The sequence below is a fragment of the Sceloporus occidentalis genome, unplaced genomic scaffold (genome assembly GCF_023333645.1).
Source record: "Sceloporus occidentalis isolate IW3139 unplaced genomic scaffold, rSceOcc1.0.p SCAF_164, whole genome shotgun sequence".
Taxonomy (NCBI): Eukaryota; Metazoa; Chordata; class Lepidosauria; order Squamata; family Phrynosomatidae; genus Sceloporus; species Sceloporus occidentalis.
This window is the reverse complement of record NW_028317144.1, coordinates 1,597-289,954: the sequence shown is the minus strand read 5'-3', so window position 1 is coordinate 289,954 and position 288,358 is coordinate 1,597. Positions and strand designations below refer to the sequence as shown.

General features: G+C 39.4%; 3 protein-coding genes across 6 annotated transcripts; 1 reads left to right on the top strand and 2 right to left on the bottom strand.

Moving 5' to 3' along the window:
- Positions 1 to 8,973: 8,973 nt before the first annotated feature.
- Positions 8,974 to 29,031, bottom strand: LOC149279481 (A-kinase anchor protein 11-like). The gene is made up of 10 exons (XM_089501121.1): positions 28,969 to 29,031; positions 27,102 to 27,221; positions 23,696 to 23,743; positions 22,870 to 22,995; positions 20,487 to 20,751; positions 14,675 to 19,001; positions 13,872 to 14,027; positions 10,517 to 10,563; positions 10,173 to 10,333; positions 8,974 to 9,108 (listed from the first exon to the last, which is right to left on the bottom strand). The coding sequence occupies exons 1-10, from the start codon at positions 29,029 to 29,031 to the stop codon at positions 8,974 to 8,976; spliced, it is 5,448 nt and encodes a 1,815-aa protein (XP_089357247.1).
- A 20,558-nt stretch (positions 29,032 to 49,589) lies between these two features.
- On the bottom strand, positions 49,590 to 138,830 carry LOC149279480 (diacylglycerol kinase eta-like). Of its 4 annotated transcripts, none has more exons than XM_089501105.1 (30): positions 138,744 to 138,830; positions 102,455 to 102,565; positions 99,016 to 99,096; positions 82,627 to 82,731; positions 81,838 to 81,970; positions 80,088 to 80,194; positions 79,449 to 79,574; positions 78,031 to 78,133; positions 76,279 to 76,441; positions 75,038 to 75,146; positions 73,765 to 73,904; positions 73,161 to 73,245; positions 72,669 to 72,754; positions 71,314 to 71,413; positions 70,136 to 70,415; positions 69,575 to 69,712; positions 66,775 to 66,873; positions 66,473 to 66,590; positions 65,518 to 65,628; positions 64,911 to 65,007; positions 63,599 to 63,706; positions 61,485 to 61,598; positions 60,998 to 61,132; positions 59,372 to 59,538; positions 58,555 to 58,660; positions 58,294 to 58,386; positions 57,606 to 57,725; positions 56,569 to 56,677; positions 53,408 to 53,538; positions 49,590 to 49,679 (listed from the first exon to the last, which is right to left on the bottom strand). In XM_089501105.1, the coding sequence occupies exons 4-30, from the start codon at positions 82,678 to 82,680 to the stop codon at positions 49,590 to 49,592; spliced, it is 3,222 nt and encodes a 1,073-aa protein (XP_089357231.1). In that variant the 5' UTR covers positions 82,681 to 82,731; positions 99,016 to 99,096; positions 102,455 to 102,565; positions 138,744 to 138,830. The 4 variants fall into 4 exon arrangements, with proteins under 4 accessions (XP_089357231.1, XP_089357230.1, XP_089357232.1 ...); XM_089501104.1 differs by having other exon boundaries at positions 66,775 to 66,897; positions 69,581 to 69,712; XM_089501106.1 differs by lacking the exon at positions 53,408 to 53,538 and having other exon boundaries at positions 49,627 to 49,679; positions 66,775 to 66,897; positions 69,581 to 69,712.
- Positions 138,831 to 153,299: 14,469 nt separating this feature from the next.
- Positions 153,300 to 287,640, top strand: LOC149279479 (von Willebrand factor A domain-containing protein 8-like; the record flags this gene model as incomplete). Its single annotated transcript, XM_089501115.1, has 38 exons — positions 153,300 to 153,471; positions 185,925 to 186,002; positions 189,473 to 189,603; positions 190,010 to 190,120; positions 194,831 to 194,998; positions 199,303 to 199,467; positions 199,662 to 199,711; positions 200,557 to 200,665; positions 201,410 to 201,514; positions 206,511 to 206,642; positions 206,938 to 207,072; positions 207,841 to 207,918; positions 209,858 to 210,018; positions 210,955 to 211,068; positions 213,826 to 213,994; positions 215,515 to 215,592; positions 225,065 to 225,180; positions 225,570 to 225,676; positions 226,330 to 226,436; positions 228,818 to 228,889; positions 229,832 to 229,908; positions 233,476 to 233,551; positions 234,304 to 234,439; positions 235,100 to 235,219; positions 235,709 to 235,914; positions 237,189 to 237,340; positions 241,500 to 241,608; positions 242,112 to 242,250; positions 242,637 to 242,839; positions 245,768 to 245,878; positions 246,874 to 246,938; positions 247,023 to 247,148; positions 248,981 to 249,090; positions 249,802 to 249,956; positions 250,673 to 250,868; positions 254,592 to 254,673; positions 261,428 to 261,632; positions 287,532 to 287,640. Coding segments are annotated over exons 1-38 (4,735 nt in total), but the record flags the coding sequence as incomplete, so codon positions are not given.
- Positions 287,641 to 288,358: the final 718 nt, after the last annotated feature.

Sequence of the window (288,358 nt, the reverse complement as noted above, 5' to 3'; positions counted from 1 at the left end):
AAAACAATGTGCCCTAGCCATGCTACTAACCAACAAACAAGTGTACCACTTTAGATAAATAAATGAAATGTTGTTGCCATGGAAACTGAAAAAGCCTTTTTAAAGTTTTTGTCTTTTTTTATGTGCTTTAACCTTCAGATGAAAGAATAAATGACAGATCTGCTAAAGTGAATTTGTGTAACATAATGTGATGATGTGGAACAACACTATTAAAACTAATTATGCTCAAATTTTAGTTCAGCATGCTAGAGATTGTGATGGTGTTTACAGATTAATAAAAGTTTGTGTGTGTCTGTGTATATGTATACACACATAATATATGGACAAAAGTATTGGGACACCTGACCATTGCACCCACAGGGACTTCTATGAGATTACATTCTAAATACATAGACATTAATCGGTAGTTGGTCCCCCCTTTGTAGTTATAACAACTTCCCCTATTCTGCGAAGGTTTTCCACAAGATTTTGGATGTTCCTGTGGGAATTTTGCCCATTCATCCAGTAGAGCATTTGTGAGGTCAGACACTGGTGCTGGGCGAGAACATCCCAAAGGTGTTCGATGCAGTGGAGGTCAGGGCTCTGTGTTGCCAGTCAAGTTCTTCACACCAAACTTATGTTTGTTATGGACCTTGCTTTGTGCATTGGGGCAGAGTCATGCTGGAATAGAAAAGGGCCTTCCCCAAACTGTTCCTGCAAAGTTGGAAGCATAGCATAGTATTGTCCAAAATGTCTTGGTATGTCTCCTTAAGCATACCAAGACATTTTGGACAATGCTATAGTAGGGTATCCCAATATTATTCTCCATATAGTGAGTATATATTTAAATAAGAAAGTAAATAAAAGACCTACCAGCTCTTCAAAACATCTACTTGCACAGTGTTTGCCAAGCCAGCGCTGTAGCTGGTAAGTATATCACATTCACGGAGATGTGTTTGGACGAACACATCTCCTCCACAGAACATAGTTGGGGCGAGTGAATGGGCAAATGCATATGGAGGTTTTCAGCAGAGGAGGACACCAAAAAAATTGAAAGGGTCCTTACAGCTATCATATGCATTAAAGTGTATATGATGGTTGGAGTGTCCCTTTAACTTCTGCTTCTTAGGATCTGCATGAAAATTCTTTCCCATCCAGTACATCTCCCCTGCTGTACTCTTTAGCTGAAGTTGATACCTTTTATTATGTCAATGTATAAAATATATACAGTATATACTGCATATAATCCCGTAAACCTAATTTAAGAAGATCTCTTATTCAACCACTTGAATAATCCTGTTTGGTATATTATGTGAAGTTTCAACATATTTGAATCATATAAAGTCATCTCAGATCTCACAGTGGCAACACTCTGTATGACCCAAGGGCTACCGGTATTTCCTTATATATATGGTTAATCACATCCTGAGATGTGGAATGTGGCAAGATTTCCCTGACTCAGTTTGTTCACATTGGTAACATAAATATGAGGTTTTCATTTTACCATTCAAAAATATTAATGGTTATTTCTAACTACCAGGAAAACAAGCTCTGATACCACTTCTATAAAACAAACATGTGTAACCGATTAAGATTTACATGATAAATCTTTTCCTCTGCGTTTAGCGGTGGGTTTACTTTTATGTCAAATCTGTGTGACGTGCTGTGTGTGAATTACTATAATATTAATCAGTTTGAAAATTAGGTTCCATAAACTAGTTTTTGAGCTTACATTTTTATCTTTTACTGCTATAATGTTTATTTTCATCTATTTTATAAAATATACCTAATCACACGTGCACACAAATAATTTCACTTGGAAACTAACCCGTTCAAGATATTTTATCTATATTTTATTTAAATGAATGTTATTGTTATAGAACTAATATAATATTTTCGAAATAAACTTGACTGTGAAATGTGTTTAATTCTTCTTCCAAGCAAAGCAATTTGAATCAGGCACATTTTACGGCCATGTATTGTAAATTTCTGTTAGCCTGGAACATCTCCTTGTAAGACTCCAACCAATTAGTTTCCTGCTTTTAATATCATCACAAAGTTTCTCCCTTGAGAAAAGGCTTTTTGGGAAACACAAGGGGTATCTCAAGCAGGACCTGTTTTCCTGTGACTTTTGTGGGATTCATTGTCTGCTATTATTATTCTTTAGTTCCCAAATCATATATGCCTGCCATCCTCAACGCTCCAGTAGTGGCAGCTGCCTATGAACCTGACCAACCAAGTGTACAGTGTAATATATATATACAGCCCCATGAATTAGACCGATACAGTATATCTGCCATTTTACCAAATGCCTAAATAAAACAAAACAATAGCCATTAGTAATTGTTATCAGCAGTGCTGGACTAGGGATAAATCAGTGGTCCTGGCACTTTAAGGCCAGCGGCTGCCTAATGACATCAGCTGGTGGGCACTGTTGGGCAGCGGACAGATGGGCAGTCCAGGCCTGGTTATCACTGCCATAAACATTATGAATTAGGTTATTACTTAACTTTCAGTGACTGGCACAGTGACTAAACAGATATCACACAGAATAAGTGAAAGCTGTTCATAGCTTCTCCGTACATAAAAAAATAGTGTTTATGGCATCAGCTATTTTCAGTAAATTCTTGTTCCTTTGTAAACCGCTAAGCATAACACAGCGCGTAATGCAGATTTTTTGTTTCATTACAGCTTTGTTTGCAAGTATCACTTTCTGGTGAAGAAAAAGAAATATTTTGTCATTATGACAAAATTTGATGATAATGCTAGACTTTGTGTTTTTTTGTGCCGAAACATATTATGTAGGCAGATAGTCACCACTGAAACATGACTTATCGTATGCATCTTTTCTTTTAGAAATAGAAGACTCTCACTACTATTGGGTTCTGCAACCAAGTGTTGAAATTAGTGCTGGCCTCTTTGCGCAATAGATAGATAAACTGTTGTGGACTTAAGGTGTTCATTAATCTTTTTAGCTCCAACCACCCAATCCTAGATCCTCTGCATCTCTCACCTCTCTAGCTGGAGAGAAGAGGTTGGCCTCCATGACACGCATCTCACTCCTGCACAGATCTCCACTGTAACTATCCCTTCCACTATACAATCATCTAATGACAAGCACAAAAAAGTAACAATAATTACGTTTTATTCAAATACATTCACAAGGCAAAATCACACTGAGAACCAGCTCAAGTGCTAATAAAATTCAATCAGGGTAGCCGTTTTCTTGCTGACTGTCGATGTAGGACCCACATGAAGGAGCTCACCCTGTGAGAAAGATTGGAGAAGCTGAAAGAGATGAATAACAGTAGGGGATCCTGAATGAGTTAATGGGCTTCTGAAACCTGTGATGATCAAAAGAATAACAAAATAGGAAATCCACCGACACCCTATAGGTTTTGTTCCATATGGACCTTCCTCAGGGGTATACCTATAACTTCACCTGCTCCACCCTGGAAGAGCTCCCGATAAAGGACAGTATTGTTTTGTTTTGCGTGTCACAACTGTACCTGCTAAGACTTCTTTATGTCAAACACAGCGGGTGGAATAAATCACCAACGGTTTTTATTCATTCATTTATTAAGAAGTGCTTATGATTCAGGAATACATTATCTGACACTGCGGCATTTTAATTTTTTTCAAATATTCTTATGAAAGTGCCATATATAGTTTATTAAAATCTTCTTCATTCAACTTTTGCTCATAAATAAAACTGTTGTGACCCTATATATTTCCTCACAAGGATTCTAGAGTTTCTAATAGTACTCAAGTTAGAGCCTATGAAGAAAGACATCAGTTGAAATACCTTTTCTAACATTCTAACTGATAAAGGGAAGTCTTAACGGAGATGTCTTGTGATGAGATATGGGGCGCCCATTTATTAAAGAGAAAAATTGCTTTGCCTTCCTTATGAATAGATGTTTCAATCCAATCCATATTACAAATATGTACTAACCAGAATGTTTTAACGTCTGTTAATAATATTTAAATTCTTATTTACTTTCACTGTATTGTAACAGCGCTATGGAATCTGCCGGCACTATATAAATGAATATAATGTAATTCATTCTTTCCAGCAGGACAATAATCAACAAACATAGAAGCTCAACCAGGTACAGTATATGTGAAGTCCACCAAAGTGCAATGAGTGCTAATTTGCATGGCTTTCCATCGTTGGGAACTTTTGGTATGGAGAAATGGTGAAACACAATGTGACATCTCTAGACACTCTAGGTTTGGAAAACCGTGCACAAACTTGGAGAATCAATGCAAGAGTTAAATCAAATGGTGGTCATACACCAATTATTGATTTTCAGTATGTTCTAACAATCATATTTTTTAGTTTTATTAGTAAAAATGATATATTTTAGTTTGAGAAATACTGTATATTTTGTGAAATAAATACATTTTTCAGAATTCCTGAAATAAAAGCAGATCGTGGTTGTGGACCTTTGGACCCTAGTGTACATTTTGCGTGTATATATCATTATTTTGCATTATATAAAGTTTGTAGTTAAACTGTCATTGTACTTCTACTAGATTTACTAAAACTTTTGTGATTCTTCTTAACACTAACTACTTTCCCATAAATATCACAGTAACCTTGGTCACGATTCATCTGGAAGTTGCTATATGGTCTGGAACACAGAGCTTGGAATCACAAAATGATAGACAAACCACAATGGGGCACTGAGTTATTGGTGGTTGGAAAGACTAAAATTGCAAACCTTAAGCTATCAAGAGAAATACAAACTTTCCTTTTCATAGACAACACAATAATAATTTTAAGGCTACAAAAAAAGCCAAACATATTGCACCGTTAAAGGTTAGCATTTCAACTAACGTGGGATTTCAGTACTTATAACTGCTCATTTTTTTCTGCATTATTTACTCACTTGTCAGATTAAAATGTTTTTAAATACAAAAGAAACATAAGATTATGAACACAATTTAGTAGCATCAAGGCTCATGTGTGGATTAGTGTGCAATATCAAAGACTGTCAGCCTGGCATTCAGCCCTTTATATCTAGGATAGGGAAAACAATACATGCCAAGTGCCCCTGTTTAGGTGAGTCAGTCGCCCTTTTGAATCAATATCTCTGTAACCCTCTTAACCTTCAGATAAAACCACTGAGAAATGGTGATTCACTTTAAATGTTTGTTATGATGATGAAAGTGAAAAGTGTCTTAATAAAATAATCTGAAATATGTATTGTAATTTGCATATTGTGGGGTTTCCGATAGATAGAAATATGCTTTTTACTGTTATAATATCAAACACAACTACACTTACTCAGCATATTCCAATGTTTTGCGAGCTGTTTTTGTTAGTCAGACGTGCACTGAAACCACTTACCTGTCTCCCTCCATGTAATGCCAAATGAATCATTATCGCATATCACAGTGACAAAGAAAAGGGGAAAGTGCTTTATTGTAGGCTCAGAGAATTTTGTATAAAGCAGTAGTTCTGGCTTCCGGGTAACAAAGAAGTAAAATTGATGACAAATCAAAAATATTTTTTAAATATGAAATGATAATTCTTTGAACAGCATATTGTATAATTTTGATTGGATTAACTAACCAACCATCAGTAGGTCAGTATGGATTCAGGCTATATCTTATATTTACTGTCCGCTTAGTGGAAGAAAAACAACAAAAAAATATTATTGCACAGCATACTATTTAAAATATGTTTTCAATTCACTAATCTTGCAGAATATGATAACCTCTCAGGTCTTTTCATGGGGTTTTCATTCTTTATGGTCCCCATAAAAAGTGCAATTAGATAAATTACACATATCAATAGCTTTACTTATCAATATATTGAATCCTTGTCAGCTTGGGCTGGTGCCAGGTCAGGGCCCGGTAAACTCACCAAGCCTGTGCACAAGCAGAGCGCTTTCACCTTCTGACAAGAGAGGTCCTTGCATGCATGGAGCAGGAGGAACCAGTGATGGAGTGGGGAGGAAGCATTGTATCTAGCACTGGCTTGTGCGTCTCCTCTCTTGACAAGCCAGGCTCAGCTAGCCATTGGCTGGTGGAAAACTCAAATGACTTCCCAATCTTAGACAGACACAAAACTAATTGAAAAGCTTCCTGCCACTTTCAGAAAGTAACCATCTTTTATGAGATTGGAGTGTAGAGATCTGTGTTCAAGTGACCCTTCCACTGGATCTACATGTTGACAGCTGTCTACTGCCCAGCTCTCTACCCCTGAATTGTAGACGCCCCAGATATCTGGTACCCACATTCCTGCCCTTCCACTGGATATATATGTTGACGGCTGTCTACCTCTCAGCTCTCTACCCCTGGAAGGTAGAAGCCCCAGATTATTATTATCTTTTATTTGATAGCACCAACAATTTACGCAGCGCTTAAATTGTTACCCAAACCTCTGCTCATCAGAGGTATCTTGGAGAGCTCCTGAAGTGCACCAACCCGTGGACAAGGATCCAGTACCCCAGAACAGGGTCTGGTGAATGTCTGATTAGTGAAAAATTAATTACCCTTAGAAAGATGCCACTGAGGCTACGACTTCCCTTGATGATCACGAAGGGAGAAGAAGGCAGCTCAAGTGGCTAGACTTGCATCAGTTGTATTTAAAGTCTGTTGAATAACTGACTCATGACTTACATTAGGGATTACATTTTTAAAGCTGTCCATACCCAACAACTGAGGGACTTTAGGTCTAAAATTGGAATGTTTTATCTTATTTGGGCACAATGAAAAGGTAAGTAAAAATTCTGAAAATTCTTGGAGAGAACCAAAGAGATCGCCATGGGGTACGAGATCTTGTACCCCTATAAAATAATGCTGAGAGCCTAGGGGTCGTAATACATCTACAAACCCTTGCATTTTTAACAGCAAAAAAAGGCCACAACAGAACTCCTTCATGGGAGAATGGCGGTCCTTCAGTGGGAAGCAAACTTGGAAGAATCATTCTTCTTTGTGGGCCTCTCCTGTTGAAGCCCTATGAGCGGGTTCTTATCACTTCATAGTTTATACCATAAGGCACCTAGGTCAAGGTCCGAACAGAAGGTCACTGCTTAAAGGGAGACCCTATGAGCAGGTTCTTAAATATTTTATCCCCTTGTTATATCTTAAGCCATAAGGCCCTGAGAATAACCAGGGTGCTCCAGGAAATCCAATAGTCGGTAGGTAACATCTAGAGATGTAAGAGCCTAGTGATTGTTCTTAAACTCATCTTAGAGAGTGTTGTATCCCATCATATATTTACATTAGAACACAGAATATCTAGGATGGCCCTCTATAGTGAGAGAAAGCAATGTTTTCTGCTGGCCTCGTGCTATGGTTTTCCTGACATATTGTTTGCTAACTTTATTAAAGTTTTCTAGCAACACCATGAATCAAAATTTAGTTTTGATGACCATTATTACATTACTTTTTATGTACTGGGTGTAAGCAGATTCTGTAGCGTTGTTACAAATGGAAACTGAGGAGGAGAACACCATATTGACAATACACAAAATGGAACATAACATTAACACATGTTAAGAGGCAGTGGTACAGACTGAGAAGAGGGCCCTGTCCTTGTGAGCTTACAATATATGAGGAGGCTGACAGAGGAAAGTGGCATTGGCAGGCAAAAAAATGCAAGGATAATAGTTTTCCAGGTCTCGGAAGTCATTAGTATATTTACAGACATGCTCTCGCAGTTGACAGACGTGTACACTCAACAGGCATGGTGATGGCATTAGGGATATGTATAAGAAGGCCTATGAAACAAATGGGTTTTAGATGAACGGTTACTCCATTGCAGCACTAAGCTTCGGTCTTCAACCAGTTTATTTGTTAAGGCTTCTCTCAAAAGAATACATACCTAGTCCTATATAAGGTATAGTTAAATCTGTGACTTTTTGTTAAACTTGCCTCATCAGTTAAACTATGCATCATGTAGTGCCAGCCTGCCCCTTAATGCGGCACAAGGTTAGCCTTTCAAAATGCTTTCTTTGCTTTATAAGCTCCTTTGTCTTTTGGGCTTTGCGATGTGTTCATCCACTAAAACAATATAATTGAGATATAAAGAACGGAAACGGAAAAATGGGAAGATCGATTATGACTATAGCAGAACAAAATTAGATGGTGGTACATAGTAATAGAGTAATGTTATGTTGTGTTGTGAAGAGTTTCTGCTAATGTTGCATGACTAGGTTAAAATGAATAGCACTGCGGAAGGTTTGCCAACATTACATGCATTACAGGAAGTAAAAAGCCAAAACAATAAATGATAAAAACATTACAACCCATAGGACATGTACACTTGAGTCATTAACAACTTACATTAACTGCTTTATTAATATGTACATTTGTGCAAAAGGCAGACACAAAAATATATGGACATGGCATTTATCCATAGGGTACAGGATATATTCATTGTAAGGCTGTCTAGTTTACAGATCAGGGTTAGAAGAGAAACCAAATTAACCTCATTTTAATTTTAGTTACTATTTTCTTGTGTTTGTTGTGATGACAATATGAAACAGTCACAAAAGAAACTACATGACATCTGCTTATTACTCAGAAATCCACACTTACCGGTGAAACACCCTTGCCAACAATGGCAAGCAAATGGAATAAATTTACTGTATATAACATAAATTACCTTAGAAGAAAAGTGTAGAGATATTTGAAGAATGTTGTGAAAATCGTGAGTTACAAAATGATAAAATCATTTTTTTTTTTTTATGTAAATATACTGGATACTGATATGTCATTGAAACAGTCACCAAGCTGACAAAACAAGTGCTCGTAGATCTTGAGCACCAAGAACACATATATTCTTGGTACGTATCACAAAAATATGCATTCAAGTGGATACGTATATTTGCACACACATTTTCCACGACGCAAAGCTACAGTATATTTTTTAAACACTGCCAGTTAAAATAACTAATAGCATATACATTTATAACTTCACAGCTGGGCCCCTTCCTTCTTGTTTCCAGTATTCTAAAGTGCCTTTTATTGTGCATATTATATATTTTCCAGAAGCCAACCAAACAAAGGTTTGTGAAGAGTAGGGGCATTTTCCACACATTCACAGTACTGGAGGACGGCTTGCAGAAGATCGCAGACTTTCCACTCTTTGTCTCTGAGTCTTCTGGAAAGCTGCAAATAAAACAAAAGGGCATTTAAAAACACTACCAAAAAACATGGACTGTTGTCGAGGAATGCTGAATTAAGGTGGTTTTTTTTTTCTTGACAAGATAAATATTATGAGCCAGAAAACCCTACAATCTTGTGGTTTGTGGTTTTTATTTAAAAAAATGCACAGAAAACAGGAAATTTGTATTAAAAATAAAAAGGTTAATAGGTTTGCCAACACACCCTAATACCAGATATAGAAACAGACAACAGACTTAATTAATGACACGCATTTTCCTACAGTGGGATATAGATTGGTTTTATAGCTTGTGCTCCACCTCAGCCAACCAAAATATTTTTCTTTGCATTTAGAAATTAGTGATTCACAATTTGCTTGCAAAAGGCAAGCAGTCAAAATTAGATTCAATGTATTTATATTCCAACATCCTATATCAAGATGGGGCCACTGCACATATGCTCAAGGCAAACACATCTAGAATCAAGGTCAAGTGAGAATATGCACTGAGGCTCACATTCATTAAACACAATGTTTTACGTAATACATTGTTTAAACTTAGTCACATTGTATGCCTGAAATGTTTCTAAAATGTGGAAAGGGAATGTATATATTTAATACAAATTGCACTAGAAAAAAAGGAGTAAATGCAACTGAATTGCATGCCAATATGGCGTAACAAGGTCTCATTTCCGTATACCATTATAATTTGATGCATTTACTGGATTTGGGGGGCAAAGCTACAATTTTGCAAAACCTGTGATAGTATACAAAAGTTTCTCCAGCGTGAAAGGCAGATTAACCATGCATAATGCATAACTCAGTGGGTTCAATTCATACAGAAGCCTGGATGACAGGCATTTCAAATTTACAGGGATGATGCATGGAGCCAGGTTGGTTCCATTGGACAGCTGTGCACCTGTATATGACTTGAGATTGTTTCTGATGTTTGATAAAATGTACAGTTTTTACCATATCCAATACTGTATTGCAGTTTGAATGGAATGTAAAATTCTGCATTTTTTAGCATATTCCAAACATATAATTAAATCAAGACTGTTAAAATACTTACAGCCAATAGCTCTTTTTTGGCAGCCTCTGGAAAGCAGAGCTCAGAGATGCCCGACTCCGAAGCCACAATCCACTGTAACACCATCCTTAGCTGAGACTCCCCTGCACACACGCCAGTGTCAATGTTCCTGATCAGCAAAGACTTGCAGTGTTGCCCCACATCTGGGATGAAAAGAAGGGATCGGTTATTAATATGTAATAACTGATACTGCAGGGCCATCGTGATGATGTCTGCAGAGCAAACAAAAAAAAAGTGTCTGTAATGGACAAACTTCCGATGTGCTGTAAGGCCATAACCTGCTTATTTTTGTGTAACAAATGTGAAGCTCTGCAAATATGCAATACCTTCTGCAGGATCTTTGGGACCTTCATCTTTTTCTTCATTACCATCACTATTTTAAGCAAGAAAACATATGTAGGTTTTAGCAGGAATTACAAAAAAAATATTTTAATACGAAGATACTGAAATACTGAGCTTAAAAACTCTATGCAACTCATTGACCACACCTGCAGTAAACACGTTACTAATTGAAGGAAAACGGAATATAAATCACATGTTGAAAAATATCAAAACCTACTATTATGCTATTTAGAGCACGCATATTACTAGGTGCACCAAATAACTTACAAATAAGAAGCTGGATTCCATGCACAGTAAAGGTATTTGCATGCATAAACACCATTTGACCCAGGAGCCAAACCAACCTGTCTGATGGTGGGAAGGATATATTCTCTTCATACATGTCTCCCTCCAATCCCAGGCTGCTCCAGCTACTGCTGTTACAATTACTACCAGGAGATATTAATAAAAACATACATATATTTAGGTGTGTGTAGTACATACCTTATGGGATATCACTGGGATACTCTGGTTACAAGTAGTCACTTTTTTTTTGTTAATGTAGTTAAAAGAAGAGGATTTTAAAAAATTACAAACATTTCACTCATTGGGGAGTCATGTCAGAAACCTGTCCATTCAACATTGAACTTTGGTATAATGTTGCAAGTGGTGTAATAAAAATGGTTACTTCAATTGATGCTTCTTACATATGCTGACAAAAGCCCCATACATTATAGACACTGTGGTAATCACATTGAAAAGGAACACAACAAAAGGGGTTTTAACCCCTTAAGGACCAGGCTGTGTTTTACCTTTTGTACCATTGGGACCGAAGCTGTTTTAACACTTTTGCGGCGCTCGTGTTTAGATGGAATTTTCTACTCACTCATTTAGTGAACCCACATATGTTATATATTGTTTGTTTCAGGACAAGAAGGGCTTTCTTCAGATACCATAGTTTTGATCATATTATCTAATTTCCCATAAAAAAAAAAAAAAATATGATGAAAAATAAAAAAAACCCCCCACATTTTCTTTTACCCAAAAAATCTTTTACTCATCCCAAAAAGCTAATAAAAAAAACTTCTAAATAGAGTCTACTATTTGTCCTAAGTTTAGAAATACCCAATGTTTTTATGTTTTTTTGCTTTTTTTTCTGCACGTTATGGAGTAATAAGTAGCGTTTTGCTATTTCAAAACCATTTTTTCCAAATCTGGTAATTCTTCCCCCATGTGCCATTTCGGGTATCTTTGAAGCCGGCCAACGCAATTTACCCCATCAAATCATATATTTTTTTGACAACTATTGCGCTTCAGGTATCGATTTACAGCTCTTGGTATACGTTACTATCAAACAAAACCCCAATATGTGTTCAGCAACATCTCTGAGTTAAGTGACCGTTTTGCATGACGTGCCTGACCCGGCAATGGACGTTAAGGGGTTAAAAGCAACCCATGGGGGTTAAAAGCAACCCATGCAATTCTGACACCCACGTAATGTGGCAAAATTGTCCATATGCAAGTCTTTACACTACACCAAGTATGTCCTGTGTCTAAATATTGGCACTCCACTAAATTACATTGGTGAGGTTGTTTCCTTTTGATTGCTATGTAGCCTTTAGAGTTTAAACAGGTAGTTCAATTGCAAACCAGGCTTTCTCCAACATCGAGACAGGCCGCTGAATTTGGGCCCAATATGACCTCATTATCAGAATATGATAAATGCTAGTAACTAATAAGCCCATGTATATCTCTTCACTATACCGCATGTTTTTCCCAGTAAGTACTCCCACAAAAGGAAGCAGGGGATGCTAGGAGCTGCAGAGCTCACACAGAGATGCCTAATTTCCACAAGTCTTATGAGGAAATTAACACAACCACCCAGTAAGTTTAAAACGAAAAAAAAAAAGAAATGTGGCAATACACATATTTACCATATCAGAGCATAGACCAGACCTGGGCAAAGCACGGCCCGCGGGCCACATCCGGCCCGCTGAATAGCTCGGACCGGCCCGCAAAGAGTGTCCTGGTGACTCACCAATGAGTCCGGTGTCCCCCCCCGCCCCGGTCACTTACCTTAAACTCCTGTGTTGGAAGCGTTTGTCTCGGGTGCCGGCGCTTTACGCTGGGCGCCGGCATATGACGTCAGACGCCGGCGATCAGCAGTGAAGCGCCGGCACCCGAGACAAACGCCTCACGCTTCCAACACAGGAGTTTAAGGTAAGTGACCGGGGCGGGGGGGGAGATCCTGAGAAGGGGGGGTTAGGGAGTTAGAGGGGAGATACTGAGAAGGGGGGGTTAGGGAGTTAGAGGGGAGATACTGAGAAGGGGGGTTAGGGAGGGAGGTCTTACTGTGTGTGTGTGTCTTACTGTGTTTGTGTGTGTGTGTCTTACTGTGTGTGTGTGTATCTTACTGTGTCTGTGTGTGTCTCACTGTGTCTGTCTCACTGTGTCTGTGTGTCTTACTGTGTCTGTGTGTGTCTCACTGTGTCTGTGTGTGTCTTACTGTGTCTGTGTGTGTCTCACTGTGTCTGTGTGTGTCTTACTGTGTCTGTGTGTGTCTTACTGTGTCTGTGTGTGTCTCACTGTGTCTGTGTGTGTCTTACTGTGTCTGTGTGTGTCTCACTGTGTCTGTCTTACTGTGTCTGTGTGTGTCTCACTGTGTCTGTGTGTATCTTACTGTGTCTGTGTGTGTCTCACTGTGTCTGTGTGTGTCTCACTGTGTCTGTGTGTGTCTCACTGTGTCTGTGTGTGTCTTACTGTGTCTGTGTGTGTCTCACTGTGTCTGTGTGTGTCTTACTGTGTCTGTGTGTGTCTTACTGTGTCTGTGTGTGTCTTACTGTGTCTTACTGCGTGTGTCTTACTGTGTTCATAGCTTATTCAGTTATTGTAATAAATATTTTAGCCCATTTTTTAGCTCAAAATATTTTTTCCTTTTTTTTCTCCTCTAAAATCTAGGTGCGTCTTATCAGCAGGTGCGTCTTATAGAGCGAAAAATACGGTATGCACTCCGAAGCCTTGTTCATTTTGTTCACTTCTGTGCTGTGCTAATAGTTATTCAGGCCTTACTTATTCAAGCACCTCTACCAATGACGTAGGCTTGAATAACTTTATTAAACAGCACATAAGTTAACAAAATGGACAAGGCTTCGGAGTTTGTAGTTTGTAGAGGTCTGGCCCTCTAAAACCATTCCAATTTCTCATGTGGCCCCATGGGAAAATTAATTGCCCACCCCTGGCATAGACTGTTGTTATTTCAATATTTAAGAACATAAGTAAAATGGTTGCTTTTCTGAAGCCTATAATCATAAATATTTAATGTAATCAATTCTAAAAAAGGATCATTTGTCCATAGTATACCTGTCACTGAGGTGAAGGAAACTGCTGCTCTCGTCTTGGTGTTCATCTTCAAAGCTCAGATTGGACCAACTGCCAGTGCTGTCCTCACCAACACTAGTGCTGGTCTTCTGACTAGTAACCGATTCAGCAGACTGAAACCCATCTTTGTCATCAGAACTAAATGAGACAATCACAGTGAATTAGGAACATCCGCCCTGTTAATGAACATAAGGACACTAGGCCAGCCCAATAATAGAACATTTAACCGCATACATACAGTATATCAGTCGCCAAAATAAATGTTACACTAACGTATTGCACACAATTGTTAGGAAGATTTAAGGATTTTTAAAACAAATAATTTGAGTTTTTAAACATTTGTAAAATAAGCTATCTTCCAGAAAAAGGATGTTCGCTCCAAATTGGTAAATGTAGTGTAATGATCTATGCACAAGAGCCAGTAAAAGAAAGTGCTAATTAAAACATATTAAAAAGGACTTAACCATTCAATAGTGTTATTGCAACATAAGCAATTTGTATTACTTTTACAATGACAATGTATATGGCCTAGCTGGGCCAAGAGAAAATTGAGTTTTTAGTCAGAGTTGCATAAGCTTTCAGGACGACAGAGATCTCTACTTCACATGGATGTTGTCTCTGAGGTGTCTTCTTGAGATGACAATTCTATTTTTATCTGAAGAAAATATATCAGGTTCCAAAAGCTTACTGTATGCAATGTTCCTTTTTTTTTTCTAGGTAAGCCTAAGTAAAATGCATTAACTTTCCACACATACCCAACACTCACAAAGATTTTGGTCTCTTACCTTACATTAACTATGTGGCCGATATTCTTCATGGCGGCCATTATTATGTCTGTGGTAATGCTGTCTGCAAAGCTCATCCCATCTTGGCCAATTCCGCTGTCAGCTGCCAAACTTGTGTTGCTCAGTTCCCGCTCTGCTTTCTCAAGAGCGGCACTAACTATTTTCTCAGCGAATATAGCTCTCTTATCGAGATCAATATGAATTTTGGGTATATTAAGATGGAGTAGTTTTGACTTTTGGCAAGCATTATGCCTGGATTTTGAACTCTGTTTGATTTTACGTGAGACGTCATGTCCTAGCAGGAAGTGACACGAGGATGTTGGATTCCCTGGCTGTTCTGTAACACTGCAAAGTCTACAAGAAGCACCATATGAATGTACAAGCTTTCCTGAACAAGCGTCTTTATCGGTTATTTTCCGATTCTCCATTGCTTGACGTTTTGCTGCTTCCAAGCTAAACTCTAAGGTGTTCTCGACAATTCTGCACGCGTACTTTTCAATAGCCTGAATGATGCCTTCACTTAAACCATTTTCGTTTAGACTACCTGTGCTGTGGTACAGCTTGTGTTTATGAAGGTAAGGAAGAAGAGTCTTGGGAAATGGGGTTTTGACTAAATCTCCGGATGACACATTGTTCACTTTTGACTTTGTATAGAGACAGGAATCAGTCAATGATTTGGGAAGAGAGGCAGCTGTCATTTTTAACTTTCTCCTTACATCACAAGTTATGGTGTGTGCAAGAGATTCTGCAAACTGCATCAGGCCCGTAAATTCTGGTTTTCGTATAACTTTCCCATGTAATGTGGGCTCCTCACTGTGAGAATGACGAACAATGCTACTTGTATGCAACTTGTCTTTGACTTGATGGTGGTCCCTGCTGAGAAGGGTTAGTATATTCTGTGTGGTACTTGCATCAGAGTTCACCTTAGAATGTTTTCTTCTGTTACACTGCAGTTTAATAGATTTCGAAGCTTGCTGCAGACCGCCCTTTATAGCTCTATAAGCTAATCTGCTTGCATATTGGTCCATGATCAACTCACTGTTCCCACCTTCCATTTTAAGCACACGTATAATATGATCGGCATACTCCTCTGTCACACTTTCGCAGCTTGGGTATTTAGAAGTCAAACCAGCAAGTTCATTACTTTGAGGCAAAGAGAGAGTGGAAAAGTCAGAGGCCTTAAAATGCATACTATAGTAGCCTCTTTCTATTTGTCTACAATCCTTGACCTGCTTTTTTGAATTATTGCAATCTGTACCATAATTCATTTTCCTCTTCGTTGTTTTTTGCTTCTTGCCCACCACTTTCTTGGCATGATCAAGAACTTCACCCGCAACACTACCTGCGTAGCTACACAGGGTATGTAAGGTTTCCTCTGAAATATTTCTCATGTAAGCTGGGTATCCCCACTTATCACTCAGGACACTTAACAACGACCTGTTCCTAAAAGCAGCCCCTTGGTCATTTTCATCATCTAAAGAATAAGCAGCCATTTCAGTGGCCACAGATATGATATTAGTAGACAGGTAGTCTGCGTACTGACAGGTTTCTTCAGAAACAGCAAACTCTTCCGTAAGGTCCTCAGAACTTTCATCACTGCTGACACTTTCAACTTCTTCAGACAGTGACCTCATCAATCTCAACATGAAATCGTCTTTCTTTGAACAATCGTGCTCAAAGGCAGATAGGTGGGGTGTAGAGGGTGGGGTTGCTGGATAAAACTCTTTTGCCAGGTGCCCTTTAATTTTCTTACTAAGCTTCTTCATGCTCCTCTCAGGGCTTATATTATATGAAGAAAGGGGGGTTGGTGGCGGTGTACCAGGAAATACTGTGATATTAGAGTCTTTTTGACATCTTTTATCATCTTTCAAGGTGTCATCACCACAACTACATATGACAGATGAAAGGGTATTGATATGTGAAAAACAGCTCTGTAGACCAAACGCTGATAATGCGGATATATCGCTATTTTGTATGTTTCTTTTGGAACCAATTTCTTCTGAATTTATTTGGTTTAAAGAACAAGTAGCGCTTGAGGTATATTTATCATCTGCACCCAAAATGGGATAATCTGGGGTGTATTCAGAGGGTGTAGAGCACATAAAAGTCATTAGTCCTTCCTCTGTAGATACTGGAGAATATCTCAACCTCTCAGTGTCCTGAGTGAAACCAGACCTGGGATCAATCAAAATCAAATTACTAGCGGTTTTCAATCTACTTGACTGTGCGTTTGCAGTAGCAGAGTATCCCAATATACACTTGGCCATGTCATCCGCAAAACTGTTTTTTGACTCCTCGCTGTTGAATAAATGTTGTTGAGATGGTATTTCAAAAACTTTTTTAGATAACAATTCAGCATAATCTTCAACATTTTTTGTTACTTTTGAAGGAGTTATAGTGTTATATGCCTCATTAACAATCATATCCACCATGGTTGTGGAGAATGCTTTTATTCCTACAGAATCTCCACCTTTATGCGTAAATTTCACGTCTTGTTGGCTATTATTAACAACATATTTAGAAGCTGGCAGCATAGTTTTATCTGATGACTCTACATTATTTACACATACGCCATCACTACCCGAAATGTCCGTATTTTCACTAACACTAAAAAAATCATTTGATATCTGTGGCTGACTTAGAGCTTTGGCAGCAACAGGCACTGGGACAGAACTTACAAGGCCAGATGTAAAATACAAGGCATACTTGACAGTATAATCTTGTTTTGTCTCATTCTCTGTAGTCAATGGCCCTTGAGTACTATCAGGGAGGTTGGGAAAAGTTACCGGTGTTTGCGCTGAACGCATCAAATCTTCAGAACTTACATATTTCAGGTTGTCCACTGAAACACTGATAGCTGCTTGAGAGGTAAATGCCACATTCACTTGAGATAACTCAATGAAAGCTTCCTGAATTACAGATTCTGATAAATCTTTAGCATAGGATCGCACTACTACATCTTCATAATGAAAAGACTGTGAATGTGCAACAGTTGGAGTTGGTGGATGTGAAAACTGACATACTTCCATAATCCCTTCAAATACAAGCTCCTCAGCAAGGTCTGCAGCAAAGCGTGTGACAGCATTGGCAACCATCTGTTTCTTTATACAGTGGAGCTCTTTTAGAGCACTCGAAATCACTTCACTCACCATCAGGTTCGCTAGCCCATTAATAGCTCGTTCCTTTATTGAAAATGCTTGTCTTCTTCCTATTTCATAAAAAGCCATTTGGAACACATAGGAAGTTAGTCGAGCTGCTAAATGGCAAATTGCGCTAGTGCAAGATGTGACACCCTTTTGTAGATCTTTAAATGCGCTACCAAAACTTCTTTCAACCAGTTCAGTAGCAAATTTCTGAATGCCACCTTTTGCAGGCTTTTGCTTGGACTTCTGCTTTCGTTCTGAATCCTTGGTATGGGACTTTCGTTTGATCTTTTGAGCTTTCACTTGAGCTTTTTTTGATACACCAAGATTAAGGGGTGGCTCAGGGTTGAGGACTGAATCAAACATTTCAACACATACACGGTTTGCATAGTCACTATAAGCAGAGCATGATTTGTCTTTACCTAACTCCATGGATGTGACAATACCAAGGGGGCTAAATGCAGATGACCTGATAGGACTAAATAAAGTGCCAGTGTCTTCCATGGAGGTCCTAACAGGACGAGGGGAATCTGGTAAATCACAAATACTACTGTAGGGAGATTCTGGTTTACGAGGGGTTGGCTTTTTTACACTGGCAGAAAGCGTTGGACGATTAAACATGAACCTCTGGGGATTCATAGAACCAGTACCTAGTGGTTCACGCGCACATTTTCTCTTTTTGGGTGGGCTGGCCAGTATAGGTTTCTGGTTGGACTCATAGCCAGTTTCTGAAAATATCTCTGGTTCATCAAAACGATCAAAACTATCAAAAAATTCACTAAGTTCTGAATCTGAGTCTTCAATGCCATCTTTACCAACCGGAATCTTTGGAAGGTTTAGTTTTGCTTTCATGCTTTTCTGATATCCCTCCTCATCTAAGAAGATAATTGGACTTGGACTAGAACACTCAGATTCTGATGAGTCTGCAGGAGAAGGAGACAGTATTTTTTTGTCTTGACTAGTAAATGTTTTTGGTTTCCAGGAATCATGTATTGAGATTGTAACAGAGTTCTTAAGTGAGGATGACAGTTCTGGTGGTCCCATAAAACTCATTAATGTTGAAGATTTTATAGAAGACCTACGACGCACTGAACTAAATATGATTTTTGAACCACTTATATCTAGACAATGGGCAGGCTGTGTCTGGGAAGCAGCATCCCGCTGATTTTTCATTATTTCTGATCCTGGGGAAAGAATAAAAAAAAAAATTTCCACTAATGGATCACGCTGTGTAATAAGTGTGTGAGCATGGATGTCTATGTATAAGTCTGTGTGAGCATGAATACTTATGTATACAGTTATACTCAAAAGTTTGCATACACTTCCAGAAATTGTGAAATGTTGGCACTGATTTTGAATATATATAAACAAAAAATCCAGCATTTCAAATAAATTATAAATTGATTTGCATTTTACTCAGTGAAATAAGTATTTGACCTCTTTGCAAAATATCACTTGGTGGAAAAACCCTTGATGGCAATCACAGAGTTAAGACGTTTATTGTAGTTAGCCACCAGGAGGGATTTTGTCCCACTGCTCTTTGCAGATCCTCTCCAAGCCATTAAGGTTTTGAGGCTGATGTTGTGCAACTCAAACCTTCAGCTCCCTCCACAGATTTTCTATGGGATTAAGGTCTGGAGACTGGATAAGCCACTCCAGGACCTTAACATGCTTCTTCTTGAGCCACTCCTATGTTGCCTTGGCCGTGTGTTTTGGGTCATTGTCATGCTGGAATACCCACAACCCATTTTCAATGGCCTGGCTGAGGGAATGAGGTTCTCACCCAAGTTTCGATGGCTCATGGCCCCATCCATCGTTCCTTTGATGCGGTGAAGTTGTCCTGTCCCCTTAGCAGAAAAACACCTCCAAAGCATAATGTTTTCACCTCCATGTTGATGGTGACAATGACCCTAAGCACAACACCAAGTTGATCCTCCAGTGGTTACAGCAGAAAATGGTGATGGTTCTGGAGTGGCTATCACAGTATCCTGACCTTAACGTCATCAAGCCACTCTGGAGAGATCTTAAACATGTGGTTCATGACGATCAAAGACTTTGCATGATACGGAGGTAGCGATACCACCTGCAAGAATTTGGGGCCTCAAAGACAACTATTACAAAAGACTGCACACTGTCATTGATGCTAAAGGGGGTAATACACAGTTACCCTGCAGAACTAAGGGTATGCAGACATTTGAACAAGGGTCATTTTATTTTATTCTTTGTTGCCATGTTTTGGTTTATGATTGTGGCATTCTGTTTCTCAGAGGTCAATGGGCAACAGTGTTTTGTCTCTCACTACCAGGCTGTTGGCCAAATGAAATGTTTCTTTAATATAGAGCTCGTAGGGATTCTGCAAAACAAATAAATGTGTGTTCATACAGAGAGGTTTTAGCCAATGACAAAAATTAGACAGCTGGCAAAAACCTAAAATAAAAAGGCTCCTCTTCCTAAAAATGGTCCTTAGGAGAATGGACTGTACAGTGTATCAGGTGCTTTATGGCGGACTGTATGTCCTCTCTTTCCTTTAATTATTACCAGCGGCAAATTGTGAGCATTATTGAAAATGTTCTCATTTTAAGATTATTTTATTATATTAAATACACTGCACAGTGTATTGAAATGTAACCATTTCTATTAAGAAATAATAAAAAGAAACAGTACAGTACCATGCTTTTCATTTGTACTTAATGGCTCTTCATCATCCAAATGTTCTAAAGCAGTTACAAAATCATCTTCGATGGAAGATACAGATTGATTTGTATCATCATCTTCATTATTTGAGGTGCTTCTGTTCAGCCTGTTCAAGCAATCCTGTTCCACTGTGTAGCGAATTCCAACTGAATATTTGCTCAGCAGGACAAATAAGGCATCCCTTCTAAAATTGGGGATGGAAGCTGACGTCATCATACACACAGCTCCAGGAAAGACAATCTGGATAGAAAAAAAAATAACAGAATGGGAAAAAGTAACATTTCAAACAATGTAAACATTTTCTATATAAAAATGTATGGGTCTAATTCTCAATTCATTATTAGCTGTTCATCCCTCAAGCTTGTAGACCAGCCTGTGCGATGTTGTTTGGGGACATAACTTATTTTGGTGAGCACTCATTAACTTAATGTTCTACACTGAACGGACGACATGCCTGTGAATGGCTTGTAAGTCCTGTCTACAATGCAATGCAGCTAACAGGAAGGAACGCCCCCCCCCCTCAAATGTTAGAAAACTAACAAAAAAGCCGTGTTAGCCGCTCACAGAATAAAATTGTGTGCTGAAGTGCACAGCATGAAAAAATGCTTTTCCCTGGTAGGAACTTTCACTACCCCTATTACCTCCTCAGCACCAGAAGAAGCATCCACACACAGGCCTGAGATCACAATGTGCAATGACTTGGAGTAAAGGCATTGGACATCTAGACTGATTAATCATCCTTCACCACCTGGGATTGGATTGATGACTCTGGGTTGGGCAGATATGCTCAGAAAAAACTACCTGACATGCTGCATAGCTGAAAATAGTGTCATGTGGCCATGTTTACATGAAGAAGGTCTAGTAGTAGGCTTGCTCATGGATGGAGGGTGTCAGGTCTATAGGTTCGAGGAAGGACATTATAACGGTCTCCCGTGGCCACAAAGGTTAGGTCTGGCAGAAAAGAGTTTGGGTGTTTTCTTGTCATTTAATACAAAGGTGAAGAAAGTGATGTCCATATAGAAAATGTATGCCGAGATCAGTGCAGAAAAAACAGACAAGCCTGCATGGCACCTGGACCTCAACAACATTTCACACCTGTGGGATAAACCGGAATGCCAACTGCAGGCCAGGCCTAATCCCCCCAGAATCTCATGAGAACCTTCCTAGAAGAACGGGTGCTGTGATAGCATGATTTTGGAATGAGATGTTCAAAATGGAGGTGATACCAAATACTACATGCCAATAAAGTATCTAAATATACATATTGTGTGCCTGTACTGTATTCTAAAAAGATGCTACTGGAAAATAACATGCTAAAATTACTACCGCACGTATAAAAAAAAACCTACAGACCCTTTTTTCTCTGATACAACTCCCCCCAGACATAAGTAAGGCCATCGGATATCATGCATTTGTTCTGATAAGGAGATCAAACACATCTATCATTTCCCCATAAATCCTTTATACAGAAAAAAAAAACATTCTGTAGGGAAATAGTTCAATAAAACAGACCTTAAAGAAACTAAGAAGCAATCTAACATGTAATGTATGGAGAAGTTTTTCTCTGGTCCTTACCTACAACAACTTAATAGAACTACTCAGGGACATAGTTAAGGACTTGCAAACACTGATGTTTTTTGTAGAATGACTTGTCTTATCATACAAACAGCCAGGCTCCAAATCTTCTGCTCAGGAACATACTTTTATCTGCTATAAGATCTCTCACTGAGACCTCATACAACAGGAAGAGATGTGCAACCAGCCGTCATATCACTATGCAAACCAGACTGTCAGACACACACAACACATAACTGTAAAGATCATTCACTTGCAAATCCAACAACTTGATATATAAAAACATTCATTCATATACACAAATGCATACGAGTGAAGCCAAGGATTTAATCACCATGCATTTAGAATACTGTTTGACTAACATTTCTCAGTGGTTGAACATACTAGGGCAATTTAAATTAAACACTGGACTGAAAACCTTGGGAATGTGAAATGGCTTAAATGGGGTTTTAAGGCATTCAATAAACTTTTGTAATAAAAGCCTGTTCACATTCTTAATTTATTTGATCTAGGCTCAACTAAAAGTCCATGGGTCCATGTAATTTGTGAATAACCCCATTGTGTTAATCCCCTCTAGAAGTGTTGCTTCCTATTCATGTTATATATATTTGAGAAGAAAGGCACCTAAACCCTATATGACACTGCATCTTTTTGTATATCGACCAAATAAGAAATATGTACTTTGGCTCAAGACAACACTATAATGCCAAACTAGATAGACAAACAAATATTAACACTGTTAACAATATTTTATGGTTTTTGGGAAACACTGCTTATTCTTACCTGCGGCCCATGTGATTTAGTAGTTGCTATTGCCTCTTTTAGCAAAATAACTTCATTATCGCTGAGGTTACAGAGATGGAGTGACCGAATCAATTCAGGTATATCCACATGAAAGGCACCTAAACTCTACAAAAAGAGCAGACAAATATTCAATTAGCTATTTATTGGAATATACAGCTTGAAATAACTGTCTTAGTCCAGTAGTGTAAATGTAAAAAACATAATAATTGGTATATAAAATAATACCTTTTTATTGGACTAGCATTCTATTTAAGTATGAGCTCTCTAGAGTATAAACCTCCCTTTGCAATACTTGCTTTTGACAAATGGAGGTTTATCCTCTCAAAATATACATAAACAGTGAAATAGCAATGGTTACAGGATGGAGATGAATTATCTGAAGAGTCAGGCTTGTAGACTAGGGGTACCAATGAAGATAAAAAGCAGATAACATATTTTTGTATGTCTAGCGTAAAGGGAGTCTCATATCCCTGTGTCTCAGGTGCCCTCCTTCCTCATGCTCCAACTATTCCTGCCACTGAGTGACTGCCTGAAACAGTCACTCGCTGGTAAGAAAGTGCTCCCCTTAAAAGCAAGGAGAAGACATTCTTCACATGCACACTAGGGTCTGAACTGGAGATGCGTACATCTGCTGGAGACATCTCCTATAGATCACTTAGCTGGGGGTAGGGAAAGCTTAATGTATTTGGGGGTATTGTGCAAAATCTCCCCATGCATTTGCAGAATGGACCACACAAAAATGTAAGGGATTAAGCATCAATATGCGTTAAAGTGTTACATTCAACAACAGGTCCAACGTACATACCTGAATATGTGCTGCTCCTGAACCCGTGGGAAGCCCAACAAATGTAACCTGTAAAGATAGTGATACATACATGCTGTTTATACAATGATGGAGTACAACATACACATCACATGACTGCTGGAACATCAACATGGAGACGTTGGATCATGGTTCCAAAGTATTATGTCCATTAAAAATCATGTTGTAACTAGTTTCATTAGAAGAAGTTTGAAGAACAGTTGGAACGTGTCCAACCCTGGGGATGCTTCTCCTGCAAGAATGAATAAATTGCCCCATGATAATGTAAGTATCACCAATACAAAAATGAATAATTACAGTAAACACACCTTTTTTTAAATTGCTATTTTGCTATATAAAGGCTATGGTTTCTTATATAGTTGATTACCTTAATAGATAACTTTAAGCAGCATCTCAGAATTAGAAGGCTATGAAGGGATCGGCACGCACCCCTGCATAACTGAACCGTTGAAATATAGCGTATAAGCTATGCATTAGACTTTGTGCAACTTTTGCCTAATTCGTGAATTGGTACAAATCTTTGAAAACTAGGGAGATCACAACCTGTTTTGGCGGAGAAAGTAGGAAGGGACTGTGTCTAGGGGTGTACAGTATTCGTCGTTGATAGATAGAAGTAGCCAGAACAATGCGGGTTTTTTTTTCCTTTTTGTACTCTGGCCAATCGGCATTTACAAGGGGAGCAGGTACAAATATACAGTAAGCTTGCGATGCTATTTTAACTCAGTAGCAGACAGAAATACATGACAGAAGTATCACACAGTCAGTGGCAGTGTTAGACTCCCTTACTGCAAACAGTGTAAGTGTATGTACTACTAGTGCTGAACATTTACTGGTGTGGGGTGGATTGTAGATGCTGTATAATTACTAGTATAATAATAATAGTTCATTTTCCTGTCCTACTGGGACTACAGCAGGAGTTTTTTCATTTTTTTTACATTTAATTTCAAAATTAGAAGCCACTTCTCCATATACGATTCCTGGGTTTTATTCCACTAATATCCTTACACTACCAGCAAAGTCTGATATTTTTGGCGAGAACAAAATAAATGAATAAGAAAATAGTGTTCGCATATTAGGCAGGCCGGCATTTCTTCACATACTGTCCCTAGGTTGTTTCCGCAGTACACTACCAGCAAAGCCTCACATTTTTGTTGAGCAAAAAAATAAACGAGTAATAATTATTATGAATAGTTAGGCAGGCAAAATTAGGGGGTTGTGCACATGATGTATGTCCAAGCGGTCCTACTGATCACAACTGATCATTTATCTGTTTGATGTGTTGCTCCTGTAGTGGCATCAGTGTGCTTGTGCCACTGGTTCCCCTATTTGTGCAATCACTGCTGCAGTAAAGTGTGAGATTATTTTAAGAGTGTTGTAGACAGGTGCACTGCAAAGTACAAGTTTTGTCGAAGAGAATTGTGTGGGGTTAAGTTGGTAGGACATGTCACCAATTCTGGTATGAACCAACAGGTGTCACCACACGACAGCAGCTGAGGGAGGAGCAGGCAGGCAGGTCTAGCCTAGCACTGTCTATGTCAGGATGTTGTCACCAGCTGGAACTCCATCCTGGACATCATGGAATGGATCCTAGAGCAGCAGAACATTGGGTTGTCCAGCCCATTGGGCAGAGGGAAATGGACATCAATGGGGCAGGTAGTTCCGGTTCTAAAGCAAGCCATCATGGACACCACAAGAGTACATGCTGACCACTCTCTGTGACGAAAGGGTACAGAGCAAGTTGACCATTAAAAAATTAAAAAATAAAACTTGGAGAGGCAAGCTCTGCGAAGGAGAAACACAGGTGTCCAATTCCTAGATCCCCCAGAGAAACAGCCATTTGGGCAGAAGTCCTTGATTCAGAAATAGTCAAAGCCTACCTTCATCAATTGCCACTGCCTTTTACTGTTGACTGCCTAAGTTACTGGGACCAGCTGCAGCAGCTGCTCTATCATCTTCCTTACTCTGGGGGATTAATTCATATCAATTGCCTAATTTTTGGAGAAATCATACTATGTGGCTGGATGTGTCCATATGCCCAGTGCCCTACTGATTCTGCAGCTTTATCATCTTCCCCTGTGGCTTTATCATTTTCTGTGCTGAGGGATCAATACATCAATATAGCATGCTGCTGGATGTGTCTATCCATTGGTATTGTGCAGCTGCTGCTGGTGGCCCTGCAATGCAATATTTAGCCTGGACCTCATCCTAAACCCTAGCTGCTGCTGCTGTAAGTGAAAGGGCACCACAGAAGGTGGCATGGACCTCCCCCATTGAAAATATTGCTTCCAATTTCATTTCTGAATTAAAAAAAAAAAAAAAAAAAAATCAAACTCTTTATTAGTTTTATTTTCACTAGGACACAGACAGAAAAAGCAGCATAAACAATTATTTATGCACTGTATAATGTCTGTTTGGGCAACGTTCTACATCCGTGCTCACACAAGGTTGTAATAGAGTTCAGAAATCCTGATTGGGGGTAGTTGACTTATTTACGGATGTATTTCATAGAATGTATTGTGGACGTTAAGCAATGCATAGATGTAATTATTAGTAGGACATCTTACATGGCAATGATTATTAAATAAAAAATGAATAGATTACATAGATTTACACCAATCAGCCACAACATTATGACCACCTGCCTAATATTGTGTAAGTCCCCTTTTTGCCGCCAAAACAGCCCTGACCCGTCGAGGCATGGACTCCACTAGACCTCTGAAGGTGTGCTGTGGTATCTGGGACCAAGAAGGATCTGATGCTAATGTCTTGGTCCCAGATACCACAGCACACCTTCAGAGGTCTAGTGGAGTGGATGCATCCTGGTGCCATGTGTTCACCAGGTAAGCGATGCACATGCACCCTGCCATCCATGTGATGTACAAGAAAACATGATTCATCAGACCAGATCACCTTCTTCCATTGCTCCGTGTTCCAGTTCTTATGCTCAAGTGTCCATTGTAGGTGCTTTCAGCAGTGGACAGTGTTCAGCTACACAGCCCCATATACAACCTTTCTATCAGAACCAGCATTAACATTTTCAGCAATTTCACCTACAGTAGCTGTTGGATTTGACCACAAGGGCCAGCCTTTGCCACCCCCAACGTACAATGTACCCAGATACTTTGGACACAATTGCATCGTGATTGGATCATGTGCTTCTTACATAGGCTTTCCCCAACTGTCCATTTTAGTGATAAGCTGTGTGGTTTTATAAGCACTGGCCAACTTTCATTTCTTGTTGAAGTGATCCTAACTAATGATATTTTAATGGAAAGCTTTCCTTCGTTGGCTGCTTGGTATGTAAGCTAACTCCCCCTGGCAATGGAATAAATTGCATTACTTTTAATGTGAAGCCAGATGATTTTCAAGTGTTGTATTAAATGACAACATAACTAACCTCAATAAAACTTCCTTTCTTTCCCCCCTTCAGTGCCTCGGTGATGCTGCACAGATCCTTCCTGCTTTGTAGTAACATTTTTACAGAATTTACCAATGTGTCGCTGATATCCTGCAGAGGAAAAAGAAAAACGCTCTATATTAAGAACCCACAAGCAATTCTGCACTTCCTCAATAACAAACCAGTATACCCAAGATCACTTAATCAAAATTACGCAGATATGATCATTTGAGAAATCCCCACCTTGAACGCATTTTTTTTCCGTACAATAACCCACATGCTGCTTCCTGGCACATATAGGGGCGACATACTATATATATATATAAAAACATATCAAGGACTTGGCATTTATGGCATCTAGGAAAAGATGAAACGTCCCAGCGTTAGATAAGGGAAATTTAGTAATAACATGAGGAAATTGATACACATTGGACCACTACATTCTTATCTTCAAAGAGGTGCATGCAAAAAGCCCCAAGCTTAAAGGCGGGGGAGTCACACGGAAAAAATCACATTGAGCATTAAATACAGAGCTGTATACAGTAATCTAGGTTAGCGTCCACATAAACCTGCTTTTGTCTCATTTTGTTCAAATAAAAAATATACACAGACCTAAAGGCAACCATAAAGGAGTCATATGATAACTTTGTTCCTACATAGACTCATGAGTTTAAGTATCCAACTGGATGATTAAGACTGAACCGGTATAATTTTTTTTTTTTTTACCACAGATACAAATGGCAAATACACAGTTTTCTGTACACATCATGTTCTGCGACAGCGGTTTAAAAAAAATAAAACAGCACAATATCTTTGAAAACTTATTTTTAATATGATGCTAGTAGGCAAACAAGTTATAAGGGAGATCCTCTTTAAGGACCAGAGCTCTTGGCTATTGTTGGGTTGGTCAGCCAGCATTTCCACATTGTAAAACTCAGCAACCCCGCGTGCAAAAAATAAATAATAAGATACCTGTCCTTTAACTGTCCTGCATTAAACCAAACATCTAGTGATTTGTAACGGAAGCATGATTTCATTCTGTAACACTATGATAGAAAAAGAATAATGGGGCTGCTATTGCCTGCTCAAAAATAGTGGATATTTATAAACCACATCTGCCAAGTAACACAAGAGCATCAATTCCATCACTGCTGAGCAATTTAAATGTCACACTGGGATTTTGCTGGTTAGATAAAGAAAGTGTCCACAACACAAATAACACACTTAGCTCAAGCTGATTCACATTCTGGGCTTACCCTCGCTTAGGAAAACCCAATTTACACGTGAGCCTAAAACTACCCTGTGATCGCTTCGAGACTGCAGTTATCCCATCATCTACACACACGTGGACAACACATCTGCTTACGGTAGAAGAAGTGGTTGACTTTTGCATTATGTTAAACAAATTGAAAGCAGACGTAAAGCCCTGAGAAAATTCTGATTACACCGACCAGGCCATGGACAGCAGCACCCTGCTACAAAAAAAAATCGGGGGCATCAAGTTGGGCAATCAAGCTCTCCGGTGTCCCGCTGCACAACAGGCAGGTTACAAGAGGGATCTTTGATCTCCCCAACTGACCTATTTACGCTATGGAGGTCAGCAAAGCTTCCAGACTGCATTAAAAGGCATTGTTTAGCTGGCAAAAGTCCTAACCTTGTGCTTGTTTATCAGAAAAAAATATATTATATGATAATAACCAGATACTCTCAGTGCTGACCAGTCTTCCCCAACAAAATCATAAACATTAAACCCAAAACTAAGGTTAGCAATTTAACCCTTAAAAAGAGAATTTGAAGCGAACTTCTATTAACTTCTACGTGCTAAGCAGAAACCAAGTATTCCAAGGAAGGAGCTTACCTCTTTTTTAACTGAGAACTTAGGCTTCCTTTGGCACCCCTGGTTTCTTGTGCAAGTTTCCATGACTGTAGCTCAGTTGAAATTCAGCAGGATGATGGCTGCTGGAAATCTGTAAGGCAAATAAAGACAATCTATAAAGATGAACATTGCATAATTTCATCCCATGGATAGCTAGTCATATATAGAAGCGGAGGTAAAAGACTTAAATCTTTTGTTCACTGCAGCATAGTTCTGCATTTTATCCGACTCGTGTCATGAAGGCATGTTTGGTTAGCTTCTGCAAACATGAATACATCCAAATAGTTTCACCAAGCTGTGAAATCACCAATCCATCCTCAATAGTCCATGATGTCATATTCAGAGTTGTAAGATCCTAAAAGGTCTCTTTGGATTTCCGTACCACGACTTTAAACTCCACAGTAACCGGCATGCTTAATAAACCAGGGACAATGTCTTGTATGTGCACAACTCATCGGTACTGTACAGTAGTTATTCCTTGCTTGTAAACAAATACATCTCCATTTCACATAAAACCTATTTTGGGATAATAACGGGTCAGGAGGGCACTTCCTTTAAGTTCCTTCTTTTGTGCTGCAAGTACTTTCACACCATTTAAAATATGTGCAGGAAATTGTTACTAGAGTAAAGATCCCTTCCTACAAAGTAGCAGTCCAAGTATAATTAAAGCATAACAAGGAAACACATTAGAGACATCACTGTAAAAGTCTGACATCTGCCTTTAGTCTATGGATGTCAATTATATATATGCTTTCTATAATCTAGAGAAATTGAATAAATGTATGAGTGGCTAAGACTGCATAAACACAGTGTTTCACTTGAAAAATGAAAACTAGGACATTGGTCAGGCTTGCTTTGCATCCTGAAGGCCAGCAGGCTTCCAGCCTCCAGCGGCCTGGGGGAAAATTGTAGTTAACCCCTTTGTGACCAATGGTTTTACTCGCCTTAGTGACATCTTATGTTGCCATTTTTACCATATTTTTGTTCAGCAATGATCCCCCCTTTTCAATGTTTAGTATATTCATTCCAATTACACATTGTTGGTTCAATGACCGATAGATCTTTACGCTACCTTTTTGTATAGTCTGTCATTTAGTATGAATCATAAACTATATAGACAAAAGTATTGGGACACTTGACTGGCCGCGCAGAGCCCCAACCTTAATCCCACAAAACACCTTTAGGTTGAACTGGGATGGAGATTGCGAGTCAGGATTCTCATCCAACATAAGTGCCTGACCTCACAAATGCTGTACTGGAAGAATGGCCAGAAATTCCAACAAAAACACTCCAAAATACCGTGGAAAGCCTTCCCAGAAGAGTGGAAGCTGTAATAGCTACAAAGGGGGAGCAACTACATATTAATCTCTATGTATTGAGAATGCAGTGTCATAAAAGTCCCTGTTGGTGTAATGGTCAGGTGTCCAAATACTTTTGTCTGTATGGTGTACTTAAAAAAACAAATTAAAAAACATTTTTACAACTTTAGAAATTAGGTGCCACTGATTTTTTTAAAACCTCTTTATTCCTATTTTCATCCCCACTGCATCTTATGCCAGAGAGGGATCAGTAAGGAAGGCTCAATTTCCCTACAATGTTGATTGCAGTACCTGTGATCAGCCTGCAGGGGTCTCAGAGGCCTCAGGAGAGCCTATTGGGTACCACACTTTGTACATGTCTGTACTACCGATTGAGCAAATTTAAAGTACTTTATAAATACTTTAACATGCACTCTTTGAAAATGTTGAGACAAATGAAATACTTGCCTTAAGAGGAATCTGTTCATAAAGCAAGTCACAAAATGACTCGAACCTTTGAACAAAGAAAATGTTCCTAAAGATTTTGGTCATGCGATATGTGACATGTTTTATCAACAAATCACTCTTAATTGAATAAACTCCATTGTTTTGGGATGTTACAGGGCCTTCTACAAAGTAAACTGAAGACAATGGTATATGTGATTTTTTAGCAAAGAGTATTCCATACTTCAGCTGCAAAACACAGTGAATTATATTAAGTCCTAAAAAGAAACTTAAATTGACAAATGGACAGCACTATATGAAAAGGGTCACGCAAACAGGCAGCACTTACATTGAGAACATCCTTATCCATAATTCCTCCCCATGACAACAGATAAGAAACATAAGCTATTAATAAACCACTTCTGACAGATAATAAGAGCAGAAATTCAGTCCCTGCTGAGCAATTAAAATGTCACATAGGGCTTTTGCTGGTTAGGTAGTCTAAAAACAGTAAGTGTTCACAACATAAATAGCACATTTCTCTGCAGCTGATTCACATCGCCCCAATAATAAACCGGCATTCTAGGCGACACGTGAGCCCCAAGATTGCTTAAGGGATGTGCAGTTAACCCGGCTTCCACGGATAAGCAGATAACACATCTAAGGGCAGATGAAATGATTTGACCTATGCATTGGGCTATCACAATGTAAACAGCCGTAGAGATCAAACATTATTCCAATTGAATTATGATGATTTTTGCCAGTGACAGCATGCGGTGAGGTCACGAAAACATTGAGGATGCATGCCCCAAAAGATACTCGCTAGCTCGCTAAGGGGAATGAAAGATACACTGGGTTTCTTAAAGGATCAAAAAGCGTCTAATATTTAATACAGTCTTTGCACTACACTAATATATATTATTATTGCACAAAAACTCTTTCCAAACCACTGTTTACTTTTCAGACCCTATAAAAAAGCATTAACAAAAAACAACGTGATCCAGAAACGCTGGAAAGTGTAAGACAAAGCCTATATGAGAAGGGCGCTCTCACAAACATGAGGACCAATCTCCAACTAATTAATCGGGCTCTAACAATTTATTATTCAGTACTGTATAGAGAAGCCATATACATGGCTTCTGGATACGCAGCCTTTTACCCTTACCGCCGGCGGACATATCTTCTCTTGTACTTTAAGTAGCCTAAAAATCAGGATCCACAGAGAAATTTAAAACATTTCTGAAAGTTACTGGTTTGCTGATGGAAGCATTTAGGCCGAGGTCTGGTCATGATAATCAACAGAGAATTAATGGCAGCACGTCAACACTGTAAACATATATATATGCATTACAGACACTTTACCCCAGCCTACGCCTTTTTCAATCAATTACTCCATATTTCTCAAGAACGCATACTTAAGACACTCTCCAAGGGTTTTTGTCAGGCTTATACCAACTAATCACCTCCTCAGGCGGCAACATAAGTACCTCCCCATGCACCTGCCCTGCTGATCCCGCCTCCATCTGCCCTGCTGATCCCGCCTCCATCTGCCCTGCTGATCCCGCCTCCATCTGCCCTGCTGATCCCGCCTCCATCTGCCCTGCTGATCCATCTTCAGCAACTATCTGGGGGACGACCAGAGCTGCAAATGCATATGGAAGGGTTCTGCAGAATGGTGGCGCGTCCCTTTAAAGATGGAGATGCTTTGAGTATACTTGAGGCTTTGTAAGAGCCCTGTAGGTGACAGCGCCTTCATATTATTAACACTCCCCATTGTTCGCTACCTCTCGAAATAAACATAGTAAACGTCTTAACAATATTGAGAGAATACAGATTTCTTTTTCCACAACTTATATACACAGGAAGCATTAAGGAATATCTTTCACGTCAAGCATCTTGGGACGAGAAGCTACATTATTATAACACTGAAGAGACACTTGGTTTTCTGAGGTGTGGTTGGAGACACAGCGAAGGCTTTTTAGAAACCAAGCCATTTAGACTGCTCCAGAAGTACAATGGGTTAAATATGGAAACAAACTGCATTAAAGCACCAAAAAATAAAAAAAACACAGAATTGATGGCCATCATTCCCAGAGCCGACTAGATCTACAGACTACAAAGCAATTAAAAATCTGAACCACAGGCTACTAGATTTTCACTTGCGTTATCATTTTTATCGAACGCTGGCCCATAACATAAATACAAGCTATTTAGATTGAGTAAAACCTTAAACATTCCCAAGTGCAGTACGAATGAATAAACATATCTGTGAACAACGTCACTGGGACGAGCCATATAAAAGTCGATGTTAAACATCGCTGCCTACAGGCATTTATTTATGGGACTCGGATCTGTAACTACAGAGAACTTTAGAATGTAGATTACAAGATCTCGGTGCCAAATGTAGATTAGCCATTAACTTCGAAAGATTTGATGGTCTGAGAGCAGCGGCCTTAACATTCTGGGAGTAGGATTACATTTTTAACCAAATGTAGCAGAATCGGTATAAATGTATCGGAATGATGTAGAAGATTTTAGTTTGGAAATGCTTTGATCCCTGTTAGGAGTCCTGGGACATGAAAGTAATGACCAGCAGGCCATGACAAAGTTGCCCCTGACTGTTTTGCCAAGACACTCCGCAGCCACACATAAGAAGTGCAAGTGGATAAAACGGTCTCTCGCTACATCAATAACAAGAATCGGCACCTGCCATATGTCCCTATGACACACAAGAAAGAAAATGAACAGAGCCGTAATAGCCCAAGAGAAAGCGGAACCTTCAGTATTTGACAGCAGATAAGAAACACTCGGCCCATCTAGTCTGCCCATTTCCCCCGCTGTAAAGACTCGGACCTTAATCACTCCTTGGTCTTGCCTTAGACTCAGAATAGCTGTGTGCCTCTACCATACATTGTATTAACCTCTACCACTTCTGATGGGAGGCTGTTCCACATATCTATGACCCTTTCAGTAACATAAAGCCTCCAAACATTACATGTAAACATCTGGCCCTCTAGTTTAAGTGATGGCATCTCATTCAAACATTTCTCCTTCTCTGAAATAAACTCCCCTCCTGCACTTTGTTAAATCCCTTTAAATATTTAAGTTTTCATCACACCTCCTCTGCTATTCATACAGAGATCTGAGCAGTAACATCTACTACACGCGTGTAATGGTGTTTACAGATTAAAGTAACCGAATTGAACCTTTCCTCGTGTAAGCGTGCAGACAGCCTCTTTAACTTCCCGTTCTTGGATTCACTCCCCATGTATGTCTTCTGCTTTGGGAACTGAAACACATATCGTGATGCCAGTCCTGCCCCGCAGATCAGCTTCCATGATGTGAAATACACTACAGCTAGTTTTAATAAATGAATAGTCACGGCTGGTAACGGCTTCTCTTTTAAGGCAATCCGAGCAGCGTTAATATGACGATATATGAAATAACCATTAATCTTTCTTAAGTCCAAGGTGTGACTGCTCTGTGATGATGTCATCGGAGTACAGCTTCTTCTTATTCACAACACTAGGGATGATGTCACCTGAATACTGAGCGTTGACGCTAATCCTATCACTAGAGATAATCCTTTAGATTTAGAAAGAATGCTTGCCACAAACAAAGCAAAATGAAACAGACACACAAAACGCCATCAACAAGGTGCAGTTCATATTACATGCATGGGTCACAAACCCTTTATTCTGTGCCACGTTAATGATAAAATACATTTAATAAATAATAACATGTCACAGGACTCTCTTTGGTGCCAAAGCCAGAGGGCCAAAATACGAATTCATTAAATTCACGGTGTTCTCTTCAGCACTATGGCTCTCTATGGGCAGAAAGGAATAATTCCCTGAATGCTGTGAGAAGCCGGACTTTATTCACGATAGGGCGAGTGGATGGGACAGCTGCGTTTTAGCAACTTTACATCACTGTACATTATAAAGAGCTAACTTCAGGAGGAGCTTGGCTGGCCCTGTACGGTGTATAGTTAAAACAGAGAGATTTTCTCCGTCCCCTTACACTTTGAATTATACATTGTACAGTGAGAGCTTAGCCCTCTTCGCAGGGGAAACTCAACTGTGTTGGTGCTTCATAACGAATAGGGGGAAAAAATGAAAAGCACAACTTTCCCTTTAGCTAATAAGCCCAAAAGAGTTCTTTCCGGCCCAGTTTCTGTATGGGCTCCTAAGCACGGCGTATATGTGGGGAGAAGATAACCATGACGGTTAAAAAAAAAAAAGGATACCTGGTCCCGATAAAAAATGAGATAAAGAAAGAAAAACCTTCCTCATTCACATGCAGGTCAAAGGTCACTCAAACACAGGAATCCACTTCCCTTTAGTTTTCCAGGATGTCTAACCTGTCACAGTTTGCTATGTTTGCACACATTCTACAAAGGCCTCAGTATATGTTGGTGCTATACAGTAGTACGCCAGGGCCCTCCTCACCTGTTGTTCCTGTAAGTCACATTATTATGTTATATATGACATGCTATGTCCTGTTCACCCATTGTACAGGGCTGCAGAATATGATGGCGCCATATAAAACAATCAATAATAATAATGTACTATAAATATAATACTCCAAGAATAGTAAAACAGGGCCAGCACAAAACGTCAGAGAGAATACACACAGAGAGCACCGGCCATCACCTCACAGCATACTGCCATTTTCACAAGCCGCCCACTGCCACAGAAGCCTGCGAGACACTGCTTACGGGAGAGATGTGCTGCAGACAGACGCGGGGTCAGCAGGTCATCGCTTAATCCTATCTGTCAGGATGACATGGAAGTGGGCGGGGACAGGTACAGCAGCAGCAGCTGACAGGTACCGACTGCAGGGATAACGATACAAACACGTCACATGCAACATACATCATTACCAGGGGAACATCCAATCAGGGTCAGGCCCCCAGAAATCTCAGCATGGAGCTTCTTCAGTCCGGTGTTTCTCGATAAAAGTTCCGGTCCAGTAGATCTCCAGTACCCTCCTTTGCCTTCACCGTGGGGGCCGCAAGATGCAACAGCTTAGGATCCCGAATCGAGCAGCGGTGACATCATGATCTCAACCCAGATACCGACACCCGGGAGCTGCTGCGCAGCTGACAAGGTGTTGTGGTTCTTGCAGTTGACGTAAATTGCGCGTCATAGGTGTGCGACCAGCTGGCGGCGCGTTGGATGGCAGCCGACACAATGGTTGGCAAAACATAATCGTCGACGAAGGACTGATGTATTCGAGTTAGCAGAGGCTGTGAATTAAGCGGTCTTGTCTGTGGCTGACTTGTTTATGCATACGTTAAACAGAAAAGAATATGAAAGTAAAAATTTTTATGTCAATTTCAGACTAGGCAGACAAAGGAATGTATAAATGAATACCAAGTCCAGGCAGCCTTACATGAACTACATGACTCCTGGATTGTATTTGATTTTGGGAATTCAAATTGTTATGTTATTCGCTACTTGAGTAATTTACTTGCGACAATGCTAGCGAAGTCCGTACCTTTAATTACAGACTTTAATTATTTAGACTTTCCAGTGGAAAGACTGGAGTTTATATCCTTTTGTTTCAATAAACTCTCTTCTTCTGTTACTGTTGGCCTCAGTTTCACTAGGGTTGGTACCTCATAGTGTCACCCCCATGTAGCACATACACACGCAATCTCATACACGCGCGCACATAATCACAAACATACAAACACAGTTATGTACAGTATATCACAAAAGTGAGTACACCCCTCACATTTTTGTAAATATTTTATTATATCTTTTCTTTATTATGTGACAACACTGAAGAAATGACACTCTGCTACAATGTGAAGTAGTGAGTGTACAGCCTGTATAACAGTGTATATTTGCTGTCCCCTCAAAATAACTCAACACACAGCCATTAATGTCTAACACCTTGACAACAAAAGTGAGTACACCCCTAAGTGGAAATATCCAGCCTGTCGGTGCTCAGACCATACACCGCACACTGCATCAGAACATCTGGAGCTCCAGAAAGCTTTGTCGACAATGATTTGATTGTTCAACTCAAACATGTATGGAGCTGAAACCTGGAGGACAACCAAAACAACCATAAGGAAGGTCCAGACCATCAACACCTGCCTGTCAGGATTGGGCTGGGAGCGTAAGAGCAGAGGATAGTCCAAAGTGGTGTCAGTAAACAAGCAATAGGCCAGAATAAACAGTAGTCCAGGCAAGGGCCAAATAACAGGCAAACGGGGTAGTCTAATAGGGAAGCCAAAGGTCAGGTAACGAAGAATCCAATAGAGGGTCTAGTGGCGAACAGGAAGCTGAAGTCCACGGACATACAGGAACCAAAGTGCTGGAACACTGGAGTAAAGTGTTCACGGTTGGAGGGGTTTTTATAGTGCTGCAGGTATCTACTCCTCCCCTGTGCTGAACAAGCTCCTTACTGGACTGGTTACCAGGCAGGGGTAAATCCATAGCACCTGGTTCATTAGTTTTGTATGTGGCCCTCATTGGGGGATTACAGGTGTTACCTCCCTTCTACAGGTGTACTGCATTGTGTTGATGCTTGGGCAACACCTGGAAGTCCTCCCTGGGGTTTGCTGAAACTTTAGGCCGCGGCTTAGACGCCGCTACTAAAGACCGCGGCTTCGGCTTACTCCGTGGTTGCCGCACTTTTGGATGGCATGCAGTAACAGAGGACAGCAGGGGAGACACTGCCTCAGAAAGATTCTCCAATTTTGCTGTCCAGACACTGTCAGTAACCCCCATCCTTGGACAGAATTTACCAACTACTAGCATAGGATGAAATCAGCTGATGGGGCTGGATAGTGCACACTCTAGGCAAGCAGCCAATTAACTTCACCAAGTAGAAGCCTCAAGGCAAGTGGAAAAGAGGCCAAATGATGGACTAAATCTGGAACCAGCGAGAGAAAATGGCTCAGAACAGAGGACTCTGGAGATTGGCGGCTCTTTAAAGGCTACATACCATATTTCTGAACACAGATACACAGCAGGCAAATGTGGTCTTCGGAACCACCCCTTCTCTAATCTAGATTTTTTAGCCTGGAATAGTCCACCAAAGCTAGCCACTATTGCCATGTTTATTAGATTCTCATTCAGTAGAACAGTAATGCTTGTCCATTGATCTAGATTAATTTCACCAAAAATTATTTTATATATATACTATTTATTTTGTCAATGTAGAGCTCATTCTTTTGTTTGCTTCACTGAGAATCTGTGTTGTGAAATATCTTACATTTACCCCTTATTCACAAACATACTTATAGGAAAAGTGCGGCTGAATATTGCGATGTTACTATGTAGAAGTGTCATACATTTTCCAGTAAATTTGTCTCATCCTGTTTATTTTTGAAGTCACTGTAGATGAGATGGAGCAACAGAGCAACATATCAGCAAGAGAGACATATAATGTAGAACCATGCCATGTTTGTAAAAAAAAAAAAAAAAAAAAAAAAAAAAAAGTCAGTTTAGGTTTTATCACTACTAATGTAAACTAGACTACAATTAATCTGTTGCCATTTGTTTGTGGACACTGGTGCTCCTAAATCAATGTTACATGAAACTTTTGCAATATCTGCCTCAGTACGGGCTGCCCTTGGGAATTTAATAGCCATTTGCCCTTAGTAAGGGGCAAGGGGACTCCCAATCTCCCTCACACTTGTGGTCTCTGAAGGTCTAAGAGAAGTGACATCATATCCCAGCATTCCATTGCAATTAGTGTTTTAATCTATTCTGCCTGTTTTAACTTTTTTTTTTTTTTACGATAGCTGCACATCTCAAGCTTACCTAAATCCCTTTACAGCAGGGGTTCTCAAACTGCGGCCCTCCAGCTGCTGCAGTACTACATCTCCCATACTCCTCAGCCAGCCCCTTAGCTGAAGGAGCATTATGGGAGATGTAGTCCTGCAACAGCTGGAGGGCCGCAGTTTGAGAACCCCTGCTTTACAGTGTTCGTACTGCTCCTAGTATTTACAACCCAGTGGAATATTCTTGCCTAGGCCAACTAGGTAGGTCCAGGTGGGCAGCAGCCCCTCTGCTGCATGACATGGAGTCAGTCACCTCTTAGGGGATAAGGCTACCTGTAGCCCTGCTGTTAAAGCATATCCTTGATCTCACCATCCAGGCCACTTACATTATGGGGGGCCTCTGCCCAGTCCTTAAAAGGTAGTAAGTACAGGGCCTGGAGGGGGTGGCTGGTGGTACTTTATCCTAGGGTAGCAACAAAAGTTAATGCATCGCTGCTACAACCCTTTTTGTAAAGGAAGAATTTTCACACCTATCCATAACATGTAACATTTCTCTCACACACTGCTTTAGAGCCAGATTTACATTTTAAGAAACTTGCTGGGCAATTGGCCCGGAGCCTAAAACGTGCTACTTGAGATTTATTTATAGTACTGAAGCCATCAACCAGCTGTTATTAACTAGTCACCATGTGTGTATATGTACTTTGCAGCTCATCTGAAAACTTTATGAGCCCAAGGACAGAATTTAATAAGCCCTGGACCCATTATTTTAAATATATGTATGTTGACAATTGTACAAATTGTGAATTTACAGAAATTGAAGGCTGGTGCCATCTAGTGGTAGGACATATAACACCGAACATGTTTTATAGCAGTGTTCTTTTAATAGGAGAGGTCACATTGTTAGATTTAGTATGGGACAAGAGTATTCAGAGCCGGCCTTAGGCGTTGTGGCGCCCTGTGCGGACTACTCCTCTGGCACCCCCCCTTCTCTGCCCCTTCAAACTACACCCCCCCCCCCTCTGCCCCTTCAAACTACACCCCCCCTTCCCTTGTTGCCGGAGTCCTGCGGTGAGAGTGGGAGGCATCCGTCTTCTCGCTCTGCCGCGGTGCCGGCATTTCAGAGTCGGGAGAGTAAGGGGTGCCGAGCGGTTGCCGAGAACTTCACGAGCAACCGCTCGGCGCCCCTGCCCGGGACTTAGATTAAAGCATCGTTTTTTTAAAAAAACCTTTATTTAACATGATGTTTTAAGTTAAGTCCCGGGCAGGCGCTCCTGCAACCATAGCGCCCTGTGCGGTCGCACACCCCTAAGGCCGGCCCTGAGAGTGTTAATGATCTTATGGGCTTCCCAGCCAGGACAGGGGCTGCACAACCACCGTTTGACTACCACCAACAGGGAAAGGCTGGCATTGGGTCAAAGCAGCCACCCCAAGACTTAATTACTTTTTGTATGCTTTACATGCATTTTATTACATAGCCACCAGCATGTCTACAGTAATAACATTTTATGCAGCATCTACATCTGTACTGGATGCTTCCCATTCATTATTTATGGGTTTCCATGACTTCTATTTGTGTTAAAGCTTTAGGAATTATTATAATGCGAATGTTAACTGTGTTTCACTTCTTTATTACTATACCACTTGCCCTGGGCTAAATGTTATGAACCTTCCCCTGGCCACCAGTTAAGAAAAAAGTTATGAAGGTGGCAGGTTGACGTTAAAGTGGAGTGGTATAGATATTGCAACGGATTAGCAGGGAGATCAAGGGTAAATGAAAAAAGAAAGGTAAGTGGGGCAGTTGGGGGTAAATGATATGATGCTTGAAAGGTGTTGATGGGGGCATGAATTACTGACAGTGAAGGACTGATGTATGATTTGCGTTGTCACTTTGTCTTGAGAATGAGTGCTTATTGCAGATCAATCAGGTCTGTGAACCTTAATGTAATACATCTTTAAAACAGGCGTAAAACCATTGAGACATAATCCAGACAATAAGTAAGAGACACAAAGGATGGCACATACAGTGAACGTATTCTGTTTATTGGGGAAGGAAGATCTCGGAGTGCGAAACAAAGAAGGCATCTCAAAAGTTTACAACAAAAAAACCCACCATAGCTTTCAGAATACAAAAATACACATTTCAGCGACTTCCATACAATTAGAATAAATATGTCCTTGATGCATCCAACAAGAAAAAAGGCACAGAAAACTGGTCACTTAGTAGTCATAAAAATTACTAACTACATAAACAAAACCACCCAATATATGTACAGGGAAATGTAACAATATATTCCAAAGGTGAGAACACAAAAAAACAAGACATTTTTTATTTAAAAATAGTATGCAATAAATACCTTAAGTATGTTTGTGTGTATATATATATATATATATATATATATATATATATATATATATATATATATATATATATTCATTAAAAATAAGAAACTGTGCCATTGTAAACAGTATGTAAACAAACAAAACCCACTTTTTCTTATTATTACAAAAAATGTACAACCTGTATGATCCATTGAATAACACCTGTTGGAAAATATGCCTGGCAGTTGTAAGGGTGATTATTTCAGATAAAATAAATTAAAATATTTTCTCCTGTTAACCCCTTGGGTGAACGTGGAGAACACAAGGAATTGATGGTTCTACCTCTAATGCTCAAAGAGTTCTGCATTGTTGTTAAGGCTGTGAGCAATAAGCAACTGGATTATTGGGTGATAAGAGGTTTGTTCCTAGAAACAGATTTTCTTTCCTGCTTAAGGAACATGCTAGCATTAAGAGAACGTAGAGAGAGAAAAGATCTTTTGCAGGGCATGTAATAAACTTCTGGCGAGCGATGTGACCAATTCAGCTTCACTATGCATTATGAAAGGCGAACCCTAGTAAATGTCAAAGAGGGAGCAGTAGCCATAACTAGGGACAGCTTTCCCCTTTTGGGTAATCAATCTCTTGGATCCAACACTTACTGAATGGGCTTGTTAGTGAGACTGGAGATCTCACTTGTAAACAGCCCAGATGCCCTATGGAAGTCTGTGCCTGCTGTACCCATGTTCTTATTGGGTAAAGCTCCATTTGTCCTTATACCCCGGCGCTCACCAGAGACAGCAGCTTTCAGGGTAAATAGCAGGGCTATACTGAAATAACCAGCTGTTAACTATACATTACAAAGGGAAAACTTGGTCCTTCTTGCAAGGGTTGGCTATTCATAATGCGTACTGATGTTCTTAGGTTGAAAGTTTCAACTCACCTGCAAACTCACAGTTTAGCTACTAAACCTTTTATAGCCATGTTCTAGTGTTTTGTTGCACAAATATAAGGATTTCTGTCATTAACAATATTCCTTCTGAGTTTTAAATGGTAAATATGAGTTTAGCGGCACCTCTGGCATCTAAATGGAATTATTTAACATGCATATTCGCTTGAAATTATAAAAGTTTTGTTACACATTTTCAGTACTGGTCCTCAAGGTAGGTTGGGGTCAGACACTGGAAGAGCCACATGTGCTCATGTGAGAGACCCTGCACTTCTGGAGAAAGTTTGGGCCAACATTAAGAAATTCCATATCACTGGGGATAAAAAACTGGTGGCACCCAAAGGATTCAGTTAAGTTGTGTTTCTATTTTAGTACAATGTAATGACATGAACAGTATTATAATCAGAATATTTTGAACCACAGGCGAGCACCTGATGGCAGCTATTGTGACACCCCACAAAAGTGCTTGAGCATAAAGCTTCTAGTGCCCACAGACTTCCTTCTTCGAGACCTAAGGCAAGTCTGTCTATTCCATAAAGTAAAAGCAAGTCAGTCCGCATAGACACATTTGGGTTCTACTCACTACAGGTTTCAGAGGTTGTGGTTTCAGTTCTTTCACTACACTGTACATTATGATGAGCCTATCCCAGTTAGCTTCTGGTGCCCGAAGCGATTGGCTGGCCCTGTGTAATGTATAGTTAAATCAGTGATATTTCTCCATGCATTGAATTATGCGGGGCCAGATTAACCATCTTGTTTGAGAAACTTGGTCCTTCATAATGAATACTTAATTGGAGAGTTGAAACCACAACTCCCCTGCTATCTTTCCCTTTAGAGAATAAACTCCAGCTCTAGTTTCAGCAGTGGCTGTCCGACCCTGTCCCTATAATATCAATGACACTGAAAGACCATTTTCTTTTGGTAAAACAATTTTTAAATGTGTTTTTACTTATTGAATGCCGATTTATACATACATTTAAAATAAATAAAAAATGCATAAATATCACCCCCCCACACACACAAATATCCTTATATCAAATAATTTTAAACATAGCTAGGAAGAACCTAAAGATGTAACTTGCATATATGTATCTTAGCACATACTGGAGAGACACACCTTCTAGATATTGAAATAAGAACAGTCACAAAAGTTCTACCTTTTTTTTTTTTTTTTTTTTAAGCGTCATTTTATAGTTTAATATTGTGCAATTATGTATCCTACAAAAACACACTTACCCAAATTGTTATCTGAACTGTACACAACTCTCTTCTTACAAATCAGCTAGGTATAAAAGTCAGGAGGACCCCGAAAGAGCCTTAACGTAATGTCACGTTTCTGCAAAAGCCCATAGAGAGGAAGTAATCAATCAAGCATCACAAGGAGGTCAAAGGAGAGACAAAGTTGGATCAAAATCAAAACACGAATATTAAACAATTTAATCATACTATGTAAACATCCCCACAATCTTCAATTCTACCTATTTTGGCCATTGGGCCTCCGTAGAGCTTCTGATGGTAAGTGAGCTGACCAATGCATATGGCACACAATGTAATTATACTGCCCTGGGTTGAATAATGACAAGTTTTATTTCAAATGAAAATGGGTGTTGGTAAAATTGCTACATTTTGGTTGCTGGGTAGTAGATCTTTTGAGGCACTATAGTTTTAACCTTAAATAGATAATAATGCACTTTTTAATCTTGTGGAAGTATATTTTGTTCACATTTAATGAACAGGATTCCAGGTACCAGCCTCCTGATGATTAATTCTAGTTATGCGGACAAGAAGCAGTTTTGAATGCAAACACTTATTAGAAACCCTTGCTGGCCAAATGTGGGTCAAAGAGATGGGCTGATCAAATATAGTATTGTCTTAAATGCAGGGGTCAAATAGATGCATTGAGAAATAAAGATCAAATGTACAGTAAAGATACATGTGTTCTATGACAACTACATCTAAGGTAGATTTGTGTTCAGGTCAATACAGTGTATAATACAACTAATATTATAGTTATAAAGAGTTAAGTCCATCAGTTAACCCCATTTTTGGGGGGGTTAAATGGGTAAGCACAATACACGTTTTTAGCTCCCCTCGTTCTTATGTATATATATATATATATACACACACACACATACATACATTATACATACATACGGGATATTTAGGGCTATTACTACCTGCAGTTATTTCTGTCTAGGCAAAACTTGCCAGTGTCAGGGACATGCGATCAATATAGAAAACAGACCAAAGGTCTTCTATGCATTGGCAAGAATCTATATACGGGTACGTATTTCTAAGTAAACCTTGCTTAATGACGGGGAATGGTTCATTAGAATACTGAAATGTAGAAACATTTTTGACCTGCCATCTTAGTAAAGAAATACAACACCTCATAAGCATCTGTAACATATAATGTTTATCTAAGCAGGGGAAGGAATGGCAGCCCAGGGGGCAACTCTAGCAAAGTGGCCCAATACCATAGGAGCACAAAACACATTTGGAAGATAATATATTCACTATGCACTAGACGGTACACATTCCTGGTCTTAGCGCCAGGCAAGACAGGGAGCTGCCTGGACCAACAGGGGTACCTATAGTATCCCCAGAAAATGCCCCACAATGTGTAGGTCTGGTGCCTGACAGGGGTGCAATGGAAACCTCCACAATGAGTGAAGGATGAGCACAAGAAATTAATGCCTAAATTGGCATTTTTAAAAGAAAAAAAATCCAACAAAACACTGCCTTGTGCTTTTGTCTGATGACAGAAAGGCTTCTTGTCTGTGTGCTATTTGAATGAAAGGGACTTCAAAGATCTAGCTGTTGTGTAAACTTTGCCTACAAGTCCTTGTTGCACTAGGAACCCAGTGGCTATATGTGGAATTGCAAGTACAACCCACAAGGAGGCTTCAGGCACTGGCCCAAAATCTTCAGATCAGAGATCTACCCCCTGCTAGACCCCCTCTATGTAAATTGTATTGTGCAAATTTCAGGTACACATAGAAAAAGATCATGATATTGTGCGACATTGCATTGTAAAAAGGTTTTTTTCTTGGAAGCAATGCACCGGTTGCTCTTCAGGCAAGGACAAGCGTAATATAAATTTATTTTATGTGATCAACAGCTGAATGTGATTCTCCATAAGAGTAAATCTTCATCAAATAGTTTCTAGCACTGTGGCAAACCATGTAAACGCTATCATTGTTCAATGAATACCCAGGAACGCACACTTCATTAATACACTGCTCTGTTAACTTGGTTTTTAATTAACACCAAGAGAGGCTTCATTACCATGAACCAGATGGTAAAGTGTCCTCACTAACCTTTCCTCTATCCTGTAAAATACAAAGTTACAAAACATAAAAAAGGAAATTTCAGGAGCCACTGTAATGCAATAATTAAAACAAGACCCATCCACAACGGCAGTATCCATTTACATAAATTATGCCTAGTTTATTATACAATGACCCTATAGAATACCGCGTTGACCGATTGGTCCGTTATCCAGTGCTTATCATATCGGCTTGTTTTGTTAATGGCACTTACTTCCCAGCGATGATGCTGAAAGATTGGAAAGACGGGACAATTTGTAACAATTTATCCAATGTATGTGTATGTGTCTTGGGGAAATGAAGCCACCTTTCAGATTAAATCAAGCCATTTGAAGAAATACAAAAGCTTGGGGAAAGGTACATTTTAGTTATACCTGTTGGTATGGAAATACAATTATATATATATATATATATATATATATATATATATATATATATATATATATATATCCTTACATCTATATTGGCGAGAAAGCCCTAAGCATGATATGTTTCAGTTTGTTCAGCACAAGGATGGCAACGAGCTGCCCTGACCCACTGCCAGCTACGATGGATGTTACGCCGCCAATTGTTTGCAGTCCAGTCTAGAATCGCATGCTAGTCCTAACCTTACCTTTGTTGGCACCCTGTTTCTATGGCGTTTTCATGGTAATTGGACTTGCTACATTTGCAAATAATCACGTCTGAAGTAAAATTGGAGACTATGTCTGTGGAGCTTGTTAACCAGAAGGCAATATCTGAGTTTTAATAGCATGGCAGTGTGTGGAAATGTGAACTCCACATTCTTAATCACTTGGTTGCCTACAGGCAGGATAGATATAGTTCTTTATCCGTGGCATTTCTTATTTTATTGGCCTTGAAGGGGCAGTCTAGGATTACTTTTATAATCAGGATGAATTATCCTTTCTTTGGCTACGGTGAGTTATCACTTCAAACCAATGTACGGAAGCAGTCTCTCTTTTCAGTATTCTGAATGCCCCCATTTACTAAAGATTCTACTTTTCAAATATTTAGAAAAAAAAATTACATATTTCTAAAATATTGTGCAACTTCATATGTACAAACCGAGTAGATTTAAAGTTTAGGAGACAATCCTATCTAGGGTAAAGATTGTATAAAATTTTTTTTTACACAAAATGGTTGCAGATCAGCAGAAAAGGCAGCTCTTATCACCCAGAATTATTATATGTATATATATATATATATATATATATATATATATATATATATATATGTATGTATTTATTAAAAGATTTGTGAATAACTGTGTGTGAAATAGTGCTGAAACATGATATACAAGTGGGTAAGTCAATTGCATAAACCAGGACTAAGATTACAAATAGATATGAGTACTGTAGTGCACTATTAACCCTTACATCCGGTTGTATGATATGTAACCACATGATTTCAGATTAGTTATTACACACAAAAAACATTTTAGTTGGCAAGTCCATATTGCACATCAATGTATTTCTTGTTTTACCAAAAATGAGGGATCACTTGTAGAAATAAATCATTTCTGTGGGGATGGTCTACATAATATGATATGGGAATAAGATATAATCTTATAATTGTAGCAACCAATGGGTTGGTCCAATCAACAGGAACCCTTCTATTATCTGCTGTGGTGGTAAGACCACTTTTCAAACTTTGCACTGGAATCTCTATACAAAGCCTTAAATGTTCCCAGCGACATCATTCTCAGCTATTTCTGCATAGATTACACATTGAGAGGGAACAAAAATTATAAAATAATCCTACTTTGTCATACTAACGCTGCAAAAAAAAAACAACCTCCCACTCCATAAAAAACCCAGTGATTATGGACACTTTTTGAGGATAAATACAACAGGGCTATACCCAGTATGCAGATTATGTGACTGTACCTTCAAAAGGTGCTGTTCTACCTAGGCAAGACTTCTACCTAGTACCAGGATACATTGAGGGATCAGTTCATGCTTTTCTTGACACATAAGCCACCAAAATTTTTAACTGGTCTTTTCAAACAACAATCAAATTTGTCAGCTGACTACAGGCTACAAATAATCAAACCTGAAGAATACAGGAATGGTGATTCAAACATCTGTGCTATCAAAGCATGATATTTTGGCAGGATATAAACATATAAAGTCAGTAAAGCTAGATTTCTTTATAAAAGTGTACTGAGAAGAGAAGGGGGAAGAGCAACTTAAAAGGGGCAACCATGGTTCATTTTGTTTCCTGGGATCAATGAAAAATTAGGATTGCTTTACTGATCCCAGTCTTTCTGTAAACAGGGCTGCATCTCGGTGAGAGGTCCTGCTCGATTACTCAGCAGAAGGTTCCCTCCTGACATCAGCCACAAAATGCGCGCGTTAATGCATTTCCGGAGCTTGTTCCCCTTTGCAATGATAATTTTAAAAAACATTTCACTAACTGTGATAAGTACAAAAGACCCTGTTAACGAAGGAGACCTAGATTTCACACATTCTTGAAGGCTCAACTGCATAGATTAAAAACAGAAGAGTTTCAGGGAGGACTATTTACAAGTAACATATGCCTTTTTGTGCCATTGCTTATATAAAACGTAATTAGAATGTGTATTAGAGCCTACACTGGAATAACAGAATTAAGGCAGATCTGTCCTGCATGCGTGGAAATAGAAGGGCAGCAGCCGCTGTGGAAGCACAGAACAGCTCGGCAGGAACGCCGCTCAACAGATGAACCCACGATTGAAAAGCGGTTTCCCTTTGGTTTACCCGTCCTCTGCATTTCAGCAGTCTAGAGCAACAGGATTTGAGTGATGAGTACACCTAAAGCAAACCTGGCAGGGTAGGAAACTTGTTCTGCTGTTTGTCTATTTTGACGCAAATTGATTTCTCATGGACCTTTCCTGTAGTGCTAGCACAAACTGTGTGTGTGTATGGGGGTGTTATTAAACTCCTTAGAGTTCTTCACTACTGTATTATCTATCACTGAATTTCTCCATATCTCTATATAAGTCTTTCTACACAAATTACTGGTAACATGGCAGCTTTGTTTTAAGAACCTTCAGTTCCTGAGACGTTTAAGAAGACTTCTCACTACATGTAATTGAGCGTTGCGAAGGTAAACTCAGCAAGACCGAAACACGCAGTCTCCTTTGTTACTCCTTTGACTGTCAGGGAAAAAGGCACCGTGGGTCCCACTTCTCTGCCACGCAAAGGGTTAACCCATACTCTGAAGACCAAATCGTTGCTGTTCCTTAAATGCTGACAACTTGCAACTGGGAAAAAAAAAACAAAAAAAAACAGGGAAAATAAAACACCAAAGAAATGTTGTAAGGTTTTGGGGGTATCAATGGTCCCCATGAACAACTGTAAAATCTCCAGTATAATACTCGGTTGTGTACAATGCACATACTTATGTATATTTTAGACACAAATTGCGGGAAAAGAATATAAATACATCAGGGGTTGGTGTGTGTGATACACACATGCTGTGAAAATACTTAAAAATTAAGAGTATTATACCCAGACTTTACAGTATTCTTCTAAATAATAAGTTAAAAAAGTGAGGTAACCATCTTTGCAAAAATTGTTTCCAAGAGCTATATTACTATCTATGTTAATTATTAAAAGAAAATTGACTATCTACAATAAATAGGTTGAACGCGTACATCATTTTAAGACTATACATGACATGTTGGCTATGATTTTCACATCCACAAACCCTTTTGTCACTAAACAAATTCATGCAAAGATATACAACATAAAACAAGAAAGTGCCTCTGACCCTTTCTAGAACGAGGGTGATGATAACACCGCCTCTGACACTCGAACGGTTACAACCCCCCAACACAACAACATTTCAGTAGTAATAAATTAAAAAAAATTTTAAAATCAATATAAAAATTGTTCAAGTGTCTTTTTTTCGTTTTTTTTTATGGTTCAGATTATATATATATATATATATATATATATATATATATTATATATATATATATATATATATATATATCATGCAACTGAAATACAACCCAGGCAGACATCCCATGCATTATAAATTGCATTAATTTCTATACAAAACAGTTTTATCCAATCACGCTCCTTGGTTCAGTGAACAAGCGGACCCTGAGGCAAAGTAAACCAAGGCCAACCTGAAACGAGCCATGATTTCACCTGTATTTGGGCCTCACGTGTCTGAGGAAGAATGGGCCTCGCTCGACATAGCAAAATCACTTGTTTCCAACATTTTTTTACGTTGAACTGCAGAGAGAGACCTCTCATTACCAGGCCATCGTAACCTCTGCGGTATCTTTTTGGAACATTACATGTACACGCCAAAAAGTTTCAGAGTGTGCAGATCCAAACTTCTCTAAATGGCCTTTTGTGCATTAACTACCTTTTTGGCACAAAACTGAAAATTCTTAAACCCAGCTTGCATCTTCCAGCTGTATACCAGCACTTTTTTTCATACAGTAAACTAGGACAGCACAGTGCCCCCAAGTAACTTTAAACATCTGACAAAGCTGGCACTTTGCAAAGCTTTCACCAGGGCCTTCACACCTCAGATAAGGAACCATTCTTGCCGAGTTCCTTAATTCCCTGCAGAATTCGCTTCATATGACCCACTTTCATTATCCCCAGATCCTAGAAAAGACACAAAAAATTGCTTGTTAGTGTACAATGAACAAAGACGACAGACATTTTTGGAGCACACAGAGGTCAATGCCCAGATGGTGATCATCAGATGCCATAACCACTACCGTAGTAAAACATGGTATCATCTCTTCCATCACATAGCTTGAAACAGCCGACCCACTCACAAAAATCGCTATACTCTATTTTAACACTAAACTTCATTTACAAAGATACTGGATTACGTACACAAAACAGTAAGGCAACAAATTTCAGGTTCCTTGACATTTTCTACCCAACAGGTGTATATTCAATCCAGAGCTGAAAGGCAAGACATCTAGAAAATGGAGCTGCCATGTTTGTTCACTGAACTTGAGATTTCAACTACCCTCTGGTCTATTATATTAGGATAAATCTAGTGGTTTTCATAGCTAAATGTTCGCACGTTATATTCTAATCTCTCATTTTGTATTATTTAGTTGTGAGTCAATTTGTACGCCAGGCCTTACGCTAGCATTTTGGAGATCCGCCTTTCACATTGGAAACTTATGGTTAAACACAAATATAAACAAGAGAAAATAATTGAAGTAATATCTACTATATTTCTAGAAATGCAGCAAAAGGCAGCAAATTGGCTTGCATGTGTATATGGAGTTAATTCATCTGAAATGTGCTTGGACCACCAGCATTGCTTAGATGTCGGTACAATATATACAACAACGCAATAAACCAGCATGTATTGGGCTGAAGCTCCTAGATATCACAATGAAACAAAATGATCACACAGCATGCATGGATACAGCACAATGGCACGGATTATGAAGCATAAAAAAGATTTTTTCGGTACTTTTAAATGCTACTTCTTGGTAAGTTTCTTGTATTAAAGACAGCATTATTTTGCTCAGTACAACTTCACACACATACAGAAAAAACCTCATATTATTAACATGAATAGAGAAGCACTAAATAAATTTGATGTCACCATGTATTCGCGATCAAACGTGCAGCAAAGATGTATGAATTACTCATGCAATTTAAACAATAATAATAATGAGTGCTGGTCAATATAATGAATAGAGGGGTGTCCAAACAGAGAAGGGCTCTGTGGGTTTTGGGTCCCCACTGCTGATCTATTCAGAGGCATTTTTATTGGGGTGGCAATGGGGGCTAGAGCCGGAGCTGTCTGTGTTATACTGGTATGGAGCGGGGAGTTCCGGGACTCCTCCGGCTCCCGCTTTATTAGTGACTGAGGAGTTCACACCATGGGAGTGCAGACTGTTACCGGAGGCACAGGCTTCACTACCACGCTTGTCCAGTAGGTGCTCCAGGCTTGGGATGGTGGGTGAGGAGAGGGGAGACGGCTTCAGGGCAGGAAACCGATCACATAAAGCTAGTTCTGACAGCTTTACCTACACATTTCAGCTTTTCAGAGGTTAACTAATCCTGATTTTTAAGGTAAAAATAACCATGGGAAAAAGCACAAGCGTTTAGACCTTTGGAAAAGTCTCAGCACCAGTAATGGTATACACAATTATATAAACAATATATACACCGTGGGCTCTGTGTAGTCTGAGATTTTTGTAATACACAAACTGGGCTACCATATGCCTGGGTCATTGTGTTGAATTAGCCCTTACACAGCAAGTTTATTGCCAGTGTTTATTTATGTGAATCTCTCTATTATTATTCATTTCATGTTTTTAATTGGTAAGATCATTATGGGTCAAGGGAAATAAACCTTCTCTTCAATCTGTTCAGATTGGTCCAATTCTGCAACATGTACACTATATGACCAAAATTACACAGACACCCCTCCTAATTATTGAAATTAGGTGTTTTGGGTGTATAAAATCAATCACATAAACAGCCATCGCCAGACAAACAGTGGCAGCAGAATTAATCGTACTGAAGAACTCGGGTCATTGCAAATGTGTCACTGTCATAGGAAGCCACAATAGTCCGCTGAAAGCGCTATTATTGTGGTGTGGAAGTGTCTAGGGAAAAAAGCTCAGCCATGAATCAGTAGACCATGCACATTTACAGAGTTGGGCTACTGAGTGCCCAAGTGTGTTAAATAATATTTTAAAATATTAATAGTATATATTAATAATATTGTAATATCTGTCCTCTATAGCTCAGGAGCTTAACAAAATGGTTTTCCATGACTGAGCAGCTGCACACAAGCCGAAGATCACCGGCACTGGTCTCTGGCACAGTGGAAAAGTGTTCTCTGGAGTGACGAATCATGTTTTACTATCAAGAAATCAGAAGGCCATATCTGGGTTTGGTGAATGTTAAAGGTGTAACGTTTGGTGGGGGAGGGATAATGATCTAGGGCTGTTTATCAGGGTTTGTGCCCCTTAGTTCCAGTGAATTGTAATGTTAATGCTACAGCATACAGACAACTGTATGCTTCCAGCTTTGTGCCCCCAGTTTGAAGAAGGTCCTCTCTTGTTCCAGCATGACTGTGCCACAGAACACAAAGTAAGCTCCACAAAGACATGGTTGGATAAGTTCGGTGGGGAAGAACTTGACTGCCCTGCACACAGCCTGACCTCAACCCCAATGAACGCCTTTGGAATTAATTTGAATGCCAATTGTGAGCCAGGCCTTCTCATGCAACATCAGTGCCTGACCTCACTTCGGGGACTCAATACTAATGCCCCTGGTTTTGGAATGTGATGTCCAACAAGCTCATATAGGTGTGATGGTCAGGTGTCCACATACCTTTTTGGTCATATAGTGCCTCCTCAAATAAAGTTATGTAAGGAAATGGCACCAAGGGCTGGAATACAGTTACCCATGTTTGCAACACTACTGAGACATATGGGGGGGGGGGGGGGGGTTGTATAAAAAGTAATTTTAGTGAAAAGTTTGAAAAGTCTAATCATCATAGCAGCAGCAACATTTCTTGGTTACTATGGAGGTACAACCACAGATTCAAAATTACTTTTTATGTATACCATCCAATATACAGTATGTCACTGAATGGGGACACTCAGATTCTATTAGAAACACAAGCACATGTAACAGTGAGTGGCCCACAGTGAGTTATTGTAACTCTGTTTTTTAATACATATTACACTAGATTATGTTTTAATTTGCTTTTTCCTTTACATATGCTGAATGCAGCTACTCCTTGTATCTTCTTGTAATGATTTATTTTGTGCGCTTCCAACTTTTTTTTAAATGTTTTTTATTACTATTAGAAAAGGGGGGGAAAAGTGAGACAGAGGGAGTGGTGCCACCATTTTACTGGGTGCAGTGTTTATTACTCATACTTTAGACATAAATTATATCCTTTTCCTTTTAATGTTATTCACCAAGTTAGAAATAAAAATGACACATAAAAGCAATAACACTAAACTTGTCACCTTCCACACTGATCCCATTTTACGGTCTAAAATTGAAAATTTATTTTGTTCTCTTTCTCAAATAAGAGTTGCAAGACACATGTATTGTATCAGATTGCTCAGAGGCTATTAAATCACCCGTTAAAAAAAACCAAAAAAACAAAAGTTTGTGTCCCTAGCAGATGTTTTGCTGAGGTTGTAGGCTGCAAGTGCAGTATTACACACACACACACACACACACAGGGAGTGCACGCCACAAAAAGTGCAGATTAGTTTACAGAGAGACTGTAAAAAGAAGCCAAGCTACAAGCACAAGACAAGAAAGGGACAGGAAAGAGGATTAATTCCCACCGAAGAAGAGAGGAAAAAAGTAGCACAAGGAAATACCTTAAGATCCCGCCTTTCCAGGAGTAATAGCTCTGAGCCTCGGATGTCATGACGGACGAAGGGTTCTTTGTACTCTCCCAAACTGAGCAGATCCAGCCAAGCTGCAACTTCATCTGTGCCCCATTTTTGAACTACCAAAGTTAAGAGTAAAACCCCCTTAATTTGTACATGCACAAATGCATTACAAGCATAGGTTAGGCCAAACAGAGTGGAGGAAAAAAACAAAAAACAGAATTGCAGTGCTAGCGAAGGGAAAGAGAAGAGGTGTCAACAAAATCCAACGGTTTGATTGTTCACTTTGCATGCAGGTTAAGATCGGCAATAATTAAAACCAAATATCTGTACGAGGACAGGGTTTGATGCTTTGCAGCCGCGTTTTCAGCTTTCCTCACCCCACCACCCAAAGTCTCTTTTGCCTGAATATTAAGCTATCCATGAAATGAATTTGATTTACACATTAGGATCAGTGATGCAAGGTATAATTTAACCTAAAGCGTTACCATAAAATGGGTCATGTACTATTTGATTTCAAGTGAATTCACAGTGCAGACACACATAAATCATTGCATTTTTTTTTAGATGACATAATGAATGTAAATAATTGCAGCCGATAACAGTAACTCTTTTGAGCGATTGGCCCAGTTTGTGGAAGCGCCATTGGCGCAGGTTACATTAGGTGCTATTTCCATTTGCACATTAGACTCTAAAATGTCCTAGTACGTACGTAGTGACCCCCATAAAAGATATGGAGGAAGTTTTAGGGAGAATGATTACATAAACTAGATATTGAAGATGGGAACATTTATAAGAGGAATGTAAGATAGTGGAGAGCGTACAGATACCGGGGAACAATATCCATGCTTTCTGTGAGGAACACGAGCTACTGAGTGACAATACCAATAAAGAACAGTGCTAGAAAAGGAGGACATCTCAACCCCTTTGGTCTGCTCCTTCACACAGGCGCCTGCACCCATTACAGGATCATTAGCAAAGAGCATGGTCAGTCTCCTATTCCGGATTGAAAGGACATTGTAATGTCACCAGGGACCATAGCTATAGACCCGGCTGTACTAAATGTTACATTGAAATAGGTTCTCCTACAAAAAAACTCTTATTCCAACCATAAATAAAAATAATGTTTAAACTGTAGCTCTCTCATATTGTACCAATACTTCACAGAAATATCGTGAGCTTACAGTTTTAACTCCTTGACATCACTAAACATTACAGAGAGACAATTTTGACTTATTTCTTTCTGAACTAGCCCTCCAAAACACCTTGTTTAACCTATGCAACTTTGAAGACATCTCACTGACTAAATTATGCATCATATATGATAAACCAAGCTTTCCATGCAGGAGACGCTCACAATGCATAATGAAGTCAGGAAATTACAACCATAACTTCTCTTGCCAATTTCTGCTTATGGGGAATAACCTTTTTGGGGTATATTGCACAGCTATAGGACCCTAACAGAAATATAAGCTATTAGTACAGAGCCTGGGAAGCAGAAAGCAGCCCCAGAAAGTATAGTTTGGCAGACCCTTTATCAGTCTTTTCAGTGCTATAGTGCTGCTAATTTTGCGAAATGTGAGGCAAGATAACAGCCTCCAAGAACACAACTGGGCAGTAGAGATTTTAAACTCCAATGGGCCACGAAAAAGAGCCGAGTACTTTACTAAATATGCAATAATATTTCACGAGGGCTAAACTGGAAAAAAAAAATCCACAATTTTGGATATCTTAGCAGTGTGATATGTTCTAGTTGCTAAGATTCATGTGCTTTTTTTATTTTCTTTTTTAGAATAAAGACCATTGTTAAACACATAACAGTTCTGATTTAGCATCACAATATATCGTCATTTGTGAATAAACACAAAGAAAATAGAAATCCCAACCTTAATCTATACTGTAATTTGTATTTTCCTTGGGCTCATGTTATAAACAGTATTTGTTGTAATATCACTGTTAACTAATTGGAATAATAAAACATGTAAAGGCACAATGCAGAGGATGGAGTTTCTTCTATACTGCATACCTGACGCAATACATCTGGTAAAGCTTGTCAAGACCACACTTTTAGTCTCCTCTACATTTGACAGAAAAAGAAGAAAAGGACCTGAAGTATTCCAACACTCCACACTATAATGGCCCTGGATCAGATGCTTCACATCCGTTTCATCAACGCACTTGCTTATTTATGTACAAAGAACTGTGTAATTTAAAAAGGTCCATAAAAAGAAAACCAAAAATATCCAATATTAAGCCCTGTCCTACAAACTGTATTCATCCAACCTATGTAGTGTTTTTAAAGGAAACACAATACAAGCAAAGCTTTTGTCTCTTCAGATTGTTAAAATAACAATTAATTATATTCTGCCTTTAAAGGGGAAGGATGACAACATAGCATAGCTAGTAATGACTTTTGGGAAAAGCAGATATTGTCATTTCTATTGCCGATACTTGTCCTGTAAGCTCTTGAAACTAAAAAGTCTCATCCTCCTCTAGTTCAGATGAAGCCACACAGTTAGACACAATTATAGTATCACGTAAGATGAACTCAGTTCACCAATAGAACCTTCTGAATCTAAATCAGGAGCAAACATCTTGCTGTTGACCTCCATGTATGTGTGTATGTGTATTTGTGTGCATGTTTTACACACACACACACCCTTACAGGATTAGAAGAAACCTATCCGTTTCCAAGGTGTTCTAAGTATAGCCAAATACAGCCCTTACAGAAGCCAGAGCATTCTTTTTTACCCAGGACAAGTACTTAGAACTAGTTAATCATAGGATATAATGTAGCGTATACACAACTTCACGTCCATGGTTAATTTCTCCGGAGAAGACTTCTGTACTCAACTTCTCCAAAGTCTCGGTTATATTTAGGCTATAACCATTATGTTATCATATCACAAAACAGCTTAGTAAATTCTCATACAAACCTTTTATACTGTATTAGAGTAATGTCTCATAATGAACTAAAGCTGCTCAAGCTGAATTCATTTGACATTTTCAACCCCCTGTTGAAAAATTCCATAGAGATTACCAAATGAACATATGCATATATGCACCAACATTTCTAGAATATCAAGACAAAGCATGGATGGTGTTTTTGCAGCTACCTGCCCCAATAACATGAGAGTCGGCACACATACCAGGCTGAGGGCTGGTCTTATGCTTTTGGGCCTTCTCTTTTTTAAACTTTGGCACTATACGAAATACTGTACTTCTACTGTTTCTTTTGGCATATTCCAGGGGAGGATCCTGTAAAAATAAGAAAGAAAATGTGTTCTTAATAATGTGGTCAAGAAAATACAACACACAAAAAAGATAAAAACATGCAATCACATAACCTTCATAATGTACAGAGGAAAACATTTAGCAGGGTATGGCGGCCGCATGTAACAAGTCTACTTTGTCTACCATCAGATCTCCCAGCGCCAGAATTTGTAAGTAAACAGCTTTGATCTTTTGGACACTTTTTGTTCATGTGAGTGGTTTCTCCACCTTTCCAGAAGTGACCAAGCACCTTGGTCTCAGAATAGCTCCGCCAAACCTCACTGTAAGCCAGAGCAGCTGCTATATGCTCAGCACTGTGGAACCATACTTATCGGAAGTAATAGAATAGTCATAAGCCCATTGCAGGAAAACGAAGGGCTTACTTGTCATCTTAGAAACAGATCCTTGAGGCTGACGTCCAAACATCTCCAGACAGGCTAATTGTTACAGGTTATGTTGGCTTCAGTCAACATGCATACATAAAGAGCGCATGAAAACAATCTTAAACATTCGGACCTCATAGCTGGGAGATGACATTGGCCATTTTTGTCCAGGACATGCAGTATATCAGGGTAACCTTTCTATTCTGCGACTTAAAACATCAGCTGCAGGGGGCAGCATTTTACATCTGACAGTAAGGTGCACGTAAAAAAAAAAAATAAAAAAAAAAAAACTTATGCAACTAGAGCAAAAAATGGTACCTTGATACCACTTATGGCCCATAAACAATTGCCAAGAATCTTTACTAACCCTTTGAAATACTTTTAAGAGTCACTGAAACAGCATACTCAATGTACATAATACCCCAGATGTGACCTTCAAAAATACAGATATTCAGGTATAGTTCTTGTAGGTTATATAATAATATTTAATATAAAATAACAGAAGCATGAATCTGTATAAAGACCCCTACCTCCTCCTCATCGGGCTGTAGCACATAGTATAGCCAGGGAATCTCTGCCAATTTTGTTAACTCAATCTCCACATTATGTAGTGCATTTGACAAAAGCTCTTCATGGTGGGATTCCAGCTGCTGCAATAAACACAAAAATAGGAATAGTAGTATACAGTGTACTGAATTAACAAGATAACCTTACAATTACTTAACATACACACATAAAACATAGTTATGCTAAATGTATGTCATGGTATATACAGTATATACTATGTGTGTGCGTCTATATATCTACTTATATATCTTAATTTCCCTTTCTGCGTAATGTGCATATGTATACCTAATCATTAACGTATCTCTGTTCAACTGAATTGCTGTTAATTTTTTTTCAGGACAGGAAAGTGATGGGATAATGCCAACTCTGCCACTGATTTCAGCTTTCAAGGTGTTATATATACACACACACACACACACACACACACACACACACACACTTTTCTTACTGTTCTACCCAAAGGATGTCCACGTAGCTCTAGATCTTTGGCCAATTATTACAAACAAACATGAGTTTAAACCCAGCTACATTTCATTAAATCAGATAGATAACGGACAAACCTATGTAGACAGACTCTGTACCCTGCTTATCTGAAACTTTACATTAGATTTCATTGTAATTAAATGCACAGTGGGTGGTCTATACTCTTACCAGAGGGACTCTTCCCACCAGGAGGGACTCTGTTTCATTGTGCAGTGCCTTCACATTGACTGCCACTTCAACGGCAGTGTTTCTAGTGAGATTCTAGAGACAAACGGACATTGGTCAAAGACATTGAATATCCAATGAAAAATCCCACATGAACGTCCAAGTTATCCAATAGAAATAGATACAGAAAGGCTCCGCTTCAATTCTGGACAGCTAATTTCTTCACATTTTTTATAATTATCATAAACAGTAAGAAAAACCTACCTCTGGAAACCGTGGATTAGCTTTATTTAGTGCGTGTGAGCAGGCATTCACTGCATGGGCTAGCTCTTGTTCCAACAAACTATGTATTTTTGCAGCTTCACATATCCTGAAAAGAAACATGTTTAGTTATTTTTAGCTTCTCGGGTGACAGTCTAAACACTTCTTAAATAGTTAGCTCAAGAAAAAAAAAAAAAGTACACCAAACTTAGATTTGGGGCAGGGAACCATTTTCCCAATGTATTTACACCTATTGCATCGTGTATCACCTATTCACATAAGTATCCCAGCGTATGAGAGCCCAAGCAGATCTGAAATCCATTTACATTGTTGCACCGATCGCCGTTCAGTGTCACAGTCACAAGACATAACGTGTATGTATGTTTATGTATATATTATATATATATTCTCTTTCTCACAATCAAGACCATTATTATGCATCCTTTGAATGGCTGATCATTACAGAAAAAAATTAAACAGCAGTCAGACATTCACAAAGTACATACTAAAACGCTAAGATTTTAAACACACACGGTTGATAAGTAAACGGACAGAATGCTTAGAGAAAAAAAATGATTAAAGTTTTTTAAAAAAATAACATAATTTGTTGCAATACATCACTTCAAAACAGCCACTGCTTCACAGGTTTATTGACTACAATTTCTTGCCAAACGTGGCAAACACAAAACACACTTCTGATGACTAACTTTACACGTACAGCAGCTATAAAGGGAAGCCATACGCAAGCCAGAGAGCTGGAAGCTAGTGTGTCATTGAGATTTTCCTCTGTAGGGTGCGTGGTTTTGGTAGGATCACATACCGTGTGATGAGCTCCTCTGCTGCCTGTGAGCAGAGATGGACGAGGCTGACCTCTTCTTCCGAAGCCGAGTCTACAGCTTGGGGTAAGTACGGGGGAGAGCGAAGGGCAAGTTTACAGGTATCGTACTTCTGTTTGTCCTCCCATGACTTGAGCGTGTTTTCAAATGCCTGTTGGCAAAACGACTCGACGTTTAGGAGTGTATTATAGATCATTAAACTGTGGTGCCATCTGCACATCAGTTTGAAATCTCAAAGTTAGTTTTTACCTCTTTACACACAGTGAATGTGCAGGAGATTCAATGGATTGGGATGAGTGATTTTGAATTATCGAGCACACGTACAAGGCAATTGTTTGAGACAAATGTATAAAAGCATGCTAACAGCACACCAGGCTGAACGGGGGTGACTTACAAATGAAAGCTAAGTGAGCATGATTGCCTGTTAGCAATTCTAAAAATATTAATACAAAATCCAGTAAACAGACCATTGTATCAGATATTGATTGCATACAATGTTGCGTGGATCAATCATACACAGGTGCCAAAGTATAGACATAACACAGACTTTGTGTAAGTGCTGGACACACAGTCCCCGTGACAGCGGTCATCACATCGCACACATATTGTGACAGACGCCACAGTAACACAGTGTGACATATGACCATACAGTGTGACATATGACCACACAGTGACGGTAAGAAAGAACAGCTTTCACAGTGACTGATGACATCACTGGATGATTAAAAGTGCAGACGACAAGCTGAAGAAAAAAACCCAGTGAGAAATCCACTAAAAACTTATTTTTTTAATTAAAAGTCAGCTCTCAAGATGAAGATGACAAATGGATGACATTTTTATTTTTTCGTTGTTTCATTTATAAGATTTTACAGCAAGAAATTACAAAGTGGCAACAGATTGCCCATAGCCAGCATCTCTTGTATGCAGACTTGTCTGGTTCACACAGTTTCCAAAGTGACAAAATACTCTGATTCCTTGACTTTTACTTGGCATGAAGGACCAACAAAGGTGAACTTTCTCCGCATAAAGGGCTTAGCTGGCTATGTAGAGTACATCAGTTAACATTTAAAGTCACCTCACTAATTCAACTATGCCTGATGTAGGGCCAGTTCAGCCCTTTTTTCGCAGGGGAAACCCCTCTCTGTCGGCTCTTCAAGATGCATAAGGAACTGGATACGATGTTTCAGCTCACGGGTACACTTACTGGGGGGAGCAACATCGAATGGACACTATACCAATTATCTCCAAAGTAATGCCATCATACTGATAGGACGGGCTGTTGGGCAAATTGTGCAAACGTCCGCTAGTACTACCAACTCCACTGGCTTGGAAAGCCAATCACATCCGTTGTGGATGCCGCAAACTTGTATGCGTGTGATTTACAGGTTCATTGTGCATCTAGGAGTATACAGCGGGTGGTCATATGCCTGTGATTTACTAGCCTCTGACTTTAATGTGTAATCTGCCAGCCAGAACCTGTGGTAAGATGTACACATCCGAAGCATGTTCACAGCCAACACTCACTGAGGACACTCAATAACCGCATCATCAGGTGCACTCTGGACACTGCATTGTTTGTTACAGGACAGAATTCAGTTTTTTTAACTCACCCGGTCCCTGGTTAACATCTGAGCTCTATTTTTGTGTATGATTTTTATAACCCCTGGAGGCTGAATCCAAGCTTCTCCATCTACTTGTACCGGGACGCCTTCCTCTCCAAGTATAGTGATCTTCACCGACCGACACTGGAAAACCAAGCGTAACACACATCAGGCACGGGCCGGGTTAATGCAATACACAAAGATAACGCTTCCGAGGAAGACACAAAAATTAAGACAGTTAAGTATTTATGGAAACCATAAAGGACACGGAAGAACACGAAGAAACATTAATATTATGGTTGGATTCCTTTGGTTTCCAGGTCTACTTTCTCATGTTCACCACTCTTCATTGGATCCAGACCTTAAGAATAATTATCCTCCTTTTATTGCTTGACTTTTTCTATTTTTAGGTTAATTGCAGTAGTGTTGAAGTTATTCAAACATGGCTGAATATGTTTAGTTCTATAATCACACATGACCGCAAAGTATTATGTACCTGTGCTATTCGGTGATGCTGGAGCTTGAGGACTCTAGAAACCGCCATCTGCATGCTGCCGAAAACTGCAACCACCTCCAGAATTTTATCATCAAATGATGGAGCACCAAATATCTGGAGAGTAAAATGGACTAGGGTTATTATGTACTGGATCAGTAACAATTTAACTCTTTAACATACCTTTCAACACAGCTTTACTTGGTTAAATAGGGACAATTTGGTTGCACACCATTAACTATTAACTGTATAGTTCAAAAGAAGACCGCTCATAACACCTTGGACATGTTTAAGAAGAGATTTATGAGCTAACATTTAGTTTTTGTTCTGTTTTGTTTGGGTTTTTTTTAGCTTTTTTCCCCGCTAAAAGTTTAGCCATATGATTAGGGAAAAAGCACGGTGTTAAAAACCCATTAACCCTAAGTTTATGTTTGAAATAAGTGAAATAGGCATATGAAGAACAGTCCCGACTGTTCAAGAGAAGGATCTCGCCCTAGAGGGTGCTGTTGCCAAGAACTTCCACTTCTATGTGGAAATACCGGTACATTAAAAGCCATTTAATTGGAGTTTTAAAAAAACCCACAAACAGACATGTCTTAAGTAAACTTCTTTCAAGATTTCCTGAGCAAGGCACACATTGGTGAAAAAAATGAAAACTCTTGTGCGAGCCGGCTCTAGGATGCACTACTACACGAGAGATGAGTTCAAAACACTTGAATATTCCCGTAATGTAAATAATACCAAAAGTGGTAGAGGTTAACCCATTAAGGACCAGGGTTATTTTACAATGTTGCTTTTTACAATATATATTTACAATATTGGGTTTTTTTCCCAGGACAAGTATCTTTTTTTTAAATTAAATCACTGGGTAACTGCGTCCAATCAAGTTTTTAAACGTGCCTTTTTGCCAGTTTTTTTTTTACTGGCAAAACTGCTGAGCAAAAATATCTATTTTTTAAAACTTGACAGCCCAAAGTATTTTAAGACTTTTTAAACATTTTAGCTGCAATCTGTCTCAAACATTGTAGTAAAATTTAGTATTTTTTCCCCATTTTTAACAATCACATATACAAACACAGAATTTCGTAATATTTTTACCTGGATACATGCAATTACTGAAAACTTATGATTTCTATTCAGCAACATCCTGATTGTGGCGACATGGGGTATTGTATTTGTAACAGATGTACCAGGTACACCTTCCATTGCCAAGGGCCGATTAAGGTCTCAGTCTGTACATCAGGAAAAATGGGCAGACTAGATGAGCAAAACCCTATTTGCATGCAATAAAAAGGTGATTTAAAGGAGACAGTCACATGCATGTGCTGGCTGGAGCAACCCTTTAAATAAGAAGACCAACAACATGTTTTATACCTTAGTCGAGTTTCACGAGATAACAAGTTACATCAAGACGAGAACATTGAAGATTTATGGAAAAAGCAACCTATCACCATCCTTCTTAACTGTAGCGGTGACCCATTTTTGCTTTCTCGATAGTGTTTATTAGACTCATTTTGGTGGGCCAAACATGACTATTAGATACCGCCTCTACGGGTAAAATGCATCATCTTTAGGTAAGCATAGTTTGGGCTTAGATCATAAGTCATATTATATATAATAAGCTATTCCAACATGTAAATATACTGCAGATTTACATAAAACAGCAACACATTAAAACTGAAACTGGGATATGTCTTGTGTTCTTGGTACTTACTGTGTAAGCTGAACTAGTGATTAAATGTGTGGTGATTGCACATCTACCTTGTTTGCCACATTAAAGACACTGCACTCTTTACATATATATTATTGCTAATAATGTAACTACATTATACAAGTACAGACAAAGGAGCATGTCTAATTACTTTACAGAAATATCCACATTCCAGAATGCCAATGCTACAAAACGAAAGGTAAAGAGGACTTCTAGCGAAGAGCTGGACCTCATGACATGAGGAGCACCACCAGGTAGCTAGACCACACTTATTCAAAAAAGCTTTTGTTTAGTACCAAAACAAGCACAAGAGAGGACAAAGTCTCCATCAGTCATCCACAACAGAATATGTGTTGCGAACAATAAAACCTTATGGAGATAACATAATTCTCTGCGTAGAACTTACATCATCCTCTTTTGTTCCTCCCCAAAAATTGATGCCACCAGCATAGCTGGGAATATTTAGAACTGCAATTCCCTGGAGGCTAGGAAGGGGGATATACTGCCCATCACACTGCAGAGGACAAAAACAAAATCTATTAATTAAGCATCTGTACATTTACAGGCCGACAAGCGACAGTTATTCATTAAAAAGTGAAGTGTCGGCTTAAACGCCTTGAGGGACGCACATGCCGGAATACTCGTACAAGCGGCCGGACAGCATTCCACCAGTTTGGGGAAGTCCGCAGTTTCTATATGCTTGTTTATTCAAGAGATAGGAATCCAGTAAAAGTGACATAGGGGAACATTTTCAATTAAAAAAAAAAATCCCAATGTTAACATTCTATACAATTCTTTAGCAGGTAAAACGTTGACTTAAATATATGTTATACTCATTTGCACGTGCTAACATGGAACCTAGCCCTGCCAGGTTATAAGGTTTCTTACACTGTGAGGCAAATAAAACATCAGGTAATAAAGTATTGTTTAAAAGGGAAACATTTATTTGGAACTAGTATCAGATCAAACATATGTTTTAACATTCTTTTTAATTTTGTTTTTAACAGCTGCCGTTTATAATGTTCTTATGCATCTGCACACTGGCCATTTGTACGTGTTCTAGCGCTGGTATTTCATCCCAATCTACTTGAGATACAACCCAGCTACTTATCATATCGGTCAACGATATAAAAGCTCAGTCTGACACTCGGACTCGTGAAAGTATATTGAGGAATAGACTTTATAGCAAAGACTAAGCTCGATGTGGTGATTGAGCAGGAAAAGTCACTCAGGATATCACATGACTGAGAACAATAAGCCGTGTCCAGGTCTGCAGATAAAGGAAGTTTATAAGAACAAAATGAGATAAAGAAGAACATACTTTACGAAGTATATGAAAAGGGTGACCATAGCAATCCTCTCAAACATCTCCTAACATGAAAACCTTTAATGCAAATCATTTTTATTCCTTTTTAAATAACTTTACTAATGTGAAGAGAAGAGATATGTCACTCCAGTTATCAGTATTAGCTTTCAATCTCTTAGTTAGCTGCTGGCCTTGTCTTGTGGCTTGATTCACACATGGAATGCCTATGCTGAGCTTGCAATTATCCTCATCTACACTTATTATTATTATGTATTAGCAGATATGAAAAGAACATCACTCTGTAAAAGCCATTACATAATACATTATTGTAGGAACATATAAGAGAACAATTGTAAGGCAAAATAAGAAGAGCACTGGTCCATAGATTGAGCCCAGAGAACCCACCGCTTACCTCAAGCTGAACCTTTTGCTCCAGGTTCTTGTAAGTTCTTTGCAGCAGTTCTTTGGTACCAAGCACTCCATACCACATCATGTTCTTCGTTCGGCTTCTGGAAATAACAATATATCTATTTAAATAAATGTTATCGAACTAGGTGTTTGTCTCTCAGTACGCTAAGCAGACCACAGCATATTACAATAAAGTCAAATGCAACTCACTTCAAACAGGTCAAAAGTAGACCAGAGGCGGCTCTAAGTATTTATGGGGTCCTTAGCTAAATAATTCAGAGGAGCTCCATTTCAAACACAAGTGATGAAAAAGATAGGTTTTTTAATAAAAGTGTAATAAAATTACATATTATAGTGATTTAAATTTTAAGGGGGATATTTATCTCACTCTTTCCACATCATCTGAAGAGGACCTTTAACCACCTCTAGGTAAGTAATAATTCATTATATGTACAATATCTCCTGACACACTTTAGGAAATAGGGTAATTTATAATTTTGGTTCCCAATTTATAAACCTATTTAATATAATTATTTTGACCTCCCAATTAAACTAAAATTATTATTGTTAATGTACTATTAATTTTTTGGGGTATCTTATGATCAGATTACCTGCATTTTTCAGGGTGTTCTTCTCGTTTGTTGTTAAATTCTAAGGAAATCTTTGCATCTAAGCCAATCCCAAAGTAATTGTTCATCACACACTTTTCTGAATAGCCTTCTCTGTAAGAGCAAACATTATAAAGTTAACAACTTTAGACAAATACATATTAGAGCCAAAAACACTCTTCTCAGATCTAAAACAGAAGGTGTGATCTTCAAACACTGCACATCTGATGCGGATATATGTCTCGCGGAGATCTGCCACTTTAAAAGCAACATGACAAAATGAAACACGTTGTTCCAGCTACTTTGTGAAATGTAACATTTGTCACTAAAGGCAGTATTAAAATCACAATTCCAGGGGCTGAACAATGCCAAAACACTTTATATCTATATCTATGTAGTATAAACGATCTGTTAAGGTTAAAAAACCCAAAAACATTAAATGAAATCCAAAAATGAATAAGCTGTCATCTCAATTGGGTCTTCTGTGTTTGTACTAGCAATTGTGAGCAGGCTTAGAATTGTGGATAGCGCTGATGTTCTAGATGCTTAGATTACAGAAAGCCGACATCTTTGATTACTATCTTTTTTAGGCAGGTAGGATAGGAGTGACATTTGGGGTTCATGAGATTCTTAACCACTAAGGAATACTCCATCTCACCAATTTTTTTATTTTTGTTCTTTTAATACTTATTTCCTCTAATTTAGAGATTAATAAATTACACACTTAGGCTAGTGCCTATAATACTGCTCAGTGTACTAATAAAAGTCAAGTTTCAGAGTAAATCTAGTGAGATGACATCTTACTTGCTTAACATACTTGAGAGCGCTAGTCATCCTTTGTCTCAGTGGAAATACACCTTTAAAGTGAGCATAAATTTGTACCACCATATTCAGAAATCAAGGCAGTTTCAGTTTTACTGCTGGCTGCCCTTTATAGATTAGAATAAAAATATCTTACAGTGAATCTGGGTCTGGATCAATAAAAGGAGTAGCACCAAAGCTGTCAATGTTGGCCAGCAACATTTTGTTGATGATGGAGCTCCCGGCAATGGAGGCTGCCAGCCCTGCCCTCAGCCCTGTTTGACAAACCAACGGAGACAAAGTGTCACGGGAATGGAAAACAGATAAAGTGCGAACAAAATCCGAGCAAAATATTTTAATCCCATATAAACATCATAGGCCACGAGAAAGTAAAGTTCTTGAGTATTATATGGCATTATGATGTCACCTTGATACTGGAAAGCCATTCCCTTGGATTACCTGGGCATATGATCCTAGTGTTCAGCACAGGGAGGTTTTCCTTGCTGGTCACTACAGTAGGACTAGTATGAGAAGAAGCACTGCGGCTTGTGCGTCTGTCTGGTGAGCGCGGAGCAGATTTTACTGTAATTGGCAAAAAGAAAAAACAATATGTTAATATGCCTAAGTAGCAACAGCCAAAAAAAAAAAAACATTCAAGAAGCAATTACAGCCTCAAGGCTAATATTTCTATTGTATCACATTAGGAATTAATGACATTTCCTGTGAATTGCTCAATTTTTTGTACTTTGTTCCTCCTTATACACAAAAGGTATAAAAAGTGATTGTGGAATCTGAAATGTGGTCTTATCACCACTGCAACCGGTCTAATGGCCCATTAGATTTTATGGTGATAAAGAACTTTTAAACTCTGCACCAGAATTTAAAAACACATTATCTTTGTCCAGCAATAACTAGAAACAAACACATGTGGTTCCTACGGGCACATCCACCGCCACAATCCTAAACTGCCTGGCACAATAGGGGAGATGTATAGATGCTTCACCTCATGCAAATAGTTTTGATTCCAAGAATTCTCAGACACTTCCAAACTCCAAGCACTTTCTTCATTTCTATTACTATTTTTCTCTTTATTTTAAGATATTTAAGAATCTTGATAAGATGTTCAGAGCTATTCAGAAATGGCCATAAGGTGGTAGAAACAGGCATGCAGACATATTAGGTGTCACTATAAACAGCTTAATAAAGTAGTTCTTCCACCACTAAAGAAGAATGCATATTATAGTACTCTGTGGTCAGTGGTGAGAAAGCGCTCCTATTGAAATCAATAGGAACGCTTTCTGAAAGGGGTCCGACAAGACCCCCACAATGCAGTGTTTGCTGAGCAAGAGTCACAGCAAACAGCTGGGGTGGGGAAAGCGGTAAATCTATTGAAGGATTCTGCATTTGCAAGGGAAACACCACAAAAATGTAAAAAGGGCCAAACAGCTATCATATACAATACAGTGCATATGATGGATGGCGTGTCCTTTTAAGATGAGAGATCATCATCACAAAAAAGGGGGGAAAAAAAGAAAAATCAGTTAGTATTTTTTATTTTTCTGTGATTTCCAAGAGAGCCCCACATGTACCAATGTAAGTTAATTCCAATGGCACTCACAGCTGTTGTAACCTTTGTACAGCTTCACTTTTATACAGCCTCTGACAATGTACTCCGTCAGTTATGACAGATGGGATTCCTGGGGCTATGGGGCATTACAAATAACCTTTTACTGTTTGTACTCTGATAAAACTAATGACTGAAAATGGTGGCTTGCTGCAGGTATCTGCATCCTGAGCTCACCGTACATTATCAGATACTATTTTCACAAATACACAAGCTTGAGTATGAGGTCTTCTAATTCAAAGTCACCGTAATAACCAACAAGGTTAGCTGTCATGACAAAGAAGCGAAGATCACAGAACGGCAAGATGAAAGCGGCTTTACAGAATTATTCTGCAGAACTTTCTCCTGCATTTAGGGTCTCTCTGTGCTAATCACACATACACGATGCCGGACTTTCTATAATCCTAGTCAAGGAACCTACATCTCAATTGGGTCTGCGATTTTATCCGGTTGCCTGCGTCCTCTGTGAAGAAAACCAGTCAGCGACTAAATATATTTAGCGGTGAGTAGCTCTGGTGCTTACAGAAATAGGAGAAGTATTCTTAATGAACACAGGAGCAGAACAATATCAGAGGAGCAGAAAGAGCAGCAGACCAATTCAGCCCAGCAAAGTACACAAACATGCACACCCAAATAACAAGAACAAAAATCTAATTTATTCTTATATAAAAATACCTATATAGCATATAAATAACCCAAAAAAGGAGCTACAGAAGTACAAATACTAAAGCAGGAAGCCAGCATAGACCTAAACACATATAGTTTACAAGTCATTTTGGTTAAGGTGTCCATTTCTCAATTAGCCTCCGGCTACAAAAGATTTCAAACATTTTTAGGGATTTCGAGAAAGCCTGTAGTTTAAAACCGGCTGCAGGGGAAGGCTGGCAACGTTTGGCCCAAGCTTATCTAATCAATTGGCCCAGTAATTAAGTAAAGGGACTCGTATAATTCATAGAAAAGAGACACAGAAAGGATCATTTAAATGCTGAATACAATCCTGGTTACCCTAGTCACTGTTGTGGTTATGTGTTAAGTTACTAATAAAACACACAGTTTCCTCAGGTAGTGGCTCAAATCACTTGAAATCAGAAGCAGCCTAGAGATAGTAAATGCCTTCTTTTAGCTCAAACTACTGTAAATACAGCTATCATCACACACGGAAATCCCTCCCCATCAAAGGCAGTTTGTATTTCTGTCTATCCGATATCGAAAAGTATAGGTATGAAATGAAAGAAAATGTTCACAACCAGGTATGGGCTGGCTTGATATGTCAAGCCAAGTGGCCATAACACCAGTGCTGCACAAGCAGAAATGCTGTATTACATATATTTATATGGAATCCGTAGATTACATAGCACTATTCTAATAGTTCTACATTACAACAGATCACAGTTTAACTTACGCGAGAAGGCCAGGAACCAAAAGTGAAGGATAAAAAGATTTTAAGTATACAAGACAGCATTACTTCAAACTTAATCAAGAGAAAAGCAATACTAGTGGAAAAGGGGTATTGGACAATCCCATGGCATATCCACTTCAAACCATTGGCACTGATGTCTTCTAAATATTTTATTACAGTGCTCATTACTGTACCGCTGGAATGGCATAATGCTATCCACAGCACTAACACATTACACTTACCAGTTAGAAGTTCTGACGACTCCTTGGTATCCTCATCCTTTTCCTCCTCTTTAGACTCTTCTAACTCCTTCCTATAATCCTCAGGAGACTGATTTGCTTGTTCTTCAGTATGGGCGTTCTGTTCATCTACAACTAAGAGAACATGGAGACGCCATTACTGCCAGGAACGTCTCCGTCAACAGTCACATTCTAATAAAACTAGAGTATGCAATTAATGTGATATGCTGAACGAAGACCTTACACTGTTCTCAAAGAAGAATATAAAAAACTGTAGACATTTCTCTTTAAATAATCTGCTTGGAATACATTGCAATGCATTTGTTACACTGAAAATAAAACTGCAATAAGGGGCCATAACCACAAACTGTTAAGTCCTATCTGTGTTAGTAGAAAGCCACAGCTTCTAAGAGTACATTCATTAGTTTATAATGTATTTTAAACATTTTAACAAATGATTGACCCTGTGGCTTTTTACAACAATGTATAAGCACATATGTTCATTTTACGTAACATATATTTTTAATCTATATTTAGTGGAAGAGAATGCACACCCACCTTTCTCGGCTTGCTCTATAATCTGCCGCACTGCTTTTTTTAAGCTGTTGGCTCGCAGCATGAGTTGTTCTCGGGGTTTAAAGAGTTTGGGGGTGGAAGACTTGGCTATGTTTTCTGCTAACTGCTCCTTACTCTCACACAAAGAATCTTCACTGGAAAATTCATCCTCAACTTCTTCCTCTACAATGGGGGGCGTAGAATGTGACAATAACGGGGTGGCCTGCGCTTCTGCGTGGAGTGTCTGAAGGAGCAGGTCCAATTTTTCATTTAACGTCGAGCACTAAGAAGGTAAAATGGTTATCAGTATTTGCCAAGCTCCAGAATGCAGAGGCCAGAGGGTCATTTTAAACATATCATCTAACTGGATCTAGATCACCAGGCATATATGAAAGACGTAAATGATTACTATTTATTGTTTTATATAGCACCATCACATTCGCTAGTGCTGTACAATGGGTAGGCAGGACGTAAGTAGTATATAACATAACAATTTGGAGGGCCCGCTCATAAAGCTTACAATCTAGAGATCTTACTCCACTAAAAAGGTATACCACACCCAATAGAACATTCAAAAGACAACTACTGCCTTGAAGTAATTGAAACCCTAGTTTGTTATTATAGAAGTTACATGTTAGTAGAAAAAAAGAAAAAAAAAAGTAAAGTTATCTGGCTACATGAATGGAGAACACTTAGTTTGGAATTACTGTATTTGCCCGAATATAGGCTGCACTCCCCCCCCCCCCCACTTTTCAGTCTTTAAAGTGGGGGTGCGGCCTATATTCGGGGTTTAGCACAGGAATGCACAATTCGTATCGCCTGGTGCTCGGGAACATGCTGTTCCGGGCACCGGGCAGGCAGCAGGGTTAGGATACAGATCCCCCGCAGCGCTGCAGGGGACCTGCATCCTACTCTCCGATACGCTGAGATAGCCTCCCCTGCCAGCACTTTCCACGGTAAGTGGTGTGGGCAGGGGCACAGGCAGGCTGTTTGTGGGCACTGATGGCACAGGCAGGCTGTTTGTGGGCAAAGACCAATTACTGAATGACTGCCGGAAGAAAAACAGAATGTGGAAGCTAAAGCAAGCTATATACTGTAAAATACAAGTTAATTGATAGTACTATGTGAAAATCATGTGGCCGAAAGCCTGCACCAATCATTATAATACTTCCAAAACTCACTTTTAAAGCCATGGCTTCTGCTTCTTCTGTGTTTTCCATTGGTTTCTCGTATGTCTTCCCAACCTTTGCAACAAAATCCTTTACAGTCTCACACAAAACCCTACAAACATAACATCTCACATAAATGAAAGGAAAACAATCAAAACAAACTACTCTGTGGTGTATTCATTAGACTGATAGGTTGTAGGAGCTGAAACTTACGAGTCTCTGGCATAAACTATGAATTATAAAAGGACCTTTTATAATGGATAGTTACGTTTGGCACGTTCAGCTCTCCTAAACACTCCTAACAAACTGTGATCACACCTGTAGATCGCAGCTTTCCAAAATATATTTGCCATAAAATAACAGCATGGTTATAAAACTCACATTGGATAAATGATCCATTCAAAATCCAAATCCCCTCTATCCAAACTTCCCATAGTATTTTATGTAAAAAGTTTACAATAATTTACACTATATGGACAAAAGTATTGGGACAGACCTCTTAATTATTGAATTCAGGTGTTTCAATCATACCTATTGCACAGGTGTATAAAATCAAGCACCTAGCCATGCAGTCTGCATTTACAAACATCTGTGTGTGTGTGGGGGGGGTCATTCTGAAGCGCTCAGTGACTTCATGCGTGGTACTGTGAAAGGATGCACCTTCTTCAGTTTGTGAAATTTCATTCCTGCTAGATATTCCACGGTCACAGTGTAAGAGGTATTATTGGAAAGTGGAAGAGTTTATGAACAGCAGAAACGCATCCATGAACGGGAAGACCACGTAATGTCACAGTGCAGGGTCACTGAGCGCTGAGGCGCATGGTGTGTAAAAGTCACCAATACTCTGCGGATTCCACAGCTGAAGAGTTCCAAAGTTCCACTGGCATTAATATCAGCACAAAAACTGTGCAACGGGAGCTTCGTGGAATGGGTTTCCATGGCTGAGCACTGCATGCAAGCCTTACATCACCAAGTACAATGCCAAGCGTCAGATCTAGTGGTGCTATGCTTCTTACTTTGTGTGAACAGTTTGGGGAAGTGGGGGAAGGTCCTTTTCTATTCCAGCACGACCGACCCCAGTGCACAAAGCAAAGTGCATTAGTGTCCCAATACTTTTGTCCACGGTGTGTATGTAAACACACAACATCTGGCTGTGTTTTTAAATCTAAATTTTCCTAACAAGTTCTTACAGAAGCTTAATTCCCATGATAAAAACATCTTCCACAAATATTACTGGGATCTATTTTTTGTTAGTTTGATGACAAAAACAATGGCCACTATTGATATAGATCAGTATTTCCCAGGATTAAGATGAAGCTATCAAAGCTGCAGTTGATAATGGTGTAGTAAGGCAAATAATAACTCACTTAGCTGAAGATATGACCACAGAATGCTTATCCGAATTTAGAATTTTTGCCAGATGAGTGGCCACTGAATCTTCATAAGCAGATATCTGAAACTTATAAAAAGAAAAAAGTAAGAACCAAAAGAAAAACAAATCTTTTAGTTTACATGATATTAAAGAGTACAAAGGAAACATTATATTAATAGTTGCGTGAGATAAAGTCTACAATTAGCGCTGTGGAATAAGATGGCACTCTATAAATCAATAAATAATAATAAAATTAAAAAATATTGGAACAGCAAGGGGCATGTGAAACTGCCATTGCAAAATCTTTTAGTACACAAAATTTTGTTAAGTCAATATACATTGGGCCAAGAGAAGATGGAGCTTTTAGTCAACATTGAGGAGTTTATTTTTAACACTTTATTGGGCCATCATAGAAAAAGATGTGATTTTATAAGCTCCTTGCTGGAGTCCCTGCATGGAACGTGTATATGAAGGAAAAGGAACCTACTTGACACTCCTCAGATTCCTCTTCTGAAGTTATTGGAATAGAAGGCTTTGAAGGCAACTTAAGCTCATATGACATAATGCTCCACCTGGAATATTAAACGTATGGAAACTGTCTTTTTGTGATTGGAATGAAAAACAGAGATAATCTTGTTCATACATAGACAACAAAAACATCACAAAGAACATCCACTCAGACACTGACAAATGATCAGCAAAGGGAATTTGAAACCACGGACTCAAAATCACTGGTTGGAAAACAAGCTCGATATCATTGTACGTTTACACGTCCATACGACAAACCGCATGAATAACGGTGTACAGATATCTGATCCATTATTATGAACAAGTGATCACACATCGACTTTGGGACACCAGTTTAACTAAAGACAGACTCTATAGGTACACGTCTACATTCAGTCTGTTTCTGTATGGCATTGACAAGGCTGGACAAATGAAAGTGGAACCAGAGAGGCATGCATCCCTAGAACACCAAAATAATGGTGCAGCATGCTCGGCAGCATGGTGTTGCTAGCCGGCTCCTAGGTGTACAGCCCCGGACACACAACACATCATGGTTTCCCCCGCACGTTGGCTATGGGTGTTACCTGTCAAGCATTTTGGTGCTGGCCCGTTCTAACTTTTCCAGAATCTGTGGCAGCTGTGTATCATCATCACAAGAACCTCCCCACCCAAGAACACGGGCCAAGTCATTTCCAGTACCTAGGGGAAGCACTCCAAGTTGACACTGGACCAAGAGAAAAGAAACCGTTTGATATAAGAAAATACATTAAGAAGCATGCAGACACGTAGGTTCCTCAAGCTTAAATTGAGTAGAGCCGTTTTTTATGTGTTTATAACCACATGAAAGCATTTGGGGGGAAAAAAAGGTGGTGCATTAAAAAATGGGAAAGGACAAATAATGTAACACTTCTAGTATAATATACACAATTTACCCCTTTTTCGAGCATTCGGAAAATGGGGTGCATAACAAATTTGTTTATGCCGCATGATCGGTCCATGAGAGTGATTGTGCAGTGTTAATCTCTTTGAGGTTGTTCGTTATCCTTAAGGGGCACTAATCAATCACAAACAAAATTAGATTTCTGTTCCGTAAGATGCATTCCATTTCAGCTTTATTGGTAATTGCATTAACATTAGTATGTATTCAGTGGTATGCAAAACAAACATCTTTAGCAGATCTGTCATTTTATTCTTTCCTCTGAAGATTTAATCAAACTTTTTTTTTTTTTTTTTAGTTTCTATGGCAACAGCCTACCACCAGTGCCTTCTTGTGTGACACAGAACAATTAAGCGATCTAATTATGGAACAGACACAATTTGACATTGTTAATACATTTCTGATAAGGGTTTGATTGTTTAACAGCACTAGAAATTGTGTTTCTGATAATTCATTTCAGGGACAGCACCTTTAAGTTATCAGGACTTATTGAAAGGATAATGCAGAGAAAGGAAAACGGATCTTGGGCTTGCACAGCATGTTAACTGTGTTAATGCAAACTACACACTGCGGGAGGCAGCCGACACTGAATTCTTAATTAAGCGTTTGTGTTAATTAAAACACACAGGCGCTCCTTAATGCCCATCAAAGTAACACATGGGGAAGCTTGATGGAATACATCAAATGCAAATAAGTATCTGATGAGCATTCTCGTTAGCAAGGATTTTGAGTCATCTATGAACCAGACTACAAGAACTCACCTTTACAGCGATAATTTTAAAATATGGGTACTATATTCACAAACAGATTTGGAAGGATGGACTAAAAAGAGGCAGCAGCAATAACTATTGCGGGGACTACAGGTATAAAAAATTAATAACTTGATATCGTATTTTTGGCACGTCACTTCAAACACATACCTGCTTATGCAAGCTGAGCTTATCTATTTCCGATAACACCCAACCGACACTTCCATCTCCTCCGCACACAAGAATTCGGAAATTGTCAAACTTCTGGAATAATCGTAAACTATGTGGAGAAGGATTAAAAAAAAAACATCGCTTTAAATCAGTAACAAAATGTAATCTTTGCTTTAAGGAAAGAAAAATACCTAAATAAACAAATCTAAAGACCAACTCTTCAGTGACATTTCATCTGCATTAAACAACTGAGAGGCAAAGGAATCACACAAGAACCCCATTCCTACAACAGCACTAGAAATGTATAAATCATTAAACATTCACACCGATTACCTTAATCTTGGGGAATGATAAAGATTAGGAGACAGGTAAATCTGTTATTTCAATACCAACATTTAATAAACTCAATTTACTTAGGTATATATATATATATATATATATATATCTTTACCTATCACACACAAATATGATATCTACCATCCTTAAAGCAATAAAATGTGCTGTAACAATCTGTCAAACAAAAGAAAAATTTAATAATCCAAAGGGGTAACTGCGCACCTCCAAAGAGTCCCTCTTTTACACAAAAATACCTCCTTCCTACCCTCATATCCTTTTCTATGAGAAACATAGAATTTGACGGAAGGTAAAAACCAGTCGGCACATCTAGTCTGCCCATTGTAACTTTAATAAATTAAAGGCTAGCTTTATGTCTATCCCATGCATGTTTACATTTGCTCTCTGTATCACCTCTACCACTACTAAAGGGTGGCTGTTCCATTTATCTACCACCATCTCTGTAAAGTAAAACTTCCTCACATACTGAAGGTTTGGCTGTAAAACAAAAATGCTAAACCACAGAAGTTACAGAATTATGAGAATTAAATATCTGCACTTAAGATATATATACCAAGGAGAGTCTGTTGGTGTCTACAATTAAGGCTTACCTTTTAATATAACCAAACTTAAAGGAAAAGAAACACACCAAGAAGCTAATTTATATATAAATAGTTAATTGGCTGTAAAACATCAAGGGTCTCACAATAATACAATAATGTGTGTATAGAAAGCCAAAAATGTATTTATAAATTAAGTTGCATTCATAAAAAGCGTTCTTATTTTAAATACACTACTCAATTTCAAAGTCACATAAAAAGTCTTGGAAGAGCAATATACGGCATGCCTCTAACCAAATAACTCCACACTCATCAAGTTTTGGGAAAAGTATAATTGTCATTTCTTACCCTAAATGAGGACCTCCATTCATCAAGTCAAACACCTGAGCAGGATTGAGCAACTGTTTGAAGCGCCGGAGAAACTTTACACCCTGATTGTCTCCACTTTTTGAATTGACAAAGACTAGGAGCGGACTGGCACAGGAGGGAGGGCAGGTTGCCTTCCAGAACCCTAGCGGATCAACAAAAGAACAATGATCAACTACTAAACAAATTATTTTTATTATTATTATTTACGCGTTCACTCCAGGTGAACATACAAAAGTGAACAAATAAATAGTTTGTAACCCCTAATCCCGGGTATAAGGTCAAAAATTATTTAACGGTTGCGAATTAAAAAATAACAGAAAGTAGCCAGCTATATTACAGAATTATTGGGAAAAATGTGTAAGAATTATTGTTTCTTGACACATTACCCTCAGCTTTTTGGAGAAATACCTTAACATACACATTAGCTTTCGTACGCGGTGTCAGCATACAGAAAAATAGCCGGTGGCTGAATGTAACATGTTAGGAAGTGGCAGGCGGTTGGTTTCACCGCTAAGGACATGTACGTGATTTCATACATCTCAAGACATGAGGATTTCAGCACTTTCTTGGAGTGACGGTTCATCAAGTAAGTTTGCGATAGGTTGAAGGTGGACTTTGATGCGAGTGAGGTGTTGTGGATGCAGTCAGTGAGAAGAAAGTTGAACCAGTCATCAGAATTTAAGATGTCTTCTTAAGACTTCAAACATTGTGTTTCTCACCCTCAATCCCTCTGACACTGTTCGCTTCACGGATGGCCCTCTTTTTTAGGCGCTCAGACAGTTTGCTGGGTATGAGTGCATCACAGCGTTCTGCTCATATGAAGGCCATAATACCAATAAAACCCCACCCCAAGCCTTCAAACCCCCACTTCCAATCACTTCAAACAGCGATGTCCCACTTAGGCCATTTTATTTAACCCCTTAATGACAAAGCCCGTACATGTACAGGCTCAAAATGCATTGTTTTCAATGGGTTTAGGACTGCCCATTGTCCTTAAGGGGTTAAAAGGGAAAAAAGAAGACCAGCGCCTATAGATAAAAAAAGGAAAACCCGTAGGATTAGATGGTATCCCGAGATCTAATCCTGACACCAGTTAGCGAGAAAATAAAAGCCTTCAGCTGAGAACTTGACACGTTTAGAACTCCCAGTTTCCCTTAAACTACACTGTTTTTTTATATAACAATGGGAATACTGAATATTTTATTGTGTGCTACTTTCACGCCTCCACTATACTGACCTAATTTTGGAAGATGGCATAGAGTATAATTAGCACGGTAAGAAACCGGGGACAGAAGAACCGGGAGAAGAATCATGGGCATCCTATTTTGTGCCACTAGGGGATACCAAAGTATAACAATACACAATTATCTGTAAAAAGCTCAAGACATGTACATCAATAATAAGCAACAGAAACTTAAAAATACTTTCTAAGTTAATTCAAATTTGTGCGGGGATCATATATACAGCACAGGAGTAATTGCCTGCTATAATCTCAGAGAACTTTCAATTTTTAATGTGATAAAAGCTTAAAAGAGAAAGATTTATTTTCTTGGCTCGAGAAAATACATTTGAGACTGGAATTAGCAGCCGCCACAAAGACTGCGATGTACTTCTGGATGAATCCGTAATGAACCATGGAAACTAAAACAAATAAGCCTCCGACTCAAATAGCCAAGACTTCTGATGCGGTTGGTTATCAGACTCGAAGACACATTTTTTCCAGAGACATACCGTCAGAGTCTATGCTGTTGAGCGCGGTTGGAGGTATGATAGAAACTTTGCACTGACCAAGGGGACACTTTCGAGGGTAGAGTTCCTTGCATGCAGTGTGTACCTGTCAATACAGTATGCAGACATTAGCAACAGAAGGCATCAATCTGAAATGGTACTTAAAATTCTTATAATTACTTATAATTTTTTTTTGCAGGGAGCTAGTGGATGTCGCCGACGCTGTAGACTTTATATTAAAGGACAAATTCAGAACCATTTGAAGTTAAGTATTACAGCACCGCGTTTCCAAGGAAACTAAATACATAGCCCACCTTAACGCATAGATGTACCGGCATAGAATGGGGGGGCATGGTATTCATACGAGCTGCACAGAGTTTCATAATCCTGGGATCATGCCAACTACGGAGTGATGTAAATTGATGGACCAATGACTTGTGTAACATAATCTAATGAAATTATGGGAATTTAAGTCTTCCTACTGGGAAGAAGGTTCTTGCTTTAGTTACAAGTGTGTGAGGGAATTTAAACATGCATGAAATAGGCATAAACCTATTGCGAACAAAGCAAGTTTTGTTTTTGCAATTTTGCTTAGGTTTTTTCTATACTGTAGGTGCCACAGCTGAACAATGACCAAAATTTATGTTCCGCAACATCTCCCGATTAGGCATACCCCATATAGGTTTAAGAGGGCGACATACACCCTTTGCATTTTACCCTATATTAGTTAGTTTTTTCAACACATTCGGCTTAAGGGATTTGGAGGTAGTGATTTTTAAAATATTCTTTTCACTTGTAGTGTCAAGGACCCAGTGCGGTATGGTTTCAAGATCCCTTTGGGGTCCTCTCCTACATTTTTGGAAGTGGGATAAACTTTGTTTCCCCCACTCCTCCTCCTGATATGTCTGTGTCCATCAGCTGTCATCAACAAGCAGGGCCCCATAGCTCTGCATTGCTGATCACAATATGTACGATCAGCCAGCAGGAGGAGCAATCTGAGATACCTGCAGTGTCAGCACCGACACCTCCCGGAAGGGAATTCCCGATCCTGTCCTAAGGGGTGCGAACAGTTTAAGGAAAAATGGGCAGCCTGCCTACTTACCAGTCGTCAACTTATATGTTTCCATGTTTACATATTGCAATCTACATTCCAAGTAGTCAATGTGAATCCATATATTGGTATAAAAAGAACATTTTATGTGGATGTGCATGGTCTCCAGTTGTCCATATAAAGCTCTGTCTATTTCTAATCTTATGCTCCTGCTATTTGCCCAAGTCTATGCAATTATGAATTGTATGATGCAAAACCACTACAATGGTGCAGTAAAAACCACTGCAAGTTGGGGACAATGACTGATCCACTATTTACAAGAATGCAACGTCATTATTGGGTTGTATGAATATACTAGAAAGCAGCTCACCATAGCTTTACACCAAAGGCACCGCCAGTCCTGCAGGCGTAACACACTGCCACATGTTTTGTCACAAACCGCACACTTGGCACTAACTGGCAGGTTCCCTTCTAACCACTGGTGGGGCATTGCTATCTGAAAGATGAAGAATGACACAAACATTAAATATGTCTAGTAAACCAAAATCAAGACATCATATGCCTCACAATGCTTTTATATGCAGTTCACATAAAATACTGATCAACTCCTAGCGCGTGTCACTTTGGCCAAGAAAAGTGCAGCTAAACTCAATCAGATAAATGGGATTATTTATCACCCAGTGCTGCTTGAAAACCGGGGTATGCACGTGAAACAAAAAGGGCTTTTCTGTGAAGCCTATCCTGACTAAACACACCATTTTATTAGGGTGTAATGACAATAGTCATTCCCATCCCATACACATATGAATCTTAAAATCTACGTCTCAGCCATTAATATGTATGGTCTGCTGATCTCGAGGTGATCCAGACATGCAAACGAGTGCTCCCAAACAAAACATGCAAGACTAGCAATAGGAACGCCTAATAACAATTAGCACTTGTCTCAGGACTTGAACGTGTACTCCCAAGGGGTAAGAACGAGAAAATAGCAGAATATAATTGTACTCACACCATCCTCATCCTCAATGATGTCTTTACCGATGGAGGCGAGCGTCGTCCACTTGCAGTTGTTTGTTGCTCTAACAGCACACCTTTTATGTGCTTTAAACTTACAGACTGGAAGGAAAGAAATAAGATGCCATTTCAGTACATGTGAGATCATTGACAAGATCCTCAACATCTGTTCACACTTTTACAAATATAGCTCAACTGACGCAGGGGGAGAAAAAGCAGTTATCAAACATTTTTAACACTGGGCTTCTCTTAAAGTAATGCATTAATATTAGTAGTTATATGGTGATACACACACATGTACAGATAAGTCTAATAAATAATAAACAAAGGATTCTTCTGCAAAATGAAGTCTGAAATCCAGCAAGGAAACATCATGAACTTAATGCCTTCCATGTCCATTACTTGCCTATTCCCTCCAACATTTCAGGTGTCCAAATTGGGACACCTGTATTGAGTGTGGCAAGTGGCAGTGCCATTAGCCAGTCAGGGGCGATTAGATGACCTCCCTAACCAGCCGATGAAAACCCTGGGAACATGGGGACTATGCCCCAAAAGAAAACAGGACAATTGGGAAGTGCATTATATGGACAAAAGTATTGGGACACCTGACCATTACAGAAACAGGGACTTTAATGACATCACATTCTAAATAAATAGACAATCTGAGGTTGGTCCCCCTTTGCAGCTATAACAGCCTCCACTCTTCTGGAAAGAGGCATGTCCAAATACTTTTGTCCATATAGTGTATGCCAATAAATAATCACATGCCTATTTTACATATAAAACTCCCTTTACCTACACATCTAGATTAAACATTTTCTCAGTAAAAGCAGGATAATAAATGGCTCAGGTTCTTGAGGTAGCAGCGACTATTGATTGCAGTATCTGTCTGCAGAACGCTCCCAAATCAGGGCTGGTAATTCTTGCACTCAGAGATAATGGTCTTGGAGCAGCTTAAATTTTGACAGTCGGGAGGTAGAAGCGTGATCTTATCTCTCATACCGGTGTTACGGGCATGTTTTACTTTTTTCCCCACTTTGGTGCACCATGCAAGGTGTTCTGCATACATACAGTTGTTGCTTTGTGTTACCATTTGTCTCATCTTACAAACCAAGAACGATGAGTGATTCATAAAAAAAACATTACCTATCTGGACAATGCTTCAAAAAAAATAAATAAATAAAAAAATAAGTTGAATCACTGAGAAAACTGGCAGCGAAATGTGTAACATTGCCAAAACGCTACCAATTTTTCCTTTCAGAAAGTCCCTGTGAAGGTTTTTCTAAACTAAGACACCAAGGACATGAAATCAATGCATTTCAGTTACCCCCCCCTTATGCCAGCTTTCAGGGACTAGCCAAGGGTGACCACTGACCCGGTAAAAAACGCATTACAGTTACCCTAAAAACATATATATACGCAATCCATCTCATATCCTTTCCACCTCAATAAAAACACAAAAAGAAAAGGGAACGATGTAATCCTAAAAGGAATAAATGGAAGACACCAATGATTTATGATAACTGTAAATGAATGGCTATAAAAAAAGAAAAATTATTTTATAGTTGCTGCCTATCCTACACTTTTACTGAACCAACTTTGGTTGGCATGGGTGGTGATTTACATCAGTTGTAACTTTTTAAAACGAAGATACCCGCACTGTTTGACACATGGAGACCAATGACGTAATCCCGTACGCAGAGCGTGCTAGGAGTGCAACACGGAAAGGCATACACGGAACATACCTTCACAGGACAGGCCGTGGGAGGTGACCCCGGACAGGCTCTCTCTGCACACGTTACAGAAGGTAGGCCGCGCGTGGGAGCAGGCGTACCAGTTATGCATCCCTGAGAAATGTTCCACATTAAACTGTGCCGTCTAGCAAGGGAGAAGTTGAGACAAAATTTGGCAGTAAAGCTAGAACTAAAATACATTTCATGTAATTATATAAAAGCTAAAAGTATGCTGCATGGGAAAGCTTAAAATGTTACATTTGTTCCATTAATAAAATGCGCTGCAAGAATGTAAGAAAGGCATCCTATTATATATACACACATACATATATATATACATATATATATCCATCTATCTAGCCACAGTAGGAACTCCTTTTTATAGCCATGCTGATGAACACACAGAATAAAACCGCGTTCATGTACGAGTTGTTCCAATATGAAAAGAAACATTTCAGGTGCATGGGTTCGGATGCATAGGGTATGAATCAATCATCCAACCCGTGGCACAGGCAATAAGGAAAAGACCAAACCGCCCCACCCAGGGCTATTAGTATTCCTGGTCCCATTTACCATGCAGTAATAAGATGCTACAAAATATTGTTTTAGAAGCAAGTTAATTAGTTGTTGTGACAGAGCCGACATCGTTAGAAGCGGCACACAAGACGTACATGCTTAGCATCAGAGCACAAAGGGTTCCCCGCTATCCGAAAGTTACTTGTGGCGATATGTGCGTGTGCTCTTTTAAACTGGAGAGAATGTATTATTTTCCGGTTCTTGACATAGAAAATGTTTGCCTACCTCATAATGCTCCCTGGATTGCACGGACTTCAGCGAGCTGATCCAATCCTCCATCTCCTTCCTGTTCTCGGCACACAGTATGAGTCTTCGAAAAGGAGTGATTATCTAGGGAAAAACGACAGTGGATCAAATAAAACCCCCCGGCTTCTCCAAGAACAAGCAGTCGGAAGTGTTGGGGAGAGACGGTGAGAGCCCCGCGGTTATTCAGAGAGCGTGCTTCATTTACTGTGATGTGAAGCACTCCGAAGCTGTGGAATCATTTAAGCTCCGCATATTGCCTCGATGAGAAATGGGGGGGGGAGCGTGAGAGAAAAAAAAAAAGTATACTTTCATCTCCTTGTAAACCACCACAAGATTTAGCCTGATCCCAGCAGAGCCATTTAAAGATTCTGTTACAGGAAAACAACAAGAGACCCTTTTCTAATCCAACTCTGGAGACTTGTGATGGAGAACTTATGCGATTACTCCTCTGTCTCTGTGGTCAGACAGGCAATTGGCAAACACAGCGAGGCATCAGGAGCGTTCGATTTCAGCAGAGTGCAACGATGTTTGGGAATCATTGTGGCACCGAGCGCTTCGCGAAGAATTGCTCTAACCGTCAAAGCCAACATTACGTAAAATTGCATTGTAAATGCAGATAGGGAATGGTCCAGATTCATGCTAGCACGGCTTTTTATAGCTCCTGTTAATTGAATTACGGAGAAACATACATTGCACACACGGGGTGTATCTGAAATGCCTCGAAGCTTCTCATACCGGTGAATTGCCAGCATATATATCCCCAAAACGGAGGGCTGGGTCACATCTCCTATACAGTCTGCGGACTAAGGGTGCGCATCTCAACTGGGTATTACTTGCTGTGGATACGCATTCAGTTACTTTTGTTCACGACACGATGCAGACAAAAACATTTTTGCATCAGATCAGATGCATTGCTGCCAGGTGGTTCCCTCACACCTCTCAACCTGCTGCCCCTCTTGCCCCATGGACTTACGGCCCTGGTCGGAATCACTTCATTTTACAAAAAAGAGTTCACCGGTAAAGCAAAAAAGACATTCAAATAGCGATAGTGAGAGGGATAACACACTTATAAAGAGAAGACGAAAGCAGAGAAAAAAAAGATAGGGAGCAACTGTCCTGTGGGACTCGTTGGGGCCTGTTCACTAAATGGAGTGTTAAGTTTCATCTCCTTAACCTCACAGCGTCTGCTGTGAGAAGATCCTGGCTGGCCCTTTATAATGTATAGTAAATTCAGTGGGATTTCTCCGGAGACTTCTCACCCTTTGAATTAAGCACTATACAGGCATGCCCGGCCGCTTTTGCCAGGTTTTGTAATTCATAATGAATAGTTAAGCGGGGGAATTGGCGCCTGCTTTTTTTTTTTTTGCTTTCACCATTTCAAATAGGTTGTCGGAAGCATTAACACCCAACACCCTTTTTGTGGTTTTCAAGCATTTCTCTTGGACTACCAGGATTAGTCATCATATAATTTCTGTATTGTGCACCAAAAACATCATTTGAATGGGCTTGCTCTCTAAATCAGAAAGTTGCCGTTTCTTAAAAAGGTGGTCCTCAATATTTCTCTGACGCGTATTACTCTACTCCTAGTACACCTTTCCACCGATATTTTTTCTCATTAACAGTACTACTTTGTAAACCTCACATTTAAAATGGTGAAATAGCACACAATAACCTCAAAATTAGCAGATAATACATTTAATTTAACATCATAGAATGAAGCATTTCTCCATAGAACTGTCATGTCTACAGACCGTGAAAAGCATCTAAAATTTCACTTAAAGAAGGAAAAGGATGTGTTTTAAAACGTAATGAAATGTCACAGATGAACACATTTCTTGATTGCGTCCCCAGATATAATCCAACTACACGATATATTGCAACCTAATAAACCAGCGATAAGTGCTTAACGTTCTCACTTTATTGGTGATTATTTTTTTTATGCATGAAACATGGACATTCCCCTGTATTATCATTCCCCGGATTCCCTCTGCAACAATAAATTATTTCACCATCTCCAATATATATAGGGGATCCTTTTTGGATAAGAAGGTAGTGCTATTAAAAGCTGCTAATTGCATACTTCAATTCTACTGTACTGAACTGCATTTAACTTCTCAGTGTCAAAGTAACAAAGGGTAAGCCATTGCTCAAGGTAGTAATTGGACCCATCTAGTCTCTCCTCCTTGATTAGCTGGACCAAGTCATCCACTGCACTATGTACGGGTTCTAGGGTGCTTTTACTACTACTACTGTTTGGCCATAACACTTCACCGAGCTGACAATGCGTGGGAGAGATCCGACAACAAAAATGAGCTGAGCAAGAAAAAAAAAAAAAAAACACAAAACCCCCACCTTCTGCTAAGAAACTAACCGGGATCTCTGTGAAACACTTTGCCCTCTAAGTCTGTTTTGTATATTAAGAATAATTACACTTAGGGTAAAGGAACATGGATTGGAACAACCATCACAACAAACCAACTTAAAAGGGACGTAAATCGACACCACACCATAGAGTAAATGTACTAACAAATGAACACATATCTCCAAAGTGTCCTTGTTTAAGAGGGAATGTCCCTTTTTGGGACCTTAATCCCACTGCCCCTCTTTCATTCACGGATGTGCACGTATTTGGCCATATAGATGCACATTACTCCAACAATTTGCTGGAGATCAAGGAGGCGGAGATCGATGTGACAACACAAATTACATTCACAGTCTAAGATATCACAATATTTTGAGCCTTTGGCTAGAAATGGTGGAGACCATCTACCCAATACCTAAACACAAACATCACTTATGCGTTGGGTGGGTGGTGCTTCGCCTGACTGACACGCCTACACATCTGCCCCGGAGAGTTTATGCAGGTGTTGTGGAACGCTGACATGCATATACAGTTCCATACACACATTAGTCTTCATTGGTGTTATTTGTATATATGGCAAAGGACTGGTATAGAGACTTCCATTTGTATATTCAGCTATAGCAAGAAAATCTAGTAATCTCAACAAAATTCTGATTATTTTTACCTATAGTTACTAAGAAAAGGTCTACTAAATTCCCCTTTGTATGTATTAACTTTTTTAGTGTGTCCATAGGATGTCATGTACAGGCAGCCCCATCCTTTAATTTATGTTATTTTATATTGTGTGTATTTATGCGAAGTAACAGTGTGTGATGGGGGTGCACTCATTATAGTGGTTAAAAGTAGCACATATAAATCCTTTGTTTCCAGGATTATAGTCTTTGTAGGCTGACCACAAAAGAGAAAAAGCTATTTCACAACAAAGTGCCGAAATGGAAATCTTTCTGTAATCAATGCGCTCAGAGATGTAAAAGGCAAGAAGCTCATTAGATTCATAACAGGAAGCATATCTATGGAAAGTTAATTGAGATACACAGAAATGTGGGTGGCAGAAGGGCAATAGGAGCCGGCTGGAAAGCTCCCGTTATTAGCTGCTAAAGCTATTAGTAGCCAAACAGCATTATTCAAATCCCTCTAAATTTAACTTCATTTTAGGGCTCATCACTTTATTTTAGAAGCTTTATGGTCACCGGCTCCCCAAGTTTGTTCATTGCTGGACACATGGTAAATATAAATGTAACGAAAAAAAAAAACAAAAAAAACATTCAGAGCCACTGGAGCAACTGCACAAACCCACAAATTTAAAAAAGGAGAGGGTAGAAGAAATAAAACAGGTTATTCGTAGGTTGAGCAGATTTGAGTCCAGACGGGTCAAGGTTTGCCAACCCACCCAAATAACTGCTAGTGGAGTGATAAGATAAGCACATCAAGATTCTAAGAAAACATTGAAACTTTCAAAAACATTTTATTTTTTGCTACTATGGCACAAATCAGCGACATTAAAAAAAAAGAAAAGCAAACAGTGTGACTACAGACCTAAAGCAAGCAACAACAGAAGCAAAATGCGATGAAAAAATTACCCCCGTCAGCTCTGGGACTTCAAGCATTAGGGTTGTTCTCTATCGGCTGTAAGAGCGTAATATTTGTAACAGTAGCTAGAAGCTCCTTTAATTCATTGGCCAGTAGTCGGTAAGTACGCACAGCGAGCAAATGACACAAACACAGGGCATGAGCTTACAAATGGTGAGCAACACTCCGACATTAATAAAGCTTTCATCAGGGCCTTTTCATGTCTTTGCCCAAGCTCTATAAGAGGCTAAACAATAAATACTTAATGCGAACGGAAAGAGCCCTCATTAGCTTTTGGCTAAATGGATGCTTTATTACTTCAATCTTCCTTTTTCCAGAATAGTCCATCTACAAAAGCACAGATGAGCCGATAACATACAATTTAATTCTAGTTTCCCTAATGACCACGCAGACTCTGCTAATTTGACCAGCGCTAAGGAGACGTGCCTGTGTGTTTGGGTAACACGCTGACATCATTGAAAGGATTCCCTGTGCTGGACTACCGCCAAAACATAATGTATACCGATAGGCAGCTATCCGAACGACATGTGCAACGGCACAGCCTCCTGCAAGTTAACCCTCTGACAGCAAGGAGGTGTGCACCACCTTATAAAACATTACGTCAAGCCCTGTTCACTTTCACGTTATTCATTTAACAGAAACACTTTATGTTAACAATAAAAAGGTCGGTGAAAGATGCATGAAAGAGTTTCCAGGTCGACTCCCAGAGCTCCATGTGTTGGCATAGTTCTATCATAGTGGAAATAGGTTTGGAAGAAGTCATTTTCACTGAAAATGGACCACTCAAAAGCAGCACATTGGCGGGCCTGATCACCCAAGAGAGTTATCTTGCCCCCAATGTCACAGCAGGGGAACTATCCCCTCTCAACGGGCAGCTCTAGGTGGCCCAGGCCAGAACACATGTTCCCCATCACTTTAATAAAAAGCTTGATTTTCATTCTATTTTCTAAAAGCTTTGATACTTTAAAAGGTAGGCACTTGAATTTGGTTTTTGGTAGCCTCACTCTTTATGCCATGACCACTTAGTTTGCAATTCATTGAACACCACGCGATCCAGTGACGTTCCATTATAGAACATCTTTCCTCGCAGCCTGAACCCATTTCCAGGCTTACCACAGGGAACAGAATTACAAATTATTTCACTTTCATTAATCAACATGAAAATACAAATCATAGTTATGTATTCTGTTTGGAGCTGGAAAGAACAGAAGGGAATTATTTTGTTTCATATATTTCATAAATCGCAGCTACAATCAATTAGATATGGCAGATGATCTGATTGTTCGTTTGCTGGATATGCTTCAAGCATATTTATTATTACCTTAGGATTTTAACCACTGAGAATGGGATTTAAATAAAAATACAAATAGCACTCATGTATAAGATTAGATTATTTTGTAATATTGAAAATATGTTTGGGCTATGGCTATGGAGAAGACATTGTAAAATGTGAAATACATAATTCATTCTACATAACACACCTAGAGTGTGATTTGCATTAACAGCTTAAAGGGACACATCCTATCCTACAATCGTATAATTCAATAGAAACACATGCAATCAGACTTTCTCTGAAAACCAAATCTTTTTCACCCAGCAGTACCAAGTATAAGCTTTGATTTAAGGGTTTAAGATGAAGCAGTAGATGGTATGCTACCCGTTTTACCATAAGAGCAACCAAGCTCTCTGTTGTCTGCGGTAAGTAATGAGAGGCTACCCAGAAAACCCTCCATAGCATGTGCTAACCATGCAATCTCTCCCAAAGAGACAGAACACAAGGATATGACATCATATTCTGGCTCCCAACAGAGAGGACAGCCGAGCTGAGGGCTGGGGACAGTTGGGGCGCTATCCTGTTTTGGCACTACGATGTCCCCAGCCTGAATACCACCAGTGGGTAGAAGCACCTTACTTAGGGTGAGGGCTTCACAAATAAAAGGAGCTGCCATTTTGCTTAGATTTGCATCAGATAACACTCCCATCTTGTAGTGGTGTTTCATATTGCTATCTAAGAAAGGTGTAAAATAAATGTAACTCCTGGACTTGCCTGTCCGGCTCCAAAGAAATCTGTCCAGCCCTGCTATATGGCCAACCATGTGAGGTTTCTAAGCAAGAACATTTTCTCCTACACAAGGAGAAAGAAAACTCTAACATAAGCAAGTCATGCATATCAGGGTCTATTTCACCGTGAGTACAGTTTCAGGGACTACACTCTTGAAAGACAAAAATGTGGCAAACATTTATGAAGAGCAGAAAGGCTGACACGCCATTTAAATCTCAACGCAATAAGATTTCATTGTCAGTGGCAACGTAACTCTGCCAGTGACCGTGGTGTCTTAAAAAGAGGACTCAGACAGGATACATTGCCCAGCCAACTCAAAACTTATTGTTATCTGAAATGTATTAAGAACATTGTATTAAGTGTTACTTTAACCGTTCCCTTAAACTACATACATTTTAACATCTATATAGAATTTAATCCTGTTTGTGTATAGAGTTCTAATCTTAAACAGCCCACAAGCTGATCAATAATTGTACTTTAGCTGCAGTACATCCTCAGTTTAAAGCACAGACTGTGCAGTGTGTTTAGCTTTCAGATTCAGCGTAAAGCAGATTGAAAGGGGGTGTTGGAGCATTGACAATGTACTCAAATACCAAGTACTGTCTGCTGCACATAAAGGAGCACTTACACACAAGAAATATTGTAATACAAATATAACACATTACCTGCAATTTTATCATCTCATTTAGATCCTGCCTGACCATCAGGCAAACAGGACTAATGCCCATTGGCACCTCTATCTATGTATACCCAGGGAAGCACCCCCTCCCCACGCCATTCTAACTGCTGAGCACTAAGACACAACAGAATATACCACTTCCTACCATGTTCCTTCAGCGCCAATATGTGGCAAAGGCCATCCTTCAGTATATAGTCCCTTCCGGATGCAAGGGCCCACAAGATGCAAAAGCGTAAAATCAGCAGGGGGCCACACATAAGTCATGTCATTGGCTGTTAAACTTAAAATGCCAGGGCAAATCTTTAGCCCCCAGTCTGACTCAGATCTCCTGAAATACATACATACATACATATATATATCACACACACAATAATGAACAAACACAATCTGTTTTAAATAACACGCGTTATTGTATTTTTCTTCATTCAAACATTCACAGTGTGAGTTGGAAAAAGCATGTGATCCCCCAGGCTAATCACTTCAACAAGATGACTCCAAGCTGCTGCTCTCCAATTGAACATCGCTGTTTGCCAAAGAGCACCTTGACACTGTACAACGCTACTGGGAAAATGTGTTTTGGACTGATAAAACCAAGGTTGAATTGTTCGGGAAGAACACGCAGCACTACGTATGGTGTAAAAAGGGCACTGAACACCCACGTAAAATCACCCCGATGGTAAAGTACGTTGAAAAATCTGCGTTTTGGAGTGGCCCAGTCTGGGCATAGACCATAAGCCATTAGAGATCATGTGGAATGACCTCAAGAGAGCTGTTCACACGAGAGATCCTAGAAATATGGCTGAGCTTACGCAGTTCTAGAAGAAATAACAGTCCAAAATTCCACCCGCAGCTACTGGACTACTGGAAGAGCTTGTTTGAGGTTACTGCTGTCAAAGGAGGTTCAACCAGTTAATAAATCCAAGGGTTCACTTACTTTTTCCACCAGCACTGTGAATGTTCGATGGGCGTGTTCAATAAGACACGAAAGATTATCATTGTTCATGTGTTCTTAGCTTTGTTTTTAATTTTGCATTTAATTAACATGTTTTTTTCTGTTTGGTTTTTTTTTTGTTTTTTTAATACCGGTAAATAGCGTTACACATCATTTCTGGAGAGTACAAAAACTTGTCTGTTTTCATACAGAAGATAAAATCATTATGGGAACATATCTCTAATGGGGTGCTCTTACTAACGTAGCGTAGCGTAGCCATTGCGTCAACTGAAGACAAAGTTTCTCTAAACTGATGAAAATCGATGACAGTAAAAGCGGACTAGCCTGTTTAAAGGATTAATACAAAACAACAGTATGTTAAAGGTCAGTGACAGTCAGCGTGACATGAGAGATATGACAAAAAAAACCACACACTACACGTTTTAGAAGAATGCACTTGAACTGTTAAGAATGAAACACTAGCAGGAATGAAAATGTAAATTGATTAAATCATATCAATAGCATATGGTAATATACAATACAGCAATGATGCTAGATGTGCCAACTAGGTGTTGAGTGCCTACACTTTTAGCCCATTATATGCAAAAAAAAATCCAGCAGAAACTCAGTTTATAGCTTGCTCTAGATTTGAGACTTTTCTGGCACTTGTATGCTTTTCGCTTGGATAATATGGAGGCGCTTGGCTCCTTTTCACATAAAAAACGATATGAGCAGGGATCCTCTGTACTGCCAATCCTTCAACATCACCCTCTGCCCTGTTACTTTCAAAATCAACTATAATTCTTTGGAGATGGGGGGCCTATAACTACAGAGCTTGGCATATGGGGCAAAGTCAGAGGTCAAAGCTTCACCTGACATTTCCAGAGGCACGGAGATATTGCTTACGGCATAGCAGCTGCCCCTCTTGGAAGTTACGGTATTGCAGTACAGTTCAAAATGTTTAATGATTCCTGATGACGACTATATTTATCACTGTTACAATGGGTATGATTTATCACTGTTAAAATGGGTATGGTTCCTACACCGTATGAAAATTGTGCAGTATCTGTATCCAGTATCCCATTGACAGTTCCCTTACAACACAGCCGCTTTCTGCTACAACAGCATCATTGCACACGAATGTTGCAGCACAGAGAATGATCGGAGTAGCAGCGCACCACTCCTGATGTATTACAATTGACGGTAATCATGCAGACATATTAAAACATTCAGGTAGATATACACTACAAATCCCATCAGACTTGTATGAGGGACCATTATTGGAAGCAGTAGCCCTTAGGCATGGGTGCGGTAGTGAGCTGTGTAAGGGAAGCCCTGTCAGTAGCTGTTTTGGCAACCTCTGCCCGTAGAGACAGACGGTAATGACTGCAGTTACTGGCCCATCCTTTTCCCTACAGCTAAACACAACAATCTTAGGTAATAAAAGAGCAATATTTTTATGTGATAACTTCCACTGTGGTGTCCCAAGAAAGCGACCATTGCTCGCAGGGTTGGAGAGCTCCTTTAATCTCTAATGGAGTGTTCCCAGTTTTGCATGGAAATAAAGGGACAAAATAGAAGCATCAATGGTGATGTAAGAGTTAAAGCTATGCCTAAACATAAATAACTTCTAAACAATTTCACAAGTGATGACTTTTAATTTAATTCACAGCTATTTCAGATAGCTCGCTAAATCTTCTGACCTGAGTCACAGTTCACCATATGTTCTATGGAATCAGATAAAGAGGGCAGGAGGAAGGAAGGATACGCAACAGGGAAGCATTAAAAGTGATAGGAATCTGAATTGTAGAATACCGTGTACAACCTGGTAGAGCACATCCGCCAGATAACCTGGTATCATTCCTTTTTTACAATGTCACCTGAGCTACTCAAAGCAGCTGCATGTAGTGTACGACGCAAAAAACATTTAATGCCAGGGTTAGGTTGCATACCTGGGAACTCTCCGGGTTTGACCCGGTGAACTCTGGGTGAATCACCGCTTCTCGGGTTCTCTGGATCAACACCCGAATCCTCTGAGTCATGTTTCTCACGTCAGCAGGACCACCCCCACCATCGGTGGGCAGTCCTGGCCATATCCTGCAAGGGTAGGCTCCAGGTAGCCCGAGCCCAGAAGTTCCTAAGTATGGTTAGTTAAGGCCGTGCTTTTTTCACATTGTGAATACATTATATATTTGTGACAGTGAGCAGGGCATGATGGTTGATGGTATCTATATTTCATGGAAAATATTGCAGTACAATGTGCTTGATAACCCCAGGGAGAATGTCTTGTGGCAGTTAGAACAAAGGACATTCTGTAATTTAGTTTGGGTCCCTGTGGTGGAACATTTTGGAGAGAAGGGAGGGCCAGTGCTCCACTCCATAGTTTACTTGCAGCAGGTGGGGCGTCCAGTCCAGGTGTTCTGGATCATCCAGGTAGGTAATCACCTGTTGGCAATGAGAGGCAGGAGGGGGCTCTAAAGTTCCCTGAGAGGGATTCAGTGGGGAAGATACAGTGAGTAAGACTGCATTGCTCTCCACAAGAGTCTACTGTACGGAAATATTCCTTAACCCCTTCAAGACCGGGACGTACCTGATACGTCATCGATGATGCGTGATCCAGCGTCGCTATGAACGCTAGGATCGCGAGGGGCGGCTGCTACTAACCGCTGGGTGTCCCCAGCAATCCGCAGCAACCAGTCCCCCTCAATTCCGTGCACGTGATCGCTTTGAAGCGAATCACGAGCACGGAATTAAAATATTTAAATAAAACTGCAGTTTTCAAAGGAAGAGGCAGTATGCGAACGCCGGTCCTAAAGGGGTTAAGAAACAAAAGTAGCTGGTTGTACCCAGAGTGCGGATATTCTAAACTCCTTACTGGCATTATCTTTAAAACAGGTAGTTGAGGAACCAACTCGTAAGGAGGCCATATTGGATTTAGTGTTCACAAATGGAGATTTGTTAACAGATATTTCTGTAGGTGAAAGTTTGGGATCTAGTGATCATCAGTCTGTGTGGTTTAATATACGAACAGTGACTGAGTCACACCACACAAAAACAAAAGTTTTAGATTTTAGAAAAGCTGAAATGAGAATATGTATAGAGGAATCATTATCAGACTGGGACAATTTAAATGGAATCCAGGAGAAATTGGATTATTAAAAAGTTGTATTATTGAAGATAACAGAAAATTGTATTAGGCTGGTCAGTAAGAGTAAAAAATTAAAGAAACCGCTGTGGTACTCTGGAGAAGTGGCCAAAATCATGAAAGACAAGAAGTTAGCCTTTAGTAGATACAAAAATACCCAAAGTGAGGAAGATAGACAGATCTATAAAATTAGGCAGAAAGAGGCAAAGAAAGTTTATAAGAACTGCCAAATCACATGCAGAAGAGCGAATTGCCCTCTCAGTAAAAAATGGAGATAAAACATTTTTTAGATATATAAATGAGAAAAGGAACGTAAAACAAGGATTAGTTAGACTAAAAACAAAAGGAATATATGTAGAAGAGGATAAAGGTTTAGCTGACTGCCTCAATGAATATCTCTGCTCAGTTTTTACAAATGAAAATGAGGGAATGGGAAAAAAGACTGAATCATTTGAAATATGTGAGTTTATCGAGGCGGAGGTTCTACTTCAGCTGTCTAAGGTAAAGACAAATAAGTCGATGGGGCCTGATGGGATACACCCCAAGTTATTAAAAGAGCTTGGGGGTGTACTAGCAAAACCGTTAACTGATATATTTAACGAATCATTGGTAACGGGAGTCGTCCCTGGGGATTGGAAAGTAGCGAATGTTGTGCCCATTCACAAAAAAAGGCAGTAGGGAGGAGTCGGGCAACTACAGGCCAGTTAGTCTTACATTTGTAGTGGGGAAATTAATGGAAACAATGTTAAAGGAAAGGATTGTTGAACATCTGAAGTCACATGGGTTTCAAGATCAAAAACAACATGGGTTTTCCTCAGGAAGATCTTGCCAAACAAATCTTACAGATTTTTTTGATTGGGTGACTAAAGTAATTGATCGGGGTGGTGCAGTAGACATTGCATATCTGGATTTCAGTAAGGCCTTTGACACTGTCCCACATACAAGACTTATAAATAAACTGCAATCTCTGGGTTTAGATCCCAATGTTGTTGAATGGATTAAGGAGCAGCTGAGTGACAGAAAACAGAGGGTTGTAGTTAATGGCGTATATTCAGAACAAGGTCTTGTTAGCAGTGGGATACCTCAGGGATCTGTACTTGCACTCATTCTCTTTAATATTTTTATTAGTGATATTGCAGATGGTCTTGATGGAAAGGTATGTTTATTTGCTGACGATACAAAAATTTGCAACAGGGTTGATGTTCCTGGAGGAAGAAGCCAAATAGCAAACGATCTAGGTAAACTGGAAAAATGGTCAGAGCTGTGGCAATTGGCATTTAATGTAGATAAATGCAAAGTAATGCACTTGGGGCAGAAAAACCCAAGGGCAGAGTATAGAATATTTGATACTGTCCTAACCTCAACGTGTGAGGAAAGGGATTTAGGGGTAATTATTTCTGAGGATTTAAAGGTAGGTAGACAATGCAGTAGAGCAGCAGGTAATGCTAGCAGAATGCTTGGTTGTATAGCGAGAGGTATTAGCAGTAGAAAGAGGGAAGTGCTCATGTATTGTACAGTACTGGAGACCGTATCCCCAGAAGGATATAGAAATGTTGGAGAAAGTTCAGAGAAGGGCTACTAAAATGGTTTATCGATTACAAGATAAACCCTACCAGGACAGGTTAAAGGATCTTAACTTATATAGCCTGGAAAAAAGACGGGACAGGGGGGATATGATAGAAACATTTAAATACTTAAAGGGAATCAACAAGGTAAAGGAAGATAGTTTATTTAAAAGGAGAAATACTACCACAACAAGAGGACACAACCATCAATTAGAGGGGCAAAGGTTTAATGGTAACATCAGAAAATATTACTTTAGGGAAAGGGTAGTGGACGCATGGAATAGCTTTCCAGCAGAAGTGGTAGATGTTAATACAGTAAAGTTATTTAAGCAAGCATGGGATAGGCATAAGGCCAAGCTAGATATAGGATAAGGGCAAGTACTAAAGGAAAGTACTCGCAGGTTGGGCAGACTGGATGGGCCTACTGGTTCTTATCTGCCGTCACTTTCTATGTTTCTAAGAAGAAAAAGGTCTGTGCTACATTTTGTTTTGTTGGCAGCGCGTAAGCTGTCCAGTTATAGTCAGTTACTATGTTACAAAATGTTAGTGCTCAGAGAGCAAGGCTTTTCTTTTGTTTGTTTTATATTTATGTTTCGTTTGCCGGACCTTTTAATAAAAAGGACTATAATTCCTAAAGTGATACAACCTTGTGTGGTATTTCCAACCCTAAGACTGTGTGGTTATATGATCCCAGCTCACAATATATTATTTCCCATAATTATATATACACACACATACATATACACACACACACACACACACACACACACACACACACACTTTTCTATTGCAGCATGACTGGGCCCCTGTGCACAAAGCAAAATCCATAAAGACATGGATGTATAAGTTCAGCGTGGAAGAACTTAACTGGCCGCCCAGAGCAATGACCTCAACCCCATCGAACACCTTTGGATAAACTAGAACTAAGATTGCGAACCAGGCCTTTTTGTACAACATCAATGCCTCACAAATGCTCTACTGGATGAGGGGGCAAACACTCCCACAGAAACACTCCAAAATCTTATGGAAAGCATTCCCAGAAGATAGTTATAGCTGCGGGGGGAGGGGGTTACGTATTAATGTCTGTGTATTTAGAATCTGATGTCAAAAAAGTCCCTGTAGGTGCAATGGTCAGGTGCCCCATGTCCCAATACTTTTGTCCATATAGTGTGTCTATATACACATATACATACAATAAACTGTAAAGATATGGAGTGCACGGTGAGGTTAACAACGGTTTCTGATGTTGGTTTGGTTCATACAAGGTGGCCGAACTATTTTAAAAGAGGAGTAGCGTTATTTAGTAGTAATTAGTTTTATTTTCCACTACTATAAATACTCCATGTTGCGTATAAGTAAAACAAGTGATCAAGAAGCTCACCTATTCGTGCTCCCCCAAAATAAACTTACATGCCTAGTCAGTCATGGTCACAACAGTGGCTCTACCCAGCTGTCTCTTTTAATGCAGAGACACCATTATGTAAACCATTTCCTACATCCTAAAGTTCTCTCCTGTTCATTTACCCACAAAGGCTGCCTGATCCAATCTACATCAATCAGCAACTTAACAAAAGGACAGAATGGGAACAATGGGATGAAAAATTTTACGGATTATAAGCAAATATATACAAGTTAAAAATCAGTAAACAACCGGACTCCACTCGGGGTGCCTCGGCATAAAGAGTCAGTATATCAGCTTCTTGCACACGCTTAGTTGACTCCCAGTCAAGTTAGTAAGAGATGAGGCACCCATAAAAAAGTAATGGTAATAGCAAAAGCCAATCATACGGATGCTAAGAAGTGTACATCTTAATATTTCCCCATTTCTGTACAGAACTCCAGAGAAGGAGGTAAACGAGAAAGACATCTCATCAACTAAACAATGCATGACTATGTATTTGAAGCCTGAAGTTCTTGATTTTCCAATGAATGTGTTTACTGCTTGTTGAAAATAAATGAATAAATATAACTGTAAAATCAGTCCAGCTGATGTCACGAAGACTCAATTTCTTATCCAATCTGCTCAGTGCCAAAAATATCTTGTCTGCCATCACACAGTAACATATGCGGTTCTGTGGCATCTTCACCACCGAACTGGCAGGGAGGGAAGATGTTATAGGACCATCTGTTTTTTTCCCCCCAAACAATAATTAAGTCTCTAAAGAAAGTCAACATCTTAAAACCAAATGAGACTGTTGACAATGACATCAGAGAATATAAAAAATAAATTACCAATATATTAGACTGAATATGGATATGCGTATGTTCACATGGTTAAGACCTTCCAGGCACTTTACATTCATTACTACAAATTATTATTTTGTTCACAAATAAATTCCCCAATAATTGAAACCTATAGTTTGTAATTGAGGGTTAAGAGTAGGCATCTGTTATTATTCATAATTACTCACGGCTCAAGTAATGTCTCTTTAAGGTCCCATCACATTAACTGACATAACCTTGATATTTTAGTGCAAATACAACTTTAAAAGGGAAATCGGTGAAAATGTGTTTTTTGTTGTTTTGAAAATCATCACGTCACCAACTTCACTATTCCAAAAACAGTAAGTATTGGTAAAACATCAAGGCTTAAACATTTCAATTATTTACAACTGAGAATTATTGAAAATCAAATCACTTAATTTAAGATGGAAAAGTTATTGGTAAGACCGGGAGGGAAACTACTGTATTTGTTTGATTATAAGACAAGGTTTTTTTCAGAGCAAATGGTCTGAAAAATACCCCTCGTCTTATAATCGGGGTCGTCTTATAATCAGACCTCAAATAGAGGTCTGACTATGAGACTAAGATCCAGATCCCACGCAGCACTGCAGGGAAAGGTATGCACGATGAACGTAGACAACCCCCACTGCTAACCGCACCTCCTTCCGGCTGCAGCGGAAGTTGCCTACACGAAATCGCGTAGACGTCTACACACTGCCCGGACAACACACCGGGAGTCAGAAGCACCGGTAAGTTTTTTGGTTTTTTTGAGGGGGGTAAATGGGGGGCATAAGGCATTTCTGTAGGCAGAGTGCTGTATGATATGCCTTTTAACCCCCTTAATGCCACTCTGCCTCCAGAAATGCCTTTTAACCCTCTATACACCACTCTGCCTCCTGAAATGCCTTATACCACCATATATGCCACTCTGCCCCATAATATGCCTTTTAACCAGAGTGGCATATAGGGGTATAAGGCATTTCTGGAGGCAGAGTGGCACATAGGGGGTCAAAAGGCATATCATGGGGCAGAGTGGCATATAGGGGTTTTAAGGCATTTATGGGGCAGAGTGACAAGCCTGGGGGCAGGTTGGAAAATAAAAGGAATTAAAAACAAATTTTTTTTCAATCATAGCTTTTATTAAAAAAAATAGTTTACATGAATTAACATTTACTGGTAAAACTTTTTTCCTATAGGGTAGTCTTATATTCAGGCTTTTTCTTTTTTTCCTAAATTAATATTCAGATTTTGGGGGGTCGTCTTATAATCGAGCAAATACAGTAGTTATGTTTTAGATTACACATAAAACATGGAAGTATTGGCTACTTTTTATATGAGTATGTTTTTTTATGTCAAAGTAGCCCTAAAACAGATCTCCAATTCAGTTTCATTAATTGGAAATCAGGTTTGACAAATCCTGCCTCCAATTAAGATTTTGTTGAAGTGATTAGCCTAGGCCTATGGGGTTCATATACTTTTTCCAACCCATACTGTGGAAGTTTAAATAATAATGTATTATTATTAAGTGGCAATTTGTGCATTATTAAATTTAAACAAACTGTTCATTATTGTAACATAGATTAAGATTATATCATATTTTAAAAGAAATACATACATACATGCTGGTAATTCCACGGGGTTCACTTTTTCTTCCCAGGTATGCAACTAACCCATTGTTTGCTTCATACACTACATGTAGGTATATTCATCCATAGACTTACACATATATACCCAAACTAATCTGCACTCTAAACAAACAAGCTGGGTATTTTCACCGGTTGTCTCCCACATTTATCACAGTTTCATCTTACCGTGAAGCTGTTGTTGACATTTTTTGTGCTTGATTCAGCTACGCTGGCATCTGACAGGTCAACCTCGTCAAATATTAGAGACTGACGAAAAGAGAAGAAATACATTTGATGATTACACAACTCATCTTATTGTTCACATAACATTATCACATGTATCAGTCTCCAGAGAAGAGAGGTAGAGAAACCCTAGGTCAGAACCTCCACTACCAACCAATTAAGCTGTTACTATTTTTTTCTATTGTATATCTCTCATATAATGAAGTTTATGTTCATAAAATAAAGCAATTTTTGCAAATATATATTTTACAAGCAACTATCCAGCCATAGTTATGGTCTTAAAATCTCAATTTTATGTGTTACAAAAAGGAGAGCTATGTCAGTGCAATGGCATCACCACAATTAAAAATACCATATAAATAAAAATAACAGAAATTAACCACAAAAGACTAAAGACAGCGCTCTTTTTAATTTTTTGTACCCTTTGTGAAAAAGTCTGTTTTAATCTGTTTCTGAGGTGCTCCCATAAACGATATATTGCTTTCTTCCATGAAAAGAAGGCCTTTCTTTAAATACAATTCTTTTCATATCAACTTATAAAATATGGTCAAAATTTAAGAAAAAGCCTTTTCTTATATACAAAAGCTAATGAGAAAAAATGCTACATAGATTCTTATATTTGTAGCATATTAATATTTCACAACTTTTACTTTTCAAAACTGGTCATTCTGCCCCCATATCCTATTTGGGACATCTTTGAACTGAGCAAATTCAGTTTATCAAATCATATATTTTTGAAACTAGACACCTCAAGGTATTTCAAATGGTGGCATTCTAACCCTTTCCATGCATTAATTTTACCATCAGCCTTGTCAAAGTTTGTGGTAGAATTTTTTGTGTTTTTCTCCCCATACACATTGCATTTCAAGTATGAATTTACAGTCTCTGGTATATGCCACAGCCAAACATCCCAATATGTATTCAGCAACATCTCCCGAGTACAGTTTTACCACCTATGTTAGTTGGGTTGTTTTGGAGATGTGCATTTGTCTTTGGAATCGGTTTGTACCCATGTCCTATGTGAGACATCTTTGAACCCGGCCAATTCGATTTACTCCATAAAATCATACACTTTTGAAAACTAGACACACCATGGGTATTCCAAATGGCATTATTTTAACTCTTTCCATGCCAGGATATTTGTGAAGATATAGCGCTAACATTAGGACTTGCTCACAAAAATAAACCTTTTTTTCATATTTTTAAAATTTTTGTTACATTTTGATGGAATTGGATGGTACCCCTGATGGTGAAATCACTGGGGAAATATTTCCACATTTTATGCTTTATTTTTCAACTTTTTATTTTTTTCAGATTTTTTTACTAATCACATTGTGATTAGTAAGTTGAGCTGCTTCTACCTAAGGTTATTTTTACATTTCAAAGAATGCAGGGTGGCATATGACTGGCTGCAAAGTAGAATTCCTTTTGCGTGCAATAAGAAAAAAAATTAAAAAAATAAAACTTCAAGTAGGCAATCAGTGGAAGGAAAATACTTGCATTAAAATCTATGGGAGTGCTTTCCACAAATGCAAATTGGGGTCGGCCCCTACCCCCATCTGTAGTACCGTTCACCAAGCCAGTGCTGACTAGCAGAATGTATACCACATGCAAGAATACAAGCACATACCCTGCGCAAAAAAATAGCTGAGAGGGGGGATTCTGCTCAAGCCCCACACATTTGCAAAAGGGACACAATGGAAGCAATAAAGTGCATATGATGGCTGAAGCATCTCTTTAAGAGAGTTATCTTGCAGAGAGGTGTGGCGGCAAGGGTATCTGGCAGACAATCAACGCTATGTTAAAATATGGAGGACTAACACGCAGCATTCTGTGAATTACTAATCTGTTTTTCCTCTGACTGGCAAACATCACTAATGTTTGCTCAACACTGAATTTGAATTAGTTTGAAAATCATGTTGCCTCTGGATATGGGCATAAAATCCAATACCACGCACATAAACCTTTTATATTCCGCATTATGATCCCATCAACCAGATATTTGCAGATAGATCATTACAATGTGATAATTTTGAGCAGATGAAATACAAAGTAGCCTTTACACTGCCAGACATTTGTATTTTTAGGGACTGCATCATCCCCACCACCATCACACACAAAACCAACTTCTGTTTTAACAACCTTATTTGGTTTAATAGTGGGAAACTGTGTAACTGTGCTGAAATTTAGTTCTGCAGCACTCTTTGACGTCAAACAGCGAGAATAAAAATAGTGTGGATTTCTGTCTCAAATAAAAACACTGTGTCCCAAGTACTGTTTGTGTGGTAATATGCGATTGTTGTGCCAAAATAGCATTTCCCATAGGAGTAGCATAAAGCGATACTAAAAAAAAACTTTTGAAAAAAGAAAAATGTGCTGGTTCTCTGTGTTCACTGAATGCTCTAAACCTATTTGAAGCGTCTTGTTTGAAAATAATTCATACCCACGAAAAATCAAACCCACAAGAATCTATGAACCACCATCATGTTCGAGGACCACCAACATTAAAGGAAGACTCCAGCCATCATATCCACTTTAAATTTATGCGGTGTCCTCCTTGCAAATGCATTGTGGGTCCTGCCGAACACGTCTCCTGCCACACGATATACTTACCGCCAGTCAGCTGCAGCACTGTCTTGGTGAGCGTTCCAGGGGGCCTCACGTGCCGAAAGTGATTTAAATGGGCCAGGCAGTGGCGTGATACATGATATCACAGAAGGGTAAAAAGTTATATCCTTCACATGCTGAACATACCCAGCGTGACCTGGAGTCTCTGGGTGAAGCCCTGCTTCCCCAAGTCTCTTGGGTCAGTTTCTTTATTCTCTTGGTAGGAGATCGCCACCTGGTCACTTTTACTCCCTGCTGGCTTCCATCAGACCTGCCCCCATCTATTCACAAAGCCACTTCACTAGAAGAGCGAGAGCTACCAGTAGGCTTGATAATTATTGGAGCAATATTGCATTGGGGAATTTGAGAGCAGCTGCTTTCACCTTGACAATCTCTTCACTAGGTCTTCTTCATGTAGTCATCGGAGAGATCCCATCAATCCAGACCATAAACGCTGCTTAGAACCTTAAACTCAACCGCGCACTCATCGTCACATCTAATCTATTGGTTTCCGCTATGCACTTCATCAGAGATTTCAATTTGCTTTGATGTTGCCCTATCAGATCAACATCTAATAATCTAAAAAGAACGTTAATAAATCTGCTTTTTCACTACTGAACATAATCAAGATAATAGGGGGGTTGTTAAGATTATGTTTTTATACATTAAAATTAAACAACTCTAGACAAAGGTGACAAAAACACGTTAAGAAAAATGGTACTTTTACAGGCAATAATAATAGCAAATGTTTAAGAACTTGTGTCAATTATCCTACCTTTGAATCCTTGGCATAGTAAAGGGTTCTGCCCCTCAGCTTAAAATAGCGTTTTTTCCATCTCTGAAATGAACTGGTTTGCTTCAGTAATAATCCTTCTTTGATACTTGTCTGAAAAGTAAACAACAAAAAAAGCACAATTGTCAAAACAGAAGGAGAACATTCTTCTCATGCTGCCGCTGCGTGAATGGACAGCAGCGCATTACAGAACAGGAAGCGCACGCAGAACAGACGATACATCAAAGCATGCATATGTCTCCTTTACAAAATCATTAATCGCACACCTCTTCATTTCTAATGAGACCATACAAATCTTGGCTGATTTTCCTTGGCTAGCAAGTAGCCCTGTTTTTACCTAATCTAGTGTTTGACTAAACGTAAAACATCGAACGCCGTGGCTTGGAGGTAACGGCCGCTTACAAATGTGGTGCGTTGTTTGTTTTAGTAAGTGTTTGCAGATATATCCATGTACCCCAACAAAGTAATATCGAAAACTGTGTTACGTTGTAATGGAAAAATCCATAAAGCAAATACTCAAACCGTCAATAAAAGATAATTCCCAGAACCACGGGGAAGCAATCTTTCAGAGCGCAGCGTCTCAAGTCTAGTCTAGTCCTAATCTACTAATTTGCAAGGGACTACAGAATTGAAAATTAACCAAGCGAAACTGAAAACTACAAGACGACCTGATTTATCACAAAACAAGGAAATACTTTCCTGGCCTATTATTAGCACAGTTAATCAATGCAATTTTGTGAAAGTCACCTTACTGAACTACACATAACTCTTCTCGTCTTTCAGGTAGAAGATCACTGGAATTGGCCTTTTCATAGCGGATGAGTTTGGAGAGGTGAAATTGCACCCCTGTGGCAAACTCAACTACTTTATCAACAACAAGATGGAGCAAAGATAATTGGCATACCTGGGATTTTAGCTGAACCGGCTTCATAGACTCAGAGAACCGAGACACAGAACCGGAACCCCGTCAGTCATCGGCTTTGGAAAAGTGTGCTTGAATACAACCACCTTACACAGAACCTTAAGTTACTGAAAGATCCCTAGTAACTAGGTTTGCACATTAAGAGCAGCCCGAACGAAAAGCTAAACTACTTCTGCTTCTAAAGGCATACTAAACATCGCAGACAAGGAACATATTGGATGTGTCTGTTCATTTAAAGAAGCCAGGCTTTCTCCTCTTGTACCAAACCAACCATGGAAACGAGAGTCATTTTATTCTGGCCGGTACAGTGCTGAAGGGAATAAGGATTAATGATACTAAACATTAATTATGAAGCAAGCTCTGTACCATCCATTATTGAATACTCTGACAAACATTGCATAATGGATCTTTACTGCTTCTTCTTTTATATTAAAATTCCTCTGCTGGGAATTGAGATGAAGTCACAAATCACTGGTGGAAGATAAGAGGCCATTTTAAAGACTCCTAAAACTATTTAAGCGAATAAGTTTAAAAAAACACAATAATGTATTTTTATGATATATTCCTTGGCCGCTGACTTTTTGGAGTTGTTTTCTAGTTCTCTAAAGAACGGGTCTAGGTATGAATACCACAATACAGATCTTTGACCACTAACTTTATGTGAAATTGTGAAGGTTTGGAAAATCAGAGGAGCAATACTCAGGGCTGACAGCAAGGGTTTCTGTATGGTTCCCTGCCGGTCTGGGCCCTCTGAAATGCATTTATTAAGATTCAAGAGTTCTGAATTCTCTGCACTACATTAAATACACACGTCTATTTAACTGCATTTAGCGATCCAAATAATCAATATATTTAAAGAAAAAAAAACAGCCTTACATGGAACTTCTAAAAAATTTCAGGACAGGAAACCATTTAGATAGTGTTGCCCAGATATAGGCTTCCATTGAGCTCAGCTCTCAGGGGGTTAAAGTTTTAAACTAATAATCTCTTAAACAACTCCACCAACTGGCAAACAAAAGGAAAAATCGAATTTCAATAAATGAATTAGCTTAAAGCCGTGACAGCTTCCTCCGATAAATTCCTTCACGCCTAACATTAGCATTGGGCGTTACAGCAATTTTAGCCCAAATCCATTGAAGTTAAACTACAAAACCCCAACGTGATGAGGAGGATATTTGGCCCATTTCTCCATGTAGAAATGCTTTACCTCCGAATCATTGTTGGGCTTGGAACATGAACTGCTTGTTTTCAGGAGCTTCCAAAAGATCTGAATGGGATTTAGGTACGGACCTAATAGGTCATTCCAAAATGTTCCACTCTTTGTTCCTTATCCATTCTCGATTGTGTTTCTGATCCCTATCTTTCCGAATGACCCATTTGCTCTTCAGCTGATGAGAGATGGCCTGACATCTAATGGAACATAACATTCAGACTCAGCAAAGCATTCCCACGCTTCCAGCACCACGCTAGATTTGTGGCATAGGGTTCTAAACGTGGAATACAGTATTTGCTTTTCATCAGTCCTTATCCGGCCAATGTCACGCCAAAAGTTCCACTTTTAACTCATTTCCTTGTTTTCATGTTCTTCTTAGAGGGAAGCGGTTTTTGCCTTGCCATAAGTGCCATATTTGCCCAGTCCCAGTGTCTTGCAGATGTTGAGTACTGACCTTTGCTGTGGTCAAACAATGATGTTCTAAGGTGTCCTTTATGATTTCTGGATAATTTTACATCTTGCTGTTTAAGGGATTTTGGAATAACAGCTAGGGCTGGCCCAAATTAAAGCCAACTGTTTACCAAGGTCTTCAAACACCCTTATAATCTGGTTCACTGGGTTGGGAAAACAGTACAGTGAAACATTAACATTGCATGTTTGTTTACCAAGAATATCAAGACAGCATAAAGGAGCACCAAACGTTGGTGATCTGACCATAAATCAGAATGAGGAATATGCAGAAAATGTTTTCACACAACTGTAGTATTGCTAAAAACATTAAAACTTGGCAAAGGAGGGCTGTATATCTCACAATATTATCTAATTCCAACACATGCAGATAAATCTGCTAACATTATGACATTAAAGTCTGCTCCTAGTTTAAATATTTTTTAAACCGCTCAGCTTTATTTAATTATTTTATCCTGCCTCAGAATCTACTTCATGACTGGAAGAGCTGACACTATTTTTTCAGACATGAACAACAAACCCAACCAAAATAAAGCATTATCCCGATAGACCCAACAAAAGGACCACAACGAAAACTTCCTGAAACAACTAGGAGAGAAAGTAAATCATCCCAAAATATATCTATTTATAAAAGTTTTACAAGTGGTAACTAACAGGCATATTCTGGTCCTGGCCCTGTAGCCTCTAAAAACATAAAAAGTCTATGCATTTGGAGTAATTCCATAAGATGATAAATTGGCTGAATATGTTTTGGTGGAGTTCTTTTTGCAGTTGTACCCTGCGTACAAAATGCTAAAGAACACAAAAGTGTTGGCGAACAAAACTCACTACGGCTAACCCCGGTGTCAGTGGTGGCCAAATGGTTGCATGACAAGTGTCCAAATGGTCCTAGGTCTTTGGGTACAAAATGCCATCTCAGGTTTAAGAAAGCATATTCCAATTAACATAAGAGTGATAAGAAACCTAAAAAGCAAAATGATTTAAAATAAAAATAAAAGGCTGTTTCTAAGTATAAAGTAGCCCCTGCTAGCAGACGTGCAACAACGTAGAAAGACTGCTACCTGCTGAATGACTTCAATGATGTATACACAGGACACCTACCTGCATACACGCAAACAACAATTCTGTCACAAACACAGCCATTTTAGTACTCACCGCGATTAAAAAAAACACAGCAGACAGAAGTGATTATAATTAGCTTTTATAGGAGCGTGTCATAACATTTACTCTCTATGCAGAAGTGATGGAGTAGTGGGAAGAAAATAAAGCTCACGCAGCTTCTCATTTCACTCGCATAACACGTTTTACTCAGAAGTGAACGCTCAAGAAAAAGACACAAGGAGGTGTGCGCACACAGACACGTAGCCACACTTGTTTTCTCTTTTTTTATGGCAAAAGAAACACATTTTAGATTAAAACTGAATATACGTCTGCCCATTCGTTACACTGGCGTTTCAGATAGCTGAATGAACCTAAGAGAAAATTGAGTCTATGGCCATCTATTGGGCCAACATAGAAAAAAGATTTAAAGCTATATAAGCTTTTTAGGGACCTCAGAGGTCTCTCCTTCAGATAGATCTTTAGTGGGACTCATACACCAATACATACTTATACTGATAAAGCAACATATTTTTCTTCTGTCTGATCTAAAAACAGATTCGCTAAATAGACTGGAGTCTACAGGACTCAACAATATGTTCCTGGCTGAGCCAACGCCAGTATAAATAGATACACTGAGCCAGGGCATTCCAATAATACGTCTTGGGGGTTAAATGAGAATTCTTATGTTGGGAAGCCAATACTTGGTATGATAGATCGGCAGACACATAGCACATTGTATACAAAGAATAGACAAGACGATTCCCCATGCCCTAGGCTTTAGCAGAGACTGATGTTGCAACAAAACCATGATGTTCGAAAACAAAAAAATATCTCTTTATATTTTAGCCATGAGTATTACAATACACCGATCACTCCGCACGGGAAATGGAATGGTATTATTATTCCAGGGAGGCCTAAAGTGTGTGTATACACATATGGTATATGTGCTGTGAGATAGGTCTGGGATCGCCCCTCGCCGAGGTCAAGGGACAAGTGCCCGTCTTCATTCACACCAGGCAAACAGCAGTAAGTTCGTGCAATCTGACACAGGGTCAGGTTTATTGGAAAGGTTGCAAAGACAAAAGAAATATAACAACACAGCAACAAAAGAAATACCTTGCCTGCCCGGCACTTACTATACAAGGGATGTCCCTCACTTCTCTCTGCCAACTTAACATAATATGTCCAGCAACCTTTACTCACATGTCTCTCCCACGGACAGGCTTTCTGTGTCCTCAGCCAGAGAGCTACCTGCCCTCCTGGCTTCCCTTTTATATCCGCCCTCTCATTCACCTACATTAATCACCTAGCAGGTGGGAGACTCTCGTGTTACTTCACATAGGAAAGGAATCTAGGAGAAACAAACCTCCCTTCCACCACCAATCCTACATGAATGTCACAGTGCCCTTCAGCATACCAAGACATTTTGGACAATGCTATGCTTCCAATGTTGGGGGAGCAGTTTAGGGGAAGGCCCTTTTCTATTCCAGCGTGACTGTGCCCCAGAGCACAAAGCAAGCTCCATAAATAGATGTTTGGATGAGTTTGATGTGAAAGAACTTCACTGGCCCACAGAGCCGTGACCTCAACCCCATCAAACAGCTTTGGGATGAATTGGAACAGAGATTGCAATGTCGCAAAAGCCCCTGTTGGTGTAAGGTGAAGGTGTACCAATACTTTTGTCCATATAGTGTAAGTTTTGGGCATCATAAAAAGGTATGGTAATGTCCCACATTACACAACCTGGCATATTAAGAAATATAAAAACATTATGAACCATTCTTTTAGCACATGTGACCATGAAGATGATGTTAGCATTCCAATGAATTACCCCTTCACGTAACAGTTTATCACTTTCTCCCACATTCATTCAGCACTTGCTTCACTGACCTTAAAAGCCTCCTGTGCAGAGTTCAGGGAAAGGCTTGCATAAACTATAAGCAGGGGAAGTTATGTTACTCCTTTTTTTCTGTTATGCTTACAGTTTCCATAGAAGTATGAACAGGGAAAGGGATTAACTGGATTGCTCTCTAAATCCTTACAGCCATCCATAATAGAGAGGGGAAGTTAGCAAGCATGTATTTGCCACAAAGGAACAGCATTTAACATCACCAGATAAGCCAATTGTTAAAAGATTCCCTAATCAGCGCTCAAATACTAGAAAATCACACACATTATTCTCCTACTGTTATTGAGTCCGGCTTCGGTTCTCTTTTTTTGTATTCCAAGAGAGCGGTTGAAATAAAGTTATCAACACATTATCCACTTAGATTTCATGGGCGATAAAAGCCAGGCACTGCCCATATAAAGCCCACGGGGAAAACCATTTGTCTCTGGCCAGCCTCAATGTTTTTCTTACTCTACCTAAGCAAGCAGACAGACCTTATGGGCATCATAATCAGCTCTGATGGATAGCTTCTACCAAATTCAACATCTCCATACCTTATTTATGGATTTATAAAGCCCACATCACATTCCAGATCACATTCCACAGTGCTGGTAAATGGGTAAACCCAACAAGAATTCATTGGGTAACAATTTGGACTCGCAGAAAAAAAAAAAAAAGTGAGGAGGGCCCTGCTCTTTCAGTCTAAAAAAAATAAAATAAAAATGTGGGTTTAACAGGCACCAGAAGTATGTGTAGAAAAAGCACCTATACATTATTATGTATTTTATAGATATACAGACTATATAATATTTTACAGAAACTTACATGACACATTCGTGTCCTCCCGACACATTCCCCCAGCTAGCTAGATAACATTGGGTGAGGATGCACACAACGGGATGGTGGTGTCCTTAAGTTTCATGAACCGGCCACACAAAGCTGGAATAACCAACTCAAAGCCGTAACGAGGTGATATGCATAATCTTAGGCAGAAATGGAAAGGCAGAGAACAACTGAAATATTCCGTGTATCCTTAGCAACAGACTGCATGTGATTATATCTGTATGTGACAGCAGGCTTCCTGTATGCAGAGCTGCAGGTGTTTATATAAATGCCAAACTCAGGAGGTGGAGGTGACAGTTCCAGTCATCAAGTTTGTTGACAGACCAGGTTCTAAGGATATCGCGTATGAGTCAGTCCCAGCCTGAACCGTCTGAGCTCACACTTCATAATGGGCCAGTGACAGATCAAACAGTATCGAGACATGCCCAGAATCCATGGTCACCTTGCAAAGAATAACAGGACGTGGTATGTTAGAGAGGTCTATGTCCTGCTGGAGGACCCAAGACTTTAAAGATGGGAACCACTAAGGTCTAGTGCCTTGTTTAGAACTGGTGGATGCTCCCATAACTGTTAGTGTGGGAAACGCAGTAATTAGGTTGTTTACCCTTTTCAAGTCGTCCTTCATCTTAAAACAACACCTATAAAACATGATAAGCAGCTTCCCTGTGGAAACAAAATGTCCTACAGCATTGCCTCTTCATCCAGGTCATCCGATAAGCTGGTGCTAGAATGCTTACGGACGGCCTTCTTTATAAACAGGAGCTGAACAAGCAAAGCATGTTAACATTTTAAGATTAAAGGGCTGTTTGCTTTCCTTGCCTCTGGGTTTTATAAATGTTTCATTTTAATTTAAATATTATTAGCTTAAGATGTCAACAGTTGGAGAAGTGTCTTGGCAAAAAGTTCTAAGAGTCTGTGTATCCAGTACCGGCCAATTATTGTTATAGGATGTTTAAAGAAACACTTCATTAAAAATGATTTGGTAACATTAACATCAGATTGTGCACAACATTCATTGTCCTTTTATTTCAGATATTGCGGTGACGCATATCACTGGAAAACCTGTTGTAAATGGATTGCACTGGACTACAGACTTGAACTGGGAAATATACGGCCTCCTCTAACGCACCCTTCTAAACTTTTCTCATCAACCTTTGCTGCAAAAGTTCCAGTATTCCAGCAGTCAACAGTTCCATAAATAATGCACTCTGATCTCAAAACAGCCCACTACATCTTCACTGTAAATGATCCCCACCATTCAAAGGAAAGCAGCTATACTGGTGAAAGAAGAAAGGATTTTTTAGACAATGTTTGTACCCTTCATTGAGCCGACGCAGAAAATGATGGAGTCATATACTTTTGGTACCCTGGAAGAAGATATCTCTGAAGTGCCAAAGGCATATTTTACTCTACATCTACATGTACATTGACCCAATAAAAAGGTATCAGCTTCAACTAAAAGACACAAACATGTACATCTAGAGAAAAGCAGAGCTGTTAATATATGTCTTCTAAAGAGTGCAGGCGTTACAGCGGACCTAATTACACCTTACTTTAGTATAGTCACCAGCATATCCAGAATCCTAAATGGAGACCCCATAACATAACCCCATAACAAAACCGTTTCATGATGTGAAGCCAGGACCTATATCTTTCCATCAAATGAGTGAAACGGAACATACCGATAGAAATAGCTTATAACAGGCATGAAAATCCTGTGAACGGAAGGTTAATACGACTGACATTTTAATGTTAAAATGTCCATGTACAGCGCTGCAGAATTTCAATAAATAAAAAGATAATTCTACGTGTCAGCATATCATGAAACCCAAATGAGTTCTTGCTATTCAAAAGTTAGATAACACGTCAATTTCTCATGAAATAAAGAACACTGCAAGCAATCATAATGTCTGCACGGGGTGGACACTGTGGCTGCAAGGTATTTTTGTGCTAAAATCCTCAAACCACTGTAACGACTTTAATGTTGCTTGTGAAAACTGAAATTTGAATCCATGAAAAAAAAAAAATCCAGATGTCCTGCATGACATTTATTTTTAGACCCAGGGCTAGAACACTAAATAAATTCCTGTCGCTGTGGTAGTTCCCCCAAATCTTTTAAAAAAGGTCAAGTCACATCAAAAAAAACAACCAAAAACATACCATGTTCTTAAAAAAATACAATTGCCAGTGGCCCCCAAGGCAAGCCCGAAACTAGGGCAGCTTGTCAATGATGGCCCCTGCATATGCATAAAACACATACATATATATATATCAATAGACCACTCTAACTTCTGCTCTCAAGAGATACGTCTTATAACAACCATGAATGAAGAGACAAGTCCATCATGGCCACCAACCTTGCTGTTGATCCTGAAGAAGGCAAAAACCCACAGAGAATTTCCAAATGTGCCTCAAAAAAAAAGGGAAAAAAACTCCTGCTGGACTCCAAAATGTCAATCTGATTTCCCGCTGGATCAACAAGCGATAATGAACCCTGTCCTTATAATCAATTATTTCTGTGTATCTTTGCTAAAATGTCAAGCCCGTATTTAAAGGCATCTATTGAATTTGATATCACGTCTGCGGGTAGCGAATTCCACATCTTTAAGTAAAACCTCCTTTCTTCAAGTGTGAAGAGAAGATGTCATGTTCTTTGTACAGTGCTATTAAAGAAACAGGTCATCAGACATACTGTCCCTGTATGCGTTTGTATAATCCTATTATATCCCCTCTAAGATGATTTTTTCCTCAATGTACACAAAATCAACTTCTCTAGCCTTTCTTAATAACGAAGGTGTTCCATTCTTCTAATTTATTTAGCACAATTTAAATAATATAAAGAAGCACAAAAATGTTACAGAAGGAGAAAGCTTATCATCCGACATATACACGGATGGGCTGGCGTTGCCCTCTGAGCTGGTCCAAATTCTTTAAAGAGGGCTTGCCAGCTATGGGAGGCAGGAGCTCAGTGGGGTCATGTAACGCAGCGTTACCCGCCCCATATTAGTAGTGTGAGTAGGGCTGAAATCAAGCCCCAAGTGTGAGTGTGCACGTATAGGGATTTTAGCTTTACTAGCCACCTTGACCAAAAGGTGACAGCCCTCCCCTGCTTACACAGTGGCTACAAGATTACACTCGTTAAGTATGGTATTTTTTGTGAATATGAGTTGGGGTGCGTTTACACCGTAGCCAATAACGATATCACTGTGATGCATGCTACTGGAGCATCGGTTCCAATTATCACGGACTTTAAAAGGAAGCCATTAATTCAAGAGCGTGCTACTAAGCGCTGATGAAGCTTTAATGCTTAACATTCAGCAGTAAAAATCCATGAAATAGATTAGCGAGGTGGCATAGGGTGGCATCCTGCGAGTTGCCTGCGGGACTCTCAATAGTACCTTTGTAATTAGGGCAATGTGAATAAAAGCGTTTCAGGAGAGTGACAGCTTGGCATGACCTAGCTGATGCTGTCATATCCCAGTGGGGGAAACAAACTCCAGCAGAGGATCTATTTTTAGAGGCAGCTCTTTCGTTGCTGGAGGTCTGCCAGAAGAGCTAGGATGTGACAGGATGATAAAGCATCCCCACTTTACAGCTCAAGTCACAGCGGTCACAGGAAGCGGGGAGCCGGGGCTGCAATGTGACCTGTGCGAACATGAGACAGCGAGTACGCGTTCTTACGAAGCTGTACTCCAGGGAAAGCTGGAGGCTTCGTGTAGGGGGTCTGATCTACATAGTAAACAATAACACTAAACAAAAAATAATCTGCCGCTGCCGCCTCCCCCACCCCGCCTTCTGTGCCATCTGCTGGGTATTACAACAGGAAGGGGGGCAGCACTTTTTTATATAAACTCTTGGACACACAGTAAAACTGGACATTGCGGGAGTTTACTGGCTTTGTGTGTTGTATAAAAAAGGTTATTATATATGGTTAATGACCTTTGTATGTTTGTCTGCATACCAAGAGACTCCATAAAACCGTATTGAGGAATCTGACCAAAATTGCCTTGGAAAATACTATTATTTTTTGTTTATATAGTGCCAACAATTACCCTGCTTGCAAGATTATAATGTAGAGGCCGCTACTGAAGCTGAAGGACCTCCTTTCCTACTGAATGCTTGCCATAGGTACCATGGTTAAAATGCCTCTACAACTACTGTACTTCCCTGTAAGCAACCTAGTTGGGCCCTTGGACTAAAGCCGCAGGTCCAGGGTGCCTTTAAGTCATGGAGCGCTGGGGTTTGATCTCGGATCCTGCGATTCTGCAGGGAGGAGGCCGTGAAGGCAGCTAGGGGGCACTGTCCTTGGTCAGACTCTGGCCAGCACCCAGGGTAAATACGTCACTGCCCCCTGTTATTATATTGTTAACTGTAAAGCACGAATGAGAAAAAATATTCAGAAAACACCTTTCATTTCATAAGCCTCAGCTTTAAAACACCCAGTCATAGCTGGATAGAACGGATACGCGCATCTTGACAGTATTCCTTCCACCGAAAGACGCGGCATACCGACTAAGATAAAAGAACCAGGTTCTGCTAATGCCTGCATTGCTATAATGGATTATAGAGTGGAATTAAACCAGCCTGTTCTACATGTTGGCATTTTTCATAGATATCCACTGATCTCCACCGACTCCGGAGTCCCCATGTCATCTAGCCAAGCTAACAGCATCATCGTGTATTTAGATACTGCCAACCATGCATGCGGTGCTTTACTGTCAGAATAAAATGCACAAATGAAAACATGGATTACTTTTCAAAACTGGAGTTTGAACCCAAAAATACATGTTGTAATATTTCTGAGACCCGCAAAACCCAATCTATAAATCCCACTGCAATCAAAGGAAAATACTAAATTGACCTCACCAGATCTCACAAAGTGACATTTAAACCAAATCGTTCTATACGAATATATATGAATATTACCTATGGATACCAGTTAAACTCTTTTGAGCCCCGTGTTGCTGAACCGTATGGCACTCCGAGCCCTTAATGTTTGCACAGCGATGCGTGTAATGCAGTAGTGACTATGGACACACAAAAACCAGACGTGTTAAAGAGACAGCATGACGGTGAAGAATGCATATCCTATCCAAGCATGTGGGGGTCTCTGTAAACCCGCACACAAGTCAGCACTGGAGCTGGCTGGAGGAGACTATTCTATGAATGCACGCTGGTGGCTTAACACATCTCCGGTAAGCCAAGGAGCTTGGGGGCTTACGGGCAAATGCATAGGAGGTATTCTACTGAACACGAGAGAAATTATTTCTGAGGACTTAAAGCTAAGCAGTGTGCTGGTTTGTATAGATAGAGGCATTAGTGGCAGAAAGGGAGGTGGCTGTGCTGCGTTACAGACCTCTGGTATTATGTACAGTTCTGGAGAACCCCTCTTCAGAAGGCCATACACGTATTGGATAACGTTCAGAGGAGGGCAACTAAAACGGTAAATTGTCTGCACAATAAAAAATGGAAAGAAGAGAGAGGCAATGTGATAAATTCCTGTATCTATTACATGGTAATAGTACAAGAAGGGAGTTTATTTCAGAGAAGGTTTGCTTCTCCCCATTTTCCTGCCTCCCACAAAGAAAGTATTTTAGCAAATATATTATTTTTATTATTTATTGTTTTATATAGCGCCATCAAATCCCATAGCGCTGTACAATGGGTAGACAGGACATAACAAGTAGTATGTAACATAAGCCTATAAGTAATTTTTATGCAGAAGACTGAAACACTGATGTCTTTTCTCCAAGCACTAACTTAGGACTTTGACTCCTGCATATGAGTGCACTTCATACATGCGCACACACATACATACATACATATACACGCGACACTTGAAATATTACATAGCCCTAAAATAAATGAAGCTCTTAAAGAAGGATGCATGTATGTGGAAAATTCATGTACCTCTTGCTCTCAGTACAAAGAACCACGCACTCAGCCTCTGACAACCCAACGATCAGGGGGGAAAAAACTCCTTTTCTGAAATTGTTTCCCGTTAAAAGTAAAAATGTGCAATACCAATTATATCTTGTCAGATCACGGTGTTAAATCTAACCTTTTCATGACAACCAGTTATTTTCACACTTGCAAACTAAGCACAAACCCATAATTAGAACTTTGTCAATGAAAACCAGAGGTAGGAATCCAAACACTCAGCCAGACGAGCAAATGCCCGGGGGGGGGGGGGGTCAGGTCTTTCATGAACGGCTATTTTTGGAAGATGGTATTTAAGAAGTATGTTCTGGCTGCCTAGAAATTATATAATAACCACTGAAACAAGTTTTCATAAAGAAATGGAAGGCTAGTTATTTATTAGATGATCTAAACAAACAATTAGCCATCAATGTACAGCTGTAGGGCAGATAACGGCACAGAAAAGTCTTAAAGAAAGTACATTTTAACCCAAGATCATCGACATAGCTGCAGGCAGCCTGGCTTCTTGTGGGGGTTTTTTGGCCACAAAAGATTTCACTTTAATTTGAACAGCAAGATCTAGTAAAAGATCTAGAAAATACAAAGCACGCTATTATTGGACAATTCCTAAGCAAGGGTTAATCAACAGTTACAGTTTCTGGAGCCAGAGAGGCCCTTTGGGGCCGGCACAGAGCTTAAAATACATGCGGGAAAGAGAAGGGTTTAGAGACCGCATGTTCTTTTGTAGGAATAGTAAAGATCCCGCAGGCAGTTACGGGATGAACAGCAGTGCTTTCTCTGTTGGATCCTCTCCCTTCCTAAACCCCTGTCCATTCCAACGCAGACGGAATTTATTTCTATATATAGCTGCTTCACCTAAAGGGCCCGGACTGCTGATTAACAAACGGCCTGTTTATTGTGGCTGCTGAGCCATACCGTCGCACCGTTAAATCATACTTGCACCCCTTGTCAGGACTCGTACAGCGAACTTCAGTCCTGCTAAATATCAACGCGACTTGCCGGGGAGCCGCAGATTTATTAAATGCCCGCACTTCTGCATTTAGCATTGGTATACGTAAACGCAAAGCCGTAGATCCAAGCTACCGCAATCCATACGCACATGAAGCCAGGAACGGGGAAAAGTCGTATAAAACAGCGCCTACTTTAAAATATTCTCAACCATATTCCAAATGCGATTCACGCCGTTACGGCTAATGCTGAACGTGAACAGGACTGCTCACCAACTTCACTATGTACCATTTTAGAATCACGTCGATATTGTTACGCAGGCGTAGAGATGTCAATTTCCGGAGATTTTGAGGCCATGGGGAGAAAAAACTTCAAATTTTAGAAAAAAAAAATATTACAAATGCAGAGTGGATTAGATTTACAAATTGGAAATCATTTTGTTGCGTTGCAATGTATAGAAAAGTATTAGGCTTGTAATAAAATGACAGCTTGTTCAGTAAATAATAAACTAAATTTGCTTTTTAAAACGTTTTTTTGTTACAAATGGAACAAGGTGTGTATCTTTTAAGAACATTAAAGCTATACACGAGAACTGGATGCTGGTCTCACTTTTCTACCGAGAGGAGGAGAAGAAAACCCAACTTACTGACCAGACTCAGACTACAGGTAAACATTACACTGTGCCGGGGAGAACATCGTTAAGATAAAGGTTAGAAATATAACAAACTTAAGCTCTTAAGAATATTCCACACTATTCCCCCCCCCCCCCCCAATTTTTCTGGAAGAAAAAAATAAAAAAAAACTACGTAGGGGGGGGCTCTTCCCCGTAACCCTGTTAAGGAGACGCTGAATTCCATGAACACAGACTTTTTAACACATACGGTAAACCGGGTTCGAACATACAGAATGAATATTTTGCATCACGCAACCGGTTTCTAGGCAACCACCATCCCTAGGTTTCTGGAAGCCTGCCAACTAGATGATAAAAAGAGAAAGTAGAAGGAAAACGAGTACCATTAATTTCCTTCAAGCCGGGCTAAATCAATCCCAACGTGTGGCGTATTACTGCACAGAGTGATAAAAAACATGTCGGCGAATTCCAGCAGCCTCCTGACACGCGGAACCCTTTGCGGCAGCTCAGCTGAGAGAGACACCATCGGTAGCGGCCCTTCTTCCCTTTAAAGTTGCTCCAGCGGCGCGCATGTTTTAGACATCGTCGCAGCGCTCACTTGTATTTGCAAGGGGAAAAATGAGGCATGGCTGGTTCGGTGGAAGATCAAAGTGATCCCCGGCCAGCGGGAAGAGGAGGAATAAGTCAGAGATGTCCAACGGTTTTATTGCTTTCGTTTAGTAAGAGCTGCTGGCCATGAAAGGGCTTTCTCGCTGGTATTGTAGATTCGGAATATCTCAGTTACCTGCTGCAATAAATCTGATCTTGAAAGAAAGGAGCAGGGCTCTCTCCACCAAATGTATCGGTTTGTCTTAGTCTGTCAATTCTTGTCTTGTCATATCCCTTGAATTTATGTATTGTATTAAGCGCTGCGTAAACTGTTGGCGCTATATAAATAAAAGATAATAATAATAAATAAGAATAAAGGCATTTTTATTGCAAAATGGCACGAATACAGAAAGTTGGTTAATAAACAGCGGCACATGAAATGCTGTCATTTTAGAAGGTTTCTGATTAACTTTTTTGGGCAAAAGCACACTTGTACCTATGAGTGAGGGTTACTGGATATAGTCTCTAGATCGGCACAAACATATATAGGTGGCCGCGCCGCTCACACCAAGCGAGTATAAATAATGCAAATAATACCAATTCAATGTAGCTTCAAGGAAATACGAGCAGTATCTAAAATTCTATCATAGAACAAAGAGAAAAGAAAAAAACATCATAGTGTAGCTCATCAAAATAACTGTGTATATATATATCTAACAGGCAAATTGGACCCTTACGTTTGGTGGGGCTTATTGAAGCCCATAAACCGCGTAGGGGGGTGAGCGGGAGGGATTGTTCGTCTCCCGAATAGATTTTACTCTCCACCGTGGAATTATTCAAAGCTTCGTGATCTCGGAAAGAGAGAAATCCAGGTAACTACTCCCAAATTCTTCAAAGCACAGATCCGGAGGCGAGGGTGAGATAAAGATGAATACTGGACCGGTCGGAACGATCGGAAGCGAGGACCACGCCGGAGTCACACAACAGCAAAAGACGACAATTCAACTCAACGCTATTATTGTTTATATACATAGCGCCATCATATTCCATAGCGCTGTACAATGGGTAAGTACATACCATGTCATATATAACAATCTGATTTACAGAAACAACAAGTGAGGAGGGTCTTGCTCAAAGAGCTTACAATCTATAGGTGGCGGTCGGGATAAGAACATTACTCGAGAAGGACAGTGTTATTGCCTCAGCTGTCAGTTCTGTTCTACCGCTGTAGACCCTGAAATCTGAAACGTCTGCAAAGCCATAAATGAATCAATCGTTACTGTAACTTCTAGCCGCAGACACAGACAGCATATAGCGATCTCAAATTCTGGTATCCTCACTTCCAGCATCGCACTCGTAAAAAGAACTACACAAGGACGGCTTAAGTGTTTATATTAAACACTTTCTCCTTTTTAAACATTTCTTCATGCGGTTAACAACTTTTGCATACGTGTCTAACGGCACGACTATCCCAAAGGTACAGCTACAAGCTATAAAATTGGGGCACCAAAAGTGTACATCACGCGACATGTTTGGGCTCACAAGAAGGGCCATCTTCTGTACTACGGGTTTACATTTGATCCAAGCAACAGGAATACGATGAAGACTTATACAATGATGGCAGCAGCCGAGGACTACTGTGTGTAGCCACAAATGCCTTAAAGGTGCCACAGGCTCCAGGTACAAGGGCAAGAAAGGTTAAGGATCTCTAGAATGGCAGTACATTCAGCTCTCATATGCACTTCAATGCATACAAGTGTAACCTTATAAATTAATGCAATATCACAAGAGTTTCGCACAACTAACTTTAGCAAGGACTGAAAACGCTATAGCAAAAAAAAAAAAAAAAAAATACACCACAAAAAGTGGGCCAGAGAACTTTTTTTTTATTTTTTTTTTTAAAGTAAGTTTTCTGCAAAATAGTGTTCTTTTCGCCATAAGGAAGCTGATACATTTTAATGGCCGCATAAGATAGATACAACGTTATATAAGCTTCTGGGACCTTTTAGGTCTCTTCTTCAGATAGATTTTCCCTTACTGCCATAGCAACCAATTGAAAACTGCAGGATCATTCCATTGGCTGCTATAGTTAGAACATCATTCTTTAAACTCGATTCAGAATCGCATAATCCCCACTGTACGTGGAATCCGTGGATCAGAAATCTACTTGCGATATATAACGTGGCTGCACACGAGCTACAAATGGCAGCCTACATGGCGGTAAAGTACTCTCGAAAACAGATACCTGTAGAAAACCGGCGCTAAATAAATGTTTAGCTTAAAACTACAATGCATGGCGTACCGAGGCTCCTTTCCCCTCCTTCTGTAGGCAAGGAAGAGGGGGAGGGGAGGATACACAGCGGCCAATGGGTTAATTTAAAACAGGAAATGGTTTGCTATTTAAAGCAATGCTCCGTTTTCCCTTCCTAGATATCATATAGCAATGCGTAAACCGCTATATAATCCCTAAAAACACATCAGGGCGGAACGCACATTATCAGGATAAGTTACCCCGAAATGCAGAATAAACATGCTTATTTTACATTAAATACCGGAGGAAGAAAAGAGCTGCACAAAACATTCTCACGCAGAAAAGAAAAGCAACATTTAGAATGGCGAGGAAAGGATCTAGAAGAACACGATCATTTTCTTCATTAAATTATGCTTGTAACAATGCAAACACTAGGAATTCACTTATATTATTATTTAGATTGAAACACCTAAGAAAGAAGAATATAATATATATATATATATATAAAATATAAAAATAAAAGAGTGAATGGATTCTCCAATTCTAATGAGTAGTCCTAAAATGCACCAGGGGCAATAGAAACCTCTTAATCTGAAGTCCAGGCCTGGAAGTCGTAGAGTTAACTCTTTGCAATGTCCTGAAACAGTTAATGCCTTCAAGGCAAGCGTCCTCCGCACATGCCTCAAAATGTGCCTGAAAGTTGTAAAGAACTTCTAATTTAAAACATTTTTTGTGTGTGTTCTGGACCGCCAGTTTCTAAAAATAAGTCATGAGAATAAAACTGCTGGAAGGGAAACACATCGCAGAGTTTCTTTATTTGAGACATCTGTGGACATCATGGAAATTGCACTGTACACCACTACTGTAATTACGCGCATGTACGACAAAAATAAATATCCTTATAGCGCTTACTCGGCTTAACTAGGGCACGAACCTTAAAAGGGACGGTCCCCTCGCAGCCTCGGCGACAAAACATGCATATTAAAGCACTCGGTATCCCATAAGAGCCCATTTGGCCCATAAGAGCCCCCGGCAATCTCACACAGACCAGCGTTAGAACGGACGAGCCGTGAGCACTGGGTAAGCAGGAGATGGGTTCAATCCCTCCATGGCAACGTAAAGGGGATACTCAACCGCCATATGCTTTATGATGGAGTGTCTCCTTAAGCCAATTCGCCTCCTCAGGTTGGCGAGGGGGTGCTTTATAAGAATAAGAAACCCAAGAGGCAACCTGCCTGGTTTTGCCGAGACCTTTTGAGGCCATGTCTGTGACTTCCAGGATTTCGTTAGAGTTGCAGTAACATGAAAGCACTCCTCTTTTACCAACATCTTACCAAATACCGTACAATATTTAGATCAATGACAGTGTAAGACTACGAGTATTGGACTGTCGGCACTCAGGAACCAGGCTTAATTGTAAATAGCGATGAAATGTAGATCATTTTTATTGTCGGATCCGTAATCCCATAAGATCAATGCAGACCAGTAGAAAATATCAAAATGAAAAAATAAATAGAAAATTGGGAAAGTAATATATGTAAATAATAATAATACCCGTATCAGGTAGGCCATTATCAAACGGAAGGTCCTACGTGCATCTGACAAATTCACCCTGCAATCAGGCGAACGCTTAACGTGTTTCGCGCATACTGCTTTGTCAATAATGCCAGTATTGGTAAACTTAATTCTACACGTTTCCGTCTCTTTATTTTCAGAAGTATCACTCAGGAAAAGTTCATGATTTAAAGATTCTCAGACTAATATAACATTATTCATTTTGCCTAGAAAAGTCTGTGTTCTGTTCTAGCATACTTCAGCCATTTAGGAGATATTTTTTATAGTTTCACAAACAGAACTTATTTGAGCCGTCTATTCATAATGTTGTGTTGCAGCACCAGACCTTTCAGTTATACGGCAGATTTTTAAAAACATAAAGACTAATAAATTCAGAAAGCGTGGCCAGTTGCACACAAGTAAATGTGTCGTAAATACAGCAAAACCGTAGCAGATCGCTCCAACAATTGGCATAAAAAAACGTGTTAAATCGCTGAAACGGCTTAACGTTGGTAAACAGCCATTTGTAAAAGGGATATAAAACATATTTTTTGTCTATTGATAACTAAAGCCCCCCCCCCAGTGAAAGGCTCACTTTTCAGCATTATGTCAGAATACCCGTCTGAAAGGATTTTTAAGTAAAACTAGCCGTTTGCGTTAAATATCTTGCATTTAATACACAACTACAACATATCTTAGGTTTATTATTTGTGACATTTAACGTCACCCGTTTTCAAACAATTATTATTATAAACCAATAAAACGTAACATTATATTGTAGTTTAGCTTAAATGACTAATGAAGGTTAAATGAGTTTATTTAGACAGAGGGCATATTGGAAGACCATCTCTACGGTACCCTGTAGTGGGTGATCTGACCCTCCTCGAAAGTATAAGAGGAGACAGCACCCTCCTCCACCAAACTAGCCTGTCCGTTTGATGAGCTATTCGATTATCCCAAAAGATTCAGGCGATGACCGTAACCCACATAATATCATCATCCCCGGCAGCGGGGATCACAGGCGGGTTGGGGAGATCACAGGATCTGAGGCCCCTGACCTCAACGTCATTGAGTCTGTCTGGGACTAAATGAAGAGAGAAGCGACCGAGGCAGTCTACGTACACAGAAGAACAGCGGTTAGTTCTCCAAGATGTTTGGAACGACCTACCCGTCCACGTTAATAGTACCTAGAAGCGTACCTAGAAGAAGCCGTGCTCTTTTGAAGGCAACGGGTGGTTACACCAAATATTGATTTGATTTCAATTTTTCTTCTGTTTATTCACTTTGCGTTTTGTTAAATGATAAAAATAAACCATTAACACATCTTTTTATTTTCAGCACTTCTACACCTGCCTAAAATGTTTGCCCTGTACTGTATATCAGTTATCGCCTTCAGTAAAGACCGATTTTATTCGGGTTTTCAAAACCAAGTACAGCTCATATAAGAACATAAGTGAATAAAGGTATGAAATGAAATGTTTTGGAGCGGTTAGCTTCAATAATAAAAAAAACACTAGTTATCCATCTCCTAAAAGCATACAAAATGCAGCAAGCATCAGAATGAGGAACCTTCGCATCAGCTGGAGGTGCCACAAATAACTTCCTTGACCTACGCAAAGTCTCTTTCCGGTGGGGCCGACAGGCTTCGCTTTAAACAGTGCAACAATTTCTGAATATAGGGAGGGGGCATCTTTTCTAAAAGGTCTGCCTGGCTGTGATTAATGTATAATTTGAATATTTTCTGGTTTTGAGTGCATGCCAGGTTCCATAGGAGCGAGCAGTTACGCCATGACAATGATACTGTCATTTAAATGTGCTTGGTATGGGGCAGGCCAGAAGTGATCAGTGCAGACAGCGGAGCACAGTGTGCGTTACTCACTAAACAGTACGTTATAGGTTAATGGTAATGAAATGGAACATTTCCCCTTTACATTAAAACTTTGCCTTATACAGGGCCAACCTGCGAAGGAGAAACTAGCCTGCGAGTAACCCATCATAATGTATAACCTTGCTTTGAGAACAGATCATCATAAAATCACAGAATCTGCTCTGAGCCCAGTTATCTAGAAGGGGTTAAATTATTTACAGAAACCAGTAACGGCACATAAAGGACAATGCCGCGGAATCATTAAGTATCTTTTCTCAGCAATGCTTGTGCCTTTCCTTCCCTTTTCTCGGGGTAACAGAAAACCCGCCAGGAACGAATCTCTTCGTAGAAGCCATCGGACAGAATTAAACAAAGAGGCGCTGATGTAAAACGAGTTCCTTTTCTGAGAAGGAACAAACTGCTATGCAATTAATTTAGAGGCTATTGTGATTCATTAACCGCCTGCTTATTTACAGTGTTAACAGCTAACGTCCAAAGCAAGAGCGGACGGGCACAGTACTAGAAAACACTCATTTTGAGTATTTTCGTGCCGTGTTGCGCTGGTCACTGTGAATGTATTTGATTCATTTCACTGGCGTTTTACTTCAAATCTAACACAAGTGAGTCTAGGATTTTTGTTGAGACCTTTACATCTTCAATTCAAGGAAACACAAATAAAAGAAAATACTTATTTTTTTTTATTTATTTTTTTTTAGAAGTTATAATGTTGCAGAAGAAAAAGCTGTAAGCTAGCCCACATGCTCCTTTACAACAAAAGTGTAATAGATGTCATATGTTCTTTACGCCGGGGACTTGGATGGTGAGGAGCAGATGGTGACTACATTAAAGAAATGCAAACAAGTTTCAAAAGATATTAGGCAGGTGCATTTAAAAAGTTGCTTCACACATTAAAAAAGCAACTTCACCAAAAACGAAATAAAAAACGCAAAGCAATGTACCAATTAAACACAATAACACACACACACGGTAACATAATACATATTTCTGCGCACACCACAACGCACCGATATATCAATATATTTTTGTTCCCCGTGCAAGCATTATGTCCTGGCGATCTTTTCCCATCTGGACATGCAAACCCAAAGGAAGTTTTCAGCTTCGGCTTTATTTGGATGAAAAGGTTTTAGCCGCTACTATTTTTAGTTGTTTTCCATGACTTTACCATTTACTTCCTTAAATAGACATTTGGATGTTTATGTGGGACCAACAGAAATCCAAGGGTTCATGGTTAAAAATCAACGCACTTCACTAGGTACCTCCCAAGAATTTCATGCCCCATTATTTTACAATGTTTTATTAATAGATACGCAATCCATTGATGAGCCAGCCTTATTAATCCTCCAGAACCCACATTTTGGGATAATTAGTTTACTGGCATTTAGTGGAAATCTGATGATCAAAATGGAGTTTGTTTCAAACTATTGCTTCTATACAGTACTAAAATAAAAATGTCACCAATGGAAACATTTATTGAGCTTAAAAAATAATAATAATGTATTTGACGTCTTAAGGCTTTTTGGGATACAGTGTTTAAAAGTGGTTATTTTAGACTACAACTGTTGTGGGGCTCATTATATAAAGGACAAACATCTAATTAAAAGATACTGTATAATCGGCTAGTTAGGAGGAGCAAATTAGGTGCACGCTGGCAAATAATCAATATCAGCTATAAACGGGCAATGTTAGAAAACTTCTATTTTAAAATATATATATCCAGCATGTATTTACTATTCATATGCTTTTACAAATGGTTAGTTTAGGTTTAAAAAAAATAAAATATAATATATATACACACTATAAATATATATATATATATATATATATATATATATATATATATATTTATTATTTAATTTTTTTTTATTATATATTATAATATAGTAACCTAACCTGGAAGACACGTGTGAATTCCCAGCTGGTTGGCAGCAAAGACACAGTGATGTAAGTAGATTAACGAGTTTGTGAAGATGGTGCGACCGCGCTGACAATTAGTCCTGGTGGCACAACATGGAGGCACCAGGCAATCCCTATCCTATTTCATACATCAGAGTCCGATTACCAGCAGAGTTCCTACTTGCAAGACATTCGCAATAAAAGCACATTAAAAAGTAACCAGTTCTTGGAAAGCCAGGGGCCTTTGTATAAAAGGATCTTTAAACCATCTCTCCAGCTATTTTATAATAATAGGAGTCCCAAAAATCTCAGCAATGGCGTTAGCTGGGGTCTACTGTGATTCACAGCCTTTTCTGTGTTGCTACAAAATAAAAATAAATGCAATAACGCTAAACTATTTAAAATCTGAAAATCAATACATTGATTGGTAACCAAAGTGACTGCACGGTTATAAAAGATAGCAAGAAATATAAAAAATATTAAAGTTACTTCTACGCGAGTAAACTCATCATGGCTGCACCTTCTCTATACAATGCAGAACTTTATGCACAGCTCATCCTTTGTCACCCAAAGAGTTAATGACACAGATCACTGCTTCCTAGAGGCAATTTCACTATAATGCATTCTGGAGATAATGGTGTTTAATATTTAACATATTCAAAGAGCATATTCCTCATGTGGATGGCAGCAGCCTGCCTTCTGACTTCCTTACAAAGCTCATAAAAAACACACAACTTCGTGAAACCACTCTCTCGCTTATTTCAATTACCAACACAGGAACACGACAGAGAGCGGCCGCTAACTTTCAAGTGATGGAGCGCGATTCGCTTTCTTAGAAAGCATCGTTTTATAGCTTATATTTGTTCAGATGAGCTACTCGAGTTGGGTTTTAGATGACACCGGAATAGCGATATAAAGGGCGTAGTATCTGTGCCAGTAAAGTAACCATAGTACTTCATTTATAAGTTAGATTTTTTTTTTTCCAGGCAGAACTACTACACATAAATAAAAAAAATTTACTTTGCCAAGCAACGGTATAATAAAACTAAAGCGGAATTCAGAAAAAAAAAAAAAAAAAAAGCCAGTTTCGCTAAATAAGCATCAAAGAAGAGTAAGATGCATTACCAGCTTCCTAGAAGAAAGCAGCACAGAGCATTACATACGTACCTCGAGGCAAACATTTACGGTGTGCGTAGAGGAATTCCAGAAAAGGATAGCTTGCTCCCACATTTACATATGCCCCAAGTCCGGAGCGCTATGCAGAACGAGATTCAGGACCCAAGTGCTTTATAGAGGAGGCAAGGCGAGGAGAGCCGGTTCCTGCATGCCGAAGACTACTGGCGACGGTCCAAGATGGGGAGGCTCTCTTCGGCTAGAAGCTCGGAGAAAGTCCTGCTACAACAGCATCGCGTCGGCAGAGCATTACGCGGAGACACCGAGCGCTTGAGCTTTTAACCAAAATACGGAGCTTCACCAGTACCAAAAAGGAACGTACATGCGGCTTGATCTAATCTGCCATTTAAACAAGATTTCTACATAATTGATCCACGCAGCAAATGTAATTTGCAAATTGAATTTGGCTACGGTTTCATAATGTCCATTAATGCAGCTTTTCTTTGTAACAACCTTTTATACTGTTTAGAGTTCAAACAGACACAGTTTGTAATTAGATGTGATCGATCCTAAAATATGGTAAATGGCACTATTACGGGAGAAAACGCGGCCTCTCATTTCCTCCGTAATTATAAGTACTAGAAAAGAGAGATAACAGCCCTTTATCGGTTCATATCAACATCTCCATCTGCAGAAACAAGTCCTCCCAGGGACCATACTGCACTGAAACATAAAAGCCATCGCCAAGAGGAACCTAACCAGACAAGGCAATTTAACCAACTGCGATTAAATCCAGAACAGTCTGCCCTAACACCTGCTCTTCTGGACTCCAACATCACTAGATAAATGACACCTGTCAAGAGAGAAGAGCAAAAACACAAGAGAGGAAGGACAGCGTGTGTGTGTTATATACATTATATATATATTATATATATACACACACACATAAACACATGCATATGCACACACACTTTCACCTGTAGGACCAATTTACACAAGAGGGAAAATAGCCGGGTGTTGGGCCACAAACTCAAGTGGCTTCATATTTATATGGTTATTGAGGGCCAAAGCAATACGTCTTATATTATTATATTTAAGCAACCACGCTCAAGAGACTGATCTGCGTATATATCTTCGGTCGACACCACAAGTTATTTTGGTTTTGGCAGCTCGCTTAGTGAAGAAAACATAAGAACTTCATAACAAAAAGATGATTGTTATTCGTCATCATTGACATAGCATCTTGTTATTTTCCTCCCCGCGAATCTTCTTTGTGTCTATAAAAGGTGAAGTCTACTGGTAACCGATGGTCTACATGCCATAAAACAGCTAATAATCAGCCCTACCATATTTTAAAAAAATCCTGCTCACTGGGCATCTACTGAAGAAAACTAAAGCCAGCCAGCAAGTAGATTAACGCAGCCCTTTTAAAAATGTACGTTTTAATACAGCATCTTACTCTCTGTGATTTATCATTTTATTACTACATTTTATTTATAGAGGAGCTCCATAGCGCTACAGATCCAGGTCTTTATTACATCGGGACACGCAGGACCGGCGCATACACCATTCCCCAGCCTGCCAATACCTTTTTTGGGTTGGTGGCACAACAGTCTGTTTAGACTACTTTAGGCATCAGATGAAAACAGTGCCCTTCTTTTGGGGAAACAAATTTTTTTTTCTTCCACGTGTACTGCGCATGGACGGGACCTGGACCCACGGAGAAACCACTGTTGAATTTGGTGAGAGTCTCAGCATCTGCAGCCATCATCCTTACTGTGCCAAGGCAGGACATGTTATCCCGGCGCTCTGCCCGTTAAGAACAGACAGGGCCAGCTACAGAAGGTTACGGAGGCTACGCTAGCCAGGCACAGGCCTCCTTAGAGTAAATGGGCCAGTTGTGTAGATCAAAGATATTCCTAGTAACCCATTGAGGAGAAGACTCCCCGACTGGCAAAATATGCCACTGAGCACAATGGCATACTACCGTATTTTTCGCTCCATAAGACGCAGTTTTTTTCCTCCCAAAGTAGGATGAAAAATCAGCCGCGTCTTATGGAGCGAAGATGCAGGCAGGGAGGGGGGGGGGGCAACGATATACCGTATTGGCTCGAATATAGGCCGCACTTTTTTCCCCCACTTTAAGACTTTAAAGTGGGGGTGCGGCCTATATTCGGGGTCTAGCGCTCGACGCCCGGGACATGCAGTCCCGGGCGCCGGGCAGGCAGCGGGGTTAGGATACAGATCCCCCGCAGCGGTGCAGGGGACCTGCATCCTACTCCCCGATACGCTCAGACAGCCTCCCCTGCCAGCACTTCCCACGGGGGGGGGGGGGGGGGTACCGGCACGGGAGGTTGTCTAAGCGCATCGTGCGGATGCGTTTTACCTCTGCACCCCCCGCGGACTTACCGGAGCAGACTCCCGGGTGTCTTGCGGGGTCAGCGGGGGACGTCTACGCAATACAACTTCCGGTGCCGGATGTGCCGCACCGGAAGTTGTATTGCGTAGATGTCCCCCGCCGGCCCCGCAAGACACCCGGGAGTCTGCTCCGGTAAGTTGGGGAGGGGGGGGCAGAGGGGGACAGTGGCAGCGTATCTCGGGGAGGGAGGACAGTGGCAGCGTATCTCGGGGAGGGAGGACAGTGGCAGCGTATCTCGGGGAGGGAGGACAGTGGTAGCATATCTCGGGGGGCGGGGGGGGCAGAGTGGCAGTATGTTTTTTGGTGCTTTTTTAAAGAAAAAACTTTTTCTTTAAAAAAAGCACCAAACTTTTAGGGTGCGGCCTATATACGCAATACGTATATCCGAGCCAATACGGTACTCACCAAAAGTGTCCCGGACAGTCTCTGTCTCGCTTCGCCGTCCAGGGGAGGTCTTCATCTGGAGACCGCCGCCTCTCCTCTTCTCTGGTCCGTTGCGACGGCTAAGGGCGGACTGGATGGAGAGGACGGGGGGATTTGACGCAAGCGCCGTGTCACGTATGGCGCCGGCGCATGCGCAGTACGGCGCTTGTAGTCCAACTATACTTCCCATCATGTCTGACCAGCTTTTTTCTGTGCAGGCATGACGGGAGGATGATGTCCTTTTTTTATAGCCCATTTTTTAGCTCAAAATATTTTTTCCTTTTTTTTCTCCTCTAAAATCTAGGTGCGTCTTATCAGCAGGTGCGTCTTATAGAGTGAAAAATACGGTATATAATGTGAAGTGAGGGAGTTGCGACTATCCTCCAAACTCTGCCAACTCTCCCTTTAATGTTAAACCTTTTAAAATCGATCAAGGCATCCTCTGTATCACTTATCATGGGAAAAGAACAATTTTCGCTAATCTCCCTCTGCATTTATGATTCATTATGAAAGCCAGCACATATGCACACACCAAACATAAACAGAGTTTGATCACAACAAGACAGGCGTGTTTATATAGGATATTGGGCTCATATTAAATTATTGGTAAAATCTGAGCCATGCAGCAGCTCCCACGTTCTATTAATGTCAGTTAGAGCTCAACGGTTTTTCTTTCTTTCTTAACTTTGAGGTCAATGTATTAAATCAATGATATTAAGAATTATATTGTCCCACATACTGCAGGTAGCAGGCAAGAAAGGTCAAAGCAAGACAAGGTTTCGCTCGTTGGGCCACCCTAAGCTATCCTCAGTGCCCCCACCCATTTACTTGACAATACTAGACCAAAAGGTTGACATTTTATCACAAGAGATCACAAGCGTGCAGAATTGTCCATGTGGCTGAGCTTTACAGACTAAAGTCCTGTGGTCAAATAGTAAACTGAATAACTGCATAGTAACTGGTAGCGTTAAGAAAATAAGCCATAATAGTTTTTGTTCTACAGATCCATCGAAATCAATATTTCTCAACTACTCCTCTGAGGAAGCCGTGTGTACGGCGAAACGCGCCAGGTCTCATTCCTTATCATACAGCGTTTCAAAATATGAAAGTTACATTATATATGCGAATAATGTTTGGAAATTGTTTTTTTATGGTGTTTATTTTTAGATACATTGTTTATTTACAGAAGATTTTTAAATTATTATATTTTTTTAGTGTTATAGATCCTGCCTTGTACTTTTTACATTTTTATTTGTACGATGCTCAGTTGGCCCCCAGACCAGTGAAATCTGCAAGAGAGGTAAGGCGGTGCGAGAGTGACCAGGTGAATGAATACGTAAGTTAGTGAGTGTTTGGGGGCAGAGGTGGCACAGGATAGAGGCGGCACAGGCAAGCCGCTTCAGGGGCAGCGGTGGCACAGGCAGAGGCCTACCACGTCAGTGATAGGGGTTGTGCTGCACTACCGTCAGTGTCTGGCTCAGTTTATAGTGATAGGAGTTATGCTGTACCACATCTGTTCAATAAATGTCATTTATTTAAACTTTTAATTTTAATTTATTTCTAGTTGACATACAGTTTAAATATTGTTGCCAACATTATTTTTTTCAGGGGTGGGTGCCATATACAAAATCCACCCCGGGTTCCAAATACTCCCCTGGTCGGCACAAAATCAAATACATAATTTTTTCATTGTTTATCCATAAGAGTTCCCCAAACGTCTTCTAAAATGGAAAAAATGCCGGAATCATTAAGTGCCACATAAATCTTTCAAATAAAAATCAAACGGAAGCTTTTCACACTAAAAAAAAAAAACCAAGATCGGTTCAAAAATAAAATACTCATCTACACAATTATGTGCTAAGGAAATATGTAATGCTACAGTTAAGTAGATGCCCGACGCAAAAAGTTTTTGTTTTTTTTATTTTGCGTAAAAAAAATAAATAAAAAAAAAAAAAATGAAAAAAAGCACACGCGTACATTTCCCTTTTCGGACAATTCTTGCTACTGGAGTTTAAACAGATAAAGAGTCTTCTGTGCTACGACTTCCTGCGTCGCGGAGATCGGAGACCTAAAGTCCTTCGTTGGCTAAGCTAATCTGAGGCAGCAAAGACGAGTTATCACGTACATAATGCCTTAAGGCAGCGGACAGTCCCTATCTATGGTACCTGATGTCAGCAAAAGCAGAACAGCGAGAACTTCAATGATATCTACATGCAGGGAGCAGCAGCACAGACAGGGCTTTACCTGTTACAGCACCGCATCAGAAGCATCGGAAAAGTGTACATAACTGAACAGGGGTATTTAACACGTAATTGCTTATAGGTGTACTACTTTATTGAATACACCTAAGCAAACAGGCGGGCTTGTTCTCAAATCTGCAGATTACCTTACAATGTGTGTTGGCGTCCGTTTGTATGTTAGGATGTGTTAATTAGTGCCACTGGGGAGAAAAACAAAAACGCAAACGGCTTCCTACATTTTTTAGCAGGCTCCTAGATCCCAAATCAAATTTGTTGACTCCTGTCTTATGTAAAGTCAAAATTATTAGGCCAATTAAAACTATAAATAAAGCAAAAAACTATGAAAATTGGCATGGCTTCTAAGCGGGGAAAATGGCGCCCAACCCCCGTCACTCGAGACCAATTACACATTATAAAAGGTCATTGAATTTAGTTATGCTAAAAAGATTTAGAGGTGACATATTTCCTTTAAAACACTATTCACCTCTCAAACAGGTCCATCATATTTACCAAATCCCTGCACGTGGGGCGCACACAAACTTCCCAAAACACCAACACGTACCGCAACCATGAAGAATTTGCACTGGGCAAACAGAAGGGGGGCAGTTATTATCCTTATTTAAATAGGTACAGCTAACATAAATATTTACCACCGTGCTATTTTTAATGGTAGCTTACCTTTAATCCCTTTGGTGTATTAAACTAATGCATTGGAAGGCCAACATGTTATTAAAATGTAGGATTTAGCAGAGTAAACAGTTACTCAAGCAGATGCTTTTAAATGGAGGAGTAACTAAATAATACTTAAAGATGCAGTACACATACATTTTACATTTATCATAAGTCTTGTACGCTCAAGTCTATTTCACAGATCCAACACGATCCTGTTAAGGAAATAGTTTGCAGGTGAATTGAACGTTAGAAATGACACACTGGTATGTTGGCGATGAGTGTTTGTATTTGCTCCAAGTATTGGAAAGTGATGTTTAGCTCAGGGAAGCAAATCGAGGTTCCTTAGTATTTTACATATTTTATTGAGTATTACAAAAGGACCAAACCTAGTGTTACCCCTGAAAGGGCTGAGCTGTCCCCAAATAATTCACGGGATCTTCTAAGTCAGATTGCTGCATTACCAGTTAACGTCTTCTTGGGCGAGAGTCCTGTGGGTTGGGGCTCAATACGCACCATCTCGCCTCAAATTCCCCATGTAGCCAATAAACCCAATAGAGTCATTGTCTATATTTCACATTTTCATGAACAATACAGTAGATATTTAAAGAAAAGACATCCGCACCAGTTCCCTGGATGAGGAAACAAATGTTACCATAAAACCTTCCCTGCTACTAATGGAAAACCAAAACACCTACTTGCTTTGAGATTATATCACCATACAGATATTATTTCGACTTCCTCCCAAGATCAGACAATTAAAAAAAAAAAAAACACATTACGTTCTTAGAGAACCAGAATAAAATCGGGAAAAAAGCAGCACGCTTCACATAAAATAAAAAGGGTGCACACAATGGGTTCTAAATGCTTGTGAAGTTCGGCATATTCTGTTACTTTGGAACATAAACTGCGAACTTCACTACTTTATACAAGTTTGAAGAGAACGATGTTACTAATGAGATACCATCATATAAGCCCCCAGCGGAGATAGTCCGACTTACCTTTAAATGGAGCAACGTTCAACAACATAACCAGGAAGGGATGATGGGAGGCCGAGGGGCCTGATGAAGAAGGATATAGCTAATATTTGTAATCACCGTTTCATTGCGGTATAAATCAGTCAGCACTGTATGATAATATGAAGAAATCACCGCTAGGGTAGCAGTTGTTTTTCAATGATAAAAGCAAATGGCTTGAACTCCACAGATAACAGATGTGCTTTCGTTCCACATGACAAATTACTTCGGTTCAGATGTATAACGTAGAATAACCAAGCAAAGCGCTCCTAAATATAGTTGTTTCAAGCAAAATCAGAAAAGATGACCAGCTGCCTGCGAAACTACCTATTCCAACTATCCGCTGGGACTTCTGTCTCACAGTCTACAGACGTTTGCAAATACTATCCAAACAAATGGCATGAAATGTTAAAAGATCCAACACGCAACATAAGGCTACCTAAAACTATAATGCATCGCACGGTTGTTCATGCCTTATGTAAGCCGAAGGCTTCTCTGCTGCGGTCATTTTTGCCACAATGGAATATTGAAAAATGGCAGCAAAATTAACCAGCGAAAATATTCATTGCACTGGGCTACTACTAAGCAAATAACCTTAGCTGATTTTTCATTTTATTCCTTACGTTGTAGGCCTAATCACATAACACAAGTCTTTAAGAAGCTTCTTTTAGTTACTGCGGCAACAACCTGTCAGCAGCCGATTTATGGGTCTCAGGGCAATTACGCCTTCCCAGGGTTTAAAAAAAAATAATATTTTCCAAGATATTTATTCTTGGAAAAGGATTTGGACGTTCTTCATTACAAGAAACTGTGCTTGTAATGCTGAATTAAGCTACAAAAGTTCAAACGAGAGGAATAGCAGCCGTCATATGCACTTTTATTGCATACGTATGTAAAAATAAATGAGTGTAAGCCAGCCAACTGAAAGGGTTAATGTATGAAACTAAGCATGGACTGAATGGGAAAGGCTGGCAGACAAGCAGCTTCCTTGTGCGCTTTGCTCTACTAGAGGCTTGATGAAACCACTTAGGTCACAACAGCAAACATACACCACCCTGTGATCGGCCTAAAAATAAACCCCCATAAACAATGCACCGGCAGCTCGAAAATAAAGCGCAAGTGCATTATTTAGCAGACTTGTTACCTTCGCAAAGCTGATATGACTTGTAACTAAAGTGGTCTTCTTCCTCCAGGAGGCAAAGAGGGTCTGTGATCATTATCTAAATATCAGTTTCCTTAATCAGCCATCCAGTTCACTAGGCCGTAGGGGTACAGGCGGACAAAGGGCTGTTTTTTAGTGAGCCAACACACACATTATAACAAAGGGTAAGAATCGGTTATATATGAAAGACCGCTTGGGGTCACCTGAATAAAAAACACTTATTAGGATGAGCCAAGTGTGATCTTGGACTGGATTCTTTATAATAAAAGCCTTCATATAGCAACTGAGCATCACTTTCTTTACCTTTTCTGTGCATTTTATTTTACTGTCCGTGCCGCATGTACCCACGTAACACCAGAAAACCTGAGAGCTTACACTGCAGTTCCTAGGTTACTATTGGCATCCTTTGTGCCTGTCCCCGTCTCTTTTCTGCACAGTTCTGCTTCTTGTCTTCGCGTTCTTCTTTCTTCTGCCTTTTCATCTGTATCCGCTCCATTAACCAGGCCTCCTGAAGCACTTTCACAGAAGGTTGGAGCTTTCCCGCACAATCTCTCCAAGGATCGGAGGAACAGGGAGAAGACTCTGCCCTTTTTCGAAAGTGCTCCGGGAGGCCTTCTTAACAGAGCTGATTACGGGCAGAAACGCACAAAAGAAAGAAGACAGAAGAACAAGAAGAGGTAAGAGAAGAAGCAGAGTATTGAAAGGAGACAGGGACACGGAAGCGGAGATGGTCGGGAGATATTGAGAGAGCGCATGGGATAGTGTGAGTGAGTGTAAGCGTGAGTGAGAGAAAAAGTCATGAGTAGTTTCATTGGGGTCCCGCCTTGTTCTCTGAGATTTCCAGAAATTAACAAAATTGGTAAATTTTCTTAAAATGCTTACAAATCCAAATGCACAAGTCTAGTGGGTATTACAGACTTAAGGAGGGCCTAATTAGTCCTTTAAAAAATACTGGCATAGGTTATTAACTTACACTGTTCCTCCATCACTGCGTGTGAAAGTGCATAACAACAGAAGCGAGCAATTAATTGTTACACAACTATGAGCATAAAACATATTTACAGGACAATGGCGAACAATATTGCTTGACAAAGCCTTCCTGGTTAGATATTACTCACTTTACATTTTTACAATCAGACTTGCATTATGAACATGTCCCACAACATAATAAAAAGTGCAGTGAATTTCACAGCAACACCACGGTTTCCGTAAACAGCAAAACCTTGCCTGTGGTGCGTTGTCAATCACGGTTAACAAATGTTTGTGTCGCCGGAACGAAACCTCAAAAACAGCTGCAATGTATCCAATCCCAACACTTACTCTTTGCCCTGTCCTTCTGAACAAAGGGTTAAAGAGTTCAGGGGTATTAAATAAACCATAAGAGGGGCATATAGGAAACGGGTCCACATTGTCCCATTAAATAATTTGAACATACCTACCGGTATGTTCACATTGAAGGGGGGGCAGAGGGCGAGACCATTATTTTAGGAGTCGGTGTCCATTTGAGCATTAAATAGATAATACATGTCCAAACATCACCCTCGGATCCCCCCAATCAGGCACAACGACATCCTGTATCTGTACAAAAGCATTTGTTATCCTTTCCGGTAAACAATATCCATGCTTGCTCTGATATGGGGGCCGTGTCAAGCCATTTACCTGATCAGTGCCTACCAGAATTCCCCCAAATCATTGCGTCACGTTTCACCATCAGCCATCGCAGCCTGCAACATCCCAGCCGCTCTATCACACTGGATACTTTTAATTAACATGAAAGCACTTTCTCATTTCAGTGAGAACCCTATTCCAGATTTGGTTGCCCCCACCCCAATGCGGCAGTGTCAGCAAACATTTCAGCTTGTTTTATAGGAGTTCAATCTTCATCTTAGACATACATAACAAATAAAAACTTTCACGTTGGAAACTTGGGGGGGGGGGGGGAAATCCCGCTCTACCAAGGGACCGAATTCCCGGAGAGAAATCACCAAGACTTATCGCGCTTCATCTATTACTATACCGGTGTTGCAAATTAAATTCAAATTACAAGACGCAGCAGATAAGAGACTCACATCGTTCTGTATGCGGGGAACTAAACCAATCTAGCCACAAGCATAATCTTTTATCGGGAAGCCGTACCTGAGCTCACAATCCCGCGGGTGTGAAAAGGTGCGACGGTTTCACACGAGTACAGATCCCCTTCAAACAAAGATGTATACCCGTAGAACTCGATTAAAGGAGTATAACGCGCTGCACACGATCAGAAAGTGACAGGGGGTGAAAGATATATGTAGAGCCCCTGCGGAGCAAAGGATTCTGGGAGAAGAATGTGACAGCGCAGATAGCCGGGGGAAACAATGTCTTCCCAGAGAAATGTGTAGGCGGGGTGGGGTGGCTTTACATGAACAAAACCCTTCAGGAAGTTTGGTTACGCTTTTTATTCATTTTACTTCCTCTGTTCCTCATTCCAAAGGATGTGCATCCTCATAACACGCGTGTCTTCGCACATGCAGAACGCTGGAGCCCCCTTTCACAAGAGAGTCAGCATCACACGGGTGCTGGGGGTCCGGAAGCCACCTGTATTTTTTAATCAAGCTATATGTACAGATCTATATTGCTCTTTACAGATGCATTCCATATTAGCTTCTTAAAATTACATTGGCTACGAAAAAAACATTACAAAATAAATAATAATAATAATTAATAAATGAAATCAATGTAATACCGCGTAGTTATTGAGCACGCTCGCCGTAATTCCCTGGACCAATATTGTAGGAGTTGGCAAAGCACGGGGGATAAACAAACCGAGCTCTATTTAAAAAGGTATTAAAATGATTGAGGCAGACTCAGCCGTGGGACATAATCTATTTGTTTACAATACATCCAGAACAATGTAAATCAAACAGCGTCCTCCCGCTTTATCTAAACTCTATTGCAGCTCTAGGATCCTGGCCAGACCTGTACAGTATGACCGAGCGTACGCATAACCGGGAGCGAGGGAGACACCCCGTCATCCCGCCAACTCACAAACATCGTGCCCCAAGGAGAAGAGCGGGCAAGTTAAAGCCACGCTACCATCGCTAAATGACACGTCATGGCCCAAAGTTACATGCAACTCGCCATCACGGGGGGGTTCTGGGAAAATAACACCAGTCCTGTTTTCCCAAGAAGCAGCGGTAGTTAACGTTTCGGGTTCAGATCCTTGCTTTTTCGGCACAGGGAGGCAATCCAGTCAATGACAACCACCGCTCAAACAACACATCTCTGGAAAAAGCATTATAAAAGCTGCAGTATAGGTGGGAAAAAAAAAACAAAAAACACACAACACATGCTGCCAATTGGCATCTTTGGATAAGAATCACCCGCTGCCATAATAATCTGTTAGAACGGTGCGATCCAGGTAATGCCGCCAGCGACGTCACTTCCCTACGTATAACGCTGCCGGCTCGGATCACAATATTAAACTTCCTGAGCCTTTAAACCTGACTCAACGCGCAGAATTTGTTTTCCAAAAGGTAATTCGGGGCCAGTCCTGAAAGAGTCCCAAAAGAGTCCCTTGTAGCCGGGAGCCACGGCGAGCTCCTTGGAAGCCAGTGTGTTTCGGCCACCACGTCGTTTCTTCTAGAAGGGCAGCAAAAAAAACTCGCCACGGTCCAAAGGTCCAAAAGAGTTCACAAACCGGCCGCGAAAGTCTGTATACCAATCACCACAACTCCTCCGTTTTCAAATGGCATTTACACCCAAACGCACGGAAACGGTGTAACCGCGGGCTTCAGCAACGACACAGATTCACGAGCATTGGCAATTAGGTTACAGCTAGAAATTCCCTTGCTTGCCATGAAATGTGTGACCCCCAAACCTTTGAACGGTAATATATATATATATATATACACACATACATACAAACATGTGCATACATACACACACACACATTATATATATATATATATAAAATAGGCACTCTACATATTTAGTATATACATAGTATAGTGTGTATGTGTAATTATATATATATATAGCATAGTGCGTGTGTGTGTATACGGTATATAGTATAGTGTGTGTATATATGGTATATAGTATAGTGCACGTGTAAATATACGGCATATAGTATAGTGTGCGTGTGTGTGATATATACACACACTATATCATATACACACACACTATGTATATACTATATATGTAGAGTGTAATATATATATATTATACTGTGTATATATAGTTCTGACTTTTTGTGACATTCCACGGCCGTAACACATTGGAAATTCACATGTAAATAACGAGTAATTATCACAACACTGTTTTCTTTCCATGTGAAGAGTCTCCAAAACAGGGGTCCGTGAGAATGTAGACATGTATGTGGGCAGCGCACACGCCAACACACAAATAACACGGAAACAAACACATGGAAACCCTGCCGTATCACACACATGACACACGCTAACATAACATGCGAGTACAGGCCTGTCGTGTCATACAGTGCGTGAGCGTGTATCCCATACGCTGATCCTACACAGGTGTGCACAGACTGTACACAACGTCACCCGCTACCCTCCGTGCATACTGCAGAGACGGGCACCTGCCCAGAACATACTGTCTGCGGGGCACATACTCTGCACTCATGTACACAACACCCGGGACACATTACTGCTGGAGCAGGGAGCATGCTTGCTGGCAGTGTACTCTATGTTTGAGTACTATACTGTCACCAGCTGATAAATAGTAATAGTTTGGGGTAGTGTACTCTGTGCTGTCACCAGCTGATAAATAGAAATAGTTTCGGGTAGTGTACTCTGTGCTGTCCCCAGCTGATAAATAGAAATAGTTTCGGGTAGTGTACTCTGTGCTGTCCCCAGCTGATAAATAGAAATAGTTTCGGGTAGTGTACTCTGTGCTGTCCCCAGCTGATAAATAGAAATAGTTTCGGGTAGTGTACTCTGTGCTGTCCCCAGCTGATAAATAGAAATAGTTTCGGGTAGTGTACTCTGTGCTGTCCCCAGCTGATAAATATGAACCCCTCTGTGTAGTGTACTCTGTGCTGTCCCGAGCCTGGCTGCCGGCAGTATACTGTCGCCCTGTGGGCAGTGTGCACACATGGCTGGCTTACCTTGCTGCGGATCTGGCCGGAGGTGGACACTTTGCGGATGAGTTTCTGGGGCCCCTCGTGCTCCCCCTCGCTGTCAGAGGACTCCTCTCCCGCCGCGCTCCCTGCAGCCGCCTGCTGTTCCCTCAGGACTCCGCTCCCGGACATCTTGTCGCAGTCCTGCCGGGAAAACACAAACCAGTCGGTGTCAGTCAGGCCGTCCGCTCCTCTCCTACCGGCCGGGGGCAGAGCGGAGGAGCCGGGCAGAGCGGCGCGCCTGGCCGCCATGTTCCAGCATCACCGCCCCCTGCCCAGCACCGCCCCCCATACCGGGTACTGGGCACAGGCAGCCCGCCCACACACCTCGCCCGGGGAAACGAGGCTTCCCCGGTAACTCCGCGTCCCCCTCCCCGTGTGCTGCACCCAACCCGGACCGCAGGAGGCGGTCTCCTACACCCCCGCAGCTCTGGAATCACGGGGCCGGGGCTAGTGCTTTTCTCAGATGCCAAGGGAGCCAGCGGATGGTGTATTGGGACTAGAGGACGGGGCGTGCGGTATATTTTTTTACATGCATAGCGCCAACAGTTTACTTAGCGCAATACATAAGCTTAGGGGCTCGGTGTGACGGCACATTATCTCTTATCTTAATCCGTCAATGCTCTCGCCTTAGATTCAGGATTTCCACATGCATGGTTAAACGCTCCTTTACTACCTCCACCGGGTGGCTGTTCCATGTATCTACCACCTTTTCAGTAGCATACAACCTCCTTACATTACATGTAACCCCCTAGTTAAAACGATGAGATCTCGTTCTAACATTTCTCCTCCTCTGATATAAACCTCCCTCCCGCACTTTGTTAAATGTTTCTATTACATCTCCCCCCCCCCCCCTCTCTCCTCCACTGTACATACTGAGCTGCCATAGTCTCTCCCTTTCCGTCGCCCTCCAATGAACCCTCTCCAAAGCATCTATATTCTCTTGGGGATGGAGTACACAGTGCTGTACACCATACCCTGATATTATTATCATCATCATCATCATCTTTTATTTATATAGCGCCAACAATTTATGCAGCGCTTAATACAATAAAAAATATTCAAGGGGTATGACAAAACGAGAACTGCCAGACCAAGACAAACCTATAAATTAGGTTGAGAGAGCCCTGCTCGCAAGCTTACAATCTTGAGGTATATATATATATATATATATATATATATATATATATATATATATATATATATATATATATATAAAATTTTACACACCGGATAATACATATATAAAATGACACGTTGTGCCGGCCCGCTATTCTTTAAATAAGACTACTTATGCCACTAGCCCCATAGCTACAGGGGGCACGGGGGATCCAGCAAGTAAATTACCATATTTGCTCAATTATAAGACGACCCCCTCCAAATTTGAATAATGATTTAGGGGGAAAGCCTGAATATAAGACTACCCTATAGAAAAATACATTTTACTAGTAAAACTATAATTGAAAAAAAAAGTTTTTTGTTTCCTTTTATTTGCCACTCTGCCCCAGCTATGCACATCTGCCCCCCAGAAATGACACTATATGCCAATCTGCCTCAATAAGAGACTCTGCCCCCAGATATGCCTTTAACCCCTATTTGCCACTCTCCCTCCCAGATATGCCTTATACCCCCCTATATGCCATCCTACCTCCCTGATATGCCTTTTAACCCCCTATATGGCACTCTGCCTCCAGAAAACCATTGAAAGTGTATGAATGAATATATGTGAATGAGGGAGTTTTGTGATAAATTAATATGCATGTGATAGCATGGATGTGTAAGTAGGGGGGCAGGACACACAGAGGCTGTAGGTTATGTGCATGTATTGGCTGCTTGTGCATGACAGGAGTCTATATTAAACATATATGATTACTAACGGCAATCAAACGCCTATCATGCCCAGATTCCAACATGTACTGGCTGACATGGCATGACAGGAGTGTGATTGCTGTTAGTAATCATATATATTTAATATAGCAATGACACCCCTGTCATGCACAAGCAGCCACAGTAGCAAAAGCTAGCAGAAACTACACTTCATGCCCAGGTTCCAGGGTGAGTGTGATTAATGTTAGGAGTGTGATTGCCAACAGCAACTGCTATCATGCCCAGACAACCAGTAGAACTCAGGGCATGATAGGAGTGTGGTGTTCATGAACATGAACCTTAATTGGAATCTCTAGATTGCTTCTGGGAGAGGATCACACTCCTATCAAGCCATTGTTCCTGCATGTACTGGCTGACGTACTAGCAGCTAACATCTCATCATACTCATATTATGCCCAGGCAGCCAGTACATGCTGGACCCTGGGCATGATAGGAGTGTCATCCTATCCCCACGTTTCATATACATGGTGTCATTCAGTCACACTGACTTCTATCATGCCCAGGCAGCCATCACATGCCGACTGCCTGGACGCTATAGGAGTTTAATTGCAGTTATTAATCATATATATATACTGCTGTTTGAGTTTATTATTATTATTATTGTTTATTTTTTGTCCAATTTGGTGTTTTACTATTTAATAAAAGTGTTTTTTTTCTCTAAAGGGGCGGAGTCACTTTCGTTATCTGTTTCGGCCAAGTGCATCCAGAATTTTTGGTTTCGGTCCAGAATGTGCATCCATGGTCAGACCTCTATTTGAGGTCACATTAGAAGACGACCTCGAATATAAGACAAGGGATATTTTTCAGAGAATTTGCTCTGAAAAAAACCTTGTCTTATAATCGAGCAAATATGGTAAAATGCCAAAAGATGTGGATTTCCTCCCAAAGAAATCACCCCCCATGCTGTACCCCTCCCCATGCTGTCAGTACAGGTGGGCTGGCTGGTAATTCATGGGTTTTCTAGGGCAGCCCCCGGGTTATTTATAAAGCGGGTTTAGCTGGTTGTTGGCCGAGGGAATATTCTTTACCTTGAGTACATAATCTAGAGCTATATATAGTAATAGAGCCTGGAGGGGAATAAAAAAAAAAAAAAAAAAAAAAAGTTTCTAGGTTTTCTTCCAGTAAACTTCCTTTATCTGTCATGTGATATTTTTGGTGACTTTCCCTGCAGAAACCCCACACCGAGCGTCTATAGATTATGCCAAGATAACCGAGCTAGAACACGCACAAATGGCTAATATGCAGAATTATTATGCAACTACAACTGTGTATATATAGATAGAGTGTAAGCTCTTTGAGCAGGGCCCTCCGCACCTGTTTCTGTAAGCCAATTTGTTATGTTATATACTACTTGTTATGTCCTGTCTACCCATTGTACAGCGCTACCAGGGCCGGCCCTATAATGGGGCAGACTGGGGCAATTGCCCCAGGCGGCACTTTAGAAGGGGCGGCACTTTGCCGGCCAATGCGCTTTTTTTTTTTTTTTTTTGAAGCGGAGGAGAGAGAGAGGGGCACCGAGTGGTTTTCGCTTACCCTCTCGGCGCCCCTCTCTCTCTCTCTCCTCTGCGGCGAGTCTCCCTGTTCGGTCCCGGTGCCGGCTTGTAATGCAGAGCGCCGGAAGTGACGTCAATTTCCGGCGCTCAGCATTACAAGCCGGCACCGTGGCAGAGCAGGGAGACTCGCCGCAGGACTGTTTAAAGGTAAGTACCGGGGGGGGATCGTAGATTATGGCGTCGGCGAAGTTTAAAATGCCGCCCCCCCCCCCCGGCGTCGGCGGGGGGGGGCGGCGTTTTAAACTTCGCCCCAGGCGGCGTTAAGTCTTCGGCCGGCCCTGAGCGCTACGCTATATAAAACAATAATAAAATATTGTTTTAAAAAATCTTCAATCTGATAAAAAATAAATAAATAAAAGTGGGATTCCCCTTTAAGAGCAACTTTAGATCCCTAGACTCTAACCCAAAATTCTTTAATATCATGCGTATAAATGGCGCTATAAAGTACCCCACACTTCGGGTACAGCGTGCCATCCACGGATTTACACCCCGCACAAGAGTTTGCTCTGATGGGATAAATAGAGTTTATTCTTTATGGGCTGTTTCTGACCATCATAGTGAGATACCCCAAGTTAATTTATCTTTCGGTGGTGTTGTTGACACAGGTAGTAATATAAAGCGCTGGTACAGTCACCCCGCCATTCATTATGGATTCATCAGAATCACTCTCCCCATGCATTCCCTCTCGCTTCCTCTCCGTCTCGCAGGATAGAAAATATCTCCTACGTGAGATATCAAGGAGGCTTGGCGAGACGGAGCAATCACCCCCCCATAGCCATTTCTACAAGATGGGGTTTTTCTGCAAGCAGTTTGTTGCCTCAACATCTGATTACATATCCCATAACACCGGTTACGGCTCCAGAGAAAATCTATATGTATAAGCTGGCAAATATACACAGCGTAAAATCCCAGGTAATACTTAAAAGTATCCACACAGCCAAAAGAGGCTGTGCTGGAAAAACATCTGGTTTGTACGGAAGATCTTCACAGAAGTCTCTTTGGTCCACTATAAGCAATTCGTGTAAGAGGGCCCGGGATTGACATGAAACATGAATTTCTAAACTTTTGATATAGGACACGGTGCTAGTTTCTGAAATCTTATTTTTACAGGTCCCACGGCCCTCTGGACCAGCAGAAGCTCCATACTGCCATCCAATGGTGGCTTCTGAAGACCTTGTACAAAACATCCTCCTTCCACGCCGAATAGATCATTGTGTACAATTTAATTGGCAGCACTAAATCCTAGAGCGATGGTCCGATACCAGTTATTACCAAAAAAAACCAAGAACGGGGCCCATTAATCAACATTTAACTCTTAACGTCAACCCATAATGAAGATGCAGTTGGCGTGTTAAGATATCATCTCTGTGTGCACTTTTTCAGACCGAGAAAGAATCCAAAATGTGTTTTTCGAATATTTATTACTATATATTAGTGGTGGATATTAAGCCTCGTCTTTCCTTGCGACACGCCAAGGACTGAGCACAGATGTGGAAATATCACTTAACCTTATAAAAAGGTGAAGCAAAGAGAAGATTCTTACAGCAGGCAGAGGGACCGTCAGAATGGACTCTATATAGCCGCGGATGGTCTGTGGTCTGCTGGCACTGAATGCCCGGAGCAATCGTTTAATCACATCTTGGGGCCTTTGGAACCCATGAGGGAAAATGCTCACTTCTTTTCTGTACATGTATAATACATACTATAAGCCTTCACTCTTTTTGTATAGTGCTCTTATTTGGATAAGGTAAATTGCATTGTACAGAATAGAGGCAAAGGTGTGAATGAATGAATGAATATACCGTATTGGCTCCGATATAGGCCGCACCCTAAAAGTTTGGTGCTTTTTTAAAGAAAGTTTTTTTCTTTAAAAAAAGCACCAAAAAAACATGCTGCCACTCTGTCTCCCCCCCCCCCCGAGATATGAAGCCACTGTCCACCCCCCCCCGAGATATGCTGCCACTGTCCTCCCCCTCCTCCCCGAGATATGCTGCCACTCTGCCCCCCCGACTTACCACTCAGCGGATGTGCCGGCACCGGAAGTCGTATACGCGTATTGCGTAGATGTCCCCCGCCGGCCCCGTAAGACACCCAGGAGTCTGCTCTGGTAAGTCTTGGGGGCAGAGGTAAAACGCATCGTGCGGACGGTCACCGGCTGCGGCGATGCGGGGTAAACAACCTCCGCAGCCGGTGACCGTCCGCACGATGCGCTTAGACAACCTCCCGTGCCGGCACCCCCCCCGTGGAAAGTGCTGGCAGGGGAGGCTGTCTGAGCGTATCGGAGAGTAGGATGCAGGTCCCCTGCACCGCTGCGGGGGGGATCTGTATCCTAACTCCGCTGCCTGCCCGGCGCCCGGGACTGCATGTCCCGGGCACCGGGCGCTAGACCCCGAATATAGGCCGCACCCCCACTTTAAAGACTTAAAGTGGGGGGAAAAAGTGCGGCCTATATTCGAGCCAATACGGTGTGTGTGTGTGTGTGTGTATATATATATATATATATATATATATATATATATATATATATATATTTTTTTTTTTATTTTTTATTTTTTTTATGTATGTATTTTACAACACCCATTTCTTTCTTTGTTTACAGGCAGCATCTGTACCTCGACAAAAGTCCTTTTATATGAGGTTTAAAGCAGGGCGGAGGGTACGTTTTTGCCTCTAACTGTGCATTAAGCAATTTCCTTCTGGGAACATGTATTAAAGTAAGGGCAACACAAGAATTGCTTATACTTTATAATATAAAGGAGCGTTATTACCATAAGAATCAATGGCATGCCCCTGCTCACTCCCTCACCTTCCACTTCAGCCCAATAGACTGTAATGAATGTACCACAATCTGCTGATATTACACATAAAACATTGTAATAATTCCATTCATTGCTATGGCGATACAAATGCTTTAAAAACTCCTGGAGCATAAAATACAATGCCTCTACAATACAGAAGGTTTTTAGTACACTGTGAGTTTAATGAAGATTCCCCTTTTCATTGTTTTATGGACTCAACTTTTTTCTGCAAAAATAGGAAACCATAGAAACATGCAAAAAAAAACCCCAAAAAACAATAAAACCGATTACAGACATTCTCCACATAAAAAACAAAAAAACAAAACATGTTAATGTTCTAGAGGGCCACATCCATCCCTTACATAGTACCCTATTGAGTAGTATTTTGAATACTTCTGGCTTAAGGGGTTTAGGGGGGTAATGAACAGGGGAGAGGGAGGGAATTTTTACTTTTATCTGCAGACCTGGAGGCTGCCATTGTTGTCAGTAAAGTGATATTTTGGATGACTTTCTCCGCTCAAAACGCCACACTGACCTGATTCTTTCTGATTTTAAAGAAAATCTACATCTAGAATTTATTTTCCGCTGTAATGTATATAATCATGCTTTACCAATGGCCTTGATTTGTTACTACAAGATAAGTGAGACGTATAACCAACCAGTATTTTAGATAATCTCGCAAACAGGAGATAAGAAGATCTATAAAGGAGAGCTCTAATCCCATAATAATTTTCATTTTATCACTTTTTTTTTTTTTAGTAGTGCAATAAACAGATGTAGCCACATGAACGCTGACTCCTGCCTGCACACACTAAGGGAAAAGTAACAAAAACGGCATTGTACGCATCTGTCAACAAATGTAATACCATACAGATACAAAAGCTTCCCTAATTTCGCATCATAGTGACGCTTAAGACTTTAATACTGTGGCTAGGTGAATATAACAAAATAAGTGAGCAGCGGTGCATGTCAAAAAGCAATGGAACATATCTGCGGAGGGGGTCTTAGATTTAGGCAAGCAGAGTTCACCAAATGGTCCATTATAAAAGAGTCACAGTGGTGAGTTGTAGATATAATGGGTTATTCTGAGCGATATAGATCTTTATAGAGGGCTACTGGTAGGATTTAATTTGTCACATATACCGTATCAAGAAGTATTCAGATGTGGCAGCTAATGTATTTGCAACATATGACAAAGGCCAGCCATGGAGTACGTCAGACTCCCCATCCCCACGGCTTATAGCATCTAACGGGTTGTCCCAATCCCTGGTGGTAAATGGTTTAACCTGAGCTATGGGTCCACATAAAAGGTGGACAATGCCAAGGGTACAGGATATTTGGCAATGACAAACCATGGCGGTGGTATGATTGAGTAGGGGTGTCAATTGTCATTGACCAAACTGTATATGAATAGCCACCGCACTATTTTAAAAAGATGGGTGTGCCAAACATGGTGGAAAAGCCAAAAAGCACCAATTAAGCTGTAAAGATAGTTTTCCAAGCTTTTATTGTGGTGGCGGGCAGGGAATTAGAAGTAACTTGTTCCGGCAATTGGTCTATGGGCATCTGCAGCAGGACTGGGTGAGAGAAGTCAACACCAACCGCCTGATCCCAATAATTATCTGTATACTTGCTGCCAGTATGAATCCAATCAATCGCATAGTGCAGAAGCACTGCAATATTATAGTCTTTCGGGTTTGGGACGTTTAGTCCCAGATTGGATTTCCGCTGCATAAGGGAATGCACCCCGTTTTATAATCTGGTTCAGTGCAAAGCATTGAGGATGCTGCTGCTGGGTCAGCAATCAAGTATCGTTTCTCAGAAATATTGTCTGAAACGCAGATAGGCTAGTAAAGGAAAATATAGATTCCTTCATTCACCGTAAACACCCGAAAAGCGAGCATCAAATGCATTAAAGAGTAGTGATAGTTAAAGACCCCCCCCCACCACCACCACCACCCCAAAATACTTTATAGTGCTTTGAACAAATTTGAAATCGAATTTCACAGCCAGGATCTCTGGGGATTAAGAGCGTTTAAATTGTGGGTCGCGTACCCATGTTGCAAAATATATCTATTTCTAATTCTATGTTTTTCTGAGCACTGTCTTCATAAATGAATGACCGTATTACTTGCCATAGACCAAACTCCACACTTGTTTGCATTGCAAGCCCTGCTAAGCACTCTGTCATTGTCTACAGACGAGAATTTCATAAACAATGTCCGGCAAACAACGATCAGTGTGGGCAGCAGACTTCTATCGTACCGTTTTCTTTTGTCGGCTTAATTTGTTTGGGAAGTCAAAACTTTTTTTTTTTTTTTTTATTTTTTTTTTAAATACTGTTTGCACTTGTCAATCAGGTTACAAGGAATTTTTAGGTTTCTTTTTTTGTTTTTGCATTAGTATAAAGCTAGCCAACAAGACAACCAAATTAGTGATTTATTACATTATCCACGTGTAGGTATATCACTACTATGTGCATGAATTAACGTGAGTAAGGTAAGCAAACAGAAAAGTTGGCCCAAAAATAGCCTTTAAGTTTATCAGTCTCCAGAAATCACTATTTAGGAAAACAGAACACCATTTTAACAACTTTCTTGTACAAATATACATTTCACATGCTGCAGACTAGACTTGTAAAGCACTACCCTGCTGTACGTAGCTTCAGTTTGTTTAGATGATCAAATTAATATTTTTAAAAGATTATGGGGACCCTTTTGTAGCAATCTGATTACTTTCTGTGCATATACAGAGTCTAGATACTACTATAAAGCATCAAAGAGTGCTTCAAATCAAGGGTGACAATTTAACGCAGAAAGCATTAAATGTGTTCAGCAATTTCAGCCCCAGAGTCTCAATCCAGAACAGGTCAGATCTGCTTGGGGAATAGTAAATTAGTCGTGCCCTCTGAATCTCATCATGACCGAGACATCCACTCTAAATCTAATGAGTTGATGAATACACACCCAAGTCTGAATTCTCACACATACCATAATCCCTTACAAATCCGTATACTCCACGCCTCAAGGTTTCACGGAAATCAACTTATTCTTAATCGTCATAGGTAATCACAGCATGGACCATACCAAATGTGACGTTTATCCTGCAGAGTTCATTTAAACTCAACGGGGACCTCAAACTCCACTGAAATCAACAGCATCAGCTCGGCAGATCTCAGTACAGCCTCTGTGTAGCAACTGAATTGTCTTAGTAAATAAAGAACATTTTATAACATGAAATATAATAAACCAACACAACACACCAAATCTACATCCCTACTGACTTAAACAAATGGCACATGGATCCCCAGTGTAAAATGCACTGGACTATATTCTAGCTATATTTCCTAAATGTTATGATAAACACAAGAACCAATTTGTGTCGGCACATTTACAATCGCCTCCAGGACAAGAATGTAGCGAGCACGTAATTGTTTGCCGCACCCAAAAATGGAGACATACTTATTATTTGTCACGTTGCAAAAGTTAATTCCCAATAGTATCTCCAACAATACATGCCTTCATTTCTCGTAACAGGGTTTTATACATTTGTGCTCTAAACAGAAAGATTCCTGTTTAACGGACTGAGGTGGTCTTTGCGATGGGGGAAGGGTTCTAATAGCCAAGTCCAAGGTAAAGCATCCTTCTAGAATCTGTACAAGGTTCCCAAACCCCATCATAACGATGTAATACACATCGGAGACTGTTTATATAACTAATAAATTGGATATCTTTCATAAAAATCTCTACTGTAGTGAATGCAGAACTATATCCCTGCCAATTAGTGATCACATGGGGCCGCCAACAGTCCTGAGACCTTCTTGTGACTTGTCTTTGACCCAGTGACGGGGTGCAGGGCTTTCATAATGTACAAAGCCAAGAGCGAGGAAGTTTGGATTATGTGTCAATCCAGATAAGAGGGTTTCTTTTTAAGACTGCGGACACACACTCTCTCGTATGGTTGATTTACTGAGGTCTCTTGTCGAATACATTCTGATGTAATATACGTTTATTAATCGGAAGTCTCCGATTGCCGAAATTTGCTCCTTGCCCTTTCTGCTTCTCATTTTTCTTTGACGTACCTACTCCATTTCACCCACATTCTGACGCGGGGTGACCAAGATGTTAAGACAGTAAATTCTCCTATTATTAGACCATGCTGTAACCCCACAAATACAACCTGTGAATTCCCCGGTAACTACAGGTTAACAGATGGCAAAGGCATCATTTCCACAGCGATGACTGTTATTGACGCGTTACCACAATATGCAGCTACTGCATCCCCTGTACCCGACGTACAACGTATTTATCACCGATAAACACTGAGCTACATTTATAACCCAGGAATTCCGTTCGCAAAGTTTTAAATGTGGGACATACAGCAACATTCCGTTGGTTTCCATGGCAACGACACTGCATTTTGCTCCAGAAGGTTTATAAACCTAGTCCGTTTATTGATCCTGATCCTTACATTCCACAATCACCGCTTCTCATATAATTTATATTATATATATATATAATCCAGGAAATAAACTGATCACCTATGACAAACATTTACGACTCGGACGCAGGGAGCTGGCTTTAAACGTTATCCATTAAGAGATCTGCCCTAAGTAACACGCTCACAGCCGTTTCCTAACAGCCCGCGTGTAATTACCGGATGGTTAATGCACCGAGTCTCAGGCCAGCGTGTTAAACGGCCTCCTGGAACCAGACACGCTAAAAGCAGGGCGGATTTTCTACAATAAAAGGTAATCTCGGCCGTCACTCAGCGCTGTAAAAGTGTACGGTACCCATTTGCACGCCGATGCCCCAAGATCACCTGAATCTACCTTGATGTACTTTTTATCTAACCCTTGCCAGGTCGTCCTGAAAAGCAGCTAGATTGTCGGCATGGTATTTCTTTAATGGAAGCAATACGTTACATAGCAGGTCCCATAAAAGAAATCATGCACTTCGCACCAGAAGAATGTGCTCTGCACGCGCAGGTTACTGAGGCCACGGTAATTAAACATATACTAAGTGTCACAATCTCCGAGGCCGGAATGAGGACAGCCCTTCCCGGACTCCTGGCACTCTCTACATACAATAGCTTATAGCTGGCTGGAGATGATGCCGGCCGGGGCTTGTCGTACTACCCATTCAGTATACTCCTAAGGTTTAGTATCACTGGGCTATGCCAACGTAATACAATAAATCAATTCAAAAAGTACAGCGCTTGGATGCAAAGAAATGTTATTTTACTGAGAGAGTAGTAGATAAGTGGAACAGCCTCCCAACAGAGTTGGTAGAGGTTTTACAGTGAGGGGATTTAAACATGCTTGGGACAGGCAGGCGTGAGGCTATCCCGAATCTAAGACGAGATCTTCGTATCGGGGGAGAACGGGTAGACTAAATGGGCCGAATGGTTCTTCTGGGACGTCATATTCTGCGTTTCTAGAGACCTAACCTTTGCAATGCAACAAGGGGAGAGACCATTAACAAACGCATACAAATCTGAGGCTTTTTTTCAGCATGTAGTAGATCAGCCCCCTGCGGATTATTGCTCAGGGTCACAATTAAGCGTCTCACAAGCCCCATCCTGTCAAACGAGGATCTTAATTGGAATTTATCCGCCACCAAAACAATAAGCGCCTTATCTGGATGCTGTACCCCCCACGGTCACCGTCCCAGGTGCTCAATGCAACGTACTACGAGTAACTACAAAGGGCACACAGGGAAACGTAAAGTTACAAAAATCCGACCCAGACAGCGGTGGGACTCTATCCGGTATTCCCGGCATTCCTTCTGGGTATAGCCCAGCACAGCACCCCCTGCGCTATCGCCAATAACCCCCCAAGGCTCTGGGTCTGTGGCACCAGTGATACCCACCATCTCATCCCAGACAGGGCTCCGGCTGCTGTAGGAAGGGAAGGCATGCTCCATCATCCCCCCCAGGAAGCAGACAAAGAGATCAGGCAGACACAATTCCTACACCGTCCGCAGAACACAATGTGATGGAAGGGTCCCGGGCTGCAGCTTCCCTCTCCAGAGCAAGTCCCACTAATAAAAGCTAAGCGGTGATGCTGGCTGCTTCCCTCTCACCTCCCCCTTCCAGTTTAATAGCTAAACTCCTTCTCATCTTTCCTTATTCAGCCCCCTGATCTCCTCCTCCTGCCCCCATGCCTCCTCCCCACCCCGTGCCCTGCTTCCTGCTCACAGCCCACCTCTCCCCTACTTTTGCTCTGCAGCTTCTACTCACTCCATCCTTGCGATGTTATTCTCCGTTACAGATTGCGTTAATAGTCCCCGGAGAAGAGAGAGAGAGGAGATGTGATAGAAACCTTTCAATATTCAAAGGGATTTAACAAAGTACAGGAGGGGAGTTTATTTCAGAGGAGGAGAAACGTTGTAATGTAACGTAACAGGGTTTGATGAGATGATGGTAGATAAGTGGAACAGCCTCCCAGAAGAAGCTTTAGAGGAATGATAAGATAAGATCAAGGACTGATTAAGCCGGAGCAATGGGCAGACTAGATGGTTCTTATCTGCCGTCAGAGTCTATGTTTCAAAAAATATTGTATCCTAAACCCAGCTGAAACACCGAGCTTAATCCGAGCAGCGATGTCCCGGGGATCAGCTGTTTAGATGGAGGCAGTCCGTTCAGTGAAGGATACTATAAGGGTAATTGGCACCTCTAGCCTGATCACTAATAATTAGGTACTTAATGACTCACCTTTATAAATTACAAAATAGAAGCTGATTTAGAACGAGTAAATACGCCCCATATGAGTACAATGTTGCTTTTTTTTTTGCGTTAGTTGTAACACTTTTGGTAGATTAAATATCGAGAATTTCTAGAACCACTCAATGGGAATTCAGTAGAAATAACAGTTTATTATATACAGAATAAATCACATCGGTTCAGGGGAAATGTAACTAGATGTGGCAGCTGCAGCCTAATAATAAAAATACGCTGTCATTAATCACCCTGCAGGTAACGTCGAGTGATTTCATCTTAACTGTTTAAGGACCACTGACCTGCATAACTTCCATTTCAGCGTTACAAGCGGTTACCTTTGTGTTGAATGTTGAGTTAATAGGACTTTATGTTCATTATTAGCTGTATAGTGAAGCATACCCATTGTTGTCCGTGATGGATGGGTCACTGAGGGGTAGGCATGGCTCCAAGCCTGTCATTTAATGATAGGAAGCCCCATTCCATGTATGAATAGAACTGGCAGCGGCTTGCAATACATTGAAGCAATTGTTTAGAGGACACACAATAAAAATCAGCATATCCAAGACATTAGGGAATACAGAAAATACAAAAAATGGAACATGTGTGTCAAAGCGATGTTTGAATCCATGGCAGTATACTAAACATATGATGGTGACATGCATCATACTAGAAACACGGGCAAGGCATGTAGAAATGGTCCTAGCTGACTCTTCAGTCTGAGACATCTTTGTTAAGGGTGACGATGTCATATGGCGTGCGATCTGCCAGTGTTTTCTGTGTATGTGAAAGTGTACCTATGAGATTGGCATTTATACCCTGTTGTACTATGGAGCAAACAGGGGTTTATTTACTAAAGGGGGAGTTGGTAGGACCGTTTGTGGTTTTAACGACTTGAAGAACCAACACCAGTGAGCTTCTGCTGCGTCTCAGGAGCTTGACTGGCCCTGAATAATGTATTGTTAAATCAGCAAGATTTCTTTGAATTCTCCTTACACATTGAAATTTACATTATACAGGGCCTGCTCAACCCCTCTTGCTGGATAAACTTGCCAGTCTTGGCTCTTCTTAAAGAAAAGTGCCATCTCTTCCTTAGGGTAATAGACCCCACAGCAGTGATGTATTCTGGCCCAGGCCTAGGCCAAACAGGGTCAGATCGCCCTCTTGGGAGATCAGGCCCCCCATGGTCCCGCTGCTCAATGGGACAGTTACAACGCTGATCTTGGGTCCTTCTAACAGGCCCATTTACACTATGGAGACTGTGCAGGGGTTATGACATCATATCCGGGCCCCCATGTGTCTTAAAGACACAGCACACCTTTTAATCCGAGGAAGACGCAGAGGGGAGGCTGGGGGTCCTGCCCTAGATAAGGCTTAAGGGGCAGTGCAGAAGGTAAATACATTTCTGCCCTACTGTGTCAATTCTGATCAACATAAGTCAGTGATGTGGTAACAAATATGTTTGTCTAAACGTAGTGTTATTTACAAAAATCAGTAGAGAGATGCTATAAAGGACCCACTTGTACACAAAAAAGCTTAGTTTATTTAATCTATCCATCAGCTGGGGTAGTGTCGGGGCCGGACCGGTGATGGTGGGAGAGACCTTGTACTTTAAAGCCAGCGACTGCCTGGTCATGTATGTGCGGTTTGGTATGTGCGACTGTGCGCTACAGTTTTATGTTCACATAGCATGCAGCTGGGCATATACAGCCTCTGGCCGCACACTGCGCAATGCGATCTACGGCTGGAGCGGCAGATCAGGTGAGTGTGTGGCGCTGTTGTCTAGTGGCCCGCTGGGCATTTGTCCAGCGCCGGATGGCCAGTCTGGGCCTGGGCAGTATAACTGGCTAATGCTTAAAGGTAAAAAGCTGTAGTCAGGTAAAAATGAGGATTAACCTTTCAGATTTAGGGTTTTGCAGCCATTTAAAGACAAATACCCATGAAGTCTACATGACTAGCAAAATGTAGAATTCATTGACTATGCTAGAATTGTACGTAGTGTTGGGCACCATAAATAAACAACTCTTAGCATGCAGCGTTTATAAGTGTTTTCAACATTTCTAGTTTAACTACATGACTACTAGCTGGATAAGCTTCAGTTCATATGTCTATACCGTGTCTATACCGTGTCTATACCGTGTCTATACCGTGTCTATACCGCCAGATGCTACCTGTCCCTTGTTGTAGTGCCACCTGCTGGTAGGTACTGAGTACTGCCTCCTCAAAACAACCAATGGAATTACTACACACTGGTTAGACCTCACCTTGGGGGAAGAAACGCGGCTCTGGTACTTTAATGGCATTGGGCACCGGCTAGATACACGGCCACAATCTATGCTCTTACACTCTGACAGCTTGCGGCGGTGCATATCCAGCCACACACTGGAAAATCAAATCTGCCCTTGGAGTGGCATTAAGCTAGGTGTGCGGTATCGCTGGACATTTGACCAGTTTTCCAGATGACCAGCCTGGTGATTAACATTTGGTCAAACTGGGTTTATTTACCATGGAAAAAAATCACCACTGAGGCGATCTCATAACTATGTTCAAATATATGAAAGGTCAGTAAAGGTCTTTTCTGTAAAACTGTTCATCCCACGGACTGAGCAAATTCAAAAAAAAGATCAGCCGTTTCATCTGAAACAGAAAAAGGTATTCTTTACAGCAAAGCTCTGGAATGGCTTACCAAGGAAAGTGGTTCAAATAATGTGGGCTCATTCTCTGCAAAACAGGCATTAGCTTAAGGAGGGTTTTTACCATTATCGTGAGATATATATTATATTATATTTTTTTAAAGTTTTTACAGATATTAATTGTATGCCCTCCAATGATGCTGACCTCTGGAGTATTTCACTTCAGATGGCAGTAATTTACTGATCACTGGTGAGCGCTTACTGCGGTTACAGAGCCTTAGTATACAGAGGGGTTTTGCAAATGTACTTTGAGTCTCAATCATGGGGCCCCAGCTAATTAGCAAATTCATGCAGAGAACCTCAAACAAAATGATAAGCACTTCTTAATAGGGTTGTATAGTAATGTTAAAAAGTATATGTGCATTGGATGCAACATTTCCAAGTTAATATTAATTATTGCATTGTTTGGGTGAAAAAAAAACCTTTTTAAGTAGTCACTAGTTTTGAGAGGGAGTCCATCATAAGGACAATGGCAGGTTAATCTGTATCAGGTTTATTAGAAGGGGTAAATAGAAGTATTATTAAACACCCATCTACACACACCAGACAAGCCAGAAGGCTTGTTTTTCCCTCAGAAATCTCATGGTGCTTTCACAACCACAAGGGATTCTGGGTAGGCACATGCAAACAAGGTTAACAATTATCACCTTTGCCTCTATAAATTTAAGTGGAAGGGTTTCCATCACCTTTTACCCACCATAACTTATGTAAAGGTTTATTAGAATAAATACTCACGATAGCATCCACCCATGAACCCAGGGAGGGCTGGTGACATTCACGCCAAGGGCAAGTCCAGCCAAGCAGTAATAAAGCAGCCTAAAGCCCAGGAGGTGGAGAACATGCTCGATGAGCACTATCCAACCCTGTCCAAAACACATTTATAGAAAGATAATGTATAACAAAACAAAAACATAAAAGGTCCAGAAAATGCCACCTTATTTCATATGTCTTACTGGTTATGAGTAAAATTGCTATGAAAGAAACTCAGAAAAGCATCAGACGGTGGAATCTCATGTAGTTGCCACCTTCAGTTTTACAGCCCTTACTGTGCAAGCTGAGACAACAGCTCCTCCATTACCAGATACCTCTTGTTATCCATTGGGTCCTTGGGATGATGAGTTTCCCTGAGATGGCGGTTATGATATATGTTTCCAGTAACGAAACTCGGTGTAAATAAATTGTCTTCATAATTCTACATTTCCTATATTTATTTTGTAGCTCCACCACTTTTGCAATGATTTGTAATGACTCGGTGCCTATACTTGGATTGGAATTTGCAAAGTCAGGTTTTACAAATGCTAGCTACGGTAATTTTTTTTCAACCAGCAACCTTCTTGAATAAAGCTGGTCGCCAATTCAAAATACAAAGGTACAAAAAATCTGATGGCTATCAGTATAGGCAACGCAAATCAATACCTACCGTAAGTTTGGTGCTATTTTAAAGAGAAAAAATATTTTTAAAGAAAAAATATACATTAGTGGAATGGTAAATCAGTATTTTATCTAATGAACAGGAATACATGTATTTTAATATTTTTGGTATCTATCAGTTTGGCAACATATGTTATATATAGACAGAACATCAATAGCCATTTTAAGCCCCCCTTAATTCCTAATGCACCTTACTTACAGATATGCCCCTCTGCCCCCTGATATGCCACTCTGCCCCCCAGATATGCTTTATAACTCCTGATATGCCACTCTGTCCCCCCAGATATGCCACTCTGACCCCCACATATGCTTTATGCCCCCTAGAAATGCCCACCTGCCCCCCAGATATGCTTTATGTCCCCTAGATGTGCCACTCTGCTTCCCTGATATCCCACTCTGCTTCCTAGAAGTGCTACCAGGGCCACACAGACAACCTCTGCTGCCGGCACTTCAGCCGGGGCTTCTATGACAGAGAAGCACCGGTGGAAGTGCCGGCAGCAGAGGTTGTCTACGCGCATCGCCGCAGCCGGTGAAAGTCTGCACGATACGGGTAGGCAACCTCAATTGCCGGCACTTCCGCCGGGGCTTCTATGGTGAAGCACCGGAAGGTTATGTCACCCTGGGGCTCCACCATATAAGCATCCCTGCGCTAAACCCCAAATATAGGCCACACCCCCACTATTCGGGCCAATACGGTAATTCAATTTACTGATTTTTTTTTCCAAAGTAGGTAACTGTGCAAAAAAGAAATGATATCTATAGTATATAGTTATAAATACATATATTAATATATATAGTGTATATATATGTATATATATATATATATATGTATATATATATATATAAATATTCTATATAGTACATAGTATAGTATATATAGTTTGCTATTGACTGGGACAGTTTACGCCGGAAATGGTAATAAAGTGTCGGAGGCTTAACTGAGAGCTTGGAATTTAGTTTTCCTTATGTGATCGACATTACATTTCTAGTTTGATTCATCCACTCTAATAGCCCAGGGGCAAGGAGGACACTGGAGGCTGTGACTTTATCCCGCCCCCCCCCCCGTAACTGAATTGTGCTTTTAGGATATTTTAGCCTTTAACTGGGATCCAGCTCGCTAGCAGTAAACCTATTTAGGGCAGAGATGACAATCTTGTCCCAATGGGCTGGAACCAGCTGGAGTTTCAGGACTTTTTTAGTTAACTTGTATGAAGCTAAATATTGTTCACCGCAGGGCGATTTATTATGGATAGGTATCATCCTGAAAGCATAGTGTATTTGCTATGCTTTACATCTGGATACTGTCATGCACAGCGTAGATAGAACCTGTAGTCAGGTAGAACAGCACGTGCAAGTCCAACAGACAGATAAGTCCAGTGCAGAATAGCCGAGGAGCAAGCCGAGGTCTGGAAACCGTAAGTCAGGATCGTTGCAGGGTAAGCTGAGGTCAGGAAGCCAGAAGTCAGAATCGTCGTGGAGGAAGCCAGAGTCAAACGCCAGGGAAACAGGAACAAGCCGAGTCGGTAACGTGAAATCACACAGGAACGCTTACTGAGGAATAGACACTATACAAGATAGGTATGACCATCAGAAGGCAAAGCTGGAAGGTCTCTGAGTCCCTTAAGTAGGCAGAGGAAGTTAGCGTATTCCCGCCAAGTTTTCAAAGTGCCGTTACATCACTTCCGGTCTGCGGCCATCTTGGGATTGGCGAGATCGCAAATTCCTAAAAGGAGCGGTAGTACCGGCTGAAGAACGGGTACACGCGGTAGGTCCGGACCTGGTTTCAGTAGGCGGCGGCTGCCGTGTGGAGTTGCGGGGTCTTCCCCGTCCTCGCGGCGGCAGAAGCTGTCTCACGGAGGCGGGAGGTCTCCCTCTCCTCCGCGGCGGTTGAGGCTGCTGTGTTGAGGCGGGGGGTCTTCCCCTTCTCCGCGGCGGCTGAGGCTGCTGCGGCATGACGGGTTGTCTCCCCCTTCTCCGTGGCGGCTGATGCTGCTGTGATGAAGTGGGGGGTCTCCCCCTTTTCCGTGGCGGCTGCCGATCCGCGGACCCGGAGGAACCGGCAGCCAGGTACGTGACAGATACCCATGATAAAGTGAACCACATTTGTGCTCACGCAGAGGACAGGATCCAAACCAAATAATCCCTACACCTCAAGCAGATCATTTTTGTTACTTGGTCATCTTGTTAAAAAAATACTGATTAAAACTACAGATTTGATCCATCTGGCCAGAGCGCAGTTTATAAAACATTAGGGTTACAAATAATAAACAAGTACACAATAAGGAAGCCATATTCCATTTGAAAGCCTATTATACCTGAAATTTGTATGATATATTTTCAAAGTACAAAATAAATAATCACATCCTTCCCTTTGTGTTATCGTTTTCCAAGAGAAACATTTTTAGATTTCTTATTACCCTCCCCCTCCTAATGTCAGTGAATAAAACTACTTTGATGTGAAGAAAATCTGTTTGATCATATTCAGACCTAGCAGGGAACCATAATGTAGTATTTCTCGCTGAAATGAAATGAAAAAAGGGAAAACAAGGTTACTATATTTATATTTGTTTTTACGCTAACTGCCCCTTTAATAATAAATGAACTAAAAACAGATTTTTGTAAAATTGAGATGACAGATTTTTTTACAAGCTAGTTCTTCACTTTCTGTTTTATCATCCAAAAATAGGACATATGCAGCTCTTCTTTGCTGAAAGGGATTAAGATTGATTAATTTACACTCGTTTGGCTTTCATCTTTGGTTAATCCAGAACTGCACAGCTTTAATGTAATGAGAAAAGGGAATTAAATGCAATCAGTCCATTACGGGTTTTCAGTAAACCTAACAGTGTTGTAATACCTTAATAGAAAAATGTATCCTTGCATACAAATATTGTACACGTACACGTCAATATAAAGCGCATATAAATGGGAGTTGCAGTATTCACATGTAGCATGTGCTTATTTGACATCCATCGCCAATAAAGGCAAATAGTGGACACCATTCCAAAATTATTTACGTGTTTTAATTAAAAAAAACAGATACTTTTTGTTAATGTGTATCACTGTTTTCCATTGCAATCTACAATATGTAAGCACTGGGGGATTGTTATTTTGTGATAAATGTATCTCTGGTATTGAATCCAGCCCATTGTGTACATAGATTTCAGTAGATACCTGTCCTGAAGGTATGTCTCTAACCACTCCAACCAACAAGTGTCCCCTTCTTGTTGGGAGGAATTAAAAGGACACTGTAGCCATCATATTCTTTAATGCATGTGATAGCTGAGTGATCCCTTTATGTTTCAGGAGGTTCCCCCTTTATGGCTCAGCAAGTGTTCCAGCCAGGCCAAGGACCACATACGTTTTGAGGTCTTACAATACATAGAAAAGGACTAGATTGACTAAATCAATCAAATTCTGTTTCAATTTATAAACAACCTTTGCTGTGTAAATCGAATAAACATATATTGTGAAGACAATTCTTGGCAGCTCTACCACATAAATGCATCCATTTTCTAGCGTTGTGTACATTCCCTTAGCTAAACAATTTCCATGTACATTCATCGTCCAGCAGTATCTGTTTAACACTGCATAGATATAGCACAGTTGTCTTTCTTAGATTAAATTGCAATGTTTTCAGGAAGACACAAATCATTGAAATACAATAACTCTATATATAAGCTCCACATTAGAGAGGAAATGGATCCTGGGAGATGTGGGCATTAGGGCATGTCCCATGGTGGTATTAACATAAAACACTATTTGTGATAATGCCTCAAGCTAAACGCTTTCAGCAGCATTTACCAAGTCCTAGCATTATTAGCTGTATTTGTCATTTTTACGAAGAGACATTAAATTGGTTTTGTATCAAACAGAATTATTGATGGAAAAATTTGTTCCGCATGCTTGACAACAGAGTAAAAGCCATATTTCTTCAGGAAAAAATAGGGCCAGTCGGGAACATAGTGTAAAATTCAGTACCCATAGAATGCAGTGAAAGTACCTATACAGCAGAATTGCTCTGGGTTTTTAAAATTTACCAAATAAAGAATTAATAGGGCCCCTATGTGTTTTGCAACAAGTAGGTTGTAAGTTTCTGATGCCTCTCTGGCTACCACTAAATAAACTAAAAAAACAAATAAAAGCATAAACCTATGTTTAAAATAGATAATTAATCCTCAAATATTTAGGTTTAGCGTAGGTAATGTTGATCCAGGTAAAACTTTTACAAAGGCTTATGGTAGAATTAGTGCATGGAAAGTGTTAAAATACCAACATTTCAAATAGCCTGGGGAGTCTAGCCTGGCTTGACAGGAGTAAGTTGCATTGGCCAGCTTCAAAGATGTCCCAAATAGCACATGGGTCGAGGATGACTAGATGTTAATTCCACATTGAAAAATACGCACCTCCCAAATGTGGCCTTGTAGCCCCTAAACAACCCGACAGGCTATGGATGGGTGGTATCACTGTACTGTGTAGATGTTGTTAAATACTTATTGAGGGTTAATTCATAAATGGAATACCGTGTGTGAAAAAGTGTCAAAATACCCCAAGTTGAAGTTATTTTATAGTCAATTAGATTGTATGATTAAAAAAATGTTTGCATACACTAAATGAGAAAAAAATATTACAGCTAAACACAAACACAGCCACTGCCACGAAGGGTAAAAAAAAAATAAAAAAGGCCATTCCTTTATAATATAATTTTGATACTATTAAACAGCATGCTTCTCATTATATCTACAAGATAAGAGGTACTAGTCCAGTGATTACACATCAAATCCCTTACACACGGCATGAAAAACCCATGTCCATCATGACTGTAATATAAGGCTGCTATTTAGCTCCTTTTTTCCGTATGGTTGGTTAGTGATGTTAGTATAAAATTTGCTAAAATTCAATAATACACTAAGTGGCTGTATGTGATTTTATTGTCCGGAAAGACACTTTAATTGGTGGCAGTTCCATCCAATAATAGGCTCAATAGCATATTTGGTCTTATTAAATTACACCCTGGCAATGAAACTTGAGCCAGCTAATAACAGTGCACATGAAATAATATACGTACTAGCTAAAGCTGCCATTTATATATTTATATTATCTCAGCAAATGAAGCTTCTCCCCCCATTATGGCAAAAAGAAGGATTTGAGTACCAAGGAGGGTAAATGGGATAAAATATCCCAATGTTAATTGGAAAGGTCTCTGGGAGAGCTGGGCAAAAATAATGGAGATGTTCCTCCCTTGAGATTTACCATGAATATTTCAACATGTTACTCCTTTTCTTAGGAACTTTTTACTAACACCAATGCCAACAGAGGTGCTGAAACAACAATATTTGCTGGTGCATGTGACGAGTCTATTTATACCATGAAGTGTAATTTATGTCATGATGTAACATATCACATGACAAACTTCAGAAACCTATTTTTGCTGCAAAAGTTCCTCCCGGGGCATTCTATTTTCACTTAATGTCTGGTTAGGGCAAGCACATTACTGTTTTGGAATATTGGGACTGGGCCTTACCTCTGGCTTCACCAACCATTTTTGTCCTTGGTGACTTCATTAGGTTGTGTCTCCTTAGCAGGTACACCTTAGATGCCTTCCTTATTAGAACATTTACCTAGTAATTTGTCTCCTTGCATACTTGTTTGCATGCCTCAAAATGTCATGCTTTATAGTGGCTCAATTTTCCAAAACCATTGCTGTTCTGAAGTCTTCGATTTAGATTTGCCATTAGCCCTTCTGGATTCTGGAGTGTAGTTGCCTGGAGGTCACAGTACTTGGAGGCTCAACCAAAGGGGTACATGACAATCATAGACTGAATACCTGGATTTTAGGGATACCTTAGTTGTCTCAGGTTGAGGGCCCACCTGCTCACTAGGACTTGTTAGAATGGTGACCTAGTAATTTGTCTCCTTGGATACTTGTTTGCATGCCTCAAAATGTCATGTTTTATAGTGACCCAATTTTCCAAAAATATTGCTGTTCTGAAATCCAGCTGTTAGGCTACCCTTTGTAAAGCAATGTCGGTACCCCTTCTTTAACCATCAACAAATTTCTGTCAACCTTTGAATCTTGGGGAAAACAGTTTTCTCTGAATGTGTATATATCTGTAAAACAAAGGAGAAATGCATAAATAGCCGTGTTTCTTTGTAGCTACAGTACTTCATAGATTTACTAAGAAAGAAGATTGTGCATCCATATGTAAAACAAGAGTAAATTACATCACAGCCTGATATGGTTAGAATTCATCCATGAAGCACATTGCAATATTTCGAAAATTGTTTCGTATTCATTGCAGAAAGCATTAAGTTGCTTAATAAAAAAACCTATAACACCAGCAGCTTACTTTGTTTCTTGCTTTCCAGGAAAATGAAAATGATTTCTTTCTTATATTCTTCATATGTATGATTTGAGAGTAGGATTTGCTGTGCTCTAGTAACTCTGTATGTGATCTGACACTTTATTATCCTCATATTTCTACCTATTAATCCAATCTCTCCTCTCTAGAGCTTTGACACTCTGGTGACACGTTGTTCTGTCTTGCTGTGATTGTGATTCATGTTGTTTTCATTTCATGCTACTCTAACCAATACTTTATTTGATTGTTTGAGATATTTAATTACAGATCAGAAGCTTGGCACATGGTAGAAGTTTACCAGATAAGCAAGCTTCATTTGTTTCTTGTATAATTATTCTCCAGTAGTCATGTTTTCTACTAGATGCTATTAGTCAGTGGGAAATATTTTTGAAGCTCTGGTTTCTATTTTGTCTTTGTTTTCCATAGGGTGAAATATGTAGCTGCATTGGTCCAACAATCCCATTGACCCTATCATAACTCCTTCTTCTTTGCCATATGTGCATCACAGGGAGGGTGAGGAGGGTCACTAAGGTCAAGCGTATTTTTTTTCATTTGTTTTTTCCAAATAATGTCATTGTGGTATACTGTAACACTAGTTTGAGGTGGACATTGTTCAACAAATGAGGACCTTGCAACAGCTATGGAGCTGCATGTTTAATTGATTACCCTTAAAATTGGATCTTGAGTCTAGAATGTGGGCCTAGAAATGCTAGGCGAATGGTGAAGTTGCCCAGATCTCCACCTTGTGACAATTTGCAGTGGTGTCTCTATATAAGATTGCACCATTTTTAAAGGCAAAGATGTTAAACTAAAACAGACGTTGTGATCTATAGAGTTTGGAATCTTTTATACATGGGATATGCTATCTTAATGGGGTTTTCTGCATAAGTCCAGAATAATTTTCCATTCTTTTCATCACTGTTTATCTAATCACTTATGATACTTAGATTTTAATAATTTAAGCGAGATGAAACATGTAAAAGTTTCCTTATGTTGCCTAGATTTGCTTTTTCTATTTCCAAATTCGTTTTTAATAGCTATTAGGTCATCTGTATATATCAAGGCAAAACTGGACTATTTCCAGGCAAAGTGTAAAAGTTGATCCATTTTTCCCCATGATTTGGCATATTGGGTTCAAATCAATTACCCACCTAAACATTAAAGGGACAGTTTAATGTCCCTGACAGTGCCGTTAATAAGGAAAACATGTTAAAGAACCTCATAATTACTTTAATATGCATTCCTTAAATACAACAACTGCACTATATAGCTGTCTTCCTTCTCTGAGGTCCAACGACTCTTGTCACTGAGCTGACCCCAGAAACCATTAAAAACGAAATAAATCAATAGACACCTCAGCTGATAACAAATCAAATCAGCAATAGAGATAATTGTATCCATAAAAAGGAATAGCTTTACCAATGTTTATTAACTGTAGTTTTACAGTCTTCCTCTTTGAAATTCAACACTTGTAGGGTTTGATTTTATCGCATGGAATCCATTAGTCAAAATTTTGACTTGCATATTGCAACATTTTCACTGGCTAGTATATAAACCTAGGTTTGTCAACTGTGGATATTTTGTGACACATAATCTACCTTCAATTTTTTTTTTTTAAACCAATGTGGCTTAGTGGGGAAGTAAACCAAGAAATTAAAAAAAGAAAAGGGCTTTTAAAGCATTGAAATCAAACAAATCAGAGGCATCTTATATAAGATATAAGGAAGCCAAAAAGGTGATTAGATGGGCTAAACTAGAAAATGAGAGAGGGATAGCCAAAGAGCAAAACCAACCCCCCTAAAATTATTTAAATTCTAAATAAACAAAAAAGGAAAGTGTAGGTACACTGAAAACAGAGATGGGAGTGTTAGTTAACGAGGACCAGGAAAAAGCAGAAACTTTAAATAACTATTTTTCCTCAGTATATATTAAGGAGGAACCTGTGGCAATGGAAATGCAAATGACTACAGCAAAAAATTGGCAGACAAATTGTGATTGGGTGGCTCAGGACAAGGTGCTGCAGCAACTAAAGAAAGTTAACGTCAACAAAGCTCTGGGCCTGACGGTATTCACCCACGAGTACTTAAGGAGCTGAGTCAGGAAATAAGTGAACCTCTGTTTTTAATCTTTCGGGATTCTTTTCTTTCAGGATTTGTACCAGAGGATTGGAGGAAGGTAGATGTGGTTCCTATATTCAAAAAGGGTTCAAACTCTGTGCCCGGAAATTATAGACCTGTGAGCTTAACTTCTGTGGTTGGGAAAGTATTTGAAGGCTTGTTAAGAGATAATATTCAGGAATTCATTGGGAAGAACAGAGTTCGTTGCGGGGAACTCTGATCGCTGACAGCCGGGGAAGGTCTGCGCGATGGACGCAGACAACCCCCGCTGCTAACCACACCTCCTTCCGGCTACAGCGGAAGTTGTCTACGCGAATCGCATAGAGCTCTACACGCTGCCTGGACTACACACCGGGAGTCAGAAGCACTGGTAAGTTGGGGGGAGGGGACAGGAGCATCCAGCAAACAGCTTGGTCACCAGTCACTGCCAAAGGAATAATTTTCTGTGCTTTGTTCAGCAGAGCTGGTAGCTTTGGTGACTCCTGAGTCTAAACAGCCAGGGGCTTCTAGGTCACTCTCCTTCCCCTCATATATCTTGAAGGACACAGTATTTCTTTAACTGCTCTTGCAAAGTTTGTACAACTTTACACCATACCTTGAGCACCTTTGGGGCGTCTGCCCTTAAACATGACAAGGGGCCTGTCAATCGAGACATTCTGCTCAAGGGTGTAAATTTCAGGGACATTTATTACAAACAAAATTCATAATGGGAATCATGTCATACAATTTGTCAAATTGAGTCACAAAATGTCCTAATTTCATAGGGGTCAGTGTGGTGCCAGGTTTGACATCTATTCCCTTAGTTAGGTGGACAACATAGATGTTACTTTGAACTGTTAGCAGCTTAAAAAAAAGAAATGGGATAAACAAATAAACCTGGGCATCAGCGTCAATGGACACTTCAGCTATTTGCTTAATATCTGACGCTGTCAGAGTGGCTTCTTCAGAGACAACTGACTAAGCTAAAATAGAATATGCTTCTTCTGCACTGTAGGAGCAATCCATTTAAAATCTAACAAAAAAAAAAACCCCTTTCTTAACCTACACTATCCTTAGTTCCCTCTAACCACCCACCAAACTAACACGAAACTAAACTAAAACAAATTATATTACGATCGGGTCGGTTGGCAGTTTTGGCTCTGGTGATGCCACTTTTTTCTTTTTTTGGCAATCCAGCTTAAGATCTTTCTGTCCTCTCTGGTTCATCCCGATCAAGTAAGATTTATGCTGAATAGATAGGTTTATGAAAATACTAGGGGGTGTATACATTTATTGTGCCTGGCACAGCAAAGATACACCTCTCCTCTATGTATGTCACTTGATGCCGAGAAGGCCACTGACTGGTTAGAGTGGCCATTCTTATTCCATTTGCTTCAGGCTTCAGTATATCAAGTTCCGTTAAACTTTGTGTGTGCAATTAAGGCTGTTTATTCAGAGCAAATGTTTTCTATTCATATGGCACCTGACAGGACTGTCCTTTATCCCCCTCCTATTTGGCCTCTTCTTGAAGCTACTTCTACAGTCCAGTCACACCGCAAATGATGTCCAAGTCCTCCAAGTGCAAGACTGCCGATAAATCACCACAGCCTGTGCAGATCATGTGTTTCTCACAGAATCAGTTGCCTTGGTTGTCCAATTTTCTACTTCAGAGGGGGACATAAATGCAATTTTAGTTTAAAGTTTGCCTATACACTCCAGGCAGCTGATGATTGGGAAAGTATCTGGGAGTTGTCTATATATATTGTTTATATGTGTAACATACTATGTTTAGATGGTATACCACCCCAGCAGTGAACTGCATGTTACTGTCCTCTACAGGCCTGTGCAGGTGTGGCTGTGGTTACATGGGATCATATGTGGTGGTCATGCCAATACAAGCTTGGATTTTGGAGTCGGCTGATGAGGATGAATACCTCAGTATTTGGAAAGCCTATTATTTTGTGACCATGGATGTATTGAATTAAATAATATTATTTAACATATTCTCTGAATCTCTTTTACATGTTATCTCTTTCTCAAATCCCAATGTCATCCCCTTGTCATACCCTTGTCCATACATATATAAACTATGGTGAAAAACGTCATGCACTCAATTAGATAAAAGGAAAGTCTAACTACAAAGGCTTCTTAGAAGAAGATTCACATAATAGATGATACCATTCTCAGTCTAATTAGCGGAATCAAAAAAACACTCAGCTCTGCATTCTCTGTATTCTGCATGGCTGCTGCTAAGTGAAAGGCTTTAGACCCTCATCTCCAGGAATCAGTGACCCTATCTGTGCGTTACAATTAATTTCAGTACTCCAGTTCCTGATGGCATCCAAATCTAACAGTTTCAGTGGTTTCATCTACATATTCAGGCATATGTTTCCTGTGTTGGTTAGGCAGCATTAAACTATACATTCTCACTTTGTGAATTTACTCTGTTAACAGTCCATCTTATATCTTTGATCTTTATTTTCATTTTCAGCTTGACATCCATCAGTCACAGCAAGCTCTTCCAAAACAACAAATACAACGTTCCATATTATCTAGCCATTATTTTCATCCCTTAATCATGTCACAGACAAATACAAATAAACATAAGGAAACAATATCAACAGATTTGGAGTCACTTATTTTCATGCATGCTATACCTATAGTCATACGTGCAAGCTTTCCTGATGTCTGCACCCCCAAAGGGACAATGCTAAGAATAGTTTAGTCTTCTGTAACCCTCTCATTACTGTGGGTGCTGATACCTTATCCTTGGATGGGGCTCCTCACCCCTGTACTCCCCTCTGCCTCTCTTGTACTGCCTGTCTGACCTGTCTACCTGTACAGAGTCCACAGAAGATTTAAGGTTCTAGATCTAACAGGAAAATAAGAATTTTGGTGGCTATAAGGATAGCTACCTGGTTCAATTCTCAGTAGAGCGTGACACTCTGTATCTTTGGGTATGGAAAGGTTAATACCATCCAACATTTAGGCTACTCTTTCCCCACATGACACAGCGCAGCTATACATAACCCAGCGCTGTTATTTTTAAGGCTCTTAACTTACATAAGAATGCTTTTGGTAACCCTCTTTACTACATACCCATTTAAAACACAAAAAACACAAAGGTATACAATAACCATTACATATAAACAGAAGAATTGTAGCATAGTTTGTTAAAGCTATGAGTTCTATTGAAAACACAAAACATTGTCACATTGATGGCTATTGTTTTATGTGGTGTGGCTAGAGGATGTGGCTTTAATAGGACTTTTGTAACTTTTGCGTAATTGTTTAAGGCACTTAGAAGGCAAATAAGTATTAGTATATTTAGTTACAGTAAAATACTTTGCCCCAGAATTGTTCCAGACCGTAGTTTTTATTATTATGTATTGATTTATATAGTACCATCATATGCTACAGTGCTGTACATTGAGATTGACATAATTACTAAGATGTGGCAATTTGGGCTGCACAGAAATGCCCGTGTGAAGGTATACAGGAGCTGCATTGGAACTCTGTTCTAATTAACTAGGTCTTGACTCGTCTCCATGAATACAATATTCCTATTGAATATAAGGGGTTAAGGGCTATTACCATAAGGCAAAGTCCACTTAGTGACTTGCATAAGAGATTTTGTCTCACATGTAAACTTTAGACCTAAGCCAAAATATTCAATTCAATAAACTGCAATAATTTTCTGTTTGCTTTTATTTTGTTTTTATTCATAATGTCATAATGCATATGTATTTTTATTATATCTATAGACCAAATATATACCTCTTAGGTATAAAGACTGTTTTCATGCCCATGGGACACAATGGTGCAGTTGTGTGGTTCCAGCAAACTGAGCAAGCAATGTTTATTGCCAGTCACTGCAAAATGCTTTTGTCATGTTGTTGATGATAAACCCATGGCTGATAGACATTAGAGAGATCCCCAAGAGTCAAGTTGCCCAGGGGCCCCTACGACCTATGGACAGCCAGTTATTCACACAACTCACAGACAGCACAGTTTATGGTAGCAGTTGGGGGAGAGCTAGCACCTTTTGGCCAGTAGGCAAGTAAAGCCAAGGTGCCCCTATTGGCCCCTTGCCCCTGACACACTGGCACATATGTACACAAACTTACACATGCTTAAGCATACTTACGCTATCATAAACTTACTCATACTAGCACACCCTTACACACCTATGCTAACACACACTCCCTCTCACACATACACATTAATGCTAACAAACACTTACACATACACATTCATGCTCACATACAAAGATACATACATAGCCATGCTTACACACTTGCACAAACACACTTATACATACATTCTCATTCTAACATATATACATTCATAAATACTCTCTCCCTTACCCTCTCACGCTTACCCCCTTACTTCACCTGCAGCTCGCTTTTATGTGACCCCACTGTGTTCCTGCCACCCTGGCTAGTTTGACCTAGGCCGGCCCAGTCCACCTCTGGTAACAGTGGAACAGCCCAGGTTACTACAACTCAAGTAAGTACTTCTACAGCATGGGGACTCGGGGCTATATTGGAGCAATTGTTCCATGTGGCCCTTGGTTAATCTGGCCCCAGGCCACATGTATACAGCAGATTGCCATACACTTAAGCACTGGGTTTGCTGCATGTGAGGGAATAAAGTTGGAAGAACATTCAGGAGGAAGCCCACGGGCATTCAACCAGTTTGCCAATAGCCATTTTGGGCCTAAAAGGGCCTCACAGGGGCCCTGCCTATATTTGTATATTGTGGTATTCTGTAGTATAGGCTGTTACATATGATTTGCATATTAAAAAGGTACTATTGAAGAAGGCAGCTAGACAGGTAAAATCTATTTGAAATGGGTGAGTATTGTCATTGAAGTATATGCAATGCAATAATTTATATATAAAGAGTTTATAATTTATAATCAATATAAAACCTTCAAAACGTTATTTCCCCTCTTTACTTCGATTTAACGCTGGCAATCCTGCGTTTTACAAGACTGGGTCATTTGTGATGGGAAAAATGAACTGGCAGCTTGCATGATAAAATCATTGCCATTGAGTTGGATCAAAGCATAATGCAAGAGTTGGCTTACTGCCAGCTAAAGATTGACCAAAGAGGCATTTTATAGTTCTGTCAAGTAGCTCCTTCAAAAGATGATATTCCCTGAACATCACCTGAAATGCTTTCAGCGCCTGGGATAGATGAAGTGTTATTATCAGACACATCCCACTTATTGTTTTCTAGTAAACAAGATAAGAGTGTTAATGGGTATAGATACCAGAGTAAAGATCCCCAATCCCCAATCCCATGGGGCACCCATTATCCCATGCAGGAATGTACTAGTGCTTGTTAGAGGACTGTTACAAAAAAAATCATCTTCAGAAAATAATATAGGCTATTTATCAATGTTCTATACAACTGTGTATATTTTGTGTTACAGGGGTTATGACAAAATGAAGCCAAAAAGAATAAAGTGAAAAGGAAATCTCATTACCTGGTAGTCATTGGCTCCTGTATTTATGAATTTTCCACCTGGAATTTGCTCCTTGGGTATGCTAACAAATTTACCATTCTCTGGATGTCACCTCTGTAGCCGATCTTACACTAAGGCTTGCTCCACATCTTATTTAAACCAGCCATTTCTCTAAAGCTTTGTCCTTGCAAAGTGCCTGTGCACCTTCTCAGTACAGACTACCAACAGTATGGCATTCAACCAACAGCAGGGGAACTTTATATCACAAGGGAACTGGGACACCCTATACCAACGCTCAGGAGGCACCCAAAATATTTGTCTCCTCGTGTCATTCAGTGAAATCTGGGATTTCCATGCTAGTCAAATTTACTATGAGTCCTTTAAATTAAAGGTCCCTCCTGTTATAATCCTTTCCCTCTAGGTAAAAAGTTGGAGAACAGAACAAAGAAGATTTTTTTTTTGTAGCCAAATTTAACATAGTTTCAAAATATACACTTACTTTGAGAGACGATTATAATTACATATGTCTTACTCATAGGCTAAACGGACCGGTGTTAGGGTCAGTGGCGTCGGCAGGGGGGGGCCAGAGGGGGCATGGCCCCCCCTACATCATGCTGTGCCCCCCGGTGTGCCCCCCCAATTGAAACGCCGTCTTTTTTTTTTTTTTTTAATAGACCCGGAGGAGAGAGTGAGAGGCGCCGAGCGGTTGCTGAGGAATAAGTTCTCAGCAACCGTTCGGCGCCTCTCACTCTTCTCCGCGACCGCGAGGCCTCTTCCTGGTTCGCAGTGCCGGCATTTCAAGCCGAGCGCCGGTATATGTCGTCATATCCGGCGCCCAGCAGTGAAGCCGGCAGAACCAGGGATACAGAGACCTCGCGATCTCACCGCTGGACAAGCCCAAGGTAAGTGAACTTCAAAGGGGGGGGTTAGAAAGTTAGGAGGGGGTTAGAGAGTCAGAAGAGGTAGATAGGAAGTGAGAAGGGGTAGATAAGGATAGATTGGGAGGGAGAGGGGGTAGATAGGATAGATTGGGAGGGAGAGGGGGTAGATTGGGAGGGAGATGGGGGTGGATGGGATACATTGGGAGGGAGAGGGGATAGTTAGGATTGATTGGGAGGGAGAGGGGGGTACATAGGATAGATTGGGAGGGAGAGGGGGGGTACATAGGATAGATTGGGAGGGAGAGGGGGGTACATAGGATAGATTGGGAGGGAGATGTGGTAGATAGAGAGGCAGATGTGGTAGATAGGGAGGGAGAGGGGGTAGATAGGATAGATTGGGAGGGAGAGGGGGTAGATAGGATAGATTGGGAGGGAGAGGGGGTAGATAGGATAGATTGGGAGGGAGAGGGGGTAGATAAAATAGATTGGGAGGGAGAGGTCTTTATGGGACAAAAACGGCGTACGTTCAGCTGTTTGGGGACAAAGTTGACATAATGTGTAACTTAGGTGCTGGTCAGGTTCTATGTGGGCAGTGTGGACACCAGGGCTGGCTTTGGGGTGTGTGACCAGTGATCTATGCCTGTAATTTAGGGGGTTTTATCTATACCTTTAATGCAGAGTTTATATGTAATTTCCAATTGATTTATATCTGCAAAGCTGGGTTTTGTGTCATTCTGTTCATCTGTATCGGCTATATTTCCATACATTATTAATGTTTACCTGCAAATATAGGATTTGCATGTCTTATTCAGTTGATCAATACCTGGAGTGCTGTTTCCATGTGTTGATTATTTGATCTAAACCTTCGGTGCTGAGTGTACATGTGATTTCCAGTTGATATATACCTGCAATGCTGGGTTTGTGTGTTCTGTTGGTTTATACCTGCAATGCTATGTTTCCATACATTATTTATGTATACCTGCAAATACAAAGTTTTTTTTAATCTCATTCAGTTGCATGTGCTGTTTCCATGTGTTGTTTATTTGATCTATACCTGAACTACAAGTGAATGAGGGGACAAAGGGACTCTGGGGATGATTACAGGGGAGAGGACCTCTCAATGTCACGGTGCAGTCAGAAGGAGGGAACACTGCACTGACTCTCACTGTCTTCCCCTGATCTGCAGTCAGTGTGGCAAATATATTGGCAGCAGGGTCTAATATTAATATATATTGGCTGCAGGGGCTAATATTAATATATATCGGAAGCTGGGACTAATGTTTATATATATCGGCAGCAGGGGCTAATATTAATATATATTGGCTGCAGGGCCTATTATCAATAAATATTGGCTGCAGGGGCTAATATTTATATATATTGGCTGCAGGGACTAATACTATATATCGGCAGTAGGGGCTAATATTAATATATGTTGGCAGCAGGGTATAATTTCTATGTATATCGGCAGCAGGGTATAATATAAGTATGTATCCGCAGCAGGGGCTAATATTAATATATATCCGCAGCAGGGGTTAATATTAATATATATCGGAAGCAGGGTGTAATATTTCTATATATCTGCAGCAGGGTCTAATATTTATATATATTGTCAGCAGGGGCTAATATTAAAGAATGAAAAATAACTGTCACTTTAGCTGTTATTTTGAAATCATATTTTAATCACAGTCTTTACTTCAAAGAGATAAGTGCATATTATGTAGTTAAAAATGCACGTCTAACGTGTGTGTGTGTGTATATATGTATATATATAATATATATATAATATATAGTGTATATGTACCGTTTTATAATTGGCCCCCCTACTTTGGTCCCTGGCCCCCTAAATATGAAACCTGGAGACGCCACTGGTTAGGGTAATTTATAATCCCCCTGAAATAATGATTTTACTACAAATTAACTAAGGCCAGTCTGAAGGTGTATTGCTTGAGGGTAATGACGTCTTTGGTGCCCTATGCAAGGATTTTTAGGCCAAAAAGTTATATATTGGTGCAATACGCACTTCCTAAATATTAGCATAATTTTCCTGTTAGCACACACTATGCCTGTCAGGACGCAGGCTGTAGCACTGCTCAGCAGACAAATCATTTCATACACGGTGAAAAGCAGCTATTCTGAAAAGGTCATGCTATTTCCTGCTAACATCCTAATTGTTTTTTGTGAGTGTCATTCTCCTTATAATATTACAGACTTTTCCATCATTCATCTAAACAGATTAATAAAGACTCTTCTGTTATTCACATCTCCTGATATCCGTTATTTTTTCGAGATATTCATGTGTTCTAGAGCGTATTAACTGACAAAGCACAATCTCTCTGCACAATTATTATGGAACCATCACACAGTAAAAAAACTACCGTATTTGCTCGATTATAAGACGACCCTGATTACAAGACGACCCCCCAAAATCTGAATATTAATTTAGGAAAAAAAGAAAAAGCCTGAATATAAGACGACCCTAAAGGAAAAAAGTGTTACCAGTAAATGTTAATTCATGTAAACTAATTTTTTTAATAAAAGCTATGATTGAGAAAAATATTTTTTTTGTTTTTATTTCCTTGTATTTTCCAACCTGTCCCCCAGTTACGCACATCTGCCCCCAGGCTTGCCACACCAATATGGCACTGTGGCCCATGATATGCCTTTTAATCCTCTATATGCCACTGTGCCCCATGGTATGCCTTTTGACCCCCTATGTGCCACTCTGCCTTCAGAAATGCCTTATACCCCTATATCCCATTCTGGCATTTAGGGGGTTAAAATGCATATTATGGGGCAGAGTGGCATATAGGGAGGTATAAGGCATTCCAGGAGGCAGAGTGGCATTAAGGGAGTTAAAAGGCATTGTATAGAGCACTCTGCCTCCAGAAATGCCTTATACCCCTATATGCCACTCTGGCATTTAGGGGGTTAAAAGGCATATTATGGGGCAGAGTGGCATATAGGGAGGTATAAGGCATTTCAGGAGGCAGAGTGCTCTATTAAATGCCCCCTTAACGCCACTCTGCCTCCTGAAATGCCTTATACCTCCCTATATGCCACTCTGCCCCATAATATGCCTTTTAACCCCCTAAGTGCCAGAGTGGCATATATGGGTGTAAGGCATTCCAGAAATGCCCTATGCCCCCATTTAACACACACACACGCACACACACACACACTTACCGGTGCTTCCAATTTCCTGCTGTATTGCCGGGGCAGCGGGTTGACGTCTCCTTCCGCTGCAGCCGGAAGGAGGTGGAGTTGGCAGCGGGGGTTTGTCTGCGTCCGTCGCGCATACCTTCCCCGGCTGTCAGAGATCAGAGTTCCCCACACCGGTGCGGCACCGGTGCGGGGAACTCTGATCTCTGACAGTCGGGGAAGGTATGCGCGACGGACGCAGACAACCCCCGCTGTAGCCACACCTCCTTCCGGCTGCAGCGGACGTTGTCTACGAGGATCGGGTAGACGTCAACCCGCTGCCCCGGCAATACAGCAGGAAGCACCGGTAAGTGTGTGTGTGGGGATGTTAAATGGGAGGGGGGGGGTTAAATGGGAGGGGGGGGAGACAGGAGGATCTAGGTCCCCTGCAGCGGTGCGGGGGATCTGGATCTTAGTCTCATAATCAGACCTCTATTTGAGGTCTGATTAGAAGACGACCCCGATTAGAAGACGTCTTATAATCGAGCAAATACGGTATTAATGACATTTTTATCTTATGGTGTGTATAATATTAGCTGTTAAATCTTGTGCTATAATTACCGCACAAATACTAATTAGCAAAACTTACAACCCAAATTAAACATACCAATTTGTTAAAAAAAAAAAAATAAACAAAAAAAAATATATATATATATACTATGAATACATATAATATATAATATACTGGTATATAAGGATAAATAGCTTTATTGATATTATCTTTACCTTGATGGACATAGGAAGACATTTTGCTTTATGGCACAAATGACCTGAAAGAACCCAATGTGTGGTTGTGATACTGTGAACTGTTTCATCTAGATAAAGTGTATAAGCCCAAAGACATCATGAATACCAGTGGAAGTTATTCACATGACAAATCCCCCCCCCCCCGAAGATGAGGCCTAGACCAATAGATATCCAGGAACTTCACTATACAGTATGAAAAGTCAGGGATATACGGGACTCAAGACAAGGTGAAGTAGATCATGAATCCATGGAAAGGCATGGCAAAAAGTTGTTGGACTGGTTTGGTGGTAGACAAAGCATAGTTTTACACCGATCAGCCTGTAAGTTGTGAGATGGGGCCTCCATGAATGCATCCTGGTGCCATGTGTTCTTCAGGTAAGCAACGCACACAGACCCAGTCATCTACGTGATGTAAAAGAACCTCTTGTTCTTATGCTCACCTGCCCATTGTAGGTGCTTTCAGCAGTGGCCAGAGGTTAGCATGGGTACCCTGACTTGGAGGATGAAATGTTCACTTGCTGTCTCATATATCCCACCCACTATCAGTGGTCATACATTTCTTGCTGATCTGTGTAAGCAAGCAATTCAAATTCTAAAATATAGCAATAAAATATACTGTAGGAATAAAGAAGAGAACCATAGAAGCGGTGTATTAATGTAATTATTTTTATTGATATTGAACTTTATGCAAAAAATAAACAAAGAGATTTGTAAGTTGCATTGATCAGATGAGATATTTGACAGTGCCTAAAATAATAAAAAATAATAATAACTGCCTCTAATTTTGCTTTGTAGGATGGACCAACCCCTGCAAGCTTCTTCTACAAGAAGAACCTTCTACAAGAATGTAACCCTGCAAAATGAATATTTAAACCACTGAGAATACAGTCAAGAAATGTTCTTGTTCAGTCTTCCTGTTCCAGAACACAGAAACCTCAAAGAGAACGTTTGTTCTGAGTTTCAATAGCCATTGATCAATAATGTTATTTTTTATTCACAAACCCTTATGAGACGTTCCATGAGTCTTATAGAAGTGATGAGATCCCACTGAGGGGGAACATTTTACTAAAGGCAAAACAAGACTATCCTAATGAGATCATCTGCTTTGTTTCTTTGTCAGTGGAGAATAAATAGGCAAGGAAAGTAGGGCAAACTATTCAACCGTGCTTATTCTACATACAGCATGTAAATGAAATATCTACCATACACAAACGGGAATGTTATTTATAAGTATGCCAGAAGATTTATTTATTGTAGTATACCAGCAAACAAAACAGAGACAAAGTTTAAAAAAACATCTATCCATTACTGAAAATGGACCACAATAAACAGTCAGTGGCAAGTGGAGTGACTTTAATGTATATATCATGTATATATTACAGTCATTGTAGGTGTAATATGAGTTAAAGTGAACTGACTTAACTATACAGCATTTGGTCACTTGACATGCTCACAGAAAGGACAGACGAAGACTTTTATTTAAATACAAATGTCGTCTCCTGAAGCCCACATCAAAAGGCAAATGTGCAACTGTGAGTTGTGTATTGCGTTGTCTGTGAAAGCAGTAATGCCTTTTAGTAAATAATGTGTAATCCCTTACGAAAAATTACTGCAGTTTTTTCTGAAGTAATACTGCAGTTTTCTGGACATGAAAAAACTGCAATACTGCACTTCTACTGCAGTATTACTGCACATTTACTGCACTTTTACTGCAGGATTACTGCACATTTACTGCACTTTATTTTTTATACTGCAAACCTACAGTTGTACTTCAATGTACTGCAGCTTTATTGCATTTGTACTTCCGTACAAAAATAACTGCAGTACAACTGCAGTACAGTGAAGTACAAATGCAGTAAAAGTGCAGTATTGCAGTTTTTTCATGTCCAAAAAACTGCAGTATTACTTCAGAAAAACTGCAGTATTTTTTTTGTAAGGGATCTGCAAAAAGAAACCTGAACTTTTGTTCGGTGTGAGGCTTTTGGTCTCTGTAAACATGATGTCATCGTTCCTTTAAGAATTGTCTGTCTCCCCCAATACCTTGTTACAATCTTTTACATTCTTGTTGCAGTTAGGTACATCTCTGTTACGCCCTTGTTACCATACATCTTCATTCCCGATGTTACCCTGTGTGTTAGCCTTTCATAGGCTTTATCACAGTATTAAACACTCAATTTTCTTATCAAAGAGCATTTACTTGTTATTATTTGAGCTACATGGATTTAAACAATTTACCCATAGACATAGATGTGTTGGCACCTGGAAACTCCTAATTTCCCCAAAATAGACCCATTTCCGACATGGGTTCTGAAGATCCATCAGATAATTAGAATTGTAACCCCTTTGTTTTAACCTGATGAAAAACCCAATAGGACCAGCACTGTTATCTCTAGAGATAACCTTGCCTGCTAAAGGCAAATCCGTGATGAAGACAGATGACAACAAAAAAACACAATTGTGGCCTAGTTTTCAATGTAGCATTTCGGGGACATTGGTTTAGAATCATGGAAAATGTTCTCTTCTCAATGTGGAAAAACCATGAATGATTACAGATCTTTTATTTTCAACATTGTATATTGGTTGAAGGTCTAGCCCTGATTAGATGTATAGTGAAGATCAATTTTCATCCCTTTCAAGCAAAAAAAATCTCTCAGGCTGTCACAATAATTTTCTCATATCTGAGAATGGTCTAAAAGCCAACCATACCAGTGCAAATTTCCATTGGAACCAATGTGAAAAAGAGGAGGATTTGGGTTATTTAACCATAATGGATGACAAAAGAGTTTAAAACCAAGAACAACTGTTGTACTAGACACTGTGATGATTATTTTATGACAAATGATTGTTCAAGTATTCTTAATTTTCTACAGGCTAGGAATTCAATTAAATTTGAGTTGCATTACTTTTTAAAATGATTTAATGATTACAAATTATTTTCAATTTTTAACATGTTGATTTTTAAATGGTACTGAGACGCAAGCTTACATTGCATGTTAATGTGTTTAAATATACATCTGGGATATAAATATAGGCATTATTGATTGAACACTGATGAAACTCTCAGCTTTAATCACATTTGGAATTAAAATCTTATAGAAGGATTTAAGTATTGTAATGGTGGTCTGTATCCTAGTTTACTTGCTCATAGATAATATTTTTGTTTTATATTTAGCATGTTCATCTTAAATTTATATAAATGTATAATAATCTTATTTCAGAGGAAACGGAAGCAAAAAGGGTTAAAGCCTTAATGATCTGATTGATTTTTATAAAGAAGGAGGTACTATAAGTTAAGGGTTGGAGCACAAATCAAAGCTTTCATCTTTCCTGCAACTTAAATCCCTTTTCAAATGCCTGCTTATAAATTATGCATACATTTTCTAACACTAATGAGATCTGAATTTTGGATTGCAGAAAAATACAAGTCACACATCTGATTATTTTCCATCTTATGAAGCACTTTCTTGTATCCTATTGCGGTAGAAAGTATCCCTTCATTATATTTTATTGTTTTTTTTTCTTTTTCAGACAAAATAAAATCCAATTTTTAATGTGAACATATTGGTGAATCGATTAGATGAGAAATAATACATACTTGTTGTTACAGTATGTAAGGAGCCATGATCAGGGGACGTGAACTGAGTCCAAGTGTTAAATAACTCAGAATTTGAGGAGATCATAAGGCACGGTGGTTTTCCTTGCGCCCAAAAGGCATTGTTCTCATTATGTATGTTTCACAGGCAGACACATGTCTGTGTAGTCAACATGAAATGGTCAGGCAGTGAGGTTTGATGGAACAATAACTTCCCGATGATGGATGAAATACTGGCACCTTCTTTATGAATTATTTCATACCTGCTTGTCAGACTGGACAGTGTGTGTGGACATAACCAATTCCCATACTGTCCATGAGACAAAGCTAGTGGCTCTTTAAGAAGACTGAAAATCAGAGATTGACTCTTTTTCACATGGGTTTCTATCATCAAAGAGACCTCTCAGGTCCCAAAAATCCTATGTGACTCTACATCATTTTCTATGTTGACTCAATAAAAGGAATCGACTTTGATTGAAGACTCCATCCTCCCTTATGAGGACTCAAGAAGCAGAGGAGTACTGGGAATAAATATCAGCCCTGCCAATAACTGAATACCACTCACTGAAATAATTGAATACCAGCCCAATATTTCATGGCGCTGTTATTGTGCACACAGCACATGTGGGATTTCAGCCCAAATATTATTTGTGTTCAGAATATGGACAAAGCATGGATTTTTAAAGTACCTGAAGAACACATTAGACATAAATAATATACATATGAAAACACATAGTTCTTAATATCACTGTGGCCCATGACATCACATAACGGGCTGGAACCAACTGGGAGAGCACTGGTAGTCTGAATAACGCAAAATAAAATTCTAAGTGTTTTTGAGTTAATTTAAGTAAATTACAGAAAACAAAGTTTCACACTAGATAATAAACAGCCAAGTAAAGTTGAAGCAAAATGATTTGAGGTTACAATCAGTTCACCCTGTTGATGCCAATTTAATCCCCTACAAGAGGAAAAGAATAATCAGGGAAGAAGGAAAACGAGAGGGAGACGAAGTTCTAGATTAGAAATAGGGGTTTCTTTAAATATAAATGATCCACAAGAAAGTATTTTTAATTTATCAGGAATTGAATACACAAATATTAAATGTTCTAGGAAAGTGCTTGAAGTTTGCCAGAAAGAGAACATTCTTACAAATGTAATTTATTTATGGATACACAAAGGTTGTTAAGAAAGTTAACAGATGTTTTTTTAAATAACAATAATTTTCTCCTAACCGATTTTAAACCCCAATTTAACTTTTACCCAGCTTCGGATAAACAACATTATTTAGAAGTGTTTAGAGCACTAGCATTAAAAGATGGGAAAAATATATCAAAAATGAATCTTACAAAACAGGAAGCATTAAAATGATTGGAATGATGAGATAAAGGGATCAGAATCTAGTTAAACTATACGCATAGGGAAGACAGTATAGTGACTATGGATCGTTTATATTATATGGAAGAGGCAGAACGAATTCTGGGAGATAAGAACACATTCGAAGAATTAGATCATAATCCCACAACAAATCAGAAAAAGATTGGAAAGAGGAATATTGGAAAGAAAAGAATATCAATAATTGTGTGTAGATAAACCCAGAACATCAGTTTTCTATTTCCTTCCCAAAATCCACAAAGACTCTTTAAGAACTCAAGGTCATCAGATTATTAGTGGGATTTTCTCCAGAGATATGCACCTATGACCCCCTCATATGTTAAGGATTCTACATATATTCTGAAAGATTTTAATTTTGTAGAGTGTCAGGATTTATATATGGGCCACAGTGGATGTATCTTTCTTATACACGTTCTCCAACACCATAAAGGTTTACAAGCAGTAGAGCAGGCTATGTCCCAAGGACCCAAATGGACCCTAGTCAATGAGATTGTATATAGAAATGTATAGAACTCTTAATGTGTTTGGTTTAACAATTGTTATTTACAAAGTCTGAAACTGCCATAGGTACCAGGCTTGCACCCAGCTATGCAACTACCTATATGGTTAATTGGGTACACCAGATTATTCAAAGCCATTCTAGCTGTGGTACGCGCCTGGTACTCTGGTGCATACATATTGATTTTGTGCATTTATAACCAATTTTAGCAATTTAAAATTAAGAATATTTTTTAGAAAATATTGGTCTATATTAAAACAGGACAAGATTATGGGAAAACACTTCCCAGAAAAACCTATTATCATATATAAAAGACCAGGAAATCCTAAGAAGAAACTAGCCCCAGGTGTACTACCAAATTCAAAAGATAGAATATTAAAACACATGTTTTTAATTAAATCTAAAAAAAAAGTGAAAAATGCAAAATGTGTTTATTTCAAAAGAAAAAACTACAGGTTCGAGATTCAACACTTCATCCATTGTTTAGCAAAAAATGTAGTATACTTTTACAATGACCCTGTGGAGCTCAATGTATTGTTTGTACAGACCATTAAGGGGGAGAATTTTGGAACATAAAAGGTCAATTGAAGATAAAAATATAATATTAAGTGTGCCTCAACACCGGATCCACTGTCCCACTTTTAGAATGGAACATTTTATATGGTTTGGAATTGATGTGGTTATTCAAATTGTCCGAGAGGTAAAAAAGTTGTTACAACATCAAACAGAGTGGATTGATAAAATGCAAACTTTTTAAAGAGGTCTGAATCTTGAACTTGATATACATGCCTTTATGAAGTAACATTTAAAAAAAAAAGTATTTTCTATATTTTTGAATATTTTAGCCCGTTCTCCTGCTGAAAATAATTGTCTTTTTCTTGCTTTTAACACGAAGGGATATGTACAATATTAAAATGACATACAGTGTGATGTTGATTTAGGAAGCTGGTAAAATCTATGAATTATTTTAACATTTTTAAAAAAAAAAATATTTCTATGAATCGGCTCTTCAAATAAGATCTTACTATAGATTTCATATCATATTTTTTGTAATAAAACTTTTTAAGGTCCTGGAGTGGCCTAGCCAGTCTCCAGACCTTAATCCCATAGAAAATCTGTGGAGGAAGCTGAAGGTTTGAGTTGCCAAACGTCAGCCTCGAAACCTTAATGACTTGGAGAGGATCTGCAAAGAGGAGTGGAAGAAAATCCCTCCTGAGATTTGTGCAAACCTGGTGGCCAACTACAAGAGACGTCTGACTCTGTGATTGCCAACAAGGGTTTTGCCACCAAGTACTAAGTCATGTTTTGTAAAGGGTCAAATACTTATTTCACTAAGTAAAATGCACATCAATTTATAATTTATTTGAAATGCGTTATTCTGGATTTTTTTGTTGTTATGCTGTCTCTCACTATTCAAATAAACCTACCATTAAAATTCTTTGACTGAGCATGTCTTTGTTAGTGGGCAAAATTAGCAGAGGATCAATATTTTTTTCCTTCACTGTAAGTTGTTGGGGGGCAAAGGTGGCACTGTGGGACATATTGTTTGTAAAGCCGGGGTGCCCCAGGGATATGTTCGCACTGGAGCTCTATGGTTTCTAGTTGCACCCCTCGTTTAAATATTTCCAGGGCTGCTTTCTATTCCTGGTCCGGCCGTGGCCCTGCCAAGAAGATGCTGACGGTCCTAATAACAGGCAGAAATGTTTGGTCATTACTCAAATGATCCAATCTTAAGAGAAAAAACATATATATTATACTTCTGACTTTACAATATGATTCCAACCTTCATCCTGTAAAATCTCTCCATCATTGATCTAGTTGATCCCAGCCTGGAGATCAGGCCTTTCAGGGCCTTTGTGCCAGGATCAGCAAGCAGTTGAAGACATGCATGTTTGCTTTGCTGGCTCCTCTGGAGTATTCCATTCTCCATACTTACAAAAAAAAAAAGAATTGAACTTCTTCATGCCTAAAAGAACTAATATATTTTGTCCCAATTTTTTTTTGTTTGTTTGTGACCTTAAACATACTTCAGTAAACATGTTGTAAATGCGAAATGTATTCTATGCAAATAATTCCAGGATGGCGTGGTATGGTTCATTACTCCACAAGGAAACTAACACACAACACTACACTTGGCACACCGTCAATCTGTGTATAGCGGACCACATTCCAATCCATGATTCCATTAACTTGTCTTTGAGCGACCAGGATGCGGGAGAAGAACAGGGCAGTGGGTTTTGATGTACTGAGCGTTGTCTTTTCCAAGGAACCCATGAAGAAGATTATTTTTGCACCTATATAGAGAAAACACTAGAAAACTAAGTATATGATGGAAAGAGAAAGGCCTTTTTAACGGTTCTATTCACGGTATGTCTGTTACACACATGAGTAAGTTTAAACCATATGTATACTTAACTAGAAAAGTGAATGTAAATTATATATGGGTGGAATTTAATTTAGCTTTTTGAATTTAATTCCTTTTGTTTCATAAATCATATAAAGTATGACATATATATATATATTTCTGTTCTGCATATTTTACCAGTATCCAGCAAGCAAATACAGAGTGTTTAATATATATATATATATATATATATATATACACAACCTAAAGTAAACCAATGTTAGCACAATCTATAACACAACACCTAGCAGCTAGCACTGGGATGTTTAGAAGGTATAATAATACTTTCTTAGTAAATAGCAACATACGGCGAACACACGCACAGACACTGAGTTGTGTAAGTTGTGTATCGCACAGGCCGCCCGCACACCGGTCTCTTTCCGGGTATGTGACCGCCCGCAGCGCCGCACAGCCGTCTCTGCCATGTAGAACGCGGCGGGGGGAAGCATTTCCGGACGGACTTTGTGCTCCTCCGTTCTCCTTCCCCAACAGCACCGGAGCCGGTATCAAAAGCAGGACCTGTAGAGGACACTTAAAGTGACAAAGTAAGAGAGGGCGAAGCCGCACGGCATGTGTCATACTTATTGTGTCTGCCACACATTCTGTGTTTCGCGGTTTATACACATGTATTTTCCCTATTAACGCCACTCGTATCACATGCACACCGAGCAGTGTCACTGACACACACACCAAGCAATGTCACTGTCACACACCAAGCAATGTCACTGTCACACACACACACACACACACACACCAAGCAATGTCACTGTCACACACACACCAAGCAATGTCACTGTCACACACACACACACCAAGCAATGTCACACACACACACACCAAGCAATGTCACTGTCACACACACACCAAGCAATGTCACACACACACACCAAGCAATGTCACTGTCACACACACACACACACACCAAGCAATGTCACTGTCACACATACACACCAAGCAATGTCACTGTCACACACACACACACACACACCAAGCAATGTCACTGTCACACATACACACCAAGCAATGTCACTGTCACACACACACACACACACACCAAGCAATGTCACTGTCACACATACACACCAAGCAATGTCACTGTCACACACACACAGCAGTGTCACTGACACATACACACACACAGCAGTGTCACTGACACACACACACACCAAGCAATGTCACTGTCACACACACACACACACACACAGCAGTGCCACTGACACACACACACAGCAGTGTTACTGACACATACACACACACACACCAAGCAATGTCACTGTCACACACACACACAGCAGTGTCACTGACACACACACACACAGCAGTGTCACTGACACACACACAGCAGTGTCACTGACACACACAGCAGTGTCACTGACACACACACACCAAGCAATGTCACTGTCACACACACACACTAGTGTCACTGACACACACACACAGCAGTGCCACTGACACACACACATAGCAGTGACACTGACACACACACACACACACCGAGCAATGCCACTGACACACACACACACAGCAGTGTCACTGACACACACACAGCAGTGTCACTAACACACACACACAGCAGTGTCATTGACACACACACACAGCATTGTCACTGACACACACACACAGCATTGTCACTGACACCCACACACGCAGCAGTGCCACTGACACACACGCACCGAGCAGTGTCACTGACACACACACACAGCAGTGTCACTGACACACACACACATACACACCAAGCAATGTCACTGTCACACACACACACACACACAGCAGTGTCACTGACACACACACACACACACAGCAGTGCCACTGACACAAACACACACACAGCAGTGCCACTGACACACACACACAGCAGTGTCACTGACACACACACACACGCAGCAGTGCCACTGACACACACACACAGCAGTGTCACTGACACACACACACACACACCGAGCAGTGTCACTGACACACACACTGAGCAGTGTCACACACACATTCTATACATTTGTGTATATTATGCAGATGTATTCTTTTCCTCTGGCCCTGTCTCATTCACATTTAGTGTAATTATAAAGCATAATGCACTTTAAGGTCATTTCAGATTCACATTCATATGTCTACCAAATGTAAAGCAGGGTCTTGGTGCAGGAGGGCATGCAATATAATGGTTGAAAGCACGTTACGTTCAGTCGTTTCCATCATGCATTCACCAAAATGAACTGAGCTGGGAGCCCATAAAAGGAACACACAAAGGATCCAGGGTGTAAGTCCCTATATTTACATGAGACACCCTAGTGGCTATATTTGGAATTTCAAAACTACATGAAACGTGGACAGAATTTCTAGCCACAGCTCATAATCTGAAAATCAAAGAGACTCGGGGGCCATGCCTACACACTAAGTCTATGATGCAAAGTTACGGTATGTCTGTTACACACATGACTAAGTTTAAACCGTTTGTATACTTAACTAGCAAAGTGAATGTACATGGGCAACTAAGAGCTTGGCCCTTCAACCTGCATAGTAAAGTTGATGAGCTGAAATATTTATTTGGTGCTCCTACTCAGGTTTCATACTTAGTACATGCCATTCTTCTTTTCCCCATTGTAGGAAGCCCCCTTCCCCATGCAGTCACTCCTTCGCTTACCACCCCCAGCGTCTCTCCCAGCCTCATCTCTGAGAAGGGTCAGATGTCTACTGAACCAGCTATTGAACCATCGGGGAGCTGCGCCTCAAGTCCTTCTCCGGAGCCACACTACTTCGACAGGTACAGTTTCATGGACACAGTGCAATCGAAAGGACAGATAGTACAAATGTCTGGAGTGCGTTACTTGTAACGTTTAAAGCCTTGCTCAGTGCCCAAGTAAAGAACGGAAATCAGACGTGGTAGGTTTGGTTAATACTGATTTTGGTCATTTTATGGGCATACTGTTGTATGTTGATGCAGTTCTGTTCATAATGGCAACAGCCTTATACGCGAAAAACTCCCCAGCGTTTAACGAAAAGGTATTAGGCCCCTAAGTGCTTTTGGTGGATATGCAGTATATAACCATGATCTCTCTTAATGCAGACATCACATGACCTGGACAGACATATTATATGGATCATTTAGTTAGCTGTATCATAAAAAAACACCACATGATTAGCAGTCCTGTTATTTTTTCCAATCGAAGGTGGAAATGGTAACAATGTTTCCATACTGAAACCTGCAGTTTATGTTTAAAGCGAGACTAAAGAATAAATGCTATTGGACATTTATATTATTAGCCACATGTTTTATTTGTCAGAGATTCCGAACCAAGTCAAAGCAACATAAAAAAGCAGCTACAGATGGCATTTTACGTCGTGTGCTTGGAGGGCATCGGTTTTGTTAATATCACACCTACAATTTAATTTTTGACATAAACAGATTAAAATATTTCAAATGTGTCTGGCCTTTCCTTCTCCTCTTGCAGGTGACACGGTTAATATCGGAGATGTATCCTATAAACTGAAGGCTCCAAAGAACCCAGAACTGGTGCCACAAAACTACAGTAAGCAAATGTTTGCGCTATACATGCAGATGTACTTGGTTAACCTTTCTTTTATGTTCGCAGCCTTTTTAATAGCATTTTCTATATTATTTTCGGGGTCCATTATTTGAAAACCTTCGTACTTAGTTGAATATAATGTGGCAAGACAGAGTTAAATTATTTAGAGCTGTCTGTGGTGCTGAAAATGTCCTCCTTTCGTTTATTATAAGCAAATTAAACTGAACTGGGCATTCATAAATAAGCGAAGGACTACTTAATGTAGCAAGGAAAACATCATCTACACTGCGCTTGATTTTCGCCAAATTTTGGGCAAATGTGCAGTTGATGTTTTTATTTCTATAACAGTGTGCAGTATACATGTTTTTATTTGGGCAGAATCTGAAATGTACTCAATTTCATATCATATGTTAGAGGACGGCCTATAAAGAAGCCATGATTTGCAAATAGGCAATATGGCAACTAATGTGGCCCCCCTTCGGTATCATGTAAGAAACCCGACACGCTCGAAGAGTTGTAAACATCATAGTTGATTTTCATTTTGCTCTGTCTGTCTCAAGCCTTCTGGGTTCCTGTAATTGGGCTTCACTAGTCCAGTATGCAAAACCCTTTGTCCTAATTTAACATGATAGCCTGATCTGTCAGATGTGAAAAGGCAGTAAAAAAATTACTTGAATTTCCAACATAAAACAGCAGATTAGAACATAGCGCCATACAGCATTTGAAATATTTTAGCGGTTACTTAAACTGCCAAAAATAATTCTCTAAAAAGAATCTAAGCAAATATAGTATAGATTCTAGGAGGAAGGTAACCCTCAGAATTGTCCCAATATTATGTGATGTGAGAAAAAAAATTAATTCTTTTGATATCTTAAAATCCAACCGTTGTGTTAGAGCTGCTGCGTTGCAGTATGTATATAATGCTTGGAACAGTGGATCGTTTCAAAAGTAACTCTCTGACTTGGCTAAATTCCCAGAATACAGTTACTATGTAGGAGTGATTTTTCTGAAAACGTTTTATGTATAGTTTAAAAACAAACCGCCCTACGCATTTTGAGTGAGTCACATTGGTGTGATTAAATATATGTTAGGTATTTTGTTTTATTTAAATGATCAACAGTTATAGGAAATGATTCAAGTGTCATTTTCATCAAGTAAGATGAAAACCCCCTATTTAGAAACAAATCACTCACAAATGAAGTATATAGTAAATCTCAGAAAAAATAGCCCAGTTGCTTCTAGGAGATATCACCGTAGAAACAGAAGTAGGAGTTTTCTTTCAAGATGACATTGAAGAATGTTTTATGTGTTTTATCTGCCATTATATATATATTAGCCTTCCTTAAAATCCCTCATACACTTCTGCTATTTTTGGTTGTCCTATAAGTCATCTTTCTTCAGTCATTCTGAGATAGACTTGGCTGTGTGTTAGGGGTCGTTGCTGACGGACCCCGTTGCAGTGGCCTCCACCTTTCTGCTTGGCCATGAATCCCATGTTTGCGCAGTGCGATGGTGGAGACAGCCCTGCAGATCCCTTGATCCCTAAGGTTCTTTGTGACTTCCTTGAGGAACTTACTCCCTGCTTTTTGAGAGGTTTTGACAGGAAGATTTACTACTGTCCTAAACCCTCTCAGACTGATATGCAATAACAACGTTTCCGTTCAGAACGTCCTTTTTAACATGGCATGATGCGCCCTTGGTACTTTATGTTCTGATAGCTTTAATCTGATGGCTAGGAGCAGCATTAGTTATATTTACATTTGGTAGATCTGGCCTCAAATCCGATCTGGCTGTTTAACAAAACTTTTTTTAAATTGACCTTAATAATGCTTTTCACTGATTGAGTTTGGAGCAATAACGTTGGTGTCACGCTCTCTCAGACACCCCCCTCTATATTTAGAACCCACAAAATGATCTGACCGAAATAACTAAATGTGGAAAATATGTAGCAATGCAGAAAATCAGTCATACGGGGCAAGTTCCTGTATGTACATCAGACTTTAGATCTCTTGATCTTTGAGTTGATTAAGCTGTCTTTAAGTAGATTTGACAAACATGTGATGCAAGAATTCCTTTATCTGGTTCTGATCAGCGGCGTTCATTGGTTCCAAGTTGCCTTTTCAATCACCTTCTAAAAGGTTTGCCAGCGACCAAAGACATGCTAAAAACTGACCTACCTATTTTTTCACTTTTGTTTCACGGTAACAGCACCAACATCTCGTTCTTTCCTGACACTCATGTATACGATGAAATAAAGAAACTTATGTGTAGACGAAACTAGTTTTGAAGCTAAATTTATAGATTTCAAAATTTGGGATAATTTCTAACCCCGCGGTTATTTCTGCAGTGTGGCGTTATTATCAAACTGACCATGTGCAAAATAGCACATGGTGCCCCCCAGCCTGGCCAGGCAGCGTTGTAACACCACACGCTTGGAACATGCACAATACCTGTTTAGGGATGAAACGGGCTTCGGTTGTCGGCATTTTGACTAATCAGGACCCTGCACTTATAGGTTGTTAAGTGGGCACTGATCTCCTTATCTTCTTCTCTCATTTGTCTATACATGTATCGCCGTGATTGAGACCTTTTATATTGTAGCTTTGGTTCTCCTGTTGGTACAATGTATCTATTCGTTGCTCTGTTTGTTAGCTTGTAAGCCCCGATCTTGGTTTGTCAGCCACAAGTATGAAACTAATTGATCGATAATGGTAGGCTTTTTCATTTTAATATACTGGAGTTGTGCTCGTTTTGTTCTGGCTAACAATTAATCATGAAAATCATTTAATCTGTAGAATGAAGAAAAACAGCTTTACTTTAATGGATATATAGTGAGAAGCTTATGGCAAAATTGAATTGGAACATCTGACAAATGAGTCAATAATTAGCTTTAATTTGTAAATTTGATTGATTATGTTGTGTTTCGCTCTATATTGGTTTAGCTTGATCAATTTTCATTAAAGAGTGCTTACTGGTGTACCTGGTGTTCTTCAAATCCACTGAAAACTTTAAGCTTTGCATATAATAACATGATTCTAAATGCAGAATATAGTATAGCTAGATATTTATAGTATTTTATATTCTGAAGCGTGAAATACCATGATCAAATATGTGAAATTCAATATATAATTGTTCAGATCCAGGAAATCGAAAGCTGATGTAGACAAACTTCAGAGATGCAATGAAAATGAGAAATAATTCCCTTAGTGTTTGAAAAGAAGAATATATAATATTATATAAGAATATTGTGTATAGTTTTATAAGAATTCAATGTACTAACTCCATCCTTGCCTTATCTTTAAATGAGCGATTTTATCCAATGTGAAATAAAAGAACCTATAGCATTAAATATTCCATTTAGATTGAAAAGAAGCAGTGAGTTTATTCTTATTTTATAACACGTTGTGCATATGAGCATTGTTTCTGTGATAAATGAGTGGTTTATAACTGGGTTGTTTTCTGTTTGTCTTTAGCCCCTGAACCTTTATGCCAGGCAGTAGTACATCATCTGAGATGGATTATGCAAAAAGACCTCCTAGGACAAGATATATTTCTCATTGGACCTCCTGGACCTTTGAGACGATCTATTGCTATGCAATATTTGGTAAGCTTATGTTTCTTGGGTTCACATACTTTATATTAATGGATAATATATAGGGAAAACAAAAGGTAAGACTTAAGCCTACTGTTATTGCTTAATTATGTGAACTGCGAGAACGTTAAGTGTTTGTGGGGGTTATTGACAAACACTAAGGGCCAGAGTGAAGAAGATAACAATTAAAAGAAGGAACATATTAGAATTAACACAGATGATTGAGTAGTCCCTTTTGGTATGTAGATCAAAGCCAATGATATAGATGGTAAGCCTCACTTGTGCCCACTTTGTTTTTCAAAGTGTATCTTTAAGTGTAATGTCACAGCTGGTATGTTTTGTTTGGCAATTGTGTGGTGGATTATTATCTGGTAATATAGATAAAGTGTTATTTATAATATTCCATAACTCATTTTAGGAGCTCACCAAGCGAGAGGTAGAATACATTGCTTTGTCCAGAGATACTACTGAAGCTGACCTCAAGCAGAGGAGAGAAATCCGTGCCGGGACGGCTTTTTACATTGACCAGGCAAGTCGCTGACACTCCGTGTTGGCCATGTGTGCAGAACAAGTTTGAAAGCTAAACCATTATTAATTGCTGGCCAAATAATGTTCCTTTTACACATTGGTTTTCTTCTTTGATTTTTTAATGAACATGGGATTATATTTGGCATAGAAATCTTGAATGGTGAGGGAAATCGGTAGCATCAATAGAGAGACGGGAACTCATTTCTGAAGGTTTATTCTGCTCTTCAAGCTTTTAGATTAATACATGTCACTGATCATATACATTTTGTTTAGATATGGGCAACCACCCCATCTCCATCCTGACAGATCATTTAGTATCAAAGCTCGGTAAATTAATTTAAACCAATTCTACTGCTGCTTGTTCTAATTTATCATGTGTATTCTGTAAATCAACTTAAAATAATTTACTCAAATTCACATAGTGTTTGGGGGTAATCTATGAGCTTGTAATTACACTGAATCAACAAATGTGACAATAGAAAAAAGAACATTGTAGTTAAATATTTTTAAATGAATAGTTAATTCTTGCCCAGTTACCATTTGCACAGGGGCCCAAAAAGAAGTGTGTATGCTTTTAAAGGTGGGGGATTACTGTTTATTTCTGAATCTAAAGAGTTAGACACCCCTACTCAAGATTCTGTTCCACCTACTCTGTGAATTTAACACATTTGTTAATATATGCAGGATTAAAATAATTCCTAGTACCCTTGAATGACCAAACCTTTCAAGTAAAATCTTGCTTCCTTCATTTTTTTTTTTTATTTGGAAAGGAATTCCCAAGTGTTGCCAAGAAATAATTCTTTGAGTAATGTAAATTTAATTTCTGTGTTGTTCTTATGCAATGCTTCCTTCAAAAGGAGGAATAAAATGCCAGATCTGCCAAGGTTTATTTGCTTAACATATTAGAGCAGGGCCGGCCCAAGGCAAAATGCCGCCTGAGGCGAATTTTAAAATGCCGCCCCCCCCCTTATCTACCCTTCCTCTCCCTCCGTCCCTGACGCCCCCCTTATCTACCCTTCCTCTCCCTCCATCCCTGACGCCCCCCCTCCATTATCTACCCTTCCTCTCCCTCCCCCTCCGTCCCTGCCCCCCCTTTGTACTTACCTTTCAGCAGTCCTGCGGCGAGTCTCCCTGTTCGGTCTCGGTGCCGGCTATGAGGAAATCTTCCGGCACTCAGCATTACAAGCCGGCACCGAGACCGAACAGGAAGACTCGCCGCAGAGGAGAGAGAGAGGGGCGCCGAGCGGGTACTGACAGCTTGGTAAGCGAAAACCACTTGGCGCCCCTTTCTCTCTTTCGCTTTAAAAAAAAAAAAAGGGCTTGGGCCTTCAAAAGTGCCGCCTGGAGCGGTTGCCCCACTCGGCTCCATTGTCGGGCCGGCCCTGTATTAGAGCGTTTAATGGATGTTTTATCTTAGTGAAACAGCAGCTTTTAAAAGACTGTTAAATACAGTGCCGGTGATATTGGTACCCTTGGTAAAGGAAGCTGTGAAGAAATGTCTTTCTTGTTTAACCTTTTGATCTTCTCTTCAAACAATACACAAAAACACCCTGCTCGTGGATATCAAGTAATTGCAAACATAACACAGCTTTATCCAAAAAATGATGTTAAATATATGTGTGTGGCACAATCATTGGCACCCTTTTAGTCAATACTTTGCGCTACCTCCCTTTGCCAAGATAACAGAGTCTTCTCCTATAATGTCTGATGATTTTGGAGAATACATTGCAAGGGATCTGAGACCATTCCTATCGAGATCGATGCTGGAGGACTCTCCTCTTCAGTTGACCCCACAGGTTTTCTGTTGGGTTCAAGTCAGAGGAGTGGGATGGCTACGGTAGGACTTTGATTTTGTGGTCAGTAAACAATTTTTGTGTTGATTTTGATGTATCTTTTGGATCATTGTCCCGCTGGAAGATACAACCATGGGCCATTTTAAGCTTTCTGGCAGAGGCATCTGGTGTTCATGATGCCATGTATCCTAACAAAATGTCCAGGTCCCTTTCTGTGACAGAGAATAAGCAGAAAGTAAGTCCAAGTTACAAAATAGCATCTCCTGTAATGTGCTTGTGATTTTCATTTTTACTGCTATAAATAAATAATGTATTCCAGTTGCTTAAAATTAGACCGTGTGTGTCTGCAAATTGACAACATCAGCAATCCATTTGAAATAAATTGCCTGGTAATATATGCTAGCTACAAGAGGGGCCAAGAAGCTAATTGCAAAAATGGAACAGGCGACAGAGCTAATTGTATATGCCTGCCGAAGACACCGTGTTAATTTGTACATGCGAGTGAGTGGCGTGTGTTGTATCCCACATGAACTGTTTCAGTGCCAGTTAAAAATGTATGTCGGGAAGATGCAGACCCCAGCCAGAAAACACAGTATTGGGGATATTTATCTTATGTTCTAGAAGAATATGGTGAGTTAATCCTCTGAAAATATATCAGTAGTTATATCTATTTCTTTCAAAAGATGGACGTGTTTACCAGTGACAAATAAAATGATTTTTAAAAATGTTGCCCATGTTGACATAAGCTTGGCCAGGGGCTATTAAAACACATCAATAATTTTGTTTAATGCTGTGGAAAGACCCCTTTGTTTAAAGACCACCTGCTATTACCCACACACAAGCCTGCCCGCGTGCCACGCGTGCTTCTGTGCGCTTGGATCTCTTGTTCCATGAATGCGTTGTTTTTAGAACAAGAAGGTGTATATGTATGATGTTTAGTACATTTGAAAATAAGTGACACATCAACTTTCTTGGTTTTCCAAGTTCCAGATTTATGTTCATAAATAAATACAATAATAGTTAAAGTAATATTACTACAATAATAGATGGTAGCTGTTTATGGCACAGGATGCCTGTAAACATACATGCGCCTGTATAAAAATAAGAGCCATTCGGCCTGACCCTGACCCATTTTTTTCTGATGTGAAGACTCAAACCTTAAGAAGTCCTTATTCTTGTCTTAGATTCAGAGTATTTATGCGCCTATCCCATGTATTTCGAAATTCCATCTGTATATTTAACTCCACCACTTATTTTGGGAGCTTCTTCCACTTGCCCACAACCCTCCCATCACACCTATGACCCTCTAGTTTTATGAGATGTCCACCATGGAGTGTCACATCATGTACTCTGGATTATACTTTTGTACAAAATGTACGGATCTGAGAATGTGGCTTACACATGCTATAATTATTCACATTAATTAATAAAATGTTTTTTAATGATGTGTAGGATGTATAGCAGTTCCTTAGTCCTGGACACATTTCTGCAAAGTTTTATTCCTCTCACTTGAGATATGTCTTTAGTGACTCTTCACTTCACTCTTGGCTATTTAGAAACCGTTCAGCCCAGCTGGTCTGCTGTAAAAAATTCAGTCCTTTAAGCTTTCACATTTATAATCCAGAATCAGACGTTCCAAAGAGCTGCCCTATTTCCGTTGTAAACATTTTTACCGTGTCTGGGAAAGCTTGTTTATTCTCTTCTTCTTTTACGCACTCAGTAAACCTGTACAGGGAACCTGTTAATATACAGCATTCGCCGAGTTTGGTCTAATTCTGTCAAAAGGCCAGCTGGGGGTATTGCTGGTCATTCTCAGTGGAACACATTTATTTTGTTTTCCATTTTAACATGTTAAACGAGTTATAATTGGGCAGATGGTAAGTAGGTGTATTGGGATATAGCTAAGTAAATATTTTCTAATTAGCTCGATGGAAATCATGTTCTGTGTAATTTCAGTATGTCCGACGTGACTCACAGAGAATAAATTTTGCTGCATACCGTCTAGTCGTAAAAAAAAAGTTAAAAGCCATTTGACCTTTCAGATTGCTATTGTTCTGATTGCCTATTTGTTTTTTATAATATTGGGTTGAATGCCACTGTTCTATATTAAAAATATAAATAAATATTTGTTAAAGGTTGTATAGATTTTGATTTTCCAATTTAGAAACCATAGATTTTGGCTTTCAGAAGGAAGGAACCCTTTGGCTCTTCTAATCTGCCTGTTTTTGTACTTGCTGTGAGATGTGGAAACCTGCTTGCTCAAACTATTTTTATAACTGGGAATAGTAACACATGGTTTCCTCTGTACTTGCATAGTATTTACAAAGGTGCGTTACCGAAAGACACAATTGTTCATTTTTAATATTGTATTATTTTTCATAGACATAGCTGAGTGATATATATATATATATATATCGTATGCAAGACAATTATTAAATAATGCTCATTTCTGTTGTGGGGCAGCTATGATTGGATTATTTGTATTTGTGTTCTTCAATTACCTAGTAGTGTCATATATGCCTCCTCGGTCCTGGAAAGCTTTATTATTAATTTGTGAGTTGAATTGGCTGTATTAGGTGTGGGAATATATCCCTGATATTTTTAACACAAGGGCAAAACTCATAAAGTTTCTGCCTCCTGCAAGAATTTGAATTGTTATAATGTTGGGGAGATGCCTCTGCATCCAATCATTTGTACCAATTTCTGTATGTAGCAGATAATACCATTTTCTAATGGAATTCACTGCAGATCCTCGTTTTCCTTAAAATGATCTGTATATAGCCGAGCACGGCAGGATCTCTGGTGTGTTCTAAGTAGAACGTACATTGCATAATGCCAGAGACTATGATTTCCTTGATTACACCATTAGCATTTCTTGATTACACTAATGTTTGTTTCATCTTTGATTGTCTATAAAGTGTGCAGTCCGGGCCGCTACAGAAGGAAGGATACTGGTGCTGGAAGGTTTGGAGAAGGCAGAAAGGAATGTCTTACCTGTGCTGAATAATTTGTTAGAGAACAGAGAGATGCAGCTGGAGGACGGGAGATTCCTTATGTCTGCGGAACGTTACGATAAACTGCTCCAGGTAAATATAAAACAACTTCTGGTTATCTGTTATACGTATTAGTAAAAACAAATGCTATATATATATGTATGGACAATGATACGTTGTTAAGGATTGTTCTTCCTTCATAAAGAGAAGTGCAAAAATGTTCTTCTCCACCGCACAACTTCATTCCATATTCTGATGGGGCCACCCCATTAGCTGTGGCTGATCCAGCTAATGTAACCAGGATACTGAAACAAAGGTCAAGGCAGGAACAACATTGGGAACAAGCCTGGTAACGGAAACTAGATAAACAGTCCAAAAGATAAAAAAAAATAAAAAAATAACCAAAGTGGACTCATCAACCAAGAATCGGGTATCAGTAACATCTAGGTTTCACCAGAATCCTAGAGACAGATACATACAAATATACCTTGTGTTTCTAAATGCCTATACATACACAGCGTCTTAGTGTCTCAAGTTTTATGTAAAGTTTATGTAGTTTAAGATTACCATAGGTGCCAATGCTAGCATACATACTGATTTCTTTTCTTTTAAATATTTTGAATTCCTGATAATTTAAGCATGCTGTTGTTGCTGTACTAGCTATCTAGTGATCAAAGTTGATTAGAGGATCAAACAACCAAATACTAGCTAAAATATCCTGTATATTTACAAAATGAAAGCTTAACGATTTATATGAAGTATACTGTACTGCACAGAGAAGCCTAAAAACACATCAAGATAACATAACATATCAAATGAATGTTAATAGAATTGCTTCTCCAAGTATGTTTAGATGATTTTGAGCTAACGTGGCCATATGGAGAATACATGTAATTTTATTATATATATATATATATATATATATATATATATATATATATATATATGATAAATTGCTTTTCCTAACACACAAGTAGAATTATTGAATTACTTGATCAAAGGCAATAAAGGCGAGTTTCCATTTTTGTCCTCCTATAAAACATTTGTATTAGTTTAAATCAATGATCACTTAATGCTAATATAAGAAGAGAAATTAGCTTTTAACTTTGTAAAAATCAAATCTCAAAGTGTGAGATTAGTTATCAGTAGCTTGGCAGGGACATAGAACAGCACTTGCTTCCGGCTATTTAGAATATACCAGTTTATCAATGTCTGCTTCTCTTATTTACCCTCACTAGTTACTTTTAAGAGGGTCTGTTGAATTATATAAAATTATGAACTCTACAGATGAATATTCTGTTCTAGTTTATTAACAATACCATTATTTTTGCCTACATTTTCATAAATGTTTTGCTTAGTACTTAGTTGATTGTGAAAAAACAAAACACGGAATGCAATTATACTTTTATTGGACCATGATTTTTATTACTATAGTTAACGAGTAGCAAAACAGTTTGGGAAATAAATAATTGCATCACCGGGCACATTATTTAATCACTTATTCACATACAGATAAAGCCATCCACCGAAAATGTAATAACCGGGTAAGGAGGGCATTAGAGTGGCAGCCAAGAAGCCAGTGGTTACTCAGGGGAGCTTATCTGAACTACAAGCGAGGTGGAAGGACCCATCCTTTGGAAGAGCTACAAAGCTGTGCTTTATGGGGAATTATGACAAAGAAAGCCATCTTAAACCCACCAGACTTTTGCAAAAAGCATGTGAGAAAACAAATGTTCTCTACCCCGGGGAAGCCAAACCAAAATCCTTTGGCTTCAGTTAACAATGAGATGTGTGATGCAAAGCCTATATAGCTCATCATCTCTAGGGTGAAGCATTGTGTTTGCCGCGTCGTGTTGTAAGTATGGCTTCATAGGTAGGGACCGCAAATTTAGTCAGGATGGAGGGCAAGAGGGATGAAGCAAAATGTTGGGCTGCTCAATTGCATCACCGGGCACATTATTTAATCACTTATTCACATACAGATAAAGCCATCCACCGAAAATGTAATAACCGGGTAAGGAGGGCATTAGAGTGGCAGCCAAGAAGCCAGTGGTTACTCAGGGGAGCTTATCTGAACTACAAGCGAGGTGGAAGGACCCATCCTTTGGAAGAGCTACAAAGCTGTGCTTTATGGGGAATTATGACAAAGAAAGCCATCTTAAACCCACCAGACTTTTGCAAAAAGCATGTGAGAAAACAAATGTTCTCTACCCCGGGGAAGCCAAACCAAAATCCTTTGGCTTCAGTTAACAATGAGATGTGTGATGCAAAGCCTATATAGCTCATCATCTCTAGGGTGAAGCATTGTGTTTGCCGCGTCGTGTTGTAAGTATGGCTTCATAGGTAGGGACCGCAAATTTAGTCAGGATGGAGGGCAAGAGGGATGAAGCAAAATGTTGGGCTGCTCAAAAGAAAAGTCTAGTTCGTGACTAGGTCGGAGGTTCCTCTTGTGGCAGGACTAGTCCTAGAGATGCTGGGAAAGTTACCTTGGAGTGGTTAAAACACAACTACCTTAATCTCTCAGAATAGCCCAGCCCTCAAACATATCAAGTTAACCCAGTAAATATATGTCGCTCTGTATTGTTCTATGTTTATTGCATACAGTTCATTCTTAGGGGCATTTGTTTTTAGAACGCTTTAATAAGTACAGCTCACATTCATGTTTTGGGTTTTCACTGCCACAATCGCATCCTAGTTTTGCTTTTTATGTTTATAGTCTGAATCTTCTCTTCAAACCTCCCAGAATAGTGAAAATTAATGGTATTATGAGTAAGCTTTTCCAGTAAATTCAACACTATGAATGTCAGGAGGCCACCTATTCATACAGAGGCCTATTTTGTGTTTCTGGCACACAACAAAATATGCCTTTGAACGTTAAGTAGTAATGATAAGTTACCTGTGGTGGAGACCGTCTGATTTTCTGGCACAGACTGCATTGTTATTTCTGAACTGACGCAGAGCTTCACATTCACTTTTTAGCAAACAAGAAGCATTTTCTGATTTAATCTGAGTTTATCTCTGAGGGTTTTCAGTGTCCTGCTGGCAATACATGTTTTTATTGTGTTTGAATATTGTTAAAGGGACACCCCAGTGTCCCAGACAGCTTCCTCAACAAAGAAGTACGTTTATTAATGCTAAGAAAAAATTAAAACCATGAGAGTGCCCCTATGGAAATCATTAGGAGCCTTTTCTGATCATGTATGCAGGGGGTCCGGCTAAACCAGCCCTGGAACCCTTGCCGAGCCAATGCTGGGAGTGACTGGTGTTGAGTATATAACATGGAAAGAGATGTTTGGTTGAACAATAGGTTTGAGGCCGGAGAAAGCGGCAAATGCATATGGAGAATTCTGCAGAATCCCTTCCCATTCATTTGCAACAAGGACCACGCAGACGTTTAAAGGGGCTTTTCAGCTATCATAAGTATCAAAGTGTATATGATGGTTGAAGTGTCCTTTTAAATGTGTGGTTCTCCAAAAAAGAAAGTAACTCAGTAATCATTAGACAGCCATCAATGTATGAAGACGGTGTTCTTCTGACTATCATGTCTAAGACTACAATGTCTCATACTTGCACTGAAGAAGAAACCACTTGCCAATAATGGTGGGCAACAAAAATGCAACTGACTGAAAGAGTTAGTTTTTTTTTTGTTAGGATTCTGACTTTGCTATTTTTGAGCATAAATGTTAATTTTGAAAATCCCTCAGGAATTTAGTTGCAGAAGATTAAAAAAAAAAGGATTACTTCAAAAATTAATTGTCATTATTTTTGGCTCATGCTGATAGCCGTTACTGATCTCCGTGGTAACAGATTATGAATCTGTTGGGAAGAAGTAGACTTATGTTAATTTCCTCTCATAATGAATCTCATGAATACATTTTGATGGACCTGTGGACCATTATTTGAAATACCAAAGATAGCTTATTAAGCTGCTGGGAACCAACATTTGAAAAATGAGAACCCATATCTAAGACAATTTACTGTTTTATTAGTGTGATATGAGTTTTATGAACACTGGGTTACCATCATTTCATTTTAATATAAGAAGTTAGAAAAAAGTGACCTGTAAAGGTTGACATTATTTGAATTCCTACACACTAATTTTCCAGTCAAAATAATCCTCTTAAAGAATGCACTTTCATGGTAACACAGAAGTAAATAAAATTATGTTCTTATTTCTGCACCATGAATATCCAGCGTTAACCAGTCAAGGCTGTATACACCAAATATTGCAATATTCTTAATGCCAATTGTTCCAGATTTTTGTTTTCTCTTGTTTAATTTGGGTGTGTCTGTTTAGAACTGGCCATAGTGGATGGGTACAGGATAATAGTTTGCATGGTATAGTGTATGTTTCAAAGAAACCACATTTACTAAACATGGTTTGGCTGCCATTGCAGGAACACAGTAGAAATGAACTGGATGCCTGGAAGATTGTACGTGTCAGTGAAGATTTCCGAGTGATAGCTCTGGGCCTGCCGGTACCCAAGTATTCAGGCAATCCTCTCGACCCACCGTTACGATCCAGATTCCAAGCAAGAGACATTTATTACCTCCCATTCAAGGTCCGCTCTATTAAATATCAACCGTGTGAGAACAGAGATTTAGTTACTGTTTTGTATAAAGCTTTGAAAGTTCTTGTTGCCTATAAGCGTGTTTACTCACTGGAGGATGTTTCTACCTGCTTCTTGACCATTGCTCAGATACAGGCATATGGGAAGATGCTGCTAGTATATTAATTTGTTTTGTATCCAAATAGGACCAGCTTCAGATACTGTACTCCATCGGATCAAATCTTCCTGCAGAAAGGTAATACTACATTTCTTCCCTTTTTTAGAAATCTAAAATACACGTAAACAAAAAAAAGGGGAGAATCAGATTCTCTGTGGTAGTGTATTCCAAGAGATTGGGGTAGCCTATGAGAAGGGAGACCTGGTAGTTGTATATTTGGACATTATTGAGGAGATGTAGGCTGTAGTGCATGAACAAGAACTATAGTTGCATTTTGTGATAGAACAGAGTAATATGAGCAATATTTTAAGATGATTGTGGCAGTTTTTGGAAATAGAAATGTGAGGGGCGAATACGTCAATGAGTGACAGTCAGTGTTGATACAGATACAGTGTGTTTGGGAAAGGATGATAGTCTTGACGTGTGAGGACTGTTGAAGAAGTGTTAGCGTTGGAGACGGGGAAGATTAATTCAGTTTTATAAATAGTGCTGACTTCTAGTTAGACACAAAGGGAAGGCAACTAATGACATGATCAAAGAGGGAAGGAAGGTAGTACTGTAAGCCTAAGGACAAAATTAATTTTCTAAGGAAGGTAGTGTAAAGTAAGAACAAAAAAGGTCCTAGAATAGAGCCTTGGTGTAAGCTAAGTGAGAGGAAAGGCTACTCAAAGAATTATATGGAGTATCCACAATTATTTACATATTTTATACATCTTATATAATTTATTCAGTTATGATCTGTAATAACTACCCCCAACTCTCTATTCCAAAAATAATCTAAACATATATGGAGGGGAAATAAATATCAGTGATTTATAATCAGAATATGTCTAATCGTTATAATCATATTATTTGGGGGTTAAATAGATGCAAAGTCTTCTAATTGGAAATCTAGAGCAATGCTATTTTCATCTCTCTGCCAGAATTTCCCAGCTATTGTCGTTCGCTACGACTCTCTGCTCACAAGAATCGTCTTCCCTGGGTCTGCCCGATTTCCCAGCAGACAGCCTGGCAGCAGCCGTTGGCATTTTGGTAAGAATCCGCTTTGCGCATTGGCAGAGAAGAATTTGTCTAGATAATCTATAACTCATATGGCTATGACATAAGCAGTATTAGGCAGCTGCCCACTGACATTTCTTCCTTGAAACTCAGTAGCTTCAATGTAGCACCTAACTTCTAAATTCCCAGACATGCCACCATTATATATACAAATCCACAGGAGTTTACCTGGACCTGCTTCATCTATGTGAGGCTGTAGAAGCTTATTATATTTCTCTTTTTCTCTTCATCATATCCTACTAACAAATGTTTAAAAAAAAATTACCAAAAAAACGATGACCTACAGAAATACAGCTTAAAGAAATGTTAACATTGTTTTTTTTTACTTTATTGTGTTAACATTAAACATTTCACTGACGCTTTGTGGTATGTCTAAAAATATATCTATATTTAGTGTAAGAGATTCCTTGCTAAACCATTACTGCTAAAGTTGTTTATGCTGTGCTGATACAAACACCATAAATATAACAGTTTGACTTTATGAGGGATAGTTAGGCGTTTTCTCTGATCTCAGCGAGGCCTCTCCAATCCTGTCGTTCTGTTCACATGCTAATTTTGCATCGATACCCAGCGTAATATTGTAACAGACTGAATTTCAGGACTTGTGGCCTTGCCAGAACTATAGCGGTGGGACACATTCTACGCCTCTGTTCCACTGTCTACTTTATAGTGTAGTATTGTGCTAAACTCATGTCTTTTTTATTTATTTTCTCTTAGGATGCATTTCCTATGATGTCATCACAGCATGTCATTCAAAGACTCTATCCTTACAATGTTTTATTGGGCAAAGAAGGCAGGACTGCAGTGAAGGATGCATTGAAAGTAAGTGACCCGTTAGGATCCCCCAGACATTTTAACGTTGAAGTGTACACATAATGCTGTAAAACCAAGAGTAAAACTGTAACAAACAGTGAAACGGTAAGTTATATGGGCCATCTATAATGTGGGGCAAATAATCTGGGGGTGAAGGTCTGTGCATCAACCAGCACAGATCTTTCCACTTTCCCCAAGCCCCATTTAATTTTAATAGCACGGAATAACAGAATTGCTCCTAAGAAAGAAGCCTTTTGTTAATGCATTGTTTGCATTTTATGCTAAATGTCCTCATGCTTAATTAACCTCAAGACTAGCATCTTTGGCAAGTATCTTTTATACATTTTTCTCAGCCAGTTTTGCCAATATTGACAATAACATTTGTTTTTAAAAAATAATGAAAAATGAAACAAGCAGTTTACCTTAAAGAGATGAATATATTTGCATAGCGGTAATTTTTTTCTTTTCAAACGACATGTGCATCTGCAAGTAGCATTCTTGTATCTAAATGTTGTATTAATGTCCCAGGAGTTAACTTGACTGTAGCTTCCAGAATTTCATCCCTGCTAATGATTTGGGCATTTTCAACCAACCATCAAACGCAATCTAATGGATATATTAACTTTAAATTATGTCTGGCTCCTGCAAAAGTTTCAGTTGACTCTGTATTTCTCCAATTCATTATTTCTCTCCTGCGTATGTGCAGAGAGTGCTCCTGATTATTATAATAGAAGAGCTTTCCTGCCAGCAATTGGGTGCTTCAAGCACAAAACTTGCTCAATGGAGAGAGCAGTGCACTTCTGTTTGCTGTTGTTTTGTGGAATAGGATTTCAATTTTATACCATTATTAATTATTGCTTGGTTTCAAGAACATCTTAAAGCAAATAAAACATTGTTTCTTTTGCCTTCCTCACTGTCTTCAGTAAAGTGTCTAGTTGACATATTCTGGCCTAATGTAGCAGGTCCAGGGGGCAGTGGCAGCAGGTCCATGAAGCCACTTACTCTGCGATCAGGCTCTGTAATGTCACTGCGGGCCATTAACAGTGTGTTAACTTGCCACGGCCTCCATAGTATACTTCTGACCAGTACTGACATGAAATCCCCACCGTCAGGATGGCAGCGTGGAGGGGGTGACTGCAGGTGCTGCCTTGGGTTAGACCTAGGAAGATTAATATGGCGCTGACAGTATCAGTATCTCTTTATTTTCCTCGAGAATCATGAAAACTAAAAGAAAGCATGTATTTTAGGCAAGCTTTTCCACCTACTCTGCCGAATGCACACTTCTCCAACTAAATGCAGCAATAGAAGCATCATTCCTAGTACTGATGAATTCCAATTCTGCCTTGTTTATAATTTTTACTAGGAACACTCGTCATTTAACACTTAAGCAGACGCTGATAGGTGATTGGTGTAGAAACTTAAAAGGCTTCTTAAATGTCTCTGTGCTATTTTTAATGTGCTTAAACCTACATATAAAAGATGGAAATGCCAGATATACAAAGGTTTAATTGCTTAACATACTGGAGAGTGCATATAATGTTTTACATAGGTGGAGCAGCACCTTTAAATGTTTAGATTTCGATATATAACACATAGTATATCAGTGCTTCACCGCGGTGAACAAGTTCACCCAAGTGGAAAAGGCGAATGACATATGGATACACACTTTGTTACAGCTGTGTGTCGCTGGGATTTCTCAGAAGCTTCACTACACTTACATTTGCCGTAGGCACAAAACAGAGGCGGACAGATGTCTAAACATCATTTCTATGCAAAGGGTACATCGAAAGCGTAGTTTCCGATTTGCACTGAACATATCATAAAACAGCTTTCTGTGTTATTTTTGTCAGTGCTAAGTGGATGTGGAACATTACACCAACTGCCAGGATTATTGCTTTCAACCAAGCCTTGGTGGTTAGGGGACATTGCGTTTCATGATGCCTTGCTCTGAGATTGTAACATGTAGCAGCCTAAAGCGTTTAGACATGGGGGTACATTAGAATTATGCAACCAAGAGACTCCTTAGCTTCAAGGCTTTGCAAGGTTTCTGTGGTTTACGAGATAAGAGCTTCATTGGTCTTTGCCTCTGTAATGAACCCCAGGTCTAATTTTGAATGCATGCCTGCATTTGACAATCATGAGCCCGCTTCTTTAGGGAGATATAACCCTCAACAGCAGCCATTCATGTGTAGGGTTTTTTTTTATATATATAATCTAGAAGAATGTGTTCAAAAGAGAAAATGTCACTGTTCCAAACAATGGAACGTATTGAATGTCTGCATTTTTACCAGTCCCAGTCTGTATTCCTGCCTATCTATGAAAATGCAGTAGACTTGAATCATCACTTCCAAAAAAAAGTCCTAAAAACCTCCCACAGAGAACTTAGAAATACGTATAAAGGATCATTTGTCTAACCAAGTTTGTCATTGGCTTAAAAACGTTTACAAAAATCCTGTCTACTAGTTTTCACTCCAGTATCCATGCTTTCCAACGGAACAGTAGTTTACTTATCAGACAGAGAATGCAGGGAAAAAGTCATTCCATGCTGTGAAAAGCTAAAAGTCATAGATCCTTCTGACAGTCTGGCATCCTCTCCTAAAATACTCAAGCATACATGAAATGTGTATATCACAATGACGAGGGTTTAAAGAAGTATTTTGGTGATGTCAGAAATGGTGTTTATGTGGTAGAAATGAGAACAAATCAAGCTAATAATGTACAGATATCATGTTTGAGAAATAATGACAGTTTCCAACAGAAAATATGAATTAACCAAGAGCTGCAAGAGCATAGCATCAAGCCTCAACTGAAATATCTATAGGAATTGGGTGGTCATAATATGCCGACCAGTTCAAAATGACTAGAGATCAAGGCTAAGCAGCATTGTATCCACTCTGAACGTCCCGCTCAAAAGAGCCATAGACATATTAACAAGTACTGGAAACAAAGATATAGCCAGATGTAGGTATATGAATTCCGACCCGAGTTGTTCAACTTTTTCGAAGCAGAAAATCGCCTGCCACTAAGTTTTGATTTGTATGTCTGAAATTTCACTTCATGTTGCTATAATAAAACAGAGCTGGGTAACTAACTCAGTAACAGAGTATGTAACCGCATTGTTTATAAATGGAAGCGCTCAGTAATGGCTTTAACATCTTTTAACCCCTTCAGGTTTTCATAACCAAAGGACCAAAATATTTTTGGCATTTGTTAAACCATGATTCCTGTTTTCCATATGTGATGAGGACCTTCTTTTAAAATAATAGAAATACGGAAAACATAGTTATTGTTAGTGAAATTAGATTGGGAAAAAATAGTTTTTCTTTATTTTATTATACATATATTTTTTACAGTGAGTGTTCGGGATAGGATGACAGTCTTGACTTGAGAGGACTGTTAAAGGAGTGTTAGCGTTGGAGACGGGTTTTAGAATAGTGCTGACATCGAGTTAGAGACAGAGGCAAGGCAATTTGTACACTGTACATTGTTTTGTACATTTTTAAATTGGGCCCTCGATTTTTTATTATTTCAGTTTGTTTCCTTAGATTTTTGTTTTATTTCTTTACATTTTTTTTAGAAAGGGAGAAACTATTTTTCTTCAGTGAAAATAGAAAATAGAAATCAAAGAAATTTGCCCTGGGCTCCCCCCCACCAACTTTATCAAGCAACATGTCCCAGAGTGCCACCTATGCCCCCAAGCAATCTGCCGTCATTGCCCGAAACAGCTTGTCTGTGGCTCACTTGCCCCTTGCAACAAACCCTCTGGCACACATACATAAACACACAGATTTACACATGCTAACACACAAACACTTACACATTCAGGCTTGTACATACAAACGCTTTAAGACACTTATGCATAGACATCCATGCTCATATACACGTATACATACACATTCATGCTCACATACACATTCATGCTTCCTTGTACCATAACAATCAGTCAGCTTACTACAATCTCATGCGTAAGTGCTTAAACCACTTAGCCCTAATTACTACTACGAGAGAGCTATTACTCCCTCTTTCACCCCTCATTTTGTTTCAATTACCCATACTATTCCTTTAGATTGTAAGCTCACAAGCGGGCCCTCAAAAGCCCACCAATTCCTGACTGGAACTTTGCATAAAGTATCATAAGGCTAGATAAGGAGCTTACAGACAGAGTACTATTCTCCTGATGTGCCTTTTATGTATATTTGTGATGTGTATAAACTGTCCTGCGTAATTTGTTGGCGCTTAAAAAATAAAAACAACAATAATTATAACAGCAATCCCATCCGTACTGCCTCTTTCCTCCACGATCTGACATTTCAGAAGCAGCCAACCAGTGGCAGGAAAGTGCTGCTATTGAAATGGGGAGACCTCATACATGCACACCGGGGTCTAAACAGACCTCTTTATGCAGCGTTCACCAGAGCCAAAGTTGGAACTGACTGGAGGTGAGCACGTCATGTGTAGGGAGATGCTCTCGGCCGAATGCATCTGCTGTAGAGGATTAAGCTGGGGGTGTAAAAAGGAGCAAATGCATTTGGGGAGATTGTGGATAATCCCATCATTTGTTTGCAAAACAGACCACATGAAAGTGTAAAGGTTTCACGCAGCATGTGATGGCTCAAGTGCCCTTTAAGATATTCTTGCACCTAATCACAATTAACTTCTTGTTAGAACACTTGAGTTGCTCCTTCACTTCTTATGTTAACATTACTTAGTGGAATGTCCTCTTCTATAATGTTGTAGCAGAGTGTAGATCTAGCACAGCAAAACACAATGCTTTTTAGAATGTGAGATTTTATTATAACTTATTTCACCAGGTCCACATTGTCTCTGAAATCATTTGGACCCGTCCATGACCAAAAATCTAATGTCTTACTTGCTTCTCCAAATTAATCCTCCTTACCTTAATGAGTAATTTTCTGATATGACATTCATCTGTTAGAATTTAGCTGCAGTGTGAAAGTATCCGTGTGCGCATGCATTGTTATCTGATTCTACATCATGCTTACAGAGATTTGAGCTGACAAAGTCTGGAACTTCCTACATTCCCATGAGAATTGCAAGTGTGGAAGCAGCACAGGATGCTGGAAATTCACTAGCAAGAGTGAATATATGTGTCGGCGACAACAACATTTCAATAGAGGTAACAACATATTCTTCTCATGCATCTGTTTATTGAAAATATTATTGTAAAATTTGGATTCTTAATTTTAGTAAAGATATTATTTCAATTATTATCATTAAGTGTAACACTAGTTGGCATTTCTAAAGTATGTGCATTTAAAAGGAAATAAACCAGATTATATTGCGTTTGTTTCAGATTTAATTTATGTCAGCTAAAACATCTGGAGTATTTAAGTTTTTATATAATGTGCTACAGTGCCATCCAATCTCCACTGTGACTGGTGCAGACTCGAAGTGTATTATTATCTACACAGGTCCCAGGAGGAACAAGGACGCTGACAAATGGCTCCAAGCCACGAGACTTCATAAGAACCCCAAACCACGAGCAGCTACTTGCAGAGATGATGCAGTCACACATGGTTAAAGACATGTGTCTGATTGGTGGAAAGGTAAGATCGTTTCTCCATTGGGTTCAGTTTGCTTTGGAGCCGCTTAATGCCTACCCCACTGCTCTTCACTCCCGAATCGGGAATATGTTCCTAATATATACGCACACTACAGTTTAAAAGTTTGGGGTCTCTTAGAAATTATTGTCCATTAAAATAACATAAAATGTATCAGAAATACAGTGCAGACGTTGTGAATGTTGTCAATGACTGCTGTAGCTGAAAATGGCTTACAGGTGTAAAGAGGCTCTTTATCACTCCCATCACTCCTGTGTTCTAATGGCACGTTGTGTTCGCTAACCCAAGTTAATGGTGACCCCACAATTTTTAATCCATTTTCTTCTGCTGCTGCATATATCTATATGCAGGCATTGGGAGCAAATATACACACGTTTACAAAGTTTTTTCCCGTCCAATGGCACAGATTAGTCTTGGCCTGTTTCATTTCAGAATCTTGCCTCATCCAACCCATGACATGGACACTTTAACCTGATTGGCAGACTAAAACATCATCATGCTAAATGAGACAAGGCATGGGTTTTCATGCATACTGCTTTACTCTGCAGGAAAGAGGAAAGCTATTTTACTGCTTTAAGAATTTATGTAAGAAAGAAGTTCCACTACTTTAGTAAAACGCTAATAACTTTCAGATTTAATGTGAATATGTATTTTAGCTCTTCAGCTGTTGGTGAGAACATATAATCATGTTTTGACTTGAACATGGCTCACAGAAGGCACTGTTTTACAAATTATGTTTTTTTAATATTTTAGGGATGTGGAAAAACTGTCATTGCTAAGCAGTTTGCAGACATACTAGGATACGACATAGAACCCATTATGTTATATCAGGTAAGGGTCAATAAAAAAAATGTCCTACACTTATTAAAGCTTTTCTGTTATTACATGTGTGTTTATACATACATGCATATTGTGACAGAGTGAGAGTTGTGGATGTGGGGTTTGTTCTCCATCCCACTAACAGGGTGTCTGTGTACAGTTGAGTCCTATTTTCATAGGACTGTGACCCAGGTATCTGGTAAATTGATTGGGGCCACCCGTGGCCTATTAAGGGCTATAAAGAGCAGGGTAAACCTAGAGCTTAGAGGAGTCATTTGTGAGCAGAGCAGGGGAAGGCTCTGACAGACTGCCTTTAAGACAGTTGCATTTACTGTATTTGCTCGAATATAAGATGAATTTTTTTCAGAGCAAATGCTCTGAAAAATACCCCTCGTTTTATAATCCAATGACAAATAGAGGTCTGACTATAAGACTAAGATCCAGATTCCCTGCTTCCCCCTGTGATGCGCGCAGACAACCTCCAGTGCTGCCTGGCACATACGCCAGGGCTTCTATGGCAAGGACAGGACCTTCTGGTGCGTCTTCATAGAAGCCCCGGTGGAAGTGCCGGGCAGCAGCAGAGGTTGATTACGCCCATCGCACAGATATCCACTGGTTGCGCTCACTAGACACCTGGGATTCTGGACCACCGGGGCAAATCTGGGGATGCATTGGTAAGTCTGGGGGCAGAGTGGCATATCACGAGGTATAAGGCATGTCAGCAGGGTATAAGGCATATCTGGGGGCAGAGTGGCACATAAGGGGGCAGAGTAGCAAGCCATGAGGCAGATGTGCATAACTGGGGGCAGGTTGGCAAATAAAAGGAGATAAAAACAAGAAATGCATTTTTCGCAACCCTTATTTTTCTTAAATATGAAAAAATAGTATGAAAAAGATGTTCTCTGGGCTATAGCTTGTTTAAGTACTTGGGATTGCTTTACGTTGAAATAAGGATTATTGCCCGAACATGCAGTATATCTTATATATACAAACACTTCCAAAGATTTTAACCTTAATAAACCTTGACTATGTTGTTGTTAATAATGCTGTTTTTGGCCCATAGTTCATCTGTAATTTATGATTTTATGTGATAATATATATTTCAATATGTAAAAATGGCATAAAACCCCAGAATATGAATGTTATATTGAGGTAGTGATGACTTACGCTACACACTTTTTATTCACATTTGTGTGTGCGTGATTCCACAAGATTCCTTGTATTGTTTGTAGATCTTCTACTTTAGACTCTATAACTCTGTATATATTCATATGTCCCTAATTTGAGCTTCAGTATTTCTTTGGTATAGCTGGCTTTTGTCATTTTGCATGCCTCAGATACTTTTAAAACATATAGCCTATTTATGCGCAAGTCTCTCTTAAGACATTTTGTAATAACTGTGGTTTGGTTGGCATGCTGCCATATACAGCGTGTAGTGAATATTTCCACCATACCATATATCACTCCACGCTAAGCCCGCTTTCTATACTGCTCCCAAAAATCTTTTTCTAATGGGTTTTCAGATGGAACTGGATTTTATTTTTTCTGAATTTTATTTTGTAGGTAGTATGGAAACCAGGGAATTATTTATTATTCTTTATTTTGGTTTTATGTCTTTGTTAAAGGTATAGTTGCTGTTTAGATCAGTTTATAAAGATGCTTTGTGGCTCTATATTTCCAAGTTAAAAGTATAAAGCAAAAGAAGTAAAATCTAAAATTGAGTAATTATGTGTTATATTCTTGCTTGTAACTGTAACATACATTTAGAATTACCACCTAGATGTGCTTCTGAACAAGACATGTTATAATGATGTAAAATATGATGTAACCTATTTTCAGCATTGGGAAGGCTGTGCTGGTAGCTGGCGGGCATTCCCTTAATGATTGATAGTATTGTTCATACGTTTTTTTCCATTGTTTGAGATCAATTTTGTGGTTTTGATGCATCTAGGACATGACAGCCAGGGATTTGTTGCAACAGAGATACACTCTTCCAACCGGGGACACTGCCTGGCGACAATCTCCACTTGTCACTGCTGCTTTGGAAGGGAAACTTGTTATCCTTGATGGCATCCACCGTGTCAACCCAGGAACCTTAGCTGTTCTGCATAGGTCAGTAAATGCTAATGGCCGGGTGGGAGGATATGGAATGAAATACTTCACAAATAGGAAGCAGTTAGAAGCAAACGTGATATGTATTCAGACCGTACTTTCTAGGGACAGGTTACAAAAAAAAATATTTAAAAAAGCCAGGATAATGCCTTAGGCATTCAGAATGTCAGGGCCACTGTAGCAGCATCAGAACGGAGGGTATTGGTGTAGCTCTGTTTGGCCCTAATTCAATACCATGCTTGAGGTACTACTACTACTTGGTGTTGATAGCTCTGCGTCAGATCGCTATATAATGTGGTACAAATACTTTGTAGAATGTGTCTGACCATTCTTCCTGAGTGGTTACTCATTTTCCATGCTATGAAACCAAAGGAAGTGCCCTCGTTTTTGTAGTGTTCTGTAGGAAACTCTCTGCTTTGCTACCGCAGCCTTTGCTGGTTCTTCTATCACAGCCTTTCTTACAAAAAGGCAAGGCAATTGCAAAGCCAAGCCACAAGAAGGAGATGCATAGAGCGAGTGAATCCGGCTTCTATCTCATACTCTGATCCCCCAACGTATGTCACTGGAAGCTGCTTCTGGGAGAAGCATATTTACTGGAAAAACAATGGGCATGACCCTTTAAATCTCTCCTAAATTATTTTTTGGTTAGTATAGGTTACCAAAACGATGAGGTGGTCTAAGTGAGTGCCCACTACATCCTTGACATTGTGAGTGAGTAGGTTTTATGCAGTATTTACTAATGTATTTTTTAATGACACTTAAGCACTAACAGGATCAAAATATTCAACCACTTATTTACATTTTTTGTTATTTTTTCCTACATTCCTCCAAGGAATTGTTAGGGTTAAATGTGCTTTAAGGCACTAATGATCAGATGACAAAAAAAGGCTTCTTTGTAATTAGATGATCGATTTTCCCTTTTCTCTTCTTTTGCAGACTAATCCATGACAGAGAACTGACTCTTTACGATGGCACCAGGTTACTTAGACAAGACAGGTATCAATATTTAAAAGAGGACTTACAGCTTTCTGAAGAAAGGCTCCAAGAGAGGTAATTTGCTACAAAGTGCATTGCATTTGTGAAGATGCCCCTTGGCCCTCAGTAGCAATTTCATATTCTGAGTGAAATAATGTTGAAATCTAATTTTTAGGGGCTTTATTTCCTTCCTCTTATTGAACTTTAATTACTTTCTTACTGTTGTACTTGGCGATGTTTCGCAACAATAAATGATTCACATTCCTGTATAATAGTATAATTATCAGCTTTTCTGGCAATGAGGTGATATACTGTATGTAATTGCATATTAAAGAAAGACATATTTTTTTGATCCTCCCTGTGCACCATTTACATAAATCTCTCAGCTTCTTTTTCCTCCATATGATCTACAGCAAGGTACTTTATGAAACCTGTTTCAGATTGATGGCACTCTAATATGCTGAGTACAATATAGAACAGAATACACAAAGAAGTTGCACTCCACACCATAAATGCAAGAAAAATATCTAGAAACAAATCTCACAAAGAAGGATGAAAAAAGAGACAAAAGCAAGTGAAATAACTCAAACCGTGAATTGGTGCAATTAATCATATATTACCTTTGTGCCATTCCTGGAAGTGTCCCTAAAATAGCCCAAGATCCAACCACTTCTGCAACCTACTGCAATAATTTACTCCTTGAATACCGATTCACACAACCTTTTAGACTCTACGTCTTCGCGTGTCTGACAAACGTACAATTTCTCTTTTTTTTGTGGCGCCGAACAACCAGTTTCCTACTCGGCTAATTCATTCCCAGTGTTGACCATTCAAATCACTGTCCGCATATGTTTTGCGAATATATTCTGCTAATAATTAGAGTATGTATGTCCACAGACATGCTATCCTATTCATGGTATTTGCGATTCCAGAAGGAAATGTTTTATTTCTGGTGATTTTTCCTGGTAAGCGGGTACATTATTAAATACTGCCACCTGCAGGGGTTCTGTGGCTTATTGGGTTTCTGTTGCTGTCACAGCAATGTACAGATGGGCAATATGCATGAATTGCCTAGTGAGTATACATCATGGCCACTATTTCCAGTACTCTCATACAATGCCCCCCACCACACCTCATGTTAAGTAGTCCCATGATTTATCGATAATACCTATCGGTTTCATGTTCTTTTCAACATTTTGCGCTCTCCAAGTCCTGTCTCGTTTGGCTGTTCTACATCCACAGCTTCCTTTTTATGGGTCTTCAGATCGTGTTTAAACAGCCCTGAATTTGAGGACTGCCATCCTGCCAAAGTTTTATTATTTCTCTAACATGTGTTATGTATCATCCACAAAGTTTTTTTTTCCCATTAACTGTTCTTGAGAACAGGTTGGTCACAAGTGTTGTAGATTCTCAGAAATGTATTGTTGCTATATTTAGCTTTTCTTGGAGATACATATTTATATAAGATAACATGTGCCAATGTTTTGCTTGGCAGACGGTTTTCATACTCCGATATTAGTCTCAACACATGTTATATGATATGGGGGGGGGTCGGGATGGCTGGCCTTGCTCTAGTTAGCTATTGCACAATCGACCATGCAATCCAGGTTCACTGAGGACATGTAGTGGTTTGGGTGTGTTTTTCTTCCTGCAGATGAATATCTTGCAATCCAGAAAGTAACAAAAATAGATTACAGTTAATTTCCAGTTATATATTCATTTTGGACTAAAACAATATTATGTAAACCTTTTTAACACCGGAGTTTAGTGGATTCACACATCTACCAGACATGTAAGGCACAATATAATCTTCTTACATTTTAAATCGCCTAACTTTAATAGAAAATAGTTGTACGTGGAAACTGGTTGAAATACAGAGGATTCTATCATCCATACTATTCTTTTTAATTGAATGATTCATTACCTAATGGGACACAAAAGGCAATGTCTTCTGGTAAACCGTTATGCAGGGAAGAAGTAAGAATTAAATGGATTGGCTAAAGTTGTAGATTCGGTTCCACACAGAAACATGTAATGTTATGCAATGTAATGTTATATATAACTCTGGAATAGCATATTAAATGCAGACTATTTAATGATTTCATGATGCAGGGAATATGTGGAAAAAACATGAGGAGTGACCACAATGGATTAGTAAATAGGTTCCATTGGCTCACTTACATGTAGCAAATAAGAAATTATGGAAGACGAGTTCAAACATTCTTATTTTCTTTGTGTGCGGCACTGGACGGACAAAAAATCTCTCTCCAGTTTGTGCATTTTTCTGTATTGTTTTTTTTTTATCAGGTATGTAGTCTCGTGTCAGAAACATCTTGCTCTGCATAAATAAACTTGGGAGAAACCAATGTATGAATTTAGGCGACTACTGAAGAGCACAAGAACCTTTCCTTAATGTTAAATGCAAAGTTGTGGGGTAGCTGTGTATAATTGTGATTGTAATGGTTGAATTATTCTACATAGGCAAGAACTTGCATGCATTGGACATTAATGCAAGAAGTTATGGTCAAAATGCTTTTGGATATAATTTTTTTTTTAAGTTGTTGTCTTTTCTTTTTACCAAAAAAGAGGGAGAATATGTGGCTTTTATCGGGGTCAACATTTCTCTCCAAATAAACAAGGGTGTGATTTAATATGTAGTTGGCCTTCTGGCTTATTGGGCGGTTGGCTGGGTTTTATTTAAGGTTTTGGTGCTCCGGACCAACAGCCTTTAAAATTGTTGAGGTTTGGTGAATTTGGTTATCCTCTGTAATGTGTTAATTTGATGTAAAACTAAATAAAAAACTACGGCCTGTTTCCATCCATTTTTCCTAGATCTATATTTCCAATACACCCGTCCTTCAGGATAATCGCTTTAGCAGAACCTCCCGTGATTGGCGGTAACACTCAGCAATGGTTGACCCCCGAGCTTCTGACCATGTTTCTGTTCCACGAAATGAAAGCTTCCACCAAAGCAGAGGAGATTCAGATCATGAGAGAGATGGTGAGATTGATGTCTGTCACTTTGCATTATTTAACATTATATGTCTTTCAGATAGCAAATTACAAGCAGAAATAAAATAGCAGCCTTTACAAAATCTCAGGTTATTGTATTTGGTTCTTTAATAGACAGTTACATTTTTTTCTTGACTTTAATATATGTGTTTATTATATTTAAGGACCTTCTGTAAAGTAAACACAGTCACTTTGCTAAGCATCGTCGGTTTCAGGGCTCTGTGGGATGCATCTGGAAAATGTCAGCCTTTCTACAGTTTTTAAAATAAAACTCCCTACTCGCATTTTATTTGCCCAGCCTTATTTTGCACGTGAAACAATGTGACCCATTAAACACTCAGTGAGCTGTAAGTTTTCGATACTCACTAAAATCATATCCGATTTGATCAAATTGTCTGATGCCACAAAGCAAGTTCCCTAGAACATATTCAGCCCTAACCATGACATAATTGCTTTTAGTCTTGTGTAGTGTCTCCATAGGGGCTTATTAGGTGTTACATGCCTCATCTGAACCCGGCATCACCTGGTAGATTACCAGTTTACTCTGAGCGATCAAGAAACCTGCTTCCACCTGCACCTTAACCTGCACCCTAATCTGCCACCGATGCATTTGTATCAGGTTATTCCTTACAGTAATCTTGTGTAATATACATTTAAGGATTACAATCAAAACTCCCAGCTCCACATTTATCTATGTAAAAAGAACTGTCTAAGTCTCCGCTTCATTCATATTATTCATTTAATCTTTCAGCATAAGGAGTTTAATAAGATTTGGTTCCAAATTGCAGTCTAAGTGCCAAGATATAACATAATTTTCTGGTTCAGTAACTAATGGATCACTTGGATCATTGTTCTTCCTGTGCTTAGTAGACCAAGGAATTGATCTTTTCAATCGCCTCCTTAATATAACATGGACATGTTTCCTGGAACATACAGCCTCCGTGTTATAAAACCCAGCATATGGCGGGGTGCTGGTAATTTATTAACAGTGTGGGGACAATGTTGTAACTTTTTAAGAACCCATTAACACATAGCCAGAAGTATTGGTTTATTCCATATGTCAGCAGGTTATGATCCTCTAGAGAGCGTGGGATATAACTGGCAAGCTATGATCCATCGTAATTCTCAAAAGGGTACATAGAGTAGGAGTAGAATCTTGCATTGTAGAATTTACAAATTATTGATACTGATGTTACCATCATATCTGATAATTGGCAACTTGATCAAGAATCATTCAGGCTCCGTGCATCAAGGCAAAACTATAATACTCACCCAGCTTGTTCATTTGTAGGAAGCAGCAGAAACATTCCTTCTGTTTCTATGGTGACATCTATTAATTTAGCACAGATCTCTAACTAATGGACCAGAACGCTATCCTGGGAAAAAAAAATGCATTTGACAATTACCCTCGATTCTTAGCTGTAGCTACCCTGGTGACATATACTTGTGTTTGTAATTAGAAAGCCTATTAGTGTTTATAAGTGAAATAATATTGTGTGCTTCCAACAGGTTCCAAATGTCCCAAAGGATGCGGTTGAACAGCTTCTGACATTAACACACAAGCTGCGAGGCACAAAAGACCCCACGGTGAGTCGGAAAGATTTTTGCATGGAAACATTTTAATGTACTGCTTAGGCAGTTTTTCTTTCTTTTTATATTTTTCTTGGAGTCAAAAGAAAAAAACATGTTTGGTCTTCGCTTACTAACATCCTAATTGCTCCATATTTACAGCAAGAGTAAAGCTACCCTTTATGTTCATTCTGTTAATGATATTTTATCAGTGCTTCTTTTCCAAAATATTTTCCATTTGTCATTGTGTGATTTTTTTTATTTTTTATTTTTTATTTTTATTTAATTCTTATAAAAAATACAAATATTACAAAAAGCTCAGATTACTGAGCCTAAATGCAATAGCAATATATCAGCGATAAATATTATTATACAAATTACAAAATTACAAAACTCCCACCCACCCCCTCAAGGCAAGGTCTGGAAAAAAAAAAAATTAAAAAGTCTATTTTACCAAAAACTCCAAGTGAGATGGAACTCTTTCTTTTTCTTTCTCGACTCCAAACTTCTATAATGTTCGTATTTTATAATTCGTTCTATCAATTTTAACCACTGAGCAAGACAAGGGGCTTTTTTATTGAACCAATACCTAAGAATCAATAATCTCCCCAAGAAAAAAATCTTTCTAAAAATTTTATTAAATCTACCAAACTGTTCCACATCTCCTAAGATCATGACCTTTGGGTCCATTATACCGTTACATCTAAATTTTGTTTTAACAAAGGTAAATACATCTTCCCAAAAAGTTTTTATCATAGGACATTCCCACCAAAGATGGAGTAAGCCCGCATCAAAGTAGCCACATCTAGGACAGTCTGCGTTTTCTCTACAGTTAATTTTCCATAGCTGAAATGGAGAATAATATAGCCGATAAATAATTTTGAGTTGTGTAAATTGGTATTGTTTATTTGTAGTGCAACACCCTGTGTATTTTAATATACGGTTCCAAGAGGCCTCATCAATATTACCAATGTCCCCTTCCCATTTCCTCTTAATATTACCACGGAACTCTATTTCCATTTCTCTGATCAAAAGTTTATAAATAAAACTGTGTCTTTTTCCTTTTAGCATTTTTTTGCAAAAATTCAAACAAATCGTGTGTCTTAACATACAAAATCTTCTTATTTTTCGTGGAATTATGTGCGTGTATTAATTGATTATACCAACATTTATGTCTATTATCCAATTCAAATTCAGATTTAAGAAGATTAAAGTCTTTAATCTGTCCCATAACAAACAACTGTTTAACAAAACTAATCCCTTTTTTTTCCCAAAAATCACTACCTAATCCCTTGTGGAATTCCTGAAATTTTAAATTGTGCCATATTCGTGTATAGGGTAAACTCCCCTCAATTTTACAAATATATTTAATTTCATCCCAAATCTTCCTATATAGTTTCACCGAAAGTGTGTTTTCCAAATCCCCTTCCAGCTGTAAGTCTGTCTCCATCATTTCCGCAGGATTAGACATCCCAGTAGAATTTAAAAGAAATTGTATTAAAGGTCCAGGTCGATTAACTCTCAGATTCTGAGCCTTTGAAGCCAAAAAATAGAATTTAAAATGAGGCAATTGTTCTTCAATGGATTAGTCTTTCTATTTACTTATACTCATCTGGTATTGAAACTTTGACCTGATAGTCTGAGATTTGTGTGATATATGTGTGATGTTTTTAAAAAAATATTTTAAACTAGTTTAAAAAGTGGTGCGGAAATTAAAAATTATGCGCCCCTAAATTGGCCTTCACTCGATGAGCTGCATGCGGATAGCTGAACCGGTTCATGTTGTTTAACACAATAGATGTTTAAGCGTACCTTTTCTTACAGTTCTTTCAGTTTTTATCAGTGGTAAATATGTGACTTCCTGATGTTTTTGCCATACACAGCCCAACCATTCGGCTCTCAAACTATCATCTTCGCTAATGCATTTCTACCAGAAATGCAAGACCTGTTTTTTGTTTTTTTTTAAATATTTTATTGATTTATATATCCCTTCCTTGTAGGGACTTATTTTTGGTTTCTGCACTTTGATTCTGATTCATCTTGATTTTGTTGGCACTTGATTTTGCAACAGCCCATGGAAAACTAAGCAAGTAATTAAACTGTGCAACCAATTCAAAATTTTAATTTCATGATGTAATAACTAGTCTGAAACTAGAGGGCCAAAAGCCTAGATAAAGTAACTCTTACGTCCCACTGAGAGAATGGTTGAGAAATAGTACAGTCTTCCCGCAGAAGTGGTGGAGGTTACTTCTAGGAGGAAATGTCTTCTTCTAGGAAGGATGTCTCTAATCTGCCATGTTATGTTTCTGTTTTTAATTACCAAAAAAAACACATGTGCTACTAAATTGAATTCCTTATTTTAGGTTACTTACCTATATATTTAAGCCCTAATATCCATGGAAGCTTTCAGCACAAGCAAGACATTGTAACATGCTACTTGGACCTGGGGACCTGCATTATTTTAGTAGATTAAAGTACTAGAGTTAGCTGAGAGAAATGCAGCTCTGCTTTATATAAAATGTATTTAGTTTATATTTAAAATATATATTAAAGAGTCAGTTATTTGCTTAACACGCTTGACATACTGGCTAGCTGAAAAAGACAAGATAAATAAATTGTATATATGTGTAAAAATGAGGGTTGCTGATCAACTGTTGTTTTTTTATGGTGATAACGCCATTCCAAACATGATTTTCACCCTCCTTTTTCCCAACCATATGAGAACTATACATACTTTTGTTGATATTCTCAAAAGCCAATCCATTAAGTAAAGCCCTTTACACTGTATGCAGTAATTTGCTCAATTAAAACCATAGGAATCTCCTTACGCACTTTATTTGTTAATGCAAATGGCTTAGTATCACGTCAGTAATAGCTGAACTATTGGGAGACATAAAAACTACTGAACAAAGTAAATGCAAAATCTCCAGGGGGAAAATGTAAAAATAAATGCATAATTTCCCTTATAAAATACATTCCGCCTTGTGCCATTAGGTGCATGTTGATAAATCTAACTTCAGCCACCATTGGTCGTCCTTTTTAAATAATTATAATAAACATTTTAATAGTGCTTTGTTGTTTTTTTTTTTTTAATTGGATGTAGCTTACATAATTTAACTTCATTTGAATAGATCACAATTAAAAGTTATGTTTATGTCATGACATTGTATACTAAGTGTGGTATAAAACATTATAAAATATCTTTGCTTATGCAGCCCCCACCAGAATCCAGTATGGTATCTCCCCTTAGCAATGTCTGGTAATACTGCCATTATACATCGGTAAATCAGAAATGTATGATATTGTACAGAATATTGTAAACATAGCACATATAGTTATTGGTAATGTTTTTATGGATTGTTCATACGGTTAAGCTGTGTCATTTAGTATAATATCTCGATGCGCAAGCCGTAGAAGTTGGGAGGTACGCAGTACACAGGGACTCTACTTTCTGTTTGTTGAAACCCATTTTGTGTTCACAGAAAACCACTTTTGATTCCCTAAATAAAGTCAGAGGCACATTTTTGTTTATATTATCTCGTGTTTGGGATGGGAAATGGTCCTTTGTTATATTTGTGTATTTTGATGTGAGGACTGTACAAAGTACTTGTTTTTTCATTAGAATAATGTTCTCAGTAATTCGCTGTGTGAGATTATAACTCGTTCTATGGTATTGTTTCAAGGACATAACAATTTAAAATGTACTTTTCCATAAAACCCCAGGCATCTGTACCCAACGACAGACTGGAGAAGTAGAAGGGATGTGACATATATGCAAAAACGATGCTTCCCTATTCAGAGTGACAGCGTTCACTGAGCATTTCAATTTTCGGTTTTTGCATCTAGACGATGATTTCAAAAGTATATAATAAACTGCATAATAAAGAATCACAAAAGCAAATATAATTTCTGTTGCTTTCTAATTCTGCTCTAACTCTGCTATATATAAACATTTTTCTTTCAATTTAGTACTTCGGGGTAGTTGTGTTAGTCCATTGGAACAAATGAAAAAGGGATAGCCCTATAAATGTAAGAATATAATATTTGACTTCAAATGTTGCCTTTTGGATAATTTCAAATTCTCTTTATTCAATATTGCTAAATGTAATGTTTGCTCTAATGAACAGGTGCTCTGTTGAACCCATCGTAAAGTGACTCTGGTCACCATATCCTCCAGGCAGTAATAAGTTAATGTAAACAGCGTCACAGGTACCTGGAATATCAGACTTCCAGCCAGCACAGCAGTCAGGGGATTCATTCTGCGTTAATAGCACTTCATAGCGCGAGATTAGTTGCATTATTTAGCAGGTCACAACAATTGTTAAATAAAAATGAGTTCCCTGGAATATAAAACTTACATTATTCCTGCTACATGGTGTAGCACACAGAAAAATAGCGCGTGGCACTTATTGGCTGCATTAAACATGTGTATATGTCATTGTCATTAATTTCTAACATTTATTTTAGAAATGCTGAAATTAAACAGTGATGTTTTAAGCTTGAAACGGTAGAATTTCAGATAAGATCCTTCTACTATTATACAGGGAGAGAATACTGTTTCCATGGCAACTGAAAGCCTTAAGTAACATCTCTTCTTATATCCCCTTACAAATATAATCCAAGATAATGCCCTCAATGGCCCCGGGCATCATCTCTCGCAGGCATGGATTTTAAACCATAATGAAGACTTCACTTCATACTTTTCACTTTAGAAAAACTTGCAAAACGGCAAAGTTTGATAGCAAAGTTCAGAAAAGTCAAAACTTTTTTTTTTTATCAGTGGGATAAAATTGAGAATCATATAAATTTGGTTAGGTTTGACATCAATGATATTGTATAGTAATTGATGTGTGATTTTAAAGTCTTGTATAAAAAATATATACACTTTTGCTAACATTATAGGCTGTGTGTAATGATTCATAGACACCATGAGTCGTTATGTAGTATCTTACAACAAAACGGGAAACCCGTACACAAAAAGAATCTGCTCTTATATATTCCTAAATGATGTGTACAATAGCACGATAATACTATTGTATTTAAGTTTGTTCCTTAATGTTGTTCAGGCTTAAGGACTGTTGTTTGGTGATATGCTGCCAGTCTACAGTTTTGAACACCCTACATGACGGGAACTGATGGTGTGTTTGTTAATATGAGCCCATGGAGCTTCCCAGGCTGACACCTAGGAGGCAGGAGCAGGGTCTGGCTAAGACAGATAGCCAGGCTAGCCGCACACAGGGATGGGGGCTAAACCCAAATAGACCTGAAAGGGGCAAAGTCTGAGCTCAACACCCCCTTCCATCTAAGGATTAAACATATTGATTTCTATTCTCTAAAATTGAGATTGCAGGAGAGTTGCACACATCAGCTCTATGGTTTCTAGCAGTATATTCTAGCCTAGGCAAACTAGGTCTAGGGCGGCAGATCCAAGAGGACATCAACCACTGCCCCAAACCAAGAACAAATTGTCCTATTTGGTAATCACTCTTCTCCAACGTTCAGAAGCATATTCTGGCCTAGGCCGACAGATCCCAATGGGTGGTAGCCCCTCTGCTGCAAAATTATAGTCAAATTGACCTATTCAGCAATCAGGCTTTCCAGTGTACCTCTGCTTAATGGGGAAATTACATTAAAGATTCACATTCATCCCTGACTGGTACAGCTTCTATAGAACACTATATCTTGTGCCGCATGTACTTAATAGGAGTAGCCTCTGAGTATGACAACTGAGCTACGAGAAGGGCTGAACTGGTACTGTATAATTAATCGCTGAAGTAAAGATAGTTTCAGAAGTCCTCTACTTTACTAATGCATTATACCGGGCCAAATCACACCTTCTGGCAGGAGAACCTCACTGGGGTTTGCCCTTATTGTGTTATACAATGTAACCAGTATACACCATTAGAAAGCTGAAAATATTATTACCTATAATGTATTAAACCGAAGACTGGATTTTAAAGAAATCAAGTGTTTTGCAGTGTGTTGCCATAGCACAATGCAATTGTTCCAGTTACATGGGATGTTGTAGGTCCCGTGACTAAATCTGCTTGGGCGATGGTGATTTGATTGTAGGCAGGGTGATGGTCTGAAGATCTCAGAGAACAGAGAGTTTCTTAGATATTAGGAGGTTAGGCTGTATAATTCTCTGAAAATGTGTGTCTTTAGTTAATATTTAAAGCTAAAAAGAGAAGAGAATTCCAGAAAATGGGTGCAGCACTGGTGAAATCATGGAGAAGCGAGGGGGAAGTGATGGCTCTGCAAAAAATATATTACACAAAATAGTGCATTTAATTGCCTTAATCATCTTTTCACCTGCACAGTCCTGAGGGCGGCCCTTGGATATTTCCAATAGAACAGTGATGGAAACAGAGAGCATACAGACACATGCGATTCATTATAGAAAGAAAACCATACTCAAAATAGAAAAACATAGAGTTGTAAAAATAGATGTGCTGGGAAAATACTTTGTGTAACTCAAACTATCAGTGCGCAGTGTTGTCTGCTCTTGATTAGTTTTATGATTCTTACAAAGTCGAACATTAAAAAAATGACTTTCTGCTGCATTTATTGTCCCGTCTTTCCAGTCATGCGCCAGTGGGTATTTTCATGCTACAATGACGTCTTTTTCTTTTATTTTTAGCTCAGCACCTGTTTCCGTCTTGATTCTTGGACTAAGTTATTTTAATGTTCCAGCCAAAATGCAGCAAGATGCGTATTACTCCTCTTTTTCATTGACTATTTTTTAAGACTATGTGTTAAAGTCACTTTACAAAATGGTGACCTAAATATAATTGCTTTGTTAGTCAAAAGGGTTAGATGACTCTCTTTAATTACCCATGTTTCTGGGTTAATTTTTCCTAACCAATTTTTACCATAAATATGCTTTTTTTGCTCCCATAAATGCACGTATCTGCCTTAACAATCAACACTAAAATGTACAATCTACCCATTTTTCACATGGGCGCATTAAGCATATAAATAAGCATTTATTTAATTCTACAAATTTGAGTTCTTAAGAGAAAACAGGCTTGTATTTTTTTTTTTTTTGCTCTGATGAGGACCACTATTTTTGCTAAATATGGAAACAATAAGCAGAATCTTTTTAAAACAACCAGAGCTGGATTATTTTAGACTTTATTTTCCTTTTCTAAGTGAAGGTACAATATCAAACTGTACAGATACATTTACAGATACATTGACAAAGCACAGATAAAGTTGCCACACAAATAATCACACGGCACACTAGGCTGCTTAGGAACGTCTAGTGGATTCCAGTGGAAAGGATGCTTAAATACCCCATGTGTACTCTGACTGACACATAGGAAAGCAGATAATCTTTGTATAGTTATGGATTCTGATTCCGGTGTAAAGTTTTGGAGATTTTGTAGGATATGTGCCTCTTGTTACGGATGGGTCTGATTAATGCTATCACCTCTGATAACACTGAATTATCGCCCTGGTTCAGCTATCTGTGGATTGTAGTAGCCAAAAAATGAGCTGGATGTCTAATAAAATAGACAAGACATATGCAGAATTTTGGGAGCAACAGTTTAAAATCAGAACATTTTTTTTTACTAATCTGGTTTTAGATGAGGACGGTCTAACTCAAGCCACGCTGATATTGGTGATTGTAAGCTTGCCAGCTGTATACCTAATGTATCGGTTTGTCTTAGTTGGTCAGTTCTAGTTTTGTCAGACCCTTTGAATGTATGGACTGTAAGAAATGCTGTGTAAATTGTTAGCGCTATATAATTAAAAGATAATAGAGTGTCAGGAAGCATAATCCTCCTCACCCAATGACCGTCTAGTTTGTTGGACTATAGCATATTAGTATAATGATTAGTATAATGATTGCTATAGGCTTTGTTTTAAATATAAACAGCCTTTTACTTTGTGCATGAATTTGCTTTACATACAAACCTCGTTGGATAAATCATTTGTCAGTCGCACTGATTTCATAATAATAGTGTTTGATGTTGATGCGCACGGTGTATGCCTTCCCTGCAGCATTTTCAGACTTGAGTTCTTTCTGTACCTTGGCTTTAGGCCAAGCAGACAGTGCTGCTGTCATTTTACAAAAAGTTTATAAATGCCTTATACTCCTTGAACACTAGTCATGTAATTCCCAAGACATTTTCCTGCATATTTCTGCTTACACTGAGATGCTTCTTTTCCTTATTTAAATAACCCACTTCTTGCCTTCTTTTTTTGTAAATCAAAATTAATTAGAGTTTTACAAAGATAGTCATGAAGATACAACATAGAAGATCACAACCAAATCACAGAATGCATGTTCCAGGCAAGCCCCAATCACCTCTGACCCATGCGACAGCTTATGGGATGACTAGGAACCTTTTCACTATGTTGTAATATCAGTAAAAAAAAATAAAAAGTATGTAAGAAAACAGGAAGGTAAAGGAAGACCAAGAGAAAAAAAAAAAAAAAAAGGGAAATAAGGGGTGGGGGGGGATCGAGGATCCATCGCAAGCAGCGAGGTGGGTGCAGACGAGACCAGTAAACCAGTATCAAACATTTAGCGGGGTTCAATAAATAGTCAGAGAGTGTTTGTTAACTGAAATGCCCTGGGGGTATGATACAGCAGCATCAAACCCGGGAAAAGTGATGGGGGACAATCCACTAGTTTCTTGGTTGTAGAGTGAATTGTTTCCGAAAAGGGATGAATTAAAGGGCAATCCCACCACATATGTAGGAGCCGCCACACCTCCAACATTCATGGATCCCATCGATGGGAACCCTGTGCCATAAAGTTTATATGAATTTTCCTGAAACCTGGTAGTAACTGAATGCTTCTAAATAAGGACGAACATCTTTTGATATCTTGCCTTAGTAATTAATTAGATGTTGAGAAATCAGAGCAAGGTGTGAAATGTCATGTTGGCTGCGGTAAAATCATGATGTGATTCACACAGTTATTATAATTGGGTCTTCAACTGTGCTAACTATATTTCAACTGCAAACTATGCATTATGTTCCTAGAGTCCTCTAATACATTTTGGGTTCACTTTAGGAACAGTCTAGTAACTTAAACAATGTATGCGTCAAATGTTTTTTGTGCAGTAAAACACCCCCAGAATAAAGTGTGAGTTTGTGTTTAATGCTGCAGTCCCACTGGCAAAAGTAAAAAATATATTTATATACATAACCCTGCTTCATGTGATGACTTGGTGAGCATAGTGATCCAGCATCATGGATGAGTGACAGGTCAGGATGGGATGATTCAAATGGATTTTTTTTCACTCCTCATTTTTACTTAGCATGTACCTCCCATATTTTTATGGGTCTGGGAAGTTTCCATTTGAATGGTGCCGATTATATTGGGTGTGGGTCTGTCATAGGGATTTTAATACGCTCATAGGATGTAAGAATCTCTACATCCTCCTGCAAAGTACCTTAATCCTGCCATACATAAACTGTTAACCTGAGCAAATATATTTTGCAAAATCAACCTTTTTTAACCATTTCTTCTCAGGCCCAGTCCTTGGCTTCATCACTATCTACAAGGCAGCTTCTTCGGATCTGTCGGCGTCTGTCTCAGTATCCAGAGGAGAGTCTCTATCATGCAATAGATAAAGCCTGCCTTTCCAGGTATGTGTACTATCATGGTTCCATTAATAATGGTAATGGATAATGGACAAGCAATTCTAAAAAATAAAGTGTAGCTTTAATCAGAATATACCTCTACTCAGATATCTGGAATGCTACAGACTGCTTTTAGAATGCTTAATTAACACATTCATTTAAATTCCTAATCTAGTCTGGTTGTGAACATGAGATCTGCAGTGACCATGTCAGTTGCAATATTGATATGAATGTACCGGTAATTGAGAGTAAGAAATGGTCCTCCTTCACGTCAGCCTTCAGATGAACATGGTGGATTTATTATGATCCAATAACTGCACCAACTTCCACGCAGATAATGCATTAATATGGTTGACTCTGTTTAAAATGGGAAACATACATGTTTTATTCACTAGGTTTTTACCAAGTCTGGCCAGATCAGCTTTACAGAAAAACTTGAGAGATTCTGGGATAGAGGAAACCAAGGGAGATTTGGCGAGAACACTGGACACAGAGTACACCTGTAAGACAATTTGATACTATTTATGTTGTATAGTTGTCTTTTATAATGAAACTTGATACAAACATTTTTATAACCTTATATACAAACCATATAAATGATAAATGTAATTATATAGATAGTCTCGCTTTTTTGTTAATTGTAGAATTTTGAATCAATATTAGTATGTTACGTAAGTGTTACTTAAGTACAGCGCCCTGAGGTTTCTTGGCTCTCCCTGATATCTGAGTTAGTGATGGACAACTTATTATTATTATACTTTATTTATAAAGCGCCGACAGATTCCACATCGCTGTACAAAGAAAATGATACAGATAACGACAAGTACAATACAGCAATTGACATACAGATACAAGAGGAATGAAGGGCCCTGTTCCCGCTGGAACTTACAATCTAGGTGTAACTCTATCCTCTATCCAGGTTAGAAAGTAGATTCGCTTATATGGGAAACTGCACCCTCATTCAATATTATAACGCCTGCAGGTACGCATATGTGGTAGTTTCTAATGTGTGTCAATGACTTTAATTTCAGTTCTTTGACAACCTTTGTTGTGCATTGGTAGGAATGACCCTGTAGTAGCAGTAGCGTTCTTTAATGAAATTTTCCCGTTAAGCTCAGTACAACACTAATTATTCAAAATGTACCTTGTTTTTAGGTGAAATCAAATCGGGCATTCTGCGGGTTGGCAGTGTTACGGTGCCTGTATTTCATCCAGACGAGAAGATAAAAGTTCCCGATGTTCTGTTTTATGAAAACACACAGGTAACTAATAAACTATTAAACTGTATGCTTCACTCAACCTTGAACACAGGTGTACGGCATGAATGAAGAATAGCTTTGCAGACAATGCTTGCGTATTCAGAGCAAGGCACAGTTATCCAGTCTTTGTAATTGAACCAATGAGAAATAAAATTATATGCTTTATAACCTTGTTTAACGGTATATTTGATCCACGTATTTACATTTCTCATCATTATTCTGATCATGAAACTATTGTATTGACTTTTAGCAGATCAAAATAGTTAAATGAACAGATTTTGTGATAAATCGTCAGCTCTTTCTATCAGCTGAAAGGGTGCAATGCCCCAAAAGGCAGAAAACACTCTTGGCGGATGTGTATTGTTGTACATGGTGACTGCCCGCTGCATCATGCTACGGTCTGCCTTCTTCTTCAAGAGTGCCATCAACATTTCCAGATGCAGTCCCGCAAATCCCTTAATCCGGCAGTGACTACATTGCCTACACTCTGGGACATTTCATTAAACCGATTTAGCACATCATGTAATCCTAAATCAATAGACATCTGAGAACATGCAGTGGAAAGTTTCTGTTCTGGCCATAGGTAGGGCAAAAGGTTATGTATGTAGTTATCAGCGTGTGGCTGGCAAGCTTGTTAAAATACAACGCACAGCGTTAATCGTGTCTGGCTGCCACGAAAAGGGTTTATTTATTTATGGTTTTTGCCCTTGTGCAATAGAGTGCAACTGATTGGATTTTTGTTTTAAGAAAGGGGATCAGAAATGTAGCACAGATCTTGATGATAGTTTATTGATTTTGGCGAAGATAACCGCGTCTATTGTCTGCACTGACAAGTATTATTTTTCTAAAGTCTTTGGCTGACCTACTTCCACATGACCTGTTTCCAGTTTCTCCACTTGATTTGAGATAAAGAGATGTGGGGGGGGGGGGTGTACCAAATCAATGCATTTTGTGCTTTGGCCACATAACTCATTTTAAAATATGAATGCATGCAGCTAAGCCTACTAATTTGTTTATCTTAGCGTGACATTGTGCTCAAGGTAATAAAGTGATCAGAAGGGAGCAAGAAGTGGGTCAACACACATTGTGTACACGCTTTGTAGAAGTAGCTGCAACGTCTCGCTTGCAAGTCAGAGGTCTTAATCAACTTTCCGGAGTGAATAAGGAAATCTGGGATTTCTTCTCCTGCTTGCACATAAGAATGTAGATTTTTTTGTATGTACGTATTTATATATTATGAGATACATTATACTATGGAAGTTTTTGATACAATTAAGTCTTTAGGCTCTAGTTTTACCCATGCTCTAGGTGACCCAGCTCAATGCTCTTTGGCTGGGATGGACTATATTGATGGAAATGTCGTGTAAAATTTAAATGTCAACTTTTAATACCCCAGATAAGTCCCTGTATAAGCTAATGATTATCGCAAGATTTAGGATTGGTTTCTAGAATTTGTTATGGAAATAAACATAGGGAAATCTCTCTCATTTTATTGTTTCATCTAAATGTTTCATCTCATAAAGCATATCAGTGGCTGCTTTTGTGTCGCGTGGCAATTAGTGTTAGGAGTTGAGATGTGAGTTTGGAGGATTTGCAGTTTCCTGGAATGGGGTATAAAGGGCCATCCCTGACCAATGTATCTGCAACAATGGCTGAACTGGCCCCTAATAATGCATAGTTTAAGCAGACAGGTGACATTTAAGTAATATCAGCACTTAAAATATGCCGTTTCTATAGAGCCATGCAAGCTGTAATTCAGGCAACAAATGCAGTATCGGAGAGGATAAAGCCAATATAGACTAAAGTGCACATAACAGCCCTAAAATGGCATTTAAAAAATCAACACCTGTATTTTAGCCTTCCAGGTCACTTCTGGGTCACGTCATGCATTCGTGTACCTCGCAGCTCAGTGATCCAGTTGACATTTGTCCAATGAGCACTCCATATAATATTTATTTATACCAAAGCAGCAAATAATTTATGGAAATTACAAACTGGAAAGCAGTCTGACATTGTCCATTTAGCTTACACTCGTGACTACTCCAGTACTCTGTAGAGCAGAAATAACCATTACAAATTTTAAGATTTACTGTGCTGATAAAGTATCAGACTTTAATAGTGTGATAGTAACCACACTGTAATAATAAATAGACCCTTGTATAATGTATTTTTGTTTAAACTGACAAATATAAAAAACATATATTATATTAGTTGTCTCCTTTCCAAGTTAAAAATAATATAAGTATTTTTTGTCAATAATTGATTGATGGTGGTAAGGTTTCTAAGCCTAGTGTTAGGAAAATCATTATGAGCTGTTGATCCTGTAGTACGGCATGATTTGCTAACACAGAGTGTGTTTTAATAGCTGTCATGTATATTTGCAGCACATGATGGTGATGGAGGACATGCTTAAAGATTTCTTACTAGGAGAGCATCTATTGCTGGTTGGAAACCAGGTGAGTTGAACAATACATTTTGAATCCGATGGCATATATGTGTGTATACATTATTATAGGTGTGTGTGTATATGTGTGTATATATATAATTTGTAACTGAAAAGATGAAGATCACAGCATTAAGCACAGCTGTCATGTGGAACGAGGACCACCTCCTCCCTTGTGCCCTGGTCTTTTTTACTACACGTGGTCCTGCAGTACCGTTACAGATTCACTGACAAAGAGAGGTGCAGAGCCACTTATCTTTCTTCATTATCCTGGCCTCCCTGTAAACGCAACCAAAAGGGCGGGGCTTCAGGGCACACCCTCTCCAATCGATTGGAGGCACAAGGGTGAGGATGTGGCTCGAGGCTCTGGATTTGCTGAAAAAAGAGATGCCTTTCTGCACCTCTCTTTCTCAGCGAATCATATGCATTATTCTGGCCTCTCTGTGCACTTCCGCAAAAGAGGAAGCAGTACTGCACGGCAAGGTGACATGGAAGTGGTCAGAGAAGAAGAAGGGAAACATTCAGAGAGAGCGTGACTCTAACAGAACCTAAATGGGAGAGAGTGAGTGTAAGAACGTGAATGAGAGAGTGCAAAAGAGCATGATTGAAAGTGAGATACAACGAATTTCGTTTCCGGATGTAAAATGCCTTCATTTTCATCCAAACTAAAAGGGCTGGAAACTAAATTTGTTGTCTGAAAACTAATGGGCCAAAAATGAAATCCGAATCTTTTTTGATCCATTTGCACAAGTCTTTTATCCAGTGTCTTTCCACAGAAGCACCCAGACCATGTAGAATACATTATTATATTATTATTAGCAATTGATACATCATACCATCTTTATTCAATTTTAACACCCATCTGTATTGACACTGATTTCATTCTTTAACCTCAGAGAAAGTTTTCATTGAAATTTGTTTGATAAAACGTGGATTTTTTTTTATTTATTAACAGGGTGTTGGAAAAAACAAGATAGTTGACAGATTTCTACATCTTTTAAACAGACCAAGGGAATATTTGCAGCTCCACAGGCAAGTATGAGAATGTACATGTATAATGAATGATACAGGTGTGTACCTTTTAAATAAGGTGACATACTTCTTCCTAAATTGGAATGAACTTCCAAAACCTCCTGAACAAAGCCACACCCCCAAATATGTGGGAGCTCTGGTTAGCCAACCCTTGAGTGTTTCCTGGTATGATTGGTTCATTATTACTTGTTAAAATATTATCATTATATATATATATATATTATATAATCATATATTTAGGAGGTAGACAGCTAACCGGTTATTGGGACACAAGTGCATTAATACTCCCTTTACGATGCTCATTTAATAGCATTTGCCAAACTAAAAACATAAGTATGGTTTCCCATTGTACATCGTTTTTATATTCAAACATGTTTTAGTTACTGTTATTACATATAGCAATATATATATATATATATATATATAATAAATAGGCAGAATACATTTTATTAAGTAATAAATTATTCTCATTACCAGTTACCAGAAAAAAGACAGAATAATCACATACCAAATTTGTACATATAATTAGACTTCATATTTTTCATAAAATAATTGCTGCTTGATTTAATTATGTTGATTTATTTTTTATATCTGGCAACCATTAAGTTACTATACCAGTCATGTTAAACAAATATATAATGTTGGAATGGAATAGAATTCTAACCTTTAATTTCACACATTTTCTAATATCTATTATTTGTTTTCACTTAATTAAATACACATTTAGTTTTAAGTTGTGAGAACATTTTAACATCTTCTGTGCCATTCAACAGCAAGACAGCAACGTTAAACCCAGGGCAGTTCATTGCACGAATTTGTCAGCCCTGTACTGCGTTGTATATTTTTAGCAATTCATAGTCTTTATCGGTTATTAACGTCACAGATGGGAGATAAAAATTATATGTGGGCTTGCCTAAATCTTGTGTATACAGCTCTGGAACGGTCGGTGGTAAAGTGCAGAACAAGGAAAATAGAGTTTGAAGTCCAGGGGAACCAAGCACTTATCGTACTGAGCACAGAGATCAGAATAATTTACTAATTGACTGCATGCTGGCACAGGTCTTAAAAGGAACACTTACGACTTTACAGGTGTCGTATCTAAATTTTAACCAAAAAAAGCTGTGCGTGATACATTATGTGCCAAAATGCAGCATTCCGCTTCCATTTAGCCATCAGACTTCTTTATGTTTAATTACTTGCCTTTTCAGACACAATCGAGCAAACTGTGTGTTGCAAATTGAATGAAGAATTAGTGAATATGTTTGTTACTGCTTTTCTAATTGTGCTATATGTGTATTTGTTTTTCCGGTCCTCAATTTTTAAGTAGCTATTTCCAGATCTTTTAAAATCAAATAAAAATCTAATTGGCTTTTTTTTTTTTTTATCTGTTTACGAGCTGCTCTCATTGCAAATTATATTTATTCTTAAAATGTTAATTTTATCTCCTTATATATTAGAATCATTACAAAATCCAATTACCTCTGTTAAATAAGATCTTTTAAAATGACCCTTTGAGCTGAAATGGATTTTTAGAATTATACTTAATTAAAGTGTCAGTTTAAAGACACTCATCTCGCCCGGATTGCTATGAGACTTCCGAGGCACCAGCGTTTCTCGACAGTGTGCTAAGTAGTTGTAACTGGAAGAGACTTGAATGCAGAGCTTCTAACAAGTCAGGGTGGCCAGCAAACCAGCTAAAAACATATATTAACACAATGTATAAGCAATCCTAATTTCCCAGCACACCAACATAATTATCTTATTATTACATCTTATTGTCCATTTTTACGTTTTTGTAACTCGTGTAAGCTAGTAAAAATGTGCTGTACAAAATAAGTTCCAAGCAGCTGTGGTTTATCCATTACACACAATAGCCGTGTGCCTAGGGGACCCATGCCCTGGGTAGCCCATGTGCACTAATATGCACTAAATAGGGTAACGTTATACTACCCAATAGTACAAGGGCAGCAGCTCTCACCTCATCTGAGCAGTAGGGGAACCATCTACTTGAGAGATAAGGAGATTTGTTTGGTGAGAGTGCATGTATGTATGTATGTAAATAATCGTTATATGTGTCTGTGTGTGTATTGTGCTCAGGGGGTTCACAAGAATGTGCCTCTACTTTGGCCAGAAAGCTAGCAGGAGACTAGGGGCTTTCCTAGAGGTCACTGCGCAAGCTTTGAAACCCCAGGGCCTTATTCTAGATGGGGGGGCTAGAACCGATAGATGGTGGTGGGGACCAATAGATTAAGGTCTACCAGCCACACCAAAAAGGCCTTTTGTCTTTGGAAATACCAAGTGCCGCTTTTTGCTTCCATACCCATGGTTACATGGCCTCTCTCGGCAGCCGCCATATGAAAATGAAGAGGCTATGAGTAAGGAATGGAAAAGCGACACACCTTGTGTCCTTATACACATGTCTTAGACACGTCCATATTGGTATAAGTGTGCCCAGAAGTTATTTCTGCATTGTTCCTGAGAATCCACATAATGGATAGTTTTCTATTACTTATATAACTAGTTATAGTTATATTAAATTTGTTAAAATTCACTTAGCCGTAACAAAAGTCAGTGCAGAGTCATGTTGATATTTCTGTAACAGATTGGAAGTGCGGGCAGCCAAGTCTGTGTATCTAAATTCTTAAATTGAATGTCAAATATAAATACAGATGGACAAGAATCTCTTTGGAATTAAAAGCCTAAAATACTGTGAATGATCATTCCCCATCTGCTTATTGAAATCTGTGCCAAGAAATAGATTGAAAACATGAAAATGCTCAGTTTTTACGCTGTATTTTCTCGTGTTGGGAACAAATTAGTCTTGCCTGAATTATTTCTTCAGAATGTATCCATGTAACTAGAAGGCTGACAAAGGTGCTGCTGTTTGCCTGTTGTCGTTAGACAATCGCGGCTAATATTTTGAAAAGTTGGTTGTGTTGTTCAGCCATCCCTCTAATCTATCTTTGGATATACCTGTACTGCAGCAAGGTGCAGCCTCACCCCTTGGTAGGTTTAAAGGAGAACCATCACAGTCAACGATTTTAGCTAAATTAATTTGTTAAAGGTGCCGTCCCACTTAGTCAACGTTGCATACATTGGTATGTTAAATAAACAAACTTTACCACAGCTCTCATTTTATCCTTCCTTCTTAAGGCTTAATCCCATAATGCCATAAACTTTTAAGATACCTTTTCAGTTTATATAGGAATGACATACTACTGTCCAAACAGCTTCACCAATGATGAATGCATATTAAAGTATATGGTAAGATCTTAAACAAGCATTCTTTACCTGCACAAAACCTACTTGTCAGCTGAAGACTGAATCTGCAGTTCACCACCCTTTGCATTCTTCCTAGTTCTTGCCACTGTTTGTAAATGCATTATTTTTATTATTATTATTATTTTTATTTTTTTGTTTTGTTTTTATGGAAACAACCTATAGGTGTTTACTTTTTCTCAGTTAAGTGTTCCTGGCAAGATTATGATTAAGGCAAAATGACTTAACTGGAATTATAATCTTGGGTTGCCAATGTATGTTGGTAAAGTTTCAATATTTTTTCTACAGGGATACAACGGTACAGAGCCTTACTTTACAGCCATCTGTGAAGGAGGGTATCATTGTATATGAAGACTCACCACTGGTATGTAGCGAATGCTAAGATAGTTAGTCAGGGCCACAAACTGAGAAGCACATGCCATATTAAATGTTTGGCCAGGAAAAGATCAGCAATGTCTTGCACCCACAAATTCCCTAAATTAAATTTAGAGTGTGGTGATAAAGGTACAATTTTAGATTTGCAAAAGATTCCCAACGAAAAAGCAGCTTAAGCAGATCTATTTTGTGCTTTACGACAGCAGAGCGTTTTTATTGCAACATAGTAATCAAACCTGTACCAAGTAGCCCCTCTTTGTGTCAACAACTGCCAGTAAGATTCTACAAGACTAAAGGAATTGTTATGGCTGTGATTTGGGAATAACGTTGCAGTACAGTCACAGAATAGCTTAAACTGCATCCTCATTAAATCGAAATATTTTCATTATTACTGGATATTATGGTATAAAATAATTCATTTCATTAAAAAATTGGCTCCAACATGTCATATAAAAATTTCACATTTTTAAAACATTTGTAATACTGAAACATATCTGAAGTTGCTAATTTATTTTGTTTCACATATGCAGTAAATACAAAATTGGACAAAGGGCAGATATGTTTCAGACTTATACAACGCTTATACTGTAAATTCAGTTTGTTTTTGATCTCACAGATCTGCTACTACTACTACTACTGACTCGTGAACTGTTCCATGTTTGCAGACATCAGTTAGATTCAACAAAATAACGGGAATTAGAGAACTGTGTCCAAGATACTAACGCTTGGTTTCATTTCTAGGTAAAAGCAGTCAAAAGAGGACACATCCTGGTTATTGACGAGGCAGATAAAGCACCCACAAATGTCACGTGTATTTTAAAAACACTTGTGGAAAGCGGGGAAATGATTCTATCTGATGGAAGGAGACTTGTAGCCAGTAAGTAATCAAGTTTCCATGGAGGAAACAAGGCTTAGGTTGGCATATCATGGGCTGGCATCAGTCATTGGACTGCTTAAATAGGCGGTTCAGCTCTTAATAGACTGGTTGGGCACATTACCTCTTCTCGTCTTTAGAAATATAACTCCCACTTGTGCTTAGTTGAATTCTTTTATAAACAATAACATTTAGATACATTTATACATAAGCCAAAAGAGGCTCTTGGTTTTTTAAATGTAAATTCCTTGACAGAATGTACAGTAAGTCTGTCTTCCTAGAGAAGACGCCTATATTATAAATATTGGATTCTAGTGTTTTATTTAGCAATTTTAATGTTTAACAGTCATAGCCTAATGCTTTGTTAAACATTATACAGTATCCTATAATACAATATAATGTTGCAATCCCTATCTCACCACTGGTCCATATTCTAATTCCAAATACACAGTGTATAATAACTTGAAAGGGCGCTCTTTATTGTTGACACAAGTTGGGGAGAATCCGTTGTACATGCCAGCTAATGGCTGTGTTACTTTTCCGGGAGAAATACTTGTTTTTTCTTTCTTATGACTACACGTGCCCTGTGTGTAGCCCTTGTAGCAATTTTTCTGAAATACATTGTGCCAGTAATACTGAACCACAAAAACTGTTGTTTCGTAGATCCTTCACATACGGATAAAAGACCAAACGTGATAGCCATTCATCCTGATTTCAGAATGATTGTACTGGCAAACAGACCTGGGTTTCCTTTCTTGGGGAACGACTTCTTTGGGGCAATAGGTAAGCTGTCAATTAACTTTCATGTGTTTACAAGGAGCGTCACAGGTTCAAATCCCGGCAGGGTTAATTCAGACCTTCATCCTTCCGGGGTCGATAAATGACTACCTTCAAGTATGTAATAATGATATCTATTACTCAGCTGCCAATTTAGTTATTTCGGAGAGTGTGCGCTAAAAAACACTTTGGGTGCCACTGGGAGAAAGGTGCTATATAAATACTTAAACTGGTATTATTATTATTTCCTCAGTATGCTAAAAATATTTACATTTAGCAACTAACTGTTCCTGTATTCTGGGGTGTTTCATAAAAAAAGGTAGCCTTCCATCCCTGAGGACCCATAGGACTTTTTTTTCGACATTGTTGACCAATCTTGAGAGTATGTTTGTTATATAGTGAGGCCTACATGCTATCATATACAATGTTGAAATAAAAAGAATGACTGTAAAATAAAATTTCTGATACTTCTAATGTTTTGGTTGCGTTTCTTAGGTGATATATTTAGCTGCCATGCAGTAGACAATCCATTGCCTCAGTCTGAGCTTGCTATGCTCAGACAGTATGGACCGAATGTTCCTGATGCAGTATTAAACAAGCTTGTTGCGGCTTTTGGAGAATTGAGAAGCATGGCAGATCAGGGGATCATCACCTACCCATATTCTACCAGAGAAGTGGTCAATATAGTAAAACATTTACAGGTAACATATGCACTGAGAGCACATAACTAATTTGGATATTCTGTATGTATAAAAGCTGTGTTGTTGTTTTGTGTCTTTAACACTGATGTCATAAGTTTACAGACCCTTTATTTGGAAAAAAAAACCTTAGGGTATATAATAAGGCAATAATAAAGACAAGCAGTTTATTTGTTCTTCAGAATTCATAAAGTGTGTTTTTAAGCACCCTTTTCTCTTAGTTACATTGTTACTGTGGTGAAATATTTCATCACTGATTTATTTATATAGGACCAGTTTAGACCATCTTGCAGGTGCATCCCACTGAGGAGGACCCTTCATAATAATTAATAAACCAAGGAGTTGAAATTTTCTGCTAACTCACAGTTTAATGAATACATATTTAATCCTCTTTAAGATCTTGATATCTTCAAATAAAATGTAAATGTTGCGAGTCAGTTCTGATCCCTAATACAGTAATATGCATCTAAAATAATGTCTGGATAGCATTCACTATGGGTGTTTTTGATGAACAGACCACATCACTGCCATGGCTCTTGTCTATATACCAGTGTCAATTTAATATAACACTGCAGTAATTTGTGTACTTCGAGAAGGGACACAAGATATTTTAATGTGCCCCCAATCACTCCATGTAGTGTCAGCATTTGTAATGTGCCTTCTGAAAATCCTTAAGTCGTCATTAATCCTTCAGTCATCACAGATGTCTGTCTGCATATCATTGTGTTTTACACTGAACACCCTGTCTATTTTTATACCTTGGAATAAGGAACATGGACATGCGTCCATGTGTTCAGCTGCTTCAGTTTATAAATAGCTCATGACATCCCAGTAGTGATCATATTCAACTCCTGAAAATATTGATGGTTATTGAAGCAGTGACTTAATATACACAAGGAAGGTTTTTCTCTAGCAACACATTTTTTCAGTTGATTACTTCTTTAAAAAAACAACAAAACTTGAAAATAAAAATATCAGTATAGGTGTTACCTTTAATCAGTATGGATGTGTCGCTTGCTGTATTGGTGGATTTGTTTTCAACACTAATCCAATTCCAGAAATCAATAGAAAATAACTTGGATGTATGTTTCAAGAAATCTACAGTAACAGCTTGATAGACACACACAGCCCAGAAAACCTGAAGCCTAAATACTGTCTTTGCATGGTGTATATACATATTACGTTTCATGTATTGTCTAATGTGTCGAGGGTAGAAAGAGCATGTTATTTACATTCAGCTTTCGGTAGATTTCTAAAAATATATATATTTCCTCTAGAAATTTCCAGATGAAGGGTTGGCTAACGTCGTCCGAAACGTTTTTGATTTTGATTCCTACAACCAAGAAATGCGTGAAATTGTGATGAACTCTTTACACAAGCATGGCATACCGATTGGAGCCAAGCCAACCAGTGTCCAGCTGGCAAAGGAGTAAGAAGCGCGTTTCCTAAACATTCCTCGTTCATTGACTTCTGTCTCTATGACTGTGTGTCAGTGGATGAATGATGCCCTGTACAACTATTATTTCTAGGAAACTACAACACATTTTAGTTATTAATGTAAATTCTAGGTGCTACCATTAATAAAAGGGCATCACTATTTCTCTGTGTGCTTGTGTTTTATGTCTTTCATTTTATATATTTATATACCGTACTGTATACTATTTAAATTCTCTTAAAAAATCAGAAATGTCCTCCTGTTGTAAATCATTATTTTACAAGTAGTTAATCCTCCTCCGATGTAGTCCATGTTCACATAGATACAACTTTACAAAAGGCATACTATCTTAAACTGATTGTCAGTATGCTTAGGATACTTAAAGGTGCTGTTCCACCTGCTCTACTGTATTTAACATGTTGAAAGCAAAATGCAATGTTAGAAGCATCATCTTTAGAACCCTTCCCAGATATACGCTTTTAATCATATAAAATAATTTTGCCAGGATCACTTAACTGTCATGTGACACAAAGCTGACGAAATATGAAAATGGCAACTTAAACATTTCTGTAATGTTTGTATTCCATTAAAAGGACAGGTCTTCTATTGTTGATTTGAGTAACATCTTAGAGATATATTTATCTACGTGTAACAGCACCTTTAGGCTATCATCGCATGCTACAGGGGAAAAGGTGTGACAAAACGTTAGTTAATTTAGACGGCGCTTCATACAATACATATAATCAGAGTTTGGCAAAACTAGAATTGACAGGCCAAGACAAGGCGATGCATTAGGTAAAGAGGGCCCCATTTGTAAGCTTACATATAATCCTTGTGTTTTGCTTGTCTCTGCCACAAAAAGGTATTTTTTGTATGTGAAAAAAGTTGATAAAGCTCTGTGAATAACTTTTGTGTTTGTGGAATTATAGTAAATGTTTTTCCCTACAAGAAAGCACATAAATGCTGATACTGGTTTACACCGATCTTTTATAGAATAAAGTTGGGAAATGTCTCCCTTTTTCCTTTAAGTAAAATACAAATGTTTTCTAAAAGTTCTGTGAACCGGTAGCATGTGGCTGTCATTTATTTTAACTGTTGTACCATGTGGCATGCATCACCTGTTCATACTTTTACCTTTTTTAATAAGTTATATGGATCCATGCCCTGATTTCCTTCTCAGATTATAAAATATATACTTGGCCAGTTACCAGATAATTTTGTATTCCCCTTATTATGAGTCATAGCGTGCAATAAATATTTTAAATATCCTCCACTCCTCCAGTTAAATTATATACTTTTGTTCCTGTGCTCCTTCTCTTAAAATTTCTCGGAACTAAATTGAAAACATAATTAATCTATTTTATTCATGTTTCTTTAGTCTATAAAACGTGCTGAATTTCCTCATTTTCACATCAGCATATTTTGAGAGTGCAATTCAGCTTCAACTAATTAAAACATTTTTTTGTAAACATTCATCAAAATCAACACTTAATTTTATTGGAAATCCGATTTGTAGTTCATTTACAAACATAATTGCAGCATTTAGTTAATATAGTTGACATATGGGACAATGCTTTCTAAATCACACATAATGAGTGATTGTAAGTGAATGGGCTATGATTGTTACTTCATACAAATACAGGTGACAGCAGACTGACATTATGGCATTATGTTTGCGGCTGTGTTATGTTGCAGGGTACTGATCTGGTTAATGCCATAAGGCAGGTCATGCTTTGACGTGGGTATAGATATGGGTATAGTTGTAGTCTTTAGTTAAAGTTATCATTTATTGGGCCAACATAGAAAAGGATGTCAAGTTTCATAAGCCTTTGGGACTTCAGAGGACTCTTCTTTATATTGCATTCTCTCTGAGACCTCTGAGATCACAAAAGTTTATGTAACTTTCCATGTTTTTCTGTGTTGGCCCAATAAAAGTTAACAACTTCAAATAAAGGCTCAATGTTCAGTTTGGCTAATAATGGCTTTATCCATGCTTCTTGGTAAAAACAGTTACAACTAGTCACTTACCAATTCCACTAAAGAAACATAGATTATTTAGTGGAATTATTATTCCTGAAATAAGACTCTCATCTTAAACAGTCCTTCATTACCCCAATGTATTAGCCTGTATCATATCTGATGGGAGGCTGTTCCAGAGCTGTAGCTAACTGTTTTTGCGCCCGAGGCAAGAATGAAAAAATGTGCCCCCTAGCTGTTTTTGTACAGAGGTTATTTTATTTACACTGTCCTTACACACACCTGTCCATAGACACACATATACACATACACGGTGCTTTTACACATACCTGCCCATTAACACATATATATGCATACACTTTGCTTAAACACACATACACGGTGCCTTTACACACACCTGTCCATAGACACACATATACACATACACGGTGCTTTTACACATACCTGCCCATAAACACACATATACACATACACTTTCCTTGCACACACCTGCCCATAAACACACACATACACTGCCCTTATACACAACTGTTCTTACACACCACCTTTAAACACACTTGCCCATAAACACGCATATACTGTACACATACATTGCCCTTACACAACCCTGCCTTTACACACACATATACACACACATCGGCTTACAAACATACAAATACCTACACTGCTCTTACGCACACACTGCCCATACACCAGCTTACAAACACACAAATATATACACATACACTGCCCTTACACACTGCCTTTACACACACGTGCCCATAAACACACATATACACATATACTGCTCTTACACAAGCCTATCCATACACACATGTATACACATACACTGCCCTCATACTCCTCTGCCTTTACACACACCAGCCTACAAACACACAAATACCTACACTGCCCATACACACACACTGCCCATACACACACACACCAGCTTACAAACACATAAATACACATATACACAGCCCTTACACCCCTTTCTCCCCATCTCTTACTTTTCTCACCTTCCATCATCTTCTATCTTCCATCCTGTCATGGGAGTGTGAGGTCTGTCACTCCAGGGCTCTGCTTTAGTACTCCCTCATCACTATGAGCCGGCTATTGATGCAGAGCGCTGGGGTGACGACATATCCCGGCGCTCTGTATCGTTTGACGATTCCCTGATAAGGGAGCACGGAAGCCGAGGTCTGAAGTGACAGACCTCACGCTCCCTGTTTGTTTCCTTTATTCGCCAGAATGTGGACAGACCACGGCTAACGCGTTTCGCAGACGGCCTACAGGTAAGCACGAAACGCGCTAGGAGGGGTCTGTCCACATTCTGGTGTCTGCTGAATACTCCAACATAAAACTTCTATCTTTTGGATAAATATACTTTACAGTTAAATGTGGCATCTCCCTCTAAACAGCAAAATAGAATCAATCTTTTTGAAGGTGGTAAACCAAAATGCTTTTAGACAACGATCAGTCCATGGAGCAGCCGGCCTAAAATAGCTCCTTGTTACTGTGATAACGTATAAAAAATGTAACAGCACGCATCCTGTATTAAAAGATTAGCTGGCCATGGAAAAAAAACAAAAATCCCTGCTTTTTCACTCATTATTTCAACAACACTTGTCTATAGCTTTAATGAATCTGCTATATCCAGAAGACTGTAGCCTTGTGCACAGTACATTTCAGAGAAAATGCAGGCTTCTTAGAACGGTAGCTGCATATTCTATTTCTTCATCTTTTATTTACCTAACCAGAAACTGTTACTTCATGGGCTAACTAAAGCCGGTCATCAAGATAGCAAGTGGTCAGAGAGAAAGAGCGGTCATCTGCAGGTCCAGCTTATCTCAGAACCAAGATGGAAAGACACACAGCTTTTCATCTTGTGTAAATAATAACTTTATTGTACAGTCATTTATACTGTATTTTTGCTGCAAGCACAATTTCTAAATCCTTTATACTTGTTTGTATATCTGGGACTCCAATGCTTGGACTGTCTTATGAGCTCTGGGGTTTTGCCTCTAAACAAATGCTTTGTTGCTTCTGATATCCTTGCACTGCTCCAAGAGGACCACCTGAAAATGAAAACAATATTATTAAATATTAATGTAATTTGTAACCATTAATATTAATTGATATTTAAGCATTTCTCTCTTGACAACTTATTTGCATATCCCTCTTACTGCTTTAACAGAATTCCACTTCCAGAGATCAGTTTTTTTGGCCATTGGACCATCTCTCAGTCTGGAAATGCTCGTCGAAAGCTGATGTGCCCAACAGAAACCAATCAACTTACCATAAAGGTTTGTTTTTTTGTTTTTTTTCTGTATTTAACTTATTTATTGAATGATCATCAAGTGTACAGAATCATTTTTATGTAAGATTGTTGTTAATATTGTGATTATTCATAATGCTAGTAACAAACGTCATATGGAGTCTATAAGCAGCCATCAGCCTATAATTTGCATGTTATGAAGGTACATCATTGTAACTACATATTGAGTGGTGGATCCGTGGAATTTCCTACTATTTGAGTATAACAATGTCCGAGAAAATCTTACTTATAAATAAGATTAAAACATTCCTGGATGAGTAGGTCACATAAATCCAGGGATCAAGGGGTTCACATTTTGTGTTTGAAAAGATATGCTTAATTATTTATTGGTGTCTCGTCATGATTAGTTTACATTATTGAGATGATCACTAGCTTGATGATACGGTCATAAGTATCTTCTAGGATCCTTTATTTTGCAGCGTTCTTCTATTTGAGCAAATTGAAATAAGGTTTCTTTTATTTTTCGTATAGGGTCCAGTTTACCTAAATATACAGGAATACTCACTGGAACGACATGAATCACGGTCTTTGAGTTTTACCGAGGAAATGGCCCACTGGCGGCTTCCTCTAAATGAAGTGGATATCGTGTGTGATGCCACTGTCTCCTCAGGTAATAACTTTACAGTATATCCAGATCACTGTAAGAAATATAGTTAATAGATATCTATATTTAGTCATATTCTAAGACTAAAGTAAGTTTGTTATTCCTGTGGCATAAAGTATTGAAGATATATGGTAACAAAATAATATGGTGCGTATAGGAAAGTCAACATGTAATGCTACCTGAAAATACTGCTGGCTAAGGACCTCATCCTATGGAGTATATTCACGAAATGAAGAGAAAAGGAGAGTTTGCAAAGCCCGTGTGTTGCACAAAGTGAAAGCATTTAAAAGAACAAGCTGATTTCACAACTGTGAAGCATATATTATTTTAAAGTTCAGTAAATCTTGGAGTATTATTTTTATATTGTTATATATATTTTTCTTTTTTCCCAGGAAATGAATCTGAGAGTACGCTGTATGTAGTTACATGCAATCCAGTATCATTGCACTTTGCAAAGGTACATGAGAATAACGGATACTATGTGGACCTATATGACATCTTCCCAAGAACGGTAGGCAGTATATGGCAGCCATTTGTGACTGCCGCCCCACTAGGACACCCACTGACTGGCCAAGTGGTCCTACACGAAGAGCAGGTAGGTTAAGTAAGAATTTGCCCTCATTGCTATACAGTAGAAATACTAATGATTTCTGGTTTTTATTGGTCTGGGGCGGACCTCAGATGGCAACTAAAGTGTTGGATATGTGTCCTTTAATTCACTCCGCATATTTTACAAATCTAAGCAAAAAAAGGTTTGTATAGATGTTTTGTTACTCTATAGAGTATTAATTTTGGTACCTTTTCAATGGGGGCATTTGAATTCCACGCTGAACCACCTCCTCCGCACACTTGAGTCATTGACTTGAATCTAATGAGGTAGTTGGCTGAGGTAAAGATCAACTAAGTCGTCTTTCCTGACATAATTATATAAAATCACAACCGAACCCTCTAGTTACTTAACATTTCTCCTCATTGTGTCTGATTTTCTTACTTAGGAGTAAAGAAATTAGTTTAATTCATTCTGGGTCATAGTTTTAAATGTTGTAAGCTAATTGAAAATGACTGTTGACGTCTCCATATTCAGCATGTCCGCTGTCTGTAATTGCATGCCTCCCTTCCTACTGTACCTTTGTGGGCCACAATAAATGTAATCCAAGACTAAAAGCAAAGCAGTGTTTTAATTTGATATACATTTAAGTATACCATACTTTTATTGATTATTCATAGTAGTTATGTTATTTTCCTCTCTTATGCCCCATCACTTTGACACCCATGTTAGAAGATTGTTCTCTTAAGAATTCCATTGGCCCAACACTAGTTTTTAGGAAATGCGGTAGGTAAAGTGGGAATTGGTCGCAACTACCAATAAACGTAAACATACAAAAGCAATATTATTTATTACATGTGCTTAGTGCTTACAAGAATTCCAGACATCACAGAGTCATCCAAAGGTTACTGCACTCCCAGTACAGAACAGACGCAATGATACCCTATTAAACTGTTTTCCCAACCCACTTAAAGAGCCTGCGTTTTGTTTCGCCATAGTCTGAACTGAATATAAAGTCCTAAAATTAAACACAGGCAACTTTCAACATTAATCATATCTTTGGAAGGGAAGTTCGAACTTCAGTAAGTGTGGAAGGAGGAGGGAGAGAGAGTGATAAATGAAAATGTCTCAAATGTGACATTTTGTAATACTTGAAAGCACACTGAAACTTGAAACTATTAGCCACATTTTATAAAGATGATGACATTTATACTTAAACTTTACTGGTGTTGCGTAACATTCTCTTTCCTTTAAAAATCCTAATTTGCACATAATTCCATGAAAAACAGCAGCAATAATTACAATTGTTACAAAAAGAGTGTATTTTTATCTTTTTTCTTTTTGTTAAAGCACTGTGTGTGTGTGTATATATATATATATATATATATGTATACAAACACACACATCGAGTGTCATCACGTGACACCTAAGTAAAGTAGGGAGTGAGTTGGTATGTTTAGAGACTAATCAGTACCCTGCATGTGAGGATACAAGGATCTTTTACCCTTCAAGTTATAGAGGTGTACTATAAACCCCAGCAAATTCAGTTTAAATCTATGTCTAAATATATTTTAAGAACTGTTACATTTCAAACACATTATTGTAACAGTAATAGTAATACCCTGAAATGCTCTTAAAAATACCCCTCGTCTTATAATCGGGGTCGTCTTATAATCAGACCTCAAATAGGTCTGACTATGAGACGACTAAGATCCAGATCCCCCGCAGCTGCAGGGGACCTGGATCCTCCTGTCCCCCCCCGGCCCCACTTACCGGTACTTCTGAGTCCCCGGTGTGTAGCTGGGGCAGCGTGTAGATGTCTACGCAATTCGCGTAGACAACTTCCGCTGCAGCAGGAAGGAGGTGTGGCTAGCAGCGGGGGTTGTCTGCGTCCATCGCGCAGACCTTCTCCGCGCCAGTCTCTCTGACAGTCGGGGAAGGTCTGCGCGATGGACGCAGACAACGCCCGCTGCTAGCCACGCCTCCTTCCGGCTGCAGCGTAAGTGCGTGGGATCTGCACGCTGCCCCAGCTACATGACAGGGAAGTCAGAAGCACCGGTAGGTTGGGGGGGGCGGGGGAGTGTTAAATGGGGGGCATAAGGCATTTCTGGAGGCAGAGTGCTCTGTGAAATGCCTTTTAACCCCCTTAATGCCACTCTGCCTCCAGAAATGCCTTTTTAACCCTCTATACGCCACTCTGCCTCCTGAATGCCTTAAACCTCCCTATATGCCACTCTTCCCCATAATATGCCTTTTAACCCTCTAAATGCCAGAGTGGCATATAGGGGTATAAGGCATTTCTGGAGGCAGAGTGGCACATAGGGGGTCAAAAGGCATATCATGGGGCACAGTGGCATATAGGGTTAAAAGGCATATCATGGGGCACAGTGGCATTTAGAGGGGGTTAAAAGGCATATCATGAGGCACAGTGGCATATAGGGGGTATAAGGCATTTCTGGGGCAGATGTGCATAACTGGGGGGCAGGCTGGAAAATAGAAGGAAATAAAACCAAAATATTTTTCTCAATCATAGCTTTTATTAAAAAAAAAAAAATAGTTTAGATGAATTAACATTTACTGGTAAAACTTTTTTCCTATAGGGTCGTATTATATTCGGGCTTTTTCTTTTTTTCCTAAATTAATATTCAGATTTGGGGAGTCGTCTTATTATCAGGGTCGTCTTATAATCGAGCAAATACGGTATTTTCTTTCTTGTTATCTTAGGCTACTGCCTTCTCCGCTTTCATTGTATTTGTAATTAACTCTGCACAAATCCTTTGTGATTTTGTTTTGCTTATTATTTTGTTTACATAATTATTTTTAAAACATGCTTATTTATAAATGTTTTACACTTGAACTTATTAAACTTATTAATATTTCTGTAAATGCGTTATTAGTAAGCAGGTGTATAATTATTTAAATGAGACAGGCCTAGCATGTTTCAGAGCTAAAAATGAAATTCTTGTTAATTCTTAGAGTAACGTCATCCTGTTACTGGACACAAAAAGTGGGACACTTCGCCGAATCTTATTGTCACATGAAGAACCTCCAAGGAAATCATCTTGGTGGGGAAGTAAAGAGGCACAGGTAGGATTGAGCACTTAAATGCCACTTTTTCCTATATACTCATCATTCAAAGCTCTAAATAACAAATGGATTGTTTCACATCTCTCTGTGGCAGTTATTCTTTCAGAAATGCTCAGTAGGGTTTAAGACCCCTCTAGGTTCTTCAATGGGTATTTCTGAAGGTGTAACTTTCATCCCACATTTCATTTCTTTCTTTCACCCCAGCAAGATTCTGCTAAAGTTGTGTTTGTATGACAACACTGCCATTGTAATGTGGACAAACTATGCACACCACCTCTAACCAATATATGATATACACCAATCAGCCATAACATTATGACCACTTTTAGGTGAAGTGAATAACACTGATAATCTTGTCATTGTGGCACCTGTCAGTGCAAGTGATCATTTCATCCTCAAAGTTGATGTTTTAGAAGCAGGAAAAATGGGCAAGCGTAAGGATCTGAGTGACTTTGACAAGGGCCAGATTGTGGTGGCTCAACAAGCATCTCCAAAACTGCAGCTCTTGTGGGGTGTTCCCGGTCTGCAGTGGTCAGAATCAAAAGTGGTCCAAGGAAGGGAAAGTGATGAACCGGCGACAGGGTCATGGGGCGCAAAGGCACATTGATGCGCATGGGGAGTGAAGTCAAAGCCAACAGACGAGTTACTGTAGGTCAAATTGCTGAAAAAGTTAATGCTGCTTCTGATAGAACACAGCGCATCACAGTTTGTTGTATATAGGGCTGCAGAGCAGTCAGGGTGCCCAGGCTGACCCCTGCCAAAAGTGCCTACAGTCACTCCCTAGCATGTCATTCTTTTTAAATGTTTTGGTCAGGGTTTTCTTCCTGCTATGTGTGGGTTTTACTTGCAGAAGATTGCACAAATTTAACATGGAGAAATTAACAGTACATTGACTTATGTTAGGCACATCTTTTATTTAAAAAATACTATCCCTAAATGATCTGTCCTAAAGAGGATAAACGTCAGACTCACAAGGTCTATCTGATGTCTTTCAGGAAAGCCATAAAATGTGCCGGGAGTTTTCCCATAAAAACTGGCTGGTGTTCTTCAAGGAAAACGGGTAGGTGTGCCAGGTGTCTGTCATAACTCATGTACCTGCACAGAATCCGATTTTCTTATTGTTTCCCTTACTGTCATTTTAAAGGAATTCACTTAGTGTTCTGGATGTTCTGGAAGGAACCACCAACACCATCTCACTACCTATTAACCTCAAATCAGTTTTCCTTGTGGCAGAAGACAGATGGCTTTTAACAGAAAGTAAAACCAACAGGTAAGTTTATAAAGTTTGTTTTTGGTCACCAACTATAGGGGGAAATGAAAATAAGAATAAATATAGCCATTAAGGAAATACAGCCCTAGAAAAAGACTAGGAGTAAGGTAAGTTTAAGTGTTTTTTACTGCTTCTATACCTAAAGAAATTTGCAGATTATACAAAGTAAATCCGAACACACACATACCTGTATATATGCTGACTGCCATAAACACAGATCACAGCTCCTACCTGCAGAGTATCTCTTTTGCTGTATCTGCAGGTCGGTGGCTGGAGGATCCTGACACGTTAACTCTAACCCTCTTTTCTTAAAACGCCATGCAGCCTCCACACAAAGTAGAAAACTGACTGCAGTCAGTGATGCTCATGATGGAGTCTGTCTATGTCCTCTGCTGCGTGAGAAGAGCCCCTGCCCCAAGTGGGTGACCCACCTGACTTCCCACTCAGCATAATAAGTGCTGTATGCACGCTGTGCATTGCAGGCTGATACAAATATTGCATTGCGCCATAAAAGCCACAAGTAGGGGCTCTTGACACAAGGGGGCCCTGGGGCAATTGCCCTATTTGCCCTGTTATTATCCCAGCACTTTACAGCTTGGAAAAGTAATTTTACCCAATTTCGAGCCCTTGTAACCAAACTGGTGCAGATGGTGCAGGATTGTGGACCCCAAATAAACTTTCTTCCTCTACTTCTTCACTTAATCCTATGTTATGATGTAATACCATATGTACTTAAGTTATTCATACCTAAATGCATTAGGATTTTTCTAGATACCGTTCAATTGCTTGTACAGTGACAAGAGCAGAGCCCCTTTCTCCTTCTGTACCAGTAGGTGTTAACACATGCTAATCCTATTGTCAGTTTGGACATCGTCAATTTTGAAGCAATTGATAATTTTCGCACTCCCCTTTTTGTAATAGCACTATGGAATCCGCTAGCACTCTGTAGATAGAATGCAATGTGAAATGCTTTATGCCTTGAAATGTTTGAGCATTGAGCAACAAGTTGATCCTCATGCGGTTTGTCTCCTATATGGTTAAATCCATTAAATTATCAAGCTTTGCAAAAAGTTCAGGGCTAGACTGTAAGTAAAATGTCCCCATATGGCACTCCAAACAACAATGTACGTATAGCAGCGAAATTTCAGGACAGATGAAATGAGTGTGTTAATCAAAGAGAAGGGAATAAGATTTCCACCCGAGACATTTCTGTGACTAATGATTAGATGACATCCCATGCCGGGCAGCCATCTATGTAATGTTCTTCTTGCTGGCAGCGTCTAATAGAATAATGAGTCTGAACTTTTGGAAGAAATGATAAAGAGTTCTCAGTTGCTTCTATTAGGAGCCTTCCAGGGGCACTTTAGGAAATAACAGAGAATACCAAATTGCTGCTGGCAGACTGTACATCTTTATTCATTTCTCTGTGTTTATTCAACCTCTTAAACCATACGGTCATATATATCCAAAATAATACAGGGAGTGTCTGTCCGTGCCAAAGCCTGTATTAGACAACAATCTAGTAGATTGCCTAATGACTAGTAATAGGTGTAATAGGTTAAAGTGGTTTTTCACAACTAATTTGTTTGAACTAAGCATATTCTAATAATGGGATAAACTGTTCTGAAAACTAGTATATTATACATAATGTGTTTTGTTCATATAAGAATTATATCCTTTACTGTATTCCGTGTTAAATAATGCTGGTCATATGTAGACACAATTTCTTTATAATATTATAGAAGCAAACAGCTTTACGGTATGGTTATTGTTTACCATAAACAGCATATATAGGATTCTTTATTCTAATTCCTTTTCACCCCTATCATCAGAAAGTTTCTTCTGACCAAGCCTTTGCATATGGACGCTGAAGACACAGGAGTTTGCCAGCTTCATGTACTAAGTGAGGAACCAGTAGATACAGGATTTGGCATAACAGCAGGTATTAAATACTTTAGATTAAGGAAATCAATGTGCACCCTTTTAAGAGCATTTAAAAATGTTAGCTGCTCGACTACATAAAGGGTTAAATGTAGAGGGCACATTCTGTGCTAGGCCTAGGGCAGCAGCCGCTCGAGCACTTTGCAAGACACAGATTACCCTTTTGGGCAGTGCTTAATGGGCAAAATGAGGCGATCAATGATCTCACTTGTAACCATATCGACGGACGTTTTTTCCACATAGAAGACAAGTAATGACAGCTTCATTTATTGTGATTAATATTTTCTTTTTTCTGCTGTCATCAGAGAGTAACACAAGATGCTAGAAATGTCCATGGGTTAGCCATGTCATGTGTTGCATGGTAAGGTTCTTTTCTGTAGAAGGGTCAGTACTCTTGACCTTATTCCATGGACTCACCCTACCCCTCCACTACCCAGCCCTCCAGAGGAGCCTTCTATATAATTTTAGTAAACTTAATACTGAACTTGCATGACCACAAGCAGAATGCCTCTCGCACACGGCCAACATGTGGGAAGGCAACCTCCTCCCACTAAGCTGAACATCGCAGCATGCATCATGAATGGCTCTGCTGTGGGTTGCAGGTCCCCCGGCTGTCAATGTATAACACTAAGCAATCACCTTTCAAGTGACTATCAAGCAACTAATGTCAAAGTTCAAATTTCATATCTAAATCTACTTTTGTTTTCCTCAGCGACAGAACCTTCAAATCTCCATGTGATTTCAAGTGACCAGTTGCCATCTGAAAACCTAAGTGCCGCCGTTGGCCAGAAAATAACATCCCCTAATAGGATATTTTCAGATGAGGATAACTTTGCCTCAATAGTGGTGGGCTTTCCAGAACTACTGGTAAGTACCATACATAAATATTTACCTTTTATTTATTGCCATTTTTGTGAATTATTTCTATCCCAAACAAATTATCTGCAAGTAGTTATTTCTTGATTCCTTCTTAAATTAGAAAGAAGAAAAGCTTTGAAACCTAGGTGTATAATTGTGACACTATAACATTTTCAGTAATTCAGCCACTAATGATTTTGGAATTCTCACATAGAAACATAGAATGTTACAGTACATCAAAGTCTCTGACCCTTTAGGTTTAGGTTATGGCCTCTTGATCAAGCAAATGTCCTCTTCTTCTCAACGCTTCCATAGTATTCTATTTTATTCACTAGTAAATAATAATTGTTTACGCGTTTCATAAAAACATTGAAATATGTTTAGAAATCATATGTGTATAAATTTTCTTCATCATTAGTTTTGTTGCCCATACATTGTATGCAGTACTGTATGGTTTTATATCGTCTTATGTATATTCCGCAAGAAGTAACTTCACTCATGTACTCGTGTTTTAAGCAGATTAGGAGGCATAAAATAGAGGTGTGTCATACCCAAAGTGTCTTTAATTAATCAGACTACACTTTTTTTCCAATACTATAATTTAACTGTCCCTTTAAAAAAACAGATCTGTACCGTCTAGCTTGATTCTAATGCTGTTTTTAACCGTTTTATAGAATGTATAACAAGAAAATGTTTAAACAAACACGTCCTTGATTTGATTTTAGTCTCCTAGTGAGGTTTATGGCTGGCGAAGAAAATCTTCATTAGATAATCACCACCCAGGCGAGCCGCTTTTCCAACCAGGACGCGGTAAATTTGGGAATGTAAAACATAGAAATTGTGTGACTCTTCTTTCTGCCAATCAAATTGTCAGAGTCGTATCACCAGCTAATGTGCCTCTGAAAGATGTATACCCTAAAGGTAAGATGTATTTGTCATACTGTATATGCCCGTGTTTAATTTGCATACATTTCTTATGCTAACCTGTGTCTTGTTAGGGCCAACTGGTTTTGCTGTGTATAACCTTATCTACTAGATCTAACCTTATCTACTAGCTCCAGCTTATCCTCTAAAGAAATACTACACTATATGAAAGACTTTGCCTTATTCAAATTACCATTAAATAACATTTAATTTTATTTTGAAGTTAGTTTATTCACACAGTATATATATATATATATATATATATATATATATATATATATATATATATATATATATATATATATACTGTGAATATTATATACATACACCCACTGGAAACTATAATATGAAGAATGGACTGCCAAACATGACTTTCTGTACATGAGCAAGGACTAAAGCCCCCATGGTGTCTTCCTTTCCATTACATATGTTTTAGCATTTCCCAGTACCCTGGGCGTTTTAGGCCTGCCATTTCTCAGCAAGAGGTGCAAGCACTGCCAGGTGCCCAAGTCATACTATTATAATAGTATTATATATATAATATAACATATTATTATTATAGTACATAGTCTTTTCATAATATTACACAAAGTGAATTGTTAGATAGTTTTTATTACCCAAACATTAGCCTTTTTCTTTGCAATGTAAATCAAAATGGAAGAATATTCCTATTGACAAACCTAGCATGATAGTGAAGCTCTGTGATTAAGATATCACACCCTTTAATACATAACATTTGTAGTGGATTGTTCACCTTTCTGGCATTTCAGTAGTTACGTCTGACTAATGAGGAAATCTGGATAGATGGATGTCTGCTGCTATAGCTACAATAAACAGATCTTTTACCCTCCTGATTCAGTGAATCTAAGAACAGTGTGACCTGGAGGTGACAAATTCATTTCACATACCATGCTTGCAAAATGTGAGAATATAGCAGTGTATTTTTGGGTTGTGAAGGACTCATTTATTAACAGGCAGGCTGCATTTTCTCTTACCCCTGTATTTTTTATAACACATGTAAAACTGCTTTATTTATAGCAAAACTTTAACAAATGTTGGAGAACGTCTTCCTGTTTTTGCTTATTTATTAAATGTTTGCCATGTAACAATTTTGCTTCCGAAATAATTAATATTGTATGACTTTTGATCGCTCGTTTCCCAAAAAGGTTAAGATAATTTTACAAACCTGCAGAAATCAATTGCTGTTTCACATTTTGTTTTAAAGACCCAACGTTACCAGTTTCTGATGGCAATAAGTTGGGACATAAAGCTACTAGCTCCACCAGATACAAGGTTGTTAACTATCTTAGAAAGTATAGAATTCAATGCCAGATAAGAACCAACCGACTCATCTAGTCTGCACAAACCGTATTGGCACGATTATAGGCCGCACCCTTAAAGTTTGGTGCTATTTTAAAGAAAAAATACACGAGTGGAATGGTAAAGCAGTATTTTATCTAATGAACAGGAATACATGTCTTTTAACATTTTGCTATCCATTATGCAGTTAGTCAGCATATGTTATATACAAAGTGAAATTTGGAAAATCAATAGCCATTTTAAGGTACCCCTCTTAATTCATAATGCACCTTACTTGCAGGCATAGGTATGCCACTCTGCTCCCTAGATATGCTTTATGCCCCCCAGATATGCCACTCTGCCTCCTGATATGCTTTATGCCCCCCAGATATGCCACTCTGCTCCAAAGATATGCCACTCTGCCACTCGGGCCAATACGGTATTTTCTTCTGTAAAGACTTGAACCTTATTTGGTCCTTGGTCTTGTTTTAGATTCAGTGTAGCCACATGCCTATTCCAGACATGTTTTAATCCCCTCACTGTATTAACTGCTACCACTTCTGGATGAATGTTTCAGTTATCTGCCACCCTTATAATAAAGTCAAACTTCCTTGCATTACATCTTAGCCTCTAACCCTCTAATTCTGGAGTATGATATCTTGTTTTTTCATTTTCCCTCTGGTCACAAGTCTTGTAGAGTGGCAGGACCTGGGTATGGCTGCACCTTGCTATGTATAATAATGCACGCCCATCACGGTGGTGTCAGGGAACTTTGTATATATCAGATGTAGCCATAGTGCTGAACAAGCCCTTCATGCGAGAATTGCAGTCGTCTGCATTAACTACAGGAAGTCATTAAGTGAGATTGGTTGAGCTTCCCCTTGGCACAATTCCTGCGCTCTATATAAAGCGTTCTCACATTGCTTAAAAGTCACACTGGAAGTTTGATGCTACTAGGTGTATGTACCTGACTGGCTACTTTGTATATGTCATGCATGATAGTAAAACAACATTACATAAAGAGAACAAGATAAAGTAATTAAACAAAAAGCTTTCTTCAACTAAATGATATAATAAATATATAATAAAAAAATAATGAAGCACAGAATGCTTGGAGCTGCACTCTTTGAGTTAACAGTTTGTATAAAATAAAACAAGAGTCAAAGAACATCACAATTAGGAGTTACATAGTTACATAGTTACATAGTTACATAGTTACATAGTTACATAGTAAATAAAGTTGAAAAAAGACCTAAGTCCATCAAGTTCAACCCTTCTACCTAACCTTCCTATTCTTGATCCAAAAGAAGGTTGATACGTGGGTCATAATACGTATTATTTTTATGACAGTTGGGGTTTTTTTTGCCAACAGCCATTCATCCCGTGTGGAATGAAGTGGCTTCTGGACTTCATTCTGGGTCATCAAGAAGTTGCACTAGTTAGAAATGCTTCCCAAATTAGAACCAATTAAGGGCAGCCCAGGTTTATTTCTAATAATTGTCTAAAATAATTATTAGAACCAGGGCAGATGACATACTCTGAAACCAAGAGAAATTATATGTGGAACTCAGCAAGCAGCTGGGGAACAGGCCCTCCAGGCCTTGACAACCTTTTTAAAACATGTGTAATTTATTCTAACACAAAAATCGTGCGGTGGTAGTTATGAATTTAATGCTGCTCAAATAGAGTTAAAACTAAGCTACTCCATGCCAGGCCCGGACTGGGACAAAAAATAGGCCCGGGCATTTAAGCCTGTTTTTATTTATTTATTTATTGTTAAAGCCCACCCTTCATGTACCATCTTTGCATTTACTCTCTCATCCACACAAATCATTAACACATTCATTAATGCAGTCTCACAAATCATTCAAGCAATAATCCACACATGAATTCATTAATTGTCATACGCATTCACACAATTCATCCACACATTTATTCATTCATTCTCATATGCATTAACACTACCCCCTCTCCCCATCTTATCTGCCCCCTCTCACTATCTAACCCCCCCTCTGCCCCTTCTCACTGCCCCCCTCCCCCCTCTCTTTTCTTATTTCCCTAACATGATCAGTTAATTACAGAGTGTCATTGTCCAGTTCTATAAATAATTTAATATAGTATCAAGAAGAATGTAAAAACTGATATACAGGATTCACTTTTTGCAGATCTACTCAACTAGGAGCCAGCACTTCATGGGACACATTCACTTTCATAACTAAATGATGTGAAGGGTCAGCTTAACATCCATTACCATCTAAATATATTTAATTGCGTAAAAAATCTCTTATTTCTATTTTTTTTCTCTTTAAGTAAACATGCTGAGGAAATTGAATTCCTCTGCTACAGAACAACAATCGCATGCTTGATCCAAAAGTTTTAGCCCGAGATTTATTTAACAAAATGTTTTCTAACCTCTTTTAGATGTTACTCCCCCACATTCAACTGGATATTTGGAAGTGACAGACCTTAATTCAAGAAAAGTGAAATATATTCCAGTTCCCAGGTAAGGATTTATTCTGTAAATGTATTTTGTAATTGCTACAATGTTCACATGAGTCCAAAATGCTATGAAGTTTTAATCCTTATAGCCCAAGAGCCACTAAATATTAAATGGACAGTCTAATGTCACACACAGACCCACCAGCAAAGAATGTATATTAAAGTACTTTGGAAATACTTCAATATGCATCCTCTCTGGATTTGGTGGAAATTTTGGCTACTTGAAACAACCAAACACTGAAAGCGCTCCCACTGAGATCAATGCAGATGCTTTCTGCGCGGGTACCTGCAGGGTATCGTAGACTCCTTGGGACTCTTGTGCAGGAGATACTGCTGGCTGGGATTTTTATATCCCAAGTTCATTTCCTGAATTGCCACATAGATTTTTATTTTTTTTGCGGTAGGGTCTTTTCACCTGAAATGAACCTTAGAATAATGGATACCACAAATTCTAGCTTTGAAGACAATGTGCACAAAGAGTTTTAGATGTGAAGCATCCCTCCTGGCATTTCAAATGGCAACAAAAAGGGACAATTTATAGGGTGTATAGTTTTGAGTGGGTTAGGCTAGTATCATGACTTTACTAGAGCTATAGATGGGACATTGTGACCTACAGATTTTCTGTGCTGTGACTAGAGCTGTAGAACGCCGTGATACAACCACCTATGAAAGAGGGACACCAGAGAAGAAAAATGGGACTACCCCTCGTAAGCTTGCTAGGTATGACATGAATTGGTGCAGAATAGGCAATGATGAATACATTTTCACATATTTTCACATATCAAGGGCCCCAGCACAATTTAGGTGACTTAATATTAGGGTCTTAAAAATATATAGGTCACACCACTAAACATTAAATATGCCTGCATAGTGTACATAGAAAAATCCACTACCAGGAAAATGTTAGTATCACAACATATTTACTAATTCTAACCTTTAAACCTGGTTCTGTTCATGTTGGGTCAGGTGCAGATCTCCCTTTAGTCAATAACCCAACCTGCCTTTCCCTGCACTGAAATTATGCTTGCTTGGGAATGTAGTTTCTGACATGTATATGCAACATTCTTGAGTTGTAAATACCTCCTTTTGACTTCTTTTCAGAAACAATTTGTATTCTGGTTCTGTGTTTTTTTACAACACCATGTGGACAACCTATTTTGCTCTACTTGTCTTAAAGGCTAGAAAAGAGATTACAAAACAATCACACAATTGATTTCCTTTAGGACATTAAAGACACATAAGACTGACGAGGGCAATAGCAACCCCCTTCAAAACCTAAAATAAGACCCCCCCACCAGGCCCGGACTGGGACAAAAAATAGGCCCGGGCATTTAAGCCTGAGCAGCCCATTTTTATTTATTTATTTATTGTTAAAGCCCACCCTTCATGTACCATCTTTGCATTTACTCATTCACACAAATCATTAACACATTCATTAATGCAGTCTCACAAATCATCATTCAAGCAATTCATCCTCACATGAATTCATTAATTGTCATACGCATTCACACAATTCATCCACACATTTATTCATTCATTCATTCTCATGCGCATTCACACTACCCCCTCTCCCCATCTTATCTGCCCCTTCTCACTATATTCCCCCTTTTCACTATGTACCCCCTTCCCCACTTCTCAATATGTACCCCCTCTATCTATCCCCTCTCCCCCTTTCTCACTATCTAACCCCCCTCCCTCACCCTACTTACCTTGTTGCCGGAGCAAGCACCAACTGCGACCGGGCCTGCGGCAGGGCCGGATCGATTTAGGGGCTGATGGAGCTGCAGCTCCAGGCCCCCACCTTAAAATAGGCCCAGTCAGGACCGGACTATGCAGAGCCCCATAAGCCCGCCGCAACTGCAACCGGGTCCGCCACTCTAAGGGGCCGGGAAGCCCCCACCAGGGCCGGCCTTAGGGGTCTGCGGCCGCACAGGGCTTAAATTAAAACATCAGGGTTTTTTCTCAACTTTATTTAACATCCTCCATGTTAAATAAAGTTAAAAAAAACTTTATTTAACATGGAGGATGTTAAATAAAGTAAAAAAAAACAAAAAACCCGATGTTTTATTTTAAACCCTGATCGGCCACACACCCGTAAGGCCGGCCCTGGTGGGGGCTTCCCGGCCCCTTAGAGTGGCGGACCCAGTCGCAGCTGCGGCGGGCTCAAGGGGCAGGTGCCCCTTATGCCCTGCGTTAATGCGGCCGTAAAGGCCGCATAGGCCCAGTCAGTCAATTAGGGGTCTGCGGCCGCACAGGGCTTAAATTAAAACATCAGGGGTTTTTTATCAACTTTATTTAACATCCTCCATGTTAAATAAAGTTAAAAAAACTTTATTTAACATGGAGGATGTTAAATAAAGTAAAAAACCCCCAAAAAACCCGATGTTTTATTTTAAACCCTGATCGGCCGCACACCCGTAAGGCCGGCCCTGGTGGGGGCTTCCCGGCCCCTTAGAGTGGCGGACCCAGTCGCAGTTGCGGCGGGCTCAAGGGGCAGGTGCCCCTTATGCCCTGCGTTAATGCGGCCGTAAAGGCCGCATAGGCCCAGTCAGTCCTGTCCTGACTGGGCCTATTTTAAGGTAGGGGCCTGGAGCTGCAGCTCCATCAGCCCCTAAGTCAATCCGACCCGATGGCCAGTCCGGGCCTGCCCCCCACGGTTGAGTAGCTTGATTCAACTCATTTTACTAGTCAAAGTCTTCTGTGTTTAGAGAGTAAGAGGTCAGCACAGTTTTGTTTACTCAAGGGTCTATTTTTTTACACAAAATATGTCTCACTTTTATTATTTCTGATCTTGCTTCATAGTCATCATTAAGTATTAAGTTAGCTATGTTAAATCCTTTCTGCAAATGCATATTTCATTCTTAACCTTTGTTTTAAGTCAAGGATGCAGAAGATACGGCTGCCAGTTGCGGTTGGTTGTAATATGTTGATTTACAGGGCTTAGACAATATTGCATTTATTCTTGTAACCAGACTTTGAACCCATTCTGACCTTTTTCCTTAATAACAAAGGGATCAAGGAATACTCTCAAAAGGGGATTACCCTTATGGTGGAAGAGAGCAAGGTTTTCATACACTACAGCCTGCAGTTCATTCTTGCAATTTAGAATTATGTTCACCCAGCTTTGAAATACAATTAGTTTTCATATTAAACAGAAATACGTTACAGTATATTTAGATGATAAAATTAATAGTGTATTTAATTAGCTTGCCTGTCCTAATTACTTTTGCCCCTTTTTTATCTTGTTCATATTTCCCTAATGATCAGTGCAGCCCACTAACAGTCTTTAGAACCATGATCAACTGGACTTATTTTCTAAGGGATGCCATTGGAAAACAAAAAAAGATAACTAAATCATAAGATCTACACTTTTGTCCTCTCTTCAAGTCATCCTCATCCAAGCAATCATCTTTTAGTCTTTGCTTCTTCCCTCAACCACCAAATTATATTGTAAACTCGCAAGAGCAAGCCCTATTATCCTTCTATACCAGTATCTTCTAGAATGTCTTATGTCATTTTAAATTGTCACTTATTTTTACTACCCCCTATTGTAACTGTGCTGCAGAATATGTTGGCATTATATGAATAAATGTAATATAATCTGCACTTGCATCACTGCATTCCAAGTTTGCCTGAAATCATTCCTTGGACAATAGTTGCCAGATAGAATCCAAATCATAGCCACAAATATTCCAGCATGTGAACCAATGTTTTAATGATCCGATTTAGCAGGATTTGGCTTTTGAATTCATCAGTATATTTCAGGAACTGAAAGGCTGCCCGGCCCCACTTATTATGAGCTGCTAGTTGAAAGTCAATGTGGTCAATGCGCTACAGGTTTCTAACGATCACCCTTAATAATATGCAGCTCACTTTTGTGTTAAAAAAAACAACCCTATCCACAACTTAGTTTAAAAAACAACAATAGTGACCGAGGAGCACATATGGTATACCTATAAAACCATTCTTATAGGGTTCTTGTTCAAAGACCAATTAAATGCCGGTTTTTCAAAAGTATACCCAGAAAGAAAAAAATACAAAGAGTGTTAGGAAGAGATCTGGCAGTTAGATAAAAGTTCAGGCTTCAATATATTGTATTCAGCTATTAGCGTTATACTAGCCAGATGCAACAGTATCAATCACAAACATAGGTATTGGCGCTACTGAATAACAGAGACGAGATAGGATTACTGGGTGCTAAAACTCTATTGGATGATAAATTCTTTGAAAAGAAAGAACCCTATCGGATAAAATATAACCTTTATTAAGATCCAACTAAAATAGAGATCAATGCGGGTTAATCGCATGAAAAAAGGCAATTTGTCCCTCATTACCCGCATCTAAACAAGGCATAGTTGTATCCCTAGTGGTTGCTAATTAGTCCCGCGGAGCTGCAGCTACAGGCCCTACAGGCGCAGCAATCCTGTATAACTCCATCTGTATATCTATTCACTATCTGCACCCTGCCTCTGTATATCTTGTTCACTACCTAAACCCTGTCTAATATATCCAGAGGAGCGAATAAAAAAAACAAATTAAATCCAATATAATTAACCCTACGTGCATAGTTATCCCTCCGGTATCATCAGGGGATTTCTATGTTGGAAGCATAGCATTGTACAAAATGTCTTGGTATATCTCCTTCAGCATATCAAGACATTGTGGATAATGCTATGCTTCCCACTTTGTGGGAACAGTCTGGAGAAGGCTCTTTTCTATTCCAGCATGACTGACCCCAGTGCACAAAGCATAAAGACATGGATGAAGGAGTTTGGTGTGAAGAATTTACCTGGCCCTTAGAAGCAGGCCTATCTCTGTGCAAAATGTGTCTTCTGTGCAGAAGATTACATGTCTGTAGTCCAGGGTCCATAAGGACATGGCACTATGGGATGAGTAAATGTTTGTATTTAGGAGGCAGTTAAATATTGTTTGCCATTGTGTATGTACAGGAAAGATTGTTAAAGTTTAGTTAAAGTATGGGGTCCAGCCCTGGATCTTGCATTAGCCTAGCAATGTCTCGCCTCTAGTGCAAGTGTCTCTTACACCTAAAGATTAACACAAAATCCAATATATAGGTGAATGGTTCTTATCTGCTTTCTATGAGTATAACGAGCTTCTACATCCTCTTGGTATATTACTCAGAGGATAAGTTACTCTGTCAGCGGACAGCCTAATTGGCTTTTTTTTTTGTTGTTGACCTAAATATCCGTGTCTGAACATCATCTTCCCCTGAGTGAAACACTTGACAGTGTCTTCTAAGTGTTCTTTTTTTGATTAACACCCTGCAGCAAATGGTCACTGTCATATCATATTGTGTGAAGAGGGACATCAAATCATGTCGTTTGTATATGGATTCATCTTTTCTCTATGGAACTCAAATACTGAAGTATGAATATGTAAAAATAAATCTGGAACATCTGCCCTTAGGGTATATGCCCTAAAAATATTTGCACAAGTTTCAACAGGCAAAAGAAGGAGACACAACCTTCCTTATTTTCTTGCTGGATTTCACAGGACCCTGAAGTACGCTATTGATCAACATGCCTCGAGTTCATAAGTTCCAATGATATCGGCCATTGTAAAACTATTGAGTAATAGGGATTGAGTGTCTGAGTATGTGATTTTGCTTGAGCATTTAAGTGTGTGATTGTGTTTGGTTTACTTGCACATGGCTTCTTCTAGTTTTAATCAACCCACTTTTTAGGACTACAGTAACGACAAGTCTCTTGCTCATCATTCCCTTAAAAATCCAATGAATGGAGAGAGACTGAGAGATATATGAGTTTGGGAATATATTTGTAGCCAGCAAGAGATGGAAGCTGCTATAGTTAAAGATGTATTCATGCTCCGTTTTGGTTTATTTTAGTAGCTCATTAAGCAACACTGCTTAGTGTGTTTGATAGAAACACTATGCCGAGAGAAGCCGTATACTGGAAATTATACAGAAAGAACACTTCTGATGTTAAGTGGTAAAAGCCGTGAATCACCATTGCAACCATTGGAATGTTTGTGATTATACGACATTTACCGTTTTGTACCAGAATTGCTCTTTAAACATAACCCCTCTAAATCTGTAACATGTAACATACGATGAGTTCATGCAGGCATATACCAAGGGTAACCGTAAGTGCCTAATAAGAAAGAAAGCAAATATATCTAACTATGTCTTAACGCAGCAGCTACAGGTTTAGTGTAGATTCGTATGCTCCATAATATGAATCTCTTATAGGTGTCAAATTAAATTTAAAGTATACGAATGAACCACTTACAGAATGACATTTTGCAGTTCAGTACACTAAGCAATTGTGTTTACGTATTAAAAAATATGGGCAGACTAGTGCAGATTTCATGTGGCCAAAGATGTACACTTGTTTAGGGGTGTGGATACAGGTGAGGCTTTGCCAAGACTTTTTATATGACTTTGTGACTTATTGATAGCTATTTATGTACCCGAGTACAGTAGCTAAAAAGCAGATTCATTTTATTTACATACTTTATAAAGCCATTCCCACATTATTTTGATCTTTAGGGCTGTAAAGCAATGTGGTACACTAATATCCAAAACACAGATGAGATCCGAGAACAAAGGGTCCATAAGATTAATTTTGGGGGTTTGTCAGTTTGCATGACTTAGATATTAACTCTGCACTTAACTTTCTGCGGTTTCACTGAAAAACAGGCCAAGCAATTCGGTAAATGTTTTTAAAAGCTGTACACCTGACAATACCACTTAAACGTTACAATTCTGCTTATTTTAGACCAACATTCGTGTCTCCATACACATCCTGGCTGTCCAAAATATCAGACACTGATGTTCTGCTTGCGTCAATGGGAAGCAAAGGTGTTGTTACTGTTGATGTGGGAGGTTCTGTCCGGTTGTGGGAAACTGGACTAGACAGCATTCAGCGTTCATTGCTTGAGTGGAAGAACATGATTGGAAAAGATGATGGCCGCCCTATGCAGGTAAGGTTAATACCATATTTAACTGTACACATTTACTGTTCACTAGAATTTCTTTCTAAAATAATGTTCGGAGAACACTTAAGAGATTTAGTGAACTAACAATTGAACTTTGTGGTTGCCTATGGGCCTCTACATATGAGTATCACCACCTTCTGCTAGCAGTAGCATACACAACGTCTTCGTGGAGCAGATCGAAATAAGTATTTACTGCATGGTGAAATGTTCTGCTTAAGCTTGCATTAGAGAGGATGCACTGATTTTGTGGCCTGGATTAGGACCAAGCTGTTTTGCATCACTAGAAATTGGAGATACCAAAAACAATTTCACCATCTAGTGTCTGAAATGTGAATGTATTACGGTGAAATAACTATTTTTGTAGAGCTGTTATGATTAGGGTAGAGTGAAAATAACAATAACATCAAAATTGACAATTACATTAAGATATACTGGTACAGAAAGAGAAATAGGACCTTGCTTCTAGCTTTTGGTTGCTTCTAGAGGCTACACTGGATATAAATCTGGATACCCTGCAATGGCAATGGGGAGATGCACACATTTTGGATAATATGTTTATGGTTTTTATTTTTTTAATATACAAACAAATGCGTATTAAGTTTTGATGGTGTGATAGGACTTATTTCTGTACATAGCCAAGTAGCATGGCTTCGATGCCACTTTCTGTCCTATAACGGTGAATTAATAAAGGCAGAGCTCCCTCTTCTGGACATAAGCAAGGTCTCGATCATAGAAGTTGATAGGGCAGAGAGGAGGACAGAGGAGGGTGTTATATGTGGAAACTAGAGCTGCAACTAACGATTATTTTAATAATCGATTAGTTGGCCGATTATTTTTTCGATTAATCGGATAAAAAAAAATATGCAAATTTTTCGTTTATTTAAAATAATTTAATGAACTGGATGTTAAAAAACAACTTAAAATTTACATTAACATTCTTATTTTGTTATGATGTAATAAAAAACAATATTTTCAAAGTACAAGAACCCAAACACAATATTTATGAAACAAAATAACCCCAAACATTCTGAAAAGAGGTGGGTTCAAAGACGGGCAACCAGAGTAATAAGGGGAATGGGAGGACTACAGTACCCAGAAAGATTATCAGAATTGGGGTTATTTAGTTTGGAAAAAAGACGGCTTAGGGGGGACTTAATAACTATGTATAAATATATAAGGGGACAGTACAGAGATCACTCCCAGGACCTATTTATACCCAGGACTGTATCTATAACAAGGGGACATCCTCTACGGCTGGAGGAAAGAAGGTTTCTACACCAGCACAGACGGGGGTTCTTTACAGTAAGAGCGGTGAGATTATGGAACTCTCTGCCAGAGGAAGTGGTTATGGTAAACTCAATAAAAGAGTTCAAAAGGAGCCTGGACGTGTTTCTTGAAAGCAATAATATTACAAGTTATGGATATTAGATTAATAGGGACAGAACGTTGATCCAGGGATTTATTCTGATTGCCATATTTGGAGTCGGGAAGGAATTTTCCCCCTGGTATGGGGCAATTGGCATCTGCTTCATAAGGGTTTTTTGCCTTCCTCTGGATCAACACAGTAGGGACACAATATGTATATAGGTTGAACTTGATGGACTTTGGTCTTTTTTCAACCTTATGAACTATGTTACTATGTTACTATGTTACTACTGTTCAAGAAACTTTGCCCCAGCCCTGGCACTTTGCACCCAGCACTTTGCACCCAGCACTTTGCACCCAGCACTTTGCACCCAGCACTTTGCACCCAGCCCTTTGCCCCAGCCCTGGCACTTTGCACCCAGCACTCAGCACTTTGCCCCAGCCCTGGCACTTTGCACCCAGCACTTTGCACCCAGAACTTTGCACCCAGCCCTGGCACTTTGCGCCCAGCCCTGGCACTTTGCACCCAGCACTTTGCACCCACCCCTGGCACTTTGCACCCAGCACTCAGTACTTTGCCCCAGCCCTGGCACTTTGCACCCAGCACTTTGCACCCAGCACTTTGCACCCAGCACTTTGCACCCAGCCCTGGCACTTTGCACCCAGCACTTTGCACTGTGCCCCTGCACCCAGTCTCCAACTCTTCCCTGCACCCAGCCCTGCCCCCACACTCACACCCTGCCCCCACACTCACACCCTGCACCCACTCTGCCCTGCACCCACACTCACACCCTGCCCTGCACCCAGTCTCCCACTCTGCCCTGCACCCAGTCTCCTGCCCTGCCCCACACTCACACCCTGCCCTGCATCCCCACCCCCACTCTGCCCTGCACCCACACCCACACTCACACCCTGCCCTGCACCCCCACCCCCGCGAACCGCTCTGTGCGAATGGAGCCACTCGCACAGAGCGATTCGCACAGACATGAAGAATACTTACCTCCGGAACGCGTCACGTAACTAAAAGAAGGCGGAGACTGCAGAAGCGGGGAACGCTCGCGGAGGTAAGTAAACAACGAATCGATCACTCGATTAATCGATAACGGAAATCGTCGACAACAATTTCCGTTATCGATTAATATCGATTTTATCGATTCGTTGTTTCAGCCCTAGTGGAAACCTATTTTTGGGTTGCAAAGTGGAAATACATTATTGATTTTTTATTTGATGAGGCATAGAGCAGAAGTATAAGAATGAAGCCTGAATGTGTAGTATAGGAAGTCCTCAGGTAAACATAATTAACTATACTTGAATTTGTATCTTTTTTTGTAAGAGATGATTATTATAAGAAGACACTGTGCATTGTTAGAATGTGTTATATGAGGTAACAATTTAAAAGGTTACCTCATTCCTGTGTTATATAGAAGAAATAATAATAACAAAGGAATTACAGTGACAACCATAGGAAAATATCAGATCGTAGATAAAAAGAAAAAATACATAATTTAACCCAGTACAAAAACCCTTTTTTGTTATTATTACATTTCTAATGCTCTTTGTTAAGTCTTTTAAAGCTTACATTTCTCAGCGGTGCCATCCATCAAATGCATAGCCAGGACCTTGCTTGCAATGTTTCCTTCGTTTCCTATAATCCTTTACTAAAAGTTGTGCGGATTGTTTCAGATTGTACAAGAAGCTGTAGCGCTGTAGACAGTTTACCACCGTGTAGTTCTACTTTAAAGGAAGTACCGCAAACATCTTAAGGGGAAGCACTAGTTTAAAGCATGTGATACAAGAACAAAATAGCAGCTCTCACACACAGCATAGAATATAAATTACAATATTACTTATTACTTAAGATGAACAAAGAGTAAGAATCAGATCCCCTTTAAGTCTATGGCATTCGTAATGCTGTAGGTCATTGCGATACACCCAAAATCACTGAAAACCAGACTCCTATAATGGTGATGTCAGGACCCGGGATTCATTTATGGTCCTTGCACCCAGGGGAGGGCTGGCAGCCTAAGGCCTGGGGGGCAAGTCAAGTGAAGTGGCCCGTTGTGCCACGAATCAGCCCACCATACATCTTTTCCTGAATGCATATTCATTATAAAAATACAAATATGATTCAAATGTGGTTCAACATAAGTAAATTTAATAGCAACAAAGGATGGAAAAAAAAAAAAAAGCAAAACCTAATGTCCCCCTGATGCTCAGCCAGTTAAATGCCCCCCATGATACTGGCTGAGGATTATGGGAAGTATAGTACACAGCAGCAGGAAAATTGTAAAGGCTAATATGTGGGCTGATTGGGGACAGAGCTGACACTGAAGAGCTGAATGGGGACAGCAATGACACGGGGGCTGAAGGGGGATAGAGGTGACACTGGGAGGGTCTGATTGGGGACAGAGGTGACACTGGGGAGCTGAATGGGGACAGCAATGACACGGGGGCTGAAGGGGGACAGAGGTGACACTGGGAGGGTCTGATTGGGGACAGAGATGACACTGGGAGGGGCTGATTGGGAACAGAGGCGACACTGGAGAGCTGAATGGGGACAGCGATGACATGGGGGGCTGATTGGGGACAGAAGTGACACTGGGGACACACTTACATACACACACATACCTATTTTTTTGTTTTTAACGAATACAAAAAAATATAATATAGCTTGTACAAAAATAAATTGGTTTACTAACCTTCTACTTCCACTTTTGGGAGACCTCCATCCCCTGGTAGCAACAGATGTCAGTGACACGACATTCGGTGCTCCAGCAGTCTGAGTGCGAGGGGGCGGAGCTTTCACCCCTCACGCTGCTCCCATCACTATGCGGCCATCAGATTGCTGGAAAACTGATCTAAACGGCCGCTGGCCGGAGCTACTTTAATACTTTTTAAAAAATTATATGGCAGGCCGGATCGGCTATTAAATGGAAAAAAAAGTATTAAAGTAGCTCCGGCCGGCGGCATCAGCACACATCGGCCGTTTAGATCCGCACTCACCTTTCACCCCTCACGCTGCTCCCATCACTATGCGGCCATCAGACTGCTGGAAAACTGATCTAAACGGCCGCTGGGTGCTGATGCCACCGACCGGAGCTATTTTAATCCTTTTTTTAATTTATTTAACCCCTTAACGGCCTTTGCCGGTCCTGAACCGTCAAAAAATGAAATACGCTTAGAAAGTGATCAACGATCACTTTCTTCGCTTAAACGGCGTTACTGTAATGCCTCGATGTCGAGGCATTCAGCAAGGCCGAGATCGGCATTGGGGGCCATGTCTGGCCCCTCCCCGGACGCCCGTTTTAAAAGCGTTTAGGAGGTGATCAACGATCAGGAGGCATCCAGCGACACCAAACACTTATCTCTGGATGGGCTGTGACCGCTCCGGAGAGCGGTCACAGCCGCAGCTGCCAGTGATCTTCGCCATCAGCAAGATGGCGGCGGCCCGGGAAAAAAAACAATAAAGATGAAAGAGTTCGCTAGATGGTCTCCAGACCCTCTAGAGAACTCTGGCTCCACTTGCAGGTTGAATACAGGTACTGCACTCAACCATGCAAGTCAATGGAGCCCAGCTTTCTAATCACAATGTGATTAGTAAAATATTCAAAAAATAATAAATAAAAAAAAATGGGAAAAAAAAATGTGCTAACATTTAAAAATAATTATGCAGTGATGTCACTAGATGAACCATCCAGTACCAGCAAAATGTGTAAAAAAAATATTTAAAAAAGTATTAAAAAAATAAAATAAAAAAATAAAGTTTATTATTTTGAGCAAGTGCTAAAATTTCTCAAAAATCTCAACAAAGAGTTAAAATAAAAGCACTTCATAAAATCATAAAACGCTGCTTGTACTTATTGCCCTATAACTTACAAAAAACAGCAAAAAAACATAAAAACATAAAAACATTGGGTATTTCTAAACTCAGGACAAGTAGTAGAATCTATTTAGCTAGTTTTTTTACTTGCTTTTTAAGGTGAGTAAAAGATTTTTCAAATAAAAGTCATAAAATGTGTTTTTTTTTCAATTTTTCACCATGTTTTTTTTATTTTTTTTATAGTAAATAAGATGATACGATCAAAATAATGGTATCTGAAGAAAGCCCATCTTGTCCTGAAAAAAACAATATATAACTTATGTGGGTACACTAAATGGGTGAGGAGAAAATTACAGCTGAACACAAGCACCACAAAAGTATTAAAACAGCCTCGGTCCCACAGGGTACAAAAAGAAAAAACGAGCCCGGTCCTTAAGGGGTTAATATGCCGGATCGGCTTGCCGTATTATAAATAAATAAAGTATTAAAGTAGCTCTGGCCGGCGGCATCAGCACGCAGCGGCCGTTTAGATTAGATTTCCAACAATCTGATGGCAGCATAGCGATGGGAGCAGCGTGAGGGGTGAAAGGTGAGTGCGAGGGGGTGGAGCTTTCACCCCTCATGCTGCTCCCATCACTAGGCGGCCGTTGCACACGGCCGCTGGGTGCTGGTGCGGCTGGCCGGCGCTGCTTTAATACTTTTTTTTTTCATTTAATAGCCGATCCGGCTTGCCATATTAATTTTTTTTTAAAAAGTATTAGGCTAGGTTTCCACTTGTTTTTTTTTTTGCTAAAAACGCCCATAAAAACGCCAATAGCGCCACCTGGCGTTTTTTTAGTGAAAAAACACTCCAGCCAGATGTTAGCTGTTCTTCAATAGGAAATCGCAGAATGCCATATCCACTTGGCGTTTTTCTGTTTGGCGTTTTTTCAGTCCTCTTTGGCGTTTTTCTGCTTTTTTGGGCTCTGTGGCAGTTTTTCAAAATCGCAGCATGTTGACACTCTGGCGTTTTTTGCAAGGAAATCTTGGCGTTTTTCTCCAATAGAAGTCTATGGGAGAGAAAAAACGCCATGAAAAAGCCATGTGGGTTTATTGCCTTGGCGTTTTTTATGGCGTTTTTTCCACAGTTACAATGCAGAGGATGGACCCAGTATCTGTGTGTCCTACGAGAAATAGGCTGGAAACAAACAGTTTCACACAAAACAAAGTTCATATTGAATTCTACACCATTTGGAACAAACATGCCATTACAAACAAACCAACTGGATCCTGCGTGCCAAAAGCAACAGCAAACAATTTGCACCATCATTTGGGGCCAATCTTCCTAGAGGAGCAGACATTCGGAATAAAGCATGCCTTACAAACCACAGAAAAGTGACAAAAGGGTCCGCCGGGGCGTTTAAGTAGAACTCTACCAAGTAAATGACATCAGGAGGAGGCAGATACTTGCCATTTATCCTAATCCCTTTTTTAGCTGGGTGAAACTTCTAACTTGTAAAGGCTGGAAAAACTGCCTAAGGTCAAAAAAAGCAATTTCCACAGAAAGGCTAAAACGCCAGAAAAAACTCCAGAAAAAACGCCAAAACGCAGGAAAATGCAGTGGCAGTTTTCTTGGCGTTTTTCATCAAGAAAAAAAACGCAGGACAAAAACCCAAGTGGAAACCTAGCCTTAAAGTAGCGCCGGCCGGCGGCATCAGCACCCAGCAGCCGTTTAGATTAGATTTCGGGCGGCCCAGCCCGCCCCTGCTTGCACCTCATACTTTTGCTTTGTGTCCAGATTGTGACACTATACCTATTTCCCAACCATCCACCAGTGGCCATTTTCCTGTCATTCATACCTCTTATCCTGTTTTCCAAGTGACACTTTTTCCCTTTCCTTCTCCATCAATTCATGCCCCATGTCCAATCGTGTGTCTTTTTGTCCTGTTCTCTGCCCTCTGTGTCCATTCTCACGTTCAACTTTCTGTCCTAGTGTCCATTCTTATGTGCCGCAGGTCCAGTCTCATATTCCAGTGTCCACCCCACAGCTTAGTCCGTATTCCCCCTTGTGCCAGTTTCTTCTTCTTCCCTCTCCTTTTATGTCCCACTTCTAGTGCTGCATTGTTTTGTGGGCCTGCAGGACTTCAGTGTGGTTTATTATGTATTTATTGTTGGTTACTCGGCTCTTGCACACGGGGTTTCAGCAAACAGAGCATTGGCAAAAATAGCTAACAGTATAGTCGGTGCAGCCGTATCAAGGGGACTGGCCCCATACAACAGTGCAGTCATAGCCCACAATAGTGGTCCTGTGTATAAAAAGCAGTTAACCAGTTTGTGTGCGTCTTGCAAAAGTCAAGTGTTTCTGGGGTCCTCATACTCTAGGGATGAAACGGCAGCCTTGGATCTTTGGCCTTATCCCAACTTCATACATATGCCAACTTGAGGACAATCCTGTGCCACTCACTGTGCTCCCCTCACGTCCCATGAAAAGTGGGTGGAATAATCTCTGGGAAACCAGTCCTACAATTCCTGTGATATCACTTCTTTACAATTTTACTGGGATCAAAGTAAACTTTGGGCAAAAAGAAATGCATGCAGAATGTGATTAAGAGTCCTTCGTGCTTCTAGCGTGGTACCAGCTCAGGGCCCACCCATGCTCATAACTTACCCAGGGGGCATATGGTATATGCCTTCAATGGATCTTATATGTCATCAAATTCTATGTCTTTATGTAATGCTTGCTGTGCTTTGGGATCTATGAGCAGTAGACTATGCTGTGGTTAATTCTGCTCTGACTGCCTTTGTTGTTTCCAACAAAAATAAAAACCTCCTGCTCAGATGGATGTTTTAAAATCCAGCATTTTTAACCAATTTTTTGAACCTAAATTATAAACATAACGGACAGGGTCAGACTGGCCAACAAAAAGTTTATATTAAAAAGGCCAGTCCAAGCGACAGGGTCACATAAAGCAATGTCGCCCCATAATGCAGGTGAAAGTGTAGCAACACGGAAATGTGTATGTTAGAGTGAATGCATATGTGTAAGAGTGTGTTAGTATGAGTGTATATGTATAAGTGTATGTTAGCATGACTGTATATGTGTTTTAGCATGAGTGTATATGTGTACATGTCTGTTAGTGTGTGCAGCATTAGTATGTATGTGCCTGCGTAAACATGTGTCCCATATATGGTGCAATATGGGGGTGATAATGGTGAGGGATGGAAAGGATGGTGGGGAGGAATGATGATGGTAGGTGGGGGATGGGAATTAATTATGATGTAGGTGGGTATTATGATGGTCAGGGGCAGCGCTTCACTTACACGTACGTATATACCCACCACACCACACCCACTTTAATACCTTTCACATACATACACGCAAACAATCTAACACCAAACACTTAAACATACACACACACAGCCAATCATTGATGCAGCTCATACACTTCCCCTTCCTCAACCTTCCTCTTATATTTTTAGCTCTTAATTATTTTAGGAGCACTACAGGTTTAGTAGCACTGTTTATTATCTATTGTGAAAGTGATTTGTGTTTTAAATAACCTTGTTTTCAGTAAACTTTAAACTGGTTAATTTCATATGAATATTTTTTGCATTATTCAGGCTCGGTTCCCACCCGTTACACGAGTCACGAGCCACAGTAATATCAAGAACTTTGTGTTTTCGTGTTTGTCTTATTTGTGACTAAGGTGTTCTTTTGATATACTTTAAAAATGCATGGTTTGTCTCTATTATGATAAAAAATATCGGGGCGCGGACCCCCCACCCCCCGTCTGGCCCCGTTTTCAGATTACTACTTATAACATGCATTGGAACTGTCAGAGTCAATTACAAATTTGTCCACAGGATGGCACTGGTGAGTTACCTGAAAAACCATATAAAAACTACATTGTGACTTGAAAATATATACACAAACACTGTATGTATCTATGTATCTGCAAATAAACACTGACCAATAGCACCCAAAGGATGATTTTACAGTTTGTTTGCCTTGTTCTGGATGGAGAGTTATAAACCAACAGGGCTTTTCAGCTGTTACTTCATTGCTTGCAATCAACAGCTAAAGCAAATATTATTGGGCACCTACAGATACACCGGCAATATGTCTTTTTTTTTTTTTTTGAGAACACGTCATTTGACCATTTTAATTCAGAATAAGTTTTAAAAAGTAAACAGAAGCTTACCTTTGCCTGTCCAAGAGAAAGGCTTGCCTAAGTTTTTTCTTTGTAGTTCTTGGTAAGCATAACAAAGGTGTATCTGCATTGTGCAAAAAGACACCTATGAAGAAGTTGTGTTGCCGCTTAGGATCTCAAAACCTATTTTGAGTTTGAAGAGAGAACTCCATACAGGGCTAGCCCCGCCATATGCACAACCTAGTAGGCTGCATTAAATGCTATGCTGGTTGGGGGCACTGGAGCCAAGTTCTATCCTATGTCTAAAGAGCTTATTGAAAAGGGGAGACATACAGTATTTTGCATAGGGCACTGGAAACTCTAGGACTCTTAGGTTCTGAAAGCCAATGTCACTTCACATCTGTTTCTGTGCTACCCTATACAATGTAGCAACTTTGACCAATTAATCAATGTTCTTTTGGACCGGTATAGCTATGTCTCTTTTTTATATATTCATATTTTATATGATGTTATAATCCACTGGGCTGTACAATGGGGGCCCCACTTACGAAAAGTATTCAGCAATATTTAAATTGCTTACTTAACAATGTGATTGAAATCCTTTGTGTGTTATCTGTTCCAATATGTGTAATTTAAAGTAATTGCATTGGTACCATCACATGATTAGCTATCATTAACCCCTTCGTGACAAAGGCTTATTTTACTTTTTGTACCCTTCGTGACAATGGCCGTTTTAACATTTCTGCGCTGCTCGTGTTTAGCTGTAATTTTCTTCTTTCCCGTTTACTGAACCCACACACATTAGATATTGTTTTTTTCAGGACAAGAAGGGCTTTCTTTAGATGACATTGTTTTGATTGTATCATATTATTTACTATTAAAAAAAGTATAAAATATGGTGAAAAATTTAGAAAAAAATGACTGTTTCTAACTTTTAGTTGAAAAATCTTTTACTCATCTATAAAAGGTAATAAAAAAACCTGCTAAATAGATTCTACTATTTGTCCTGAGTTTAGAAATACCCAATGTTTTTATGTTTTTTTGCTTTTTTCTGCACGTTATGGAGCAATAAGTACAGGTAGCGTTTTGCTATTTCAAAGCCATTTTTTCCAAATCTGGTAATTCTTCCCCCCATGTGCCATTTCGGGTATCTTTGAAGCCGGCCAATGCAATTTACCCCATCAAGTCATATATTTTTGAAAACTAGACAGCCCAGGGTATTCCAAATGCTGGTATTTTAACCCTTTCCAAGCACTTATTCTACCATCAGCCTTTGTCAAACTTTATGGTAGTAATTTTTTTGCATTTGTTTTTTCACACACATTTTACTTTAGGTATAAATAAACAGGTTCTGGTATATGTCACTATCAAAAACCACCCCAATATGTGTTTAGCAACATCTCCTGAGTACAGTGATACCCCACATTAATGATTTTGCCTGGCTGTTCGGGGGCAAAAGGGCCACATTTGGGGCATGCACATTTTTCAATGTTGAACTTTGGCATTTGGGGATCCACTGCCCGTGCCCTATTTGGTACATCTTTGAGCCGGGCCATTTCAGTATGCCCAACAAAACCATATATTTTTGAAAACTAGACACCCCAGGGTATTTTAAATGCTGGTATTTTAACTCTTTGCATGCACACATTTTACCACCAGCATTTTTTTAAAGTTTGCAGTAGTATTTTTGTGTGTGTATTTTTCCCACACACACCTACTTTATGTATGAATTTACAGCTCCTGGTATATGTCACACGACACCCCAATATGTGTTCAGCAACATCTCCTGAGTACAGTGATACCCCACATGCATGGGTTTGTCATTTTTGGGGGGAACTAAAAGGCCACATTTGGTACGTGTGCATTTTTCTAATTGGAAATTAGATGTGTGGCCATCCTTCCCCCCGTGTTAATTGGGACCTTGTTGAACCCGGCCAATTCAATTTACCCCATCAAATCATACATTTTTTAAAAGTAGACACCCCATGGGCATTTAATATGCCAGTATTTTAACTCTTTCCATGCGAGAATTGTTTTAAGCTAATATGCTAATTTTAGGACTTGCTCACAAAAATATATTTTTTATATATATTTTTTTTTTTTGCCTTTTGTTTTTATTTTTTTAACATTTTTTTTCAACTTGAAGGTTCCCCTGATAGTGACATCAGTGGGAAATTATTTTTACATTTTACTGTTTTTTACTATTTTTTTTCTAATTATTATTAATTTTATTTTATTTTTAATTTATTTTTTCTAATCACACTGTGATTAGAAAGCTGAGCTCCATTGACTTGCATGGTTGAATGCAGTACCTATATTCAACCTGCAAGTGGAGCCAGAGTTCTCTAGAGGGTCTGGAGACCGTCTAGCGAACTTTTTAGACTTTATTGTTTCTTTATTGAATTTTCCCGGACCGCCGCCATCTTGCAGATGGCGAAGATCACCGGCAGCTGCGGCTGTGACCGCTCTCCGGAGCGGTCACAGCCCATCCAAAGGTAAGTGTTTGGTGTCGCTGATCACCTCCTAAACGCTTTTAAAACGGGCGTCCGCCGCCATACAAAGTATGGCGGATGTTGACGCCCCGGGGAGGGGCCAGAGATGGCCCCTTTGTGCCGATAATGGCGTTGCTGAATGCCTCGAGGTCGAGGCATTACAGCAACGCCGTTTCGGTGCAGAAAGCGAAAATAGATCGCTTTCTGCACCCGTTTAATGACGTGCCGGTCCTGGCACGTCATTTGTCGTTATCGACATGAATTTCCGTGACGTGCCCGGACCGGCAATTGTCATCAAGGGGTTAAACATAGTCCCTTGCAGGTTTTTTTCTTGGTATGCTCTGATCTTATGATAGAATCATAATGTTTACAGGCTTGCCTGCCACTGTATTAATGGGTACATAGCCGGCCTGTTAAGGACCAAAGTAAATAGAAATATGAGAGCTGTGTGAGCTGGCAGTGCCATCACAGTAAAGGATTTCTGTTTGTATGGCACACAGACAGGGCCTGACCTTGCAAGTCTGAGAACATTTTGCCAGATAGCAGCCTTATACAAATACATCCATGGCAAAGACTATGATGAAATGAATAATAAAGTAGCCTTATGCGTCAAACCCTCTGTTTCTGGATATCCTTAGTTTTGTGAATATATATATATATATATATATATATATATATATGTGATTGTTGTCAATCATGTGATATTTTTAGTGAGTTTAATTTCTCCAACACCACTGATTCATTATAGCAATGCTATTAAAAAATTTCCTCCATAGACATTCGTTTCTCAGCATTTCAGAGGCTGGGTGATTATGACTGAGCCATTCTATTGTTTACCTCAGACAGTATGATATAAAGTCAGAATTTTTATCTTGGATATAGAAATGGCTAAGTGGTTGTCTAAAACATTATAATATGTAATAAAGAATTGTTTTAACAACGAAAACAGTACAATATTTTGAAATGGGGTACTAGTAATTAAAACAATGGGGGTTCCCCTTTATTTCTCACAGCTTTTAGAACCTTGTCATGTTGTAGAATTATCCTAATTTGTACCGATAAGCTAATGTTATTATCAGATGAATGGATGTCTTTCTTCAGCAGAAAGCTAATGTTTTTGGCAGGGACCAGCGGTAACTTGAGAGATGAGAAAGAGATGCCGTCAGCCTTTGAATGTCCTAGTGGTTTTTTACTGTGGCCGAGTTTCATTTTTGCAGAGTGAAAGCATAGGAAAAGTTTTTGTTGAATAATGCGGTTATGAATTCTGTAGCCATGTTAAAAAGGCCATAGCTGGGACATCATCTGTTTAGAACAAAACATACACGTGGTGAAATGACATGACTCTGTTTCCAGTGACTATTGCTATATCAATCAGATGTATGTCACAACATTGTGACAGTGCTGTCACAATAGATAGTTGGATAATAATAAACATAATTGGAACCTGTTAAATACTTTGGGCAAAGTAGAGTAAAACTGAAAGAATAATGCTATTTTGTCTGCTGGGGGAGTGAGCAATAGCTCCTCACTCTCCAGAATACCGGCCCGACAATGGAGCCGAGTGGGGCAACCGCTCCAGGCGGCACTTTTGAAGGGGCGGCACTTTGCCGCCCCAAGCCCTTTTTTTTTTATATAGCGAAAGAGAGAGAAAGGGGTGCCGAGTGGTTTTCGCTTACCAAGCTGTCAGTACCCGCTCGGCGCCCCTCTCTCTCTCCTCTGCGGCGAGTCTTCCTGTTCGGTCTCGGTGCCGGCTTGTAATGCTGAGTGCCGGAAGATTTCCGGTGCTCAGCATTACAAGCCTGCACCAAGACCGAACAGGGAGACTCGCCGCAGGACTGCTGAAAGGTAAGTACAAGGGGGAGGCGGGAGGGAGAGGAAGGGTAGATAATCGGGGGGCGGCAGGGACGGAGGGAGAGGAAGGGTAGATAAGGGGGGGGGCGGCATTTTAAAATTCGCCCTAGGCGGCATTTTGCCTTGGGCCGGCCCTGGCTGCCAGAAATATCTTAACACTTTCATAATTTTAATTGAGCTTCTGTCCCAAAGATATTAACAAGGTTTCAATACACAACTAAATAGCATAGAGGAATTGCCCCTGGAAACATAAACTTATCTATTTACAATGTGCAATCGGCTAACCAGATGCTGTCCCAGCCGTGACATTTTATCATCGCTACATGATTCATACATAACACATTGCTCAACCAAATAACCAGAGGCATGAACGGTAATCATATTATTTACAGCGGACTGACCAAACGTACTGCACCTGGTGTATTGTGTGAGCAGCGCACAGACCCTCAAAGCCTTGCTTTGGGAATCTTTTTCTTCTAACATAATAGCATGCCAGTTGCCTAATCAAACATTAAATCATAGTTAAAATGTGCCAATGCCATTTCAGCACCAACTTGAGCTTGGGGGTAAAATACAGGTATCTGTTACAGACCCCTCCTGCATAGGGGGTGATGAGATCAGAAACCAGGAAGGTCACGTGACTTTTTATAGGAGCCCAGACAACAAAAGACCTTTATATCACATTACCTTCGGAAAGGGGAACAGCCTTCAGGGGCTTTCATTAAAGTATTTACAGTAATTTTATATAATTGACCAAGGTACCGCGGATGTGTAGGCACGGAGGAATGTGGCTGCCTGAAGACGGTTCTCGGTTTTTATGAAGAGCGAGGTTATTAGTTGTTTTAATATGCACCTTTTATAGTGATTCTCATAACTCTATACAATACTTAGCCAAGTGTACTTAATAGAAATTCCATCAAGCACAATGAAGCAGCTGCAGGCAGATGGGCCTCTATTCCTCCCTGAACTTCCTCCAATTCTTCTCTTTTTCTAGATTGAATTGATGGAGTTCAAGTACTACTAGGGGATTTAGTCAGCTAATTTAGACATAACTACTGCATTCCGATGTGCTGATGTCACCGTTCTTAGTGACGGAGTGTGCTGATCACGTGCCAACCCATGGGATACAGTAATGCACCTGAGGAAACAGAAGGCAGTGTTGTTGATAGCCACATTGTTCTGATCAGCTAAATATTGCCAGGGGACTGTTTATCTTTTACAGAGCTATAAAATAACTGGCAGTTATTCCCTGATACCCCATGTGGATTCTGCCTGAAACCTAATAAGTGACTGATGTGTAAGGGAGAAGTGCTTAGACATGAAACTTCAGACATGTCCTTCAGTGACAACAAGCTAATCATTGAGCCAAACAGACCATTGCTAAATAATAACACAATGACACCATTTATACCTGGGATGTACTGGGAATTAAAATCTGCACTAGTATTTATAGGCCAGCAGCTGAGGAATAACATATGTGCCTTCCAGATACATGAAGGTGCACGCTGCACTGAGGCACTTTTGCAGATGGTGGAGGCACGCTAATGGACAGGGCCAGCCGGGCAGTAACTGTGATGGGAGACCTGATGCCCGGTCCAGGCATGGTTTATACTGCAACAAAAATTAAAATGCACATAATGGACTTCCTTAATCATATTACCGGTATATGTGGACATATGTTTTTAGGTTCTTTATACTTAAAATACCCTCCAACGTTTCAGATATTGAAACCCGGAGCCTTTTGTGAGGGGCATGGCTTAAAGGAGGAAACCTAACGCTGGGTTATGTCCAGGTGCACACCTTCACTATATCGCAAGGAGACCAAGTGGAAGATTGATTTCACAGCTCAGATCAAAGGATCTCCCCAACTGGCTTATGATACCCATAGCCTGCAAAAGCAGGACAATGCCCCAAAATTGGGACTGTTCTACTGAAAACAGATCACTTAGGAGAAACTTTTCTTAACATTAACTTATGTCTTCCCTGTTGTTGTGGATTAGCAAGAAGAGTTCTTCTAATTCCCTTATCGCCCCGGAATAGTTTCAAAATGGCTTTTTGGCCAAATTACAAAAAATACGTTTAGTGGAGGCTGCTATTGATATATTTGGTTCCAGATTTGACATAATTCTGTAGGGGTCACTATAAATCACTAATATGATCCATATAAAAAGCAATAAACAGTTATGTTTTGCTAGTGGAGTTTCAGAACAGGAATTGGTTTTCTATTGTATGGTGCCAAGAAAGTACTAGAACCTTTTCACTCCCCCAAAAAACTTACCTCATTGTAAACTTTGACTGGAACACCCATAACTCAACTTGTATCATCTTTTCCATCTCAGATCATTGTGCAGTTTTCTTAAATCCAATTATCAGCAGTAAGATTTTGAGACATTCTCAACTTATAATCATAGTTTTGCCATACTTATTGTAACTCACATTTTTGTTAATAAATACAGACGCTCCTATGACTAAGTCCAGCAAAGTGGACGAAACACGTCAGTGACTACTATATTGAGATTTCTGTTCTGTCTCATGAAAGAATTTACTACTTTTACATTTGGAATTAGACATAAAAAGTTAATTACTTTTAGATTTCATGTATGGTCTCTCTCACTGTTCTCAGCAGAAAAACAATATATTTTAAGCCTGTTTGGGAATTTGTTCTTCTTTTGTTTGGTATAATTGTGTAACCATACACAAAACTATATGCCTACAAAATCCCTGACTTTGTGCAAGTGTCCCTGGAAGAATTGATGCTATTTTGAAGGCAAAGGGTGTCAACACCAAATGTTGATTTGATTTAGATTCTTCTTCTGTTCACTTTGTATTTTATGAAATTATAAAAATTATTAACATGTCTATTTTTGAAAGCATTTTTTATCACACCTGCTTAAAACTTTTGCAAAATACTGTATCTACATAACTTTCATTGAGTAACCAAAGAGTTTTATTGGAATGCTGGCGTGCTTGAGGGAGGAATGTTTATTTCTGTGTATATCTCAACAAATCAAATGTATCAACTTAACCACCAAGCAAGTTCAGCCACTGAATGCCGTTACACAAAGTAATTCATGATGGAATGTTCCTAGGTGTCTAGTCTAAGCACACTGTAGGTTCCACCATCCTCTTGGATGGCCGGTGGGATATGATGTCATACCCCAGTACTCTTGTGTCTTAAAGGTTCCAGGTAAAGCCCTTTAGAGGTTGTGTTGACTCGTTCTCCATAGTGTAAATGGGCATGTTTGGAGGGAACAAGAGATTTCCCACGTAACTGGCTCATTGAACAGTGGCAGAGGGTTTCCCACCACTAAACCTGCTGCCCTAGGCCTAAGTCTAGTTGTCATAAACAGGAATAAGCCAGAATACATTGATACCGCTAAAACGTTTTCATAGATCGACTATTGCTCTTAAGCAAACTGCAGGGAGACTTATACGAGTTTTCCACATATATATATATTCTCTCTCTCGTGTGTAAGTAAACAATATGTAGTCCTTCAAGTTACCAAAACTAGTACTTTACTTGCTGCTTAATCTGACAGGTATCAACTTTCATTGGATTTGTCTTCAGTATCTTACATTACCACACCAGTCCTAACTGATAACTGTCTCCAGTTAAGGGATCCTACTGTTACATTTTAATTAGGCCGCCTCAGCCAGGCGCAGAAAAGTGATACAGCAACCAGAGATTCTTGAAAGGTAAAATGTTGTGTTTTGAAATGAAAGCACTATAAATGATGGACTTCCAGAAGATGAAGCTCTGTTAAGTAAAACCATTTTAGAGGTGCCTCCTTGAGGGCTCCAAGTCTGCATTCCATGTATTTTTGGCCATAACTTAAACTGCAAAGCACTTACCACGTGGGTCTATTACATAGAGTTTGGGATCAGGTATCTGGAGACTGAGTGCAGTAAAGGCTTATTAAGGTAAAGTCATTCATCACGTTTGCTTTCTCTTTGCAAGGATAATGTATAATTTGGATAATGACTGTTAATCTCGCACTGAAAATCTCTCTCATCGGACCCAACCCCATACACAATAAATCTGCCAAATTTGCCCTAAACAAGCAAACTATGAATACTTTCTCCTGAATAATTTGTGGTTTATGAGGTCGTCACCTAACTGTAACTATAGCAAAACTCTGAAAACTGTCCTGGCCTCTTGGAGGGCAATTTATAAATGTGACCGATTATATATTCCCTTACTACCTCTCCTAAATTTTCTTTCTGTCATTCTGCATTCACCCTATATTTACTTTTATTAAACACTTCAAATTCTTCTGTCACACATGCCATTCTTTTGTCTCATCTGTAAAAAAACTGTCTAAATTTAGGGTGACCTTTCAGCCCTTTAGTCTTTCTTGTTTATGGCCTCTGACCCCGTCCTATGCTTCGGTTTCTACGTGTATATATAATTGAAACAGGCAGGTTGATGCCTCCTGCTCTAACTTACTGCTTTTCCTAAGTCTGTATCCAAACAAATGTGAAATACTGGAGACTCAACCCAGGTTGCTGTCCTGTTGCTCTAGGGATAACTATTGTTTTAAAACGGAAGCTTCATATCTGGGTATTGTGTTTTGAGATTTTTAACATAAATTGTTAACAATATTTGGTAACCTGCCTTTACCAATAAAGTATTTATTGAGTTAGATACTTGATCTACTGCTTCTTAGAGTAAGGCACAGAAAGGCATACTCTCCCTTCTATTCAGCTGATTTCTGTCCCAGCTGTAAAACAGGTTAGAATTATTTAAAAACATACAAAAAAATGGACCTGATGCATGTTGGGAAATAGTACGCTCTGAGTCCAAGGCAGATTACTGAAAATCTGGTATTTAAAAAAACAGGAAAACCAAAGATCCATTTCATTAACTATTGACTTGTTTTACCATATTCTGAAGAAGCCCAGTTGGTATTGTAATCTCATCTGCATGCCCAAAGTGCCATGTATAGACAGCTGATGTATTTCACTGTTTCTGATCATGCTCAGTAATTCTGGCATGCTTGAAATGTATACAGTTTCATGTACAATACCCTAGATATCTCTTTTCAGCTGATTGTACAATGGGAACTTTTTGATCCACTACAAAAAACACTTCTGAATGAGCTGGTCACAAAGCAGTTACAATGATAGCAGACTAAAAAGATATACGTGATATACGTGTTACTAATGCATCTTTTTTATTTTAATCATTTAGATGGAAAGTTTTTTTTTTCCTCCAAATGTATTAATTAAGCGTTACTTTATTCTAACTCAATGTTAATAAATATCTATCTACATTTGATTAAGAGGGTTCAAGGTGCCAGACGTCTTAAAAAATCAGAATATAAGAGCCGGGAATTTAGATTAAGCCGTTTGAGTCTCACACTTCGCATACATGCTTATGTTAACACACACATTTAACTCGCATTAACACACGCTAACAAGCTAACCCACCTACATGTTCATGCTTACACATACATACATACAAACACACATACTCCCTCCAACACCTTTACCCGCTCATTCTCTTACTCCTCCTCTTACTCCCTTAACTTGCCTGGAGCCTTCATTCTAGCTGCAAACATTGTGTGAGCAGCCTCACTTTTACCGCAAGATTACATAACATTGTGTGGCATAACTTTGCAGCGTTCCTGCACCAGCCTTTTTTGAAGAATTTTGGACTGCTCCTAGGCCTGCCCTCAATAGGGTCACTTGATATGCCTGTATTCAGAGGACCATCCTCTTATTTAGACTGCTCATCCCACTTGTCCCTAGAAGTTTTTTTTGCATTGATAATAATAATTAAATGTGTTTACCATGCTCTGGCTGGACCGGCCATCAGGCAAACTGAACAAGCACCTTGTGGGCTCTTGCCTGATGGCACCTTCCACGTAAAGGCAATGCTGTTCATGAAGCAGATCCAGTCCTTGTGTATGAAGCTTCAAGGGTCCGCACAATGCAAACGCCTATGTGTGTCATTTACCAACTGCTGGTCTTCATGTGCTAGTGCTGACTCAGATCCCCGGTTCAGCCCTGACCATAGTCACTATAACTATGTCAACAGATTTATTTTATTGCCTACCACCCTTAAACATAACAACAGAAATATAAAAAAGGCAACAAATTTTAAAGTTATATTTATATCAGACTGACTTTTTATTATTAGTTTCACCAAATACATTCAATACTTGCTTCTTTGCCTATGAGGCATTTGTTATATCAAGTAAGTATGTAGCCAAGAAATTGTACAGTAATAAGTATAAAACTTCACTATTACAAATCTAGCAATAATGACTTTTGCGTCTTGGTAGATAAAGATAGCTAGAAATGAATTGAGCGCCTGAATTACTTGAATTCAACACACTTCTGCTATGGGAAAAAGAACTCTTTTTGAAGTTGAATTGCCCAATGTGTTCTCAAGTCAAGAACCGAGAATTCTTGGAATGCTCACTTTCATAAACATAGACATACTGCATGATTACTTAATAGGGCTACTGTATGTTTCTTGAGAGCGTTTAGTCTGTTTATTGAAGTTGAGCCAAGCTGAAATCCCAATAATTTGTTTGAGTATGTTGTTTGTCATCTGCGTTCATCTAAAACTAACTGAAAGATTTACCACATTCCCAATCTTTCTTCGCTTTGATTTGCCGGACTAAATAGCGGTCTCATTTACATCTACTTTATGTACTTATTAAAGTAATTCAATTTTGTGAAATGTGCCAGTATAAGGAATGATTCACATATCTAGACAGTTGCATTAATAGATGCTATAAATAAACTTTTTAGGCTTTTTAGTATATGCCTAAATGAAATTTGGCACGCATTAATAAAACATAAAAATGTAAATATTTCCCTGTTTGCTGAGCAATTTTTAAAAAAAAATGCATTTTCATCATAAATTTTAGTTTCATGTTTTGAAAGTTATGTGAAGCCTAGCTGGCTAATTAACCGCATACCATCCTTTTAATTTTAACCCTTTAAGAGCAAAAGCAATGCTAGTATTTCAGGCGGTGTACAGAAATACATTGAGTTGTAAGTAAGGGGCCAGTATATATCGGGTTTAGACTTAATTAAGGGTGCTGTGCATTTTAGACAGTTTTTGAAGGGTGAAGAGAATGCTTTTAAATATTTGGTAAAACGTATGAATCTTTTCATTTTCATGAACAGATTTTTGAGGCTTGCGTTGTCTTTGACTTACATGGTAGCTGTGGAGACATTTCTAAAAATATTAGTAACAATGCATATGCTGTTCGCGAGGAATACATCACTAAGCATTCATTGCTTGACATAGCTACCAGTCAGTAGATGGGTAATTTCTCGGTGTTTATAAATTAGACTGATAATAATACAGTAATAGGGGCTAGCTTTGCTGCATGTGCATCTAAGCTTACTCCTTAGATCTTCCTCCACCACCATATTTTGCACCAAAATATCACTAGAAATAAATAAAAAAATTAGAGTTGCTTAGAGTACTCATCTCACTTCAGCCCAAAGATGGAGTTTAGGAGTTATTGCGCAGTAGCAGAGTTGGACAGGGCCTGATGCAGGGCGACCGCACTCTCCAGGGTGTCGAGCACCTAGGGTTGTGCAGCCACATACCAGCACCCGGACATATCAGTGCATGTTATCCAGTTCAAAACAAAGTAATAACCTGCAAGCACCCTGGAGCAGGTATGAGACATAACAGAACATAGAAATAGGCAGGATGCTGCAGGCTGGGAGCATGGAAGCTAAACAAAGGATATAGCAAAAACGTAGCAAGCAAGGGGGACAGAGAGAGCAAGAAACCGAGAGACCAAGCAAGAAACATAACCAGACAAGACATCCATAATACAGGGCACAACAGGGAACAAGACAGGACACCCCGCTGCCGGGGATACAAGACAGGACACCCCGCTGCCAGGGATACAAGACAGGACACCCCGCTGCCGGGGATACAAGACAGGACACCCCGCTGCCGGGGATACAAGACAGGACACCCCGCTTCCGGGGATACAAGACAGGACACCCCGTTGCCGGGGATACAAGACAGGACACCCCGCTGCCGGGGATACAAGACAGGACACCCCGCTGCCGGGGATACAAGACAGGACACCCCGCTGCCAGGGATACAAGACAGGACACCCCGCTGCCGGGGATACAAGACAGGACACCCCGTTGCCGGGGATACAAGACAGGACACCCAGTTGCCGGGGATACAAGACAGGACACCCAGTTGCCGGGGATACAGGTTATACCAGACTGACACACATAAAATACAGGAACTAGCCTAGGACTGTATGATAACTATTGGAGATTCTGTCACATCTTATGGCCATAGTATGCTTAGCCCACCACTACGCCAAAGTACTCCAATGACGGTGGGTCCTAACGCTAATCCCTGCTGACAGAGGTACAAAACAAACTAAACATGAAACCCAAACACATAGCACTGAGACATACCTGTAGACTGCAGCCTGAGACAAACAGAACACACAGGTGGGGCTCACCTTATAAAGGAAACAGAGCTATAGTAAAGACTGGAAGCAAGGAATCAAAGGTAGAAGACAGAAAAGGAGGAAAACCGTAGCTAGACTAGAGAAACAATAGCAAGACAAGGTAAACTAAAGACATGCAGCTCCGCAGCCCGGATGGGGCCTGACACAATGTCTTCTTAACAAGTTCCATTGGCTGCAATTTAGTACTTAAATTGATGATAAAACAGAATGTGGTTCCATGTCTTGGTAAATATGATAGCCTAGCTATGCATGGCACTCTCAGCATGATTCCAACATGCTAGAATGTAAACCAAAGTTTTGTTTAATTCATCAAAACATTGACTTCATATTGATCAGTGGAACCATTGACCCTTGCTCCCACCACAGGTGATGGAAAACAAAAAACATGGAAGCACTGTGGCACGAAATCATTCCATGAAACAAAAATGATATTATTCGTTTGGTAGATGAATAGGGAATACTGTAATTCTTTGCATACCGAAGCAGAACATTGTTGTTGTTGATTTTTATATAAATTGTATAGCAATTAACTGTAGATGATGCGTAATCTTTGCATTATTCATTTATAGAACTGCATCGTATTCTGCAGCGCTGTGCAAAGCGCTGTTAACAGAATAGTTTGATAATTTCCCTTAAATTTAGTTACACAACAGATTTGGAGTAAAGCAGCTGGGAGCATAGAAATAATGGATTAATGGAAATAGTGTGCACTCATTCAAACTTTCTTTTTCTGTTTTATGAGCCAGAGAACACAGAACTGAACAAAGGTTGTCTGTGGTTCTATGGCCCAGCTGTGAATTGGCTATTAGTGGCAGCAGGAATCCTTGATTTAGGGATAAGACTGGCAAAGGTCAGACTTTTATTTCATTGAAAGAAAGGCTGAATTATGCCCCTCTTCTAGTAAAACTGTCTTGGGCAATTGCATATTCTTTATGAGAATCTACCAAGGACTAATTTTACTTTCACTTATAAAATCCAGCCCAGGAACCAAATGAAATGAGATACTTTGAGAAGAATGGTGCTTATTCTATCAATCAAAACAATGTATCATTACTTTATGAAGCATTTATAGCTGTCTATGTGGTATTTTGGTGTTCTAAATATTCACTCACATACGAAACACTCTTGAGAGGTTACTTCATCAAATGGTTTCCAAATATTTCCTAATGCATATGAATTTTTGAGGAACTCAACAGAGCTTAGATATCAGTAGCAATTCTGCTACAATATTCTATAGTCATTCGATATATTCCATTGGTTGCTGTAGTTACCGTACTTATTTTCCCATATTGCTCCAGTTTCTTTGCATTTACCCACCATTGTACTTTAGGGGTAGGTGAGATAGACTGTGGCACAGCACAAACTGAGCTGTGTCAAGCATGCCTGTAGCTAGGCCTGCAAGGATATCTGCTTGGCCCGCGAGCATATCTGCTTGTCCCGCGAGGATATCTGCTTGTCCCGCGAGGATATCTGCTTGTCCCGCGAGGATATCTGCTTGTCCCGCGAGGATATCTGCTTGTCCCGCGAGGATATCTGCTTGTCCCGCGAGGATATCTGCTTGTCCCGCGAGGATATCTGCTTGTCCCGCGAGGATATCTTCTTGGCCATTTGGATCACTTCACTGATGGTGATCAATAAAGAAAAATAGACTCCTTTTGCAGTTTAGCTGGGCAAGTGTTTGTCTTGGTTTGTTTTATCCACACAATAGAACAGCCATACGGTAGCAATTATTTATTAAGATCATTAAAACCAGGCTTATTGTGTATAAAAACAGCAACTGATTTGTAAAACATTTTCTCTCAAAATGAAGTGGTTTGAGACTTATGATTTCGTGCGCACTAAGGACATATTTATATAGGTCAGTTTCATTTGCATTCTATAAATGTAACATTATAGGACATAGCTTTTGTACCCTCACTTTATAATGATACATTTTATAAATACCTCAATCGCTGGGGGTTCCAACCCCAAAAAAATAAAGAGGATTTTTTAATTTGAAATACTGTTCTGTTCCCAAGTTGGACAGGTTTATAGCCGCCACGTCTGACAGAACTAACCAGCATGAAGCAGAGTGCAAATTATTATATGGTTCCACAGTAGGACCCCCGCAACTACCCGTGTCTTTGAACAGCAGGTTAGGGCATTGTATGAATTAGAAGGCCAGTAAATGCATTCCCTTTTCAGACTCTCCCATTTGGCCGCATTACAGCGTTACTGCTCTTGGCAACCTTGTAAATAATTCATAAATATGAATTTAACTTCTGGTGAATTCTACAAAATATTTTGTCAAAATGAGACCCGAGATGCCTTCCAGGCCTGGCTGTAAACTGTTGTTATTATTCATAACCATTTTCAGAGAGAATAGCTAACTTTCCATCGTGTGAAGTTCAGTGGGCATTAATGTAGGCTACAGCTGTTCTGTTTTATTATTTTATTTTATGTGCCTTGGCTTTTGACTTCAGCATATATACTGTACATTAGGCTTTATTCTCCAGTGATTGCTTGCCAGTTGCAATTAATACAGGAGTTCAGTGCATCAACTGGCTGATCACCTGGGGGCCACAGTTTGAGATCATTGTAAGTCTTTACTCCCTCACTGATATATCATACGGGATATTTGGTTTATCTGCTCTTTACTTATTAAGTGCACAGTATAAAATTAAGCAAAGACTGTCTTTGTGTGTGTAAGTTATAGCTCGACAATCCAGCTCTAGGCTTGAGCCTAACTCCTGAATCGGCACGGCTTGTCAAGTGTGGAGCAGTGCCGTATGGAGTCACGCCAGCTCTAACTCCATCTTGGTTATAACAATTTGTTCTTATTGGTAATTATGATCCATTGCAGAAAATAATCCACGTGTAAAAATCCACACTGTTCAATGACACAGAAAACCGTTTGATTTCTGAGTGTTATTTGTTCCAATCTTGGATCTACAGTTTAGGTCATCGGTCTGTAAAAGCTGTCCTGCTAATTTAGGTCCTGCTATTATGTAGCTGGTGTGTCAGTCTCTAAGTATCTTTAGCAGTCATCGTGGGTGTCCAGGAATCTCTTTGGGTTTGGAAAGAGCATGAATGAGTGGCTGTAAAGTGCACATCCTTGAAGAGTAAAAATTTTAAGGACTGCTAATTTTTTGTAGCTATGCAGGGTGGATTAGCCATTGCTAAATAGTGAAAGGGAGCCTTGTACTACAAGGACTGCGGTCGCAAGCAGCCCATGTAGGTAAGCAAGTGGCCCTGTAAAGTACTAAAACAATGATTTAGGGTGGAAAATATCCCTAAACTGCAACTTCCTCGTGTTATTCCTGCCAAGTTGAATGATGCAAAAATTGTTCTTTTCCTTGATATGAATTGTCTTGCAGCTGGATGTAAGTCTCCTTGTTGAGTCTTATGAGTCAGAGCAGTTGTCACTCTCTTGATGGTTAGCTGTACTATGTTTACGTGTTACCACAAACCAATGCACATAATTGAGACATTGAATGTATTTTTCATGAAATTTGGCCATCAGCCATAACGACTCCTTTTTGTTTCTCCACTTCTACTTTAAAAATAGTGCTAATGTAATTTAGGTCCAGGTGGTGCCATCATCCATTTTTGAATGGGAAGATCTGCATGCATTAATGTTGCAATTATATATCCTCAAACCATAGGGCAAAGCCTTTGACTTTGCTTCAATATTTAATTATCTTTGTGACATCTGGATTTAAGACAGGTGCTTTATCAAATTAAGATATAATATCTTCATGTTTTTGTTACAGATCACAGTCCAAAAGGAAAGTGGTTTGGATGTGAGTTCGCCAAAACATGGCAAAATGGATCCAGATAACACTCCCCACGTTGGAGGAAACACATGGGCTGGCGGAACCGGTGAGTATTTGTGGCCAATGCTCGTCAAGCCACTTTGGGGATCAAGGATATAAAAATAATGAGATTGAATGAGTTAAGGGCAGAGAGAATGAAAATGCATATTATGGAGAAAGAGGGATGGTAATAGGGGAGACAAAATTAAAAACATGGTGAGATTATAAGGGCCAAGAGAAAGACAAAGGGTTTCATAGGAAACACTACAAGAGGGTTACATGGTAATATTCAAATTACTGAATGCACATATACTAAAATCATTGTACTCCAAACATTATAAAACACTTTAGACATATGTATCACATTCTGAAGGTTTGGCTTAACTGCAGAATGTATCACAATCTCAAATATTTTCACATGATTTGCAAATATTAAGTCACTTTTATGCATATATTCAATCTTAGAGTTTGCATGAATGCCTGCATTAAATTGTGTGTGCTCAGATACTGCAATATGTAGCTTGTATTCTGTGGCCAACTTGAATATATTTTATTTTAGATTGTTTACAGATTTGTGGTGTCAGAATTAAATAGAATCATGTATGTCTTCAATCTTTTATTTTCTGGCAGGGATGCATAAACCAAATAATGTTACATTGTTTTGACATCACATAATACCTCTTTTTAATTTCCATCTCTAGGAACATATTCATATTTCAATTGACATGTAAAGAACAGGGATCAATGCATATGCTTTATACATGTGTTTCCTGTCTAAATGCTGG

Coding starts and splice junctions, on each gene's coding strand:
- LOC149279480 (XM_089501104.1), bottom strand. CDS start 82,680: ATGGAGGATTGGATCAGCTCGCTGAAGTCCGTGCAATCCAGGGAGCAT. Junction 66,591..66,774: donor CACTAGGATCATATGCCCAG/GTAATCCAAGGG, acceptor TTTGTCAAACAG/GGCTGAGGGCAGGGCTGGCA. Junction 61,599..63,598: donor GAGGAACAAAAGAGGATGAT/GTAAGTTCTACG, acceptor TTTACTCTCCAG/ATATTTGGTGCTCCATCATT.
- LOC149279481 (XM_089501121.1), bottom strand. CDS start 29,031: ATGGAAACTTGCACAAGAAACCAGGGGTGCCAAAGGAAGCCTAAGTTC. Junction 10,564..13,871: donor TTCCTTCACCTCAGTGACAG/GTATACTATGGA, acceptor TGCTTAAAATAG/TGATGGTAATGAAGAAAAAG. Junction 10,334..10,516: donor TCCCAAAGATCCTGCAGAAG/GTATTGCATATT, acceptor TTTTCATCCCAG/ATGTGGGGCAACACTGCAAG.